Genomic DNA, 218,512 nt, shown 5'->3' on the forward strand with positions numbered 1-218,512 from the left:
CGCCATTTGCGTCCCTGCCAGGCCGTGATAGGCTACGTAAGTATCAAACCTCCTGTTAGTTATCTCAGAAGACCCTTGGGTGAATGGGGTTTTTTTTCCAGGGAAGAGCTGGATGGAGGGAGATTCCACACACACACACACACACGCGCACACACGCACACGAGAAGAATATAGTTCTTCATATTCCCTGGTATGTTTATTCCTCATTTTGTCCATTCCCTGAGTATGTGCAGAGTGTGCTTTTTATTCAAACGAAGAGAAGCTTGCTGATCTTTCCCTTCATGCTGCATGTGTACAAGTGAAGTGTGACTGCTTCAGAAAGAACTTTCCATTATACTGTCTCCTTTTCTTCATGAGTTTCATAACAGAAGTATGATCTAGTGGGTAGAGTCCAGCCCAAAGTCACCCAGTGAGAGAAATAACAGGAGGTTTGCTAATGTGCTGGATGTGGAAATACAAAGCTGAGCTAGGGGCAGGTGGAGTGCTGACATGTGTAGGAGTAAGTTGCATTGAACTCAGTAAGACTTACTTCTGAGTAGACATGCACAGAGTTGGTTCTCCTCTCTGCTCAGCTTTGTATTTCCACATCCACTTCATTATCAGACCTCCTGTTAGTTATCTCAGAAGACCCTTGGGTGAATGGGGGGGGGGAGTTCCCAAGGAACAGCTGGATTGAGGGAGAATCCAGTGGGAGAATCCCCCCCACACACACACACATAATGGAAGAATATAGTTCTTCATATTCTCTGGTATGTTTATTCCTCATTTTGTCCATTCCCTGAGCATGTGCAGAGTGTGCTTTTTATTCAAACAAAGAGAAGGTTGCTGATCTTTCCCTTCATGCTGCATTTGTACAAGTGTGACTGCTTCAGAAAGAACTTTCCATTATATTGTCTCTTTTTCTTCAAGAGTTTCATATAACAGAAGTATGATGTAGTGGTTAGAGTCCAGCCCAAAGTCACCCAGTGAGATAACTAACAGGAGGTTTGCTAATGAGCTGGATGTGTAAATACAAAGCTGAGCTGGGGGCAAGTGGGGTGCTGACATATGTAGGAGTAAGTTGCATTGAACTCAATAAGACTTACTTCCAAGTAGACATGCACAGAGTTGGTTCTCCTCTCCATTTTAGCCTCACAATGTCACCAACAAGGCTGGATGTGGAAATAGAAAGCCTAGCAGGGGGAATAATACTTGTGCAGGGCTCCAGACCGGCACAGTCATTTTAAAAGGTTCTTTCTTTCTTTCTTTCTTTCTTTCTTTCTTTAACAGCGTTGCTTTAAACAAAGAGTGCATTGCTCAGGGACACCTAGGGCAGCCTTGTTTTGGGAAGCCCCGAGGAGGAGGAAGTGTTTTGGCTGAAAGTAATTACTGCACGTTTCAGGAAAAAATACGTAAATATCTATGAAAAATAGCCTTTCTTATGGAAGTTAAGCAGAATTACGGCTGTCGGTACAGATTTATCTTCGTAATTTTCAGAGCAGAAAAAAAAAGAGGAGAATTCCGGGGGCTTGCGAATGACAGTACGGAGCACTGGCTGCAAACTGCGGAAGTCAAGCGGCACGGAAGGTACACAATTCGTCCATCTGGAAACCAGCCCAGACAAATGAGGCAGACTGTGGCTTCCGGCATGCGTCCTGCAACCAACCTCGACAGGTTTGATATTGGCAACTCTGTTAAGGTTTGTGAGCACTGCGACGCCTTGCTTTTCAAGGGTGAATCCTCAGCTCCCAGCTGCCATGGCAGAAAGTGTTCACTACCAGCACTCAGTTCCGGATGTCATCTGCACTGATCTCTCTTTTCTCGGCAAGAAATTCCTGAACGACGTTTGCAAGGACAGCAGTACTCTAGGCTTTGCTGCCTGGCACGCACCACTCAGAATTGCACAGCTGCCATCATTATCATTATTATATTTATATCCCACCTTTTCCCCAATACTGGGAGTCAAGGCAGCTTTACAACAGTAAAACTTTTACAGTTAGAATGTATAAATAGAAATAGAAATGCAAGTGCACAAAAGTTAGAAATATAATTAAATCATAAATATTAAAATAGTAAAAATATCAAAACATTAAAAGACAACCAGAAAAATAGTATCCATCCGTCATATTTTTACAGGTCCAGACTAGTTATCCCCAAAGGCCTGCCGGAACAAAAAAGTTTTTACATGCCTATGAAAGCCTATCAAGGAGGGTGCCACTCTCATCTCCCTGGAAAGGGAGTTCCTTGGGGTAACCACCGAGAAGGCCCTCTCCCATGGTGAATTGTGCCCAGAAACAGACTGGGAGCCAGTGAAGCTGTTTTAGCAGGGGAGTTGTATGCTCCCTGTAACCAGCCCCAGTCAGCAGTCTGGCAGCAGCTCTTTGAACCAGCTGAAATTTCCTAGCACTCTTCAAGGGCAGCCCCACGTAGAGTGCATTCCAGTAATCCAAACTGGATGTAACTGATGCATGTGTTATTGTGGCCAAGTCAGGCATCTCAAGGAACGGGCAAAGCTGGCGCATGAGCTTTAACTGTGCAAATTCACTCCTGGCCACCGCTGAAACCTGGGCATCCAGGCTCAGGGCTGAATCCAGAAGTACACCCAAGCTGCGAACCTGTGTCTTCAAGGGGAGCGTAACCCCATCCAGCACAAGCCATATCCCTGTTCCCTGATCTACAATTCGACTGACCAGGAGCACCTCTGTCTTGTCTGGATTAAGCTTCAATTTGTTTGCCCTCATCCAGTCCATTACTGCCGACAGACACCGGTTCAGCACCCCAAAAGCTTCCTTGGAATTAGATGGAAAGGAAAAGCAGAGTTGGGTGTCATCAGCATACTAGTGACACCGAACCCCCAAACTCCGGACAACCTCCCCCAGTTGTTTCGTGTATATGTTAAATTGCATGGGGGACAAAACAGAACCCTGAGGGACTCCACAAGCCCATGGCCTGGGAGTCGAACAGGAGTCCCCCAGCATCAGCTTCTGGGTCCGCCCCTCCAAGAAGGAATGGAGCCATGCAAAATAGTGCCTCCAAGTCCCATCCCAGCGGGGTGGCCCAGAAGGATACCATGGTCGATGCTATCGAAAGTTGCTGAGAGGTCTAGCAGAACCAACAGCGACACACTCCCTCTGTCTAGTTCCTGGCGTAGGTCATCCACCAAGGTGACAAAAGCAGTTTCTGTCCCATAACTGGGTCTGAAGCCAGACTGAAATAGACCTAGATAATCTGTCTCATCCAGGAATCCCTGGAGTTGGGAGGCCACCACACACTCCAATATCTAGCCCAGAAATGGAATATTGGAGACTGGCTGATAATTATCCAATATGGTGGGGTTCAGGGAGGGCTTTTTTTAACAAAGGTCTCACCACCACCTCCTTCAAGCAGGCTGGAACTCTGCTTTGCCTAAGGGAGGCATTAACCACTCCCCTTACCCACTCGGCCAGTCCACCTCTGGCTGCTTTTATGAGCCAGGAAGGGCAAGGATCTAGAACACACGTGGTGGCTCTCACCTCTCCCAGGATCCTGTCCATATCCTCAGGCTGTACAAATTGAAAAGTGTCCAACAACACTGGACAAGCAGGGGCCAAAATTACATCCACTGGGTCTGTATCAACTATAGCATCCAAGTCAGAGTGGATCCGAGCGATTTTGTCTGCAAAGTGCTGAGCAAATTGTTCACAGTGGGCTGTCGAGAGGTTTAAATTATCCTCTTGCAGGCTGGTGTGTAAAAGACACCTAACCACTCAAAACAGCTCCGCTGGAAGGCTCTTTGCAGACAAAATAGTGGCAGAAAATATATTTACTTTGCTGCCCACATTGCCACAGAGTAGGCCTTCAAATAGGCTCTAGCCCATGTTCGATCGGATTCACTCCGAGTTTTCTGCAAATTTCGCGCTAGTTGTCTTCTCACTCATTTCATCACTGCCAGCTCCCGGAAAACCAGGGTGCTGGTGCAGCTCCACTTCGTGAGAGAGGACACTCAGGAGCGATTGTGTCCACGACCCGGGTCATTTCTCCATTCCAGAGATCGGCCAGGGCTTTGACAGAATCACCTGCTGAGGAAAGAGGAAAATCCCCAAGAACTGTCAGGAAACCATTTGGTTTGGTCCATCAGACTCCTGTGGTGGACCATCTTAATCGCCCCCCCCCCCCGCAGAGGTTCCGAGTGCCAGCAAGTCTAAACCCCACCAGGTAGTGATCCGCCCATGACAACGGGACTATAGAGAGTTCCTCCACTCTCAGATCACTATCACCCCATCCGGCACAGATAATGAGGTTCAGAGTGTTCCCAGCAGCATGGGTGGGGCAGATACCTTCTGGACAGACCCATGGTTGTCATGGTGGACATGAAGTCCGGAGCCACTCCCAACAGGGCAGCCTCAGCATGGATGTTGAAATCCCTCAACACAACAAGCCGAGGGGTCTCCAACACCAACCCCGAGACTACACCAGCTAGCTCAGGGAGGGAGACTGTTGAGCAGCAGGGTGGACGGTACACCAACAGCATCCTTACTCTGTTCCTGGCATTCACCTTCACCTACAAACACTCAAGCCCAGCAGACTGCGGAATAGGGCACCTGGTGAGGGGGATCAAATCCTGATAGACCACTGCCACTCCACCTCCTCGTCCCCCAGGTCTTGCCTGCTGCTGGACAGAGAGCCCTGGGGGGCAGAGCTGAGAGAGATCCCCCACACACACCAGCTTCATCCAGCCAGGTCTGTGGAATACAGGCCAGGTCAATGTGCTTATCCAGGATCAGGTCCTGGACAGCAGTTGTTTTACCATTGACTGACCTGGCATTGAGCAGCAGCAGTTTCAACCCAGGGGGTCTGTTGCCAGGGCCATCCAGGTTATTTGAGTTGGGGGACAGTTGAGGGACAGTCAGCATCCTATTGTTACACACTCTGCCTTTAGAATGTGATTGTCCCCTCCTTCATATCTCCCTCTGCCCTGTAGAACTGTAATGGACGTTCCCTGGCTCCCAACACCTCCCTCCTTCTTTAAAAAACACATGTCTAGTGCAGGCAGTCTCCTTCTCTCCTTTCAAGCAGGGGGACAGGCCCTCTCAAGGCCCCAGTGCATTTGTGTTAAAGGTACAAGGCTCAGTTTACCATCTGAAGAGCACTTTCTGGTCAGCTGAGCCTCCAAGCTACGGCTAGGGATGCACAAAAGGCACTTACCTGGTCCCGCAGCTTGCTTCGCGGTGGGGGGGAGGCGCTTCGGTTCTCCCCCCAAAGTTCAGGCTGGGGAGGGAGGTGCCCCGCCTTGCTCAGCCGAAATTCAGGCCGGGGAGAAGCGCCCCGACTCCCTGGCTGCGAAATACAAAAGTGAAAAAAAAAAACCACCCTTGATAGGCTACGTAACGATTTACGTAGCCGATCACGGCTAGATTTCCAAAGTCAACTGTGATAGGCTACGTAAATCGTTACGTAGCCTATCACGGGTGACTTTGGAGGAAAAAAAAAAGTGCGTATGCAAATGGCGGCGCCCATGGGCGCCGCCATTTGCGTTCCTTATTTGGGCCTGGGTAGTCTACGTAAAGATTTATGTAGACTATGGCGAAAATAAAGGCAACACTATTTGGCCTCCCCGAGATTCAGCCTCCCCGAGATTCGTGGAGAAATTCTCCGCCATCCCTAGCTACGGCCAGCTGTACATCCTTGCCACCGATGAGGCCACTATGGCTCACCACGAGTGAGCAGAGGACAACACACTGGATGGCACCTTGCTGGACTCACTAACCTGCTACTCAATGTTTACCCATGCACTACTGAGTAGGGATGGTGGATAATTTCTCCACGAATCTCGGGGAGGCCGAATGCCAATGCATTCGGCCCCTCGAAATTGGCAGTGAAATTCTCCGCCCCCTCCTGCCCCCCCCCCGGGTTGGGACTTACCTCCTGCGAATGTCCCTCTCTGCGGCGGGTCCCGGCGGCGGTTTGGCAGCAGTTCGGCGGGGGCGGGGGTGGTGGCCGGTCTTCCGACCGGCTGCCGCCACCGCCATTACAAAATAAAGTAAAAAAAAAACAAAAAAAACCGTAAAGATTTACATAGACTATGGCAAAAATAACGGCAACGCTATTTGCGTTGCCCTTATTTTCGCCATAGTCTACGTAAATCTTTATGTAGACTACCCGGGCCCAAATAAGGAACACAAATGGCGGCGCCCATCCATTTGCATACGCGCTTTTTTTTTTTTCAAAGTCACCCATGATAGGCTACGTAACAATTTACGTAGCCTATCACGGCTGACTTTGGAAATCTAGACGTGATAGGCTACTTAAATCATTACATAGCCTATCACGGGGGTGTGTGTGTTTTTTTTCACTTTTGTATTTCGCGGCCGGGGAGACGGGACGCTTCTCCCTGGCCTGAATTTCGGCCAGGTGAGGCGGGGCACCTCCCCCCCGGCCTGAATTTTGGCCGGGCGAGGTGGGGCGGGGCGCTTTCCCCCCCGGCCTGAACTTCGGGTGGAGAACCGAAGCGCCTCCCCCCCCCACCGCGAAGCAAGCTGCGGGACCAGGTAAGTGCCTTTCGTACATCCCTACTACTGAGTACCGGTGTGTCAGTGAAGTCTGTGAGCATGAGAACACTGCTGCACTTGGTGCTGGCTGTGCACCTATGGACATATCGCTGTGCTTCCATCATAGAATGATGAACACTATGGCTCATTCTAGAGACACGACCATGTTCCCCATGTTTCTGAAATTGCTGCTGTGTGTGTTAGCTCGGATGGCTTTCCTCTGCATAATGGTTGTCTGCCTACATGTCTGCCGAGGAAGGCTTCCTGAAATATAAATGCTTTGGTACCTGCCTGACCTCCAGAGGCAGAAAGTTTCAGAGTAAGAGGGGCACCACACCAAAGGCTGTGCTCTGGGTGGACTCCAATTGGGCCATAAGTCCATGGGGAACCACCAAGGGCATTCCCCCTGATGAGCTCAGTGATCAGGCAGGTTGGTAAAGGAGAAGGCACTCTCTCAGGTATCCTGGACCGAAGATGTGTAGGTCTTTGTACACTAGTAACAAAACCTTAAATCTGGCCTGGTATCAAATAGGCAGGCAGAGCAGTTCCCTCAGCAAAGGAGTCACATGCTGAAGAGAGGCAGCTCCCGACAACAGCCAAGCTGCTGAATCCTGAATGATCTCCAGCTTTCGGAGCAGCCCCACATAGAGGGCATTGCAGCAATCCAGTCTTGAGTTTACTAGCACCTGTATCATGGTGAACAAGCTACTCCTACCAGGAGAGGCCATAAATGGCAAACCAGCCCAAGTTGGTAAAAGACACTCCAAGCAACAAGGGCAACTTGGGCCTCCAGGGACCATGATCGATCTAGGACTACCCCCAGATTACAAACCTGATCTTTCAAGGGGAGTGCAGCCCCATCCAGAGGAGGCAATGAGCCTATCTCCCAGACCTGGGAACCTCTCGCCCACAGGGCTCCCATCCTGCTCCAAGTCCCCTCATGATCACTCCCAGCAGTTACGTACAGATGTTGAACACTATTGGGGACGAGATGGTGCTCTGTAGAACCTTGTAGCTCAATTGCCAAGGGGTCAAGGAATGGACACCCAACGTCACTGTCTGATATCAGCCCCATAGGTAGGACTGGAATCACTGTAACACAGGGCCTCCGATGCCCATCCCACAGATTCAATCTAGCAGGATACCTTGGTCCATGGTATCCAAAGCCGATGAGAGATCGAGCAGAATTAGCAGGGTGGCATTCCCCCTGTCCCTCTCTTGATATCGGTCATCCACCAGGGCAACCAAGGCTGATTCAGTCCTGTAACCAGGTCCAAACCCAAAGTGGGGTGGCTTTGTACTCATGTTGCCCCTTCATGGCTGTATTTCTGGAATAAGGCTCCTGGCTAAATCAGATTAAGTCTCATCAATTGGTTCCTCTTTCACTCTGCAGTATCTTGGATGCATCAAAAGGACCCCAGTGTTCCTCTCTGGCTGTACTGTACCACAAATGACCTTGGAATATTTTTGCACTCTCCTTCCACATATATCCCACATCTTTCACAGTGACAGGCATTTTGTTAAATACTCATAATTTCAGGTTAATAAATATTTGACCTTCATCCAGAAAATAAAACAATACTAAATTACCATCTCTTACTTTACTTTGCTCACAAGATCAGTTATGGCATTGTCGCTCCTGTACTTAATGATAAAATTCAGTTCCCTTTTGTCTACTGGATGGCCCCAGAGGAAGAAACCCAGTACCTGGGGATCATCCAACTACTCCTGTTTTTCAGATGGACGTGGGTCTGTCTCTTTGCTCCAGACACTGAGAATGGAGAGAGGTTCATGGTGGCCTTGACACCCCTGATGATCAGCAGTGGGATTTGTGCGGCTTTCTCAAATAGACTACCACAAAATATCTTACGTCAAATCTTCCAGATTGACCTATCTGTCTTGGGGAAACAAGTGAATGTAATTGTTTACTATGCAGACTCCCACTATGGCCGTTTTCCATTTATGTTGATACAAAGAGCACTCGAAGAGAAACAAAGAGGGGGAAAAGTCTGGATCACACCAGCTTTTCAGGACATTGACTTCAACTTGTCTCAGAAACCTTCTTACTTCCATTTCCTTCATAGTTCTTTGTCCTTCATAATGAAGTCTAAAATAATGGCAAAATATGACTGCAATGAACTGGTCTCCTCTTCTCTGTAACTGTTTTGGGAAGAAACCTTTAACTGTTTCAGTTCAACACATGTTTTGTCCATGAAAATTTGGACAAGTTGCAGAGAGAAAGAGAAACGGGTGACGCTTCCCCAGGAGGAGATGGAGAGAGCCCTGTCTCAGGACAGCTACATTACAGAAAGCAGCATCCAAGCTGTGGCCCATGCCTTACAAGCTGCATATTCATCCCGACCCAAGCGGATGTTGATGGTGGGTGAAGGAGAAAGGTGGGAACGTCAAAGGCTGCAGCCCTGGGAGGTATTCCCTTTTCCTTTGGCAACACCTCCATAAAGATCCATGATGAAGATAGCCAAACATGGGTTAGAGCAGATAATTGTTCCCCCTGAATGGCAGTGCAGGCAGCCAATCGATGCTCTTTGTCTGCCACCATAACATCCCCAAATAGCTACCCTCCTCCGCAAATACCTTAGAAATGGAGCCCCAGACCCATCGAGAACCAGTTGTTGTTTTGTGAAGCACTGTAAGGATATAATTCCTTGCTGTTGTAGTGAACTTAATGCTTTTCTTGTAGACAATCCAGTGGGATCCAATACAGTTATCATGGTCTGATGAACTAGACAAGGTGTGTGCAGCAATACACCTGACTACATGTCCTCCTAAGAAAGGTAGCTGTGTGGAGGGGTATGACGAGGTTGGTGCAGCCTATGATAAATAGGGATGTCACGAGCACCCTCCTTCATCTGGGAGTCCAGCGGACTCCCCCCACCCAGCCCCCTTGACTCCAATCACCAACTCATGTGGCACTGACAGAGCAGCTGGAAACAGCCCCAAGTTCTCATCACATGCATGAAGAGAGACTGAAAGAACTGGGCACATTTAGCCTTCAGAAGGGAAGACTGAGGGGAAATATGATTGTGCTTTTCAAATACCTGAAAGGCTGTCACAGAGAGGAAGGACAGGATCTCTTCTCGATCATCCCAGAGTGCAGGACACAGAATCATGGGCTCAAGTGACAGGAAGCCAGATTCCGTCTGGACATCAGGAAAAACGTCCTGACTGTTAGAGCAATACGACAAAGGAACCAATTCCCTACGGAGGGGGTGGGCTCTCCCACACTGGAGGCATTCAAGACAAGGCTGGACAGCCATCTGTCAGGGATGCTCTTACTTGAATTCCTGCACCGAGCAGGGGTTTGGACTCGATGGTCTTGTAGCCGCCTTCCAACCATACTGTTCTATGATTCTATGATTATATAACATTTTGTGGCTTATTGCATCCCTGCCATGGAGATGTGTGACTGGTGCATTTGGTTGATTTGGCTCATTTGGAAGCGGCCGCTCAGGGCCATTTTCTTATGTTTCAGAACTGTTCTAGGCATTTAGGAGTTAATAATGATAATAGAATATTGCAAGGTTTTTGGTCTTAACATATTATTCTCAAGTGTTTCTATTCGGAGGGGGCTCAAGTGGTAGTGGGCTCTCGCACACTGGAGGCATTCAATATGAGGCTGGACAGCCACCTATCAGGGGTGCTCTGACTTGAATTCCTGCATTGAGCAGGGGGTTGGACTCCATGGCCTTGTAGGCCCCTTCCAACCCTACTATTCTATGACTCTATGAGTCAACCAATCTCACTATCTCCTCCTTGCAAGGAGGAGATGGCCAAGGTGGCTGGGGCATACACTATACTGAGGCCTCCTCTTGCCCTGTTGGCTGTCAAGCAACCCCCAACAGCTGCCAGGGCCAGGATGAGGCCCTGGAGCCCCAGCATCATGAGGAGTGGGCTAGAGCTCTTGTGGTGTGCATGACGAGGACTCCAGAAGTCCAGCCCTTATCACACAGAGGAGGGGCGGCTTGCTTGGATGTTGGGGTGAGGCAAGCTGGGCAGCTGGGGGGGGACGTGGAGCTCCCCCGTGCCTTGGAAAGAGGTGAGTCCATCCCTCCCTCCTGGTTAATGCATCCTTACGTGAGGGGGTAGCGCCTGCTGTGCATAAGGGAGTGGTAGTATGACCATTTCTCCTGAAACCTGCTCTCGACTCCATGGTTTAGATAGGGCTGTGCACCACTTTGGACCAAATCCTGAATAACAGAGGGAAGTGGGCTGCTTCAGGGGTGCCTTGGTGTGATCCGAAGAGGATCAGAACAGATCCAAGGTGCTCTGAAGTGATGCGGTTCGTCGCCGAGGTGCCTCGGTCCCACTTGGTGATTCAGAAGTATTCTGATGCCTTCAGAAGCCCAGACAGCCTGTCTCCAAAGCAAAGCAACTTGGAAAAGATAAGGGAGGGGCAGAGGAGGGGGAGGGCTGGGGCAAGGGGAGAGGAGGAGGAGATGGAGTAGGAGGGGAGGGCGGGAGGGAGCTTTGGTGAATGGCAGCTCTAGTTGCCAGATTAGGGCTGAACGTAACCAGCAGTCTCCAATCGGTGACAGTGGTGGAGGAGGGGGGGGGGCAAGACTGGAGTGGATACGTGGGAGAGATCAGCCTGATTTCATTTAACTGTGTGTGAGAGAGAGTGCTGATTGGTTTTGGTTTACGACGTCTTGTTAGAGTTGGGTAGAGAGTTGGTTCTTTGTCTCACCCTCCCTCCCCCCTTCTCCAATATGTTTTACACTTCATTCTTTTCATAGAATCTCAGAACCATAGAATAGCAGGGTTGGAAGGGGCCTACAAGTCCATCGAGTTCAACCCAATGCTCAACGCAGGAGTCCAAGTCAAAACATCCCTGACAAGTGGCTGTCCAGTCCCGTCTTGAATGCCTCAAGTATGGGAGAGCCCACCACCTCCCTAGGTAATTGGTTCCCACATCATATTGCTCTGTCAGGAAGGTTTTCCTGATGTTCAACCAGAATCTGACTTCCTGTAACTTGAGTCCATTATTCCATGTCCTGCATTCTGGCATGATCCAGAAGAGATCCTGGCCTTCCTCTCTATGACAACCTTTCAAGGACTTGAAAAGCATTATCCTATCTCCCTGACTCTTCTCTTCTCAAGGATAAGCATGCCCAACTCTTTCAGTCTCTCCTCATGTAGCTTTGTTTCCAGTCCCTTGATCATCTTTATTGCCCTCCTCTGAACACCCTCTAGTTGGTCTGCATCCTTCTTATCATGTGGTGTGGTGCCGAGAACTGGACACAGTACTCAAGTTGAGGCCTAACCAGTGCTGCGTTGAGGGAAACTAGTAGCTCATGTAATTTGGAAGCTAGACTTCTATTAATGCAGCCCCAAATAGCTTTTGGCTTTTTTGCACCCACATCACATTGTTGGCTCATATTCAGCTTGTGCTAGACAACAATTTCAAGGTCCTTCTCACTTTTATATTGTTGAGCCAAGTATTCCCCGTCTTCTAACTGTGCATTTGGTTTCTTTTTCCTAGGTGCAGAACTTGGCATTTCTCCCTATTAAATGTCATTCTGTTGTTTTCTGCCCAGCACTCCAGCCTATCAAGATCACTTTGAATTCTGTTTCTGTTTTCCGGGGAATTAGCTATCCCGCCCAATGTTGTGTCATCTGCAGATCTGATCAGCATTCCCTGCACCTCCTCATCCCAGGCATTAATAAAAATGTTGAGGAGCACTGGGCCCCGGACCGAGACCTGCGGTACCCCGCTCGTGACCTCTCCCATTGATAAGCACCCTTGGAGTACGATTGTGTAGCTAATCAGCTTTTCTTGACTGTTCCTTTTAAAAACAAAAAATTAAAGCCTTCTGTACTTTTCCTTCCCTTGCCTCTTTCTTTACCTTCCACCCCACCCTTCTCAATTGTCAACCATTCGTTTGCCCTTACTTTCATTCTGTCTTGATTTTTTTTACACACACACACACACACACACACACACCACTCTCCTGTCCTTGTTCCTGGCTCCATTCCACCCCCACCCTTCCAGTTCCTGTATTCCTTCCTTTCCTATTTTTGATCTCTTTTCCCTAAACAAATAAATAAAATAAAAATAAAAAGATCTATGAAAAACCCCTGTTCTCCCCTGGAGTCTTCCCCTGCTGGCTTGTAGGTAGTCCAGCATTTGCTTTTCTTATGCTCTTCTCTCTCTCTCTCTCTCTCTCTCTCTCTCTCTCTCTCTTTCTCTTTGTGTGTGTCTTTGCATGTGTTGTGCTCAAGTAAGCAGTGTGCTTCAAAGCACTACACAGTCCACAGATCAAAAAACAGTGGGGATATTTGGCTTCTTGTTGGAAGGGCAGAGGTGGATGATGTCCAATTTACCAGTGCCTAGCACAAGAACGTCTGGACCAAACTGTCTCAACTTTGTCACGTGGGATCCTCTCCAGGCTTGCTGACAGTTCCTCAAATTTCATGCACTGCTGTACAACAAGTGAAAAGTTATAGCTCTTTTTCTTGAGGTTTTTTGTTGGAAAAAAAAAGTTCACCTACACTCAGCACAAAAACTACTTGGCCACACTGTCTGACATTTGGCAGGTGGGATTCCCTCCATGGGGATGCCAGGTCCCCAAATTTCATGTGTTTGTCTTAAGAACGAATCATGATGGCCATTTATCTGTTCCGATGGAAGTCAGTGGGAAAACATCATAGAAGAATGATTTGGATATCTGACACTCGCAGTGGGTCTGTTCACAGCCCTAGATTTTGATAGCTACTTCCAGTCCTAATACCCCCTTTTTGGCTAATGGTCTCAAGAGGGTGGTGGCAGCCCAGTTGCAGGTACTGATGATCTAGACCCATTCCATTTGGGTTCCTCCTCTGGTTATGTGACTGAATCAGTCTTGGTCTCATGAACATTTTTCTTCATCAAAAGAAACAGGAGGAAAGCCATACTGTTGATTCTACTTGATCTCACATCCACTTTTCATACCATCAACCCTCATACCCTTCTGTAGAGATGTACGAAACTCACTTACCTTTTTGCAAATATGTTTAGTGGGGGGGCGCTCCATCCCTCCCCCCGGAACCCTTGACAGGGGGGAGGCGATCCAGTCCTCCCCCCGGGAATCCTGCCTGGCCGGCTCCGCTCCGCAGCGGCTCTGTGGAGCACCCAGCCAGCACCGTCCACATCTGGACTTCCGGCCACGGATGGGCTGCTGTGGATGCAAATGGCGGCTGCTGTTGTGGACGCCATTTGTGTCCAGCCAGGCTGCCATGATAGGCTACGTAAGTATTTATAGGCTAAGCAGGAAAAAAAAAATGCTGGCCGCCATTTGCGTTCCCTATTTTTCACTGTTTTATCCTACGTAAATATTTACATAGGCTATTATGGTGAAAAAAAGGGGAACGTAAATAGCATAGTGGGTGCCATTTGCATTCCTCCCCCCCCCATTTTATCCTACATAAATATTTACATATTTTGTGACCCCATGGACCATAGCACGCCAGGCCTTCCTGTCCTCCGCTCTATCCGTGCTCTATTGTGTCGTCTGCAAATCTGATCAGCATTCCCTGCACCTCCTCATCCCAGGCATTAATAAAAAAGTTGAAGAGCACTGGGCCCAGGACCGAGACCTGCGGTACCCCGCTTGTTACCTCTCCCATTGATAAGCACACTTTGAGTGCGATTGTGTAGCCAATCAGCTTTTCTTGACAGTTTCTTTTAAAAACCAAAAAAGTAAAGACTACTGTTCTTTTCATTCCCTCGGCTCTTTCTTTACCTTCCACTCCACCCTTCTTAATTCTCAGCCATTTGTTTGCCCTTTCTTTCATTCTGTCTAGATTTTATACACACACACACACACACACACAACTCTTTTGTCCTTGTTCTTGCCTCCCTTCCACCTTCCACCCCCACCCTTCCAATTCCTGTATTCCTTCCTTTCCTATTTTTTATCGCTTTCCCCTAAAATAAACAAACAAACAAATAAATAAATAAAACCCAGCCAGGCCCCCAAATTTCATGTGTTTTTTCTTAAAAATGAAACGTGATGGCCATTTCTATGTTCTGATGGAAGTCAATGGGAAAACATCATAGAAGAATGATTCGGATATCTGACTCTCGCTTCGGATTTGCATCTGAGGCAAAGTGGATGAGGTCTGAAGCAGTCTGAAGTGAAGCAGGGCTGCTTTGGAATGTCCAAAATGGCATCTGAAGTGAAGCGGTGGGTCTGTTCACAGCCCTAGATTTTGATAACTACTTCTGGTCCTAATACCCCCTTTTTGGCTAATGGTCTCAAGAGGGTGGTGTTGCAGCTACTGATGATCTAGACCCATTCCATTTGGATTTCTCCTCTCGTTATGTGACTTAATTAGTCTTGGTCTCATGAACGATGACCTTCATCAAAAGAAACAAGAGGGAAGCCACGCTGTTGATTCTACTTGATCTCACATCTGCTTTTCATACCATCAACCCTCATACCCTTCTGGGCCTTCCACACTGGTGTTGGAAGCACTGCACTTTAGTTCCCCTGCTACCCGCAAGGGTGGATTCAGAAATTAACATTTGGTGATCATTCTTTGGTGTCTTGAGCTGTGGCATCCCAGAGGGTATATGACCTTTTCCACCGGTTTACCTTTGGGTAAACATCCCCTCTCCATAGTTACCAGGCTGTCTTCCTGGTGTGTTTCCTGTGCATCCTGTTAATCTGGTACTGAAAAGGGTTAACAAAGAGTAAAGATGGCAGATTTAATCTGGGAGAGGCCTACAAGAAGAGCCCCTAGAAGACCCCAGACTCATAAGCAGCTTTATATTCCAGACTCTTGACCCCTGGATGAGAAGACCATGAAGTTTGATTCTATACTAAATGGTGTTATTTCACTAACTGAGACTCTAACTGAGATTTTTCAGGACTGTTTTTGAAGAAGAGGGAAAAAATGCAGCAGTCTTTAGAAGCAGCTTCACAGAGCTTGCTCAAGGCCACAGCATGCTGGCAGAGTGTCTAAATGAGATGAACAGCAGAACTGAGCATGCTCAGATGCCTACTCAGAAGAGGAAAAGTACTGTTTTGACTTCTCGTGGTGTACACCTGCTAATAAGAGAATGTCCCTACTCGATGCTAGTTGGGCGGGGAAGTATAGCCCTGAGCATGAGCAACAACTAGGAGGAGGCGTTTGGGTGGATATGACCAAAAATGGCCAAAGAGGACCGGGAGTTTATTTTATTTATTTATTTATTGCATTTATACCCCGCCTTTCTCCCTCTTGCAAGGAACTCAAGGCGGCTTACATTATCCTCCTCCTCACCATTGTATCCTCACAACAACAACCCTGTGAGGTAGGTTGGGCTGAGAGTCTGTGACTGGCCCAAAGTCACCCAGTAAGCTTCCATGGCCAAGTGGGGACTAGAACCCGGATCTCCCGGCTCCCAGTCCGTCACTCTCACCACTACACTACACTGGCTCCAAAGGGTTCAAAGAAGATATACCGAAGAGCAATGCGTCAATCAAGATAGCATGCCCAGATGGCAGATTTGGGTTATATGCTGGGACATTTCAAAGTAGCCCATTTGTAATAGTGCCAAACACGTTCCCCAGACACATGAAATTTGGGAGATAGGTGGGACACCTTGTTTCTGATCAGTGAGCAAATGCTCTAACCACGTGCACCCCATTTCCTATTGGAAGCTGATTGTCTCATTGCTCCTTGAGCCCCACCTTTGACCAGAGCAGGGGTATAAAAGCCCAGGGAATGGGAGCTCCGGGGTTGGTTGGTGTCTTTTGTTCCTGCTGCTGCTGCTGCTACTCCACTTCCCTCTTTCTGCCGTGCCACCAGACCCACAGATTTAAGTAACTATGGACCTTCTTAGACTCTTAGACTTTGGGACTTAGAATGATTTCTGAGTTTGGACTTAGAGTTATTTCTGAGGGTGGCACTTAGAGTGATTTCTGAGTTTGGGACTTGGAGTGTTTCCTAAGCTTGAGACTTGGAGGTTGTATCTAGGGAGGAGATGTGGAATCCCATCTTCAGAGGTTACAACTGGAATTATTCCCAAGTTTTAAGTTTTCTGTTCACTCCAACTCCTTCCTCTACCCTTCCTATGCCTAGAGGAACTTAGTAATGCTTCAGCATACATTTTGTATTCAAGTAAGAACAAGAGGAGGCCACGGGAAGGTTAACACAATGGTTGAATTATTTAGCTTTGAACTGCAAGTAGTAAACAGGAGTAAGTTGGAAAGAGGAGTCATACCAATGCTAGAAGCTCAAGCCGTTATCTTATTGGCCAAGTTCATCATGCCAGCTTTGGCAATTGCAATTCTTTTGATTTACCTTCTGTTTTTGTTGCATTCTCTTCCCCCGTAATTGGAGAAGAGAATTTCTAACGCTCATATAACCACCATGCTATTTCTTTTATTTTGTATTCCCCCTGAATTTTCAGCAATAAAGCCATAAATACAGTTTCAAGTTACAGTCTTGCCTGTAGTGGTGTTTTGGGTTGATGTTTAACTGTTGGGATTGCTTGGTTACCCACTGGGGTGCTTCGGACCCATTTGGTGCAGGTTCTGAGGTTAAACAGGACCGAATATACACATCCCATCCTCCATGGCACAAAAGGGGTCCTGGCGCTCACTCCTGGTGGCTGCTGAAATAGGCCCTCAGCCATAGAGAAAGTCCATGGTGGCTAGGGTGTTGCCCATAGGAGAAGACACTCCACCCAGCAGACGCTATGTTCATGGCCTGGAAGTCCTCTGGAGCACGTTGAAACCACTGGGGAGCCCGCCAGATGATATGGTAAACCGCATTGGGCCCCTTAACACTTTCGCAGAGCAGTGGTTAGTCAGGGTGGCTTGCTAACAATGGGGGATATGGTTTTCTCCCCCACATGACACATGAAGCCATCATGGTTAGCAGAGATGCCCTTACCATCATGGCTTAGCGTGACATTTAAACAGACCCAGGATCTTCATTATGAGTAAAAGGTATAGATTTTGTTTTAAAATCTCTGCAGATCATCAGGTGTCTCATATGAATCGACTGAGGATTATTCTGACATCCCTAATTGTGACTGTGAATACCCAAAGAATGGCATTCTGAGCCCAGATGGGATGTGCACTGACCATGGAAGATAAGAGCTCAATGTGATGAGGTGTAAGATATTGACTAAATTCTCATGATTTCCAAATCCAGGCTGTTTTCTCTGTCATTCTAGCTTCACACTTTCTTACAAGAAATCCAGTATTCTAATGCTTCCATGGGCAGCCTGTATCTGGATGAGACTGGGGAACTGGCAGCTGACTTTAATATCATTTACGGCTACATTTAGGTTAAACTAAGGGCTTTATGGCCACAAGTGGCATCCATTACTCCATGTGCGTCTGTATTCATTCCTCAGTGATACGGCAATGGGGGCCGCCATTGCTGTATCGCCAGTGATACAGAGGTGGTGTGCGGCTCCGCGGAATCGCTGCAGAAAGGAGCTGGCTCTGGAGGATTCTGGAGGGAGGTGGAGGTACATCATCCATTCTGCCATGGACTCCGGAGGCTGGATTCTTTTGAATCTGGCCTCATTTGGGTCCGCAGTGGAATTCTCCACCAACCCTACCTGCATACAAGCATAAACACATTGCTTCACTTGCCAGGCACAGCCTGATAAAGCCTACTAGCATTCATTCGCAGGGAATGCTCTGGGGCTGTTATCAGCCTTTTGACTCAACTGCACATGCTCAGAGGCTTACTAACAAGGGAATTGCACCAATAATTAATTTAAGCAAGCATTATGGATCTCTAGGCCCTTCTAACACTATAAATGACTTGGCTATGTTCCTGGGGCCAATACAAGAGGTCAGAAAGGAGGCTTGGAGGTGCCACGTGGGCCTTCCTTTGAAGACAGTTGAGAGAGTTTAGGTGGCCCCGTAGTTGATAACTGAGGCAGGCCAGAGAGACAACACCTCACCTGTTTTAAACGTGCTTCTTTGGCTCATCCTTAGCTTCAGGGTGCAGTTCAAAGTTCTGATACATTTGAAGCCCTTCACAGACTGGGCTCACGGTAGGAAAAAGTAGGGCTCTGTAGAGCCCATCCAACCCGCTTCGGAGGCTGATTCAGTGGTCCCGAATCGTCCCTGACCCGCCACCACCTGCTCCAAAGGCAGGTTGACCCACTTCCGGCTCAGGATCTGAAGCAACTTCTAGAGTCCTGAAGCAGGGAGGGGCACTGCCACTGAACTTTCTGTCTCCACAGGCAATTTTGGTACAAGGTGGCTTGACATAGTGATTCAGCAGAAGACAGTTTCATAATGTACAGTACTCAAACTGTCTGTGTTGTGTGGACATTCATCCTAAATGAGTACCTTGGCCTTGTCTCTTATGATATTGCTTCTATAGTAAAGGCCTGGCCAAGGTCAATTGTCCATTTGCCCTGCAGTGCACAGACCAATGTAAAAGCAGTCATACACAGTGTTTAGAGTGCTATAGGATGTCTCTGTTTCTGGGGATGGAGGTGAGACCAGGGCTCCGATACCACGCTCTTTGCCCTCTTTCTCACTCCCTCATAGCTGGTTTGGTTCTCTCTATGCCTTCTGCTTCTCTTTTTATTTTAATTGTGCATGTATATATGTATTATTCATTCATTTATTTATATATCCCAACTTTCAAAAATAAAGTCCGTGAGTCTGCTGAGGTACTAAGATCCCCCAGAGATCCATCCCTGCAAACCACCATCAAATCCTTCCCAGATCACACGGGACTCCATGGATTAAGCCCTAAATATCATGCATCCAGCACTTCCATCATTGTCATGGCAGAAAAACAGGGATCCGTGGGTTTTACAAGGGAAATCTCTCCAAATCCACCATGTCACCTCTCTGTGTTCCCAGTAGGGATGTCAGAGAATTCCACCACGGACTCCAGTGAGGCTGGATTCATTAGAATCCAGCCCTCTGGAATCCGTGGTGGAATGGCCTCCCCCCCCCGCCACCCCACAGAATCCCCCTGGGACAGAGCATACCTGGTGGCGGATGCAGTGGCAGTGGCGGCTCCGGCTGGTCTCCCAGCAACTGCCGGGCTGCTGCGGCCGCAGATGGCAGCCATCGTAGCGGCCGCCATTTGTGTGGCTGCCTTTCTTCATGATAGGCTACGTAAATACTTATCTAGCCTATCACGGACAAAGGCAGGGGTGCAAATGGCGGCCCTGCTCTTTGCTGTAATAGGCTATGTAAGTATTTACATAGCCTCTCATGGCATGGCAGCAACGCAAATGGCAGCCAGTGCAGCAGCCCAGCAGCGGCTGGAATTCCGGCTGTGGCCGGCCCTGGCCAATGGCTCTGCAGAGTCGGCGCAGAGCAGAGCCAGACAGGGAGGATTCCAGGGGAGGGATGAAGCACCCCCCCCCCCCATGGATGCCCTGGAACGGAGCAAGGTAAGGGTTTCGTACATCCCTACAACATTGACAGTTGACATTTGTGAGCACTGCGACACCTTGCTTTTCAATGCTGAATCATCAGCTCCTAGCTGCCATGGCAGAAAGTTATCGCTACCCCCACTCACAGTTCCAGTTTGCACCCACAACACTGACACTGATGGTTCCTTTCTGGGCAAGCAATTCCTGAAGGGCGTTCACAAGGACAACAGGACTCTAGGCTTGGCTTCAAGGATGCACAGCCGCAAGGTCCCAGTGCAATTGTGTTCAGGGTGTAAGGCTCAGTTTACCCTCTGATGAGCACTTCGTGGTCAGATGAGACTCCAAGCTGCGGGCATGCAGCTGTATATTCTTGATACCGGGGACACCACTATGGCTCGCCTGGAGCGAGCAGAGAACAGTACACTGGACTGAACTGCCCCTTGCTGGAGTCACTCACTAACCTACTACTCAATGTTTACCCATGCACTACTGAGTACTACCAGCATGTGAGTGAAATCCACGAGCACGAGAACACAGCTGCACTTGCTCCTGGGCATGCACCAATGGACGTATCTCTGTGCTTCCATCACGACCGCAGAATGATGAACACTATGGCTCACTCTAGATGCTATAATGTTCCCCATGTCTCTGAAATTGTGTCTGTGTTATCAGCTTGGATGATTTTCCTCTGGCTGATGGTTGTCTGCCTGCACCTCTCTTCTGCAATGGACAACTCCATGTTGCCATGAGTCGTGTGCGCTCATTGGTAAACCTTAAGAATCAAGTGATTCGTGATTTTCTGGATCTTGCCTCTTTTGTGTGAGTTTTTTGAATACGGGCCAGGCCAGGCTCACCTTCCCCCTTGCCAACCAGAAGACGGAGCCACCTGTGTGACTTCTCGCAAACATGTTGTTCTCCAGTTCTTCAGCTCGCCTCGAGGCACTCAGAGAATCCATGAAGTCGCAGATGTGAAGCTTCCCCTTATCATTATCAAAAACATAGTGGTCTGTTCTGATTCCTGCCAAAGCTCAAGAGATGTTTTGCTTTCTGTTTTCCTTGGAGACCAATCAGGTCAGCATCAGAGTGAAAGGCAGCTCCAGGAAACCTCTTGCACTGTGCCTGAAAAGCTGGGTGCATAAAATGGCTGCTGTGCTCCCAAGAGCTTGGGCTCAAATTTCGGACAAGCTGAGATGAACATGCCTGTGCCGTAGCATAGTACACCCCCCCCCCCGCCGCCTGCAGCTCAGAATCTGATGTCTTTGTAAAGAGACTGCAGCGTCGATCTTGCAAGACATTCTCTCGTCTTCTGATTAGCTGGCTATGGGGGTGAAAGGAACAGTCACAAAGGAGAAACCGCAACAGGCAGGCAGACCCAGAATGATGTCATTGCTGCTGCTGTTGCTCCTGCTTCCTTATGCAGCCTGTCAAGTGCAGAAGACAAAATGCCCGAGGAGTCTGAACAAAGAGCAAATGTTAGGATCCTATTATCACCGGCCAGGAGAGTACCTCATTAGTGGAGTCCTCTCTTCTCAGTATTTTAAGTGTCAAGAACCATACATTTTCTCAGAGTCCCCTTTAGCCCGGGTTGTCACGTAAGTAATGATGATTTAATGCTTGCAAGCCCGCACTGCAGTTGTCCCCATTGACTGGACACTCTCCATCTTTTCTGGTATCTCTGGTCTCCCTGGTAAGTCGCTCTCCTGACATTTGCCCCTTTGTTCTTTTTGAAGAAGAATTAGGAGCTCCACTACAGTAAAGGCACCATTTAGTCCAGTATGATCCCATATGACTGGGTTCCCTTGCATTGTTTCATCCAAAAGAACAAACACCCTCTTTGCTCTTCAACCCTGTGATGAGACAGGCTGGAGCTAGGGCGGTTCTTTCTTGGAGGTAGTCTAAACGCAAATGACCCTACACAGGGTCCCCCTCCAGTATGATTATAGTGCCATAGTTGTGGCCCTGTGGTAAGGGTGGGCACTTTTCTTCCTCATCCACTACAGTACTTGACAGTAAATCCTGCTGCACTCAGTGGGATTTACTTCTGAATAAGTGAGGTCCACCTCTCTCTCTCTCTCTCTCTCCATATATATATATATATATATATATATATATGTATGTGTGTGTGTGTGTCTGTAATAGGCATTAGACCCATTCAAGATAAAATACAAGACACCTCATCAGGACACAGGGATACAGTTTCTTCAGTTTAGCGAATACAGTCAATCAGCTGAGATACGCATGGTGATTATAAAATAATTAGCCACCTCTTTGGTAATACATGGGACCTTATCCCAAAGACAGAGAATGACCTATCTTTCATCAGAATGCCTTGGGAAGTTAGTCAGCAGAGGATACAGGATATGACCTCTCAAATCAGAATAAAAATTACAGTATAAGGATATGTGTGTCAGAGTTTCAGGGACTCCTGCCTTACACAGACATGACCTGCTTTGCTATGGAGTTTCCAAAGGAAAGGAAAGCTTCCTCCTGTGCAAGCACCGAGTCATTGCTGACTCTGAGAGGGACGCCGCTTTTGCTGGCATTTTCATGGCAGACTGTGTGCCTTCCCCAGTCGTGACTACCTTTCCCCCAGCAAGCTGGGTACTCATTTTACCGACCTCAGAAGGATGGAAGGCTGAGTCCACCTGAGCTGGCTACCCGAGACCCGGCTTCTGCTGGAATCGAACTCAGGTCGTCGGGAGAGTTTCAGTTGCAATACTGCCGCCTACCACTCTGCACCACATGAGGCTCTGGAGTTTCCAAAACCTGCCCCGAAATGCTACTGTTGGTAAAACGTAGTTGGTATACCAGCCGAAGCTGATAAAAAGTGCTCTGTGCCACTGAGTTCACCTGTGCCTCAAGTGACAGTTCTGGATCCAAGAGCACCCCCAAACTGGGAATGTGATTCTTTAGTGGGAGTGCAACCCCCTCCAGAACAGGTTGAATATCACCTAGCTGGGCAGACGAACCACCCACTAACAGTACCTCCGTCTTGTCTGGATTGAGTTTCAGTTTATTGGCCCTCATCCAGTCCATTGCCATGCCCAGGCCCTGATTCAGAACAGCCACTGCCTCACCTGGGTTTGATGAGAAAGAGAGGTAGAGCTGGGTGTCATCCGCATATTGATGGCACCTCAGCACACCCCTCTGGATAATCTCCCCCAGTGGTTTCATGTAGATGTTCAACAGCATGGGGGATAAAATAGAGCCCTGTGGAATCCCATGGCACAATTGCCATGGCAGTGATGGCACAGAGCAATAATCCCCCAGCACCACCTTCTGGAGTCAGCCATCCAAGCAGAACCACTGCAGTGCAGTGCCTCCAACTCCCAACCCAGACAACCTGTCCAGAAGGATACCATGGTCGATGGTATCAAAAGCCACTGAGAAGTCCAGGAGAATCAACAGAGTCACACTCCCCCTGTCCCTCTCAAAACAGAGGTCATTCCACAGGGTGACCAAGGCAGTTTCCATTCCAAAACCAGGCCTCAAGCCTGATTGAAATGGATCTAGATGATCTGTTTCATTCAAGAGTGCCTGGAGCTGTCCTACAACCACCCGCTCAAGCACCTTGCCCAGGAAGGGGATGTTGGCCATTGGCCTATAATTGTTAACATCCTCCGGGTCCAGGTTAGGCTTTTTCAGGAGTGGTCTGATTACTGCCTCTTTTAAAGAGGCCGGCCTCACTCCCTCTCTCAAGGAGGAATTTACACCCGCCTGGACCCAGCCGAACATCCCCTCCTTTTTTGATTTAATAAGCCATGAAGGGCAAACTTTTCTTTGAGGCAACCTTCCCTAGCACTTACAACTTCAAACACTGTAAACATTATTACTATGTAAGTAATAATAAAATAAGTGTTACTTTTATTTATACATTCTGAAAAAGCACGGATGTGAGGGCACTGTTCATCTATCACTTCCCCTCCCCATATCACTCACTTTTAAGTCTCTGTGGGTGATATTCAGTAACAAAACCTTGCAAAGCTAAAAGAGAATTGATTTAAAGATAATTTGGGGGAAAGGAGAGAGTGAAGCTAAACTCAAACCAGAAGGGAAATCCCTTGAAACACATAGACCTATAAAGGCAGGAAGAAGCAGACCTGCAGACCCGTGCATGAGCATGCCCACACAGACACACGCACGCACAGAGAAGATCTGAAATTAGCATTTCTTCAAAGCATTTACTTACTTTTAAATACCCCAGCTTACTTTACTATCATTTGATTGGTCGGTACATACCCACTAAATGTCTGTCAAGACGTTTTTTTTCCAGTAGATATCCCTGGCAAATTGGGGAACTTCTTTTTAAATGCCTGTGACCGTATTGATTTCCCTCTCAAACACCAGAAAATATGGCATGACGCAGAAAAGCAAATGAAAACAAGGCCTACAATGGCTGCAGGTTTTCTCCCCTTCCTCCTCAAAATCCAAAATCAAAAAGTGACAGGACATCCTATTGACTTGCATACAAATTAAAAGGATTATTTTTTAAATAATCCATTAAATAATCCACTACATGAGGAATAGGAAATCATCAATGTTTTATACTTAAAACAAACAAAAAAAAGTTTTTTTTTTCTCCACAAACTCAGATCCAAAAAAGGTTGTTGGTACAAACTCTCAAAGTCACTCTGGACAGAGAGAGGGTTTTGCTCGTTTCCTTGCTTGCTTTTTCTCTTTATACTGCTATTTCTCTCCCAATATTTCAACAGTAGTCCTGGAAATTTCCTGGCATGTAAGCCCAACACTTCTTCTGGAACCTGTAAATTTCAATAACATTGGTGAAACCATTCTGAATGATACCCCACCCCTATTACGATTTTACATGACGGAATGATTGTTTTTACTGATAAGCCTTAACAAATGACACACATGTGTGTGTGTGTGTGCGCGTGTGTCTCCCCATGCGCACGAGTGAGAGTGAGAGAGAGAGAGAGAGAGAGGAAATCTCAATCTAAATATAGATAGACAGACAGACAGCTGGATACTTGATGATCCTTGAAATCTGTCAACATCTCCTCTCAAGGAATGGGGTATAAATATCTTTCCTTCCATCAGGTAAATGGATACTCAATTCCTTGCAACATGGCTAAGTTTGCTGCCCCTACGAACTTCCAAACCATTATGTGATGATCGGCCCTTCTGAGATTTAAATTGCATGACAAAAGATTATAGGGGCACAACAGAAAGAAGCATATTTGTTTTCATTCAACAGAGAATGACAGTATGAGGCATTGAATTGTATTCTTATTTATTGTTTTGCAGTTTGCAACAATCAAGGTACTGGCATGTCCTGTCCTTCATGTTTGCCATTCAGGAGATCAACCAGAACCCCAGGCTCTTACCCAACATCACCCTGGGCTACAACATCTACAAGTCCTTCTTCGAAGGAAGAGCCACCTCCTATGCCATGCTGCAGCTCCTTGCTGGGGGCGAAAGCAACATGCCACATTACAGCTGCGGGAGGAAGAAACACCTGCTGGCTGTTCTTGAAGGGGCTGAATCTGACCTCTCCCTCCATATATCATCCATGTCGAGCATCTACAAAATCCCACAGGTGTGAAGTAGGATGGGACAAGAGGCCAGGTGCATAGAAAGGGGAGCTGAGCACTGGTTTGGTCAGCTCCCCTTGGTCAGCTCTCACTCTTCAGTCCCTGTGCCTCCTGGTCATAATGCTTCTCTGGAGTGTGTGTCGGAGGTGAGTCGTGGCAGTGGTGGAGCTCTGGGATGGGAGGCTGGGCATCCAAAAGTGAAGCTAGAAGAGGACCATAATCAGTTCTGGCTTCAGGTGTTGGAATGACAGCAATGGTCAGCTGCCTATCATTTTCAATGACACATTTAGCAATCATCTTAGAACCCAATCAAATGGCCCCTAGACATTTTCTAGATGGCCACCACAATTTCTGGTTTCTGGCAACCACACACCTCTGAGCTCGGTTGCCAGAAATCACACTCAAAGACACACACCCCGTCCCCTGTAGCTGGCACCAAAAGAACCCCTCTGCTCATAAGATGGAGCATGGAGGGACAAAAACAGGGCATTCCTGGGGGCAGGGATGGGAGGAGATGACGGAAGCTGTACTAGACAGCTTTCTATGTGACCCCCAGCCCTGTTCCTGCCCCTTCCCGATGCCTCACGTAGATGCATGAAAACATCCATCTACGGCAAAGTGCAGCACGGAGGGAATCCGCTTCTATGCACTGGTTCCGCCCTGCATTGGATAGGAGGTTGCCTCTGACTTCAGCGGAGGTCTGAGTGCCCGTCCGTCGCTACAGGATTGCACCTTGAATCATGTCTCGAAAGGCGTCTATGCAGATGTTACAGAAAACGGTAGTGGCTGACAGGAACGAGAACCCTCTCCAGCAGTTTTTGCAGCTCCCACATGATCACTGCCATGATTCTGCCCCAGAAGGTACGATGTCACCCTTCTCTCTGTTGAAGGCACAGCTCTGTAGGGCATTTATTTATTTCTGCATTTATTTATTTACATTTATATTTCGCTCCACATCTAGACAGATTCCAGAGTGGTGAACAATAAAATATACAAGATAAGATAAAAGAATAAAACTCCATGTTAAAAATTATGAGAGAGAGAGAGAGAGAGAGAGAGAGAGAGAGAGAGAATTACAATACAACTGTACCTGTTCAGCCAAGGATGGCATACTGAAATAAAGATGATTTCAGGGAACAGCACCGTGTTCTTGCCTGCCTGACCTCCAGAGGCAGGGAGTTCCAGAGAAAGGGGGCCACCACACAGGAGGCTCTTCTCTGGGTGAACTCCAATCGGCCATAAGTCCATGGGGAACCACCAGGAGCATTCCCCCTGATGAGCTCAGTAATCAGGCAGGTTGGAAAGGGAGAAGAAGATCTTGCAGGTATTCTGGTCCCACGTTGTTTAGCTCTTTGTACAGTAGAACCTTCCCCCCCCAAATCTGACCTGGTATCAAATAGGCAGGTAGCGCAGTTCCCTCAGCAAAGGTAGCATGCTGAAGAGGGTCAGCTCCCGACAACAGCTGAGCTCCAGAATTCTGAACGATCGCCAGCTTTTGGAGCAGCCATGAGGGCAGCCCCGCATAGAGTGCATGGCAGTAATCCAGTCTTCAGGTTATTAGCACCTGTACCATGGTGAACAAGCTACCCCACCCAGGAGAGGCCGTAGCTGGAAAACCAGCTGAAGTTGGCAAAAAGACACTCCTAGCTGCAAGGGCCACGTGGGCCTGCAGGGACGATGGATCTAAGACTCCCCCCTGATTAGAAACCTGATATTTCAAGGGCTGCCCAGCCCCACCCAGAAGAGCCAATGAGCCTATCTCCTGGCCTTGGGAACTACTCACCCACAGGGCTTCCATCCTGTTCCAAATCCCCTCATTACTGCTCCCACTGACTTCATACAGATGTTGAGCAATACTGGGGACAAGATGGTGCCCTGTGGAACCCTGTAGCTCAATTGCCAAGGAGTCAAGGAATGGACACCGAGCATTACTCCCTCAAATCAGCCCCATAGGTACGACTGAAACCGCTGTAACACACTTCTTCCAAATCCCTTCTTACAGAGTCGATCCAGCAGGAAACCATGGTCCAGGGCATCCAAAGCCGATGAGAGATGGAGCAGAATTAGCAGGGTGGCACTCCCCTGTCCCTCTCTTTGTTTAGATCATCCAGCAGGGCAACCAAGGCTGATTCGGTCCTGTAACCAAGTCAAAACCCCACGTGGGTTGCTTTTGTACTCACGTTGCCCCTTCATTGGTTTAATTCTTAAATAAGGCACTGGTGTGCTCCCCAAACAGAATCTAGAACATAGTTGGGGGGTCCTAACCTCCATTGATTTTTTCCTGTAGTGTATCACTCTACAGCATTTTGAATGTGTGAAAAGTCCGCAGTGTTCCTCTTGGGCTGCAAGCCTGCACCACAAATGAAGCTTGAGATATTTTTGCACTCTCCCTCCACATATAACACTTCATAGTGACAGGCATTGAGTTAGATTCTGTCTGTCTGTCTGTCTGTCTGTCTATCTATCTATCTATCTATCTATCTATCTATCTATCTATCTATCTTCTGCCTTTTTTCCTCTTTAAGGAACCCAATGAGGGGTACATAATCCTCCTTCCATTTTAGCAACAAAATATTTGACCTTCATCCAGAAAACAAACTGACACTAAACTACAGTCTCTTACTTCACTTTGCTCCCTAGATCAGTTATGGCATTGTTACTCCGGTTCTTAATGACAAAAGTTAGTTCCCTTTTGTCTACCGGATGGCCCCGAAGGAAGAAGCCCAGTACCCGGGGATCATCCAGTTGCTCCTGTTTTTCCGATGGACGTGGGTCGGTCTCTTTGCTCCAGACACTGAGAATGGGGAGAGGTTCCTGGGTACCTTCACACCCCTGATGATCAGCAGTGGGATTTGTGTCGCTTTCTCCAAAAGACTACCACGAAATATCTTACATCATATATCCCAGATCGACCTTTCTTTCTTGGGGAAAGAAGTGAAGGTCATTGTTTACTATGCGGACTCCCACTATGGGTGTTTTCCGTTTATGTTTATACAAAGCAGACTTGAAAAGAAACCAACTGGGGCAAAACTCTGGATCACACCAGCTTTTCAGGACATGGACTTCAGCTTGTCTCATAGACCTTCTGAATTCCCATTCCTCCACGGTTCTTTGTCCTTCAGAATGAAGACTAAAATAATGACAAAATATGACTACTATGAGCCAAACTCCTCTTCTCAGGTACTGTTTTGGGATGAAACCTTTAAGTGTTTCAGCTCAACGCATGTTTTGTCCATGAAAATTTGGACAAGTTGCAGAGAGAAAGAGAAACAGGCAACCCTGCCCCAGGAGGAGATTGAGAGAACCCTGTCTCAGGACAGCTACGTTACTTATAGCAGCATCCAAGCTGTGGCCCATGCCTTGCATGCTGCATATTCATCCCGACCCAAGCGGATGCTGATGGTGGGTGAAGGAGAAAGGCGGGAATGTCAACAAAGGCTGCAGCCCTGGCAGGTATTCCCTTTTCCTTTGGCAACACCTCCAGAAAGACTCGTGATGAAGATAACCAAACATGGGTTAGAGCACATAATTGTTCGTCCTGCATGGCAGTGCAGGCAGCCAGTAGACCCTGTTTTCTGCCACTTTTACATGCTCAGGTAGCTTCCATCCTCTAAAACTCCCTTACAAACAAAGCCCCAGACCCATCGAGAACCAGTTGTTGTTTTGTGAAGCTCCGTAATGATACAATCTCTTGACTTTGCAGTGAACTTCATGTTTTTGTTGTAGATGATCCAGTGGGATCCATTTCTGTTGTCGCAGTCTTGTGAAGTGCACAAAGAGTTTGCACCAATGTGCACAATTACATGTCCTCCTAATAAAAGCAAGATTTGGAGGATAGGGTATGACCAGGTGTGTGCAGCCTGTGGTAAATAGGGATGTCACAAGCACCCACCTTCATCCAGGAGGCCAGCAGACTCCCCCCACCCAGCCCGCTTGTCCCCGCTCACCGAGCCATGTGGCACTGACAGAGCTGGCCGCCCAGCAGCTGGGAACAGCCCTGAGTTGTCACCATGCACATCCTAACCACTGTCACTATCTCCTCCTTGCAAGGAGGAGATGGCAAGGGTGGCTGGGGCATATACAGCACTGAGGCCTCGTCTTGCCCTGTTGGCTGTCAAGTATGCCCTTACCAGCTGGCATGGTCTGGATGAAGCCTCAGCACCCCAGCCTCTCTAGCCATCTCCACTTTGTGAAGAGACGGTGGCTTGCATGCTGGTCCCACGTGTGCTGAGGACTCCAGCAGTTAACCCCTGTGGAGGCAGGGTTGGGGCAGCTTGCTTGGCTGACCTTGCAAGGCAAGCTGGGAGGCTGGGGGGGGGGCTCTTGGAGCTCCCCCATGCCTTGGACAGAGGTGAGTCCATCCATCCCTATTGGTTAATGCATCCTGATGTGAGGGGTAATGCCTGCTGCTCCTAAGGGAGCCGTAGCGTGACCATTTGTTTTCAAACATTGTGTGGTCTCTGTGGTTTTGGAGAAGGCTGTGCACATCTTCGGGCTGAATCCCAAATAATGAAGCAATGTGGGATGCTTTGGAGGTGCCTCGCTGTGATCTGAAGTGGATCCGAACAGCACTGAGGTGCCCCAAAGTGAAGCAGCTCGTCGCCAAGGCTCCTCTGTCCCACTTGGGTCTTTGGAGGCATCCTTATGCCTTCTGAAGTGCAGACAGCCTGTCTCCAAAACATAGCAACCTTCAAAAGATATGGGAGGGGGAAAGGAGGGGGAGGGGGGAAATGGTGAGCCTTGGCGAATGGCAGCTCTTGTCTCCAAATGAGGGCTGAATGTAACCCAGCAGCCTCCAATCAGTGACAGTGGGGGGGGGGCAATACTGGAGTGGGTGCATTGGGGAGATCAGTGAGCTTTAGTTTCTTTGTGAGGGAGACAGCGCCCTGAATAGGTGATGCTTTTGGTTTATGATGTGTTGTTAGGGACATTTGGCTAAATCCATATGGTGTGTATGTGCTTGTACTTTCTTCCTTTCCAGTCCAACTATTCTTTTCTTTTCTTTTCTTTTCTTTTTTCTTTCTTTCTTTCGTCTAGGTTTAAAAAAAGATGTGATAGGCTACGTAAATCTTTACGTAGCCTATCATGGTTGGGGGTGGGTTAAAAAAAAAAAACGCGTACACAAATGGCAGCAGCTATGGCCGCTGCCATTTGAGTTCCTTCTTTTTGGCCGTCTTAAACTACGTAAATATTTACATAGACTATGACGGCAAAAATCAAGGGGAAAGTAAATAGCGTAGTGGGCGCTATTTGCGTCCCTTTTTCTTTTACCGTTTTAGCCTACATAAATCTTTACGTAGGCTAAAATGAGGAATCAAAAGGGGCCGGAAATGGCACCTGCTACGCTATTTACATTCCCCTTGATTTTCACCATCATAGTCTATGGAAATATTTACGTAGATTAAGATGGTAAAAAGAAGGAACGCAAATGGCAGCAGCTGTAGCCGCCGCCATTTGCGTACGCGTTGTTTTTTTGTTTTTTTTTTTACCCAGAGCCCTCCGCAGCCGGAAATCTATGGGACTATGGAAGGAAAAGACACAAAGGCTTTCTTCAACTACGTACGTGCATAGTAAAGGATAGAGGAAAGAAATGGTGGTTCAGCTATTAAATAAGGATGGCAAAATTATAACAGATAACAAAGAAGATGCAGAAGTGCTCAATTTCTACTTTGGCTAAGTCTTCTCCCAAAAGAGGGTCTATGAGCCCCTGGAAAAAGCGAAGTATAGGCTGAAGGGGCAGGATTGCAGCTTGAGTTCGACAAGCATATGGTCAAGAAACACCTCATTACTTTGAATGAGTTCAGATCTCCAGGGCCAGATGAACTGCATCCTAGAGTAATAAAGAAACTGGCAGAAGAGCTCTCAGAACCACTGTCTATTCTCTCTGAGAAAACATGGAGGATGGATGAAGTGCCAGATGACTGGAGAAGGGCTAATTTTGTCCCTATCTTCGAAAAGGGTAAAAAGGAGGAACCTGGGAACTACAGACCAGTCAGTCTGACATCAAGCCCTGGGAAAATTCTGCAGCAGATGATAAAGCAATCTGTCTGTAAGCACTTTGAAAACAATGCCGTGACTATTCAAAGCCAACATGGATTTGTCAAGAACAAATCCTGCCAGACAAATCTGATCTCATTTTTTGGTCACATCACCTCTCTTATGGACAGTGGGAATGCTGTGGACATCATATACCTCGTCTTCAGCAAAGCCTTCGACAAGGTGCCCCATAATGTCCTGATAGGCAAACTAGCTCAAAGTGGGTAGATGAAACAACTCTTAGAGGGGATCCACAGTTGGCTACAGAATCAGACACAAGGAGTGCTTATCAATGGGATCTTCTCCAACTGGGGATCATTAATGAGTGGGGTACTACAGGGCTCAGTCCTGGGCCCAGTGCTCTTCAACATTGTTAAGAATGACTTGGAGGAGGAGGTGCAGGGAATGCTGATCAAAGTTGCAGATGACACAAAATTGGGCGGGATAGCTAATACCCTGGAAAACAGAAACATAACTCAAAGTGATCTTAATAGGCTGGAATGCTGGGCAGAAAACAACAGAATGAAATTTAGTAGGGATAAATGCGAAGTTCTGCACCTAGGAAAAACAAATCAAATGCACAGTTACAAGATGGGCGATACTTGGTTCAAAAGAACTGCAAGCGAGAGGGATCTTGGAAGTGTTGTAGATCACAAGTTGAATATGAGCCAACAGTGTGATGTGGCTGCAAAAAAGGCCAATGCTCTTTTGGGCTGCATTAATAGAATTGTAGCGGAGGACAGGAAGGCCTGGCGTGCTTTGGTCCATGGGGTCACGAAGAGTCGGACACGACTTAACGACTGAACAATAACAAGCTTCCAAATTACGTGAAGTACAAGTTCCCCTCTTCTCAGCACTGGTTAGGCCTCCTCTGGAGTCCTGTGTCCGGTTCTGGTCAAGTTCACTTGAAGAAGGATGCAGACAAACTGGAGAGGGTTCAGAGGAGGGCAACGAAGAGGATCAGGGGACTGGAAACAAAGCCCTATGAAGAGAGACTGAAAGAACTGGGCATATTTAGCCTTGAGAAGAGAAGACTGAGGGGAGATAGGATAGCGCTCCTCAGGTACATGAAAGGTTGTCACAGGGAGGAAGGCCAGGATCTCTTTTCAGTCATCCCAGAGTGCAGGACACAGAACAATGGGCTCAAGTTACAGGAAGCCAGATTCCAGCTGAACATCAGGAAGAACTTCCTGACGGTTAGAGCAATATGACAAAGAAGCCAATGACCTAGGGAGGTGGTGGGCTCTCCCACACTGGAGGCATTCAAGACGAGGCTGGACAGCCACCTGTCAGGGATTCTTTGACTTGGATTCCTGCATTGAGCAGGGGGTTGGACTCAACGGTCTTATAGGCCCCTTCTAACCCTACTATTCAATGATTCTACCATCAACCCCCCTATCCTTCTGGGCCTTCTACACTTCTGGGCCTTCTACAGTGCACTCTATTTCCTCTGCTACCTGCAAGGGTGGTTTCAGAAATTAAGATTTGCTAATCATTCTTTGACCTCTTGAGCTGTGGCATCCCAGAGGGTATGTGGGCATCTCTGCCAATTTTATTTATATTTTGGTAACCATCTCCTCTCCATTGTTATCTGGCTATCTTCTTGATGTGTTTTGCAAGCATGCCATCCTCTGTGGCACGAAAGGGCTCCTGGCAGTCACTCCTGGTGGCCACTCCAGGGTCCAAAATAAGCACTTGGCCAGGGAGAAAGCCCATTGCGGTTAGAGCATTGCCTACAGTGGAAGGCAATCTACCCAGTGGACCCTATGGTCACAGCCTGGAAGTCCTCTGAAGCTTGTTGAAACCACCGGGGAGCCCACCAGATGACACCGTAAGTCACCTCAGGCTCCTTAACACTTTTGCAGAAGGGTGGTTAGTCGGGGTGGCTTACTAACAATGGGGAATGTGGTTTTCTCCCCCACATGACATGCTAAACCACCATGGATAGCAGAAATTCCTTAATCATCATGGCTTAGCATGACATGTAAACAGACCTGGTATCTTTATTATGACTAGGAACGTGAGGGCTTTGTTTTAAAATCTCTGCAGGTTATCAGGCATCTTTAGGTTAGTTCACTGATGGAAAAAAAAAATAGTCTCCAAGTCTCCGGAATCTGTGCAACTTGAGAAAAGCCAAAGCACTGTTAAATCCCATCGCATTTGAATTGATTGAAGATCTTCCTCTCATCCCTAGTTGTGACTGTGAAACCCCAAGGGGTGTTACTCTGTGCCCAGATGGGATGTGCAGATGGGAAGATTAGAGCTCAGAGTGATGAGGCCTAAGATATGGTCTATATTTTCATGATTTCTACATCCAGACCATTTTCTGTGTCCTTCTAGCTTCACACTTTCTTAAGAGAAATCCAGTTTTTTTCTAACACTTCCATGGGCGGGCTGCATCTGGATGAGACTGGGGAGCTGGCAGCTGACTTTGACATCGTGAATTGGGTGCTGTTTCCCAATGCGTCACGTGCAAGAGTGAATATTGGGAGTGTGGAGAGACAGGCATCTCCAGACATGAAACTCACCATTAACCGGGAAGCCATTGTCTGGCCTGGGCATTTTAATGAGGTAGGGGAAAGGAATTGTGTCCTATTATTGGCATGTGACATCTCTTAATCTCTAAGAATATCTGCCCTGTTCTGTGATTTTTTTCCAGGCTTCTAAACATGTGTTAGGCTCCATGGCTATCCAGTCAGTTAAACACAACTCCCAATTCATACTGAATTCAAGTGTCAATGTACAAAGCTGCTTCCAAAAACATGGGCTCATCTAACCCAGTATTGTTGACACTGACTGTTAACGGTTGTCCGGGGCTTCAGGCAGGAGTTACTCGAGCCCTATTCATTCATGCATTCATTCATTCATTCATTCATTCATTCATTCATTAAATTTCTTAATCGCCCATCTGGCTGGTCACCCAGCCACTCTGGGCAATGTTCAATGGTACAATTTAAAACAGTACATTAAAACATTATTTAAAAATACCCTAACCCACCCCAAATGCCTGCCTGAATAACCAAGTTTTCAGTGCGTGGTAGAAGTAGGGGTGTATGGACCCCACCTACCTGGGTCCGCTGGGGGGTCCACGGGTGGGGGGGAGGCTATCTGATCCTCCCCCCCAGAATCCTCCCTGGCCGGCTGGTCTACGGACGCAAATGGCATCCAGCATGGTGGACACCATTTGCATGCCTCCCTTTGGCTGTGATAGGCTATGTAAAAATTTACGTGACCTATTACGGCAAAAAGGAAAGGACGCAAATGGCGTCCACCATGCCGGACACCATTTTGCATCCACATGGGGCTGCAGACGGACCCAGCCAGAGCCGGTTGTGCCAGCCTGCCAGGCAGGATCTGGCTGGGTCGGACTGCACGGGATGGTGGGGTGGGGTGGTCCATTCTGCCACAGACTCTGTGGGGGGGGGGATTCTAAGAATCCAGCCTCATTGGAGTCGGTGGCGGAATTCTCCGCCATCCCTAGGTGGAAGCTCATTAAAGAGGGGGCATGGGTGAGTTCCGTAGGGAGGGAGTTCCACAGAGTGGGGGCCACCACAGAGAAGGTCCTCTCCCTCATCCTCACCAGCCTAGCTGTCCTGGCTGATGGGACAGAGAGAAGGCCATCCGAGGCTCATCTTGTTAAGCGGCCTGTCTGGTGTGACTGGAGGCACTCCTTGAGAGCCTAGGGTTTTAAAGGTCAAAACCAACACCTTGAATCTGACCCGGAAAACAACTCCTTCAGCACTGGAGTGATGTGATCATGCTGGTGGCTGCCTTTAATCAGGCAAGCCGCCGCGTTCTGCACCAGCTGCAGCTTCCAAACCATCTTCAAGGGTAACCCCATGTAGTGCGCATTACAGTAGTCAAGACGAAGGGAGACCAGGCATGTACTATCAATGGGAGCTAATGGTCAGGAAGGTAGGAGCCCCATCAGGAGATGCCAGGGATTGAACCTGGGACCTTGTGCATGTAAATCAGATGCTCTACTGCTGAATTATGGCCCCAGTATGGGTAGAATCAGATTGAGTTAAAAGAGGTGGTATGGATTCTAAGTGCAGAGACAAGGGGGAGACCATAAGAAGTAACACAATGCCCAGTTGGGGCAGCACACTTTGGAGCCAGAGTCCAGGTGAGATTTTGTGAGGAGATGCCCATCTTCCCCATACGTTTTGGGGAGCTATACTAGGATATCAGGAAAGCATTCTGGTTCAGGGTTGGCCTCTGCAGTTTGCTACACTAACAGCCCTGAATCTTCCTAAAAAGCAAAGGGTTGGAGCACAATAATGCCCCTCCCTTTCACACGCATCTCAGGGTTGTAGGAAGGGTGTGCGAGAACCCCTCTTGCTGAGAAGACACACGCACACACACACACCCCATCCCCAGGCCAATTTAGCATCTCTGCAATCTGAAAGAGCAAAATATCTCCCAGATCTGAACTTGGCCAAAGAAGGGCGAATCCATCACAGAGGACAAAGCTTTTACTGCACTTCCATCCCAGCTCAATGCATTTATTTCCCAGCACTGCCACCTCCATCAATAGCCAGGAAACAGCTTGCCTTGGTCCGCATCTGTCTCTACCATTTGGATTTCTAGTTCTTGCTGTTCCGTTGCTCTCTCATGGCTATCTCTCCTATCCCATTTGGACAGCACATAATCTGTCTGGGCTTTATTGCTAAACCCTGGTCTCCCGCCCACACCCATTTCCAGAAGACCATCATTATATTCGGATGGAGCAAAATTGGGAGCAATAGCACAGGAAGACTGAAGTTCCTCTAAATATGAGTAGTACAGATGTCATAAAGGAGGCTTGGGGGTGCCGGGTGGGCCTTCCTCTGAAGGCAATGGAGAGAGTTCTGGTGACCCCACGGGTGATAACTGGGGCAGGGCAGAGAGACGGCACCACAGCTGTTTTAAAAGTGCTTCTTTGGCTCACAGTCAGCTTCAGGATGCAGATTAAGATGCTGATCCATTTGAGGTCCATTACAATCTAGGGTTAGGGGAGTAAAAATTAGGGCTGTGCACAGCCCACCAGAGGTTGATTTAGAGGAGTCGAATCGGCCCGAACTCGCCTCAACCTCCCCTGAAGCTGGGTTGAACCACTTTAGGCTCCAGATCTGAAACAACATCTAGAGACCCGAAGCAGAAGGGGGGAAACACCCACTGAGAGTGACCCCCCCAATGCTGTTGACACTCCACAGAACCCCCACTCCTTACCTGGATCTGTCGGGAATGCCCGTACCCAGTGGCCTCAACAAGGGAGTCACCTTTTTTTTTTTCATTTTTAATGGAATTTCCTCTTACTAGAATAAGAACAGTCACCATTTTGAAAAAAATGGCAACTCCCTCCAAGAGAGCGATGGCTGTAGGTGATCCTCTGGAGACCAGGTAAGGAGTGGGGGGCTCACACAGCTGGGAGGGGTTGCTGTCCACATAGGGCTGAAGCACCCCCAAAGCTCTTCAGTGTGATGCAACCGATATTGGAGTGCTTCGGCCCAATCCTGACCTGCTCCGGAACTGCACCGCTTTGGACCAACGCACCCAGACATGTTAGGGATTCAGGGTTCAGACTGAAGCGGTCAACAGCCCTAGTAAAAACGGCACCTTCCACATCACTCTTGCATATGTTGTCTTAGAGCATCTGATGAGGCCTCCTCCAAGTGGCACAGCCAGCTGTTATTTGGCTGGTGGCAATTGGCAGGAAGGCCTTTTGTGGTGTGGCAACATCCCTGGAGGTCGTGGTCTGCCATGAGTCTGAAGCAGGAAGTCCTTTCGGTTTGAAGAGGCCTTTTTATTATTTGAATGGGATTTTCAAATTGTGATACTTTAGCATTTACTTGTTTATTTTTACGTAGTGCTTTTATTCATTACATTTGATGTATTCTGAGGTTATGTACAGTGGAGGCTAGTGGCTAGGGGTGTACGAAACCCCACTTACCATGTTCCGTTGGGGTCCACAGGTGTGGGGGAGGCAATCCGGTCCTCCTTCAGGAATCCTCGAGGGGGGGAGGCGATCTGGTCCCCCCCCCCCCGGAATCCTCCCCGGCTGGCTCCGCTCTGCGGCAAGGACGCAGAGCTGCCGGCTGGGGCTTGCTGCAGCCAAACTTCCGGCCACTGCTGGGCCGCTGCGGCCGCAAATGGCAGCTGTCATAGCGACCGCCATTTTTTCCTTGCATTAGGCCGTGATAGGCTACGTAAGTATCTACGTAACCTATCACGGCAAAAGACAGGGGCGCAAATGTCGTAGCAGCTGCCATTTGCGTCCTGGCCTTTTGCCGAGATAGCCTATGTAGATCCTTACGTTGCCTATCACAGCTTGGCAGGGACGCAAATGGCAGCTGGCATAGCAGCTGCCATTTGCAGCCGCAGCCCAGCAGCGCCGGAAGATGACCAGGAGCCACCGCCCGAGCCGTTACTGCCGGGGCTAGGTAGGTCTGTTCTGGGGGGCATTACGGGGGGTGGCGGGGGGTAGTCCGTTCCACCACGGACTCCGGGCGGCTGGATTCATCCAGCCTCACTGGAGTCCGTGGTGGAATTCTCCAACACCCCTACTGGTGGATCTGATTTTGGCGGGTCTGTGGATCCATTCTGGGTTTTAGTCAGAACCATCCAGAACTATAAAAGAGTTATCATGGTGTTGAACATATTTGGGGGATATAAATCCATCATGTACCCCACTCACTGTCTCTAAATCCACCAGGTACCCCAACCTTCTTAACATGCCTTTCCGTCTCCAGCTGTGCCATGAGGCTTCCGATCTTCCTTTGCCTTCTGCCCTGCCACTGAAGATCAAAATGGGGAAGAGGAGGGAGTCTTTCCAATGGTGGTGCCCATCCTCCCGCAAAAAGCTCATCTCCCTCCCCTTATTGTTCACCGTTATTGCGTTCACATGTTTTGAAGCTTGTTCCTGTACTGCTGTTGCTTGTACTTTCTGTGATTCTAGGATTGTCTTTTAGTTTATTTCAGTGTCATACCTTTTCCCCTCCAGTATTTATATTGGCTTGAGTACATGTATAGTATAGGTGGTATATATGTACATTTTGAAACAAACAGACCAAAAACCACCATGCCATGTTGTGATGCATAAATAGTGCTTCTCTGAAACAAGGACCTGGGTTCACGTCTCTATTTCACTTAGGGTCACAAGTGAGAGAAACCCTGTTGGGTCCTGTCTAAATGGTAGGACTCATATCCATAGGCACAAATATTCATAACACTGTTTTCCTGGATACTCCTTATCTTTGTTGCTAGACCGTGCCTTGGTCCAGGTGCACTGAGAGTTGTTGCCCTGGATATGCAAAGGAGGTTCAGGAAGGAAAGCCACCATGCTGCTATACTTGCGCTCCATGTGCGGAAGGAACCATCTCCGTTCAGGATGGTAAGTGAGATCAGAAGAATGGTAGTTCCCTTGGGTAATAGGGCAACTCTTTGAATATGCCGAATAGTCTCCAGAGCCCAATTTTAATTCTCTCTTCTTTTCTTTTAAACCCCTTGAGTAAAACATTCCATGAGCAGGTAAGAGAAGAAGGCTTGATGAATGACTGTTGCTCCTAGTGTAAAACATCATGGGAATTCTTTATGGTCATGGGCCATTCACTACTGCTCAGCCTAAAATACCTCATGATGCCATTCTAGTACGTAGCCATAGCGTGATTTTAACTGTGATAATTGTTTGGATGTGCAGACTCAAATGCATTTCTATTAACACATTAAATATTCATACGTCTTTGAACAGATGCTAAAGACTTTTTTGAACTCGGATCCCTACTTGGCTTCAGTTTTTTTTTTAATTATTATTAATATCCAACATTAATCCCTAAAGTGAGTGGAAAGAAAAGACGATGGGAGTGAATCTCTGGGGTGCAAATCGGGGAGGGGTTAATACACACTGTTCCTGGTATAAATCATGCCCCCTCCCCCCAAAAATCACTCTGCTCTTTCCATGATTGGGACAGGGCAGTATGTACAGACAGGGTGGGCCTTTGCCCATTGTATGTAGAGAATTGTCTACACTGTGCTGCGATCCCATGGCAGGCAAGCAAGGGGTCCCTGGCAGAAAAGCAGATGTGAAAATGGTACAACCCCTACTTTCTGGTGATCACAGTACTCCCCTACCCAACGTTGATTCAGTCTTCCATTTTTTTAAACCTCTTTAGTAAATCTTGATTAAATAATAAGAAAGCTTCATGGACATTTCTTACTCCAGATATCAGACTTAACCAGGAGTCCCTGGAGCACCATTTTGTGGTAGAATGGTGGGACATAAGTTGAGTAAATGAGCAAATCACAAGCCACTCAGCTACCAGGCAACTTAACATGCCTTACAGGATGATTATGAAGATAAGAACAGGATAACCTCACAGACACTCCCTTTCCCTGAACACTGTTGGTATAAATACACTCACTTTTCCATATCTAAACCAGGCAGGAAGCTGTGTTTATTCCAAGTCAACCCATCAATCCATCTAGCCCACTCTTCTCTCTTCTTTAGGGGTGGACGAAACTCACTTACCCGTCCTTGAAGTTTTTCGCAGTGGGGGGGAGGCGCTTCACTGCTCCCCCCGTGAAGTTCAGGCCAGGGAGGGGAGGCTTCCCGCCTCGCCCAGCTGAAATTCAGGCCAGGGAGGAGGCGCCTCGCCTCGCCCAGACGCGAACTCAAAAGTTTTTTTTAAAAAAAAAATAAACGCCCCCGTGATAGGCTACGTGACGATTAACGTAGCCTATCACGGCTAGATCTGCAAAGTCAGCCATGATAGGCTATGTTAATCGTCACGTAGCCTATCACGGGTGACTTTAAAAAAAAAAAAGCGCGTACGCAAATGGCGGCCCCCATAGGGAGCCGCCATTCACGTTCCTTATTTGGTCACTGTAGTCTACGTAAAGATTTACGTAGACTACAGCGACCAAATAAGGAACGGGAATGGCGGCTCCCTATGGGGGCCGCCATTATCCGTACGCGCTTTTTTTTTTTTTTAAAGTCACCCGTGATAGGCTACGTGACGATTAACATAGCCTATCATGGCTGACTTTGCAGAGCTAGCCGTGATAGGCTACGTTAATTGTCACGTAGCCTATCATGGGGGCGTTTTTGTATTTTTTTCTTTGATTGGAATGGCGGCGGCGGCAGCCGGTCGAAAGACCGGCTGCCGCTCCCGCCCCGGACGAACACCCGCCGAACCGGCGGCCGGACCCGCCGCCAGGTGGGACATTTGGCAAAGGTAAGTCCTGTCCCAGGGGCGGTGCGGGGGGCAGGGGGGGTGCAGAGAATTTCTCCCCGAAACTTGTTCGGGGGGCCGAACACGTTGGCGCTCGGCCCCCCGAAGTTTCGGGGAGAAATTCTCCGACATCCCTACTCTTCTTCCTTGACTGACAACCACTCTGTAATGCCCCACAGAGACAGCTTTCCTGGCCCTGCTATACTAAGGTCCTTGTTTGGTGATGAGGCCATAGACTGAAACATCTGGTCACAAAACAGGTCCTCTGTGAGGGAATGTTTCTCTCTCTCCCTGCCCAACTGCACATTTTTTCTAGAGGTACCGTTGATGTGAATCCTGCTGAACTCACTCTCCGTCTTCTCAGATGCCGATCATTGCATCAAGTGTCCGGAAGATCAGCATCCAAACAAGGACCGAGATCAATGTGTCCCCAAGGAGATAACCTTCCTCACCTATGAAGAACCTTTGGGCATTGTCCTGATTTCCTTTGCTCTATTTTTGTCCTTATCCACGGGGTTTGTATTAGGAATCTTCATGAAATACCAAGAAACTCCAATAATCAAGGCCAACAACCGGGACCTCTCCTACATTCTCCTCATCTTCATCATGCTTTCCTTCTTGTCCTCCTTCCTGTTCATGGGGCGGCCCAGGAAAATGACTTGCCTTCTCCGACAAACGGCCTTCAGCATCATCTTCTCAGTTGCCGTTTCTTCGGTGTTGGCCAAAACTATCACTGTGGTGTTGGCTTTCCTGGCCACAAAACCAGGGAACAGGGTGAAGAGATGGCTGGGGAAGAGTCTGGCAACCTCCATTGTCAGTTCTTCTTCTAGTGTCCAAGTTGTCATCTGCACCATCTGGCTAGGGAGTTCTGCCCCATTCCCTGACTCTGACATGCACTCCCAGCCTGGACAGATCATCCTGCAATGCAACGAAGGGTGTGTTGTCTTCTTTTATTCTGCCCTTGGCTACATGGGCTTCCTGGCTGCCATTTGCTTCACTGTGGCTTTTCTGGCCAGGAAGCTGCCTGGGGCCTTCAATGAAGCCAAGCTGATCACCTTCAGCATACTGGTCTTCTGCAGTGTTTGGCTGTCCTTTGTGCCCTCCTACCTGAGCACCAAGGGGAAATACATGGTAGCTGTGCAGGTCTTCTCCATCTTGGCCTCCAGTGCTGGATTGTTGGGCTGTATCTTCATTCCCAAGTGCTACATTATTGTACTGAGGCCTGATCTGAATAGAAAGGAGCATATTGGGTTTAAAACAATCTAGCACATCTGATCCATAGAAGTAGAGTTGTGGAAGAACATTTGGTGTAAGTTTGGAGGAGATACTCGTTTGTTGAGATCATAGATAACAGAGCCTTTTGATGTGCTTACAGCTTCATTTCTACAGTTTCCATCTTGCTTTTACAGGAGACAGACAAATCTCAGCCTTGGGACAATACTCTGCCAGTGACTAGGGATGGCAGAGAATTTCTCCACGAATCTCGGGGAGGCCGAATGCCAATGGATTTGCCAATTGTTGGTGAAATTCTCCCCCCCGCCCCCCATCCGGGATGGGACTTACCTCCCTCGAATGTCCCTCTCGGCGGCAGCGGCATTTCGGCGGTGTTTCGGCGGGGGAGTGGGCGGCAGCTGGTCTTCCGACCGGCTGCCGCCGCTGCCATTACAAAGTGAATGTAAAAAACAAACTAACACACACACGTGATAGGCTATGTAACGATTAACGTAGCCTGTCATGGCTAGATTTCTAAAGTCAGCCGTGATAGGCTACGTAAATCATTACGTAGCCTATCACGGGTGACTTCAGGGAAAAAAAAGCGCGTACGCAAATGGCGGCGCCCATGTGCGCCGCCATTTGCGTTCCTTATTTGGGCCTGGGGTGTCTACGTAAAGATTTACGTAGACTACGGTGAAAATAGCGCTATTTGCGTTACCCTTATTTTCGGGGCATCCCACCGTGGATGCCCCGGAATGGAGCAAGGTAAGTGTTTCGTAACCCCACTCACAGTTCCAGATTGCACCCACAACACTGACACTGATGGCTCCTTTCTGGGCAAGCAATTCCTGAAGGGCGTTTGCAAGGACAACAGGACTCTAGGATGGGCTTCCTGGTCTGCACCACTCAAGACTGCACAGCCGCAAGGTCCCAGTGCAATTGTGTTCAGGGTGCAAGGCTCAGTTTACCCTCTGATGAGCACTTCATGGTCCAATGAGACTCCAAGCTGCGGGCAGGCAGCTGTATATTTTTGACACCGGGGACACCACTGTGGCTCGCCTGGAGCGACAGAGAACAGTACACTGGACTGAACTGCCCCTTGCTGGAGTCACTCACTAACCTACTACTCAATGTTTACCCATGCACTACTGAGTACTACCAGCATGTGAGTGAAATCCTCGAGCACGAGAACACAGCTGCACTTGCTCCTGGGCATGCACCAATGGACATATCTCTGTGCTTCCATCACGACTGCAGAATGGTGAACACTATGGCTCACTCTAGATGCTATAATGTTGCCCATGTCTCTGAAATTGCTTCTGTGTTGTCAGCTTGGATGGTTTTCCTCTGGCTGATGGTTGTCTGCCTGCACCTCTCTTCTGCAATGGATAACTCCATGTTGCCATGAGTCATGTGCGCTCATTGGTAAACCTTAAGAATCAAGTGATTCTTGATTTTCTGGATCTTGCCTCTTTTGTGTGAGTTTTTCGAATACAGGCCAGGCCAGGCTCACCTTCCCCCTTGCCAACCAGAAGACGGAGCCAGCTGTGTGACTTCTCGCAAACATGTTGTTCTCCAGTTCTTCAGCTCGCCTCGAGGCACTCAGAGAATACATGAAGTCGCAGATGTGAAGCTTCCCCTTATCATTATCAAAAACCTAGTGGTCTGTTCTGATTCCTGCCAAAGCTCAAGAGATGTTTTGCTTTCTGTTTTCCTTGGAGACCAATCAAGTCAGCATCAGAGTGAAAAGCAGCTGCAGGAAACCTCTTGCACTGTGCCTGAAAAGCTGGGTGCATAAAATGGCTGCTGTGCTCCCAAGAGCTCGGGCTCAGATTTCGGACAAGCTGAGATGAACATGCCTGTGCCGTAGCGTAGTACACCCCCCCCCCCGCCGCCTGCAGCTCAGAATTTGACGTCTTTGTAAAGAGACTGCAGCATCGATCTTGCAAGACATTCTCTCATCTTCTGATTAGCTGGCTATGGAGGTGAAAGGAACAGTCACAAAGGAGAAACCGCAACAGCCAGGTAGACCCAGAATGATATCATTGCTGCTGCTGTTGCTCCTGCTTCCTTATGCAGCCTGTCAAGTGCAGAAGACAAAATGCCCGAGGAGTCTGAACAAAGAGCAAATGTTAGGATCCTATTATCACCGGCCAGGAGAGTACCTCATTAGTGGAGTCCTCTCTTCTCAGTATTTTAGGTGTCAAGAACCATACATTTTCTCAGAGTCCCCTTTAGCCCGGGTTGTCACGTAAGTAATGATGATTTAATGCTTGCAAGCCCGCACTGCAGTTGTCCCCATTGACTGGACACTCTCCATCTTTTCTGGTATCTCTGGTCTCCCTGGTAAGTCGCTCTCCTGACATTTGCCCCTTTGTTCTTTTTGAAGAAGAATTAGGAGCTCCACTAAAGTAAAGGCACCATTTAGTCCAGTACGATCCCATATGACTGGGTTCCCTTGCATTGTTTCATCCAAAAGAACAAACACCCTCTTTGCTCTTCAACCCTGTGATGAGACAGGCTGGAGCTAGGGCGGTTCTTTCTTGGAGGTAGTCTAAATGCAAATGACCCTACACAGGGTCCCCCTCCAGTATGATTATGGTGCCATAGTTGTGGCCCTGTGGTAAGGGTGGGCACTTTTCTTCCTCATCCACTACAGTACTTGACAGTAAATCCTGCTGCACTCAGTGGGATTTACTTCTGAATAAGTGAGGTCCACCTCTCTCTCTCTCTCTCTCTCTCCATATATATATATATATATATATATATATAAATGTGTGTGTGTGTGTGTGTGTGTGTGTGTGTGTGTGTCTGTAATAGGCATTAGACCCATTCAAGATAAAATACAAGACACCACATCAGGACACAGGGATACAGTTTCTTCAGTTTAGCGAATACAGTCAATCAGCTGAGATACGCATGGTGATTATAAAATAATTAGCCACCTCTTTGGTAATACATGGGACCTTATCCCAAAGACAGAGAATGACCTATCTTTCATCAGAATGCCTTGGGAAGTTAGTCAGCAGAGGATACAGGATATGACCTCTCAAATCAGAATAAAAATTACAGTATAAGGATATGTGTGTCAGAGTTTCAGGGACTCCTGCCTTACACAGACATGACCTGCTTTGCTATGGAGTTTCCAAAGGAAAGGAAAGCTTCCTCCTGTGCAAGCACCGAGTCATTGCTGACTCTGAGAGGGACGCCGCTTTTGCTGGCATTTTCATGGCAGACTGTGTGCCTTCCCCAGTCGTGACTACCTTTCCCCCAGCAAGCTGGGTACTCATTTTACCGACCTCGGAAGGATGGAAGGCTGAGTCCACCTGAGCTGGCTACCCGAGACCCGGCTTCTGCTGGAATCGAACTCAGGTCGTCGGGAGAGTTTCAGTTGCAATACTGCCGCCTACCACTCTGCACCACATGAGGCTCTGGAGTTTCCAAAACCTGCCCCGAAATGCTACTGTTGGTAAAACATTGAGTCTTGCATTGCATGAGTGAATGCTGGATGGGCCTGTTTATTCTGAGGAGACATCAAAGAAGAGGGTGAAGTAACAGAACTAGGCAGCATCACATGGGGTCGCTGGGGGAACAGGTTCTGCTGGGCTGGACTGTAGTTCCTGTTATTCAGTATCATAAAATCTCTGAATCAAGACTTCGTAAGCCTGGGGTTGCTCAGGAATTAGAAGAGATTCAAGCGAAACACCAGTTGAGTTTGTTTTATGTTTTCTGCATAGATTCCTAGAGTGGACAAAAGGCTTATTGGATGGTAATTAACCAAAGCCCTTGGTCATCTTTTTTGGTGATCTGTTCATTTAGGTTATTAGAAATAGGAGAATAAGGAATCTTTATAATGTGTCTCCAAATTTTCTCCATCTATATCTGTGTATATCAAATATACAGTGGCAGATTATTGGCACCGAGCTAAGCCTCTTGCAGTACTAATAGGTACACCTATTTTTTTTTTCTTTTCTCCCATCCCCCTTAATAGAACAAGGCTCAAGACTATTAACATCCTTAGTGCTATTAAGACTGATTACTATTCCAGAATGGCTGAGTGGCTGGTGTGGAAATTCTTTTTTATTTGAGTGCCGGCTTAAAATGGGGTAAAAAATTAGAAATGCTTTATAGTTTTCTGAGGCATATTATATTCTACACCTTCTTCCTTCCTAAGAGGACAGACTGTTTTCCAAGAGACACTGTACAAAGAGGAGAAATGATCATCCAAAATAGCCCATGTAACTCAAGTGGGAAAGAAATCCAGACAAAATCTGTCAAACTGCTGGAGCTCACCTATCAATATTTAAACTGCTGGAAAAAAAGCAGTTTCTTACAAGTTCTACCGCAAAATTGCCATAGACCATCCTCAAATACACTTCTCCTCCACTATGAAGATTCAGACTGGTCTGCTGAGGCATTTCCTCAATATAAGAAATAGCATCTACTCCCCCCCCCCCACAGCCTCTGGTTATAAAAGAATACGATTCATCCAGTTTTCTCCTCCACAACTGGGATGCCACAGGAGAAAAGGCCCTTGTCTTAGTAGCCACCCACCTTGCTTCCTTTGGTGGGGGCGTCTGGAGTGAGACAGCTAAAGCTGATCTCAGGGTCTGGGCAAGTGTATATTGGAGGAGATGATCCTTCAAGTAGCAAGGAGAGGTGCTGAGTGGGGGCAGATTGAGCATTCGGGGACACCAAGCTGAGCCGAGGGGCTGTGTTTTTTGAATATACTGTCTGCAGTGAGCTAAGATGGCAAAAGCAAGTGTCTGAAACCCTCCTTTCAAGGCTCTACAGGTTGTGTGAGTACTGACTGGAAAAATGGTGTTCCTTCTAGAAGCGTTAAAGTGTGTTTTGTTTTCAGTTTCCACTTTGATGTTATTTCCAGTAGTTAAAAATGAATGGGACACAGCTATTTAGTCATTCATTCATTCATTCATTCATTTCATTTCATTTCATTTCATTTCATTTCTATACCGCCCAATAGCCGAAGCTGTCAGGGCGGTTCACAAACATTAAAACCAAAGAGCACACAATAAAACAATACAAAATATATAAAACATTAAAACCACAGTGAATAATACAACCAGAATAAAACCTAGCAGCAGAGCAGGGATTTAAAATACAGATTTAAAACAGCAAAGCTAAAAGTCTAAAGAGCTAACAGGTTAAAATGCCTGGGGAAATGAAAAGGTCTTCACCAGGCACTGGAAAGAATACAGTGTAGGTGCCAGGCAAACCTCACTAGGGAGCTCATTCCACAGCCAGAGTGCCACAGCCAGAAAAACCTTTCTCCTAGTAGCCACCCGCCTCACTTCCTTTGGCAGGGGCTCACGGAGAGGGGCCGCTGAGGATGATCTGAAGGTCCGGGCAGGCACATGTGGGAGGAGGCGATCCTTCAGATAGCCTGGCCCCAAGCCATTAAGGGCTTTGAATGTTAATACCAGCACTTTGAATCAGGCCTGGAAATGGACTGGCAGCCAGTGCAGCTGGAAAAGTCCTGGTGTAGTAGAGCTCATTGGCCAGTCCCAGTTAACAGTCTTGCTGCCCTATTTTGGACCAGCTGAAGTTTCCGGACCATTTTCAAAGGCAGCCCCATGTATAACGCATTGCAGTAATCCAGACAAGAGGTTATCAGAGCATGGATAACTGTAGCTAGGCTCTCTCTGTCCAGATAAGGGCGTAGTTGGTATACCAGCCGAAGCTGATAAAAAGTGCTCTGTGCCACTGAGTTTACCTGTGCCTCAAGTGACAGTTCTGGATCGAAGAGCACCCCCAAACTGGGAATGTGATTCTTTAGGGGGAGTGCAACCCCCTCCAGAACAGGTTGAATATCACCTAGCTGGGCAGACGAACCACCCACTAACAGTACCTCCGTCTTGTCTGGATTGAGTTTCAGTTTATTGGCCCTCATCCAGTCCATTGCCATGCCCAGGCCCTGATTCAGAACAGCCACTGCCTCACCTGGGTTTGATGAGAAAGAGAGGTAGAGCTGGGTGTCATCCGCATATTGATGGCACCTCAGCACACCCCTCTGGATAATCTCCCCCAGTGGTTTCATGTAGATGTTCAACAGCATGGGGAATAAAATAGAGCCCTGTGGAATCCCATGGCAAAATTGCCATGGCAGTGATGGCACAGAGCAATAATCCCCCAGCACCACCTTCTGGAGTCAGCCATCCAAGCAGAACCACTGCAGTGCAGTGCCTCCAACTCCCAACCCAGACAACCTGTCCAGAAGGATACCATGGTCGATGGTATCAAAAGCCACTGGGAAGTCCAGGAGAATCAACAGGGTCACACTGCCCCTGTCCCTCTCCCAGCAGAGGTCATCCCACATTGTGACCAAGGCAGTTTCCATTCCAAAACCAGGCCTGAAACCTGATTGAAATGGATCTAGATGATCTGTTTCATTCAAGAGTGCCTGGAGCTGTCCTACAACCACCAGCTCAAGCTAGGGGTGCACGAAAGTCACTTACCTGGTCTCGCAGCTTTTCGCGGTGGGGGGGCGCTTCGCGGCTCTCCCCCCAAAGCTCAGGCCGGGGTGGAGGCTTCCCGCCTCGCCCGGCCGAAATTCAGGCCGGGGAGGAGGCGCCTCGCCTCGCCCGGCCGCGAAATTAAAAGGTAAAAAAAAATAATAACCCCCCCGTGATAGGCTACATGACGATTAACGTAGCCTATCACGGCTAGATCTGCAAAGTCAGCCGTGATAGGCTACGTAAATCGTCACGTAGCCTATCACGGATGACTTAAAAAAAAAAAAAAAAGCACGTACGCAAATGGCGGCCCCCATAGGGAGCCGCCATTCCCGTCCCTTATTTGGTCGCTGTAGTCTACGTAAACATTTACGTAGACTACGGCGAAAATAAGGGCAACGCAAATAGCGTTGCCCTAATTTTCGCCGTAGTCTACGTAATCTTTACGTAGACTACAGCGAACAAATAAGGGACGGGAATGGCGGCTCCCTATGGGGGCCGCCATTTGCGTACGTGCTTTTTTTTTTTTTTAAGTCACCCGTGATAGGCTACGTGACGATTTACGTAGCCTATCACGACTGACTTTGCAAATCTAGCCATGATAGGCTACGTTAATCGTCACGTAGCCTATCACGGGGGCGTTTTTTTTTTTAATTTCCTTTTATTGGAATGGCGGCGGCGGCAGCGGGTCGAAAGATCGGCTGCCGCCCCCGCCCCTGACGGAGACCTGCCAAACCGCCGCCGCGACCCGCCGCCGGGAGGGACATTCGGAAAGGTAAGTCCAGTCCCAGGGGGGGTGAGGGGGTGGGGGGGTGGAGAATTTCTCCCCGAATCTTGTTCGGGGGGCCGAACACGTTGGCGCTCGCCCCCCCGAAGTTTCGGGGAGAAATTCTCCGCCAACCCTAGCTCAAGCACCTTGCCCAGGAAGGGGATGTTGGCCATTGGCCTATAATTGTTAACATCCTCCGGGTCCAGGTTAGGCTTTTTCAGGAGTGGTCTGATTACTGCCTCTTTTAAAGAGGCCAGCCTCACTCCCTCTCTCAAGGAGGAATTTACACCCGCCTGGACCCAGCCGAACATCCCCTCCTTTTTTGATTTAATAAGCCATGAAGGGCAAACTTTTCTTTGAGGCAACCTTCCCTAGCACTTACAACTTCAAACACTGTAAACATTATTACTATGTAAGTAATAATAAAATAAGTGTTACTTTTATTTATACATTCTGAAACAGCACGGATGTGAGGGCACTGTTCATCTATCACTTCCCCTCCCCATATCACTCACTTTTAAGTCTCTGTGGGTGATATTCAGTAACAAAACCTTGCAAAGCTAAAAGAGAATTGATTTAAAGATAATTTGGGGGAAAGGAGAGAGTGAAGCTAAACTCAAACCAGAAGGGAAATCCCTTGAAACACATAGACCTATAAAAGCAGGAAGAAGCAGACCTGCAGACCCGTGCATGAGCATGCCCACACAGACACACGCACGCACAGAGAAGATCTGAAATTAGCATTTCCTCAAAGCATTTACTTACTTTTAAATACCCCAGCTTACTTTACTATCATTTGATTGGTCGGTACATACCCACTAAATGTCTGTCAAGACATTTTTTTCCAGTAGATATCCCTGGCAAATTGGGGAACTTTTTTTTTAAATGGCTGTGACCATATTGATTTCCCTCTCAAACACCAGAAAATATGGCATGATGCAGAAAAGAAAATGAAAACAAGGCCTACAATGGCTGCAGGTTTTCTCCCCTTCCTCCTCAACATCCAAAATCAAAAAGTGACAGGAGATCCTATTGACTTGCATACAAATTAAAAGGATTATTTTTTAAATAATCCTTTAAATAATCCACTACATGAGGAATAGGAAATCATCAATGTTTTATACTTAAAACAAACCCCAAAAAAAGTTTTGTTTTTTCTCCACAAACTCAGATCCAAAAAAGGTTGCTGGTACAAACTCTCGAAGTCACTCTGGACAGAGAGAGGGGTTTGCATGTTTGCTTGCTTGCTTTTTCTCTTTATACTGCTGTTTCTCTCCCAATATTTCAACAGTAGTCCTGGAAATTTCCTGGCATGTAAGCCCAACACTTCTTCTGGCACCTATAAATTTCAATAACATTGGAGAAACCATTCTGAATGATACCCCACCCCTATTACGATTTTACATGATGGAATGATTGTTTTTACTGATAAGCCTTAACAAAAGACACACATGTGTGAGTGTGTGTGCGCGTGTGTCTGCCTGCGCGCGAGAGTGAGAGAGAGAGAGAGAAAGAGAGAGAGAGAGAGGAAATCTCAATCTAAATATAGATAGACAGGCAGACAGCTGGATACTTGATGATCCTTGAAATCTGTCAACATCTCCTCTCAAGGAATGGGGTATAAATATCTTTCCTTCCATCAGGTAAATGGATACTCAATTCCTTGCAACATGGCTAAGTTTGCTGCCCCTACGAACTTCCAAACCATTATGTGATGATCGGCCCTTCTGAGATTTAAATTGCATGACAAAAGATTATAGGGGCACAACAGAAAGAAGCATATTTGTTTTCATTCAACAGAGAATGACAGTATGAGGCATTGAATTGTATTCTTATTTATTGTTTTGCAGTTTGCAACAATCAAGGTACTGGCATGTCCTGTCCTTCATGTTTGCCATTCAGGAGATCAACCAGAACCCCAGGCTCTTACCCAACATCACCCTGGGCTACAACATCTACAAGTCCTTCTTCGAAGGAAGAGCCACCTCCTATGCCATGCTGCAGCTCCTTGCTGGGGGCGAAAGCAACATGCCACATTACAGCTGCGGGAGGAAGAAACACCTGCTGGCTGTTCTTGAAGGGGCTGAATCTGACCTCTCCCTCCATATATCATCCATGTCGAGCATCTACAAAATCCCACAGGTGTGAAGTAGGATGGGACAAGAGGCCAGGTGCATAGAAAGGGGAGCTGAGCACTGGTTTGGTCAGCTCCCCTTGGTCAGCTCTCACTCTTCAGTCCCTGTGCCTCCTGGTCATAATGCTTCTCTGGAGTGTGTGTCGGAGGTGAGTTGTGGCAGTGGTGGAGCTCTGGGATGGGAGGCTGGGCATCCAAAAATGAAGCTAGAAGAGGACCATAATCAGTTCTGGCTTCAGGTGTTGGAATGACAGCAATGGTCAGCTGCCTATCATTTTCAATGACACATTTAGCAATCATCTTAGAACCCAATCAAATGGCTCCTAGACATGTGCTAGATGGCCACAGCAATTTTTGGTTTCTGGCAACCACACCTCTGAGCTCGGTTGCCAGAAATCACACTCAAAGACACACACCCCGTCCCCTGTAGCTGGCACCAAAAGAACCCCTCTGCTCATAAGATGGAGCATGGAGGGACAAAAACAGGGCATTCCTGGGGGCAGAGATGGGAGGAGATGACGGAAGCTGTACTGGACAGCTTTCTATGTGACCCCCAGCCCTGTTCCTGCCCCTTCCCGATGCCTCACATAGATGCATGAAAATGTCCATCTAAGGCAAAGTTCAGCATGGAGGGAATCCCCTTCTATGCACTGGTTCTGCCCTGCATTGGATAGGAGGTTGCCTCTGACTTCAGCGGAGGTCTGAGTGCCCGTCCGTCGCTACAGGATTGCACCTTGAATCATGTCTCGAAAGGCATCTATGCAGACATTACAGAAAACGGTAGTGGCTGACAGGAACGAGAACCCTCTCCAGCAGTTTTTGCAGCTCCCACATGATCACTGCCATGATTCTGCCCCAGAAGGTACGATGTCACCCTTCTCTCTGTTGAAGGCACAGCTCTGTAGGGCATTTATTTATTTCTGCATTTATTTATTTACATTTATATTTCACTCCACATCTAGACAGATTCCAGAGTGGTGAACAATAAAATATACAAGATAAGATAAAAGAATAAAACTCCATGTTAAAAATTATGAGAGAGAGAGAGAGAGAGAGAGAGAGAGAGAGAGAATTACAATACAACTGTGCCTGTTCATCCAAGGATGGCATACTGAAATAAAGATGATTTCAAGGAACAGCACCGTGTTCTTGCCTGCCTGACCTCCAGAGGCAGGGAGTTCCAGAGAAAGGGGGCCACCACACAGGAGGCTCTTCTCTGGGTGAACTCCAATCAGCCATAAGTCCATGGGGAACCACCAGGAGCATTCCCCCTGATGAGCTCAGTAATCAGGCAGGTTGGAAAGGGAGAAGAAGATCTTGCAGGTATTCTGGTCCCAAGTTGTTTAGCTCTTTGTACAGTAGTACCCCCCCCCAAATCTGACCTGGTATCAAATAGGCAGGTAGCGCAGCTCCCTCAGCAAAGGTAGCATGCTGAAGAGGGTCAGCTCCCGACAACAGCTGAGCTCCAGAATTCTGAACGATCGCCAGCTTTCAGAGCAGCCATGAGGGCAGCCCCACATAGAGTGCATGGCAGTAATCCAGTCTTCAGGTTATTAGCACCTGTACCATGGTGAACAAGCTACCCCACCCAGGAGAGGCCGTAGCTGGCAAACCAGCTGAAGTTGGCAAAAGACACTCCTAGCTGCAAGGGCCACGTGGACCTGCAGGGATGATGGATCTAGGACTCCCCCCTGATTAGAAACCTGATCTTTCAAGGGCTGCCCAGCCCCACCCAGAAGAGCCAATGAGCCTATCTCCTGGACTTGGGAACTACTCACCCACAGGGCTTCCATCCTGTTCCAAATCCCCTCATTACTGCTCCTAGTGACCTCATACAGATGTTGAGCAATATTGGGGACAAGATGGTGCCCTGTGGAACCCTGTAGCTCAATTGCCAAGGAGTCAAGGAATGGACACCCAGCATTACTCCCTCAAATCAGTCCCATAGGTACGACTGAAACCGCTGTAACACACTTCTTCCGAAGCCCTTCTTACAGAGACGATCCAGCAGGAAACCATGGTCCAGGGCATCCAAAGACAATGAGAGATGGAGCAGAATTAGCAGGATGGCACTCCCCTGTCCCTCTCTTTGTTTAGATCATCCAGCAGGGCAACCAAGGCTGATTTGGTCCTGTAACCAAGTCAAAACCCCAAGTGGGTTGCTTTTGTACTCACGTTGCCCCTTCATTGGTTTAATTCTTAAATAAGGCACTGGTGTGCTCCCCAAACAGAACCTAGAACATAGTTGGGGGGTCCTAACCTCCATTGATTTTTTCCTGTAGTGTATCACATTCACTCTACAGCATTTTGAATGTGTGAAAAGTCCGCAGAGTTCCTCTTGGGCTGCAAGCCTGCACCACAAATGAAGCTTGAGATATTTTTGCACTCTCCCTCCACATATACCACTTCATAATGACAGGCATTGAGTTAGATTCTATCTATCTATCTATCTATCTATCTATCTATCTATCTATCTATCTATCTATCTATCTTCTGCCTTTTTTCCTCTTTAAGGAACCCAATGAGGGGTACATAATCCTCCTTCCATTTTAGCAACAAAATATTTGACCTTCATCCAGAAAACAAACTGACACTAAACTACAGTCTCTTACTTCACTTTGCTCCCTAGATCAGTTATGGCATTGTTACTCCGGTTCTTAATGACAAAAGTCAGTTCCCTTTTGTCTACCGGATGGCCCCGAAGGAAGAAGCCCAGTACCCAGGGATCATCCAGCTGCTCCTGTTTTTCCGATGGACGTGGGTCGGTCTCTTTGCTCCAGACACTGAGAATGGGGAGAGGTTCCTGGGTGCCTTCACACCCCTGATGATCAGCAGTGGGATTTGTGTCGCTTTCTCCAAAAGGCTACCACGAAATATCTTACATCAACTATCCCAGATCGACCTTTCTTTCTTGGGGAAAGAAGTGAAGGTCATTGTTTACTATGCGGACTCCCACTATGGGTGTTTTCCGTTTATGTTTATACAAAGCAGACTTGAAAAGAAACCAACTGGGGCAAAACTCTGGATCACACCAGCTTTTCAGGACATGGACTTCAGCTTGTCTCATAGACCTTCTGAATTCCCATTCCTCCACGGTTCTTTGTCCTTCAGAATGAAGACTAAAATAATGACAAAATATGACTACTATGAGCCAAACTCCTCTTCTCAGGTACTGTTTTGGGATGAAACCTTTAAGTGTTTCAGCTCAACGCATGTTTTGTCCATGAAAATTTGGACAGGTTGCAGAGAGAAAGAGAAACAGGCAACTCTGCCCCAGGAGGAGATTGAGAGAACCCTGTCTCAGGACAGCTACGTTACGTATAGCAGCATCCAAGCTGTGGCCCATGCCTTGCATGCTGCATATTCATCCCGACCCAAGCGGATGCTGATGGTGGGTGAAGGAGAAAGGCGGGAATGTCAACAAAGGCTGCAGCCCTGGCAGGTATTCCCTTTTCCTTTGGCAACACCTCCAGAAAGACTCATGATGAAGATAACCAAACATGGGTTAGAGCAGATAATTGTTCGTCCTGCATGGCAGTGCAGGCAGCCAGTAGACCCTGTTTTCTGCCACTTTTACATGCTCAAGTAGCTTCCCGCCTCTAAAACTCCCTTACAAATGAAGCCCCAGACCCATTGAGTACCAGTTGTTGTTTTGTGAAGCTCCATAACGATACAATCTCTTGACTTTGCAGTGAACTTCATGTTTTTGTTGTAGATGATCCAGTGGGATCCATTTCTGTTGTCGCAGTCTTGTGAAGTGCACAAAGAGTTTGCACCAATGTGCCCAATTACATGTCCTCCTAATAAAAGCTAGCTTTGGAGGATAGGGTATGACCAGGTGTGTGCAGCCTGTGGTAAATGGGGATGTCACAAGCACCCACCTTCATCCAGGAGGCCAGCAGACTCCCCCCACCCAGCCCGCTTGTCCCCACTCACCGAGCCATGTGGCACTGACAGAGCTGGCCGCCGAGCAGCTGGGAACAGCCCTGAGCTGTCACCATGCACATCCTAACCACTCTCACTATCTCCTCCTTGGAAGGAGGAGATGGCAAGTGTGGCTAGGGCATATACAGCACTGAGGCCTCGTCTTGCCCTGTTGGCTGTCAAGTATGCCCTTACCAGCTGGCATGTTCTGGATGAAGCCTCAGCACCCCAGCCTCTCTAGCCATCTCCTCTTTGTGAAGAGACAGTGGCTTGCATGCTGGTCCCACGTGTGCTGAGGACTCCAGCAGTTAACCCCTGTGGAGGCAGGGTTGGGGCAGCTTGCTTGGCTGACCTTGCAAGGCAGGCTGGGAGGCTGGGGGGGGGCTCTTGGAGCTCCCCCATGCCTTGGACAGAGGTGAGTCCATCCATCCCTATTGGTTAATGCATCCTGATGTGAGGGGTAATGCTTGCTGCTCCTAAGGGAGCTGTAGCGTGACCATTTGTTTTCAAACATTGTGTGGTCTCTATGGTTTTGGAGAAGGCTGTGCACATCTTCGGGCTGAATCCCAAATAATGAAGCAATGTGGGCCGCTTTGGAGGTTCCTCGCTGTGATCTGAAGTGGATCCGAACAGCACCGAGGCGCCCCAAAGTGAAGCAGCTCGTTGCCACGGCTCCTCTGTCCCACTTAGGTCTTTGGAGGCATCCTTATGCCTTCTGAAGTGCAGACAGCCTGTCTCCAAAACATAGCAACCTTCAAAAGATATGGGAGGGGGAAAGGAGGGGGAGGGGGGAAATGGTGAGCCTTGGCGAATGGCAGCTCTTGTCGCCAAATGAGGGCTGAATGTAACCCCGCAGACTCCAATCAGTGACAGTGGGGGGGGGCAATACTGGAGTGGGTGCATTGGGGAGATCAGTGAGCTTTAGTTTCTTTGTGAGGGAGACAGCGCCCTGAATAGGTGATGCTTTTGGTTTACGATGTGTTGTTAGGGACATTTGGCTAAATCCATTTGGTGTCTCTGTGCTTGTACTTTCTTCCTTTCCAGTCCAACTATTCTTTTCTTTTCTTTTCTTTTCCTTTCTTTTCTTTCTTTCTCTCTTTCTTTCTTTCTTTCTTTCATTTGTCTAGGTTTAAAAAAAAAGAAATAAAAGACGTGGTAGGCTACGTAAATCTTTACATAGCCTATCATGGTTGGGGGTGGGTTAAAAAAAACAAAACGCGTACGCAAATGGCGGCGGCTACGGCCGCCGCCATTTGAGTTCCTTCTTTTTGGCCATCTTAATCTACGTAAATATTTACGTAGACTATGATGGCAAAAATCAAGGGGAACGTAAATAGCGTAGAGGGCGCTATTTGCATCCCTTTTTCATTCACCGTTTTAGCTTACATAAATCTTTACGTAGGCTAAAATGAGGAATCAAAAGGGGCCGGAAATGGCACCCGCTACTCTATTTACGTTCCCCTTGATTTTCACCATCATAGTCTACATAAATATTTACATAGATTAAGATGGTAAAAAGAAGGAACGCAAATGGCAGCAGCCTTAGCTGCCGCCATTTGCGTACGCTTTGTTTTTTTTGTTTTTTTTACCCAGAGCCCCCCCCCCCACCATCAACATAATCCATGAAAGGTAAGTCACTTTCGTACATCCCTACTGTTGATACTACTTGATCTCACATCTGCTTTTGATTAGGGGTGTATGAAACCCCACTTACCTGGCTCCGCTGGGTTCCACGGGTGGGGAGAGGGGATCTGGTCCTCCCCCCAGAATCTTCGATGGGGGGGGAGGTGATCTGGTCCTCCCCTCTGGAATCCTGCCCGGCCGGCTCAGCTGCCAGGCTGCTGTGGACGCAAATGGTGTCCTGCACAGGGGATGCCATTTGCGTTCCTGCCTTAGCCGTGATAGGCTATGCAAATATTTACATAGCCTATCATGTTTAAAGCAGCAACGCAAATGGTGTCCTGCATAGGGGAGCAAACAGAAGTTGGCCAGGGGAGTTCATCCAGGGAGGTCAAAGGGGAGGCCCCTAATGGCTTTCCCCCCATTTTTTACTATTATTCTTTTTCTTGTAACACACACTTCCATACAAGTGGGACTGTGTTTTTAACCTCCAGTGAATAGAGGACAAAGCACAGGCTATTCCAATACAATCAGAAAGCTAGAAACATAAAGGGAATAGGGACTATGGAAGGAAAAGACTCTCCAGTGGTGATGACCTGCAAGGTCGGTGCCATGTTTGTTTTCTTGCCTGAGATCAACATGGCCTCCATGTGCAACAAGTGCAATTTGATCACGCTGCTGGAAGAAAAAGTAAGAGGACTGGAGCGGCGAGTGTTGACCCTCCAGGGAATAAGAGAACATGAAGAGCTCTTGGACAGAACGATGGAACTACAGCAACAAAGTGAAGAACAGAAGCTAGAAGAGCAAGAGCAAGCTGAAGCAGAAGCAGAAGAGGAAACTGCTAAGGTGAGGAAAAATGAAGGAGAGGATACTACATGGAAAAGGGTAACAGTCAGGAGTAGAACAACTAGAAGCCACTCTGCACCAGTGGAAGCAGCGGAACTATGGAACCGTTTCCAGATTCTTGAGGATGTATCTTTACATCTTGAGGATGTATACTTGAGGATGAGACTGGAGGACAGCCTGCAGAGGAAGAATTACATGGGAACCTGCATGAGAGCGAGCAAGACGCTGAAGGTCAGTCAAGCAGAGGCAATGAAACCAAGGCCTACAACAGCAAAAAGAGAAGAATAGTAGTAGTGGGAGATTCCTTATTTATTTATTTATTATTATTTATTTATTTCATTTCTATACCACCCAATAGCCGAAGCTCTCTGTGCTTCATTCACACAGCAACATTCCTTGCTGTGTGGGATCAAAACCCAAGTATGTCGTGGAGACCTGTGGACTCGCCAGGAGTGCTGTCTCCCAGGAGGATGGATTAGAGACATGACTGAAGGGTTGCCTGCACTCATAAAGCACACTGACAGGTACCCCTTTCTTCTCATCCATATGGGAACAAATGATACCGACAAGCAGAGCAACAAAGAAATCACGTCAGACTTTGAAGCTTTGGGAAGGAAACTCAAGAACTTTGGGGCCCCGATAGTTTTCTCATCCATCCTTCCAGTAGTTAGAAGAGGGATAGAAAGGGAAAGAAAAATACTCCAGGTCAATGAATGGCTACGAAGGTGGTGCCTGTGCAAGAGATTTGGATTCTGGGACCACGGGCTGTACTTCCTGGAAGATGGACTGCTGGCAATGGATGGGCTGCACCTCACAAGAGATGGGAAGAATGTGCCCAGGAAGAACTGGGCTAATTGTGTCCCTATCTTCAAAAATGGTAAAAAGGAGGAACCTGGGAACTACAGACCAGTCAGTCTGACATCAAGCCCTGGGAAAATTCTGCAGCAGATGATAAAGCAATCCATTTGGAAGCACCTTGAAAACAATGCCGTGATTATTCAAAGCCATACTTGGTTCAAAAGGACTGCAAGCGAGAGGGATCTTGGAAGTGTTGTAGATCACAAGTTGAATATGAGCCAACAGTGTGATGTGGCTGCAAAAAAGGCCAATGCTCTTTTGGGCTGCATTAATAGAATTGTAGCGGAGGATAGGAAGGCCTGGCGTGCTTTGGTCCATGGGGTCACAAAAAGTCGTACACGACTTAACGACTGAACAACAACAAGCTTCCAAATTACGTGAAGTACAAGTTCCCCTCTTCACAGCACTGGTTAGGTCTCCTCTGGAGTACTGTGTCCAGTTCTGGTCAAGTTCACTTGAAGAAGGATGCAGACAAACTGGAGAGCGTTCAGAGGAGGGCAACAAAGAGGATCAGGGGACTGGAAACAAAGCCCTATGAAGAGAGACTGAAAGAACTGGGCATATTTAGCCTTGAGAAGAGAAGACTGGGGGGAGATATGATAGCACTCTTCAAGTACTTGAAAGGTTGCCACAGTGAGGAAGGCCAGGACCTCTTTTCAATCATCCCAGAGTGCAGGACACAGAACAATGGGCTCAAGTTACAGGAAGCCAGATTCCAGCTGAACATCAGGAAGAACTTCCTGACGGTTAGAGCAATATGACAAAGAAGCCAATGACCTAGGGATGTGATGGGCTCTCCCACACTGGAGGCATTCAAGACGAGGCTGGACAGCCACCTGTCAGGGATTCTTTGACTTGGATTCCTGCATTGAGCAGGGGGTTGGACTCAACGGTCTTATAGGCCCCTTCTAACCCTACTATTCAATGATTCTACCATCAACCCCCCTATCCTTCTGGGCCTTCTACACTTCTGGGCCTTCTACAGTGCACTAGGGTTGGCGGAGAATTTCTCCCCGAAACTTCGGGGGGCCGAGCGCCAACGTGTTCGGCCCCCCGAACAAGTTTTGAGGAGAAATCCTCCGAACCCCCCCACCCCCCGCACCCCCCCGGGACGGGACTTACCTTCGCCGAATGTCCCTCCCGGCGGCAGGTCCGGCTGGCGGTTCGGCAGGTGTTCGAGCGGGGCGGGAGCCGCCGCCATTGCAATAAAAGAAAAAAAGAAAAAAACGCCCCCTGATAGGCTACGTGACGATTGACGTAGCCTATCACGGCTGACTTTGCAGATCTAGCTGTGGTAGGCTACGTGAATCGTCACGTAGCCTATCAGGGGGCGTTTTTTTTTTTTTTTTAACTTTCGCGTTCGCGGCCGGGCGAGGCGGGAAGCCTCCTCCCCGGCCTGAATTTCGGCCGGGCCAAGGCGGGAAGCCTCCCCCCCGGCCTGAATTTCGGCTGGGCCAAGGAGGGAAGCCTCCCCCCCCCAGCCTGAACTTCGCGGGGGGACCAGCAAAGCGCCTCCCCCCCACCGCGAACGTCCTTCGAGGACAGGTAAGGGACTTTCAACCACCCCTACAGTGCACTCTATTTCCTCATGCTTCCTGCAAGTGTGGTTTCAGAAATTAAGATTTGGTAATCATTCTTTGACCTCTTGAGCTGTGCCATCCCAGAGGGTATATGGGCTTCTCTGCCAATGTTATTTACATTTTGGTAACCATCCCCTCTCCATTGTTATCTGGCTATCTTCTCGATGTGTTTTGCAATTATGCCATCCTCTGTGGCACGAAAGGGCTCCTGGCAGTCACTCCTGGTGGCCACTCCAAGGTCCAAAATAAGCATTTGGCCAGGGAGAAAGCCCATTGCGGTTAGAGCATTGCCTACAGTGGAAGGCAATCTACCCAGTGGACCCTATGGTCACAGCCTGGAAGTCCTCTGAAGCTTGTTGAAACCACTGGGGATCCCACCAGATGACACCGTAAGTCACCTCAGGCTCCTTAACACTTTTGCAGAAGGGTGGTTAGTCAGGGTGGCTTACTAACAATGGGGAATGTAGTTTTCTCCCCCACATGACATGCTAAGCCACCATGGATAGCAGAAATTCCCGAACCATCATGGCTTAGCATGACGTGTAAACAGGCTTGGTATCTTTATTATGACTAGGAACGTAAGGGCTTTGTTTTAAAATCTCTGTAGATTGTCAGCAATCTTTAGTTTAGTTCATTGATGGAAAAAAAATGGTCTGCAAGTCTCCGGAATCTGTGCAACTTGAGAAAAGCCAAAGCACTGTTAAATCCCATCGCATTTGAATTGACTGAAGATCTTTCTCACATCCCTATTTGTGACTGTGAAAACCCAAAGGGTGTTACTCTGTTCCCAGATGGGATGTGCAGATGGGAAGATTAGAGCTCAGAGTGATGAGGCCTACGATATGGACTATATTTTCATGATTTCTACATCCAGGCCATTTTCTGTGTCCTTCTAGCTTCACACTTTCTTAAGAGAAATCCAGTTTTTTTCTAACACTTCCATGGGCGGGCTGCATCTGGATGAGACTGGGGAGCTGGCAGCTGACTTTGACATCGTGAATTGGGTGCTGTTTCCCAATGCGTCACGTGCAAGAGTGAATATTGGGAGTGTGGAGAGACAGGCATCTCCAGACATGAAACTCACCATTAACCGGGAAGCCATTGTCTGGCCTGGGCATTTTAATGAGGTAGGGGAAAGGAATTGTGTCCTATTATTGGCATGTGACATCTCTTAATCTCTAAGAATATCTGCCCTGTTCTGTGATTTTTTTCCAGGCTTCTAAACATGTGTTAGGCTCCATGGCTATCCAGTCAGTTAAACACAACTCCCAATTCATACTGAATTCAAGTGTCAATGTACAAAGCTGCTTCCAAAAACATGGGCTCATCTAACCCAGTATTGTTGACACTGACTGTTAACGGTTGTCCGGGGCTTCAGGCAGGAGTTACTCGAGCCCTATTCATTCATTCATTCATTCATTCATTCATTCATTCATTCATTCAGTTTCCTAATCGCCCATCTGGCTGGTCACCCAGCTACTCTGGGCAATGTTCAATGGTACAATTTAAAACAGTAAAAGTATACGTTAAAACATTATTTAAAAATACTCTAACCTACCCCAAATGCCTGCCTGAATAACCAAGTTTTCAGTGTGTGGTAGAAGTAGGGGTGTATGGACCCCACCTACCTGGGTCCTCTGGGGGGTCCACGGGTGGGGGGGAGGCTATCTGGTCCTCCCCCCCAGAATCCTCCCTGGCCAGCTGGTCTACGGAAGCAAATGGCATCCAGCATGGTGGACACCATTTGCATGCCTCCCTTTGGCTGTGATAGGCTACGTAAAAATTTACGTGGCCTATCACAGCAAAAAGGAAAGGATGCAAATGGCGTCCACCATGCCAGACACCATTTAGCATCCACACGGGGCTGCAGACGGACCCAGCCGGAGCCAGTGGTGCCAGCCTGCCAGGAAGGATCTGGCTGGGTCGGACTGCACGGGATGGTAGGGTGGGGTGGTCCATTCTGCCACAGACTCTGGGGGGGGATTCTAAGAATCCGTCCTCTTTGGAGTCTGTGACGGGATTCTCCGCCATCCCTAGGTGGAAGCTCATTAAAGAGGGAGCATGGCAGAGTTCCCTAGGGAGGGAGTTCCACAGAGTGGGGGCCACCCCAGAGAAGGCCCTTTCCCTCATCCTCACCAGCCTAGCTGTCCTGTCTGATGGGACAGAGAGAAGGCCATCCGAGGCTCATCTTGTTAAGCGGCCTGTCTGGTGTCGCTGGAGGCACTCCTTGAGAGCCTAGGGTTTTAAAGGTCAAAACCAACACCTTGAATTTGGCCCAGAAAACAACTCCTTCAGCACTGGAGTGATGTGATCATGCTGGTGGCTGCCTTTAATCAGGCAAGCCGCCGCGTTCTGCACCAGCTGCAGCTTCCAATCCATCTTCAAGGGTAACCCCATGTAGTGCGCATTACAGTAGTCAAGACGTAGGGAGACCAGGCATGTACTATCAATGGGAGCTAATGGTCGGGAAGGTGGGAGCCCCATCAGGAGATGCCAGGGATTGAACCTGGGACCTTGTGCATGTAAATCAGGTGCTCTACTGCTGAATTATGGCCCCACTATGGGAAGAAGAATTGGACTGAGTTAAAGATGTGGTGTGGATTCTAAGTGCAGAGACAAGAGGGACACTGTAAGAAGTAACACAATGCCTAGTTGGGGCAGCACACTTTGGAGCCAGAGTCTCTGCAATCTGAAAGAGCAAAATGTCTCCCAGATCTGAACTTGGCCAAAGAAGGGCGAATCCCTCACAGAGGACAAAGCTTTTCCTGCACTTCCATCCCAGCTCAATGCATCTATTTCCCAGCACCATCACCTCCATCAATAGCCAGGAAACAGCTTGCCTTGGTCCTCATCTGTCTCTACCATTTGGATTTCTAGTTCTTGCTGTTCCGTTGCTCTCTCATGGCTATCTCCCCTATCCCATTTGGACAGCACGTAATCTGTCCGGGCTTTATTGCTAAACCCCAGTCTCCCGCCCATACCCATTTCCAGACGACCATCATTATATTCAGACGGAGCAAAATTGGGAGCAATAGCACAGGAAGACAGAAGTTCCTTTAAACTTGAGTAGTACAGATGTCATAAAGGAGGCTTGGGGGTGTCGGGTGGGCCTTCCTCCTAAGGCAGTGGAGAGAGTTCTGGTGACCCCACGGTTGATAACTGGGGAAGGGCAGAGAGACGGCACCACAGCTGTTTTAAAAGTGCTTCTTTGGCTCACAGTCAGCCTCAGGGTGCAGATTAAGGTGCTGGTCCATTTGAGGTCCATTACAATCTAGGGTCAGTGGAGTAAAAATTAGGGCTGGGCGCAGCCCGCCAGAGGTCTATTTAGAGGACTCGAATCGGCCCGAACTCGCCTCAACCTCCCCTGAAGCTGGGTTGAACCACTTTAGGCTCCAGATCTGAAACAACATCTAGAGACCCGAAGCAGAAGGGGGGAAACACCCACTGAGATTGACCCCCCCATTGCCATTGACACTCCACAGAACCCCCACTCCTTACCTGGATCTGTCGGGAATGCCCGCACCCAGTGGCCTCCACAAGGGAGTCACCTTTTATTTTTCATTTTTTAATGGTATTTCCTCTTACTAGAATAAGAACAGTCACGATTTTGAAAGAAAATGGCATCTCCCTCCAAGAGAGTGATGGCTGTAGGTGATCCTCTGGAGACCAGGTAAGGAATGGGGGGCTCACACAGCTGGGAGGGGTTGCTGTCCACATAGGGCTGAAGCACCCCCAAAGCTCTTCAGCATGATGCAACCCATATTGGAGTGCTTCGGCCCGATCCTGACCTGCTCCGGAACTGCACCGCTTTGGACCAATGCACCCAGACATGTTAGGGATTCAGGGTTCAGACTGAAGCGGTCAACAGCCCTAGTAAAATGGCACCTTCTACATCACTCTTGCATATGTTGTCTTAGAGCATCTGATGAGGCCTCCTCCAAGTGGCACAGCCAGCTGTTATTTGGCTGGTGGCAATTGGCAGGAAGGCCTTTTGTGGTGTGGCAACATCCCTGGAGGTCGTGGTCTGCCATGAGTCTGAAGCAGGAAGTTCTTTCGGTTTGAAGAGGCCTTTTTATTATTTGAATGGGATTTTCAAATTGTGATACTTTAGCATTTACTTGTTTATTTTTACGTAGTGCTTTTATTCATTACATTTGATGTATTCTGAGGTTATGTACAGTGGAGGCTAGTGGCTAGGGGTGTATGAAACCCCACTTACCTTGTTCCGTTGGGGTCCACAGGGGCGGGGGAGGCAATCCGGTCCTCCTTCCGGAATCATTCAGGTGGGGAGGCGATCTGGTCCCCCCCCCCCCGGAATCCTCCCCGACTGGCTCCGCTCTGCGGCAAGGCCGCAGAGCCGCCGGCTGGGGCTGGCTGCAGCCAGACTTTCGGCCACTACTGGGCCGCTGCGGCCGCAAATGGCAGCTGTCATAGCGACCGCCATTTTGTCCTTGCATTAGGCCATGATAGGCTACGTAAGTATCTACGTAACCTATCACGGCAAAAGGCAGGGGCGCAAATGTCGTAGCGGCTGCCATTTGCATCCTGGCCTTTTGCCGTGATAGCCTACGTAGATACTTATGTTGCCTATCACAGCTTGGCAGGGACGCAAATGGCGGCTGGCATAGCAGCTGCCATTTGCAGCCGTAGCCCGGCAGCGCCGGAAGACGACCAGGAGCCACCGCCGGAGCCGCTGCTGCTGGGGCTAGGTAGGTCTGTTCTGGGGGGCATTCCGGGGGGTGGCAGGGGGTAGTCCGTTCCGCCACAGACTCCGGGTGGCCAGATTCATCCAGCCACACTGGAGTCCGTGGTGGAATTCTCCAACACCCCTACTGGTGGCTCTGATTTTGGCGGGTCTGTGGATCCATTCTGGGTTTTAGTCAGAACCATCCAGAACTATAAAAGAGTTATCATGGTGCTGAACATATTTGGGGGATATAAATCCATCATGTACCCCATTCACTGTCTCTAAATCCACCAGGTACCCCCACCTTCTTAAAATGCCTTTCCGTCTCCAGCTGTGCCATGAGGCTTCCGATCTTCCTTTGCCTTCTGCCCTGCTACTGAAGATCAAAATGGGGAAGAGGAGGGGGTCTTTCCAATGGTGGTGCCCATCCTCCCGCAAAAAGCTCATCTCCCTCCCCTTATTGTTCACTTTTATTGCGTGCACATGTTTTGAAGCTTGTTCTTGTACTGCTGTTGCTTGTACTTTCTGTGATTCTAGGATTGTCTTTTAGTTTATTTCAGTGTCATACCTTTTCCCCTCCAGTATTTAAATTGGCTTGAGTACATGTATAGTATAGGTGGTATGTACGTACATTTTGAAACAAACAGACCAAAAACCTCCGTACCATGTTGTGATGCATAAATAGTGCTTCTCTGAAACAAGGACCTGGGTTCACGTCTCTATTTCACTTAGGGTCACAAGTGAGAGAAACCCTGTTGGGTCCTGTCTAAATGGTAGGACTCATATCCATAGGCACAAATATTCATAACACTGTTTTCCTGGATGCTCCTTATTTTTGTTGCTAGACCGTGCCTTGGTCCAGGTGCACTGAGAGTTGTTGCCCTGGATATGCAAAGGAGGTTCAGGAAGGAAAGCCACCATGCTGCTATACTTGCACTCCATGTGCAGAAGGAACCATCTCCGTTCAGGAAGGTAGGTGAGATCAGAAGAATGGTAGTTCCCTTGGGTAATAGGGCAACTCTTTGAATATGCCGAATAGTCTCCAGAGCCCAATTTTAATTCTCTCTTCTTTTCTTTTAACCCCCTTGAGTAAAACATTCCATGAGTAGGTAAGAGAAGAAGGCTTGATGAACAACTGTTGCTCCTAGTGTAAAACATCATGGGAATTCCTTTTGGTCATGGGCCATTCACTACTGCTCAGCCCAAAATACCTCATGATGCCATTCTAGTACATAGCGGTAGCGTGATTTTAATTGTGATAATTGTTTGGATGTCTAGGCTCAAATGCATTTCAATTAACACATTAAATATTCATACATCTTTGAACAGATGCTAAAGACTTTTTTGAACTCGGATCCCTACTTGACTTCAATTTTTTTAAAAATTATTATTAATCTCCAACATTAATCCCTAAAGTGAGTGGAAAGAAAAGATGATGGGAGTGAATCTCTGGGGTGCAAATCAGGGGGAATGCTTAATACACACTGTTCCTGGAATAAATCATGCCCCCTCCCCCAAAAAATCACTCTGCTTTTTCCATGATTGGGACAGGGCAGTATGTACAGACAGGGTGGGCCTTTGCCCATTGTATGTAGAGAATCGTCTACACTGTGCTGCGATCCCATGGCAGGCAAGCAAGGGGTCCCTGGCAGAAAAGCAGATGTGAAAATGGTACAACCCCTACTTTCTGGTGATCACAGTACTCCCCTACCCAACGTTGATTCAGTCTTCCATTTTTTTAAACCTCTGTAGTAAATCTTGATTAAGTAATAAGAAAGCTTCGTGGACGTTTCTTACTCCAGATTTCAAACTTAACCAGGAGTCCGTTGAGCACCATTTTGTGGTAGAAAGTAGGGGTGGACGAAAGTCACTTACCTGTCCTCGAAGGACGTTTGCGGTGGGGGGGAGGCGCTTCGCTGGTCCCCCCGCGAAGTTCAGGCCGGGGGGGGGAGGCTTCCCGCCTCGGCCCAGCCGAAATTCAGGCCGGGGAGGAGGCTTCCCGCCTCGCCCAGCCGCGAACGCGAAAGTTTAAAAAAAAAACAAAAAACGCCCCCTGATAGGCTACGTGACAATTCACGGAGCCTATCATGGCTAGATTTGCAAAGTCAGCCATGATAGGCTATGTCAATCGTCATGTAGCCTATCACGGGTGACTTAAAAAAAAAAAAGCGCGTACGTGAATGGCAGCCCCCATAGGGAGCCGCCATTCGCATTCCTTATTTAGTCGCTGTAGGCTACGTAAATGTTTACGTCAACTACGGCGAAAATAAGGGCAACGCAAATAGCGTTGCCCTTATTTTCACCGTAGTCTACGTAAATCTTTACGTAGACTGCAGCGACCAAATGAGGAACGGGAATGGCAGCTCCCTATGGGGGCCGCCATTATCCGTACGCGCTTTTTTTTTTTTTAAAGTCACCCGTGATAGGCTACGTGACGATTGACGTAGCCTATCACGGCTGACTTTGCAAATCTAGCCGTGATAGGCTACGTGAATCATCACGTAGCCTATCAGGGGGTGTTGTTTTTTTTCCTTTCATTGCAATGGCGGCGGCGGCCTGACCCGCCGCCGGGAGGGATATTCAGTGAAGGTAAGTCCCGTCCCGGGGGGGGTGCGGGGGGTGGGGGGGGGTTTGGAGGATTTCTCCCCGAAACTTGTTCGGGGGGGCAAACACGTTGGCGCTCGGCCCCCCGAAGTTTCGGGTAGAAATTCTCCGCCAACCCTAGAAGTGGGACATAAGTTGAGTAAATGAGGAAATCACAAGCCACTCAGCTACCAGGTAGCTTAACATGCCTTACAGAATGATTATGAAGATAAGAACAGGATAACCTCACCAACACTCCCTTACCCTGAACAATGTTGGGATAAATACAATCACTGTTCCATATCTAAACCAGGTAGGAAGCTGTGTTTATTCCAAGTCAACCCATCAATCCATCTAGCCCACTCTTCTCTCTTCTTCCATGACTGACAACCACTCTGTAATGCTCCACAGAGACAGCTTTCCTGGCCCTGCTCTACTAAGGTCCTTGTTTGGTGATGAGGCCATAGACTGAAACGTCTGGTCACAAAACAGGTCCTCTGTGAGGGAATGTTTCTCTCTCTCCCTGCCCAACTACACATTTTTTCTGGAGGTACAGTTGATGTGAATTCTGCTGAACTCACTCTCCGTCTTCTCAGATGCCGACCATTGCATCAAGTGTCTGGAAGATCAGCATCCCAACAAGGACCGAGATCAATGTGTCCCCAAGGAGATAACCTTCCTCACCTATGAAGAACCTTTGGGCATTGTCCTGATTTCCTTTGCTCTATTTTTGTTCTTATCCACGGGCTTCATATTAGGAATCTTCTTTAAATACCAAGAAACTCCAATAATCAAGGCAAACAACCGGGACCTCTCCTACATTCTCCTCATCTTCATCATGCTTTCCTTCTTGTCCTCCTTCCTGTTCATGGGGCGGCCAAGGAAAGTGACTTGCCTTCTCCGACAAACGGCCTTCAGCATCATCTTCTCAGTTGCCATTTCTTCGGTGTTGGCCAAAACTATCACTGTGGTGTTGGCTTTCCTGGCCACAAAACCAGGGAACAGGGTGAAGAGATGGCTGGGGAAGAGTCTTGCAAACGTCATTGTCAGTTCTTCTTCTAGTGTCCAAGTTGTCATCTGCACCATCTGGCTAGGGAGTTCTGCCCCATTCCCTGACTCTGACATGCACTCCCAGCCTGGACAGATCATCTTGCAATGCAACGAAGGATCTGTTGTCTTCTTTTATACTGTCCTTGGCTACATGGGCTTCCTGGCTGCCATTTGCTTCACGGTGGCTTTCCTAGCCAGGAAGCTGCCTGGGGCCTTCAATGAAGCCAAGCTGATCACCTTCAGCATGCTGGTCTTCTGCAGTGTTTGGCTGTCCTTTGTGCCCTCCTACTTGAGCACAAAGGGGAAATACATGGTAGCTGTGCAGGTCTTCTCGATCTTGGCCTCCAGTGCTGGATTGTTGGGCTGTATCTTTATTCCCAAGTGCTACATTATTGTACTGAGGCCTGATCTGAATACGAAGGAGCATATCGAGTTTAAAACAATCTAGCACATCTGATCCATAGAAGTAGAGTTGTGGAAGAACATTTGGTGTAAGTTTGGAGGAGATACTAGTTTGTTGAGATCATAGTTAACAGAGCCTTTTGATGTGCTTATAGCTTCAGCTGTACAGTTTTGGTCTTGCTTTTACAGGAGATAGGCAAATCTCAGCCTTGGGACAATACTCTGCCAGTGATTAGGGATGTCAGAGAATTCCGCCACAGATCTTGGTAAGGCCAAATGCCAGTGCATTCGCTCCCCCCAAAAAATCCATGGTCGAACGAAGCCCCCCAACCCCACACCCCAGGAAAGGCGCGCAAAACGGGACACTTACCTGGTGCCATTTCCGCTGCTTAGCGAATGGCAGCCGTGTCTGCAGCTGCCATTCCCTTCTTCATTATGGCTGTGATAGGCTACATAAATACGTAGCCTATCACTGCTAACACAGGGATGCCATATGCGTCCCTGTGGAGGCCATGATAGGCTACGTAAATATTTATGTAGCCTATCACTGCAAAAAAAAAAAAGGCAACGCAAATGGCGGCCGCCATAGCCGCTGCCATTTGCGTTCCCTTTTTTTGCTGCGATAGGCTACGTAAATATTTACGTAGCCTATCACGGCAATAGACAGGGGTGCAAATGGCGGCCACTACACCATTTATGCCCCTGTCTTTTGCCATGATAGGCTACGTAAATATTTACGTAGCCTATCAAGCAAAAAGAGGGAATGCAAATGGCAGCCGCCGTAGCCGCCGCCATTTGCGTTCCTTTTTTTTTTTGCTGTGATAGGCTACATAAATATATACGTAGCCTATCACGGCAAAATACAGGGATGCAAATGGCAGTGGCTGCGGCCACTGCTATTTGCGTCCCTGTTCAGCCCAGTGGCCAGATGCCTGGCAGCAGGCGGCCCCGGCCGGCAGCTCCACCGAGTCGCTGCAGAGCAGAGCTGGCCTGTGAGAATTTCAGTGGAGGGAGGGAGCGCCTCCCCCCCACCATGAATGTCATCCTTTGAAAAGGTGACTTTCGTACATCCCTATCAGTGAGCTCCATCCACATCTGAGGTAGTGGTGATGCTGGAATGATACCATACCCATATTGTCTAAATAATGCACTGTTGAAGGTGTGGCCCTTAACAGCTGCAGTGTAACAGCATTTTGCAGCTTGAGTGCACATGGAAAGCCCTGAATGCAACACAGTCAATGGATTTTTGTTTGTTTGTTAATGGCATGAGTGTATTGTGTTTGCTTTGCTTGCTAGGGTGGTTTCATGCACTTTTTGTCAATAAGACTTATTCTAAGAGAATGCTGGATTTTAATTCGGTCATTCCATTTCCTTTCTTGACATTGTCCTCTATGGTCATCACACATTTACTGAACAAAAATGATGTTTTTGATTGGAGGTGATTGTTTTTCTCCAAGGAGACAGTCTCACAAACAGAGAGATATTTGATATGGGATAATCCTAAGCTGCATTTTTGGTACTGGGCCATTTAACGTTTAGATCTGGACGTTCTCAGCCTGAGATTTTGGGCAGCTGCCCTTGGAGCCTGCAGCTCTGATTTCAGTGGAGCTGTGAACCCATTCTGGGTTTCAGACAGAACCCGCCAGAAGTCAAAAGGAGGAATGCACTGTGCTGAACCAGCATGGATTCACAGCCCCACCAAAACTGGAGCCACCAGCCTTGACTGGGAGCTGTTGCCTGTCTCCACAGACAATTGTGGTACAAGTTGGCTCAACAGTGTGAATCAGTGGAAGAAAGTTTCATAATGTACAGCACTCAGCCAGTCTGTGTTGTGTGGACATTCATCCTAAAGGCGTATCTTGGCCATGCCTCCTATGATATTGATTCTATGATCAATCTCTGGCCAAGGTAAATTGTCCATTTGCTGAGTCCCAACCAGCAACTGGAGGGGCATCAGTGAGGTTGCACAAACATGCTTTCCTACATCCATGCAGCTGCACATGGAGCAACACAGTGTTTGGGATGTTGCAGTTGTGATGGTCACTATGATTGAAAACATTATGATTTATTCTTATTTTGCCAAAGCTCCGAGGGATTTCTGCAAAACTTTCCTTAGAGTCCAAAATCATAAACATCAGACTCAAGAGTAGAATGAGATACTTTTACCTTGAAGTGAGCCTGAAGAAGTTGGTGCAGGCTTGATGAACAACGGACACCTATTCCACTGAGACCCTGGGCTGAGTTTTAGGAAGGCTTGGTGGGAATGGGGGCATGGACATCACTCTGCCCAAGTGAGATTTTTTTGTATCATCTGCTTTGGATGTGAAGCCATGGCTGGCCTCCATCTGTATCAGCAAAGGCAATGCAGTGGAGGGCTGTGTCAAGGACAAGGCTGAAGGTGGGGACTAGCTTCCTGGTTCCTGATCCCCAGAAAAGTTTGGAATATAGCTGAATGCTCAGTCCCAAGAAGCCCCTGTGCCCCCAAATAAAGCTTAGGCTCTTCCATGTGATATGTCTTTATGACTAGGCAACTGCCCGCTTTGAGTTCCACAACAATTTTCGCCAGTCTAAGCCACTGGCTTTGTGTAGCACTCTGTGACAGATTAATTCTTCTAACCTCCCAACACACACTGAATGATCCAGAAATAGGACTATACCTGCCATCCTAAGGTTTGGGCCACATGAAATCAACCACATGTCATGCACTGATACAATCGGGACAGTGTCCTCAAAGAGACACCCAATCTTTGTGTCTGGACCAACATTTCTATTGGCCTCAAGACGCTGTCTTGGGACCAACTGCATTATTGCCAGGGAGTGTCTGTATCTTGTCCAACGCTTCCCTTTGGTGATGTTGTGAAGCATATGACCCCCCTGCCAATCATTGCTGACAGAGAGAGAGAAAGAGAGAGAGTGAGAAAGAGAAAGAGAGAGAAAGAGAGAGAGAGAGAGAGAGAGAGAGAGAGAGAGGAATAAGGAACTGTAGTGTGCAGCCCAAACTAAGTTTGGGGGACCTCAAATTACACACCACAGCTCTAGGAGTGTTTCATTCATGTGCCTCCTTGTCATCAGGAGGAAAGACGTCCGAATGCTTAAGAGTTGTTCGAAAGCAGAACAGATGGTCTTGAGATGTGGTGGGCTTTCATTTGCTTTAAGTGAATGTAAGCAAAGGCAACCCAAGGCTCTCCCCTCCCCTATTCAAGACCACACTTCCATACCACATGCTTTGTGTTGGATGGTAGGAACAACTTCACACACTTTCAGACACTAGGGGATGATGGAGCATGTGTTGCATCAACAGATGCTTGTCTTGTTCACCTCAGTTGTTGTCCTGCAACTTGAGCCATAACTTTTTCTTGCCCCTCCCCTTCCTCTTCCTCTGCAACAAGGAAGCAGGGAGCCATATCCAAGGCCTTCACTTCCTTTCACTCACACCCAGCTTTAGAGGGTGCTTGTAGGTAAACAGTGTGATATAGTCTTCTCTGATGATGTAAAAGTAGGGCTGTGCAGAGACACCCCCCCCCCCGGATCCTACTTGGAAGACTCTTAGTGGCCTTGGAGGTGGGCCTGATTAGGCATGGCCTGACTTGGGGGGGGGGGGGCTTGACCCGACCTGGTAGGGATCTCAGAGAATTCCGCCACGGATCTCGGTGAGGCCGAATGCCAGTGCATTCAGCCCCCCGAACTCCATGGCAGAATGGCCTGCCACCCCCCCGCCCCCCTGCGGATCCCCCCTGGGATGAGACTTACCTGGCGTGGATGTTCCAGACGGCGGCAGCTCCAGCGGCAGCTTTGACGGCAGCGGCAGTTGGTCTTCCGACCAGCTGCCGCCGCTGCCACCATTTGCAGTCTGTTTTTTTTTTCCCCATTCATGATAGGCTACATAAAGACTTATGTAGCCTATCACGTCTGGGTTAAAAAAAAAAAAAAAACGCATACTCAAATGGCGGCAGCTACGGCCACCGCCATTTGCGTTCCTTATTTTTGGCCATCTTAGTCTGCGTAAATATTTACGTAGACTAAGATGGCCAAAATAAGGGGGAACACAAATAGCGTAGCGGACGCTATTTGCGTTCCCCCGTATTTTCGCCGTCTTAGTCTACGTAAATATTTACGTAGAGTAAGACGGTGAAAATAAAGGGGAACGCAAATAGCATCCGCTACACTATTTGCGTTCCCCATTCTTGTCTTTGTCTTAGTCTATGTATATATTTATGTAGACTAGGACGGCCAAAAATAAGGAACGCAAATGGTGGTGGCTGTAGCCGCCGCCATTTGTGTACGCTTTTTTTTTTTTTAACCCAGATGTGATAGGCTATGTAAGACTTTACGCAGCCTATCACGGCTGAATTCAGGGACGCAAACGGCAGCGGCTACAGCTGCCACCATTTGCGTCCCTGCTAGCCAGCGGCCAGATGTCCAGCTGCTGGTGGAGCTGGCCAGTGGCTCTGCGGAATCCCCGCGGAGCGGAGCTGGCCAGCGAGGATTCCAGGGGGAGGGACAGAGTGCCTCCCCCCCCCCAGCGGAACCAGGTGGAGCCAGGTAAGCGGGGTTTCATACATCCCTACGACCTGGCCCTGAACTGAAGTGGGATTTAGATGGCCGAGTCCTGGTGTCCCCTCCCCGATTCCCCCACGCAATCCCCTAGCTCCTTACCTGGGTGACTCCCTCTCCCTCCTCCATCACTGCTGGCAGCTGCTGAGGCCTGGACACCAGCCGGCTCTCATTGCAGGGAGTCACCATTTTAAAAATGTTTGTAAGGCTTTCTATGGGCAGCACATCCTCCCCCCTCCTGCTCCAACATCCCTTGCTAGATACTTGAAATTGCATGTCTAGTGTAGCTGAGAATGCAGGGCAGCCCAGAGGAGATGATCTGCACAGCATCGTTGCCAGGCTCCAAGTTCAGAGGCTAGCCACTATCTTCATAGGATTGTGCTCTTATGTGAACACCATCTAAACTGGCTCTAGCCTGTCTTTATTGCCTCCAACAATGAAATGCTGTGCTACCATGTTTTGTCTATATAAGGCAATTCTGCTGTAAGTCATGCCAAACTTTCCAACACTTGGATCCAGAAGAGGCAAGGGGCATCAGGCTGAAGGCATTTTGTGGTGCCTGGGAAGTTAATTCATACTCCAGTGAAACTCTGGGATGCCCTCTTGTTCAGAGGCTAGAGTGAATGGTAAACGTGTATGAATTCCCTACCTGGATCCGTTTCGGGGCATCCACAGGGGGGGGGAGGCAATCTGTTCCACCCCCCAGAATCCTCTTTGGCTGGCTCCACTCCACCGTGATTCCCCAGAAGTGCCGGCAAGCTCTGAAGAGCCAGCGATACGGCTGCCATGCCATATCACTGGCTGAAGCGGACTTGGCTGTGCATGCAAGTTGCGTCCAGGATGCCATTTGCAGCCGAAAAGGCCTAGTTTTAGGTAAATGCAGCCTGTTTATAACTGGCTGCATTTAGCTTAAACTAAGACCTTTACAGCTGCAAATGGCATCCTCGATGCCATTTGCGTCCGTGCTTTTCATTCACGCGATAGGCTACACAAATATTTGCGTAGCCTATCGGATGAAAAAACAGGGCCTCAAATTTATTTTATTTCATTTATTTCATTTCATTTCTATACCACCCAATAGCCGAAGCTCTCTGGGCAGTTCACAAAAATTAAAACCAAACAACACACAATAAAACAATTTAAAATATATAGAACATTAAAACCACAATATAACAATACAACCACAATAAAACCTAGCAGCAGTGCAAGAGTTTAAAATACAGTTTTAAAACAGCAAAGATAAAAAGTTAGAAAGCTAAAATGCTAAAATGTCTGGGAAAATAAAAAGGTCTTCACCTGGCGCCGAAAGGAATACAATGTAGGCGCCAGGCAAACCTCACTAGGGAGCTCATTCCAGAGCCAGGGTGCCACAGCAGAAAAAGCCCTCCTCCTAGTAGCCACCCGCCTTACTTCCTTTGGCAGGGGCTCACAGAGAAGGGCCGCTGATGATGATCTTAAGGTCTGGGCAGGCACATATGGGAGGAGGCGATCCTTCAGTTAACCTGGCCCCAAGCTGTTAAGGGCTTTGAATGTTAACACCAGCACTTTGAATCTGGCCCGGAAATGGACTGGCAGCCAGTGCAGCTGGAAAAGTACTGGAGTAATATGAGCTCGCAGGCCAGTCCCTGTTAACAATCTTGCTGCCCTATTTTGGACCCGCTGAAGTTTCCGGACCGTTTTCAAAGGCAGCCCCACGTATAACGCATTGCAGGAATCCAGACGAGAAGTTATCAGAGCATGGATAACTGTAGCTAGGCTATCTCTGTCCAGATAAAGGCGTAGTTGGTATACCAGCCTAAGCTGATAAAAAGTGCTCTGTGCCACTGAGTTCACCTGTGCCTCAAGTGACAGTTCTGGATCCAAGAGCACCCCCAAACTAGGAACCTGATCCTTTAGGGGGAGTGCAACCCCTCCAGAACAGGTTGAATATCACCTAGCTGGGCAGACGAACCACCCACTAACAGTACCTCTGTCTTGTCTGGATTGAGTTTCAGTTTATTTGCCCTCATCCAGTCCATTGCCATGCCCAGGCCCTGATTCAGAACAGCCACTGCCTCACCTGGTTTTGATGAGAAAGAGAGGTAGAGCTGGGTGTCATCTGCATATTGATGGTGTAGCAGAAATCAGAGTCAGAGAGACCACGGAGTGAAGGAAAAAGAGATTCTTCTTTATTTAACCTGCGGGCTTGAGGCTGGAATCGTTTCCAAAGAGCCAGAAGCCCTGAATCACAGTAATACATGACTTTTATAGATATGACAGCAGGCAGTTTTCCCCTCCCCTTCTCTCAGTGTTTCTAACTGCGAGGTCTACGAAAATGGGTAATGGGGCATGATTAGCAAAGAACGAGACCTTGATATGTAGCCAAGCAATATGCAAGCCAAGCAGAGGACTGGAACATGATGTGCCAGTGTCAGAGAGACCTAGTCCTGCTAATAATTTGGGGAATTTCCACATTGCTGTTTTAGCTATCTCATGCCAGCTCAGCAAGAACATGAGTCCACTTAGTCTGATTTTTGACATGGCTGCTACAATGGCACCTCAGCCCACACCTCCGGATAACCTCCCCCAGCAGTTTCATGTAGATGTTAAACAGCATGGGGGAGAAAAGAGAGCCCTGTGGAACCCCATGGCACAATTGCCATGGCACAGAGCAATAATCCCCCAGCACCACCTTCTGGAATTGGCCATCCAAGTAGGAGCAGAACCACTGTAGTGCAGTGCCTCCAACTCCTAACCCAGACAACCTATCCAGAAGGATACCATGGTCGATGGTATCGAAAGCCACTGAGAGGTCCAGGAGAATCAACAGGGTTGCACTCCCCCTGTCCCTCTCCCGGCAGAGGTCATCCCACAGGGCGACCAAGGCAGTTTCCATTCCAAAACCAGGCCTGAAGCCCGATTGAAATGGATCTAGATAATCCGTTTCATTCAAGAGTGCCTGGAGCTGTCCTACAACCACCCGCTCAAGCACCTTGCCCAGGAAGGGGATGTTGGCCACTGGCCTATAATTGTTAACATCCTCTGGGTCCAGGTTAGGCTTTTTCAGGAGTGGTCTAATTACTGCCTCTTTTAAAGTGGCAGGCACCACTCCCTCTCTCAAGGAGGAATTTACAACCTCCTGGACCCAGGCGGACAACCCCTCCTTGTTTGATTTAATAAGCCATGAAGGGCAAGGGTCAATCACACAAGTGGTCGATCGGACTTGGTCAAGCACCTTGTCCGCATCCTCAGGCCTCAGTAACTGAAACTCATCCAATAAAACTGGACCAGATGGTGCTCTGAACACCTCTACCAATGGAACTGCATTAATGGTGGTGTCCAATTCATGATAAATCTGAGCGACTTTATCCTCAAAGTGCCATGCAAACTTGTCACAGCGTGCTACTGAGGGTTCCACCATCTCTAGCCCTGGCCCAGAATGTTACAGGCTGCAAACCACTCAGAAAAGCTCCGCTGGACGACACTGAGAAGATGCAATGCTGGTGGAAAAGAACTGTCTCGTGTCAACCGCCCGAGTCATCTCTGCATTCAACAAAGCGACCTGGGCTTCGACAGGAGCACCAGCCATACCAGCAGGAAAATCCCCCAGAGCCCTCTGGAATCCAGACAGCAGTCAGTCCCTTCAGTCAGCGATACAGCATGGCGGGTGTATAGATGGAAATCCGGATCCATGGAATCCGGCTGAAAAGGATTCTGTAGGGAGGCGGAAGTAAGTGTTCCGTTCTGCCATGGACTCTGGGGGGGGGGATTCTAAAGAATCTGGCCTCATTGGAGTCCGTGGCAGGATTCTCCGCCATCCCTAGTGAATGGAACTGAGAAGAAGTGGCAGCCATAACTGGGGAGAAGCACACTGTACCCTTCCAACACATTTAGAAATTTCCAACATACTAAGACATGAATGAGGAATGAGGGAGCTGCACCCTAAACTACCTTCTGTTCTGCATTCCTCCAGAGAAGCAGATGGGTAGGGGTGTTAGAGAATTCCACCACAGATCCCAGGGAGGCCAAATTCCAGTGAATTCAGCCCCCCAGTATCTGTGGAGGAACTAGGGATGGCAGAGAATTTCTCCACGAATTTCCAGGAGGCTGAATGCGAACGCATTCTTCCCCCCGAAATTGTTGGGGAAATTCTCCACCACCCCGCCCCACCCGGGATGGGACTTACCTCTGTTGAATGTCCCTCTCGGCAGCAGGTCCCGGGGGCAGTTCAGCGGCAGTTCGGTGGGGGCAGCGGTGGCGGCAGGTCTTCCAACCTGCTGCTGCCACCGCCATTTCCCCGTGAAGTAAAACAAAAACAAAAAAAAATGTGATAGGATACGTAACGATTTGCGTAGCCTATCATGGCTAGATTTTCAAAGTCAGCCGTGATAGGCTACGTAAATCTTTATGTAGCCTATCACGGATGACTTTGAAAAAAGAAAAAAAAAGTGCGTATGCAAATGGCGGCACCCACGGGCACCGCCATTTGCGTTCCTTATTTGGGCACGGGTAGTCTACGTAAAGATTTACATAGACTACCCGTGCCTAAATAAGGAACGCAAATGGCGGCACCCATGGGCGCCGCCATTTGCGTACGCGCTTTTTTATTTTTTTTCCCAAAGTCACCCGTGATAGGCTATGTAACGATTTACGTAGCCTATCATGTCTGACTTTGAAAACCTAGCCGTGATAGGCTACGTAAATCGTTACATAGCCTATCACGTTTTTTTTTTTCAAGTTACTTTTTTTATTTCGCGGCCGGGGAGATGGGGCGCTCCCCCCCGGCATGAATTTCAGTGGTGAGGGATGGGGCACCTCCCCCCAGGCATGAATTTCAGCCGGGAGGGGCTGGGCGCCTCCCCCCCTGCCAAGAACTTCGGGGGGAGAACCGAAGCACCTCCCCCCCACCACGAAGCAAGCTGCGGGACCAGGTAAGGGACTTTCATCCATCCTTAGGCAGAACGGATCAACCCGCCCCAACACCCCGCGAAAGCCCCGTGAAACGGAGCCTACCTGGCTGTAGCTCCAGCAGCAGCAGCGGTGGCACCTGCGGCGGAAGCCACTCCAGTGGCAGCGGCAGCTCCTGCATTAATGCTACTTACTATGTAAGTATTTAGTATCCTATAATGGCTTGAAGAGGAGGAAGCGAATGGCGGCAGCAGGACGGCCGCCATTCGCAAAGCAGCGCAGATGGGAGCACGTAAGTGCTCCATTAAGTGTGCCTTTCATGGGGTGGGGGCGGCAGGGACTTCATCCCGTGCACCTGTTGTGGGTTGGGGGTTGGGGCTTCGTTCCCTAATGGATTTCGGGGGGCTGAATGCACTGGCATTCGGCCTCACCAAGGTCCGTCACGGAATTCTCTGACATCCTTAGTTGGAGACAATTGCAGCAGAACCAAATGAGTTCAGGTTTTTATGAATCTGACCAGTGGATTGTCATTTCCATTGTTGGGTGGATTCCACACACTTCTAGAACTGTTTTTCTAACCTTCAACCATTTTGTGCACATTTTGTTGCAGAAAAATATGCTGCAATTAAAAAAAAACTGGCTGAAAATACACATTTACCACAAAGCCTAGGGCATTAAAACGTGCATTTGGGTGGAAGCATTTTGGGGGAATTTGCGCATTTGGCCCATGCAAATTTGCACAAATTTGGAAACTAAGAAAAAAATCAGACTCTGTCAAAGGGATGATGATGGAAGAAATGCTGCCTGACAAGCAGTGAAATGAACAGGTTTCTCTAGGGATGTACGAAAGGTACTTACCTTTCCGCGGATTATGCTGATGCTAGGGGGGGGGCGTTCCGTCACTCCCACCGGAATCCTGGCTGGCTGGCTGTGCTCCGCAGCGATTCTGCAGAGCTGCCGGCCGGCTCCGCCAGCAGTCGGCCATCCAGTTGCTGGGGACGCAAATGGCGGCGGCCGTAGCTGCCGCCGTTTGCGTCCCTGCAGTCAGCCATGATAGGCTACATAAATGTTTACGTAGCCTATCATGTCTGATTTAAAAAAAAAACGCGGGTACGCAAATGGCAGCGGCCATGGCACGTCTACGCTATTTGCGTTCCCCTTATTTTCACCATCTTAGTCTACGTAAATGTTTATGTAGACTAAGATGTGCCAAAATAAGGAAAGCAAATGGTGGCGCCCATGGGTGCCGCCATGTGCGTACGCGCGTTTTTGTGTTTTTTTTAGTCAGCCGTGATAGGCTACATAAACATTTACGTTTCCTAGTATGGTGTTTTTTTTAAAAATCTAGCCATGATAGGCTACGTAAATCTTTACGTAGCCTATCCCTTTTTTTTTTTTACTTGGAAATGGCGGCAGCGGCAGCCGGTCAGAAGACCGGCCGCCGCAGCTGCAGCCGCCGCCACCGAACTGCCGCCAGAGCTGCCGCCGCCGCTGGAGCTGCCTCCGCCGCCGGAGCTGTCGCCGCCGGAGCTGCCGCCGCCAGGAAGATCCACCCAAGGTAAGTCCCATCCCAGGGTGGTGGCGGAGGGGTAGCGCGCCGTTCCGCCACTGATTCAGGGGGGCCGAATGCGCTGGCATTCGGCCTCCCCGAGATCCGTGGCGGAACTTTCGTACATCCCTAGGTCAGAATCAGCCTGAAGCAAAGCTGGGCTGGGCTGCTTCAGAAGGTCCAAAGTTGCATCCAAACCGTAATGGGGACTCTGTTCACAGCCATGGTTTTGGAGGACTGCTGCCAGTTCTAATACCCCCCTTTGGCTCTTGGTCTCAAGAGGGTGGTGGCAGCTCAGCTGCAGCTCCTGATTGTCTGGACCCATTCCATTTGGATTTCCTCTCTGGTTATGTGTCTGAATCAGTCTTGGTCTCATGATGGATTACCTTTAAAAGAAACAACGGGAAATCCACGTTGTTGATTCTATTTGATCTCACATCTGCTTTTGATACATCTGTTTCCTGTTTCCTATCTGAGCAGGGCAGAGCAGAGGAAGGTGCTCCAGCTGGTCTAGGGACTATAGAAGCAAGCAATCTTCCAGAGAGCGAGCGATCAGAGCGAGCGAACAGGGAGAGCAAACAGGACTTGGCCAGGGGAGTTGCAGGGGATGAGGGGATGAAGGCAAAGCAGTGAGTGGGCTGGAGTAAGCCAAGGGGCTGTCTTTTCCCTTCTGAGTCTCCATGTGCTCACCATGTGATCCTGAGAGCTCCAATTGAATTGAGGGTGTGTGGCCTGAGTGATGCCAGCAGCTGTGTGGGCAGGAAGTTTTCATCTGTATCCCACCTCTCAGCTGAGCAGAGCAGAGGTAGCTGCTCCAGATGGTCTAGGGACTATAGAAGAAAGCAAGCTCCCAAAGAGCAAGCGATGAGACGGAGTGAACAGGGAGAGAAAACAGGACTTGGCCAGGGGAGTTTGGCAGGGGATGTCAAGGGGGAGGCTCCTAATGGTGGGTATTCTTTTGAGTTTTTTTTAAACTTTTTCTTGTAACACACACTTCCATACCAGTGCAGCTGTGTTTTTAACCTCCAGTGAACAGAGGACGAAGCACAGGCTATTTCAGTACTATCAGAAAGCAAGAAATGTAAAGGGAATAGAGACTATTGAAGGAAAAGACTCTCCAGTGGTGGTGACCTGCAAGGTCGGTGCCATGTTTGTTTTCTTGCCTGAGATTTACATGGCCTACATGTGCAACAAGTGCAAGTTGACCCCACTGTTAGCAGAACAAGCAAGAAGATTGGAACTATGAGTGTTGATCCTCCAGGGAAAAAGAGAACATGAAGAGTTCTTGGACAGAATGGTGGAACAACAGCAGCAAAGTGAAGAACAGAAGCTAGAAGAGCAACAACAAGCTGAGGCAGAAGAGGAAACTGCTGAGGTGAGGAACAATGAAGAAGAGGATACTCCTTGGAAAAGAGTGACTGTTATGAGTAGAACCACTAGAAGCCACTCTACACCAGTGGACTTATGGAATCGTTTCCAGGTACTTGAGGATGAGAGTGGAGGACACTGTGCGGAGGAAGAATTACAGGGCACCCCGCCTGAGAGCGAGCAAAAGGCTGAAGGTCAGTCAAGCAGAGGCAATGAAACCAAGGCCTACAAGAACAAGAAGAGATGAGTAGTAGTAGTGGGAGACTAATTGCTGCATGGGATTGAAACCTAAGTATGTTGTGAAGACCCACGGACTCGCCAGGTATGCTGTTTCCCAGGAGGATGGACTAGAGATGTGTCTGAGGGGTTCCCTATGCTCATAAAGCCCAATGACAGGTATCCCTTTCTTCTCATCTATGTGGGAACAAATGATACCAACAAGCAGATCTACAAAGAAATCATGTCAGACTTTGAAGCGCTGGGAAGGCAACTCAAGAACTTTGAGGCCCAGGTAGTTTTCTCATCCATCCTTCCAGTAGTTAGAAGAGGGACAGAACAGAAAGGGAAAGAAAAATACTCCAGGTGAATGACTGGCTATGAAGTTGGTGCTGGCATGAGAGATTTGGATTCTGGGACCAAGGGCTATACTTCCTGGGAGATGGACTGTTGGCAAGGGTCCATCAGGTGGTTCAGGTTGGCTACAGAATTGGATTCAAGGAGTGCTTATCAATGGGAGCTTCTCAACCTGGGGAGAGGTATCGAGAGAGGTACCACAGGGCTCAGTCCTGGGCCAAGTGCTCTTTCACATTCTTATTAATGAGTTGGATGAGGAGATGCAGGGAATGCTGATCAAATCTGCAGATGACACAAAATTGGGCAGGATAGCTAATAGCGTGGAAGATAGAAATAGAATTCAAAGTGATCTTGAGAGGCTGGAGCGCTGGGCAGAAAACAGAATGAAATTTAGTAGGGATAAATGCCAAGTCCTGCACCAAGGAAAAAGAACCCAAATGCACAGTTACAAGGTGGGGAATACTTGGCTCCAAAGTTCTTGAGTACAATTCTTGACTACAAGCGAGAAGGACCTTGGAATTGTTGTCGATCACAACCTGAATATGAGACTTCCAAATCACGTGAAGTAGAATTTCCCCTCTACACAGCACCGGTTACTCCTCAACTTGAGTACTCTGTATCCAATTCTGGGCACCACACTTTAAGAAGGATGCAAACAAACTGGAGAGGGTTCAGAGGAGGGCAACAAAGATCATCAGGGGACTGGAAACAAAGCGCTAATAGGAGAGACTGAAAGAACTGGGCATGTTTAGCCTTGAGAAGAGAGGACTGGGGGGAGATATGATAGTGCTCTTCAAGTACTTGAAAGGTTGTCACAGAACCAGGATCTCTTCTCGATCATCCCAGAATGCAGGACCCGGAATCATGGGCTCACGTTACAGGAGGGCAGATTCCAGCTGAACATCAGGAAAAACTTCCTGGCGGTTAGAGCAACAATGCAATGGAACCATTACCTAGGGAAGTGGTGGGCTCTCCCACACTGGAGGCATTCAAGATGAGGCTGGACAGCCACCTGTCATAGATTCTTTGACTTGGATTCCTGCACTGAGCAGGGGGTTGGATACAATGGTCTTTAGCTCCCTTGCAACCCCACTATTCGTTGATTCTATGATTCTACAATCAAACTTCATATCCTTCTGGGCCATCTACACTGGTCTTGGAGGCACTGAACTCTAGTTCAGTGATCATTCTTTGATCTCTTGAGCTGTGGCATCCCAGAGGGGATATGACCTTTTCCACCAAAGTTATTTACATTTTGGTAACCATGCCCTCTCCATTCTTATCTGGTTATCTTCTTGATGTGTTTTGTGAGCCTCCAATCTTCTGTGACACGAAAGGGCTCCTGGCCTTCACTCCTGGTGGCCTCTCCAGGGTCAAAAATAGCACTTGGTCATAGAGAAAGCCCATGGCGGTTAGAGCATTGCCCACAGTGGAAGACACTCTACTCAGCAGACTCTATGGTCATTGCCTGGAAGTCCTCTGGAGCCTGTTGAAACCCTGGGGAGCCCGCCAGATGACACAGTAAGTCACCTTGGGCCCCTTAACACTTTTGCAGAGGGGTGGTTAGTCGGGATGGCTTACCGAGAATGGGGAATGTGGTTTTCTACCCCACATGACATGAAAAGCCATGAAGGTTAGTGGAGATTTCTTAACCATTACGGCTTGGCATGATGTCTGAACATGCCTGGTATCTTCATTATGAGTAGGAATGTGCAGGTTTTGTTTTAAAATCTCTGCAGATGATCAGGCATCTTTCCTTCTGCCATCTGTTCATTGATGGGATGTACTTTTTGGTATGAGGATTTTGGTCATGTTCCAAGGCGCACTTTGTACTAATGTGCACTTGCACCCCCCCATGTAAAAAAAAAAAAAAGTCCTGCAAGTTTCCCTAATCTGTGCAACTTGGGAAAAGCCATGTCTTAAATATGATCACTTTTGAATTGATTGCGGATTTATTCTGACAACTCTGAACAGCCAAAGAATGGCATTGTGAGCCTGGATGGGATGTGCACTGAACATGGAAGATCACAGCTCAAAGTCATGAGGCCTAAGATATGGACTACATGATTTTCATGATTTTGAAATCCAGGCCGTTTTCTCTGTCATTCTAGCTTCACACTTCCTTACAAGACATCCAGTTTTCTAATGCTTCCATGGGTGGACTCTATCTGGATAAGACTGGAGAACTAGCAGCTGACTTTGATATCGTGAATTGGGTGATGTTTCCCAATGGGTCTCATGCTAGAGTGACTATTGGGAATGTAGAGAGACCTGTCTCTCCAGACATGAAACTCACCATTAAGCGGGAAGCCATTGCCTGGCCCCGCCATTTTAATGAGGTAGGGGAAAGGATTTGTGTCCTATTATTGGCTTGTGACATCTCTTAAGCTCTAAGAATATCCACCCTGTGTTGTGACTCCCACCCCCATCCCCATCTTCTAAACATGTATTTATTTATTTATTTCATTTTATTTCTGTACCGCCCAATAGCCAAAGCTCTTTGTGTGGTTCACAAAAATTAAAACTGAACGGCCTACAATAAAACAATTTTAAATATATAGAACATCCAATCCACAATATAACAATTAGGGATGCACGAAAGTCACTTACTTGGTCTCGCAGCTTGCTTCGCAGTGGGGGGGAGGCGCTTCACTGCTCCCCCTGAAGTTCAGGCTGGGGGGGCGAGGCTTCCCTCCTTGACCGGCTGAAATTCAGTCCGGGGAGAAGTGCCCCGTCTCCCCGGTTGCGAACTTCAAAAGAAAAAAAAAAAACGCCCCTGTGATAGGCTACGTAACGATTAACGTAGCCTATCATGGCTAGATCTGCAAAGTCAGCTGTGATAGGCTACGTTACTCATCACGTAGCCTATCACGGGTGACTTTGAAAAAAAAAAAAAAAGCACGTACGCAAATGTCGGCCCCCATAGGGAGCCGCCATTCGCGTTCCTTATTTGGTCCCTGTAGTCTTAAATAAGGCACTGGTGTGCTCCCCAAACAGAATCTAGAACATAGTTGGGGGGTCCTAACCTCCATTGATTTTTTCCTGTAGTGTATCACTCTACAGCATTTTGAATGTGTGAAACGTCCGCAGTGTTCCTCTTGGGCTGCAAGCCTGCACCACAAATGAAGCTTGAGATATTTTTGCACTCTCCCTCCACATATACCACTTCATAGTGACAGGCATTGAGTTAGATTCTATCTATCTATCTATCTATCTATCTATCTATCTATCTATCTATCTATCTATCTATCTATCTTCTGCCTTTTTTCCTCTTTAAGGAACCCAATGAGGGGTACATAATCCTCCTTCTATTTTAGCAACAAAAAATTTGACCTTCATCCAGAAAACAAACTGAGACTACAGTCTCTTACTTCACTTTGCTCCCTAGATCAGTTATGGCATTGTTACTCCGGTTCTTAATGACAAAAGTCAGTTCCCTTTTGTCTACCGCATGGCCCCGAAGGAAGAAGCCCAGTACCCAGGGATCGTCCAGCTGCTGCTGTTTTTCCGATGGACGTGGGTCGGTCTCTTTGCTCCAGACACTGAGAATGGGGAGAGGTTCCTGGGTGCCTTCACACCCCTGATGATCAGCAGTGGGATTTGTGTCGCTTTCTCCAAAAGACTACCACGAAATATCTTATATCAAATATCCCAGATTGACCTTTCTTTCTTGGGGAGAGAAGTGAAGGTAATTGTTTACTATGCGGACTCCCACTATGGGTGTTTTCCGTTTATGTTTATACAAAGAACACTCGAAAAGAAACCAACTGGGGCAAAACTCTGGATCACACCAGCTTTTCAGGACATGGATTTCAACTTGTCTCATAGACCTTCTGACTTCCCATTCCTCCATGGTTCTTTGTCCTTCAGAATGAAGACTAAAATAATGACAAAATATGACTACTATGTGCCATTCTCCTCTTCTCTGGAACTGTTTTGGGATGAAACCTTTCAGTGTTTCAGTTCAACGCATGCTTTGTCCATGAAAATTTGGACAGGTTGCAGAGAGAAAAAGAAACAGGCGACGCTTCCCCAGGAGGAGATTGAGAGAACCCTGTCTCAGGATAGCTACATTACATATAGCAGCATCCAAGCTGTGGCCCATGCCTTGCATGCTTTTTATTCATCCCGACCCAAGCGGATGTTGATGGTGGGTGAAGGAGAAAGGCGGGAACGTCAAAGGCTGCAGCCCTGGCAGGTATTCCCTTTTCCTTTGGCAACACCACCATAAAGACTCATGATGAAGATAACCAAACATGGGTTAGAGCAGACAATTGTTCATCCTGCATGGCAGTGCAGGCAGCCAGTAGACCCTGTTTTCTGCCACTTTTACATGCTCAAGTAGCTTCCCGCCTCTAAAACTCCCTTACAAATGAAGCCCCAGACCCATCGAGAACCAGTTGTTGTTTTGTGAAGCTCCATAATGATACAATCTCTTGACTTTGCAGTGAACTGAATTTTTTTTGTTGTAAATGACCCATGTGGGATCCATTTCTGTTGTCGCAGTCTTGTGAAGTGCACAAAGCGTTTGCAGCAATGTGCCCAATTACATGTCCTCCTAATAAAAGCTAGCTTTGGAGGATAGGGTATGACCAGGTGTGTGCAGCCTGTGGTAAATAGGGATGTCACAAGCACCCACCTTCATCCTGGAGGCCAGCAGACTCCCCCCACCCAGCCCGCTTGTCCCCGCTCACCGAGCCATGTGGCACTGACAGAGCTGGCCGCCCAGCAGCTGGGAACAGCCCTGAGTTGTCACCATGCACATCCTAACCACTGTCACTATCTCCTCCTTGCAAGGAGGAGATGGCAAGGGTGGCTGGGGCATATACAGCACTGAGGCCTCGTCTTGCCCTGTTGGCTGTCAAGTATGCCCTTACCAGCTGGCATGGTCTGGATGAAGCCTCAGTACCCCAGCCTCTCTAGCCATCTCCTCTTTGTGAAGAGACGATGGCTTGCATGCTGGTCCCACGTGTGCTGAGGACTCCAGCAGTTAACCCCTGTGGAGGCAGGGTTGGGGCAGCTTGCTTGGCTGACCTTGCAAGGCAAGCTGGGAGGCTGGGGGGGTGGCTCTTGGAGCTCCCCCATGCCTTGGACAGAGGTGAGTCCATCCATCCCTATTGGTTAATGCATCCTGATGTGAGGGGTAATGCCTGCTGCTCCTAAGGGAGCTGTAGCGTGACCATTTATTTTCAAACATTGTGTGTTGTCTATGGTTTTGGAGAAGGCTGTGCACATCTTCGGGCTGAATCCCAAATAATGAAGCAATGTGGGCTGCTTTGGAGGTGCCTTGCTGTGATCTGAACTGGATCCGAACAGCACCGAGGCGCCCCAAAGTGAAGCAGCTCGTTGCCACGGCTCCTCTGTCCCACTTGGGGCTTTGGAGGCATCCTTATGCCTTCTGAAGTGCAGACAGCTTGTCTCCAAAACATATCACCTTTCAAAAGGTATGAGAGGGGGAGAGGAGGGGGAGGGGGGGAAATGTTGAGCCTTGGCGAATGGCAGCTCTTGTCTCCAAATGAGGGCTGAATGTAACCCAGCAGCCTCCAATCAGTGACAGTGGTGGGGGGGCAATACTGGAGTGGGTGCATTGGGGAGATCAGTGAGCTTTTGTTTCTTTGTGAGGGAGACAGTGCCCTTAATAGGTGATGCTTTTGGTTTACGATGTGTTGTTAGGGACATTTGGCTAAATCCATATGGTGTGTATGTGCTTGTACTTTCTTCCTTTCCAGTCCAACTTTTCTTTTCTTTTCTTTTCTTTTCTTTTCTTTTCTTTTCTTTTCTTTTCTTTCTTTCTTTCTTTCTTTCTTTCTTTCTTTAATTTGTAGATCCTTTATTTAAAAAAAAAAAAAAACACTTGAAAAGTACGGAGTTTGAGTTTCCCTCTTTCTGTGCCTGGTTCTTTGTCTCTCCCCTCCCCCTTCTCTCATAGGCTTTATACTTATCTTTTCTTGATTGTTTATTTTAAACAGGAAAAATACAGTAAAAACTACTTTCCTTTTCCTTCCCTTGCCTCTTTCTTTTGCTTCCACCCCACCCTTCTCAATTCTCAACCATTGGTTTGCCCTTACTGTCGTTCTGTCTAGATTTTAAACACACACAGAGACACACATAAATATATATTAACATATATTATTTCAATAATTCAGTACTTCACTGTGTTGCAAAGCAAGCCAGCCCAATATGGGACATCTTCAGGGTGTTGTTGGCAGGGGCAGAGGTGGATGAGGTGTGGCTGGGATTACCAGCACTGGTAGGCAAGCTGGCTCTCCCCCAGTCCAGATGGTGCATCCTGGTGCAGTAGGGCTGCCGAGCACAGAGGAAAGTTTCAGTGCCCAGAGGTCACTGTCTGAGGAAGCACTTCAAAGAAGCCTACCACAGAGATTAGGGACAGTGACCTCCTCCACTTCAACAACTAACTTTTCGGATTATGATCCCTCCTGAGTTTGGCTTGTATTTCTGAGAAAAGCACATTTTAGTAGTGCCTAGTACAACAACTACTTTGCCAGACTGTCTGGAATTTGGCAGGTGGAATCCCCTTAATGGAGGTTGCCAGCTCCCCAAATTTCATGTGTTTATCATGAAACCTGAAACCCGACGGCCATTTATTTCTTCCAACGCCAGTCAATGAGAAAATGTCATATAAGAATGATACGGATATCCATTCGGATCCAAAGTGAAGTGGATGTGGTCAGAATCTGTCAGAAGCAAAGCACGGCTGCTTTGCAAGGTCCAGAGCAGCATCCAAAATGAAGTGGGGGGTCTGTTCACAACCCTGGTTTTGGATAACTACTGCCTGTCCTAATACCCCCATTTGGCTAGTGGTCTCAAGAGGGTGGTGGCAGCCCAGCTGCACCTCCTGATTGTCTGGACCCATTCCATTGGATTCCCTCTCTGGTTATGTGACTGAATCAGTCTTGGTCTCATGAAGGATGACAATTCAAAGACACAGGGGGAAATCCACGCTGTTGATTAGGGATGTCAGAGGATTCCTCCATGGATCTCGGTGAGACCAAATGCCAGTGCATTCGGCCCCCCCAAAATCTGTGGTGGAATGGACTGCCCCCCCACCCCCCCGAGGATCCCCCCCGGGACGAGACTTACCAGGGATGGATCTTCCAGGGGGCGGCGGCGGCTCCGGCGAAGGCAGCGGCAGTGGCCGGTCTTCCGACCGGCTGCCGCCGCCACCATTTCCAGGCTTGTGAAAAAAAAAAAAAAATACATGATAGGCTATGTAAAGGTTTACATAGCCTATCATGGCTAGGCTTAAAAAAAGAAAAGAAAAAAAAAGACGTGATAGGCTATGTAAATCTTTCCGTAGCCTATCATGGTTGGGGATGGGTTAAAAAAAACAAAACACGCATACGCAAATGGTGGTGGCTACAGCCGCCGCCATTTGAGTTCCTTCTTATTGGCTGTCTTAATCTACGTAAATATTTATGTAGACTATGATGGCAAAAATCAAGGGGAACGTAAATAGCATAGCGGGCTCTATTTGCGTCTCTTTTTCCTTCACCATTTTAGCCTACGTAAATCTTTACGTAGGCTAAAATGGGGAATCAAAAGGGGACGGAAGTGGAGCTGCAGGCAGCAGCGGCCAGATCCAGACTCCCCAGAGGCAGGTAGGATTCGGTCCGTGGTAGGGATGGCGGAGAATTTCTCCCCGAAACTTCGGGGGGCCGAGCGCAAACGTGTTCGGCCCCCCGAACAAGTTTCGGGGAGAAATCCTCCGCACCCCCCCCGCCCCCCGCACCCCCCAGGATGGGACTTACCTTCACCGAATGTCCCTCCCGGCAGCGGGTCCGGCCGGCGGTTCGGAGGCTGTTCGTGCGGGGCGGGAGCGGCAGCCGGTCTTTTGACCGGCTGCCGCCGCCACCACCATTCCAAGAAAAGAAAAAAAAAAAAAGATTAACGTAGCCTATCACGGGGGCGTTTTGTTTTTTTTTTAACTTTCGAGTTCGCGGCCGGGTGAGGCGGGAAGCCTCCTCCCCAGCCTGAATTTCAGCCGGGGTGAGGCAGGATGCCTCCCCCCCCGGCCTGAATTTCAGCCGGGGCGAGGCGGGAATCCTCCCCCCCCGGCCTGAACTTCGTGGGGGGGGCAGCGAAGCGCCTCCCCCCCACCGCAAACAAGCTTCGGTGAAAGGTAAGGGACTTTTGTCCACCCCTAGTCCGTGGGGACTTCGTCAGGTGTGGAGGGAGCAGTCCGTTCTGCCACAGACACTGGGGAGTCTGGAGGCCGTGGCGGAATTCTCCACCATCCCTATTTTTGATTAAGGATGTACGAACCCCTGCCTGGCTCTGTGCCGGGCAATCCACGGTGGGGGGGGGGAGGCACCCCATCCCCCCCCCAGAATCCTCCCCGGCTGGCTCCGCTCTGTGGCAGCTCCATGGAGCCACCATCCAGGGCCGTCCACAGCCGGAGTTCCGGCTGCAGCCAGGCTGCTGCGGCCATCGTAGCAGCCGCCATTTGTGTCCTTGCATTAAGCTGTGATAGGCTACATAAGAATTTACATAGCCTATCAAGGCAAAAGGCAGGGACACAAATGGTGGCCACTACGACAGCTGCCCTTTGCGGACACACAAGCCAGAGCTGCTGCCGCTGCCACATCTGCCGCATCCACTGCCAGGTATGCTCTGTCCTGGGGTGATTCTGCAGGGTGGCGGCGGGAGAGGCTGTACCGCCATGGATTCCAGGGGGCCGGATTCTTTAGAATCTGGCCTCACTGAAGTCTGTGGCAGAATTCTCTGACATCCCTACTTCTGAGATGTCTGTTTCCTGTCTCCTAGCTGAGCAGAGCAGAGGAAGCGGCTCCAACTGGTCTAGGGGATATAGAAGCATGCAAGCTCCCAGAGAGCGAGTGATCAGAGTGAGTGAAGAGGTAGAGCAAGCAAGAGTTGGCCAGGGGGGTTGCAGGAGAAGAGGAGACAAGGGCAAAGCAGTAAGTGGGCTGGACTAGGCCCAGGGCCTGTCCTTTCCCTTCTGAGTCTCTGTGTGCTCACCATGTCCTCCTGAAAGCTCCAATTGAATTGAGAGGGTGTGGCCTGAGTGATCCCAGCAGCTGTGTGGCAGGATGTTTCAGTCTATTTCCCAGCTGAGAAGAGCAGAGGAAGCTGCTCCAGCAGGTCTAGGGGCTATACAAGGCAGCAAGCTCCCAGAGAGCGAGCAATCAGAGTGAGTGAACAGGGAGAGGAAACAGAAGTTGGCCAGGGAGGTTCATCCAGGGAGGTCAAAGGGGAGGCCCCTAATGAGCATACCTGGCAGCCCCATATTTTAATTATTATTCTTTTTCTTGTAACACACACTTCCATACAAGTGGGACTGTGTTTTTAACCTCCAGTGAATAGAGGACAAAGCACAGGCTATTCCAATACAATCAGAAAGCTAGAAACATAAAGGGAATAGGAACTATGGAAGGAAAAGACTCCCCAGTGGTGGTGACCTGCAAGGTCGGTGCCATGTTTGTTTTCTTGCCTGAGATCAACATGGCCTCCATGTGCAACAAGTGCAATTTGATCACGCTGCTTGAAGAAAAAAGTAAGAGGACTGGAGCGGCGAGTGTTGACCCTCCAGGGAATAAGAGAACATGAAGAGCTCTTGGACAGAACGATGGAACTACAGCAACAAAGTGAAGAACAGAAGCTAGAAGAGCAAGAGCAAGCTAAAGCAGAAGCAGAAGAGGAAACTGCTAAGTTGAGGAAAAATGAAGGAGAGGATACTACATGGAAAAGGGTGACAGTCAGAAGTAGAACAACTAGAAGCCACTCTGCACCAGTGGAAGCAGCGGAACTATGGAACCGTTTCCAGATACTTGAGGATGTATCTTTACATCTTGAGGATGTATACTTGAGGATGAGACTGGAGGACAGCCTGCAGAGGAAGAATTACATGGGAACCTGCATGAGAGTGAGCAAGACGCTGAAGGTCAGTCAAGCAGAGGCAATGAAACCAAGGCCTACAACAGCAAAAAGAGAAGAATAGTAGTAGCGGGAGATTCCTTATTCATTTATTTATTTATTATTATTTATTTCATTTCTATACCACCCAATAGCCGAAGCTCTCTGTGCTTCATTCACACAGCAACATTCCTTGCTGCGTGGGATCAAAACCCAAGTATGTCGTGGAGACCTGTGGACTCGCCAGGAGTGCTGTCTCCCAGGAGGATGGATTAGAGACATGACTGAAGGGTTGCCTGCACTCATAAAGCACACTGACAGGTACCCCTTTCTTCTCATCCATATGGGAACAAATGATACCGACAAGCAGAGCTACAAAGAAATCACGTCAGACTTTGAAGCTTTGGGAAGGAAACTCAAGAACTTTGGGGCCCCGATAGTTTTCTCATCCATCCTTCCAGTAGTTAGAAGAGGGATAGAAAGGGAAAGAAAAATACTCCAGGTCAATGAATGGCTACCAAGGTGGTGCCTGTGCAAGAGATTTGGATTCTGGGACCACGGGCTGTACTTCCTGGAAGATGGACTGCTGGCAATGGATGGGCTGCACCTCACAAGAGATGGGAAGAATGTGTTTGGCCACAATATTAAGAACTTCATCAGGAGGGCTTTAAACTGAATCCTACAGGGGAGGGAGATGTAAAGATGGGGGTAACGATGGACGAGGGCTCATTCACTGCAATGGAGACAACAGCTCTAATAGCGCCCAAAAATAGTCTTCAGAAACTTGTAGGAAGGAAGCCAGACTATAAAGCACATCATCTTCGGTGTCTGTATACTAATGCCCATAGTTTGGGAAACAAACAGAACAAACGTGAACTCTTAATACAAGAGGGAAATTATGACTTGATAGGTATAACTGAGACTTGGTGGGATGATTCTCATGACTGGAATACAGCAACAACTCTGGGGGGAAAGTGACCATGTGATACTTGAGTTCTTGGTTCTAAGCAAAAGCCCAGTGTAGCCAAATTCATTCCCTGGATTTTAATATCCAGGGAATGCATTTGGCTACACTGAAAGCCAATTTTAATAACCTCAGAACAATGATACGTAAGGTCCCACGGCAAGCAACTCCGATGAGAAAAAGAGTCCAAGACGGGTGGGAGTTTTTTAAAAAAGGAAATTCTCAAGGCACAATTACAAACAATTCCAACAAGAAAAAAAGGTGGAAGACAACAGAAGAAGCCAAAGTGGCTTCACAAAAAGTTTAGAGATGACCTGAAAACAAACAAACAAAAAAGCACACATATAGGAAGTGGAAGGAAGGACAAGCTACAAAGGAAAAGTACAGGCAGGTAGCACAGAATTGCAGGGATGGCGTCAGGAATGCTAAAGGTAAGGTTAGTGGGGGATGCTAAAAGTAACACAAAGGCTTTCTTCAGCTATGTACGTGCATAGTAAAAGACAGAGGAAAGAAATGGTGGTACAGCTATTAAATAAGGATGGCAAAATTATAACAGATAACAAAGAAAATGCAGAAGTGCTCAGTTTCTACTTTGGCTCAGTCTTCTCCCAAAAGAGGGTCTATGAGCCCCCTGGAAAAAGCGAAGTATAGGCTGAAGGGGCAGGATTGCAGCTTGAGATCGACAAGCATATGGTCAAGGATCACCTCATTACTTGGAATGAGTTCAACTCTCCAGGGCCAGATGAACTGTATCCTAGAGTAATAAAGAAACTGGCAGAAGACCTCTCAGAACCACTGTCTATTCTCTCTGAGAAATCATGGAGGACGGGGGAAGTGCCAGATGACTGGAGGGCTAATTGTGTCCCTCTCTTCAAAAAGGGTAAAAAGGAGGAACCTGGGAACTACAGACCAGTCAGTCTGACATCAAGCCCTGGGAAAATTCTGGAGCAGATGATAAAGCAATCCATCTGTAGGCACCTTGAAAACAATGCCGTGACTATTCAAAGCCAACATGGATTTGTCAAGAACAAATCCTGCCAGACAAATCTGATCTCATTTTTTGGTCACGTCACCTCTCTTGTGGACTGTGGGAATGCTGTGGACATCATATACCTCGTCTTCAGCAAAGCCTTCGAGAAGGTGCCCCATGATGTCCTGATTGGCAAACTAGCTCAAAGTGGGTTAGATGAAACAACGATCCGGTGGATCCACAGTTGGCTACAGAATCAGACACAAGGAGTGCTTATCAATGGGATCTTCCCCAACTGGGGATCATTAACGAGTGGGGTACCACAGGGCTCAGTCCTGGGCCCAGTGCTCTTCAACACTGTTAAGAATGACTTGGAGGAGGAGGTGCAGGGAATGCTGATCAAAGCTGCAGATGACACAAAATTGGGCGGGATAGCTAATACCCTGGAAAACAGAAACATAACTCAAAGTGATCTTAATAGGCTGGAATGCTGGGCAGAAAACAACAAAATGAAATTTAGTAGGGATAATTGCGAAGTTCTGCACCTAGGAAAAACAAATCAAATGCACAGTTACAAGATGGGTGATACTTGGTTCAAAAGGACTGCAAGCGAGAGGGATGTGCAGATGGGAAGATGATGAGGCCTACGATATGGACTATATTTTCATGATTTCTACATCCAGGCCATTTTCTGTGTCCTTCTAGCTTCACACTTTCTTAAGAGAAATCCAGTTTTTTTCTAACACTTCCATGGGAGGGCTGCATCTAGATGAGACTGGGGAGCTGGCAGCTGACTTTGACATCGTGAATTGGGTGCTGTTTCCCAATGCGTCACGTGCAAGAGTGAATATTGGGAGTGTGGAGAGACAGGCATCTCCAGACATGAAACTCACCATTAACCGGGAAGCCATTGTCTGGCCTGGGCATTTTAATGAGGTAGGGGAAAGGATTTGTGTCCTATTATTGGCATGTGACATCTCTTAAACTCTAAGAATATCTGCCCTGTTCTGTGATTTTTTTCCAGGCTTCTAAACATGTGTTAGGCTCCATGGCTATCCAGTCAGTTAAACACAACTCCCAATTCATACTGAATTCAAGTGTCAATGTACAAAGCTGCTTCCAAAAACTTGGGCTCATCTAACCCTGTATTGTTGACACTGACTGTTAACGGTTGTCCGGGGCTTCAGGCAGGAGTTACTCGAGCCCTCTTCATTCATTCATTCATTCATTCATTAAATTTCTTAATCACCCGTCTGGCTGGTCACCCAGCCAGTTCAATGATACAATTTAAAACAGTACATTAAAACATTATTTAAAAATACCCTAACCCACCCCAAATGCCTGCCTGAATAACCAAGTTTTCAGTGCATGGTGGAAGTAGGGGTGTATGGACCCCACCTACCTGGGTATGCTGGGGGGTCCGTGGGTGGGGGGGAGGCCATCTGGTCCTCCCCCCCAGAATCCTCCCTGGCCAGCTGGTCTACGGACGCAAATGGCATCCAGCATGGTGGACACCATTTGCATGCCTCCCTTTGGCTGTGATAGGCTATGCAAAGATTTACGTGGCCTATCACGGCAAAAAGGAAAGGATGCAAATGGCGTCCACCATGCCAGACACCATTTTGCATCCACACGGGGCTGCAGACGGACCCAGCCTGAGCCAGTGGTGCCAGCCTGCCAGGCAGGATCCAGCTGGGTCAGACTGCATGGGATGGTGGGGTGGGGTGGTCCTTTCTGCCACAGACTCTGGGGGGGGGATTCTAAGAATACGGCCTCATTGGAGTCCGTGGTGGAATTCTCCGCCATCCCTAGGAAGAAGCTCAATAAAGAGGGGGCATGGTGGAGTTCCCTAGGGAGGGAGTTCCTCAGAGTGGGGGCCACCCCAGAGAAGGCCCTCTCCCTCGTCCTCACCAGCCTAGCTGTCCTGTCTGATGGGACAGAGAGAAGGCCATCTGAGGCTCATCTTGGTAAGCGGCCTGTCTGGCGTTGCTGGAGGCGCTCCTTGAGAGCCTAGGGTTATAAAGGTCAAAACCAACACCTTGAATTTGGCCCGGAAAACAACTGGTAACCAGTGCAACTCCTTCAGCACTGGAGTGATGTGATCATGTTGGTGGCTGCCTTTAATCAGGCAAGCTGCCGCGTTCTGCACCAGCTGCAGCTTCCAAACCATCTTCAAGGGTAACCCCACGTAGAGCGCATTACAGTAGTCAAGACGAAGGGAGACCAGGCATGTACTATCAATGGGAGCTAATGGTCGGGAAGGTGGGAGCCCCATCAGGAGATGCCAGGGATTGAAACTGGGACCTTGTGCATGTAAATCAGGTGCTCTACTGCTGAATTATGGCCCCACTATGGGAAGAAGAATTGGATTGAGTTAAAGATGTGGTGTAGATTCTAAGTGCAGAGACAAGAGGGACACTGTAAGAAGTAACACAATGCCCAGGTGGGGGCAGTATACTTTGGAGCCAGAGTCCAGGTGAGATTTTGTGAGGAGATGCCCATCTTCCCCATACGTTTTGGGGAGGAATACTAGGATATCAGGAAAGCATTCTGGTTCAGGGTTGGCCACTGCAGTTTGCTACATTAACAGCCCTGAATCTTCCTAAAAAGCAAAGGGTTGGAGCACAATAATGCCCCTCCCTTTCACACGCATCTCAGGGTTGTAGGAAGGGTGTGCGAGAACCCCTCTTGCTGAGAAGACACACACACACACACACACACACACACACCATCCCCAGGCCAATTTAGCATCTCTGCAATCTGAAAGAGCAAAATGTCTCCCAGATCTGAACTTGGCCAAAGAAGGGCGAATCCCTCACAGAGGACAAAGCTTTTCCTGCACTTCCATCCCAGCTCAATGCATTTATTTCCCAGCACCGTCACCTCCATCAATAGCCAGGAAACTGCTTGCCTTGGTCCTCATCTGTCTCTACCATTTGGATTTCTAGTTCTTGCTGTTCCGTTGCTCTCTCATGGCTATCTCCCCTATCCCATTTGTACAGCACATAATCTGTCCGGGCTTTATTGCTAAACCCTGGTCTCCCGCCCACACCCATTTCCAGAAGACCATCATTATATTCAGATGGAGCAAAATTGGGAGCAATAGCACAGGAAGACTGAAGTTTCTCTAAACCTGAGTAGTTCAGATGTCATAAAGGAGGCTTGGAGGTGCCGGGTGGGCCTTCCTCCTAAGGCAGTGGAGAGAGTTCTGGTGACCCCACGGGTGATAACTGGGGCAGGGCAGAGAGACGGCACCACAGCTGTTTTAAAAGTGCTTCTTTGGCTCACAGTCAGCTTCAGGATGCAGATTAAGGTGCTGATCCATTTGAGGTCCATTACAATCTAGGGTCAGGGTAGCAAAAATTAGGCCTGGGCGCAGCCCGCCAGAGGTCTATTTAGAGGACTCAAATCGGCCCAAACTCGCCTCAACCTCCCCTGAAGCTGGGTTGAACCACTTCAGGCTCCAGATCTGAAACAACATCTAGAGACCTGAAGCAGAAGGGGGGAAACATCCACTGAGAGTGACCCCCCCAATGCTGTTGACACTCCCACAGAACCCCCACTCCTTACCTGGATGTGTCGGGAATGCCCGCACCCAGTGTCCTCCACAAGGGAGTTACCTTTTATTTTTCATTTTTTAATGGTATTTCCTCTTACTAGAATAAGAATATCACCATTTTGAAAGAAAATGGCAACTCCCTCCAAGAGAGTGATGGCTGTAGGCGATCCTCTGGAGACCAGGTAAGGAGTGAAGGCTCACATACCTGGGTGGGGTTGCTGTCCACATAGGGCTGAAGCACCCCCAAAGCTCTTCAGAGTGATCCAACCCATATTGGAGTGCTTCGGCCCAATCCTGACCTGCTCCGGAACTGCACCGCTTTGGACCAACGCACCCAGACATGTTAGGGATTCAGGGTTCAGACTGAAGCGGTCAACAGCCCTAGTAAAAATGGCACCTTCCACATCACTCTTGCATATATTGTCTTAGAGCATCTGATGAGGCCTCCTCCAAGTGACACAGCCAGCTGTTATTTGGCTGGTGGCAATTGGCAGGAAGTCCTTTTGTGGTGTGGCAACATCCCTGGAGGTCGTGGTCTGCCATGAGTCTGAAGCAGGAAGTCCTTTGGGTTTCAAGAGGCCTTTTGATTATTTGAATGGGATTTTCAAATTGTGATACTTTCGCATTTACTTGTTTATTTTTACGTAGTGCTCTTATTCATTTAATTTGATGTATTCTGAGGTTATGTACAGTGGAGGCTGGTGGCTAGGGGTCTACGAAACCTCACTTACCTTGTTCCATTGGGATCCGCAGGGGTGGGGGAGGCAATCCGATCCTCCCTCCGGAATCCTCGAGGGGGGGGAGGCGATCTGGTCCCCCCCGGAATCCTCCCCGGCTGGCTCCACTCTGCGGCAAGGCAGCCGAGCCACTGGCTGGGGCTGGCTGCAGCCAGACTTCAGCCACTGCTGGGCTGCTGCGGCTGGAAATGGCAGCTGTCATCGCGGCCACCATTTTGTCCTTGCATTAGGCCATGATAGGCTACGTAAGTATCTACATAACCTATCATGGCAAAAGGCAGGGGCACAAATGGCGTAGTGGCTGAGATTTGCATCCAGGCCTTTTGCCATGATAGCCTACGTAGATACTTACGTAGCCTATCACGGCTTGGCAGGGACGCAAATGGCGGCTGGCATAACAGCTGCCATTTACGGTCGCAGCCCGGCAGCGCCGGAAGACGGCCAGGAGCCACCGCCGGAGCTGCCGCTGCTGGGGCTAAGTAGGTCTGTTCTGGGGGGCATTCTGGGAGTGGTGGTGGGGGGTAGTCCATTCCGACACGGACTCTGGGCAACCGGATTCATCCAGCCTCACCGGAGTCTGTGGCGGAATTCTTCAACATCCCTACTGGTGGCTCTGATTTTGGCGGCTCTGCGGATCCATTCTGGGTTTTAGTCAGAACCATCCAGAACTATACAAGAGTTATCGAAGGTGCTGAACTTGTTTAGGGGATACGAAACTATCATATACCCCGCTCACTGTCTCTAAATCCACTAGGTACCCCCACCTTCTTAAAATGCCTTTCCGTCTCCAGCTGCGCCATGAGGCCTCCGATCCTTCCTTTGCCTTCTGCCCTGCCAGCTGCCACTGAAGATCAAAACGGGGAAGAGGAGGGGGCCTTTTCAATGGTGGTGCCTATGCTAGCACAAAAAGTTCATCTCCCTCCCCTTATTGTTCACCCTTATTGCGTGCACATGTTTTGAAGCTTGTTCTTTTATTACTGTTGCTTGTACTTTCTGTGATTCTAGGATTGTCTTTTAGTTTATTTCAGTGTCATACCTTTTCCCCTCCAGTATTTATATTGGCTTGAGTATAGGTGGTATATATGTACATTTTGAAACAAACAGACCAAAAACCTCCGTGCCATGTTGTGATGCATAAATAGTGCTTCCCTGAAGCAAGGACCTGGGTTCACGTCTCTATTTCACTTAGGGTCACAAGTGAGAGAAACCCTGTTGGGTCCTGTCTAAATTGTAGGACACATATCCATAGACACAAATATTCATAACAATGTTTTCCTGGATGCTCCTTATCTTTGTTGCTAGACTGTGCCTTGGTCCAGGTGCACTGAGAGTTGCTACCCTGGATACGCAAAGGAGGTTCAGGAAGGAGAGCCACCATGCTGCTATACTTGCGCTCCATGTGCGGAAGGAACCATCTCCATTCAGGAAGGTAGGTGAGATCAGAAGAATGGTAGTTCCCTTGGGTAATAGGGCAACTCTTTGAATATGCCGAATAGTCTCCAGATTTTAATTCTCTCTTCTTTTCTTTTAAACCCCTTGAGTAAAACATCCCATGAGTAGGTAAGAGAAGAAGGCTTGATGAATGACTGTTGCTCCTAGTGTAAAACATCATGGGAATTCCTTTTGGTCATGGGCCATTCACTACTGCTCAGCCCAAAATACCTCATGATGCCATTCTAGTACATAGCCGTAGCGTGATTTTAATTGTGATAATTGTTCGGTTGTGCAGGCTCAAACGCATTTCAATTAACATATTAAATATTCATACATCTTTGAACAGATGCTAAAGACTTTTTTGAACTCGGATCCCTACTTGGCTTCAGGTTTTTTTTTTAAATTTTTATTAATCTCCAACATTAATCCCTAAAGTGAGTGGAAAGAAAAGACGATGGGAGTGAATCTCTGGGGTGCAAATCAGGGGGGATTCTTAATACACACTGTTCCTGGAATAAATCATGCCCCCTCCCCCAAAAAAATTACTCTGCTCTTTCCATGATTGGTAAAGGGCAGTATGTACAGACAGGGTGGACCTTTCTCCATTGTATGTAGAGAATCGTCTACACTGTGCTGTGATCCCATGGCAGGCAAGCAAGGGGTCCCTGGCAGAAAAGCAGATGTGAAAATGGTAGAAACCCATACTTTCTGGTGATCAGAGTACTCCTCTACCCAACGTTGATTCAGTCTTCCATTTTTTTAAACCTCTTTAGTAAATCTTGATTAAATAATAAGAAAGCTTCATGGAGGTTTCTTTAGGGATGGCGGAGAATTTCTCCCCGAAACTTCGGGGGGCCGAGCGCCAACGTGTTCGGCCCCCCGAACAAGTTTCAGGGAGAAATCCTTGCCCCCCCGCCCCCCGCTTCCTGGCTGCCATTTGCTTCACGGTGGCTTTCCTGGCCAGGAAGCTGCCTGGGGCCTTCAATGAAGCCAAGCTGATCACCTTCAGCATGCTGGTCTTCTGCAGTGTTTGGCTGTCCTTTGTGCCCTGCTATCTGAGCACCAAGGGGAAATATATGGTAGCTGTTCAGGTCTTCTCGATCTTGGCCTCCAGTGCTGGGTTGTTGGGCTGTATCTTTATTCCCAAGTGCTACATTATTCTACTGAGGCCTGATCTGAATACAAAGGAGCATATCGGGTTTAAAACAATCTAGCACATCTGATCCATAGAAGTAGAGTTGTGGAAGAACATTTGGTGTAAGTTTGGAGGAGACACTAGTTTGCTGAGATCATAGATAACAGAGCCTTTTGATGTGCTTATAGCTTCAGTTCTACAGATTCGGTCTTGCTTTTACAGGAGACAGGCAAATCTCAGCCTTGGAACGATACTCTGCCAGTGATTAGGGATGTCAGAGAATTCCGCCATGGATCTTGGTAAGGCCGAATGCCAGTGCATTTGCCCCCCCGAAATCCATGGCAGAATGAAGCTCCCTGCCCCACACCCCATGAAAGACGTGCAAAACGGGACACTTACCTGATGACATTTGCACTGCTTAGCGAATGGTGGCCGCATCTGCAGCTGCCATCTGCTTCTTCATTATGGCCGTGATAGGCTACGTAAATTAGGGATGTATGAAAATTCTGCCACGAATCTCGGGGAGGCCGAACGCTAGCACATTTGGCCCCCCGAAATCAGTGGCAGAACGGCCTGCCACCCCCGGGACGGGACTTACCTGGTGTGGATCTTCCTGGCGGCGGCGGCGGCTCCGGTGGCCATTCAGCAGCGGCGGCAGTGGCCGGTCTTCCAACCGGCTGCCGCCACCACCATTTCCAGTTAAAAAAAAAAAGAAGTGATAGGTTATGTAAATCTTTATGTAGCCTATCATGTCTGACTAGAAAACAAAACAAAACAAAACTGCGCGTACGCAAATGGCGGCAGCCACGGCCGCCGCCATTTGCATTCCTTATTTTGGCATGTCTTAGACTACGTAAGTATATGTAAGTCTTAGTCTACATCCGCTACGCTATTTGCGTTCCCCTTATTTTCGCCGTAGTCTACGAAAATGTTTATGTGGACTAAGATGTGCCAAAATAAGGAACGGAAATGGCGGCGGCCGTGGCTGCCACCATTTGCATACATGCAGTTTTTTTTTTTTAAGTCAGCCATGATAGGCTACGTAAACATTTACGTAGCCTATCACGGTTGACTGCAGGGACGCAAACGGTGGCGGCTACAGCCTCCGCCATTTTCATCCCTGCTAGCCAGCGGCCAGATGCTGGCAGAGCCAGCGGCGGCTCTGCAGAATACCTGCAGAGCACAGCCGGCTGGCCATGATTCTGGGAGGGGAGGAACGGAGCGCTTCCCCCCCCAGCGAGGATTCCGGGGGGAGGGACGGAACGCCTGCCCCCCAACCAAAAACATAATCCACGAAAGGTAAGTGCCTTTCGTACATCCCTAATGTAAATACTTACGTAGCCTATCACTGCTAACGCAGGCAGGCATTTGCATCCCTGTGAAGGCCATGATAGGCTCCGTAAATATTTACGTAGCCTATCGCAGCAAAAAAAATGGCAACACAAATGGCAGCCGCTGTAGCCGCTGCCATTTGCGTTCCCTTTTTTTGCTGTGATAGGCTACGTAAATATTTATGTAGCCTATCACGGCAATAGACAGGGGCGCAAATGGCAGCCACTACAACAACTTGGCAGCCACTACAACTGTCTTTTTCCATGATAGGCTACATAAATATTTAGGTAGCCTAACAAGCAAAAAAAGGGAATGCAAATGGCAGCCGCCATAGCCGCCGCCATTTGCATTCCTTCTTTTTTTTTTTTTTGCCGTGATAGGCTACATAAATATATACGTAGCCTATCACAGCAAAATACAGGGACACAAATGGCAGCAGCTGCGGCCACAACCATTTGCGTCCCTGTACAGCCCAGCGGCCAGATGCCCGGCTGCGGGCGGCCCCAGCTGGCGGCTCCGCCGAGTCGCTAGGGATGTGCGAAAGTCACCTTTCGCGGAGTATGTTGATGGTGGGGGGTTGAGGCGCTCCGTTCCTCCCCCCCCCCCGGAATCCTGGCCGGCCGCCTGTGCTCCGCAGGGATTCTGAGGAGCTGCCAGCTGGCTCCACGAGCAGCCGGACATCCGGCCACTGGCTAGCAGGGACACAAATGGCGGCGGCCGTAGCCACTGCTGTTTGCGTCCCTGCAGTCAGCCGTGATAGGCTACATAAATGTTTACGTAGCCTACCACGTCTGACTTAAAACCAACAACAACAACAACAGCGCTTGTACGCAAATGTCGGCGGCCATGGCCACTGCCATATGTGTTCCTTATTTTGGCACGTCTTAGTCTACGTCAAGATTTACGTAGACTAAGACGGCTAAAACGGCTAAGACTCTACGCTATTTGCATTCCCCTTATTTTCGCCGTAGTCTACGAAAATGTTTATGTGGACTAAGACGTGCCAAAATAAGGAACGGAAATGGCAGCGGCCGTGGCCGCCACCATTTACTTACACGCATTGTTGTTGTTTTTTTAAGTTTTAGGCAGGCTTGGTGGGAATGGGAGCATGGACATCACTCTGCCCAAGTGAGATTTTGTATCATCTGCTTCGGTTGTGAAGCCATGGCTGGCCTCCATCTGTATCAGCAAAGGCAATGCAGTGGAGGGCTGTGTCAAGGACAAGGCTGAAGGTGGGGACTAGCTTCCTGGTTCCTGATCCCCAGAAAAGTTTGGAATATAGTTGAATGCTCAGTCCCAAGAGGCCCCTGTGCCCCCAAATAAAGCTTAGGCTCTTCCATGTGATATGTCTTTATGACTGGGCAACTGCCCGCTTTGAGTTCCACAACAATTATCGCCAGTCTAAGCCACTGGCTTTGTGTAGCACTCTGTGACAGATTAATTCTTCTAACCTCCCAACACACACTGAACGATCCAGAAATAGGACTATACCTGCCATCCTAAGGTTTGGGCAACATGAAATCAACCACATGTCATGTACTTATACAACCAGGACAGTGTCCTCAAAGAGACACCCAATCTTTGTGTCTGGCCCAACATTTCTATTGGCCTCAAGACGCTGTCTTGGGCCCAACTGCATAATTGCCAGTGAGTGTCTGTATCTTGTCCAAAGCTTCCCTTTGGTGATGTTGTGAAGCATATGACCCCCCTGCCAATCATTGCCGAGAAAGAGGGAGAAAGAGAGAAAGAGAGAGAGAGAGGAATAAGGAACTTTAGTGTGCAGCCCAAACTAAGTTTGGGGGACCTCAAATTACACACCACAGCTCTAGGAGTGTTTCATTCATGTGCCTCCTTGTCATCAGAAGGAAAGACATCCGAATGCTTAAGAGTTGTTTGAAAGCAGAACAGATGGGTTTGAGATGTGGTGGGCTTTCATTTGCTTTAAGTGAATGTAAGCAAAGGCAACCCAAGGCTCTCCCCTCCCCCATACCACATGCTTTGTGTTGGATGGTAGGAACAACTCCACACACTTTCAGACACTAGGGGATGATAGAGCATGTGTCGCATCAACAGATGCTTGTCTTGTTCACCTCAGTTGTTGTCCTGCAACTTGAGCCATAACTTTTTCTTGCCCCTCCCCTTCCTCTTCCTTCTTACTCTGCAACAAGGAAGCAGGGAGCCATATCCAAGGCCTTCACTTCCTTTCACTCACACCCAGCTTTAGAGGGTGCTTGTAGGTAAACAGTGTGAGATAGCCTTCTCTGATGATGTGTATAAAAGTAGGGCTGTGCAGGGACATCCCCCCAGATCCTACTCAGAAGCCTCTTCGTGGCCTTGGAGGTGGGCCTGATTCTGCATGGCCTGACTGGGGGGGGGGGGGCCTTGACCCGACCTGGTAGGGATCTCAGAGAATTCCGCCACGGATCTCAGTGAAGCTGAATGCCAGTGTATTCAGCCCCCCGAACTCTGTGGCAGAACGGCCTGCCACCCCCCCCCGTCCCCCCGCAGATCCTCCCCAGGATGAGACTTACCCGGGGTGGATGTCCAGACAGCGGCGGCTCCAGCGGCGGCTTCGACGGCAGCGGTGGCGGCGGCTGGTCTTCCAACCAGCTGCCGCCATCACCACCATTTGCAGTCTGTTCCCCCCACACACATTCATGATAGGCTACGTAAAGACTTACGTAGTCTATCGCGTCTGGGTTTTTTAAAAAAACGCGTACACAAATGGCGGCGGCTACTGCCGCCGCCATTTGCGTTCCTTATTTTTGGCCATCTTAGTCTACGTAAATATTTACGTAGACTAAGATGGCCAAAATAAGGGGGAACGCAAATAGCGTAGCGGACGATATTTGCGTTGCCCCATATTTTCACCGTCTTAGTCTACGTAAATATTTACGTAGAGTAAGACGGTGAAAATAAAGGGGAACGCAAATAGCATCCGCTACACTATTTGCATTCCCCTAGGGGTGGACGAAAGTCACTTACCTGTCGTCAAAGCTTGTTCGCAGTGGGGGGGAGGCGCTTCGCTGCTCCCCCCGCGAACTTCAGGCTGGGGGGGGAGGCTTCCCGCCTCGCCCGGCCGAAATTCAGGCCGGGGAGGAGGCTTCCCGCCTCGCCCGGCTGAAATTCAGGCCGGGGAGGAGGCTTCCCGCCTTGCCCGGCCGCGAACGCCAAAGTTTTAAAAAAAAAAAATGCCCCCGTGATAGGCTACGTGACGATTAACGTAGCCTATCACGGCTATATCTGCAAAGTCAGCTGTGATAGGCTACGTTAATCATCACGTAGCCTATCACGGGTGACTTTAAAAAAAAAAAGCGCGTACGCTAATGGCGGCCCCCATAGGGAGCCGCCATTCGCGTTCCTTATTTGGTCGCTGTAGTCTACGTAAATCTTTACATAGACTACGGCGAAAATAAGGACAATGCAAATAACGTTGCCCTTATTTTCGCCGTAGTCTACGTAAATCTTTACGTAGACTACAGCGACCAAATAAGGAATGGGAATGGTGGCTCCCTATGGGGGCCGCCATTATCCGTACACACTTTTTTTTTTTTTAAGTCACCCGTGATAGGCTACGTGACGATTTACGTAGCCTATCACGGCTGACTTTGCAAATCTAGCCATGATAGGCTACGTTAATCGTCACATAGCCTATCACGGGGGCGTTTTTGTTTTTTTTTTCTTTGATTGGAATGGTGGCGGCGGCAGCCGGTCGAAAGACCGGCTGCCGCTCCCGCCCCACACGAACACCCGCCGAACCGCCGGCCGGACCCGCCGCTGGGAGGGACATTCGTCAAAGGTAAGTCCCGTCCCGGGGGGGGTGCGGGGGGCGGTGGGTGCGGAGAATTTCTCCCCGAAACTTGTTCGGGGGGCCGAACACGTTGGCGCTCGGCCCCCCGAAGTTTCGGGGAGAGATTCTCTGCCATCCCTACATTCCCCTTTCTTGTCTTCATCTTAGTCTACATAAATATTTACATAGACTAGGATGGCCAAAAATAAGGAACGCAAATGGCAGCGGCTGTAGCCACCGCCATTTGCATACGAGTTTTTTTTTTTTTTAAACCCAGACATGATAGGCTACATAAGTCTTTATGAAGCCTATCACGGCTGAATTCAGGGACGCAAATGGCAGCAGCTACGGCCGCCGCCATTTGCATTACTGCTAGCCAGCGGCCAGATGTCCGGCTGCTGGCGGAGCCAGCCAGTGTCTCCATAGAATCCCCGCGGAGCGGAGCCAGCCGGCGAGGATTCCAGGGGGAGGGATGGAGCGCCTCCCCCCCCAGCGGAACCCGGTGGAGCCAGGTAAGCGGGGTTTCGTACATCCCTACAACCTGGCCCTGAACTGAAGTCGGATTTGGATGGCCGAATCCTGGTGTCCCCTCCCCGCTTCCCCCACGCAATCCCCTAGCTCCTTACCTGGGCCACTCCCTCTCCCTCCTCCAACGCTGCTGGCAGCTCCTGAGGGCTGGACACCAGCCGGCTCTCATTGCAGGGAGTCACCAATTTAAAAATGTTTGCAAGGCTTTCTATGGGCAGCACATCCTCCCCCCTCCTGCTCCATCATCCCTTTCTAGATGCCTGAAATTGCCTGTCTAGTCTAGCTGAGAATGCAGGGCAGCTGGAGCACAGAGGAGATGATCTGCACAGCATAGTTGCCTGGCTCCAAGTTCAGAGGCTAGCAACTATCTTCACAGGATTGTGATCTTATGTGAACACCATCTAAACTGGCTCTAGCCTGTGTTTACTGCCTCTAACAATGAAATGCTGTGCTACCATGTTTTGTCTATATAAGGCAACTCTGCTGAAAGTCACGCCAAACTTTCCAACACTTGGATCCAGAAGAGGCAAGGGGCATCAGGCTGAAGGCATTTTGTGGTGCCTGGGAAGTTAGTTTATTCTCCAGTGAAACTCTGGGATGCCCTCTTGTTCAGAGGCTAGAGTGAATGGTAGAGGTGTATGAATTCCCTACCTGGATCCGTTTTGGGGCATTCCGGGGGGGGGGGTGTGATCTGTTCCACACCCCGGAATCCTCTTCAGCTGGCTCCACTCCACCGTGATTCCCCAGAAGTGCTGGCGAGCTCTGAAGAGCCAGCGATACGGCTGCCATGCCATATCACTGGCTGAAGGGGACTTGGCTGTGCACGCAAGTGGTGTCCAGGATGCCATTTGCGGCTGAAAAGGCCTAGTTTTAGGCAAATGCAGCCATAACTGGCTGCATTTAGCTTAAACTAAGACCTTTACAGCTGCAAATGGCATCCTCGATGCCATTTGCGTCCGTGCTTTTCATTCACGTGATAGGCTACACAAATATTTGCGTAGCCTATCACGTGAAAAAACAGGGCCTCAAATGGCATCCAGGACACAATTTCCAGCCATAAAGGTCTTAGTTTAAGCTAAATGCATCCATTTATGGCTGCATTTACCGTAAACTAAGGCCTTTACGCCCGCATATGACGTCCTGGATGCCACTTGCATCCGCAGTCAGTCCCTTCAGTCAGCGATACAGCATGGCGGGTGTATCGATGGAAATCCGGATCCGTGGGATCCGGCTGAAAAGGATTCTGTAGGGAGGTGGAGGTAAGTGTTCCGTTCTGCCATGGACTCGGGGGGGGGGTGGATTCTAAAGAATCTGGCCTCATTGGAGTCCGTGGCAGGATTCTCCGCCATCCCTAGTGAATGGAACTGAGAGGAAGTGGCAGCCATAACTGGGGAGAAGCACACTGTACCCTTCCAACACATTTAGAAATTTCCAACATACTAAGACATGAATGAGGAATGAGCGATCTGCACCCTAAACTACCTTCTGTTCTGCATTCCTCCAGAGAAGCAGATGGGTAAAGGTGTTAGAAAATTCCTCCACGGATCCCAGGGAGGCCAAATTCCAGTGAATTCAGCCCCCCGGTATCCATGGCGGAACGGATCAACCCGCCCCACCACCCCGCGAAAGACCCGTGAAACCACCCTTTGCGTCCCTGGCAAGCCATGATAGCCATGACCCACTACGCTGTTTGTGTTCCCCTTTTTTTCGCCATAATAGTCTACGTAAATATTTACGTAGACTAAAATGGTGAAAAATAAGGAATGCAAATGGCGGCCGCCATTTTGGCAGGAAGAGAAGGGTTTCTTAGGGGATGGTCCCAGCTCCAGGAACTCCTTACCATAGGTAAGTTACCAGGCAATCTGCAACTTTGTTGACCTCCTGGCAGCAGGAAAAGGGGTCTTCTTTCAGGCAGGCTTTGGGTTATTATGCTGTTTGCTGTGTGGGTTTGAAGTGAGGGATACTCTTTCTTTTTTAGTGATGCAGCTTCGATGTCTTGGCTTTTCTGTTTAAATCATACTTTTATATTTGACCGTGATAGGCTATGTAACGATTAACGTAGCCTATTACAGCTAGATTTCCAAAGTCAGCAGTGATAAGCTACGTAAATCATTACGTAGACTACGGCGAAAATAAGGGCAACGCTATTTTTTACAAGAGACTGCAAATGGCGGTGGCGGTGGCAGCCGGTCGGAAGACCAGCCGCCGCCGCTGCCAGAGCCACAGGAGCCACTGGAGCCGCCACCACCCACAAGATCCACCCCAGGTAAGTCTCTTCCCGGGGGGGATCCATGGGGGGGTGGGGGGGCAGGCCATTCCACCACAGACTTCGGGGGGGCAAATGCGCTGGCATTCGGCCTCACTGAGATCCGTGGCAGAATTCTCTGACATCCCTACTTTCAGCCATCAAAGTGGTATCATCTGCATGTCTGAGATTGTTAATGTTTCTTCCAGTGATTTTAAGTCCAGCCTTGGCTTCATCAAGTCCAGCACGTCGCATGATGTGTTCTGTGTACAGGTTGAATAGGTAGGGTGAGACTACAGCGACCAAATAAGGAACGGGAATGACGGCTCCCTATGGGGGCCGCCATTAGCCGTACGCCCTTTTTTTTTTTTTTAAGTCACCCATGATAGGCTACGTGACAATTTACGTAGCCTATCACGGCTGACTTTGCAAATCTAGCCGTGATAGGCTACGTTAATCGTCACGTAGCCTATCATGGGGGCGTTTTGTTTTTTTTTTACTTTTCTTGGAATGGCGGCGGCGGCAGCCGGTTGAAAGACCGGCTGCCACCCCCGCCCCTGTCGAAGCCCTGCCGAACCACCGCTGCGACCCGCCACCGGTAGCGACATTCGGGAAAGGTAAGTCCCATCCCGGGGGGGCAGGGGGGTGCAGAGAATTTCTCCCCGAAACTACTTCGGGGGGCTGAATACGTTGGCACTCGGTCCCCCGAAGTTTCGGTGAGAAATTCTCTGACACACCTAATAAAAATATCTCCCAGATCTGAACTTGGCCGAAGATTAAGACTTTGGCCAAGTTAATTCATCAAAGAGGACGAAGCTTTTACTGTACTTCCATCCTAGCTCAATGCATTTATAACCCAGGACTGTCACCTCCACCAGTCTTCAGGAAACAGCTTGCCTTGGTCCTCATCTGTCTCTACCCTTTGGACTTCCAGCTCTCGCTCTTCCCTGTCTCTCTCATGCTTAGCTCTCTTTTTCCATTTATATAGCAGATAATCCAGCTTGGATTTATTGCTCATCCCTGGCCTCCCACCCCAACTCATTTCCAGAATGCCACCATCGTATTTAGATGGAGCAACATTGGGAGCAATAGTGCAGGAAGCCTGAAGTTCCCCTAAACCTGAGTAGTACAGAAATCAGAAAGGAGGCTTGGAGGTGCCAGGTGGGCCTTCCTTTGAAGACAGCTGAGAGAGGTCTGGTGGCCCCATAGGTGATAATTGGGGCAGGCCAGAAAGACAACACCTCACCTGTTTTAAAAGTGGTTCTTTGGCTCACACTCAGCTTCAAGGTGTAAATTAAAGTGCTGATACCTTTGAAGCGCTTTAAAGTCTAAGCTCTGGGCAGCAAAAGTTAAGGCTGTGCACAGCCCACCCAACCTAATACTAGGGATGTCAGAGAATTCAGCCACGAATCTCAGGGAGGCCAAATGCCAGCGCATTCGGCCCCCCGAAATTGGTGGAGAAATGGTCTCCCCCCTGCCCCCGCGGGATGGGACTTACCTTGTGCAAATGTCCCTGGCGGTGGCGCCTGCGGTGGCAGTTCGGCGGCTGTTCGGCGCCATTTCCAGTAAGAAAAACAAACAAAAAATGTGATAGGTTACGTAAAGATTTACGTAGCCTATCACGGCTAGATTTTTAAAAAACACCGTGATAGTCTACATAAATGTTTATGTAGCCTATCGTGGCTGATTTAAAAAAAAAAAACCCGCGCGTACACAAATGGCGGCACCCATGGGCGCCGCCATTTGCGTTCCTTATTTTGGCACATCGTAATCTACATAAACATTTACGTAGACTAAGACGGCGAAAATAAGGGGAACGCAAATAGCGTAGCGTCCAAATAGCGTTCCCCTTATTTTCGCCGTCTTAGTCTACGTAAACATTTACACAAAATAAGTGCCAAAATAAGACGTGCCAAAATAAGGAATGCAAATGGCGGCGCCCATGGGCGCCGCCATTTCCATACACGCGTTTTTTTTTCTTTTAAATCAGCCATGATAGGCTACATAAACATTTACGTAGCCTATCATGGCTGACTGCAGGGACACAAACGGTGGCGGCTACGGCCGCCGCCATTTGCGGAGCTGGCCGGCCAGGATTCCAGGGGGGGGGGAGGGATGGAGCACCTCACTCCCCGGCCAGAATTTCAGTGGGAGGGACGGAGCGCCTCCCCCCCACCGTGAATGTCACCCTTCGAAAAGGTACATGACTTTCGTACATCCCTACCTAATACAGAGGTCACCTCAACCTGCCCTGAAGCCAGGTTGACCCACTTCAGGCTCCAGAGCTGACTCAACATCTAGAGATGGGAAGTGGGGGGTAACTGCCACTGAACATAACACCCCCACACATACTGTTTCGGCCACCAGCACAGACCCCCCACTCCTTAACTCAGTCTGTTGAGAGTGCCTACACATCTCAGCCTCTGCAATGGAGTTGCCTTGAAAAAACATAAAAATAAGAATGGTGACTCCTCTTACTGGAAGAAGAAGAGACACTATTTTGAAAGAAAATGGTGTCTTCCTCCAAGACAGCGATGGTTGCGGGCGATCCCCAGGAGACCACGTAAGAGCGGGGGCCTGTCCAGATAGGTGCAAAGCATCCCCCAAACACTTCAGAGTCATCTAACCCATATTGGAGTGTTTCAGATTGATCCTGACCCATTCCAGAAGTTCATCGCTTTGGTCCAAATCACCCCGATCCACTAGGGATTCAGGATTTGGACCAAAGTGGTGCACAGCCCTAGTAAAAATGATGTCTTCCACATGAGGCTTGGATATGCTCTCTTTCAGCATCTGATGAGGCCTCCTCCAATTGCCCAACTGTCTGAGATTCGGCTGGTGACAATTCCCAAAATTTCATGCACCTCTGTGCAACCAGTGAAAGCTATAGCTCTTTGCTTTGAGAGGTTTTTTGGAAAAAATCAAATTTCACTAGCTCTTCACACAGAAACTAATAGGCCAAACTGTCTGAAATTTGGCAGGTTGAATTCCCTCCATGGCAGATGCCAGTTCCCCAAATTTCATGCATTTCTCATGAAACCCGAAACCTGATGGCCATTTCTATTTTCCAATGCAAGTCAAAGAGAAAATGTCATATAAGAATGATTCGGATATCCGAATCTCACTTTGGATTTGGATTCGAAGTGAAGTGGATGGGGTCAGAATCTGTCCAAAGCAAAGCAGTGCTGCTTGAGAAGGTCCAAAGTGGCATCCAAGCCATAATGGGGGGTCAGGTCACAGTAGGGGTGTGCAGAATACTCACCTCATTCTGGTCTGGGAGTCCGTTGGGGGGGAGAGGCTATCCGTCCCTCCCCCCGGAATCCTCCCTGGCTGGGTCATGGCTGGCAGCAGCCGGACTTCCACCATTTGCATGCCTGCCAGGCTTTGATAGGCTACGTAAGTATTTACGTAGCTAGCCTATCACAGCAAAGAGAAGGGACTAGGGATGGCGGAGAATTTCTCCACAAATCTTTGGGAGGCCGAGCGCCAATGCATTCGGCCCCCCGAAAGTGTTGGGGAAATTCTCCGCCGGCCCCCCACTCCCCCTGGGATGGGACTTACCGTGGCCGAATGTCCCTCTCGGCGGCGGGTCCTGGCGGCGTTTCGGCGGCGTTTCATCAGGGGCAGCGGCTGGTCTCCCGACCGGCTGCTGCCGCTGCCATTACAAAATAAAAAACTAACACACACACACAACTGTGGTAGGCTACGTGACGATTTACCTAGCCTATCACGGCTAGATTTCCAAAGTCAGGCGTGATAGGCTACGTAAATCGTCACATAGCCTATCACGGGTGGATTTGAAAAAAAAAAAAAGCCCATACGCAAATGGCGGTGGCCCATGGGCGCCACCATTTGCGTTCCTTATTTTGGCACGTCTAGTCTACGTAAACATTTACGTAGACTACGGCGAAAATAAGGGCAACGCATATAGTATTCCTTTATTTTCGCCGTAGTCTACGTAAATCTTTATGTAGACTAGATGTGTCAAAATAAGGAACGCAAATGGTGGTCCCCATGGGAGCCGCCATTTGCGTACATGCTTTTTTTTTTTTCAAAGTCACCCGTGATAGGCTACATGACGATTTACATAGCCTATCACGGCTGACTTTAGAAATCTAGCCGTGAAAGGCTACGTAAATCGTTATGTAGCCTATCACGGGTGTGTGTGTGTGTGAGTTTTTTGTACTTTTTTTTTCATGGCCGGGTAGATGGGGCGCTCCTCCCCGGCCTGAATTTCACCGGTGAGGGATGGGGCGCCTCCCCCCCGGCCTGAAATTCAGCCGGGCGAGGCGGGGTGCCTCCCCCCCTCGCCTGAACTTCGGGGGGAGAACCAAAGCAACTCCCCCCCACTGCAAAGCAAGCTTCGAGAACAGGTAAGGGACTTTTGTCCATCCCTAGCAGGGATGCAAATGGCGTAACAGCCGCCATTTGTGCCCCTGCTCTTTGCCCTAATATTCTACATAAGTATTTATGTAGCCTATCACGGCAATGGCAGTGGAGACAATTGGCGTCCCCTAAGCCGGACGCCATTTATGTCCGAAGACTGTAGTGGCAGGAAGATGACCAGGTTCTGCCGCCGCCATCAGGTACGTCCGTTCTGTGGGGGATTTCGGCGGGTGGTGGTGGGGTAGTCCATTCTGCCATGGAGTCTGGGGATCCGGATTCTAAAGAATCTGGACCTACTGGCATCCGTGGCGGATTTCTCCAACATCCCTCATTCACAGCCCTAGTTTTGGATAATGACTGCTGGTCCTAACACCCCCTCTTTAGCTAATGGACTCAAGAGGGTGGTGGCAACCCAGTTGCAGCTACTGATGATCTAGACCCATTCCATTTGGATTCCTCCTCTGGTTGTGTGACTGAATCAGTCTTGGTCTCATGAAGGATTACCTTTAAAAGAAACAAGAGGAATCCATGCTGTTGATTCCACTTGAACGCAAATCTACTTTTCATACCATCAACCCTTGTATCCTTCTGGGCCTTCTTAACTGGTGTTGGAGGGACTGCACTCTCGTTCCTTTGCTACCCGCAAGGGTGAATTCAGAAGTTAATATTTGGTGATCATTCTTTGATCTCTTGAGCTGTGGCTTCCAAGAGGGTATATGATAATTTATCACCACTGCTATTTACATTTGAGTGACCAACCCTCTCTGTAGTTATGTGACTAACTTACCGGTGTGTTTCCTGAGTACCCCATCGTCTATCTTATGAAAACACTCCTGGCACTCAGTCCAGGCTTCTCCTAGATATGTACAAAAGTCACTTACCTTTTCGCAGCTTGGATTCGCGGTGGGGCGGATGCGCTCTGTCCCTCCCCCCGGAATCCTCCCTGGGCCAGCTCCACCCCGCGGCAGCTCTGTAGTAAAAATGTAACCTAAAAGCCATTGTATGTGCCTTAAGCAGCATGTAGCAGTGTAAGAGCTGTGCATGCCTAGAATGAGTGGACAGCAACCCTAAGATAAGGTTGCTAGGCAAACCGCTGGCAACCAAAAGCGACACGCTGGCTGAGGAATGCAAGCTGAGTGATAAAACTGTAGCGCCGGGGTTGCCGGGGGTCGACTGCTTTTGAGCGTGAGCTCCTTTGTTGAACTGTTTGCAAACAATAAAATTGAGTTGGACCCAGCCTGAAGTTGACTCTCCTCTTTGGGGCAAATTGGACAAGCCTCCAGGGGGCGAAACTAGCATTTTGTGCAACAATTTGGTGAGCAGTCAGGAGTCCCTTGGACCACCCTGGGGTCAAACAACAGAACCGGCGAAGGTGCCTGTGGGGCGCGCCGGACCGCCTTTGAGGTCTGCCACAGCACCAGAGAATGGCGGTCGTGACACCCAGGAGGTTAAAGGCGTGGCCTCCATTGATTGAGTCAACCAGGCTGAACGGGTCTGAAGAGGCGGCACTAGGGTGCTGGACAGAGTAAGTATTTGATTTCCCTTCTGTCTTTCTGTTTGAGTTGCCTTTGGAGCATCTGAGGTTTGTCAGACTCTGTGTAAGTGTCTGAGGTTTGTCAGACTCGGTGTAAGCATCGGTGGTTTGTCAGACTCCGTGTATGGTTTCAAATAGAGGTAGGCACAATGCGATCGGGTAGCTCCCATTTAAAAAGCTCTGCCACTCCCTTGGGATGCATGCTAAAGAACTTTAGTAAAGTCAAAGATAATTATGGTACTAAGATGTCGAAAGGCAAGCTGGTTACACTCTGTCAATTGGAATGGCCATCATTTGGAGTCAACTGGCCAGATATCAGCTCCTTTAATGAGGCCACAATTAGAAAAGTGCACATTATTGTTGTAAATGATGGGCACTGGGATCAGTATCCCTACATAGACTCATGGTTGAGTTGTGCTTTGAGCAACCCTTCCTGGGTGAAACAATGTAAAGGAGAGATGTGCAAACAAATGCTGGCTGCAGACCCTCGGAGAAAGAAGGGAGGGAAGGGAAAGCCAATCTTAGAGGGAGAAGATGAGATAGACTTGGCACAAGGTTTGAGGGGGCAGGATCGTGATCATGCAATCCTGCCTCAACCTCCAGTAGCAAGTACCCCAACGGTGGCCACAGCCTCTCAACCCCAGCCATCCAGGCCCACATCGCAAAGTGTCTCTCAACCGCCGCCCTATGATGGAGAATATAATGTGACTCCCTCGTGCCCTGCTGACTCCTCCTCTGACCAAGTCCCAAGACAAGTGGCCCAACCCGACTCACCAAGACCCCTGCGGGATCCATCCCAGTTAGCAATACATTTTTCTCCTCTGGCTGAGCCTAGGGCTACCCGAAACCCGCACCCTCAATACCAGTGCCCGATGCGAGAGGTAATGACAGGGCAAGGGCAGACTGCATTTGTATATGTACCCTTCAGCACCGCTGATCTGTTCAACTGGAAAAATCAGAACCCTTCCTTTAGAGAAGATCCTGATAAGATGCAAAATTTATTTCGATCTGTGGGGCAGACGCATTGTCCCACATGGGCAGATGTGCAGATGATGTTGCAAACCCTACTAACATCCGAGGAAACGCGTCTAGTGCAAGGCACCACAAATAGGATCGCCGAAGAGTGAGTAGCGGGAACTACTAGGGACCCCTGTGAATTATGCCCCCAAGTAGACCCTGAGTGGTGTCCCAATGACCCCAGGGACCGAGAGCAGAGTCAGGACTATTTGGGAATAATAGTGGAGGCATTGGGGAGGGCTGTGCCATGTGTGACTAACTTTTCCAAATTGTATGAAGTCCACCAAGAGAAGGATGAAAATCCCTCTGTGTTCCTAGGACGGTTGTTTGATGCATTTAGGAAGTTTAGTGACCTAGATCCTGAAGCCCCAGAAAACGAATGCATGGTAAATACAATGTTCATATGGCAAGCAGCACCAGATATAAGAAAGAAACTGCAGAAAGCTGAAGGAGCCTTGGGCAAACCACTCTCCGAGCTGGTAGAGATTGCATATAAAGTGTATGGCAACCGAGAGCAAGTAACAGAAAAAAAGGAGACAAAACATGGTGAAAAGCAGCTGGTGATGCTAGCAGCTGCCTTGAGTGGAAGTGCAGGATGCATAGGTCCTCAGCAGAGGCCAGAGGGGGGGCAGAAGAAGGGAAAGGGCCGCCCTAGGTTTGACGAATATGCATATTGCCGAGAGAGGGGACACTGGAAGAAGGATTGCCTGCTGAGAAGGCAGAGAGAGAAAAGTCAGGGGGAGGGATGCCAATTGAGAGCAGACTCCTCTGAGGAATGTAGCTGAAGGAGACCGGGATCTAAAGCCACCACCCTACGAGTAAGTACTCGGAAAGATCCCATGGTAAAGATAAGGGTCGGTGGCAGAGACTATGAGGTTCTGGTAGATACTGGAGCCACCTTTTCCATGATCCCTGCAAAAAAAAAACCCTTGCCAAAGAAAGCGGACGACACGTGACAATAGAAGGAATTGAAGGAAGAAAGGCTAGATTGCCTGTATGTGAGCCCCTCCTCACAAAGATTGGAGACAATAGACTAGAACATGCCTTTGTGGTCTCGCCCACATGTCCGGTTGCCCTTCTGGGGCAGGACTTCCTGACGAAGCTGCAAGATGAGATCTTCTTTCGTGGGGATCAGATTGTAGTACAGCTACCAGTGAAGCAGAGCTCAAATTACCAGATGGCCCTCCAGGCAACTGAAACTGTGTCAAAGGCCAAGGGGATTGAGCTCTTAGAGAATGTTGACCCATGTGTATGGGCAGATGGAACCCCAGCTCGGGCAAAGTATGTAACACCAATCAAAATTCCCCTAAAGGAGGGAGAGCTGCCTGTGTGCATGAAACAGTATCCTTTGAAGAGAGCTACTCGTGCAGGCTTAAAACCGCTTATTTTATTTATTTATTTTTATTTATTTATTTATTTCTATACCGCCCAATAGCCGAAGCTCTCTGAATTATTGAAAATTCAGCTCTCTCTTATTGAAAAGTTTGAGAAGTATGGCTGGCTAGTAGAGGGCTCATCCCCCTTTAACATCCCAATATTGGGGTTGCTCAAACCAAACAGCACCTCCTACAGGCTGGTGCAAGATCTGAGAGCCATAAACAAGAAAGTTTTAATGGATCATCCCCTGGTTCCGAACCCCCACACCATTTTGACCCAAGTCCCAGTGAATGCAAGGGTGTTTTCCATCCTAGATTTAAAAGATGCTTTCTTCTCTATCCCACTGCACAAAGATAGCCAGAAAATATTTGCATTTGTATGGGAAGACCCAGATACTTATCATAAAACTCAATTGTTATGGGCTGTGTTGCCCCAAGGGCTTGTTTCAGCCCCCCACATTTTTGGATTGGCATTGCAGAAGGATTTGGAGCAGTGGAGGGACAAGCACCAGGAGGTGGCGCTGTTGCAATATGTTGATGACCTGTTGATAGCGAGCCCTAGCATGCAAACGGGGAAGAGGGCAACAGAGTCCTTGCTGAACACCTTGGGAGAAAGGGGGCACAAAGTATCATGAGAGAAGGCTCAAATATGCCAACCAAAGGTCACTTTCTTAGGCTATGAGACTGAAATGGGAACAAGAGCCCTGAGCAAAGATTGAATTCAAGCTATACAAAATATGCCTGCTCCTAAAAGCCCAAAGGAGCTACGAGCCTTTCTGGGTCTGATGGGGTTTTGCAGAATGTGGATTCCTGATTATGGGGGAAAGGCTAAGCCCCTGTATGAGTCTCTTACCAAAGAGAGCCTCGCAAGTTGGAAATGGACCAAAGAAAATCAGCATGCATTTGAACTATTAAAGACTGCCCTCTCACAACCTCCAGCACTCATGATTCCAAATGGGCACAAGCCCTATAGACTGTACATGCATGAGAACAAGGGAGTTGCCTCGGGAGTCTTGACTTAACCAGTGGGCCCGAAATGGAGGCCTGTGGGCTACTACTCCAAGGTCCTGGACCCTGTAGCAAAAGGGTGGCCAGCATGTCTGAGAGCCATTGCGGCCACCGCCACCCTTGTAGAGGAGGCACAAAAGATTGTCATGGGAGCTAATATCGAGATACACACCCCACATGGAGTGCCCCGAATCCTCGGAGCAGAGGGAGGAAAATTTTAAATCCTTCCAGACAATCTAGATATGAGATCTTTTTGTTATCTAATCCAGGCCTCACCTATAACCACACCACTGCCCTGAATCCAGCCACCCTTCTGCCAGAACCAGGACCCCCATGTCATGATTGTTTAGAAGTGTTAACTCAAACAGTATTGATTCGACCCGACTTGACAGATGACCCACTTGAAAATCCAGAAGAAGAGTTCTTTGTAGATGGCTCAAGCAATGTAATCCATGGCACACGACATACAGGATGTGCCATGGTAACACTGACTGAAACTATGTGGAAAGAGAAACTCCCCGCAAGTTGGTCAGCACAAGCAGCAGAGCTCACTGCCTTGACACGTGCACTAGAATTGGGGAAGGATAAAAGAGTGAACATATTTACAGACTCACGCTATGCCTTTGCCACCGTACATGCCCATGGACTACTGTGGAAAGAACGTGGGTTCATCACAGCCTCTGGACAGAAGATTGCAAATGGACCGCAGATTGTGGCACTACTGGAAGCTTTCCAACTGCCAAAGGAGGTAGCCGTGGTGCACGTAAAAGTGCATAGCAGAGCCGCAGATGAGCACCAGAAATGGGGAAATGTGAAGGCCGACATGGCAGCCAAAGAAGCAGCGCGGATGGGAGGAGAAGCAGTGTTTGAAGGCTCAGCCCATGAGATACCCCTCCGCTGGGAAGACTACAAAGCAAAATACACCCAGGCTGATGACAAAGCTGCCGAGGAAAACAAGACCACAAAAAATCCCCAAGGGTGGTGGATAGTCCCAGGAGGAAAAGTCATGCTACCCCGATGGCTGGCAGAAGAGGTAGTAAAACAACTTCATGCGAAGACACACATGGGAGGCACCACAATGGGAGACTTACTAGTTCGACAGGTTGTGGCACCGGGACTGTATGTAGAAGCCCAACGAGTCGCAGCAAGATGCCCCACCTGCCAGAAGGTAAATCCAAAAGGGGCCTGAGCGCCACCGCCAATGGGAGGACGACAGTGGGCGCACTACCCTGGACAGGCCTGGCAGATTGACTTCACAGAGCTTCCAAGGTCAGGCCGACACCAATATTTATTGGTACTGGTGGACCAGCTAATGGGCTGGGTAGAGGCCTACCCTACAAGGACAGCTACAGCATTAACAGTAGCACGCTTCCTGCTCCAGGAACTGATACCCCGGTTCCTGTTGCCTGAGTCTATTGAGTGGGATCAGGGGAGCCACATTGTGGGAAAGATAGTGCAAGAAGTGTCTAAAGCTTTAGGCATTAAATGGAGACTCCATACCCCATGGAGGCCTCAGAGTTCAGGTCAGGTGGAGTGCATGAATAGGACATTAAAGACAATGATAACAAAAATTTGCATTGAGACCCACTTAAAATGGCCCCAGGCACTCCCACTGGCTTTAACTTGCATTCATAGCACTCCACGTAGAGGGATAAAATTGTCACCTTTTGAATTAATGTTTGGAATGCCTCCCAGGGTTCTGCCAGCGGGGTGGAGGGAACAAGTCACTGTCGATTTGGGAAAAACTGAAATTAGAGAATATGCTATTGCCTTGCAGTCTGTTTTGTCATCCCTTCACAGGTTTGCTGCACCATTCCAGAGCCAACCGCTGGATGCTCCGATCCATAACTTCCAGCCGGGGGACCAGGTGCTGCTCCAAAAGTGGAAAAAGGGCCCCCTAACTGAGAGGTGGGAAGGACCATACCAGGTGTTGTTGGTAACCCATACAGCTGTCAAGCTCAGTGGCAATGAAAGGTGGACTCATTGTTCCAGAATAAAAAGGTACAACCAAGGTGAGGACCCCAGCTCCCAGGGCGTGGTCACTCCGGAAGCTGACCTCCTCTTGGAAGAAGAAGCCTGCAAGCAGCGGGATAAAAACAACTGGCATAGTCATCCTATTTCAGAACTGAAATTAAGGCTATATATAACAAGGACCAAAGATTAAGTATGCAGCAGCTATGTCTGTTAGTAAAAATCCTAAGGCTAAATCTAGCTGTAGGAGAAAACAGCATGCTGTTTCTAGCCGAAGCTGTAGCCACATACTTGAACCTCTCGAACTGCTGGGTCTGCATACAGGCCAAGAATGAGGGAAAGGTAAGCACATGGATCCCTCATCCTCTGAACCTGACTGAATTAGTACACACTGATTATAGAATACATAAACAAACAAATGTTACTTGGGAAGACGATTTTATCTTAAGTCAAACTCCATCATGGGAAGTGTGGCCCCAATTAAGAGAATGGTGCTTCATGCAAAACAGGTCTGACACACATACACACTTTGTAGGAAATAGCAGCTGCAGGAATTATATAGTAAAGGGAGGTGCATGGCACAACAATCACACCTCGAAGAGAACTTTTTGTGCAGGATATGCAGATTACATCACCCTTCGGCCCGAGGTTTCAAGGGTGATAGGTGGCCACAAATGTGTGTTGTGGTCAATCCCTCATAGTAGCTCACAATCCTTGTTCTATTGCATTCGAAACCAGACGAAAGATCAAAATGCTAGAGCTTGCTATATGAATGGAACTCTCAGCCCGCGTGGAGATTCAACCCTATATTTGGGATATTATAATCAGTATTTGGATCCCCCAAAATATGGCCTAGCAGACAAGTCTTGGCCTGCTTTGACTGGCCATTATTGGATCTGTGGGACTCACACATACACCCAGTTGCCCGCCAACTGGACTGGCATGTGTTATCCTGGGATATTAAGGCCCCCATTCATGCTGTTTCCTCAAAGGGCCTCAGTACTGCACCGACTATACGGAATAGATAAAAGATCCCTGAGCATGAAAGACTTGTCTGCTACACAAAGATGGGGAAATGATGAGTGGCCGGCAGTAGGGTTGGCGGAGAATTTCTCCCCGAAACTTCGGGGGGCCAAGCGCCAACGTGTTCATCCCCCCGAAGAAGTTTCAGGGAGAAATTCTCCGCACCCCCCCGGGACAGGACTTACCTTTCCCGAATGTCCCTCCTGGCGCCGGGTCCCGGCGGCGGTTCGTCGGGTCTTCGTCAGGGGCGGGGGCGGCAGCCGATCTTTCGACTGGCTGCCGCCGCCGCCATTCCAATAAAACTAAAAAAAAAAAAATGCCCCCGTGATAGGCTACGTGACGATTAACGTAGCCTATCACGGCTAGATTTGCAAAGTCAGCCGTGATAGGCTACGTAAATCGTCACGTAGCCTATCACGGGTGACTTAAAAAAAAAAAAGCATGTATGGCTAATGGCGGCCCCCATAGGGAGCCGCCATTCACGTTCCTTATTTGGTCGCTGTAGTCTACGTAAAGATTACGTAGACTACGATGAAAATAAGGGTGATGCTATTTGCATTGCCCTTATTTTCTCCATAGTCTACGTAAAGATTTACATAGACTACAGCGACCAAATAAGGAACGCGAATGGCGGCTCCCTATGGGGGCCACCATTTGCGTACACGGTTTTTTTTTTCAAAGTCACCTGTGATAGGCTACGTGACGATTTACGTAGCCTATCATGGCTGACTTTGCAGATCTAGCCATGATAGGCTACGTTAATCGTCACGTAGCCTATCACGGGGGCGTTTTTTTTTTTACTTTTTATTTCGCGGCCGGGCAAGGTGAGGCGCCTCCTCCCCAGCCTGAATTTTGGCCGGGCGAGGCGGGAAGCCTCCCCCCCCAGCCTGAACTTTGGGGGGAGAGCAGCGAATCACCTCACCCCCACCGCAAAAAGCTGCGAGACCATGTAAATGACTTTCGTGCACCCCTAGCCGGCAGAAAGGATAATAAGGTATTATGGGCCTGCCACTTGGGAACCCAACGTGGTGGGGAGAGAACCCACATACCTCACTAACCGCATAATCGGGCTTCAGGCAATAGTGGAAATCTTTGCAAACGATACTGCAAGGGCCACAGATTTAGCAGCCACACAGCTAACCCAACTCCGCAATGCTGTCACCCAAAATCAGATGGGACTTGATTACGTGTTAGCAGCAGAGGGGGGCCTTTGTCAGAAGTTTAATTGGACAGACTGTTGCTTGCAGATTGATGACAATGGCGATATCCTTAGGGATATTGCAACCAAAATTAGAAAAGCAACTCACGTCCCAGTACAAACCTGGAACGGGTGGAGTACTGACTGGCTGACTTCGTGGTTGCCAGACTTTCGCTAGTTGAAGACTGGATTTATGATAGTCTGCTTAGTTATGCTAATTTTGTGTTTCTTACCCTGCATACTTCCCTGAATTATAGCCCTAGTTAAACGCACAGTAGAATCTGTAGTCAGCAGGGAAATGTTTGTACATTACCAGAGTTTAGCGATGGCTGAAATAGACTAAGTGTTATAAGAAGAAAGCATCTTGAGGGGGGAATTGTAGTAAAAATGTAACCTAAAAGCCATTGTATGTGCCTTAAGCGGCACATAGCATTGTAAGAGCTGCGCATGCCTGGAATGAGCGGACAGTAACCCCAAGATAAGGTTGCTAAGCAAACCTCTGGCAACCAACCAAAAGTGACACTCTGGCTGAAGAATGCAAGCTGAGTGATAAAACTGTAGCACGGGGGTTGCTAGGGGTCGACTCTGCTTTTGAGCGTGAGCTCCTTTGTCGAACTGTTTGCAAACAATAAAATCGAGTTGGACCCAGCCTGAAGTTGACTCTCCTCTTTGGAGCAAATTGGACTAGCCCCCAGGGGGCGAAACTAGCATTTTGTGCAACAGCTCCATGGAGGTGCCGGCCAGGGACGTCCGCGGCCGGAGTTCTGGCCGCAGATGGGCTGCTGCGGACCCAAATGGCGGCCACCGTAGTGGCCGCCATTTGCATCCTTCGAAGCTGCCGTAATAGGCTACATAAGTATTTACATAGCCTATCAAGGCAGCCCCCCCAAAAAAAACTGCGTACGCAAATGGTGGCGGCTACCGTGGCCGCCATTTGCATTCTCCATTTTTAGCCATTTTAGCCTATGTAAATATTTACCTATGCTATTACGGTGAAAAAAAGGGAACGCAAATAGCATAGTGGGTGCCATTTGCATTTCTCCCCCCCCCCCCGTTTTAGCCTACATAAATATTTACATAGGCTATTATGGCAAAAAAAAGGAACTCCAATAGCGCCCACTATGCTATTTGCATTACCCTTTTTTTCACCGTAATAGCCTACGTAAATATTTACGTAGGCTAAAGCGGCTAAAAATAGGGAACGCAAATGGCAGCCACCATAGCCGCTGTCATTTGCATATGCTGTTTTTTTGTTTGGGTGGGGCTGCTGTGATAGGCAACATAAATACTTATGTAGCCTATCACGGCCTCCACAGGGATGCAAAAGGCATTTAAGTATTTACGTAGCCTATCACGGCTATGATCAGGAAGCGAATGGCGGCTGCAGGGCGGCCGCCATTCGCAAGTCAGCGCAGATGGCAGCAGGTAAGTGCTCCATTTCGTGTGCCTTTCATGGGTTGCGGGGAGTGGGGGCTTCATTCCGCCATGGATTTCGGGGGGCCGAATTCACTGACATTCGGCCTCACCGAGATCCATCACGCAATACTCTGACATCCCTAGCTTCTAATCAAGCATCTGTATTAGGCCCTCAGCCATAGAGAAAGTCCGTGGCGGCTAGAGTGTTGCCCACAGTGGAGGACACTCTACCAAGCGGCTCTATGATCATGGCCTGGAAGTCTTCTGGAGCCTGTTTAAACCACTGGGGAGCCTCCAGATGACATGGTAAGCCACCGCTGGCCCCTAACACTTTTAAACAGGGGTGGTTCATCAGGTTGGCTTACTAACAATGGGGAATGTGGTTTTCTCCCCCACATGATACGCTAAGCCTCCATGGTTAGCAGAAATTCCCTAACCATCATAGCTTAGCATGATGTGTGAACAGGCATGGTATGTTTGTTATGAGTAGGAATGTCTGTATTTTGTTTAAAAGTCTCTGCAGATGATCAGGCCTCTTTAGTTCTGCCAACTTTTCATTGATGGAGTCCAAATTATGTACCAGAATTTTGGTGTGTCCCCCACCCCACAAGTAAAAAAAAAGAAAAGGTTTGGAAGTCTCCGCAATTTGTGCAACTTGGAAAAAGCAAATCCAATCAATCTGTCAAATTCAATCTCATCTGAATTGACCAAGAATTATTCTGACATCCCTAGTTGTGACTGTGAATACCCAAATAATGCAATTCTGAGACCAGTTTTCTAATGCTTCCATGGGTGGACTGTATCTGGATGAGACTGGGCAACTGGCAGCTGACTTGGATATCATGAATTGGGTGATGTTTGCCAATGAGTCACATGCTAGAGTGACTATTGGAGTGTGGAGAGAGTCTAGGGATGGCGGAGAGGTTCTCCACGAATCTCCGGAAGACCGAATGCCAACGCATTCAGCCCCCTGAAATTGGTGGGGAAATTCTCCGCCGGCCCCCCGACCCCCCGGGATGGGACTTACTGTAGCCGAATGTCCCTCTCGGCGGTGGGTCCTGGCGGCGGTTCGGCGGGGTCGGGGGTGGCGGCCGGTCTCTCGACCGGCTGCCGCCAGTGCCATTGCAAAAAAAAAAAAGTAAAGTAAAAAACAAACAAACACACACCCGTGATAGGCTATGTAAATAGTTACGTAGCCTATCACGGGTATGTGTTTTGTTATTTTTACTTTACTTTTTTTTTCGCGGCTGGGGAGACGGGGCTCTCCTCCCCGGCCTGAATTTCGGCGATGAGGGATGGGGCGCCTCCCGCCCAGCCTGAATTTTGGCTGGGCGAGACGGGGCGCCTCCCCCCCCTTGCCTGAACTTTGGGGGGAGAAGCGAAGCGCCTCCCCCCCACCACGAAGCAAGCTGCGGGACCAGGTAAGTCCCTTTCGTCCATCCCTAGGAGAGACAGGCATCTCCAGACATCAAACTCACCATTAAGTGGGCAGCCATTGTGTGGCCCAGCCATTTTAAAAAGGTAGGGGAAAGGATTTGTGTCCTATTATTGGTGTGTGACATCTCTTATGCTCTAAGAATATCAACCCTGTTCTGTGATTTTTTTCCAGGCTTTTTAACACATGTTAGGCTACATGGCTCTCCAGTAGGGGTGAACGAAAGTCACTTACCTTTTCTCGCAGCTTTTTCGCGGTGGGGGGGAGCGCTTCGCTGCTCCCCCCGCGAAGTTCAGGCCGGGGCGGGAGGCTTCCCGCCTCGCCCGGCCAAAATTCAGGCCGAAATTCAGGCCGGGGAGGAGGCTTCCCGCCTCGCCCGGCCGCGAACACGAAAGTAAAAAAAAAAAAAAAGAAGTCCCCTGATAGGCTACATGACGATTCACGTAGCCTATCACGGCTAGATCTGGAAAGTCAGCCGTGATAGGCTACGTGAATCGTCACGTAGCCTATCACGGGTGACTTTAAAAAAAAAAAAAAGCGCGTACGCGAATGGCGGCCCCCATAGGGAGCCGCCATTCGCGTTCCTTATTTAGTAGCTGTAGTCTACGTAAATGTTTATGTAGACTACGGCGAAAATAAGGGCAACGCAAATAGCGTTGCCCTTATTTTCGCCGTAGTCTACGTAAACATTTACATAGACTACAGTGACCAAATAAGGAAGGGGAATGGCGGCTCCCTATGGGGGCCGCCATTCGCGTACGCGCTTTTTTTTTTTTTTAAAGTCACCCGTGATAGGCTACGTGACGATTCACGTAGCCTATCACGGCTGACTTTGCAAATCTAGCCATGATAGGCTACGTGAATCGTCACGTAGCCTATCAGGGGACTTTTTTTTTTTTCTTTGATTGCAATGGCGGGGGCGGCAGCCGGTCGAAAGACCGGCTGCTGCTCCCGCCCCGCTCGAACACCGGACGAACCGCCAGCTGGACCTGCCGCCGGGAGGGACATTCAGGGAAGGTTATTCCCGTCCCGGGGGGTGCGGGGGGTGGTGCGGAGGATTTCTCCCCGAAACTTGTTTGGGGGGCCGAACACGTTGGCGCTAGGCCCCCTGAAGTTTCGGGGAGAAATTCTCCGCCATCCCTAAGATTCTAAGTGCAGAGACAAGGGGGAGACTATAAGTAGTAACACAATGCCCAGTTGGGGAAGTATACTTCGGAGTCAGGGCCAGAGTAAGAGTTTGTGAGGAGATGCCCCGATATGTTCTGTGGAGCAATACTGGCTCCCCATCCCCCAATGTCACATATCCGATGCAGCTGTAGAAAGGTTGGGTGGAAATCCCTCTTGCTGATAAGACCCCTCTGGGCCAATTTAGCCTCTCTGCAAACTGAAAGAACAAAAATATATCCCAGATCTGAACTTGGCCAAAAATGAGCTAACCCATCACAGAGGACTAGGCTTTTACTGTACTTCCATCCTAGCTCAATGCATTTATAACCAAGGACAGTCACCTCCACCAGTCATCAGGCAACAGCTTGCCTTGGTCCTCATCTGTCTCTATGGACTTCCAGCTCTTGCTCTTCCCTGCCTCTCTCATGCTTATTTCTCCTTTCCCATTTATATAGCAGATAATCTAGGTTGGATTTATTGCTCATCCCTGGCCTCCAACCCCCACTCATTTCCAGAATCCCACCATCATAGTTGGATGGATCAAAATTGGGAGCAATAGCACAGGAAGTCTCAAGTTCCTCTAAACCTGAGTAGTACAGAGGTCGGAAAGGAGGCTTGGAGGTGCCTGGTGGGCCTTCCTTTGAAGACAGCTGAGAGAGTTCTGGTGGACCCTCAGTTGATAACTGGGGCAGGGCAGAGTGACAGCACCTCGCCTGTTTTATAAGTGCTTCTTTGGCTCACAGTCAGCTTCAAGGTGTAGATAAAAGTGCTGATACCTTTGAAGCCCTTCACAATCTAGTGTCAGGGTAGCAAAAATTAAGGCTGTGCACAGCCCACCCACCCTAATAAAGAGGTCACATCAACCTCCCCTGAAACCAGGTTGACCCACTTCAGGCTCCCGAGATCTAGAGATTGGAAGGGGGGGGGGGTTACTGCCACTGAACATAACACATACACAATGCTGTTTCGGCCACCACCACAGACCGCCCACTCCTTACCTCGATGTGTTGGGAGTGTCTACACATCTTGGCCTCTGCAACGGAGTTGCCTTTAAACAAAAATAAAAATAAAAGTAAAAATGGTGACTCCTCTTACTGGAAGAAGAAGAGACACCATTTTGAAAGAAAATGGTGACTCTCTCCAAGGCAGCGATGGTTGCGTGTAATCCCAGGAGACCAGGTAAGAGCGGGGGCCTGTCCAGATAGGTGCAAAGCATCCCCCAAACACTTCAGAGTCATCTAACCCATACTGGAGTGTTTCAGATTGATCCTGACCCGATCCAGAACTTCATTGCTTCGGTCCAAACCACCCCGATCCAATAGGGATTCAGGATTTGGACCGAAGTGGTGCAGAGCCCTAGTAAAAATCATGTCATCCACAGGAGGCTTGGATAGGTTCTCTTTCAGCATCTGATGAGGCCTCCTCCAATGGCCCAGCCATTTTGTGATGTGGCATTGTCCCTGGAGATTTTAGTTTGCCATGAATCTCAAGCAGGAAGTCCTTTCTGTTTCAAGGGGCTTTTTTGTCATTGGAATGGGATTTTTAGTCAGAATCCACTGGAATTCTAAAGGAGTTATCCAAGGTGCTGAACATATTTGGGGGATATAAATTCACCATATATCCCTTCAGTGTCTCTAAATCCACCATTGACTCCCCTCCTTAAAAAGGCTTTCCTTTCCCTGGTGTGTCATAAGGCCTCCGATCCTTCCTTCTCCTCCTGCCCTGCCACTGAAGATCTTAAAGGGGAAGAGGAGAAGGCCTTTTCAGAGGTGGTGCTATAGAAAAGCTCATGTCCCTCCCCCTATTGTTCACTGTGATTGGCCTACACTGCCACCTGTCCTGTTGAAATTGTATGACTCTTTTCCATAGGCACAAATATCCGTAATACTGTTTCCTTGATGCTTCTTCTCTTTGCTGCTACACTGTGCCTCGTTCCAGGTGCAATGAGAGCTGTCTCCCTGGATACGCCAAGGAGGTCCAGGAAGGAGAACCGCCATGCTGCTATGCTTGCGTTCCATGCGCGGAAGGAACAATCTCCATTCAGGAAGGTAGGAGACATCAGAGGAATGGGAGTTCCCTTGGGAAACAGGGCAACCATTTGAATACACCCAATAGTCTCCACAACCCTATTTTGTTTCTCTCTTCTTTTCTTTTAAAACTCTTGAACAAAACTTTCCATGAGTAGGTAGGAGAAGAAGGCTTTATGAATGACTGTTGCTCCTAGTTGAAAATATAATGGGAATTCCTTGGAATTAGATAGCCTGATGAAGCAACGGGAGCATTGAACTTGGAGAGACCTGAGTTCAAATCCCTGCTAAGAAACAGGGCTTGTGGTCATGGGCCATTCACTACTGTTCAGGCTAAAATAGCTCACAGTGCTATGGTTTATTCACCCAGCCATTCCGGTACACAGCATGGTTTTAATGAGGTCTTGATAGAGTTCACAGAATGCTTATTTTATTTGTTATTAGTTGCTCTTCTTCTACAACCTTTTGTTATTCTGGTTCATATATCACTTTGATACTTGTTCTGATGTGCAGGGACAAAGGCATTTAATTTTAACATTAAATATTCATACATATTTGGAACAGATGGTAAAGACTTTTTTGAACTCTGCCGCTACTTGGCTTCAGATTCTTAATCTCCATCATTAATCCCATAAATTGAATGGAAAGAAATGACTGCAGGAGTCAATCTTTAGGGTGCAAGGCAGGGAGGATGCTTAGTGCACACTTTTCCTGGTATTAATGTGGGTTCCCCCCAGAAAGAACCATTCCACTTTATCCATGATTGGGACAGGGCCATATCTCCAGATATGGTGGGCCTTTCTCCACTTCACGCAGAGAATTGTCTGCACTGTGCTGGGATCCTGTGGAAGGCAAGCAGGGACTGCCTGGAAGAAAAGGGGATGTGGGAATGGTACCACCCCTACGTTTTGGTTATCAGAGCAGTAGAACCTTAGTAACAACATAGGAAGACTTTATGAAGTTTTCCTTCTCTGGATTTGAAACCTAATCAGGAGTCCTTGGAGGGCCATCTTGATTATTTATTTATTTATTTATTTATTATTTAATTAATTAATCGCCCATCTGGCCGGTCACCCAGCCACTCTGGGCAATGTACATCAATAAAAACAGTTTATACAATAAAATGCAACATTAAAAGCATCACATTTCTAAAATTACCCCAACCCATCCCAAATGTCTGCCCAAACAACCATGTTTTTAATGCGTGGTTGCATTAAAAGAGGGGGCATGGCAGAGTTCCGTAGGGAGGGAGTTCCACAGAGTGGGGGCCAACACAGAGAAGGCCCTATCCCTCATCCTCACCAGCCTAGCTGTCCCGGCTGATGGGACAGAGAGAAGGCCATCCGAGGCTGATCTTGTTGAGGGGCCTGTCTGGTGTTGCTGGAGGTGCTCCTTGAGATAGGCTGGGCTGGAGCCGTATAAGGTTTTAAAGGTCGAAACCAACACCTTGAATTTGGCCCAGAAAACAACTGGTAGCCAGTGCAGCTCCTTCAGCACAGCAGTGATGTGATCTCACCGGCGGCTACCTTTAATCAGGGGAGCCCCCACGTTCTGTACCAGCTGAAGCTTCCAAACCATCTTCAAGGGTAACCCCACATAGAGCACATTACAGTAGTCTAAACGAGAGGAGACCAGGGCATGTACTACCAATGGGAGGAGATGGTCAGGAAGGAAGGGGCGCAACTGCTGTATCAGATGGAGTTGGTACAGTGCTGTCTGGCTCACAGCTGACACCTGAGTCTCCATGGACAGCTGGGTGTCTAAGATGACCCCAAAGCTGTGGACCTGGTCATTCAAGGGTAACCGTAGCCCATTCAACATATCTTGATGTGGAAAGATGGTGCATAATTTGAGCAAAGAATAACATTGGGATAAACATAGTCGCTTCTCCATATTTAAATGAGGTAGGAACGTGTCTGTATTCCATATAAACACATCAGTCTATCTAGTCCACTCTTCTCTATTCTTCTCTGATTGACAAAGGGTCTGTAATGTCCCAGCTTTTCTGGCCCTGCTACTAAGGTCCTCCTTTGGTGATGAGGCCACAGATTGCAACTTCAACAAACTTGAGTTGATGTGAATCCTGCTGAAGTCACTTTCCTCCTTCTCAGATGCTGACCGTTGCATCACGTGTTCGGAAGGTCAGCATCCAAACAATCACCGAAATCGATGTGTCCCCAAGGAGATAGCCTTCCTCAACTATAGATAACCTTTGGGGATTGTCCTGACTTCCTTTGCTCTATTCTTGTCCTTTTCCATGGGCTTTGTATTAGGATTCTTCATTAAATACCAAGAAACTCCAATAATCAAGGCAAACAACCGAGACCTCTCCTACGTTCTTCTCATCTTCATCATGCTCTCCTTCTTGTCCTCTTTCCTGTTCATTGGCCGGCCAAGGAAAGTGACTTGCCTTCTCCGACAAACAGTCTTCAGCATCATCTTCTCACTAGCCATTTCTTCGATGTTGGCCAAAACCATCACCGTGGTCTTGGCTTTCCTGGCCACAAAACCAGGGAACCAAGTGAAGAGATGGCTGCAGAAGAGTCTCGCAAACTCCACTGTAATGTCTTCTTCTAGTGTCCAAGTTGTCATCTGCACCATCTGGCTGGGGACATCTGCCTCATTCCGTAACTGTGACATGCACTCCCAGCCTGGATGGATCATCCTGCAATGCAACGAAGGATGTTTTGTCTTCTTATATTCTGCCCTTGGCTACATGGGCTTCCTGGCTGCCACCTGCTTCACGGTGGCTTTCCTAGCCAGGAAGCTGCCTGCGGCTAGGGATGGCGGAGAATTTCTCCCCGAATCTTCGGGGGACTGAGCTCCAACGCATTCGGCCCCCCGAAATTGGCAGTGAAATTCTCCGCCCCCCGCCCCCCCCCGGGATGGGACTTACCTTTGGCGAATGTCCCTCCCAGCGGCGGGTCCCGGCAGTGGTTCGTCGGCCATTTGTCGGGGGAGGGGGCAGCAGCCGGTCTTCCGACCGGCTGCCGCCGCCGCCGCCATGACAAAGTGTAAAAAACCCCCCAACAACCCCGTGATAGGCTACGTAATGATTAACATAGCCTATCACAGCTAGATTTCCAAAGTCAGCCGTGATAGGCTATGTAAATCGTTACGTAGCCTATCACGGGTGACTTTGAAGAAAAAAAAAAAGTGCGTACAGAAAGGGCGGCGCCCTATGGGTGCCGCCATTTGCGTTCCTTATTTGGTCCCGGTAGTCTACGTAAAGATTTATGTAGACTACGGCGTGGTGGGGGGCACTTCTCCCCGGCCTGAATTTTGGCCAGGCGAGGCGGGACGCCCTCCCCCGCTTGCCTGAACTTCGGGGGGAGAAGCGAAGCACCTCCCCCCACCATGAAGCACCCCTGCGAAAAGGTAAGTGACTTTCGTACATCCCTACCTGCGGCCTTCCATGAAGCCAAGCTGATCACCTTCAGCATGCTGGTCTTCTGCAGTGTTTGGCTGTCCTTTGTACCCTCCTACCTGAGCACAAAGGGGAAATACATGGTGGCCGTGCAAGTCTTCTCAATCTTGGCCTCCAGTGCTGGGTTGTTGGGCTGCATCTTTATTCCCAAGTGCTACATTACTGTACTGAGGCCTGATCTTAATACAAAGGAGCATATCATGTTCAAAACAAACTAGGGTATCTGATGCACACAAGTAGAGTTGTGGAAGAATAATTGGCATAGGTTTGGAGGAGATACTATTTTGGTGAGATCATAATTAACAGAACCTTTTCATGTGCTCACAGCTCCTGTTGCAATGGGCCTGTCACTCTGTCATTGACCCACATCCATATCTAAGGTAGTGGTGAGGCTGGAACTATAGCATACCTATATTGTCTAATTAATGCATCTGTTCAAGATGAGGCCCTTAACAGCTGCAGTGTACCAGCATATTCCAGCTTGAGTGCACATGGAACCCCTGAATGCAACACATTAAATGGATTTTTGTTTGTGGGTATATGGGATTAGTTTATTGGATTTGCTCAGCTTGCTACGAAGTTGTCATTCATCTTTTGTCATTAAGACGTATTCTAAGATAGTGCCGGATTTTAATTTGGTTCTTCCATTTCCTTTCTTGTCATTGTCATCTATGGTTTTCACACATTTTCACACAATTACTGCACAGAAATTTTGTTTTTGTTCAAATGGAATTATTTATCTCGAAGTGGACAGTCAGCCGAACAGAGAGATATTTGGTAGAGAATAATCCTGTACTCCCCCTTCATGGGTCACTGCCTTGTTGTGGCGAAGGGGCTTGCGTAACTCAGTGAAACCATAAGCTATGCCGTGCAGAGCCAGCCAAGATGGACAGGTCATGGTGGAGAGTTCTGACAAAATGTGGTCCACTGGAAAAGGAAATGGGAATCCACTCCAGTATTCTTTCCAAGAAAACGCCCCATGGAACGTATCACAAGGCCAAAAGAGATGACGCGGGAAGATGAGACCCTCAGGTCGGAAGGTGTCCAATATACTACTGGGGAAGATCAGAGGGTATTTCCAAGTAGCGCCAGAAAGAGTGAAGCGGCAGGGACAAAGCCGAAAGGACACTCAGCTGTGGATGTGTCTGGTGGTGAAAAAAAAGTCCGATGCTGTAATGAACAATATTGTTTAGGAACCTGGAATGTCAGATCAATGAATCAAGATAAGCTGGAGGTGGTCAAACATGAGATGGCAAGATTGAACATCAACATCTTGGGAATCAGCGAACTTAAATGGACAAGCATGGGCGAATTTAATTCAGGTGAACATTATATCTCCTACTGTGGGCAAGAATACCTTAGAAGAAATGGAGTGGCACTCCTAGTCAACAAAAGGGTGGGAAAAGCAGTACTGGGGTACAGTCTCAAAAATGAAGACCTATGAAGACCTACAACACCTTCTAGAACTAACATCAAAAAAAAAAAGATGTCCTCTTCATCATAGGGGATTGGAATGCCAAAGTAGGAAGTCTAGAAATCACATAACAGGCAAACAGGATAACAGGCAAGCATGGCCTTGGTGTACAAAATGAAGCAGGACAAAGGCTAATAGAGTTTTGCCAAGAGAACATGATGATCATAGCAAACACTTTTTTCCAACAGCACAAGAGGCGACTCTACACATGGACATCACCAGATGGTCAATATTGAAATCATATTGATTATGTCCTTTGAGCTGCTTCTTGCAAAATTTCGGGTTAAATTAAAGAACCTAGATTAAACCACTAAACCATTCAGGTATGACCTAAATCATATCCCTGATGAATACACAGTGGAGGTGAGGAATAGATTTCAGGGATTAGACCTGATAGACAGAGTGCCTGAGGAACTATGGACGGAGGTCTGTAACATTGTTCAGGAGGCAGCAACTCAATCCATCCCAAAGAAAAAGAAATGCAAGAAAGCCAAGTGGCTGTCCGATGAGGCTTTACAAGTAGCTGAGGAAAGAAGGGAAGCGAAAAGCAAGGGAGAAAGGGGATGATATATCCAACTGAATGCAGAGTTCCGGAGGACAGCAAGGAGAGAAAAGAAGGCCTTCTGAAATGAACAATGCAAAGAAATCGAAGAAAACAATAGAATGGGAAAGACTAGAGATCTCTTCAAGAAAATCGGAGCTCTCAAGGGAATGTTTTGTGCAAAGACAGGCATGGGACAAAGAAGGTAGGGACCTAACAGAAGCAGACGAGATTAAGAAGAGGTGGCAAGAATACACAGAAGAACTATACAGGAAAGATCTTAATGTCCCTGATAGCCATGATACTGTGGTCACTGAACTTGAGCTGGACATCCTAGAGTAGGAATGTGTGAAAATTCCACCACGGATCTCAGGGAGGCTGAATGCAGAATGCCACGCCCCCCCCCCCCCCCGGGATGAGACTTACCTTGGGTGGAACTTCTTGGCGGCGGTGGCAGACGGACTTCCTTCCGGCTGCCACCGCTGCCATTTCCAATTTAAAAAAACAAACAAACAACGTGATACGCTACGTAAAGATGTACGTAGCCTATCATGGCTAGGTTTTAAAAGAAAACCATGATAGGCTACGTAAATGTTTAGGTAGACTAAGATGTGCCAAAATAAGGAACGCAAATGCCGGTGGCCGTGGCCGTCGCCATTTGCATAGGCGCGTTGTTGTTTTTTTTAGTCAGCCATGATAGGCTACATAAACATTTACATAACCTATCATGGCTGACTGCAGAGAAGCAAACGGCGGTGGCTTCGGCCGCCGCTACTTGCATCCCTGCTAGCCAGCGGACGGATGTCTGGCTGCTGGCGGAGACGGCCGGTGGCTCCGCAGAATCCCTGCAGAGCACAGCCTGCCAGCCAGGATTCCGGGGGGAGGGACGGAACGCCTCCACCCCAACCATAAACATAATCCGCAAAAGGTAAGTGCCTTTTGTACATCCCTATCCTAGAGAGTGAAGTCAAGTGGGCCTTAGGAAGCATTATTAACAACAAAGCTAGCGGAGATGACAGTATTCCAGCTGAGCTATTTAAGATCCTAAAGGATGATGCTGTTAAAGTGCTGCACTCAATATGCCAACAAATTTGGAACACTCAACTGTGGCCACAAGACTGGAAAAGGTCAGTTTACATTCCAGTTCCAAAGAAGGGCAATGCCAAAGAGTGTTCAAACTACCGTACAATTGTGCTCATTTCACATGCCAGCAAGGTGATGCTCAAAACCCTACAAGCTAGGCTTCAGCAGTATGTGAATCGAGAACTACCGGAAGTACAAGCTGGGTTCTGAAGAGGCAGTGGAACTGGACAACAAATCGCCAACATCCACTGGATCATGGAGAAAGCAAGAGAATTCCAGAAAAAACCTCTATTTCTGCTTCATTGACAACACTAAAGCCTTTGATTGTGTGGATCACAACAAACTATGGCAAATTCTGAAAGTGATGGGAGTACCAGACCACCTTACCTGTCTCCTGAGAAACCTGTATGAGGGTCAAGAAGCGACAGTAAGAACTGGACATGGAAATACCGACTGGTTCAAAATTGGGAAAGGAGTACAACAAGGCTGCATATTGTCGCCCTGCTTATATAATTTATATGTAGAGTACATCATGAGAAACGCCGGGTTGGATGAATCACAGGTCGGAATTAAGATTGCCGGGAGAATTATCAACAACCTCCGATATGCAGATGATACCACCCTAATGGCAGGAAGCGAAGAGGATCTCAAGAGCCTCTTGTTGAGGGTGAAAGAGGAGAATGCAAAAGCTGGTTTGAAACTCAACAGTAAAAAAACTCAGATCATGGCATCTGGGCCCATCACTTCCTGGCATATAGAAGGGGAAGAAATGGAAGCAGTGACAGATTTTATTTTCTTGGGCTCCATGATCACTGCAGACGGTGACTGTAGCCATGAAATTAAAAGACGCTTGCTCCTTGGGAGGAAAGCTATGGCAAACCTAGACAGCATAGTAAGAAGCAGAGACATCACCTTGCCAACAAAGGTCCGTCTAATCAAAGCTATGGTTTTCCCAGTAGTAATGTATGGCTGTGAGAGCTGAACTATAAGGAAGGCTGAGCGCCGAAGAATTGATGCTTTCGAACTGTGGTGCTGGAGAAGACTCTTACGAGTCCCCTGGACTGCAAGGAGGTCAAATCAGTCCATCCTAGAGGAAATCAACCCTGAGTGCTCATTGGAAGGACAGATACTGAAGCTGAAGCTCCAATATTTTGTCCACCTAATGCGAAGAGAAAACTCTTTGGAAAAGACCCTGATGCTGGGAAAGACTGAAGGCAAAAGGAGAAGGGAACGACAGAGGATGAGATGGCTAGATAGCATCACCGATGCAATGAATATGAACTTGAGCACACTCCGGGAGAGAGCAGAGGACAGGAAGGCCTGGCGTGCTATGGTCCATGGGGTCATGAAGAGTCGGAAACGACTGAACGACTGAACAATAACAACGGCAAAAATAATTATTTTCACCGTAGTCTACGTAAATCTTTATGTAGACTACCTGGGACCAAATAAAGAACGCAAATTTGCATACGCGCTTTTTTTTTTTTTTTTCAAAGTCACCCGTGATAGGCTACGTAACGATTAATGTAGCCTATCACAGCTGACCTTGGAAATCTAGCCATGATAGGCTACGTTAATCATTACGTAGCCTATCACGGGTGTTTGTTTGTTTTTCCCCATTCATTTTTTCTTTCGTGGCCAGGGAGACGGGGCGATTCTCCCCGGCCTGAATTTCGGCCGGGCGAGGAGGGGCGTCTCCCCCCCCCCCATGAAGCAAGCTGCGGGACCAGGTAAGGGACTATCGTACATCACTAGATTTTCCCAGTAGCAACCTATGGCTGTTAGAGCTGGACTATAAGGAAGGCTGAGCGCCAAAGAATCGATACTTTCAAACTGTGGTGCTGGAGAAGACTCTTATGAGTCCCCTGGACTGCAAGGAGGTCAAATCAGTCCATCCTAAAGGAAATCAACCCTGAGTGCTCATTGGAAGGACAGATACAGAAGCTGAAGCTCAAATATTTTGGCCACCTAATGCGAAGAGAAAACTCTCTGGAAAAGACCCTGATGCTGGGAAAAACTGAAGGCAAAAGGAGAAGGGGACGGCAGAGGATGAGATGGCTAGATAGCATCACCGATGCAATGAATATGGATTGGAGCACACTTCAGGAGAGAGCGCAGGACAGGAAGTCCTGGCATGCTATGGTTCATGGGGTCATGAAGAGTCAGACACGACTGAACGATTGAACAACAACAAAACAACAATCCTATACTCAGTTTTTCATCCCGGGCCATTTAAACTTTAGATTCTGAGATTCTCAGCCTGATATTTGGGTAGCTGCCACTGGAGGCTGGCAGCACTGATTTCCCTTGAAATCCATGGTGGGACGAAGCCCCCACCCCCCCTACCCATGAAAGGCACATGGGACGGAGCCCCCAACCCACAAAAGGTGCACGAAATGGAGCACTTACCTGTTGCCGTCCGCCCTTATTTGCAAATGGTGGCCGCCCTGCAGCCACCATTCGCTTCTTCATCATAGCTGTGATAGGCTACGTAAATACTTAGGTAGTCTATCATGGCTAACGCAGGGATGCCTTTTGCATCCCTGCAGAGGCCATGATAGGCTACGTAAGTATTTACTTAGCCTATCCCGGCAAGAAAAAACAAACAAACAAACAAAAACCTCATACGCAAATGGCGGCGGCTACGGCGGCCTCCATTTGCATTCCCTTTTCCCCCCGCTGTTTTAGCCTACGTAAATATTTACATAAGCTATTATGGCCAAAAAAAGAAAAAGGAAAGGGGAACGCAAATAGCATAGTGGGCGCTATTTGTGTTCCTTTTTTTTTGCCGTAATAGCCTACATAAATATTTACAGAGGCTAAAACGGCGGGGAAAAAAGGAACACAAATAGCGCCCACTACTCTATTTGCGGTCCCCTTTTTTTTCGCCATAATAGCTTACGTAAATATTTATGTAAGCTAAAACAGCGAAAAAAATGCAACGCAAATGGCGGCAGCCATAGCCGCTGCCATTTGCGTAAGTTGGTTTTTTGTTTTCCTTGCAGTGATACGCTACATAAATTCTTACATAGCCTATCAGGGCAGCCAGTCCACAGCTGGAACTCTGGCTGCGGACGGCCCTGGCCAGCTGCTCGGAGGAGCTGCCGTGGAACGGAGCTGGCCAGGCAGGATTCTGGGGGGAGGTATGAAGCGCCTCCCCCCCATCGAGGATTCCGGGGGGAGGGATGGAGCACCTCCTCCCCCACCATGAAGCAAATCCGCGAAACGGTAAGTGACTTTCATACATCCCTATAAAACATCACGCATCCAGCAGAGGGATGTACAAAAGTGACTTACCGTTTCGCAGTTCTGCTTTGCCGTGGGGGAGGAGGTGCTCCGTCCCTCCCCCCGGAGTCCTGCCCAGCCAGCTTCGATCTGCGGGGATTCCGCGGAGCCGCCGGCCGGCTCCGCCCGCAGCCGGACATCCGACTTCTGGGCAGCAGGGACACAATGGCTGCGGCCATAGCCACCGCCGTTTGCATCCCTGTACTTAACCGTGATAGGCGTACACAAATGTCATAAACATTTACGTAGGCTAGAAGAGCTAAAAATAGCGAACGCAAATGGCGGCCGCCGTAGCTGCCATTTGCGTACGCCGCACCCAGCCGCGGTCAGCCAGGAAACCAGCCGCCGCATCCGCCACCACACCTGCCACACCTGCCCCGGCCCCTGCCGCCGCCTTCACACCACCACCACCTCTGCGACGCTGCTGCCTCCATGACGCCCCCGCCCCCGCCTCCGCCCCGCTGCCGCACCGCTGCACCTGCCCCCGCCGCTGCCTCCGTGCTGCCGCCACCCCTGCCTCCACTGCACCCGCTGCCGCCACTGCACCCGCTGCCTCCACGCCGCCCCTGCCGCCTCCGCGCCGCTGCTGCACCTTCTGCCTTATCCACACAAGGTAAGTGCCATCCCGGGGGATTCCACAGGGTCGGTGGGGGGGCAGGAGCAATGGGTCTAATCCATCCCTAATCCAGCATTTCCAGCACTGCCATGGCAGAAAAACATGGCTGTTACAGGGGAACCCCTTCCAAAACCACATGTCACCTCTCTGTGATTTAGTGGTGGTTGTGTTGGCATCCCAAGAAGATCCATGAGGACAGGCCGTGGCTTGCTTCATGTTTGAGGGGGCCGAGTGTCCTCCAGAGGGCCCCTGCTCTGTCAGGGCCCCTGGGGCCATACCTGGCTGTGGTGGCAGCACTCCAAGCACTGCTACCTGGCTGGGTCTAGACACCCTTTTAATCTCCCCCCAATGCCCCAGAGAAATGGTCCCCAACTTCAAGGAAAGCCTCCTCAGGAGAAAGTGACTCCTCATCAGTAGGGCTCTCACCAGGCCTCTAATGTACCACAGCTGAAACAATCCTGTTCTTTCAGGCTCTGTTTTCTCTGTTGTCTCCTGGACCTTGTTGTGTGATTGATGCTCAGCCTTACTGAACCTTTGCTTTTTTCTTGGCTCTGCTCATGGACTGTGTATGGTATCTGACTGCCCAACTGTGTTTAACCTCTGTCTGCTTATCTGTGCTTTTACCTTTGCCTGTTTCATTACCTTTCTTCATGGTTACTCCCTCCACTCAGAGACTGTGGAGGCCACCACAGGATGGGGGGAAATTGAGGGGGGATCAGGCTGGGCATCAGCAGTGGACCATGACAGGGCACAGGGACTAGGCAACTGCACGTGGACACCATGTACTGACACCAGCTCAGAATAGGGCTGCTCTGATAACTTACCTGTTCGCGGATTATGTTGATGGTGGGGGGGAGGCGTTCCATCCCTACCCCTGGAATCCTCGACGGGGGCGGGGAGGCGTGCCTTTCCTCGCCCCCGGAATCCTCGAACAGCTGGCTGTGCTCCGTGGCAGCTCTGCAGAGCAGCTGGCCAGGCCCAGGCCAGAGCCGTCCGCAGCTGGATTTCCAGCCGCAGAGGGCTCTGGGTAAAAAACAAAACAAAAAACCCATGTATGCAAATGATGGCGGCTACAGCTGCCGCCATTTGTGTTCCTTCTTTTTGGCCATCTTAATATACGTCAATATTTACGTAGACTATGACGGCGAAAATAAAGGGGAACGCAAATAGCATAGTGGGCGCTACTTGCGTCCCTTTTTGATTCACCATTTTAGCCTACGTAAATCTTTATGTAGGCTAAAACAGCGAATCAAAAGGGGACACAAATAGCGCCCGCTACGCTATTTGCTTTCCCTTGTTTTCGCCATCATCGTCTATGTAAACATTTACGTAGACTAAGATGGGCAAAAATAAGGAACGCAAATGGTGGTGGCCGTAGCCACTGCCATTTGGGTGTGTGGGTTGTTGTTGTTTTTAAAACCCACCCAGCCATGATAGGCTACGTAAAGATTTACGTAGCCTATCATGTCTTTTTTTTTTAAACCCACCCAGCCATGATAGGCTACGTAAATCTTTACGTAGCCTATCACGTCTTTTTTTTTTTTTTTTTTACCAAGACTGCAAATGGCGGCAGCAGCTGGTCGGAAGACCAGCCATCGCAGCCGCCGCCTCCACAGCCGCCACTGGATCCGCCGCCGCCCGGAAGATCCACCCCAGGTAAGTCTCATCCCGGGGGGGATCCGCGGGGGGGGGCGGGGGTAGCAGGCCACCCTGACACAGATTTCGGGGGGGGCAAATGCACTGGCATTCGGCCTCACCGAGATCCATGGCAGAATTCTCTGCCATCTCTATGTGTATCTATCTATTTCTAAGCTGGGAGTAAATTGGTTATCCCTTTTTGACTCCCTTCCTGATGATTGATTCTCTTGAAACGCACTTCATTGGAAAGGTCTTGACATGCAGATTCCATGGATGACCACAGCTTTCACTATAATTCAAAGTTGGCAGTTTATGTATAAAGCTTCCTTAAAAAATAATAATAATTAGGCTACTTTCTATAACAATATACTATAAAGGTTTATGTTTAATATTTAAAAAGTCAAGCTCAATTAAATAAACAATCCATTGAAAGTTGGAGTGAAATGAAATATGAACACAAAAAAGTCTCTGTACACCTCAATAAACAGAGCTGCAGGCGAACGTAGAATGATATCCCAGTAACATACGGTTGGCAAACAAATCATGAAGGGAAGAAGAGACACCAGTTACAGTTAAAAGTAACCCAGGCAAAGTTTATTAATTGCTCAGAAAGGAAGTCTCAAGCTGTTACATTTAACAAAATGACCTTTATATATTCCCCTCCCGCCCCTAGAGAAGAAGCTTTGTGCCCCAGGCTGGATGCTTCCACTCCTGCCTCAGGAAGCTTGCATATGCAGGCAAGCCCTCGGCTTTTGGAGCCATCAAAGCTCTGGCCAGCCTTGCATCCATCAACATCTGAAACGACCAGCCCAGGCAAAGGAGGCAGGCTCTGCCTTTCGTCCTGCGTCCTACAACCAACCTCGACAGGTTTGATATTGGCAAGTCTGTTAAGGTTTGTGAGCACTGCGATGCCTTGCTTTTCGAGGGTGAATCCTCAACTCCCAGCTGCCATGGCAGAAAGTGTTCATTGCCACCACTCAGTTCCGGATGTCATCTGCACTTAGGGATGTATGAAAGTCACTTACCTTTTAACGAAATGTGATTTGGGGGGAGGAGGTGCTCCATCCGTCCCCCGAAATTCTGGCCGGGGGGGGAGGTGCTCCGTCCCTCCCCCCCCAAATTCTGGCTGGGGGGGAGGCGCTCCATCCCTCCCCCCCGAATCTTGGCCAGCTGGGTCTGCAAATGCCGTTTGCGTCCCTGCAGTCAGCCGTGATAGGCTACGTAAATGTTCACGTAGCCTATCACGGCTGAGTAAAACAAACAAACAAACAAACTGCATACGCAAATGGTGGTGCCCATGGGCGCCGCCATTTGCGTTCCTTATTTTGGCACATCTACTCTACGTAAACATTTATGTAGTCTTAATCTACATAAATGTTTACGTAGACTAAGACATGCCAAAATAAGGAATGCAAATGACGGTGCCCATGGGCGCCACCATATGCATACACGCTTTTTTTTTCTTTTAAATCAGCCGTGATAGGTTACGTAAACATTTATGTAGCCTATCACCTTGTTTTTTAAAAATCTAGCCCTGATAGGCTACATAAATCTTTATGTAGCCTATCATTTTTTTTTGTTTTTGTTTTTTATTTACTGGAAATGGCGGCGGCGGCAGCCAGTCGGAAGACCGGCCGCCGCAGCTGCCGCCGCCAAACCACCGCTGAACCGTCACTGGAGCCGCCGCCACCAGGAAGATTCGCCCAAGGTAAGTCCCATCCCGGGGGGGGGTGGGGGGCAGACTGTTTCACCACCGATTTTGGGGGGCCAAATGTGCTGGCATTCGGCCTCCCTGAGATTCGTGGTGAAATTCTCTGCCATCCCTATGACTGCACTGATCTCTCTTTTCCTGAAATTCCTGAACGACATTTGCAAGCACAGCAGTACTCTAGGATTTGCTGCCTGGCCAGCACCACTCAGAATTGCACAGCTGCAATCATGATCATCATTATATTTATATCCCGCCTTTTTCCCAATACTGGGACTCAAGGCGGCTTTCCAACAGTAAAACCTATACAATTAGAACCTATAAATAGAACTATAAATACAAGTGTACAAAAGTTAGAAATATAACTAAGTCCTAAATATTAAAATTGTAAAAATATCAAAACATTAAAAGACAACAAGAAAAATGGTATCCATCTGTCATATTTTTACAGGTCCAGACTAGTTATCCCCTAAGGCCTGCTGGAACAAAAAAGTTTTTACATACCTATGAAAGCCTATCAAGGATGGTGCCACTCTTGTCTCCCTTGGAAGGGAGTTCCAGAGCCTTAGGGTAGCCACCGAGAAGGCCCTCTCCCACGTTGAATTATGCCCAGAAACAGACTGGGAGCCAATGAAGCTGTTTTAGCAGGGGAGTTGTATGCTCCCTGTAACCTGCCCCAGTCAGCAGTCTAGCAGCAGCTCTCTAAACCAGCTGAAGTTTCCTAGCACTCTTCAAGGGCAGCCCCACGTAGAGTGTGTTACAGTAATCCAAACTGGATGTAACTAAGGCATGTGTTATTGTGGCCAAGTCAGGCATCTCAAGGAATGGGCACAGCTGGCGCATGAGCTTTAACTGTGCAAATGCACTCCTGGCCACCGCTGAAACCTGGGCATCCAGGCTCAGGGCTGAATCCAGAAGTATGCACAAGCTGTATCCCTATTCCCTGATCTAGCTTTTGACTGACCAGGAGCACCTCTGTCTTGTCTGGATTAAGCTTCAATTTGTTTGCCCTCATCCAGTCCATTACTGCCGACAGACACTGGTTCAGCACCGCAACAGGTTCCTTGGAATTAGATGGAAAGGAAAAATGGAGTTGAGTGTCATCAGCATACTGGTGACACCGAAGCCCCAAACTCTGGACAACTTCTCCCAGTGGTTTCATTGCTATGTTAAATAGCATGTGGGACAAATAGAACCCTGAGGGACTCCACAAGCCCATGGCCAGGGAGTTGAACAGAAGTCCCCCAGCATCACATTCTGGGTCTGCCCTTCAAAGAAAGAATGGAGCCACTATAAAACAGTGCCTCCAAGTCCCATCCCAGTGAGGCGGCCCAGAAGGATAACATAGTTGATGCTATCAAAAGCCGCTGAGAGTTCCAGAAGAACCAACAGAGACACACTCCCCCTGTCTAGTTCCCGGCATAGGTCATCCACCAAGGCGACCTAAGCTGTTTCTGTCCCATAACTGGGTCTCAAGTCAGATTGAAATGGATCAAGATAATCTATCTCATCCAGGTCTCACTACCACCTCCTTCAGGCAGGCTAGAACTCTGCCTTGCCTAAAGGAGGCATTAACCACTCCCATTACCCACTCGGCCAGTCCACCTCTGGCTGCTTTTATGAGCCAGGAAGGGCAGGATCTAGAACACACGTGGTGGCTCTCACCTCTCCCAGGATCCTGTCCACATCCTCAGGCTGTACAAATTAGGGATGGACGAAAGTCACTTACCTGTCCTCGAAGCTTTTCGTGGTGGGGGGGAGGCGCTTCGCTGCTCCCCCCGCGAAGTTCAGGCAGGGGGGGAGGCTTCCCGCCTTGCCTGGCCAAAATTCAGGCTGGGGGGGAGGCGCCTCACCTCGCCCGGCCGCGAACTAAAAAGTTAAAAAAAAAATAAGGAACGGGAATGGCGGCTCCCTATGGGGGCCACCATTATCCGTACGCGCTTTTTTTTTTTTTTAAAGTCTCCCGTGATAGGCTACGTGACGATTTACGTAGCCTATCACGGCTGACTTTGCAAATCTAGCCGTGATAGGCTACGTTAATCGTCACGTAGCCTATCACGAGGGGCGCTTTTTTTTTTCTTTTCTTGGAATGGCGGCGGCGGCAGCCAGTCGAAAGACCGGCTGCCGCTCCTGCCCTGGACGAAGACCCGCCGAACCGCCAGCCGGACCCACCACCGGGAGGGACATTCACCAAAGGTAAGTCCCGTCCCGGGGGGGGGCGGGGGGGGGTGCAGAGAATTTCTCCCCGAAACTTGTTTGGGGGGCCGAACACGTTGGTGCTCGGCCCCCCGAAGTTTTGGGGAGAAATTCTCCGCCAACCCTAGTACAAATTGAAAGTATCCAACAACACTGGACAAGCAGGAGCCAAAGTTACATCCACTGGGTCTGTATCAGCTATAGCATCCAAGTCAGAGTGGATCCAAGCGATTTTGTAGGGATGTATGAAAGGCACTTACCTTCCACGGATTATGTTGATGGAGGGGAGGCGCTCTGTCCCTCCCCCCGGAATCCTGGATGGGGGGGAGGCGCTCCGTTCCTCCCCCCCTGGAATCCTGGCCGGCCAGCTGTGCTTCGCAGGGATTCTGCGGAGCTGCCGGCCGGCTCCGCCAGCAGCCGGACATCCTGCCGCTGGCTAGCAGGGACGCAAATGGCGGCGGCCGTAACTGCTGCCGTTTCCGTCCCAGCAGGCAGCCGTGATAGGCTACGTAAATGTTTACATAGCCTATCATGGCTGACTTAAAACAACAACAACGCGCGCACGCAAATGGCAGCGGCCATGGCCGCCGCCATTTGCGTTCCTTATTTTGGCACGTCTTAGTCTACGTCAAGATTTACGTAGACTAAGACGGCGAAAATAAGGGGAACGCAAATAGCGTAACGGATGCTACACTATTTGCGTTCCCCTTATTTTCGCCGTCTTAGTCTACATAAATCTTGATGTAGACTAAGACGTGCCAAAATAAGGAACGCAAATGGCAGCGGCCATGGCCGCCGCCATTTGCATACGCATGTTGTTGTTGTTGTTTAAGTCAGCCATGATAGGCTACATAAACATTTACGTAGACTATCACAGGTATTTTTTTAAACTTAGCCGTGATAGGCTACATAAATCTTTACGTAGCCTATCACTTTTTTTTTTTAACTGGAAATGGCGGTGGCGGCAGCCGGTCGGAAGACCGGCCGCTGCCGCCGAACCACCGCAGCTGCTGCCGGAGCAGCCGCCGCCAGGAAGATCCGCCCCAGGTAAGTCTTGTCCTGGGGAGGTCGGGGGGGTGGCAGACCATTCTGCCACCGATTTCGGGTGGCCAAATGCACTGGCATTCGGCCTCCCCGAGATCCGTGGCAGAATTCTCTGACATCCTTACGATTTTGTCTGCAAAGTGCTGAGCAAATTGTTCACAGTGGGCTGTCGAGAGGTTTAAATTATCCTCTTGTGGGCTGGTGCGTAAAAGACACCTAACTACTTGAAACAGCTCTGCTGGATTGCTCTTTGCAAAAATATTTTCTTTGCTGCCTGCATTGCCACAGAGTAGGCCTTCAAATAGGGTCTAACCCATGTTCGAACGGATTCACTCCGAGCTTTCTGCCAATGTCACTCCAGTCATCTTCTCTCTCGTTTCATCACCGCCAGCTCCCTAGAAAACCAGGGTGCTGGTGTGGCTCCACTTCCTGAGAGAGGACACTCAGGAGCGATTGTGTCTATGGCCCGGGTCATTTCTCCATTCCAGAAATTGGCCAGGGCTTCGACGGAATCACCTGCCGAGGAAAGAGGAAAATCCCCAAGAGTTGTCAGGAAACCATTCGGATCCATCAGCCTCCTGGGGCAGACCATCTTAATCGGCCCTCCACTCCTGCATAGGTTCTGAGTGCCAGCAAGCCTAAACCCCACCAGGTAGTGATCTGTCCATGACAATGGAACTCAGTTTACCAATTGATGAGCACTTTCTGGTCAGCTGAGATGCCAAGCTATGGCCAGCTGTACATCCTTGCCACCAATGAGGCCACTATTGCTCACCTCAAGCCAGTAGAGGGCAGCACACCACTGGCTGTGCACCTATGGGCATATCGCTGTGCTTCCATTGTAGAATGAGGAACACCATGGCTCACTCTGGAGGCATGACAACATTCCCCATGTTTCTAAAAATTCACTCGGATGGCTTTCCTCTGGGTAATGGTTGTCTGCTGACACTTCTTTTCTGCCATGGACAAAGTAAAAAAAAAACATGTACGCAAATGGCGGTGGCTACAGCGGCCGCCATTTGCGTTCGCTATTTTTCGCCATTCTAGCCTACGTAAATATTTACGTAGGGTACATTGATCCAGTCATATCTGATAGTGCTGAACTAAATGCTGCCTTCATTTTAACGGAGCTCCTAATTCTACGTAAATATTTACGTAGGCTAGAACGGCAAAAAATAGCAAACGCAAATGGCGGCTGCTGTAGCCGCCGCCATTTGCATACGCTGCGCCCAGCTGCGGCCGGCGAGGAGACCAGCCACCGCCCCACCCCCGCCACCACCCCCACCGCCGCTGCACCTGCCCCCACCACCCCCGCTGTTGCCCCCGCCCCCACTGCCATCGCACCTGCCTTCCCTGCTGCACATGCCGCCCCCACCGCCGCCGCACCTTCCGCCGCATCCGCTCCAGGTAAGTGCCATCCCGTGGGATTCCACAGGGTGGGCAGGGGACAGAAGGTCGTTCCACCACGGATTCCGGGGGGCTGAATGCCAGTGCATTCAGCCTCACTGGAATCCGTGGCAGAATTCTCCACCACCCCTAGTCTAAATGCAAGTGCCCCTGCACAGGTTTGCTGTCTAGGATTTTATAGCACCATAGTTGTGGCTCTGTGTTAAGGGTGAGCACCTTTTTTCCACATCCACTACAGTACTTGATAGGAAATCCTGCTGTACTCAATGGGATTTAGTTGTGAATAAGCAAGGTCTCTCTCTCTCTCTGTCTGTCTCTCTCTGTACGTGTGTGTGTGTGTGTGTGTGTGTAAATATATATATATATATATATATATATATATATATATATATAGAGAGAGAGAGAGAGAGAGAACTGGTATTAGACCCATTCAAGATAACATTCAAGACACAAAATTCAAGACACAGGGATATAGTTGCTTCAGTTTAGCTAATACGATCATACAGCTGAGCGCTTATACACATGGCCATTAGAAAATAATCAGCTATCTGTTTGGTGATACATGGGACCTTATCCCATAGACAGTGAATGACCAATCTTTCCTCAGAATGCCCTGGGAAATTAGTCAGCAGAGGATACAGCATATGCCATCTTAAATCAGAATAAAAATAACAGTGTAAGAGTACGTGTGTCAGGGTTTCAGGGACTTCTGCCTTACACAGACAGTATCTGCTTTGGAATGGAAGTTCCCAAATCCTGAAATACTGCTGTTGGTAAAATGTCAAGTCTTGCCTGAATGAATGCTCCATGGGCCTCTTTATTCTGAAGAGACATCAAACTAGAGAGTGAAGTACCAGAACTGGGCAGAATCCAATAGGGTCACAGGGGGAACACGTTCTGCTAGGCAGGGGTACGGTTCCTGTCATTCAATATCATAAAATCTCTGAGTCAAGACTTTAGAAACTTGTTGTCGCTCGAGCAGTAGAAGAGATTCAAGTGAAACTCCAGCTGAGTTCATTTTATGTTTCGTGCATAGTTCCCCTAAAATGGACAAGAGACTTATTGGATAATAATTAACAAATGCCCTTTATTATCTTGTTTGGTTATCTGGTCATTTAGGGTATTAGGTAGAATCTGTATAATGTGACTCCAAATTTTGCCCATGTATAGTCATGTATATCATATATATATATATATATATATATATATATATATATATATATGGTGGCAGATCAGTGCCACCTACTTTCACCACCTACTTTCACCACTTTGTTCCTATTGACTTGCATATATGTTAAAAAGAGTTGTTGTTTTTTAAGCATTCCATCATCCCCAATATATGAGGACTAGGAAATCATCAATGTTTAGACCTTTTTCTCTTTATACTGCTCTTTGTCTCCCAATATTTCACAATTAGACCTGGACATTTCATGGTATGTAAACTAGGAGTGTGCAGGGACCCCCTCATCCATCTCAGAACCTGCCTTCTGGCTTCGGAGGTGGGCCTGATTTAGCTCGGGCTGATTCAGGGGTTGGGGATGACCCGACTCGGCCCCAAACCTGAAGCGGGATTCGGATGCATAGTCCTGATGTAAACCCAACACCTCTTCCTGGCACCTGAATTTTTTTTAAAAAAATGGTGAAACCATCCTGAATGATACCCCACCCTAGTTATGATTATACATGATGGAATGATTGTTTTTACGGATAAGCCTTAACAAAAGGCACACATCTCTCTCTGTGTGTGTGTGTGTGTGAGAGAGAGAGAGAGAGAGAGAGAGAGAATGAGAATGAATATCTATCTAAAGACAGACAGACAGACACTTGTTCTTTGAAATCTGTCAAAATCTGACATCCCCTCTCAAGGAATGGGGTACAAATATTTCCATGTTTTGTTTTGTTTTATCAGGCTTTGTTTGCTGCCCCCTATGAACTTCCAAAGCATTATGGGATGATCAGCTTTTCTGAGGTTTAAATTGCATGCAAAAGAATATAGGGGTATAAAAAAAAGAAACTGAGATTTGTTTTCATTCAATGGAGAACGGCAACATGAGGCAGTGAATTTTATTCTTATTTATTGTTTTGCAGGTTGCAAGATACAAGGCACTGGCACATCCTGTCCTTCATTTGCCATTCAGGAGGTCACCCGGAACCCCAGGCTCTTACCCAACGTCACCCTGGGCTACAACGTCTACAAGTCCTTCTTCGAAGGCAGAGCCACCTCCTACGCCATGCTGCAGCTCCTTGCTGGGGGCGAAAGCAACATTCCACGTTACAGCTGCGGGAGGAAGAATCACCTGCTGGCCGTTCTTAAAGGGGCTGAATCAGACCTCTCCCTCCACATTTCCTCCATGTCGAGCATCTACACAATCCCACAGGTGTGCATTGAGAGGGGACAGGAAGCCAGGGGAACAGAATTGGGAGCTGAGCCCTGGTTGGGCTCAGCTCTCGCTCTACAGTCCCTGGGCCTCCTGGGCATAATGGCTCTCTGGAGTGTGCGTTGGGGATGAGTCGTGGCAGTGTTCCTTCACTCCCTGTTCCTACTGGGCACACTTGTCCCCCCTCCCCTGCTGCCTGTCACTTGAATAGAGAGAATTGCTCTGCTCATAAGATGGAGCATGGAGGGGCAAAAATAGGGCATTCCTGGGGGCAGGGTTGACCATGAGACCACAGAAGCTGTTTTACACAGCTCCCAATGTGGTCTCCAGCCCTGTTCTGCCTGCTTCCTGAAGCCGCATGTAGACATGTGAAAACGTCCATCTAAGGCAAAGTGAAGAACAGCTGCAGCACAGAGGGAATCCTCTCCTCTGTGCTGCTTCTGCCCTGCGTTGGATCGGAGGTCGCCTCTGGCTTCAGGGGAGGTCTGAAGCACCCATCTATCTCTGTAGGATTGCGCCCTTAATGATGTGGCAAAAGGCTCTCCTATGGAGACATTGCAGAAAACAGTAGTGGCTGAGAGGAACGAGAACCCTCCCCAGCAGTTTTTGCAGTCCCCACATGACCACTGCCATGATTCTGCCCCAGAAGGTATGATGTCCCCCAGCTCTCTGCTAAAGGCACAGCCCTGAAGGACATTTATTTATTTCTGTATTAACTAATTTATTTATATTATATTCCACTCCACATCTAGACAGATTCTGGAATGGTGAACTATCAGAGATTCAAGATAAGATAAAATAATAAAACTTCATGTTCTTCAGTGTGTGTGTTTTTAAAGAGAAAGGAATAGAATTCAGATACAACTGTGGCTCATCCGCTGAGGAAGGCTTCCTGAAATATAGATGCTTTGGTACCTGCCTGATCTCCAGAGGCAGAAAGTTTCAGAGTAAAGGGGCCACCACACTGAAAGCTCTGCTCTGGGTAGACTCCAATCGGGCCATCAGTCCATGGGGAACCATCAGGAGCATGCCCCCAATGAGCTCAGTGGTCAGGCAGGTTGGTAAGGGAGAAGACAATCTCTCAGGTATCCTGGACCGAAGATGTGTAGGTCTTTGTACACTAGTAACAAAACCTTAAATCTGGCCTGGTATCAAATAGGCAAGCAGAGCAGTTCTCTCAGCAAAGGAGTCGCATGCTGAAGAGGGGCAGCTCCTGACAACAGCCGAGCTGCTGAATCCTTAATGATCTCCAGCTTTCAATAGGGATGTACGAAAGTCACTCACCATTTCGCGGATCTCCTTCGTGGTGGTGGGGGAGGCGCTCCATCCCTCCCCCTGGAATCCTCGATGTGAGGGGAGGCGCTCCGTTCCTCCCCCCCCCCCGGAATCCTGGCCGGCCGGCTGTGCTCCGCAGGGATGATCAGCAGTGGAATTTGTGTCACTTTCTCCAAAGGGCTACCACGAAATATCTTACATCAAATCTCCCAGATGGACCTTTCTTTCTTGGGGAAAGAAGTGAAGGTAATTGTTTACTATGCGGACTCCCACTATGGGTGTATTCCGTTGATGTTGAAACAAAGCAGACTTGAAAAGAAACCAACTGGGGCAAAACTCTGGATCACACCAGCTTTTCAGGACATGGACTTCAACTTGTCTCATAGACCTTCTGACTTCCCATTCCTCCACGGATCTTTGTCCTTCAGAATAAAGACTAAAATAATGACAAAATATGACTACTATGAGCCACTGTCTCCTCTTCTCTGGAACGGTTTTGGGATGAAACCTTTAACTGTTTCAGTTCAATGCATGTTTTGTCCATGAAAATTTGGACAGGTTGCAGAGAGAAAGACAAACGGGTGACGCTGCCCCAGGAGGAGATTAATGCATCCTTACATGAGGGGGTAGAGCCTGCTGTGCATAAGGGAGTGGTAGTATGACCATTTCTCCTGAAACCTGCTCTCGACTCTATGGTTTTGAATAGGGCTGTGCACCACTTTGGACCAAATCCTGAATAACAAAGGGAAGCAGGCTGCTTTGGAGGTGCCTTGGTGTGATCTGAAGAGGATCAGAACAGATCCAAGGTGCTCCGAAGTGAAACGGTTCATCGCCGAGGTGCCTCGGTCCCACTTGAAGATTCAGAAGTATTCTGATGCCTTCGGAAGCCCAGACAGCCTGTCTCCAAAACAAAGAAACTTGGAAAAGATAAGGGAGCGGGAGGGGAGGGGGAGGGCTGGGGCAAGGGGAGAGGAGGAGGAGGAGGAGGGGAAGGAGGGAGGGAGGGAGGGAGGGAGCTTTGGCAAATGGCAACTGTAGTTGCCAGATTAGGACTAGGGATGGATGAAAGTCACTTACCTGATCCCGAAGCTTGCTTTGCGGTGGGGGGGAGGCGCTCCGTTCCTCCCCCCAAAATTCTGGGTGGGGGGAGGCACCCCGTCCATCCCCGCCGAAATTCTGGCCGGGGGGGAGCGCCCCATCTCTCCGGCCACGAAACCCCTTCTCCTGCCGAGATGCAAATGGCGGCGGCCATAGCTGCCGCCGTTCGCATCCCTGGCCTGCAGTCAGCCATGATCAGCTATGGAAATGTTTACGTAGCCTATCACGGCTGACTTTGAAAAAAAAACAAAATGGGTACGCAAATGGCGGCGCCCATGGGTGCCGCCATTTGTGTTCCTTATTTTGGTACAGATAGTCTACGTAAATATTTACATAGACTACGGCGAAAATAAGGGCAACGCAAATAGCGTTGCCCTTATTTTCACCGTGGTCTACGTAAAGATTTAAGTAGACTACCCATGCCAAAATAAGGAACGCAAATGGCAGCACCCATGGGTGCCACCATTTGCGTACGTGATTTTTTTTTCCAAAGTCAGCCGTGATAAGCTACATAAACATTTACGTAGCTTATCACAGTGTTTTTTGAAAATCTAGCCATGATAGGCTACGTAAATCTTTACGTAGCCTATCACATTTGTTGTTGTTGTTTTTTACTTGGAAATGGCCGCGGTGGCAGCCGGTCGGAAGACCAGCCGCCACCACTGCCGCCGAACCGCCGCCAAACCGCCGGGAGCCGGCGCTGCCAGGGACATTTGCTCAAGGTAAGTCCCATCCCAGAGGGGGTGGGGGGGCGGACTGTTTCTCCACCAATTTCGGGGGGCTGAATGCATTGGCATTTGGCCTCCCGGAGATTTGTGGAGAAATTCTCTGACATCCCTAATTAGGACTGAATGTAACCAGCAGTCTCCAATCGGTGACAGTGGTGGAGGAGTGGGGGCAAAACTGGAATGGATACATTGGAGAGATCAGCCTGCTTTCATTTATTTGTGTGTGTAAAAGAGTTCTGATTAGGTGGTGATTTTGGTTTACGATGTGCTGTTAGAGTTGGGTCGAGAGTTGGTTCTTTGACTTGCCCTCCCTCTCCCCACCTTCTCTAACATGTTTTACACTTCATTGTTTTCATAGAATCTCAGAACCATAGAACAGTAGGGTTGGAAGGGGCATATAAGACCATAGAGTCCAACCCCCTGCTCAGTGGCTGTCCAGCCTCATCTTGAATGCCTCCAGTATGGGAGAGCTACTTCCAGTCCTAATACCCCCTTTTTGGCTAATGGTCTCAAGAGGTTGGTGGCAGCCCAGTTGCAGGTACTGATGATCTAGACACATTCCAATTGGATTCCTCCTCTGGTTATGTGACTGAATCAGTCTTGGTCTCATGAACAATGATCTTCATCAAAAGAAACAAGAGGGAAGCCACGCTGTTGATTCTACTTGATCTCACATCCACTTTTCATACCATCAACCCTCATACCCTTCTGGGCTGGGCCTTCCACACTGATGTTGGAGGCACTGCACTTTAGTTCCCCTGCTACCAGCAAGGGTGGATTCAGAAATTAACATTTGGTGATTATTTTTTGATGTCTTGAGCTGTGGCATCCCAGAGGGTATATGACCTTTTCCACCCATGTTATTTACTTTGGGTAAACATCCCCTCTCAATAGTTACTTGGCTGTCTTCCTGGTGTGTTTCCTGAGCATCCCATCCACCATGGCATGAAAGGAGTCTTGGAGCTCACTCCTGGTGGCTGCTCCAGCATCTGAAATAGGCCCTCAGACATAGAGAAAGTCCATGGCAGCTAGGGTGTTGCCCATAGTGGAAGACACTCCACCTAGTGGACTCTATGGTCATGGCTTGGAAGTCCTCTGGAGCTAATTGAAACCACTGAGGAGCCCTCCAGATAACACAGTCAGCTGCATCAGGCCCCTTAACACTTTTGCAGAGGGGTGGTTAGTCGGGGTGGCTTACTAACAATGGGGAGTGTGGTTTTCTCCCTACATGACATGTGAAGCCACCATGGTTAGCAGAGATTCCCTAACTATCATGGCTTAGCATGATATCTGAGCAGGCCTCGTATCTTCATTATGAGTAAAAGGTATAGATTTTGTTTTAAAATCTCTGCAGATCATCAGGCATCTCAACTGAATTGATTGAGGATTGTTCTGACATCCCTACCTGTGATGGTGAATACCCAAAGAATGGCATTCTGAGCCCAAATGGGATGTGTGCACTGACCATGGAAGATTACAGCTCAAACTGATGAGGCCTAAGATATTGACTATATTCTCATGATTTCTATATCTGGACTGTTTTCTCTGTCATTCTAGCAGACTTTGATATCATGAATTGGGTGATGTTTCCCAATAAGTCTCGTGCTAGAGGGAATGTTGGGAGTGTGAAGAGACAGGCATCTCCAGACATGAAACTCACCATTAACCAGGAAGCCATTGTATGGCCAGGGCATTTTAATGAGGTAGAGGAAAAGATCTGTGTCCTATTATTGGCTTGTGACATCTCTCTTAAGCTCTAGTAATATCCACCCTGTTCTGTGATTTTTTTCCAGACATCTTTCTCAACACATGTTAGGCTACATGGCTATCCAGTCAAACACAATTCCTGATTCATACTGAATTCAAGTATCAATGTACAAAGCTACCTCCAAAAATATAGGTTCATCTAACCTAGTATCATTGGCACTGACTGGTAGCAGCTCTCCAGGTTTCAGGCAGGAGTTATTCCAGCCCTACCTGGAGATGCCAGGGAGTCAACCTGGAATGTTCTGCATGTAAAGCAAGTACTGTACTGCTGAATCATGGCCCCAGTATGGGGAGAATCAGACTGAGTTAGAAGAGATGGCATGGATTCTAAGTGCAGACACAAGGGGGAGACCAAAAGAAGTAACACGATGCTCAGTTGGGGCAGTACACTTTGGAGCCAGAGTCAAGGTGAGATTTGGGAGGAGATGCCCATCCTCCCCATAAGTTCTGTGGACCAATACTAGCATAGCATGAAAGCATTCTGGTTCAGGGTTCTCCTCTGCAGGTCGCCACATTGACAACCCTGAATTTTCCAGGAAAAACAAAGGGTCGGAGCTCAATAATGCCCACCCCCTTCACACACCCCATGCAGTTGTAGGAAGGGTGGGTGCTAACCCGTCTTGCTCAGAAGAGCCCCCCCCCCGACCAAATGAGCATCTCTGTCACCTGAAAGAGCAAAATACCTCCCAGATCTGAAGTTGGCCAAAGAAGGGTGAATCCATCACAGAAGACGAAGCTTTTACTGTACGTCCATCCTAGCTCAATGCATTTATGACCCAGGACTGTCACCACCAATCATCAGGAAGCATATTGCCTTGGTCCTCGTCTGTCTCTCCTCTTTGGACTTCCTTCTCTTGCTCTTCCCTGCCTCTCATGTCTGTCTCCCGTATCCCATGTATATAGCAGGTAATCTGGCATGGATTTATTGCCCATTGCCCCACCCATTTCCAGAATGCCATCATCCTTTTTGGATGGAGAAAAATTGGGAGCAAAGCAGAGGAAGTCAGAAGGTCCTCTAAACTTGAGTACTACAGAGGCGTGTTGCCCCTGCTGTGGGTGTTGAACTCTTAGGTTAGAGGTGCCAATAGTGATAAATCAGATGAAGGTTTGCTTCCAAGGAGACTTTATTGAGTACTTACAGCGCACAGGTGTACCCAACGGTTGGATCAGACAGCTTCTCTGAACCCAGAACCATCGGGTACAATGGGTTTTATATATAAGGCAGCTAATAGCAGCCAGCACCCCTAGCACTCATTCCCAGCATAGACTAACAGCATTAGGATCTCAGCACAGCCACCTGTATCTAGGGATGGGTGGATTCCCTTCCTTCCGGTCTGTGGGGAATCCACCAGGGAGGGGGAGAGGCAATCCATTCCTTCCCCCAGCATCCTCCGGAGCTGGATCCTCTCCGCAGTGATTCCAAGGAGCCGCACGCCAGCACCGTATCGCTGAGGAATGAATAAAGACACAAATGGCGTAGTGGACCCCACTTGTAGCCATAAAGCCCTTGTTGTTGTTCAGTCGTTAAGTTGTGTCTGACTCTTCATGACCCCATGGACCATAGCACGCCAGGCCTTCCTGTCCTCTGCTGTCTCCCGGAGTGTGCTCAAGTTCACTGCAGACATTTATGGCTGCATTTAGGTTAAACTAAGGGCTTTATGGCCGCAAGTGGCGTCCACTACGTCATTTGCATCTGTACTCATTCCTTAGCCATACGGCAATGAGGGCCACCATTGCTGTATCGCCAGTGATACAGAGCTCCGCCTGTATCACTGTATCCAGAGGGAGGCGGAGGTAAGTCATCCATTCTGCCGTGGACACCGGAGGCTGGATTCTTTTGAATCTGGCCTCATTTGGGTCCGCAGCAGAATTCTCCACCAACCTTACCTGCATCTCAGCATAAACACATAGCTTCACTTCTCAGGCACAGCCTGATAAGGCCCTCAAGTATTAATTCACAGGGAATGCTCTGGGGCTGCTATCGGCCTTTTGACTCATCTGCACATGCTCAGAGGCTTGCTAACAAGGGAATTGCACCAATAATGAATTTAACCAAGCATTATGGATCTCTAGGCCCCTCTGACACTATAAATGACTTGGCTATGCTCCTGGGGCCAATACAAGAGGGCAGAAAGGAGGCTTGGAGGTGCCACGTGGACCTTCCTTTGAAGTCAGTTGAGAGAGAGCTGGTGGCCCTACAGCTGATAAGTGGGGCAGGGCAGAGAGACAGCACCGCACCTGTTTTAAAAGTGTTTCTTTGGCTCACAGTCAGCTCCAGGGTGCAGATTAAAGTGCTGATACGTTTGAAGCCTTTCACAGTCCAGGCTCATGATAGGAGAAAGTAGGGCTCTGCAGAGCCCATCCAACCTGCTTCAGAGGCTGACTCAGTGGTCCCAAATTGGCCCTGACCCACCTTCACCTTCTCCAAAGGCAGGTTGACCCACTTCTGGCTCCAGATCTGAAGCAACTTCTAGAGACCTGAAGTGGGGGGGGGATCCCCAGGAGACCAGGAAAGAGTGGGGGCCTGTCCAGACAGGTGCAAAACATCCCCCAAACACTTCAGAGTCCTCTAACCCATACTGGAGTGCTTCAGAGAGATCCTGACGTGTTCCAGAACTTCATTGCTTCCGTCCGAATCACCCCGATCCACAAGGGTTCAGGATTTGGACCGAAGTGGTGCAAAGACCTTGTAAAAATGATGTGTTCCACAGGAGGCTTGGACATGCTCTCTTTCAGCATCTGATGAGGCCTCCTCCAATGGCCCAACCATCTGAGATATGGCTGGTGACAATCGGCAGGAAGGTGTTTTGTGTTGTGGCATCATCCCTGGAGACTTTGGTTTGCCATGAGTCTCAAGCAGGAAGTCCTTTATGTTTCAAGGGGCTTTTTTGTCATTGGAATGGGATTTTTATGATGTTATGCTTTGGTGTTTAATCATTTGTTTTTTCTTCGTGCCTCTATTCATTTAGTGAGGTTCTACTCTGTGGTTTGGCACAGTGGAGGCTGGTGGCTCTGATTTGGGTGAGGCTGTGGTTCCATTCTGGGTTTTAGTCAGAACCACCTGGAACTCTGAAAGAGTCATCCGAGATGCTGAACCTAATTGGGGGATATAAATCCTTCCTGTACCCCCCTTAGTGTCTCCAAATCCACCATATACCCCATCTCCTTAAAAAGCCTTTCCTTTCCCAGCTGTGCGATGAGGCCTCCAATCCTTCCTTTTCCTTCTGCCCTGTCACTGAAGATCAAAACAGGGAAGAGGAGAGGGCCTTTTCAGAGGTGGTGCTATCCTCCCTCGAAAAGCTCATCTCCCTCCCCCTACAGTTCTCCAGGATTGCATGCATAAGTTTTGAAGCTTGTTTTTTTAATTCCTGTTGCTTGTAATTTCTGTTATTTTATGGTTGTCTTTTAGTTTATTTCATTGTTGTACCTTTTCCCCTTCAGTTCTTACATTGCCTTGAGTACATGTATAGTAAACATGGTATATACATTTTGAAACAAACAAACAGACCAAATACCTCTGTGCCATGTTGTGATGCATGAATAGTGCTTCCCTGAAAGAAGGACCAGAGTTCACTTCTCTATTTCACTTAAGATCACTATCTTGAGAGCCTGTTGGGTCCTCCCCAAACTGTATGACTCATTTCCATAGACACAAATATTCTTATCACTGTTTCCTTGATGCTCCTTCTCTTTGCTGCTAGACCGTGCCTCGTTCCAGGTGCACTGAGAGCTGTCGCCCCGGATACGCCAAGGAGGTCCAGGAAGGAGAGCCACCTTGCTGCTATGCTTGCGCTCCATGCGCGGATGGAACAATCTCCATTCGGGAAGGTGGGTGACATCAGAGGAATGGGAGTTCCCTTTGGAAATAGGGCAACCATTTGAATCCACCCAATTGTCTCCACATCCCTATTTTAATTCTCTCTTCTTTTCTTTTAAACCCCTTGAGCAAAACATTCTATGAGTAGGTAAGAGAAGAAGGCTTCATGGATTACTGTTGCTTGCTCCTAGTTGAAAATATCATGGCAATTCCTTGGAGATAGAAGCAACGGGAGGGTTGGACTTGGACAGGAGAGACCTGAGTTCAAATCCCTCCTCAGAGATGGGGCTTGTGGTCATGGGCCATTCACTACTGCTCAGGCTAAAATACCTCACAGTGCTATGGTGTATTCACCCAGCCATTCCAGTACACAGCATGATTTTAATGATGGCTTGATGCTTTCCACTGAATGTTTATTTTATTTGTCATTAGTGGCTCTTCTTCTACAACGTTTTGTTATTCTGATTCATATATCACTGTGATCATTGTTCTCATGTGCAGGCTCAAAAGCATTTAAATTAAGACATTAAATATTCATACATCTTTGGAACAGATGGTATAGGCTTTTTCGAACTCTTTCCCCTTCTTGGCTTCAGTATTTTTAATCTCCACCATTAATCCCATTAAGTGAGTTGAAAGAAATGACCATGGGAGTCAATCTCTGGGGTGCAAGGCAGGGGGGTTGCTTACTGCACACTGTTCCTGGTATAAATTGTGCCCCCCACAAAGAACTACTCTGCTTTTTCCTTGATTGGGACAGGGCCATATGTAAAGACATGGTGGGCCTTTCTCCATCACTTGCAGAGAATCCCCTGCACTGTGCTGCGATTCTGTGGCAGACAAGCAGGGGGTGCCTGGAAGAAAAAGGAGATCTGAAAATGGTACATCCCCTGAAGTCTGGTGATCAGAGCATTCCCCTGACCAACACTGATTCACTCTTCTGTTTCTCGAAACCCCTTTAGAAAAACTTCAATAAAAAGAATAGGACAGCTTTAGGACAATTGCCCACTCTGGATTTGACACTTAACTAGAAGTCCCATGAGCACCATCTTCTGGGGGAAAGGTGGCGCAATATTTGTATAAATACATAAATAACAAGCCACTCCACTACCACATAGCTTAATGTGCCTTACAGGATTATTATGGAGATACAAAACAGGATAACCTCACAGATACTCCCTGACCCTGAACAATGTTGGGATAAACACAGTGGCTTCTCCATATGTCAACACGGTAGGAAGCTGTGTTTATTCCAAGTCAACCCATCCATCCATCTAGCCCACTCTTCTCTGCTCTACTCCAACTGGAAAGCACTCCATAATGTCCCAGAGAGACAGCTTTCCTGGCCCTACAACTAAGGTCCTCCTTTGGTGATGAGGCCATAGATTGAAACTTCTGGTGACAAAGCAGGTCCTCTGCAAGGCAATGTTTGTTTCTTTCTCTGCCCAACTGCACATTGTTCTGGAAGTACAGTTGATGTGAATGCTACTGAAGTCACTCTCCTTCTTCTTAGATGCAGACCATTGCACCAAGTGTCCGGAAGATCAGCGTCCAAAGAAGGATCGAGATCAATGTGTCCCCAAGGAGATAACCTTGCTCTCCTATGGAGAACCTTTGGGGATTGTTCTGACTTCCTTTGCTCTATTCTTGTCCTTATCCACAGGCTTCATATTAGGAATTTTCATGAAATACCAAGAAATGCCAATAATCAAGGCCAACAACTGAAACCTCTCCTACATTCTCCTCATCTTCAGCATGCTTTCCTTCTTGTCCTCCTTCATGTTCATGGGGCAGCCAAGGAAAGTGACTTGCCTTCTCTCACAAATGGCCTTCAGCACCATCTTCTTACTTGCCGTTTCTTTGGTGTTGGCCAAAACCATCAATGTGGTCTTGGCTTTCCTGGCCACAAAGCCAGGGAACAGAGAAAAGAGATTGGTGGGAAAGGGTCTTGCAAACTCCACTGTAAGTTCTTGTTCTTGTGTCCAAGCTGTCATCTGCACCATTTGGCTGGGGACCTCTGCCCCATTCCCTGACTCTGACATGCACTCCCAGCCTGGACGGATCATCCTGCAATGCAACGAAGGATCTGTCGTCTTCTTGTATTCTGCCTATGGCTTCATGGGCGTCCTGGCTGCCATCTGCTTCACAATGGCTTTCCTACTTTCAGCATGCTGATCTTCTGCAGTGTTTGGCTGTCCTTTGTGCTCTCCTACCTGAGCACAAAGGGGAAATACATGGTAGCTGTGCAGGTCTTCTCGATCTTGGCCTCCAGTGCTGGGCTGTTGGGCTGCATCTTTATTCCCAAGTGATACATGGTTGTACTGAGGCCTGATCTGAATACAAAGGAGCATAATATGTTCACAACAAACTAGAGCATCTCATCCATAGAAGTAAAGCTGTGGAAGAATATTTGGTATAGGTTTGGAGGAGATACTAGTATAGTTGAGATCATAGATAACAGAGCCGTTTGATGCTGAGGTTTTTCCTCTCGGAATGTGTTTGCAAGTAACTATGTTGTGGAATGTGTTACTGTGTCCCAAACAAGATTCTGCACAGTTCTGTTGAGCTCACTCAAAGTACTAATAGGGGGAGATCGCTGAGTTGTATGGAGACCACCACTCGTTCTTTGATAACTGGTCATCCTGGCCTATCCAGCACACTAAGTGCAGTTGGGAGGGCTAGCAAAGGGAGCAGGGCTGGGAAACTCCCCAAGTGGTGGGCACATTCATGTGCATAAGGAATGGGGAAGAGGTGGCCCTCCTGATGTTCTCGGACTGCAACTCCCATCATTTCTCCCCATCAGCTAGGTCGGTTAGGGCTGCTGATTGCGCAGTCCAGTTCTATCTGGAGGGCCACAGGTTCCCAACCACTGGTTTGTGTCTTAAGAGATTTTCTTGATCTTGGCTCTTTTGTGTGAGTTTTTTGAATACAGGCCAGGCCAGGATCACCTTTCCCCCTTGCCAACCAGGAGATGGAGCTGCCTGTGTGACTTCTCACAAACATGTTTTTCTCCAGTTCTGCACCTCGCCTCAAGGCACTCAGAGAATCCATGAAGTTGCACCTGTGCAGCTTCCCCTGATCATTATCAAAAACATAGTGATCTATTCTGAGCCTTGCCAAAGCTCAAGTAATGTTTTGCTTTCTGTTTTCCTTGGAGACCAATGATGTAAGCATCAGAATGAAAGGTAGTGCCAGGAAACCTCTTGCCCTGTGTCTGAAAAGCTTGGTGCATAAAATATCTCCTGTGCTCCCTAGACCCTGGGCTCAGTTTTAGGACAGGATGAGATGACCAGTCCTATGGTATAATTCAGTACACTGCCTCCCACCACTGCCTTTGGCTGAGAATTGTATGTCATTGTAAAGACACTGCAGCCTCAATCTTTTCTCACATCTTCTGATTAGCTGGCTGTGGAGGTGAAAGGAACAGTCACAAAGGAGGAGCAGCAGGAGGGAGGGAGATCCAGAATGATGTCGTTGCTGCTGCTGTTGTTGCTCCTGCTTCCTTATGCAGCCAGTCAACTACAGAAGACAGACTGCCTGATGACTCAGAAGAAAAAGCAAGACTTAGGATCATATTATTACCGGCCAGGAGACTACCTCATCAGCGGAGTCCTCTCTTCACAGTATTTTAGGTGTGATGAACCCTATGTTTTCTCTGAGCCCCCTTTAACCAGGGTTGTCATGTAAGTGATGATGAAGATGTTATGCTTCCAAACCCGCACTCCGGTTGTCCCCATTTACGGGTGACTGTCCATCTGTTCTGGTATCTCTGGTCATCCCTGATGAATTGCTCTCCCAACTTTTGCCACTCTGTCCTTTTTGAAGAAGAATTCGGAGCTTCATTGAAGTGAAGGCACCATTTAGTTCAGTATGCTACATATGACTGGATCCATGGGGTTCCCTTGCATTGTTTCAGCCAAAAGAACCAGCAGCCTCTTTGCTTTTAAATATTGTGCTAAGACACAGGCTGGAGCTGGGGAGGTTCTTTCCTGGGAGTGGTTTGCAAATGTCCGTATAGAGGTTCCCTCTCCAGAATAATTACAAGGGCCATAGTTCTTAAGGCTGAGCACCATTCTTCCACATCCACCACAGTACATGACTGTAAATCGTACTGCACTGTACTTCTGAAGAAACCACGTGTGTGTGTGTGTGTGTGTGTGTGTGTGTGTAATGGGCGTTAGACCCATTCAAGATAAAACACAAGACATAATTTCAGGACACAGGGATACAGCTTCTTCAGTTTAGCTCATACAATTAGCTGAGTGCTTATATGCATGATGATTAGAAAATAATTAGCCACCTCTTTGTTGAGATATCTGACTTCTCCCAAGACAGGGAATGACCAAACTTTCCTCAGAATGCCCTGGGAAGTTAGTCAGCAGAGGATACAGCATATGGCCTCTCAAATCAGAATAGAAATTACAATGAAAGAGTCCTTGGGTCAGAGTTGCAGGGACTCCTGCCTTACACAGACAATTTGCTTTGGAATGAAAGTTCCCAAAACCTCCCCAGAAATACTACCGCTGGTCAAAGATTAAGTCTTGCATGAATGAATGCTTGATGGCCCTGTTTATTCTGAAGAGACATCAAGGAAGTGGGTGAAATGCCAGAACTAGGCAACATCACATAGGGTCACCAGGGAAACAGGTTCTGCTGGGCAGGAGTGTAGTTCCTGTCATTCAGTATCATCAGGTCTCTGAATCAAGACTTCAGAAGCCTGTGGTTGCTCCTGCGTTAGAAGTGATTCAAGCCAAACCCCAGTTGAGTTCGTTTTGTGTTTTGTTCATAGATTCCCTATAATGGAGAAAATGCTTCTGGGATAGTAATGAACGAAAGCCCTTGGTTACCTTTTTGGTGATCTGTTCATTTAGGTTTTTATAAATAGGAGAATTAAGAATCTGTATAATGTGTCTCCAAATTTTGTCCATCCAGATCCGTGTATATCAAATTTACGGTGGCAGATCATCGGCACTGAGCTACGCCTCTTGTGTTATTAATAGGGAGATCTCTTTTTCTTCCCCCACTCCTCCCCCCTGAATATAACATGCCTTAAGACGATTAACATCCTTTTTGCTATTAAGGACTGGTTCATATTCCACAATGGCTAGAGGCTGGTGTGGAAATGCTTTTTTATTTGAATGCTGGCTTAAAATGGGGTAGAAACCTAGAAATGCCTTGGTGTTTTCTGAGGCATAGTGTATTCTACACCTTCTTCCTTACCAGACATGACAGACTGTTTTCCAAGAGTCACTGTACAAACAGAAGAAATGATCCTCCAAAGTAGCCCATGTAATTCAAGTGGGAAAGAAATCCAGACAAAATCTATCAAACTGCAGGAGCTCACCTATCAAAACTTAACCTCCTAGAAAAAAGCAATTTCTGACCAGTTCTACTTCAAAATGGCAACAGGCCATACTCAAATACACATCTCCTACACTACAAAGATTCAGACTTGACCGCTGGCATTTTCTCAAAGAAGAAATAGAATCTACTCCCCCAGCCCCACTCTTAAACCTCTGGTTAAGAGAATTAAGAGAATACGATTCACCCAATTTTCTCCTCCACAACTGGAGTGGCATAGGAGAAAAGGCCCTTGTCTTAGTAGCCACCAACCTTGCTTCCTTTGGTGGGGGCTTCTGGAGTCAGACTGCTAAAGCTGACCTCAGGGTCTGGGCAAATGTATATGGCAGGAGATGATCCTTCAGGTAGCAAGGGGGGTGCTGGGGGCGGAGATTGAGCATTTGGGAACACCAAGCTGAGCTGAGGGGCTGTTTTTTGAATATACTGTCTGCAGTGAGCTAAGATAGCAAAAGCAAGTGTCGGTAACCCTCCTTTCAAGGTTCTGCAGGTTGTGTGAGTAGTACTAACTGGAAAAATGGTGTTCCTTCTAGAAGCGGTAAAGCGTGCTTCATTTTCAGTTTCCACTTTGATGTGATTTCCAGTGAGTAAAAATGAGTGGGACACAGCTTTTCTTTGAGGCAACGTTCCCGAGCACTTAACACATATACTGTAAACATTATAAGCACTATGTAGGTAATGATAAAATAATTGTTATTTTTATTTATGCATACTGAAACAGCATGGATAAGAGGGCGCTGTTAATCTATGACACCCCCTCCCCCTATTACTCACTTTTAAGCCTCTGTGGGTGATATGCAGTAACAAAAGCTTGTAAAGCTAAAAGAGAATTGATTTCAAGATAATTTGGGGGAATGGAGAGAGTGAAGCTGAACTCAAACCAGAAGTGAAATCCCTTCAAACACATAGAACTATAAAGTCAGGAAGAAGCAGACATGCAAACCCATGCAAGCGCATGCCCACACACATGGGCACACAAATTTCTTCAAAGCATACTTACTTTTAAATACCTCAGCCTACTTTACTCTCATTTGATTGGTCAGTACATACCCACTAAATGTCTCTCCAGACATTTTTTCCCATTTTTTTCTATTTTTTTTTTTCTGAATGGCTGTGGCCGTTTTCCTCAGGCACTCTGTCTGAGGAACTATGGATGGAGGTCCGTAACATTGTTCAGGAGGCAGCAACAAAATCCGTCCCAAAGAAAAAGAAATGCAAGAAAGCCAAGTGGCTGTCTGAGGAGGCTTTACAAGTAGCTCACGAAAGAAGGGAAGCGAAAAGCAAGGCAGAAAGGGGAAGATATACCCAACTGAATGCAGAGTTCCAGAGAATAGCAAGGAGAGACAAGAAGGCCTTCTTAAATGAACAATGCAAAGAAATCGAGGAAAACAACAGAATGGGAAAGACTAGAGATCTCTTCAAGAAAATTGGAGATCTCAAGGGAACGTTTTGTGCAAAGACGGGCATGATAAAGGACAAAGAAGGCAGGGACCTAACAGAAGCAGATGAGATTAAGAAGAGGTGGCAAGAATACACAGAAGAACTATACAGGAAAGATTTGAATGTCCCTGATAGCCATGATAGTGCGGTCACTGAACTTGAGCCGGACAACCTAGAGAGTGAAGTCAAGTGGGCCTTAGGAAGCATTAGTAACAACAAAGCTAGCAGAGATGACAGTATTCCAGCCGAGCTATTTAAAATCCTAAAAGATGATGCTGTTAAAGTGCTGCATTCAATATGCCAACAAATCTGGAACACTCAACAGTGGCCACAAGACTGGAAAAGGTCAGTTTACATTCCAATTCCAAAGAAGGGCAACGCCAAAGAGTGTTCAAACGACTGTACAATTGCGCTCATTTCACATGCCAGCAAGGTGATGCTCAAAATCCTACAAGCTAGGCTTCAGCAGTATGCGAACCGAGAACTACCGGAAGTACAAGCTGGGTTTCGAAGAGGCAGAGGAACTAGAGATCAAATCGCCAACATTCGCTGCATCATGGAGAAAGCAAGAGAATTCCAGAAAAACGTCTATTTCTGCTTCATTGACTACGCTAAAGCCTTTGATTGTGTGGATCACAACAAACTGTGGCAAATTCTTAAAGTGATGGGAGTACCAGACCACCTTACCTGTCTATTGCGAAATCTGTATGAGGGTCAAGAAGCAACAGTAAGAACCAGACATGGAACAACCAATTGGTTCAAAATTGGGAAAGGAGTACGACAAGGCTGCATATTGTCACCCTGCTTATTTAATTTATATGCAGAGTACATCATGAGAAATGCCGGGTTGGATGAATCAGAGATCGGAATTAAGATTGCCGGGAGAATTATCAACATCCTCCGATATGCAGACGATACCACCCTAATGGCAGAAAGCGAAGAGGATCTCAAGAGCCTCTTGTTGAGGGTGAAAGAGGAGAGTGCAAAAGCTGGTTTGAAACTCAACATTAAAAAAACTAAGATCATGGCATCTGGCCCTATCACTTCCTGGCATAAAGAAGGGGAAGAAATGGAAGCAGTGACAGATTTTACTTTCTTGGGCTCCAAGATCACCGCAGACGGTGACTGTAGCCATGAAATTAAAAGACGCTTGCTCCTTGGGAGGAAAGCTATGGCAAACCTAGACAGCATAGTAAGAAGCAGAGACATCACCTTGCCGACCAAGGTCCGTCTAATCAAAGCTATGGTTTTCCCAGTAGTAATGTATGGCTGTGAGAGCTGGACTATAAGGAAGGCTGAGCGCCGAAGAATTGATGCTTTCGAACTGTGGTGCTGGAGAAGACTCTTACGAGTCCCCTGGACTGCAAGGAGGTCAAATCAGTCCATCCTAAAGGAAATCAACCCTGACTGCTCTTTGGAAGGACAGATAATGAAGCTGAAGCTCCAATATTTTGGCCACCCAATGCGAAGAGAAAACTCCCTGGAAAAGACCCTGATGCTGGGAAAGACTGAAGGCAAAAGGAGAAGGGGACGGCAGAGGATGAGATGGCTAGATAGCATCACGGATGCAATGAATATGAACTTGAACACGCTCCGGGAGAGAGCGCAGGACAGGAAGGCCTGGCGTGCTATGGTCCATGGGGTCACGAAGAGTCGGACACGACTGAACGACTGAACAACAAGTGGCCGTTTTGATTTCCCTCTCAAACACCAGAAAACATAGCATGATGCAGAAAACAAAATGAAAACAAGGCCTACAATGGAGGCAGAATACTTGCATACAAGTTTTAAAAGGTTATTTAAAAATAAATAAATATTCCACCATCCCCAACACAGGAGGAATAGGAAATAATCAATGTTTTAGACATAAAAAAATTTTTTTTTCCCACACAAACTCTGCTTTGAACAAGGTCACTGATACATACTCTCAGAGTTTCTTTGGACAGAGAGAGGGGTTTGTTTGTTTGTTTGTTTGTTTCTCTCCCAACAGTTCACCAACAGACCTGGAAATTCCATGGTATGTGAACGCAGCACTTCTTCTGGCACCTATAAATTTCAATAACATCGGTGAAACCATTCTGAATGATACTCCACCCCTATTACTATTTTACATGACGGAATGATTGTTTTTACTGATAAGCCTTAACACAAGACAAGTGTGTGTGTGTGTGTGAGAGAGAGAGAGAGAGAGAGACAGAGACAGAGACAGAGAGATTATCTATCTAGATATAGATAGACAGACAGACAGACAGACAGACAGACAGACAGACAGATACTTGATCCTTGCAATCTGCCAACATACTCTTTCAAGGAATGTGGTACAAATATCTCCATCTTTCCTTTCATCAGGTAAATGGATACTCAATTACCTTGCAACACAGGTATGTTTGCTAAGCCCTATGAACATCCAAAGCATTATGTGATGATTGGCTCTTCTGGGATTCAAAATGCATGCAAAAGAATATTTGGTATAAAAGAAAGAAACTGAGATTTGTTTTCATTCAGTGGAGAACGACAGCATGAGGCACTGAATTTTATTCTTATTTATTGTTTTGCAGTTTGCAAGGTACAAGGTACTGGCACATCCTGTCCTTCATGTTTGCCATTCAGGAGATCAACCAGAACCCCAGGCTCTTACCCAATATCACCCTGGGCTACAATATCTACAAGTCCTACTTTGAAGGCAGAGCCACCTCCTACGCCATGCTGCAACTCCTTGCTGGGGGCGAAAGCAACATTCCACATTACAGCTGTGGGAGAAAGAATCACCCGCTGGCCGTCCTTGAAGGGGCTGAATCGGACCTCTCCCTCCACATTTCCTCCATGTCAAGCATCTACAAAATCCCACAGGTGTGAATGGGGAGTGGACAGGAGACCAGGTGCATAGACAGGGGAGATGAGCATTGCTTGTGCTCAGCGCTCGCTCTTCAGTCCCTGTGCCTCCTGGGCATAATGGCTCTCTGGAGTGTGTGTTGGAGGTGAGTCGTGGCAGTGGTGGAGCTCTGGGATGGGAGACCGGGCATCCCTGGGGGCAGGGATGGCAGGAGACCATGGAAGCTGTACTGGACAGCTTTCTATGTGATCCCCCGCCCGGTTCCTGACCCTTCCCGATGCCTCACATAGACACGTGAAAAGGTCCATCTACGGCAAAGTGCAGCACGGAGGGAATCCCCTTCTTTGCACTGGTTCTGCCCTGCATTAGGTAGGAGGTTGCCTCTGACTTCAGCAGAGGTCTGACTGCCCATCTACCTCTGTAGGATTGCAACTTTAATCATGTCTCGAAAGGCTCTCCTATGCAGACATTAGAGAAGACATTAGCGGCTGAAAGGAACGAGAACCCTCCCCAGCAGTTTCTGCAGCCCCCACATGATGACCACTGCCATGATTCTGCCCCAGAAGGTATACTGTCCCCCATCTCTCTGTTGAAGGCACAGCCCTGTAGGGCATTTATTTATTTCTGTATTTATTTCTGTATTTATTTATTTACATTTATATTTCACTCTACATCTAGACAGATTCCGGAGTGGTGAACAATAAAATATACAAGATAAGATAAAAGAATAAAAATCCATGTTAAAAAATATTTTTAAAAGACAGAGAGAGAGAGAGAGAGAGAGAGAGAGAGAGAATTCTAATACAACTGTGGCTCGTCAGCCAAGGATGGCATCCTGAAATAAAGAAGATTTCAGGGTACCGCACAATGTTCATGCCTGCCTGACCTCCAGAGGCAGGGAGTTCCACAGAAAGGGGGCCACTACAATGAAGGCTCTTCTCTGGGTGGACTCCAGTCAGGCCATAAGTCCATGGGGAACCACCAGGAGCATGCCCCTCGATGAGCTTAGTCATCAGGCAGGTTGGAAAGGGAGATGGCATGGCGCTCTTTCAGGTATTCTGGTCCCAAGTTGTTTAGCTCTTTGTACACTGATTAAAAAAAACCCTTCAATCTGACCTGGTTTCAAATAGGCAGGTAGCGCGGTTCCCTCAGCAAAGTGGAAGTATGCTGAAGAGGGTCAGCTTCTGACAACAGCAGAGCTCCTGAATTCTGAACTATTGCCAGCTTTCAGAGCAGCCTTGAGGGCAGCCACACATAGAGTGCACGGCAGTAATCCAGTCTTCAGGTTATTAGCACCTGTACTATGGTGAACAAGCTACCCCACCCAGGAGAGGCCGTAGCTGGTGAACCAGCTGAAGTTGGCAAAAGACACTCCAAGCTGCAAGGGCCAAGTGGGCCTGCAGGAACCATGGATCTAGGACTCCCCCCAGATTACAAACCTGATCTTTCAAGGGCTGCGCAGCCCCACCCAGAAGAGGCAATAAGCCTATCTCCTGGACTTGGGAACCACTCATCCCCGGGGTCCCATCCTGTTCCAAATACCCTCATTACTGCTCCCAGTGACTACATGAAGATGTTGACAAATATTGGGGACAAGATGGTGCTCTGTGGAACCCTGTAGCTCAATTGCCAAGGGGTCAAGGAGTGGACATCCAACGTTACTACCTCAAATCAACCCTGTAGGTAGGACTGAAACTGTTGTTACACACTTCTTCTGATGCCCTTCCCACAGAGTTGATCCAGCAGGAAACCATGGTCCAGGGTATCCAAAGCTGGTAAGAGATGGAGCAGAATTAGCAGGGTGGCGCTCCCCCTGTCCCTCTCATGATATAGATCATCCAGCAGGGCAACCAAGGCTGATTCGGTCCTATAACCAGGTCAAAAACCAAAGTGGGTTGCTTTTGTCCTCATGTGGCCCCTTCATGGCTTTAATTCCTGAAGAAGGCTCCTGTGTGCTCCCCAAACAGAGTCTAGAACATAGTTGGGGGCGGGGCTAAATCTACCCTTTTCAGTTGTCTCACATGAGGCAGCGAGCAGGTCCAACCTCCATCGATTGGTTCCTGAAGTGTATCACTCTACAGTATTTTGAATGCGTGAAAAAGACCCCAATGTTCCTCCTGGGCTGCACCACAAAAGAAGCTTGAGATATTTTTGCACTCCCTGTCCACATATACCACTTCATAGTGACAGGCATTGAGTTAGATACTATTAATTATTTATTTATTGCATTTACTGTGTTTATATCCTGCCTTTTTTTCTCTTAAGGAACCCAATGAGGGGTACATAATCATCCGTCCATTTTAGCCAAAAATATTTGACCTACATCCAGAAAACAAACTGATACTAAACTGCAGTCTCTTACTTTACTTTGCTCCCTAGATCAGTTATGGTATTGCTACTCCTGTTTCTAATGACAAAAGTCACTTCCCTTTTGTCTACCGGACGGCCCCAAAGGAAGAAACCCAGTACCCGGGGATCGTCCAACTGCTCCTGTTTTTCCGATGGACGTGGGTAGGTCTCTTTGCTCCAGACACTGAGAATGGGGAGAGGTTCCTGGGTGCCTTCACACCCCTGATGATCAGCAGTGGGATTTGTGTCGCTTTCTCCAAAAGGCTACCACGAAATTTCTTAACTCAAATATTCCAGATCGACCTTTCTTTCTTGGGGAAAGAAGTGAAGGTAATTGTTTACTATGCGGATTCCCACTATGGGTGTTTTCCATTTATGTGGATACAAGGAACACTCGAAAAGAAGCCAACTGGAGCAAAAGTCTGGATCACACCAGCTTTTCAGGACATTGACATGAACTTGTCTCTTGCACCTTCTTTCTTCCGTTTCCTCCATGGTTCTTTGTCCTTCAGAATGAAGACTAAAATAATGACAAAATATGACTACTATGAGCCAGTCTCCTCTCCTCTGGAACGGTTTTGGGATGAAATCTTTCAGTGTTTCAATTCAACGCATGTTTTGTCCATGAAAATTTGGACAGGTTGCAGAGAGAAAGAGAAACAGGCGACGCTGCCCCAGGAGGAGATTGAGAGAGCCCTGTCTCAGGACAGCTACGTTGCTTATAGCAGCATCCATGCTGTTGCCCATGCCTTCCATGCTGCATATCCATCCCGACCCAAGCAGATGTTGATGGTGGGTGAAGGAGAAAGGCGGGAACATCAAAGGCTGCAGCCCTGGCAGGTATTCCCTTTTCCTTTGGCAACACCTCCATAAAGACTCATGATGAAGATAACCAAACATGGGTTAGAGCAGATAATTGTCCCTCCTGTGTGGCAGCGCAGGCAGCCAGTAGACACTGTTTTCTGCACCATGACATGTTCAAGTAGCTTCCCTCCTACAAAAACCCCTTACAAATGAAGCCCCAGACCCATCGAGAACCAGTTGTCGTTTTGTGAAGCACCGTCAGGATACCATCCCTTGACTTTGCAGTGAACTGAATGTTTTTTGTTGTAGAACACACATTAGGATCCATTTCTGTTATTGAGGTCTTATGAAGTGCACAGGGAATTTGCAGCAATGTGCCTGATTACATGTCCTCCTAATAAAAGCTAGCTGTGGAGGATGGGGTATGACCAGGTGGGTGCAGCCTGTGATAAATAGGGATGTCACAAGCACCCACCTTCATCTGGGAGGCCAGCAGACCCTCCCACCCAGCCCCCTTGTCCCTCCCCCCGAGCCATGTGGTGCTGACAGAGCTGGTCGCTGAGCAGCTAGGAACAGTACCACGTTCTCACCACATGCACCCTAACCACTCTCACTGACTCCTCCTTGAAAGGAGGAGATGGCAAGTGTGGCTGGAGCATATACAGCACTGAGGCTTCGTCTTACCCTGCTGGCTGTCAAGGAAGCCCTTAAAAGCTGGCATGGTCTGGAAGAGGCCTCAGCGCCCCAGCCTCTCTAGCCATCTCCTCCTTGTGAAGAGATTATGGCTTCTGTGCTGGCCCATGTGTGCTGAGGACTCCAGCAGTCAACCTCTGTAGGGGCAGGTCTGGGGCAGCTTGCTTGGCTGACTTCACGAGGCAAGCTGGGAGGCTTGGGGGGGGGGCTCTTGGAGCTCCCTCATGCCTTGGACAGAGGTGAGTCCATCCATCCCTATTGGTTAATGCATCCTGATGTGAGGGGTAATGACCATTTGTAGCCATAGTGTGACCATTTTTTTGAAACATTGTCTCGACTCTATAGTTTTGGATAAGGCTGTGCACATCTTCAGACTGAATCCCAAATAACGAAGCAAAGTGGCCTGCTTTGGAGGTGCCTCACCATGATCTGAAGTGGATTGGAACAGCACTGAGGCACCCCGAAGTGAAGCAGCTCGTCGCCAAGGCTCCTCGGTCCCACTTGGATCTTCAGAGGCATTCTGATGCCTTCTGAAGTGCAGACAGCCCGTCTCCAAAACGTAGCAACTTGCAAAAGAGATGGGAGGGAGAGAGGAGGGGGAGGGGAAAATGGTGAGCCTAGGCGAATGGCAACTCTAGTTGCCAAATGAGGGCTGAATTTACCCCAGCAGTCTCCAATGAGTGACTGTGGGGAGGGCAGTATTGGAGTGGATACATTGGAAAGATCAGCCTGCTTTCGTTTCAGTGTGTGTGTGTGTGTGTGTGTATTTGTGCATGAGAAAGAGAGAGAGAGAGGGAGAGGGAGAGGGAGAGGGAGGGAGAGAGAGAGATAGCACTGATTAGGTGGTGGTTTGGGTTTATGACGTGTTGTTAGGGAGATTTGGCTCAATCCATATGGTGTGTGTGTGGCTGTACTTTCTTCTTCCATCCCAGTTCAACTATTCTTTTTTGTTTTTTCTTTCTTTCTTTCAATTGTAGATCCTTGATTTAAAAAACAAAGCACTTCAAAAGTAAGGGGTTTGAGTTTCCCTCTTTCTGTGCCTGGTTCTTAGTCTCTGCCCTCCCCCTTCTATAATAGGTTTTACACTTCATTCTTTTCTTGGTTGTTTATTTTAAAAAGGAAAAAAAAATCTATAAAAACAACTTTCCTTTTCCTTCCCTTGCCTCTTTCATTCGTTTCCACCACCCTTCTCAATTCTCAGCCATTTGTTTGCTCTTACTTAGATTCTGTCTAGATTTTACTTACACACACACACACACACACACACACAACTCTTCTGTCCATTTTCTTGGTTCTCCTCCACCTGCCCCCACCATCCTCCATTCCTTCCTTTCCCATTTTTGATCACGTTTCCCTTAAACAACAGCAAGAACAACAATTAAAATCCCCTTTGTCTTCTGCTGTCCTCCCACCTTGCTTTTCGGTAGTCCAGCATTTGCTTTTCTTTTGATCCTCTCTTTCTTTCTCTCTCTCTCTCTCTCTCTCTCTCTCTCTTCATGTCTTCGTTTTTGTGTTTGCGTTTTTGTTGTTGACCAGCAAACAGTGTGTGTCAAAGCACTATACAATCCATATTTCCAAAAAAAAGAAGTGTAAAGCACTACAAACATTAACATCTATTACTTGAATAATTCAAAACTGCACTGTGTTGCAAAGCAAGCAAGCCCAATAAGAGGCATCTTCAGGGTCTTGTCGGCAGGGGAAGAGGTGGACGAGGTGTGGCTGGGATTAGCAGCACTGGTAGGCTGTCACTTCACATCTGCTTTTGATACGTCTGTTTCCTGTTTCCTATTTGAGCAGGGCAGAGCAGAGGAAGGTGCTCCAGCTGGTCTAGGGACTATAGAAACAAGCAAGTTCCAAAACAGCGAGCCATCAGAGGCAGTGAACAAGGAGAGAAAACAGGAGTTGGCCAGGGGAGATCAGCAGGGGAGGTCAAGGGGGAGGCTCCTAATGGTGGGTATTCTTTTGAGATTTTTTAATCTTTTTCTTGTAACACACACTTCCATACCAGTGCAGCTGTGTTTTTAACCTCCAGTGAACAGAGGACGAAGCACAGGCTATTTCAGTACTATCAGAAAAAAGAAATGTAAAGGGAATAGAGACTATTGAAGGAAAAGACTCTCCAGTTGCAGTGACCTGCAAGGTTGGTGCCATGTTTGTTTTCTTGCCTGAGATTTACATGGCCTACATGTGCAACAAGTGCAAGTTGACCCCAGTGTTAGCAGAACGAGTAAGAGGACTGGAACTAGGGATGGGGGAGAATTTCTCCCCGAAACTTCGGGGGGCCGAGTACCAACGCATTCGGCCCCCCGAAATCGGCGGTGAAATTCTCCGCCACCCCCCGCCACCCCCCGCCACCCCCCGCCACCCCCCTGGGATGGGATTTACCTTTCACAAATGTCCCTCCCGGCGGTGGGTCCCGGCGGCAGTTCGTCGGGTCTTCGTCAGGAGCGGGGGCAGCAGCCTGTCTTTCGACCAGCTGCCGCTGCCGCCATTACAAGTGCAGTAAAAAAAAAAAAAAAAACTGTGATAGGCTACATCACGATTCACGTAGCCTATCACGGCTAGATCTGCAAAGTCAGCCGTGATAGGCTACATCAATCGTCACGTAGCCTATCACGGGTGACTTTGAAAGAAAAAAAAAAAGAAAAAAGCGCGAACGGAAATGGCAGCCCCCTTATTTTCAAATAGCGTTGCCCTTATTTTTGCCGTAGTCTACGTAAATCTTTATGTAGACTACAGGGACCAAATAAGGAACGCAAATGGTGGCTCCCTATGGGGGCTGCCATTTGCGTACGTACTTTTTTTTTTTTTTCCAAAGTCACCCGTGATAGGCTACGTGATGATTTATTTTCATTGTTTTTGTTTTTGTTTTTTCGCGGCCGGGTAGACGGGGCGCTTCTACCTGGCCTGAATTTTGCTGGTGAGGGATGGGGTGCCTCCCGCCCGGCCTGAATTTCAGCCAGGCAAGGCGGGGCACCTCCCCCCCTCTCATGAACTTTGGGGGGAGAAGCTCAGCGCCTCCCCCCCACCGCGAAGCAAGCTTCGAGGACAGGTAAGGGACTTTCGTCCATCCCTAACTGGAACTATGAGTGTTGATCCTCCAGGGAATAAGAGAACATGAAGAGTTCTTGGACAAAACAGTGGAACGACAGCAGAAAAGTGAAGAACAGAAGCTAGAAGAGCAACAACAAGCTGAGGCAGAAGAGGAAACTGCTGAGGTGAGGAACAATGAAGTAGAGGATACTCCTTGGAAAAGGGTGAGAGTTAGGAGTAGAACCACTAGAAGCCACTCTACACCAGTGGACTTATGGAATCATTTCCAGCTACTTGAGGATGAGACTGGAGGACACCATGCAGAGGAAGAATTACAGGGGAACTTGCATGAGAGCAAGCAAGAGGCTGAAGGTCAGTCAAGCGGAGGCGATGAAACCAGGGCTTACAACAACAAGAAGAGAAGAGTAGTAGTAGTGGGAGACTACTTGCTGCATGGGATTGAAACCTAAGTATGTTGTGAAGACCCATGGACTCGCCAGGTATGCTGTCTCCCAGGAGGATGGACTAGAGATGTGTCTGAGGGGTTCCCTATGCTCATAAAGCCCAATGACAGGTATCCCTTTCTTCTCATCTATGTGAACAAATGATACCAACAAGCAGAGCTACAAAGAAATCATGTCAGACTTTGAAGCATTGGGAAGGCAACTCAAGAACTTTGGGGCCCAGATAGTTTTCTCATCCATCCTTCCAGTAGTTAGAAGAGGGACAGAACAGAAAGGGAAAGAAAAATAGTCCAGGTGAATGACTGGCTATGAAGTTGGTGCCGGCATGAGAGATTTGGATTCTGGGACCGCGGGCTATACTTCCTGGGAGATGGACTGTTGGCAAGGGTCCATCAGGTGGTTCCACAGTTGGCTACAGAATCGGATTCAAGGAGTGCTTATCAATGGGAGCTTCTCAATCTGGGGAGAGGTATCGAGAGAGGTACCACAGGGCTCAGTCCTGGGCCAAGTGCTCTTTCACATTGTTATTAATGAGTTGGATGAGGAGATGCAGGGAATGCTGATCAAATCTGCAGATGACACAAAATTGGGCAGGATAGCTAATAGCGTGGAAGACAGAAATAGAATTCAAAGTGATCTTGAGAGGCTGGAGAGCTGGGCAGAAAACAGAATGAAATTTAGTAGGGATAAATACCAAGTTCTGCACCAAGGAAAAAGAACTCAAATGCACAGTTACAAGGTGGGGAATACTTGGCTCCAAAGTTCTTGAGTACAATTCGTGACTACAAGCGAGAAGGACCTTGGAATTGTTGTTGATCGCAACCTGAATATGAGACTTTCAAATCACGTGAAGTACAATTTCCCGTCTACTCAGCACTGTTTAGTCCTCATCTTGAGTACTCTGACTGTATCCAGTTCTGGGCACCATACTTTAAGAAGGATGCAAACTGGAGAGGGTTCAGAGGAGGGCAACAAGGATGATCAGGGGACTGGAAACAAAGCGCTAATAGGAGAGACTGAAAGAACTGGGCATCTTTAGACTTGAGAAGAGAAGACTGAGGGGAGATATGATAGCACTCTTCAAGTACGTGAAAGGTTGTCACAGAGCCAGGATCTCTTCTTGATCATCCCAGAATGCAGCACACGGAATCATGGGCTCACGTTACAGGAAGCCAGATTCCAGCTGAACATCAGGAAAAACTTCCTGGTGGTTAGAGCAACAATGCAATGGAACCATTACCTAGGGAAGTGGTGGGCTCTCCCACACTGGAGGCATTCAAGACGAGGCTGGACAGCCACCTGTCATGGATTATTTGAATTGGATTCCTGCACTGAGCAGGGGGTTGGATGCAATGGTCTTATAGCTCCCTTGCAACCCCACTATTCTTTGATTCTATGATTCCACAATCAAACCTCATATCCTTCTGGGCCATCTACACTGGTGTTGGAGGCACTGAACTCCAGTTCCCCTGCTACCTGCAAGGGTCATTTCAGAAATTAATATTCAGTGATCATTCTTTGATCTCTTGAGCTTTGGCATCCCAGAGGGTATATGACCTTTTCCATCAAAGTTATTTTCATTTTAGTAACCATCCTCTCCCTACTGTTATCTGGCTATCTTCTTGAAGTGTTTTGTGAGCCTCCAATCTTCTGTGACATGAAAGGGCTCCTGGCATTCACTCCTGACAGCCTCTCCAGGGTCGAATATAGCACTTGGCCATAGAGAAAGCCCATGGCGGTTAGAGCATTGCCCACAGTGGAAGCAGACCCTATGGTCATGGCCTGGAAGTCCTCTGGAGCCTGTTGAAACCCTGGGGAGCCCGCCAGATGACACGATAAGTCAACTCGGGCCCCTTAACACTTTTGCAGAGGGGTGGTTAGTCGGGATGGCTTACCAAGAATGAGGAATGTGGTTTTCTCCCCCACATGACACGATAAGCCATGAAGGTTAGCGGAGATTCCTTAACCATTACGGCTTGGCATGATGTCTGAAAATGCGTGGTATCTTCATTATGAGTAGGAATGTGCAGGTTTTGTTTTAAAATCTCTGCAGATGATCAGGCATCATTCCTTCTGTCATCTGTTCATTGATGGGATGCACGTTTTTGTATGAGGATTTTGGTCATGTTCCAAGGTGCACTTTTTACTAATGTGCACTTGCACCCCCCCATGTAAAAAAAAAAAAAAAGTCCTGCAAGTTTCCCTTATCTGTGCAACTTGGGAAAAGCCATCTCTTAAATATGATCACTTTTGAATTGATTGCGGATTATTCTGACAACTCTGAACAGCCAAAGAACGGCATTGTGAGCCCGGATGGGATGTGCACTGAACATGGAAGATCACAGCTCAAAGTGATGAGGCCTAAGATATGGACTACATGATTTTCATGATTTCTAAATCCAGGCCGTTTTCTCTGTCATTCTAGCTTCACACTTCCTTACGAGACATCCAGTTTTCTAATGCTTCCATGGGCGGACTCTATCTGGATAAGACTGGGGAACTGGCAGCTGACTTTGATATCATGAACTGGGTGATGTTTCCCAATGGGTCTCATGCTAGAGTGACTATTGGGAGTGTGGAGAGACCTGCCTCTCCAGACATGAAACTCACCATTAAGCGGGAAGCCATTGCATGGCCTGGCCATTTTAATGAGGTAGGGGAAAGGATTTGTGTCCTATTATTGGCTTGTGACATCTCTTAAGCTCTAAGAATATCCACCCTGTGTTGTGTGTCCCACCCCCATCCTCATCTTCTAAACATGTATGTATGTATGTATGTATTTATTTATTTCATTTTATTTCTGTACCACCCAATAGCCAAAGCTCTTTGGGTGGTTCACAAAAATTAAAACCGAACGTCCTACAATAAAACAATTTTAAATATATAGAACATCCAAACCACAATATAACAATACAACCACAATAATACCTAGCAGCAGTGCAGGAATTTAAAATACAGGTTTTAAACAGCAATGCAAAACGTCTAAAAAGCTAAAATGCTAAAATGCCTGGGAAAATAAAAAAAGATCTTCACCTGGCGCCGGTAGGAATACAGTGTAGGTGCCAGGTGAACCTCACTAGGGAGCTCATTCCACAGTCGGGTTGCCACAGCAGAAAAAGCCCTCGTCCTAGTAGCCACCCGCCTCACTTCCTTTGGGAAGGGGCTCACAGAGAGGGGCCACTGAGGATGATCTTAAGGTCCAGGCAGACACATAGGGGAGGAGGTGATCCTTCACATAACCTGTCCCCAAGTCATTAAGGGCTTTAAATGTTAATACCAGCACTTTGAATCGGGCGCGGAAATGTGCCTCAAGTGACAGTTCTGGATCCAAGAGCACCCCAAACTATGAACGTGATCATTTAGGGGGAGAGGAACCACCTCCAGAACAGGTTGAATATCATCTAGCTGGGCAGACGAACCACCCACTAACAGTACCTCCATCTTGTCTGCATTGAGTTTCAGTTTATTGGCCCTCATCCAGTCCATTCCCGTGCCCAGGCCCTGATTCAGAAGAGCCACTGGGTTTGATGAGAAAGAGTGGTAGACCTGGGTGTCATCCACATATTGATGGCACCTCAGCCCACACGGATAACCTCCCCCAGCGGTTTCATGCAGATGTTAAACAGCATGGGGGATAAAACAGAGCCCTGTGGAACCCCATTGCACAATTGCCATAGCACAGAGCAGTAATCCCTCTGCCTCCAACTCCCAACCCAGACAACCTACCCAGAAGGATACCATGGTCGATGGTATCGAAAGCTGCTGAGATGGTATCATACTCCCCCTGTCCCTCTCCCAGCAGAGGTCATCCCACATTGTGACAAAGGCAGTTTCCATTCCAAAACCAGGCCTGAAGCCTGATTGAAATGGATCTCGATAATCCATTTCATTCAACAGTGCCTGGAGCTGCCCTGCAATCACCCGCTCAAGCACTTTGCCCAGGAAGGGGATGTTGGCCACTGGCCTATGACTGTTAACATCCTCCAGGTCCAGGGTAGGCTTTTTTAGGAGTGGTCTGATTACCGCCTCTTTTAAAGAGGCCAGCACCACTCCCTCTCTCATGGAGGAATTTACAACCTCCTGGACCCAGCCAGACATCCCCTCCTTGTTTGATTTAATAAGCCATGAAGGGCAAGGGTCAAGCACACAAGTGGTCGATCGGACTTGGCCAAGCACCTTGTCCGCATCCTCAGGCCTCAGTAACTGAAACTCATCCAATAAAACTGGACCAGACGGTGCTCTGAACGCCTCTTCCAATGGAACTGCATTAATCCTGGTGTCCAATTCATGACAAATCTGAGCAATTTTTATTTTCGAAGTGCCTTGCAAACTAGTCACAGCATGCAACCAAGAGTTCCACAGTTGTCTCTCCCTGGCCAAGAATGTAATAGGCCGTGAACCACTCAGAAAAGCTCCACTGAATGACACTGAGAAGATGCAATACTGGTGGAAAAGCACTGTCTCTTTGCCACCCTCACCGCCACAGAGTAGGCTCGATAGTGAACTCTTACCTGTGTTCGGTCAGACTCAGCACGGGTTTTCCTCCACCTGCATTCTAGCCTCTCCCTGCTTGCTTCATTGCCCTCAGCTCAGGTGTATACCAAGGAGCTGGCTGGGCTCTGCTCAGAAGGAGAGGGCGCTTGGGCACGATTGTGTCAACCGCCCGAGTCATCTCTGCATTCCAGAGTGACCTGGGCTTTGACAGGAGCACCAGCCATACCAGCAGGAAACCCTCCCCAGAGCCCTCTGGAATCCAATGCAATCCATTCGCCTCTGAGGGCAGACCATTTTAATAGGTCCCCCACCTTTGCAGAGGGGGAAGGCTGCCAGGAGTCTAAACCTCAACAGGAAGTGATATGACCATGACAAATGGACAGATGTTAATTCCTCCACTGTTGGATCACCATCCTCCTGCCCAGTCAAGACAAACAGATCAAGCGTGTGTCCCTTTATATGCATTGAGCTGATGACATATTGGGACAGCCCCATGGTTGTCATGGCAGCCATGAAGTCCGGAGCCGCCACAGATACAGCGGCCTCAAAGTGGAAGTTGAGATCCCCCATGACCATCATCCAAGGGGTCCTCAACAGCAAGTCCGAGACCACCTCTGTCAGCTCAGGCAGGGAGTCTGAGGGGCAGCGGGGTGGGCGATACACCACCAACAGAAACCCTAATCTGTCCCGCATACCCAACACAATGTACAAACACCCAAGATCTGCACTCGAATGAGCAGGAAGCCTAGAGAGGGAGATTTAATTCCTATGGACCATGGCAACCCCCCCTCCCCAACCCTCGAGCCAGTTTTGGTGCTGCTTTGAGTACCCAGGAGGGCACAGCTGGGAAAGAGTGACTCCTCCCAGTTCCCCCACCCCAGTCTCAGTAATACATACCAGGTCAGCCCCGTTATCCACAATCAAATCATGGATGAGGGAGATTTTATTTGGGGCCCACCAGGCATTTAGCATCAGCACCACCAGACCCGAGGGCAGACTGGTAAGGCCGTCAGGAACCATCAGGTTGGGGGAAGAACCAGAAGAGGGGACAGCTGTAAGGTTTCTAGCCCCTCTTCTCCTCAGCTGGCCTGTTAATCCTCCAATGTCAGACCTTCCCCTGCCCGTGACCACAGTTATGGTGGCACTTCCCCAACTCCCTAGACAGACATGTGTTAGGCTACATGTCTATCCAGTCAGTTATTCATTACTCCCAATTCATACTGAATTCAAGGGTCAACATAGGTCTCTGCCTCCAAAAATAAGGGCTCATCTAACCTACTATTGTTGACACTGACCGGTAATGGCTCTTCATGTTTTCAGGCAGGAGTTATTGCAGCCCTACCAGGAGATCCCAGGGATTGAACCTGGGACCTTGTGCATGTAAATCAGGTGCTCTACCATGGAATTATGGTCCCACTATGGGTAGAATTGGATTGAGTTAAAAGAGGTGGTATGGATAAGTGCAGAGAAAAGGGGCAGACTATAAAAACTAACACAATGCGCAGTTGGGGCAATATAATATGTGGCAGAGTCAAGGTGAGATTTTGTGAGGAGATGCCCATCCTCCCCATATGTTCTGGGGAGCAATAGAGGGATATGATGAAAACATTCTGGTTCAGGGTTGATCTCTGCAGTTTTCTACATTAACAGAACTGAATCTTCCTAAAAAGCCAAGGGTTGGAGTAAAATAATGCCCCCCCCCTTTCACATACATCTCATGCAGTTGTAGGAATGGTGGGCGATAACCCCACTTGCTGATAAGACCCCTCCAGGACAATTTAGCATCCCTGCAATCTGAAAGAGCAAAATATCTCCCACATCTGAAGTTGGCCAAAGAAGGACTAATCCATCACAGAGGACAAAGCTTTTCCTGTACTTCCATCCCAGCTCAATGCATCGATGTCCCAGGACTCTCACCGCCACCAGTCATCAGGAAACAGCTTGCCTTTCTCCTCATCTGTCTCTACCCTTTGGACTTCCAGCTCTTGTTCTTCCCTGCCTCTCTCATGCCTATCTCCCCTATCCCATTTATATAGCAGATAATCTGGCTTGGATTTATTGCTTGTCCCTGGCCTCCTGCCCCTACCCATTTGCAAAACGCCATCATCCTATTTGGATGGAGCAAATTGGGAGTAATAGCACAGGAAGACGGAAGTTCCTCTAAACTTGAGTAGTGCAGAGGTCCGAAAGGAGGCTTGGAGGTGCCAGGTGGGCCTTCTTCTGAACACAGTGGAGAGAGTTCTGGTGACCCCACAGTTGATAACTGGGGCAGGGCGGAGAGACAGCACCGTACCTGTTTTAAAATTCCTTCTTTGGCTCACACTCCGCTTCAGGGTGCAGATGAAAGTGCTGATACATTTTATGCCCTCCGGGGTCAGGCTGTCAAGGGCTCCTTGGAGGCCTCTCTCAGTCTAATCCAGTAGCCAAGTCCAGACACAGACAAAGGGATTCTTTTCAAAGCTTTATTCCTCTTTTACAACTTAACAACTCTACTGTTAGCAAGTAGATCTGAGCAGCAGAGTACCTATGCCCTACGTTGGAACAGTTGGTCCCCGTTTGAAAGGGAATTACTGGCAGACCCCTGAACTTAAGGACTAGGGAGAGTCCCTCCCCTTTTCCCTTGGATCCTCTGGGCACAGCCATTGTTTGCACGCCAAACGGGCACTACGCCTCTTTTCTGCACCGTCCATTTGGCACTGCTCTCTGCGTCAGCGTCATGCGTCCATCAAGTCTGCTTCCCACGCTCTGTCACTCCCAGGACTGCTATCTAACCTAGGAATGCTGGTGGGAGGAATCTCTGTCAGCTGTTGGCCCTGGGAAAGAGGAGTGCGCTCCTCTCCCAGGAGCAACTGCTCTTCCTCAGAATCAGAACTACTCTGGGATTCTATGGGCTCAGTGTCCACCCTGACACAGGCTAGCAAAAATTAGGGCTGTGCACAGCCCACACAACCTAATTCAGAGCTCAGTTTAGAGGACTCTAATCGGCCTGAACTCACCTCAACCGCCCCTGAAGCTGGGTTGACCCACTTCTCCAGTTCTGAAGCAAGATCTAGAGACCCGAAGCACAAGGGGGGAAACGCCCACTGAGAGTGACCCCCCACTGTCATTGCCACCCCCAAAGAACCCCCATTCCTTACCAGGATCTGTCGGGAGTGCCCACACCCATTGGCCTCTGCAAGGGAGTCACCTTTTATTTATTTTTTAAAATGGTATTTCCTCTTCCTGGAAGAAGAAGAGTCACCATTTTGAAAGGAAATGGCAACTCCCTCTAAGAGAGTGATAGCTGCAGGTGATCCCCTGGAGACCAGGTAAAGAGTGAGGGGCTCACACAGCGGGGTGGGGTTGCTGTCTGCATAGGGCTGAAGCACCCCCAAAGCTCTTCAGACTAATCCATCCCATATCAGAATGCTTCGGCCTGATCCTGACCTGTTCTGGAATTGCACCGCTTTGCACCGCAGCACCCAGACACACTAGGGATTCAGGCTTCAGACTGAAGTGGTTAACAGTCCTAGTAAAAATGGCATCTTCCACATGACTCTTGTCTTAGAGCACCTGATGAGGCCTCCTCCAAGTGGCACGGCCAGCTGAGATTTGGCTGGTGACAATTGGCAGGAAGGCCTTTTGTGGTGTGGCAACGACCCTGTAGATCTTGGTCTGCCATGAGTCTCAAGCAGGAAATCCTTTCTGTTTCAAGAGGCCTTTCTATTATTTGAATGGGATTTTCAGGTTGTGATCCCTTTGTGTTTAACTGTGGGTTTTTATGTAGTGCTTTGTGATACGTTCCATGGGGTTTCTTGGTAAGAATACTGGAGTGGGTTGCCATTTCCTTCTTCAGTGGACCGTAAATTGTCAGCACTCTCTGCCATGACCTGTCCATCACGGGTGGCCCTGCATGGCATAGCTTAAAGATATGACGCCGGAAGATGAGCCCCTCAGGTCAGAAGGTGTCCAATATACTAATGGGGAAGAGCAGAGGGAATTTCCAAGTAGTGCCAGAAAGAGTGAAGTGGCTGAGGCAAAGCCGAAGGGACACTCACTCAGCTGTGGATGTGTCTGGTGGTGAAAAGAAAATCCGATGCTGTAAAGAACAATATTGTTTATAAACCTGGAATGTAAGGTCAATGAATCAAGGTAAGCTGGAGGTGGTCAAACATGAGATGGCAAGATTGAACATCGACATCTTGGGAATCAGCAAACTAAAATGGACAAGCATGGCCGAATTCAATTCAGGTGACCATTATATCTCCTACTGTGGGCAAGAATCCCTTAGAAGAAATGGAGTAGCACTCCTAGTCAATAAAAGGGTGGGAAAAGCAGTACTGGGGTACAATCTCAAAAATGATAGAATGATCTCAGTACGAATCTAAGGCAAACCATTCAACATCACAGTAATTCAAGTCTATGCCCCAAGCACTGAGGCCAAAGAAGCTGAGGTTGATCGGTTCTATGAAGACCTACAACACCTTCTAAAACTAACACCAAAAAAAGATGTCCACTTCATCATAGGGGACTGGAATGCCAAAGTAGGAAGTTAAGAAATGACCGGCATAACAGGCAAGCATGGCCTTGGTGTACAAAATGAAGCAGGACAAAGGCTAATAGAGTTTTGCCAAGAGAGCAGGCTGATCATAGCAAACACTCTTTCCCAACAGCACAAGAGGCGACTCTACACATGGACATCACCAGAAGGTCAATATCAAAATCAGATTGATTATGTCCTTTGCAGCCAAAGATGGAGAAGCTCTATACGGTCAGTAAAAACAAGACCTGGAGCTGACTGTGGCTCAGATCATGAGCCTCTTGTTGCAAAATTTTGGCTGAAATTGAAGAACGTAGGGAAAACCACTAAACCATTCAGGTCTGCCCTAAATCATATCCCTTATGAATATACAGTGGAGGTGAGGAATAGATTTCAGGGATTAGACCTGATAGACAGAGTGCCTGAGGAACTATGGATGGAGGTCCGTTTTGTTCAGGAGGAAGCAACACAATCCATCCCAAAGAAAAAGAAATACAAGAAAGAAAAGTGGTTGTCTGATGAAGCTTTACAAGTAGCTGAGGAAAGAAGGGAAGCAAAAAGCATAGGAGAAAGGGGAAGATATATCCAACTGAATGCAGAGTTCCAGAGAATAGCAAGGAGAGACAAGAAGGCCTTCTTAAATGAACAATGCAAAGAAATCGAAGAAAACAACAGAATGGGAAAGACGAGAGATCTTTTCCAGAAAATTGGAGATCTCAAGAGAACGTTTTGTGCAAAGACGGTCATGATAAAGGACAAAGAAGGCAGGGACATATAGGGATGGCAGAGAATTCTGCCACGGATCTCGGTGAGGCCAAATGCAGTGCATTCGGCCCCCGAACTCCATGACAGAACAGCCTGCCCCCCCGCCCCCCCACGGTTCCCCCCTGGGACGAGACTTACCTGGGGTGGATCTTCCGGGCGGCAGCGGCTCCAGCGGCAGTTGCGGCGGCGGCTGGTCTTCCGACCGGCTGCCGCCGCCGCCATTTCCAGTCTTGTTTAAAAAAAAAATAGTGATAGGCTATGGAAAGATTTACGTAGCCTAACATGGCTGGGTTTAAAGAAAAAAAAACATGACGTGATAGGCTACGTAAATCTTCACGTAGCCTATCATGGCTGGGTGGGTTTAAAAAAAAACCCAAAACCCGCGTACGCAAATGGCGGTGGCTACGGCCGCCACCATTGGTGTTCCGTATTTTTGGCCATCTGAATCTACGTAAATATTTACGTGGACTATGACAGCAAAAATAAAGGGGAACGCAAATAGCGTAGCGGGCGAAAATATTTTCGTAGGCTAAAATGGTGAATCAAAAAGGGATGCAAATAGTGCCCGCTACGGTAGTTGCGTTCCCCTTTAGTTTCAGTGTCATAGTCTACATAAATATTTATGTAGATTAAGACAGCCAAAAATAAGGAATGCAAATGGCGGCGACCGTAGCCACCGCCATTTGCGTACGTGGTTCCCCCCCCCCGAGCCCTCCGCGGCCGGAAACCTGGCTGCGGACGGCTCTGGCCTGGCTGGGCCTGACCGGCTGCTCCACGGAGCTTCCGCGAAGCATAGCTGGCCATGGAGGATTCCAGGGGGGAGGAACGGAATGCCTCCCCCCCCTCAAGGATTCTGGAGGGAGGGACAGAATGCTTCACCCCCAACCATAAACATAATCCACGGAAAGGTAAGTGACTTTCGTACATCCTTACTAGAGAGTGAAGTCAAGTGGGCCTTAGGACAACAAAGCTAGCGGAGATGACAGTATTCCAGCTGAGCTATTTAAAATCCTAAAAGGTGATGCTGTTAAAGTGCTGCACTCAATATGCCAACACATTTGGAACACTCAACAGTGGCCACAAGACTGGAAAAGTTCAGTTTACATTCCAATTCCAAAGAAGGGCAATTCCAAAGACTGTTCAAAGTACCATACAATTGCGCCCATTTCACATGCCAGCAAGGTGATGCTCAAAATACTACAAGCTAGGATTCAGCAGTATGTGAACCGAGAACTACTGGAAGTACAATCAAGGTTTTGAAGAGGCAGAGGAACTAGAGTTCAAATCGCCAACATTTGCTGGATCATGGAGAAAGCAAAAGAATTCCAGAAAAACGTCTATTTCTGCTTCATTGACTACACTAAAGCCTTTGATTGTGTGGATCACAACAAACTGTGGCAAATTCTTAAAGAGATGGGAGTACCAGACCACCTGTCTCCTGTCTCCTGTACCTGTCTCCTGAGAAACCTGTACGAGGGTCAAGAAGCAACAGTATGATCCAGACATGGAACAACCGCTTGGTTCAAAATTGGGAAAGGAGTATGACAAGGCTGTATATTGTCACCCTGCTTATTTAACGTATATGCGGAGTACATCAAGAGAAACGCCGGGATGGATGAATCACAGGTTTGAACTAAGATTGCCGGGAGAATTATCAACAATCTCAGATACGCAGATGATACCACCCTAATGGGAAAAAGTGAAGAGGATCTAAAGATCCTCTTGTTGAAGGTGAAAGAGGAGAGTGTAAAAGCTGATTTGAAACTCAACATTAAAAAAATGAAGATCATGGCATCTGGCCCCATCACTTCCTGGCATATAGAAGAGGAAGAAATGACAGCTGTGACAGATTTGATTTTCTGGGGGTGCAAGATCAAGGCAGACAGTGACTGTAGACATGAAATTAAAAGACGCTTGCTCCTAGGGAGGAAAACTATGGCAAACCTAGACAGCATAGAAAGAAGCAGACACATCACCTTGCTGACAAAGGTCCGTCTAATCAAAGCTATGGTTTTCCCAGTACCAGTAGTAATGTATGGCTGTGAGAGCTGGACTGTAAGGAAGGCTGAGCGCCAAAGAATTGATGCTTTCGAAGTGTGGTGCTGGAGAAGACTCTTCCGAGTCTCCTGGACTGCAGGGAGTTCAAATCAGTCCATCCTAAACAAAATCAACCCTGAGTGCTCATTGGAAGGACAGATACTGAAACTGAAGTTCAAATATTTTGTCCACCTAATGCGAAGAGAAGCGTCACTGGAAAAGTCCCTGATGCTGGGAAAAGATTGAAGGCAAAAGGAGAAGGGGATGGCAGAGGATGAGATGGCTATATAGCATCACCAATGCAATGAATATGAACTTGAGAACACTCCGGGAGAGAGTGGAGGACAAGAAGGCCTGGTGTGCTATGGTCCATGGGGTCACGAAGAGTCGGACACGACTTAACGACTGAACAACAACAACAGCAACAACAACAATAGTGGAGACTGTTGGTACAGTGGAGACTGGTGGCTCTGATTTTGGCAGGGCTGTGGATCCATTCTGGGTTTTAGTCATAACCACCCAGAAGTATAAAAGAGTTATCATGGTGCTGAACTTATTGGGGGGATATAAATCCATCATGTACCCCACTCACTCTCTCAAAATCCCCCAGTTACCCCCCCTTCTTAACATGCCTTTCCGTCTCCAGCTGTGCCATGAGGCTTCCGATCTTCCTTTGCCTTCTGTCCTGCCTTCTGTCCTGCCACTGAAGATCAAAATGAGGAGGGGGTCTTTCCAATGGTGGTGCCTATCTTCCCGCAAAAAGCTCATCTCCCTCCCCCATAGTTCACTGTCATTGCATGCACATGTTTTGAAGCTTGTCCTTTTATTGCTGCTGCTTATAATTTCTGTTATTCTGGGATTGTGTTTTAGTTTATTTCATTGTCGTACCTTTCCCCTCCAGTTTTTATATTGGCTTCAGTACATGTATAGTATAGGTGGTATATACATTTTGAAACAAAATGACCCAAAACTTCTGTGCCATTGTGATGCATAAATAGTGCTTCCCTGAAACAAGGACCTGGGATCACTTCTCTACCTCACTTAGGGTCACAAGCGCTAGAAACCCTGTTGGGTCCTGTCTAAATTGGAGGATTCATTTCCATAGGCACAAATATTCATAACACTGTTTTCTTGGATGCTCCTTCTCTTTGTTGCTAGACCATGCCTCATTCTAGATGCACTGAGAGCTGTCGCCGTGGTTACTACAAGGAGGTCCAAGAAGGAAAGCCACCATGCTGCTATGCTTGCGCTCCATGTGCAGAAGGAACCATCTCCATTCAGGAAGGTAGGCAAGATCAGAAGAATGGGAGTTCCCTAGGGCAACTCTTTGAATTTGCACAATAGTCTCCAGAGCCCTATTTTACTTCTCTCTTCTTTTCTCTTAAACACCTTTACCAAAACTTTCCATGAGTAGGTAAGAGAAGAAGGCTACATGAATGAAGTGTAAAACATCATGGGAATTCTTTATGGTCATGTGCCATTCACTACTGCTCAGCCTGAAATACCTCATGATGTCCTTCTAGTACATAGTGTAATTTTAATGAAGACTTTTTTCATTCGACTGAATGCTAATTTTATTTATTAGTTACTCTTCTTCTACAAGGTTTTATTCTTCTGGCCTGTACGTCATTGTGATCATTGTTCTGATGTGCAGGCTCAAAAGCATTTTAATTAACACATTAAATATTCATACATCTTTGGAACAGATGCTAAAGACTTTTTGAACTCTGACCCCTACTTGACTTCAGTTTATTTTTAATCTCCAACAATTAATCCCATGAAGTGAGTGGAAAGAAAAGACGATGGGAGTGAATCTCTGCTGTGCAAAGCAGGGGGGATGCTGAGTGCACACTGTTCCTGGTATAAAGCATGCCCCCCCAAAGAAAACCACCCTGCTTTTTCCATGATTATGACAGGGCAGCATGTACAGACACGGTGGGCCTTTCTCCATTATACGCAGATAATTGTCTGCACTGTGCTGAGATCCTGTGGCAGGAAAGCAGGGGGTCCCTGGCAGAAAAGGGGATGTGAAAATGTTTCAATCCCCACTTTCTGGTGATCAGAGTACCCCTCTCCCCAATGCTGATTCAGTCTTCTTCTTTTTTAAACCTCTTTAGTAAAACATGATTAAAAAATAAGAAAGCTTTATGGAAGTTTCCTACTCTGTATTTCATATGTAACCAGGAGTACCTTGAGCACCATCTTGTGGTAGAAAGCTGGGTCATAAGTTGAGTAAATAAATAATTCACAAGCCACTCAGCTACCAGGTAGCTTAACATGCTTTACAGGATTATTATGAAAATAAGAACAGGATAACCTCACTAGGGATGTACGAATTGTGTACCTTCTGTGCCGCTTGACTTCCGCAGTTTGCGGCCAGTGCTCCATACCGTCGGTTGCAAGCCCCCGGAATTCCCCTCTTTTTTTTATGCTCCAAGAATTACCAAGATAAATCCGTACCGACAGCTGTAATTCCAGTGCCCAGCCATCTCCGTGATTCTGCATAACTTCCATAAGAAAGGCTATTTTTCATAGATATTTACGTATTTTTCATTTGGTCGCTCTACTCTACATAAATCTTTACGTAGATTATGGCGAAAATAAGGGCAACGCAAATAGCCTATCACGTAGCCTATCGCGTAGCCTTAAAGTAGCCTATCACGGCTGACTTTGCAGATCTAGCCATGATAGGCTATGTTAATCGTCACGTAGCCTATCACGGGGGCGTTATTTTTTTTACTTTTATTGGAATGGCGGCGGCGGCAGCCGGTCGAAAGACCGGCTGCCGCCTCTGCCCCTGTCGAAGACCTGACGAACCACCGCCGGGACCCGCCAACGGGAGGGACATTCGGGAAAGGTAAGTCCTGTCCCGGGGGGGTGCGGGGGTGGGTGTGTGTGTGGAGAATTTCTCCCCAAAACTACTTCGGGGGGCCGAACATGTTGGCACTCGGCCCCCCGAAGTTTCGGGGAGAAATTCTCCCCCATCCCTAATATTTGCGTATTTTTTCCCCTGCTCTGAGATGTGCAGTAATTACTTTCAGCCAAAACACTTCCTCCTCCTCGGGGCTTCCCAAAAAAAGGCTGCCCTAGGTGTGCCTGAACAATGCACTCTTTGTTTAAAGCAATGCTGTTTGAAAGAAAGAAAAAACCTTTTAAAGTTACCATGCCGGTCTGGAGCCCTGCACGAGGTATTATTCCCCCTGCTAGGCTTTCTATTTCCACATCCAGCCTTGTTGGTGACGTTGTGAGGCTAAAATGGAGAGCAGAACCAACTCTGTGCATGTCTACTCAGAAGTAAGTCTTATTGAGTTCAATGCAACTTACTCCTACACATGTCAGCACCCCACTTGACCCCAGCTGAGCTTTGCATTTCCACATCCAGCTCATTAGCAAAACTGTTAGTTCTCTCACTGCGTGACTTTGGGCTGGACTCTAACCACTACATCATACTTCTGTTATGAAACTCATGAAGAAAAAGAGACAGCATAATGGAAAGTTCTTTCTGAAGCAGTCACATTTGTACAAATGCAGCATGAAGGGAAAGATCAGCAACCTTCTCTTTGTTTTAATAAAAAGCACACCCTTGTCTATTCTTTTCTGACTGACCAAGAGTCTGTAATGTCCCAAAGAGACAGCTTTTTTGGCCCTACTACTAAGGTCCTCTTTTGGTGATGAGGCTGCAGATGGCAACTTCATCAAAGCTGAGTTGATGTGAATCCTGCTGAACTCATTCTCCATCTTCTCAGATGCCGACCATTGCATCAAGTGTCCGGAAGATCGGCATCCAAACAAGGACCGAGATCAATGTGTCCCCAAGGATGTAACCTTCCTCTCCTATGAAGAACCTTTGGGAATTATCCTGATTTCCTTTGCTCTGTTCTTGTCATTATCCACGGGCTTCATATTAGGAATCTTCATTAAATACCAAGAAACTCCAATAATCAAGGCCAACAACCGAGACCTCTCCTACATTCTCCTCATCTTCATCATGCTTTCCTTCTTGTCCGCTTTCCTGTTCATTGGCCGGCCAAGGAAAGTGACTTGCCTTCTCCGACAAACGGCCTTCAGCATCATCTTCTCAGTTGCCGTTTCTTCGGTGTTGGCCAAAACGATCACCGTAGTCTTGGCTTTCCTGGCCACAACACCAGGGAACCAAATGAAGAGATGGCTGGGGAAGAGTCTCGCAAACTCCATTGTAAGTTCTTGTTCTGGTGTCCAAGTTGTCATCTGCACCTTCTGGCTTGGAATCTCTGCCCCATTCCCTGACTCTGACATGCACTCCCAGCCTGGACAGAACATCCTGCAATGCAACGAAGGATCTGTTGTCTTCTTTTATACTGCCCTTGGCTACATGGGCTTCTTGGCTGCCACCTGGCTTGGAATCTCTGCCCCATTCCCTGACTCTGACATGCACTCCCAGCCTGGACAGAACATCCTGCAATGCAACGAAGGATCTGTTGTCTTCTTTTATACTGCCCTTGGCTACATGGGCTTCTTGGCTGCCACCTGTTTGACGGTGGCTTTCCTAGCCAGGAAGCTGCCTGGGGCCTTCAATGAAACCAAACTGATCACCTTCAGCATGCTGGTCTTCTGCAGTGTTTGGCTGTGCTTTGTGCCCTCCTACCTGAGCACCAAGGGGAAATACATGGTGGCCGTGCAGGTCTTCTCGATTTTGGCCTCCAGTGCTGGGCTGTTGGGCTGCATCTGTATTCCTAAGTGCTACATTATTGTACTGAGACCTGATCTGAATACGAAGGAGCATATCATGTTCAAAACAAACTAAGGTATCTGATCCAGAGAAGTAGAGTTGTGGGAGAATATTTGGTGTATGTTTGTAGACTAAGACGTGGCAAAATAAGGAACACAAATGGCGGCACCCATGGGCACCGCCATTTGCGTATGCGCGTTTTTTGTTTTTTTTTAATCAGCCATGATAGGCTATGTAAACATTTACGTTGCCTATCACGGCTGACTGCAGGGATGCAAACGGTGGCGGCTATGGTCGCCGCCATTTGCGTCCCTGCTGGCCAGCGTTCGGATGTCCAGCTGCTGGCGGAGCCGGCCGGCAGCTCCGCAGAATCCCTGCGGAGCAGAGCCGGCTGGCCAGGATTCAGGGGAGGAGGGATGGAGAGCCTCCCCCCCCCAGCCAGAATTTCATTGGGAGGGACGGAGCACCTCCCGCCCAGCATCAGCAGAATTTGCGAACAGGTAAGTGACTTTCATACATCCCTAGCGGCTACTGCGGGCACCATTTGCGTTCCCTTTTTTTTGCTTTTTTAGCCTACGTAAATATTTACATAGGCTATTACGGCAAAAAAACACAAGGAACGCAAATGGTGGCCACTACGACATTTGCGTTCTTTTCTCTTTTTTTGCCGTAATAGCCTATGTAAATATTTATGTAGACTGAAATGCAAATTTCATGACTATCATGACTAGGTTTAAAAAAACACACACGACGTGATAGGCCACATAAATCTTTACGTAGCCTATCATGGCTGGGTGGGCTAAAAAACAAAACCATGTACGCAAATGGCGGCGGCTACAGCCGCCGCCATTTGCGTTCCTTATTTTTTCCCTCTTAATCTACGTAAATATTTTTGTAGACTATGACAGCGAAAATCAAGGGGTTTTAGCCTACGTAAATATTTATGTAGGCTAAAACGGGAATCAAAAAGGGATGCAAATAGCGCCCGCTACGCTATTTGCGTTCCCCTTGATTTTTGCTGTCATAGTCTACATAAATATTTACGTAGATTAAGAGGGCAAGAATAAGGAACGCAAATGGTGGCGCCTGTAGTCGCTGCCATTTGCGTACGCAGTTTTTGTTTTTTATCTAGAGCCCTCCGCGGCCGGAAATCCGTCTGCAGATGGTTCTGGCTTGGCTGGGCCTGGCCAGCCGCTCCATGGAGCTGCCACGGAGCACAGCCGGCCACAGAGGATTCCGGGGGGGAGGAACGGAGCGCCTCCCCCCCAGTGAGGATTCAGGGGGAAGGGATGGAATGCCTCCCCCCCATGATCAACATAATCCGCGAACAGGTAAGTGACTTTCATACATCCCTAGTGTTTTTAACCCTCAACTGTTTTGCACAAAGTTTGTTGTAAAAAAGTCACAATAAAAAAAAAAAAAACCTGGCTGAAAATGCACATTTTCCCCATAGGCTAGGGAGTTAAAATGCATATTTGGGGGGAATTTGTGCTTTTGGGGGGAATTTTGCCCATGTAAATTTGCAGCAGTTTGGAACCTAAGAAAAATCAGACTCTGTCGAAGGGAGGACGATGGAATAGAAGGTGCCTGACAATCTGCAAAATGAACAGGCTTTTCACAATCCTTAATTCCCTATCTGGGAACAGGATGGGAGTTGTGGTGGTCAGGCAGCAGCAGGTGGAAGAATTCAGAATGCAGAACAACCAGCGACAGAGGCTGATGGGAGAGAGAGAAGGGTGATGCAGGGGTCAAGAGAGAGAAAGGCCACAATAGGAGAGAAAGGGCCACAAAGATAGAGACTGGAATTTCGGAGGGTGGGAGAGCGAAAGGGCAACCAGAGAGGCAAGGAGGGGGCACAATACAGAAAAATGCTCTTGAGAGAGCACAGGGTGCCCAAGAGAAAATGTGTTTGTCAGGAGTGGGGGAGAACATGACACACACAGACACAAATGTGGAGGCCACCGCTGGACAGGGGAGAATTTAAGGGAGTTCAGGGTGAGCATCAGTAACATACAGCTGGCAAACAAATCCTGAAGGGATTAAGAGATACCTGCAGTTAAAAGTTAGCTAGTTGAAGTTTATTCATTGCTCAGAAAGGAAGTCTTGAGCTGTTGCATTTAACAAAACAACATTTATATATTCAACGCATTACTACCATGCCTAGACATGAAATGCTTACAGGTAACAGCAACCAGTAGGTGAACCACGAGTCCTGGCAAACCTCATGCCGCTGCACCAATTCTACCCCTCCAGCCCCTAGAGAAGGAGTTTTGTGGCCTGCCCTGCACGCTTCCACCCCCACCTCAATCAGCCTGCATATGCAGGCAACCCCTCGGCATTTTGAGAACAGCCATGCTCTGTCCCACCTTGCATCCATCAATATCTGAAACCAGCCCAGGCATAGGAGGCAGCAGACTGTGCCTTTCAGCCTGCATCCTGCAACCAACATGCAGTTTTCATATTGGCACGGTGTTAAGGTTTGTGAGTAGCATGGCGGAACAAAGCCCCCCCACCCCCCCATGAAATGGGCCCAGAACGGAGCCCCCAACACACTACAGGCGTGAGAAACCGAGCACTTACCTGCTTCCATCTGCGTCGACTTGCGAATGGCATCTGCGGCTGCGGCTGCCATTTGCTTCTTCTTCATAAATGTGATAGGCTACGTAAATACTTAGGTAGCTTATCACAGCTAACGCAGGGGCACTTTTTGCGTCCCTGTGGAGGCCATGATAGTTACGTAAATACTTACGTAGCCTATCACAGCAAGGTAAAAAAAAAAAACCGCGTACGCAAATGGCAGCTGTTACGGCAGCCGCCATTTGCTTTCCCTATTTTTCACTGTTTTATCCTACGTAAATATTTACATAAGCTATTATGGTGGAAAAAAGGGGAATGCAAATAACGTAATGGGCGCTATTTGTGTCCCTTTTGTTTCGCCGTAATAGCCTACGTAAATATTTACATAGGATAAAATGGCAAAAAATAGGGAACGCAAATGGCGGCCGCCGTAGCCGCCGCCATTTGCGTATGCATTTTTCTTTTTTTACTTTGCTGTGATAGGCTACGTAAATACTTACGTAGCCTATCATGGCAGCCTGGCTGGAAGAAAATGGCGGCCGCTACAGCGGCCGCCATTTGCGTCCACAGCAGCCCATCCGCGGCCGGAAATCCGGCTGCGGATGGCCCTGGCTGGCAGCTCCACGGAGCCGCCGTGGAGTGGAGTTGGCCGGGCAGGATTCTGGGGGGATGGATGGAGCGCATCCCCCCCCGCAGCGAAGCAGATCCGCAAAATGGTAAGTGAATTTTGTAAATCCCTATTTGTGAGCACTGTGACGCCTTGCTTTTCAATGCTTAATTGTCAACTCGTAGCTGCCATGTCAGAAAGTTTTCACTGCCCCCACTCGCAGTTCCGGATTTCGTAGTTCTAGGCTTTGCTTCCTGGTATGCACCACTCAAGACTGGACAGGCTCTGATGAGCACTTTGCAGTGAGATGAGCCTCCAAGCTACGGCCAGCTGTACATCCTTGACACCGAGGAGGCCACTATGGCTCTCCTGGATTGAGCAGAGAACAGAACACTGGGCTGCACCTTGCTGGAGTCACTCACTAACTGATACTCAGTGCTTACCCATGCACTCCTGAGTACCGGCAGGTGGGTGAAATTCTCGAGCACGAGAACACTTCTACACTGGATGCTGGGCATGTGCCAATGGACATATCTCTGTGCTTCCATCACAACCGCAGGATGATGAGAACTATGGCTCATTCTAGATTAGGGATGTCAGAGAATTCTGCCACGGACTCAAGAGCAGCCTCCCACCCCTCTCCACCACGCGGAATCCCACTGGGACGGAGCTTACCTGAGGCAGATGCGGTGGCAGAGGCTCCGGCTGGTCTACCAGCCAGCCGCTGCCATGCTGCTGCTGCCCCAAATGGCGTAGTGGACACCATTTGCGTAGCTGCCTTTACCATGAGAGGTTACGTAAATACTTACGTAGCCTTTCACGACAAAGAGCATGGGTGCAACTGCCATAGCGGCTGCCATTTACGTCCCTGCTTTAGCCATGATAGGCTACGTAAATATTTATGTAGCCTATCACGGGCTACTGTAGGGACACAAATGGTGTCCCCTATGCAAGACACCAGTTGTGTCCGCATCAAGCTTCCCCTGATCATTATCAAAAACATAGTGATCTATTCTGAGCCTTGCCAAAGCTCAAGAGATGTTTTGCTTTCTGTTTTCCTTGGAGAGCAATGATGTAAACATCAGAATGAAAGGCAGCTCCAGGAACCCTCCTGCACCGTGCCTGTAAAGCTTGGTGCATAAAATCTCTCCTGTGCTCCCGAGAGCCTGGGCTCAGATTTAGACAGGCTGAGATGGCCATGCCTGAGGTGTACTTTAGTACTTTAGTACAGCACCTCCCACCGCTGCCTTTAGCTCAGACTGGAATGTCGTTGTAAAGACCCTGCAGCCTCGATCTTGCAAGACTTTTCTCATGTCTTCTGATTAGCTGGGTGTGGAGGTGAAAGGAACAGTCACAAAGGAGGAGCAGCAGGAGGGAGGCAGAGCCAGGATGACACCGTTGCTGCTGCTGTTGCTGCTCCTGCTTCCTTATGCGGCTGGTCTACTGCAGAAGACAGACTGCCTGACGAATCTCAACAAAGAGCAAGAGTTAGGATCATATTACTACAGGCCAGGAGACTACCTCATCAGTGGAGTCCTGTCTTCACAGTATTTTATGTGCAACGAACCATACGTTTTCTCTGAGTCCCCTTTAACCAGGGTTGTCACGTAAGTGATGCGGATGATGTAATGCTTCCAAACCCGCACTCCGGTTGTCCCCATTTACGGGAGACTGTCCATCTTTTCTGGTATCTCTGGTGATCCCAGATAAATCGCTCTCCTGACTTTTGCCATTCTGCATTTTGAAGAAGAATCCGGAGCTTCATTGAAGTAAAGGCACCATTTAGTTCAGTATGCTCACATATGACTGGATCCATGGGGTTCCCCTGCATTGTTTCAGACAAAAGAACCAGCAGCCTCTTTGCTTTTAAATGTTGTGATAAGACAAAGGCTGGAGCTGGGGAGGTTCTTTCTTAGGAGTGGTCCAAATGCAAATGTCCGCACAGAGGTTCCCTCTCCAGAATAATTACACAGCCATAGTTCTAAGGCTGAGCACCTTTCTTCCTCATCCACTGCAGTCCTTGACTGTAAATCCTACTGCATTCTGTGGGATTTACATCTGAAGAAACCGTGTGTGTGTGTGTGTATAATGGGTGTTAGACCCATTCAAGATAAAATACAAGACAATTTCAGGACACAGGGATACAGTTTCTTCAGTTTAGCAAATACAATCAGCTGAGTGTGCATACACATGATGATTAGGAAATAATTAGCCACCTCTTTGTTGAGATATCTGACTTTTTCCAGGGCAGTGAATGATCAATCTTTCCTCAGAATGCCCTGGGAAGTTAGTCAGCAGAGGATACAGACTATGACCTCTCAAATCAGAACAAAAATTAAAATAAAAGAGTCCTTGGGTCAGAATTTCAGGGACTCCTACCTTACACAGACAGGATCTGCTTTGGAATGGAGTTTCCCAAACCTCCCCTGAAATGCTGCTGCTGGTCAAAGATTGAGTCTTGCATGAAAGAATGCTTGATGGCTCTGTTTATTCTGGAGAGACATCAAAGAAGAGGGTGAAGTGCCAGAACTAGGCAACATCACATAGGGTCACCAGGGAAACAGGTTCTGCTGGGCAGGAGTGTAGTTCCTGTCACTCAGTATCATCAAGTCTCTGAATCAAGACTGCAGAAGCCTGTGGTTGCTCCTGCATTAGAAGAGATTCAAGCCAAAGACCAGTTGAGTTCATTTTGTGTTTTGTGCATAGATTCCCTATAATGGAGAAAAGGCTTCTGGGATGGTAATGAACCAAAGCCCTTGGTTATCTTTTTGGTGATCTGTTCTTTTAGGTTATTAGAAATAGGAGAATTAAGAATCTGTATAATGTGTCTCCAAATTCTGTCCATCTATATCCGTGTATATCAAATATACGGCGGCAGATCATCGGCACCAAGCTACATCTCTTGTATTATTAATAGGTAGATCTCTTTTTCTCCCCCCCCCCCCCGAATATAACATGACTTAAGACTATTAACATCCTTCATGCTATTAAGGACTGGTTAGTATTCCAGAATGGCTGAGTGGCTGGTGTGGAAATGCTTTTTTAATTGAATGCCAGCTTAAAATGGGGTAAAAACCTAGACATGCCTTATAGTTTTCTGAGGCATAGTATATTCTACACTTTCTTACTTACCAAAGATGACAGACTGTTTTGCAGACTGTTTTCACTGTACAGACAGGAGAAACGATCCTCCAAAGTCCCCATGTAACTGAAGTGGGAAAAAACAACAGACAAAATCTGTCATTCTGCTGGAGCTCTCCTATCAAAATTTAACATCCTAGAAAAAAGCAATTTCTGACCAGTTCTACTTCAAAATTGCCACAGGCCATCATCAAATACACTTCTCCTACACTATGAAGATTCAGACTGGTCAGTTGAGGCATTTTCTCCATATAAGTAATAGAATCTACTAACCGCCCAACCTCTGGGTATAAGAGAATACGATACCCCAATTTTCTCCTCCACAACTGGAATGCCACAGGAGAAAAGGCCCTGGTCTTTCGAGCCACCCACTTTGATTCCTTTGGTGGGGGCTTCTGCAGTCAGATGGCTAAAGCTGATCTCAGGGTCTGGGCAAGTGTATATGGGAGGAGATGATCCTTCAAGTAGCAGGGGGGGGGGTGCTGGGGGGGCAGGTTGAGCATTCGGGGGCACCAGGCTGAGCTGAAGGTCTGTGCTTTTTGAATATACTCTCTGCAGTGAGCTAAGATGGCAAAAGCAAGTGTCTGTAACCCTCCTTTCAAGGTTCTACAGGTTGTGTGAGTACTAACTGGAAAAATGGCATTCCTTCTAGAAGCGTTGAAGAGTGCTCCATTTTCACTTTCCACTTTGGTGTTATTTCCAGTGAGTAAAATGAGTGGAACACAGGTTTTCTTTGAGGCAACGTTACCGAGCACTTAACGCAAATACTGTAAACATAAGCACTATGTAGCTATATTTCTATTTATACCCACTGAAACAGCAAGGATAAGAGGGTACAGTTAATCTATGACTCCCCCTCCCCATATTATTCACTTTTAAGTCTCTGTGGTTGATATTCAATAACAAAAGCTTGCAAAGCTAAAAGATAATTGATTTAAAGATAATTTGGGGGAAAGGAGAGAGTGAAGCTGAACTCAAACCAGAAGTAAAATCCCTTGAAACATTTAGAACTATAAAGGCAGGAAGAAGCAGACCTGCAGACCCATGCATGCGCATGCCCCCCCCCCACACGCACACAGAAGATCTGAAATTAGCATTTCTTCAAACCATTTGTTGTTGTTCAGTTGTTAAATCATGTCTGGCTCTTCGTGGCCCCATGGACCATAGCACGCCAGGCCTTCCTAACCTCCGCTCTCTCCCGGAGTGTGCTCAAGTCCATATTCATTGCATCGGTGATGCTATCTAGCCATCTCATCCTCTGCCATCCCCTTCTCCTTTTGCCTTTAGTCTTTCCCAGCATCAGGGTCTTTTCCAGAGAGTTTTCTCTTTGCATTAGGTGGCCAAAATATTTGATTTTCAATCAATATCTGTCCTTCTAATGAGCAGCCAGGGTTGATTTCCTTTAGGATGGACTGATTTGACCTCCTTGCAGTCCAGGGGACTTGTAGGAGTCTTCTCCAGCACCACAGTTCAAAAGCATCAATTCTTCGGCGCTCAGCCTTCCTTATAGTCCAGCTCTCACAGCCATACATTACTACTGGGAAAACCATAGCTTTGATTATACGAACCTTTGTCGGCAAGGTGATGTCTTTGCTTCTTACTATGGTGTCTAGTTTTGCCATAGCTTTCCTCCCAAGGAGCAAGCGTCTTTTAATTTCATGGCTACAGTCACAGCCTGCAGTGATCTTGGAGCCCAAGAAAATAAAATCTGTCACTCCTTCCATTTCTTCCCCTTCTATATGCCAGGAAGTGATGTGGCCAGATGCCATGACCTACGTTTTTTTTATGTTGAGTTTCAAACCAGCTTTTGTATTCTCCTCTTTCACCCTCAACAAGAGGATTTTTAGTTCCTCTTCGCTTTCTGCCATTAGGGTGGTATCCTCTGCATATCTGAGGTTGTTTATAATTCTCCCGGCAATCTTAATTCCAAGCTGTGATTCATCCAAGGTGGTCTGGTACTCCCATCACTTTAAGAATTTGCCACAGTTTGTTGTGATCCACACAATCAAAGGCTTTAGCATAGTAAATGAAGCAGAAATAGATGTTTTTTTCTGGAATTCTCTTGCTTTCTCCATGATCCAGCGAATGTTGGCGATTTGATCTCTAGTTCCTCTGCCTCTTTGAAACCCAGCTTGTATTTCCAGTAGTTCTCAGTTCACATAGCGCTGAAGCCTAGCTTGTAGGATTTTGAGCATAACCTTGCTGGCATGTGAATGAGCGCAATTGTATGGTAGTTTGAACAGTCTTTGGTGTTGCCCTTCTTTGGAATTGGAATGTAAACTGACCTTTTCCAGTCTTGTGGCCACTGTTGAGTGTTCCAAATGTGTTAGTATATTGAGTGCAGCACTTTAACAGCATCATGTTTTAGGATTTTAAATAGCTCAGCTGGAATACTGTCATCTCTGCTAGCTTTCTTGTTAGTAATGCTTCCAAAGGCCCTCTTGACTTCACTCTCGAGGATGTCCAGCTCAAGTTCAGTGACCGCACTAGCATGGCTATCAGGGACAATCAGATCTTTCCTGTATAGTTCTTCTGTGTATTCTTGCCACCTCTTCTTAATCTCATCTGCTTCTGTTAGGTCCCTGCCTTCTTTGTCCTTTATCATGCCCGTCTTTCCACAAAACGTTCCTTTGAGATCTCCGATGTTCTTGAAAGGATCTCTAGTCTTTTCCATTCTATTGGTGTCCTTGATGTCTTTGCATTGTCCATTTCAGAAGGCCTTCTTGTCTCTACTTGCTATTCTCTGGAACTCTGCATTCAGTTGCATATATCTTCCCCTTTCTTCCTTGCTTTTTGCTTCCCTTCTTTCCTCAGCTACTTGTAAAGCCTCATCAGACAGCCACTTGGCTTTCTTGCATTGCTTTTTCTTTGGGATGGATTGAGTTGCTGCCTACTGAACAATGTTACGAACCTCCGTCCATAGTTGCTGCCCCCTATGAACATCCAAAGCGTTATGTTATGATTGGCTCTTCTGAGATTGAAATTGCAAGAAAAAGAATAGAGGGATATGAAGGAAGGAAAGGTTTGTTTACATTCAGTGGAGAACGACAGCACAAGGTATTGCATTTAATTTTTGTTCGTTTGTTTGTTTTGCAGTTTGCAAACTACAAGGCACTGGCACATCCTGTCTTTCATGTTTGCCATTCAGGAGATCAACCAGAACCCCAGGCTCTTACCCAACATCACACTGGGCTACAACATCTACAAGTCCTTCTTCGATGGAAGAGCCACCTCCTACGCCATGCTGCAACTCCTTGCTGGGGGAGAAAGCATTATTCCACATTACAGCTGCGGGAGGAAGAATCACCTGCTGGCCATCCTTGAAGGGGGTGAATCGGACCTCTCCCTCCACATTTCCTCCATGTCAAGCATCTACAAAATCCCACAGGTGTGAATGGGGAGTGGACAGGAGGCCAGGTGCATAGATAGAGGAGCTGAGCACTGCTTGGGCTCAGCTCTCGCTCTTCAGTCCCTGTGCCTCCTGGGCATAATGATTCTCTCGAGTGTGTGTTGGTGGTGAGTCGTGGCAGTGGTGGAGCTCTGGGATGGGAGGCCAGGCATCCCTGGGAGCAGGGATGGCAGGAGAGCACGGAACCTGTACTGGACAGCTTTCTATGTGATCCCCAGCCCAGTTCCTGCCCCTTCCCGATGTGTCACATAGACACATGAAAAGGTCCATCTACAGCAAAGTGCACCACAGAGGGAATCCCCTACTATGTGCTAGTTCTGCCCTGCATTCTATAGGAGGTTGCCTCTGACTTCAGTGGAGGTCTGAGTGCCCATCTACCTCTGCAGGATTGCACCTTGAATCATGTCTTAAAAGGCTCTCCTATGCAGATGTTTCAGGAAACAGTAGTGGCTGACCGGAACGAGAACACTCCCACCCCGGCAGTTTTTGCAGCCCCCACATGACTACTGCCATGATTCTGCCCCAGAATGTATGCTGTCCCCCATCTCTCTGTTGAAGGCACAGCCCTGGAGGGCATTTATTTATTTCTGTATTTATTTCTGTATTTATATATTTACATTTATATTTCACTCCACATCTAGACAGATTCCGGTGTGGTGAACACTAAAAGATGCAAGATAAGATAAAAGCATAAAACTCCATGTTAAAAAGTTCATGCCTGCCTGACCTGCAGAGGCAGGGAGTTCCAGACAAAGGGGGCCACCACACTGAAGGCTCTTCTTTGGGTGGACTCCAATTGGGCCATTAGTCCCTGAGTAACCATCAGGACAATGCCTCCCAAGGAGCTCAGTCATCAGGCAGGTTGGAAAGGGAGACAGGACTGTTTCAGTTATCCTGGTCCCAAGTTTTTTAGCTCTTTGTACACTAGTAAAAAAAACCCCTTAAATCTGACCTGGTTTCAAATAGGCAACTTGTGCAGTTCCCTCAGCAAAGGGGTAGCATGCTGAAGAGGGTCAACTTCCGACAACTGCCGAGCTCCTGAATTCTGAACTATTGCCAGCTTTCGGAGCAGCCTTGAGGGCAGCCCCGCATAGAGTGCATGGCAGTAATCCAGTCTTCAGGTTATTAGCACCTGTACCATGGTGAACAAGCTACCCCATCCAGGAGAGACAGTAGCTGGCGAACCAGCTGAAGTTGGCAAAAGACACTCCAAGCTGCAAAGGCCACATGGGCCTGCAGGGACGATGGATGTAGGACTCCCCCCAGATTACAAACCTGATCTTTCAAGGGCAGTGCAGCCCCACCCAGAAGCGGCAATGAGCCTATTTCCTGGACTGGGGAACCACTCACCCACAGGGCTTCCATCCTGTTCCAAATCCCCTCATTACTGCTCCCAGACTTCATACAGATGTTGAGCAATATTGGGGACAAGATGGTGCCCTGTGGAAGACTGTAGCTCAATTGCCGAGGGGTCAAGGAATGGACACCCAGCATTACTCCCTCAAATCAGCCCCAAAGGTAGGACTGAAACCACTGTAACACACTCCTTCCGATGCCCTTCCCACAGAGTCGATCCAGCAGGAAACCATGGTCCATGGTATCCCAAGCTGATGGGAGATGGGGCAGAATTAGCAGGGTGGCACTCCCCCTGTCCCTCTCTTGATATAGACCATCCAGGCTGATTCAGTCCTGTAACCAGGTCAACACCCAAAGTGGGTTGCTTTTGTCCTCATGTGGCCCCTTCATGGCTTTAATTCTTGAAGAAGGCTCCTGTGTGCTCCCCAAACAGAGTCTAGAACATAGTTGGGGGTGGGGCTAAATCTATCCTCTTCTGTTCCCTTATGCAAGGCAGTGAGCAGGTCTAACCTCCTTTGACTGGTTCCTGAAGTGGATCATTCTACAACATTTTGAATGTGTGAAAAGGACCACAGTGTTCCTCTTGGGCTGCACCACAAATGAAGCTTGAGATATTTTTGCACTTCCCCTCCACATATACCACTTCATAGTGACAGGCATTGATTTAGATACTACACATTCATTCATTCATTCATTCATTCATTCATTCATTCATTCACTCTTTAAGGAACCCAGTGCAGGGTAGGGATGTAGCCTATCATGGCAAAAGGGAGGGACGCAAATGGTGGCCGCTACACCATTTGTGTCTCTGCCTTTTGCCGTGATAGTCACAGTGGAGACATTGCATAGCATAGCTGTCCAGGGACGATTCCAGGGGGAGGGACGGAGTGCCTCCCCCCCACTGTGGACGCACTGGATTGGAAAGGTAAGTACTTTTTGTACATACTTAGTATATAATCCTCCTTCCATGTTAGCCAAAAATATTTGACCTTCATCCAGAAAACAAACTGATACTAAACTACCATCGCTTACTTTACTTTGCTCCCTAGATCAGTTACGGCATTGCTACTCCTGTTTCTAACGACAAAAGTCAGTTCTCTTTTGTCTACCGCATGGCCCCGAAGGAAGAAACCCAGTACCCAGGGATCGTCCAGCTGCTTCTGTTTTTCCGATGGACGTGGGTTGGTCTCTTTGCTCCAGACACTGAGAATGGGGAGCGGTTCCTGAGTGCCTTCACACCCCTGATGATCAGCAGTGGGATTTGTGTCGCTTTCTCCAAAAGGCTACCACGAAATATCATGCATCAAATATTCCAGATCGACCTTTCTTTCTTGGGGAAAGAAGTGAAGGTAATTGTTTACTATGCCGACTCCCACTATGGGTGTTCTGCGTTCATGTTTATGCAAAGAACACTCGAAAACAAACCAACTGGGGCAAAACTCTGGATCACACCAGCTTTTCAGGACATGGACTTCAACTTGCATCTTGCACCTTCTTACTTCCATTTCCTCCATGGTTCTTTGTCCTTCAGAATGAAGACTAAAATAATGACAAAATATGACTACTATGACCCAGTCTCATCTTCTCTGGAACGGTTTTGGGATGAGACCTTTCAGTGTTTCAGTTCAATGCATGTTTTGTCCATGAAAATTTGGACAGGTTGCAGAGAGAAAAAGAAACAGGTGACGCTGCCCCAGGAGGAGATTGAGAGAGCCCTGTCTCAGGACAGCTACGTTACTTATAGCAGCATCCATGCTGTGGCCCATGCCTTGCATGCTGCATATTCATCCCGACCCAAGCGGATGTTGATGGTGGGTGAAGGAGAAAGGCAGGAACGTCAAGGGCTACAGCCCTGGGAGGTATTCCCTTTTCCTTTGACAACACCTCCATTAAGACTCATGATGAAAATAACCAAACATGGGTTAGAGCACATAAATGTTCCTCCCGTGTGGCAGTGCAGGCACCCACTAGACCCTGTTTTCTGCCACTGTTACATCCTCAAGTAGCTTCCCTCCTCCAAAAAACCCTTACAAATGAAGCCCAGACCCATCGAGAACCAGTTGTTGTTTTGTGAAGCACCTTAAGGATACAATCTCTTGACTTTGCAGTGAACGTGATGCTTTTGCTGTAGAAGATCCAGTGGGATCCATTTGCGTTATTCCACTCATTGATGCAAATACAAGGAGTTTGCAGCAATGTGACTGATTACATGTCCTCTTAAGAAAAGCAACCTGTGGAGGATGGGTGCAGCCTGTGGTAAATAGGGATGTCACAAGCACCCACCTTCATCTGGGAGGCCAGCAGACCCTCCCACCCAGCCCCATTGACCCCACTTGCCAAGCCATGTGGCGGTGACAGAGCTGGCCGCTGAGCAGCAGGGAACAGCCCCGAGTTCTCACCACACGCACCCCATCTACTCTCACTAATCCTCATTGCAAGGAGGAGATGGCAAGTGTGGCTGGGGCATATACAAGAGTGAGTCTTCGTCTTGCCCTGTTGGCTGTCAAGGAACCCCTTAAAAGCTGGCATGGTCTGGACTGGATGAGTCCTCAGCACCGCAACCTCTCTAGCCATCTCCTCCTTGCGAAGAGACGATGGCTTGCGTGCTGGGCCCATGTGTGCTGAGGACTCCAGCAGTTAACCCCTGTGGAGGAGGGAGTGGGGCAGCTCGCTTGGCTGACCTTGCAAGGCAAGCTGAGAGGCTGGGGGGGGGCTCTTGAAGCTCTCCCGTGCCTTGAACAGAGGGGAGTCCATCCATCCCTAGTGGTTAATGCATCCTGATGTGAGGGGTAATGCCTGCTGCTCCTAATGGAGCAGTAGTGTGACCATTTGTTTTGAAACACTGTCTGGACTCGGTGGTTTTGGTTAAGTCTGTGCACATCTTTGGACTGAATCCCTAATAACGAAGCAAAGTGGGCTGCTTTGGAAGTGCCTCGCTGTGATCCGAAGTGGATCGGAACAGCACTGAGGGAAGTACAAATTCCCCTCTGCTCAGCACTGGTTAGGCCTCATCTGGAGTACTGCATCCAGTTCTGGGCATCACACTTTAAGAAGGATGCAGACAAACTGGAGAGGGTTCAGGGGAGTGCAACAAAGATCATCAGGGGACTGGAAACAAAGCCCTACGAGGAGAGACTGAAAGAACTGGGCATGTTTAGCCTTGAGAAGAGAAGACTGAGGGGAGATATGATAGCACTCTTCAAGTACTTGAAAGGTTGTCACAGAGAAGAAGGCCAGGATCTCTTCTCGATCATCCCAGAATGCAGGACACGGAAGCATGGGCTCAAGTTACAGGAAGCCAGATTCCGGCTGAACATCAGGAAAACGTCCTCACACTTAGAGCAATACGACAATGGAGCCAATGACCTAGGGACGTGGTAGGCTCTCCCACACTGGAGGCATTTAAGACGAGGCTGGACTAGGGAAGTAAGAACGGTATTTACCTTTCGCGAATTATGTTTATGGTTTGGGGGGAGGCGTTCCGTCCCTCCCCCTGGAATCCTTGCCGGGGGGGAGGCGCGCCGTTCCTCCCCACCCGGAATCCTGGCTGGCCAGCTGTGCTCCACAGCGATTCTGCAGAGCTGCCGGCCAGCTCTGCCAGCAGCCGGACATCCGGCCGCTGGCTACAAATGGCGGCGGCCATAGCTGCCGCCGTTTGCGTCCCTGCAGTCAGCTGTGATAGGCTATGTAAATGTTTACGTAGCCTATCACTGGTTTTTTTTAAAACCTAGCCGTGATAGGCTACGTAAATCTTACGTAGTCTATCACTTTTTTTTTTACTGGAAATGGCGGCAGCGGCAGCCGGTCGGAAAACCGACTGCCGCCACCGCCTCGCCGCTGCCGCCGGAGCCACTGCCGCCAGGAACATCCACCCAAGGTAAGTCTCGTCCTGGGGGGGCGGGGGGGCAGGCTGTTCCACCACTGATTTCGTGGGGCCGAATGCGCTGGCATTCAGCCTCCACGAGATCCGTGGCGGAACTTTCGTACATCCCTAGACTGGACAGCCACCTGTCAGGGATTCTTTGAATTGGATTCTTGCATTGAGCAGGGGGTTGGACTCAATGGTCTTAGTGGCCCCTTCCAACGCTATTATTCTATGATTCCACCATCAACCCTTGTATCCTTCTGGGCCTTCTACACTGGTGTTGGAGGCTCGGAACTCCAGTTCCTCTGATACCTGCAAGAGTGCTTTCAGAAATTAAGATTTGGTGATCATTCTTTGATCTCTTGAGCTGTGGCATGCCATGGGGGAATAGGACCTTTCCCCCAAGGTTATTTTCATTTTGGTAACCATCCTCTCTCCATTGTTATCTGGCTATCTTCTTGATGTGTTTCGTGAGCATCCCATCTTCTGTGGCATGAAAGGGTTCCTGGCAGTCACTCCTGGTGGCCTCTCCAGGGTCCAAAATAGGCTCTTGGTCATAGAGAAAGCCTATGGCAGTTAGAGCAATGCCCACAGTGGATGCACCCCACCCAACAGACTCTATGGTCATGGCCTGGAAGCCCTCTGGAGCCTGTTGAATCCCTGGGGAGCCCACGAGATGACTCGGTTAGTCATCTCGGGCCCCTTAACACTTCTGAAGAGGGGAGGTTAGTTGGGGTGGCTTACTAACAATGGAGAATGTGGTTTCTCCCCCACATGACACACTAAGCCACCAAGTGTGTCATGTGGGGTCATGTCATGCTAACCAAGGTTAGCAGAGATTCCTTAACCATTATGGCTTATCATCATGCCTGAACATGCTTTTTATCTTCATTATGAACAGGAATGTGCAGGTTTTGTTTCAAAATCCCTGGAGATGATCGGGCATCTTTAATTCTGCCATCTGTTCATTGATGGGATGCACTTTGTATGAGAATTTTGGTCATGTGCAAAGGCACACTTTGTACTAATGTGTGTTTGCACCTCCCTCCCCTCATGTAAAAAAAAAATGTTCTGCAACTTTTCTTCTGTGGCCAAATTACAGCTCAAACTGATGAGGCCTAAGATATTGACTACATTTTCATGATTTCTAAATACAGGGCGTTTTCTCTGTCATTCTAGCTTCACACTTCCTTACGAGAAATCCAGTTTTCGAATGCTTCCATGGGTGGACTCCATCTGGATAAGACTGGGGAACTGGCAGCTGACTTTGATATCGTGAACTGGGTGATGTTTCCCAATGAGTCTCGCGCTAGAGTGACTATTGGGAGTGTGGAGAGACAGGCATCTGCAGACATGAAACTCACCATTAAGCGGGAAGCCATTGCATGGCCCGGCCATTTTAATGAGGTAGGGGAAAGGATTTTTGTCCTATGATTGGCTTGTGACATCTCTTAAGCTCTAATAATATCCACCCTGTGTTGTCTGCCCCGCCCCCCAGGATTTTAAGATGTGTTAGGCCACATGTCTATCCCATCAGTTATTAATTACTCCCAATTCATACTGAATTCTAGGGTCAACGTAGGTAGCTGCCTCCAAAAATATGGGCTCATCTAACCCAGTATTGTTGACACTGACTGGTAATGGCTCTCCAGGGTTTCAGGCAGGAGTTCTTCCAGCCCTACCAGGAGATGCCAGGGATTGAACCTGGGACCTTGTGCATGTAACTCAGGCGATCTACTGCTGAATTACAGCCCCAGTATGGGTAGAATTGGATTGAGTTAAAAGAGGTGATATGGATTCTAAGTGCAGAGACAAGGGGCAGACTATAAGAAGTAACACAATGCCCAGTTGGGGCAGTAAGCTTTGGACACAGAGTCAAGGCGAGATTTGAAATGGCAACTCCCTCCAAGAGAGTGATGGCTGCAGGTAATCCCCTGGAGACAAGGTAACGAGTGAGGGGCTCACACAGCGGGGTGGGGTTGTTGTCTGCATCGGGCTGAAGCACCCCCAAAGCTCTTCAGAGTGATCCAACCCATATTGGTGTGCTTCAGCCTGATCCTGACCTGCTCCGGAACTGCACCACTTTGGACCGGAGCACCCAGGCACGCTTGGGATTCAGAGTTCAGACTGAAGTGGTTAACAGCCATAGTAAAAAATGGCATCTTCCACATGACTCTTGGATATCTTGTATTACAGCATCTGATGAAGCCTCCTCTGACTAGCACAGCCAGCTGTGATTTGGCTGGTGACAATTGGCAGGAAGGCATTTTGTGGTGTGGCAACATCCCTGGAGATCTTGGTCTGCCATGACTCTCAAGCAGGAAGTCCTTTCTGTTTCAAGAGGCCTTTTTATTATTTGAATGGATTTTCATATTATGAACCTTTTGTGTTTAATTGTTGGATTTTATCTAGTGCTTTTATTAATTTAATTCGATGTATTCTGTGGTTTGGTACAGTGGAGGCTGGTGGCTCTGATTTCGGCAGGGCTGTGGATCCAATCTGGGTTTTAGTCAGAACCATCCAGAACTATACAAGAGTTATCCAATGGTGCTGAACTTAATTTGGGGATATAAATTCATCATGTACCCTGCTCACTGTCTCTAAATCCACCAGGTACCCCTCCCTTCTTAAAATGCCTGTCCATCTCCAGCTGTGCCATGAGGCCTCCGATCCTCCCCTTGCCTTCTGCCCTGCCACTGAACATCAAAACAGGGAAGAGGAGAGGGACACTTCAGGGGTGGTGCCTATCCTCCCACGCAAAGCTCGTCTCCCTCCCGCATCGTTCACCCTTACTGCATGCACATGTTTTGAAGCTTGTTCTTTTATTGCTGTCGCTTGTGATTTCTGATATTCTGGAATTGCCTTTTAGTTCATTTCATTGCCTTACCTTTCCCCTCCAGTTTTTATATTTGCTTGCGTACATGTATAGTATAGGTGGCATATACATTTTGAAACAAACAGACCAAATCTTCCATGCCATGTTGTGATGCATAAATAGTGCTTCCCTGAAACAAGGACCTGGGATCACTTCTAAATCACTTAGGGTCACAAGCGCTAGAAACCCTGTTGGGTCCTGTCTAAATTTTGGACTCATTTCCATAGGCACAAATCTTCATAACACTCTTTTCCTTGATGCTCCTTCTCTTTGTTGCTAGACAGTGCCTCGGTCCAGATGCACTGAGAGCTGTCGCCCTGGATATGCCAAGGAGGTCCAGGAAGGAGAGCCACCATGCTGCTATGCTTGCACTCCATGCGCGGAAGGAACCATCTCCATTCGGGAAGGTAGGCAAGATCAGAAGAATGGGAGTTCCCTTGCATACTATTTGAATGTCCCGAATAGTCTCCACAGCCCTTTTTTAAATCTCTCTTCTTTTCTTTTAAACCCCTTGAGCAAAACATCCCATGAATAGGTAAGAGAAGAAGGCTTCATGAACGACTGTTGCTCCGAGTGTAAAGCATCATGGGAATTCGTTGTGGTCAAGGGCCATTCACTACTGCTCAGCCTAAAAGACCTCATGATGCCGTTCTAGTACATAGCGTGATTTTAATTAAGGCTTGTTCCATTTGACTGAATGCTATTTGTGGTGGTGGTTGTTGTTGTTGTTGTTATTAGTTGCTCTTCTTCTACAAAGTTTTATTCCTCTGGTCCGTACATCATCGTGATCATTGTTCTGATTTGCGGCTCAAAAGCATTTTAATTAATACATTAAATATTCATACATCTTAGGAACAGATGCTAAAGATTTTTTGAACTCTGACCCCTACTTGGCTTCAATTTATTTTTAATCTCCACCATTAATCCCATGAAGTGAGTGGATAGAAAAGACCATGGGAGTGAATCTCTGGGGTGCAAAGCAGGGGGGATGCTTAGTGCACACTGTTCCTGGTATAAACCATGCCCCCCCAAAAAAAACACCACTCTGATTTTTCCATGATTGGGCAGGGCAGCATGTACAGACATGGTGGGCCTTTCTCCATTGTATGCAGAGAATTGTCTGCACCGTGCTGCGATCCTGTGGCACGCAAGCAGGGGGTCCCTGGCAGAAAAGGGGATTTGAATATGGTGCAACCCCCACTTTCTGCTGATCAGAGAACTCCCCTGCCTAACGTTGATTCTGTCTTCTGTTTTTTTTTAAACCTAGTTAGTAAAACATGATTGAAAAATAAGAAAGCTTTATGGAAGTTTCCTACTCCAGATTTCAACCTTAACCAGGAGTCCCTTGAGCACCACCCTATGGTAGAAAGGTGGGTCATAAGTTGAGTAAATAAATAAATCACAAGCCACTCAGCTACCAGGTAGCTTAACATGCCTTACAGGATTATTATAAAGATAAAAACAGGATAACCTCACACACACTCCTTTCCATATTTAAAACATGTAGGAAGCTTTGTGTATTCCAAGTCAGCCCATGAATACATCTAGCCCACTCTTTTCTGTTCTTCTGTGACTGACAACCACTCTCTAATGCCCGGAAGAGACAGCTTTCCTAACCCTGCTACTACTAAGATCCTTGCTTGGTGATGAAGCCATAGAATGGTCTGGTCACAAAACAGGTCCTCTATGAGGGAATGTTTCTCTCTCCCCCTGGCCAACTGCACATATTTTTCTGGAGGTACAGTGGATGTGAATCCTGCTGAATTCACTCTCCGTCTTCTCAGATGCAGACCATTGCACCAAATGTCCGGAAGATCAGCATCCAAACAAAGACCGAGATCAATGTGTCCCCAAGGAGATAACCTTCCTCACCTATGAAGAACCTTTGGGCATTGTCCTGACTTCCTTTGCTCTATTCTTGTCCTTATCCACAGGCTTCATATTAGGAATCTTCATGAAATACCAAGAAACTCCAATAATCAAGGCCAACAACCGAGAGCTCTCCTACATTCTCCTCATCTTCATCATGCTTTCCTTCTTGTCCTCCTTCCTGTTCATGGGGAGGCCAAGGAAAGTGACTTGCCTTCTCCGACAAACGGCCTTCAGCATCATCTTCTCAGTTGCTGTTTCTTCGGTGTTGGCCAAAACCATCACAGTGGTCTTGGCTTTCCTGGCCACAAAGCCAGGGAACAGAGTGAAGAGATGGCTGGGGAAGAGTCTTGCAAACTCCATTGTCAGTTCTTGTTCTTGTGTCCAAGTTGTCATCTGCGCCATCTGGCTGGGGAGCTCTGCCCCATTCCCTGACTCTGACATGCACTCCCAGCCTGGACAGATCATCTTGCAATGCAACGAAGGATCTGTTGTCTTCTTTTATTCTGCCCTTGGCTATATGGGCTTCTTGGCTGCCATCTGCTTCACAGTGGCTTTCCTGGCCAGGAAGCTGCCTGGGGCCTTCAATGAAGCCAAACTGATCACCTTCAGCATGCTGGTCTTCTGCAGTGTTTGGCTGTCCTTTGTGCCCTCCTACCTGAGCACCAAGGGGAAATACATGGTGGCCGTGCAGGTCTTCTCCATCTTGGCCTCCAGTGCTGGGTTGTTGGGCTGCATCTTTCTTCCCAAGTGCTACATTATTGTACTGAGGCCTGATCTGAATACAAAGGAGCATATCATGTTCAAAACAAACTAGGGCATCTGATCCATAGACGCAGAGTTGTGGAAGAATATTTGACATAAATTTGGAGGAGATACTATTATTGGTGAGATCATAGTTAACAGAGCCTTTTGATGTGCTTATAGCTTCAGTTGAACATTTCCTGTGTTTTTGTTACAGGAGACAGGCAAAGCTGAGCCTTGGGGCTCTCACTCTGCCAGTGACCGCCATCTGCATCTGAGGTAGTGGTGAGACTGGAACTATACCAGACCCATACTGTCTAACTAATACATCTGTTCAAGGCATGGCCCTTAACAGCTGCAGTGTACCAGCATATTCCAGCTTGAGTGCACATGGATAGCCCTGAACGCAACACATTAAATGGATTTTTGGTTGTCCATTAACGGGATTAGTGTATTGCATTTGATTTGCTTCCTTCAAAGTTTTCACACACTTTTTGTCATTAAGACTTACTCCAAGAGAATGCAGGATTTTTATTTGGTTCTTCCATTTCCTTTCTTGTCATTGTCATCTATGGTCATCACACATTTACTGCACAGAAATGATGTTTGTGATTGGAGGGAATTGTTTATCTCGAAGAAGATATGGGATAATCTATGTCTCCCAAACATAGAGATATTTGATGCGGGATAATCCTATGCTCAGCTTTTGGTACTGGGCCATTTAAACTTTAGATCCTGAAATTCTCAGCCTGAGATTTTGGGCAGCTGCCAGTGGAGGCTGGCAGCTGTGATTTCAGTGGAGCTGTGCACCCGTTTTTGGTTTCAGACAGAATCAGCCAGAACTCTAAAGGAGGAACCAATGTGTTGAACCAGCATGCATTCATTGCCCCACCAGAACTGGAGCCACCAGCCTCCCCTGGGAGCTGTTGCCTGTCTCCACAGACAATTTTGGTACAAGTTAGCTCAACAATGTGATCCAGTGGAAGAAAGTTTCATAATGTACAGTACTCAACCAGTCTGTGTTGCGTGGACAGTCATCCTAAAGGCGTATCTTGGCCATGTCTTGTATGAGATTACTTCTATGATAAATGTCTGGCCAAGGTCAATTGTCTGTTTGCTGAGTCCCAACCAGCATCTGGAGAGGCATCAGTGAGTTTTCACAAATGTGCTTTCCTCCATCCATGCAGCCGCACTTGGAGCAACATGGGGTTTAGGATGTTGCGGTTGTGATGGGCACTATGATTGTAATCATTATGATTTATTCTTATTTTTGCCAAAGCTCGAAGGGATTTCTGCAAAGCTTTCCTTAGAGTCCAAAATCATAAAGATCTGACTCAAGAGCAGAGTCTCGAAGGGTTTCTTCGGGGATGGTCCCAGCTCCGGGAACTTCAGGTCAGCTACCAGGCTAGCTGCAACTTTGTTAACCTCCCGGCAGCAGGCAAAGGGGTCTTCTTTCAGGCAGGCTTCGGGTTATTCTGCTGTTTGCTGTGTGGGTTTGAATAGGGATGTCAGAGAATTTCACCACGAATCTCGGGAAGGCCGAATGCCAGCTCATTCGGCCCCCTGAAATAGGTGGCAGAATGGTCTGCCCCCCTGCCCCCCCGGGACGGGACTTATCTTGGGCGGATCATCCTGGCGACGGTGGCTCCGGTGGCCGTTGCGCGGCGGTTTGGTGGCGGCGGTTTGGCGGCGGCGGCTGCGGCAGCTGGTCTTCCAATCGGCTGCCGCCACCGACGTTTCCAGTAAAAAAAAAAAAAAGTGATAGGCTATGTTAAGATTTACGTAGCCTATTACGGCTAAATTTTTAAAAAACACCGTGATAGGCTAAGTAAATGTTTACGTAGCCTATCACGGCTGATTTTTTTTAAAAAATGCACGTACGCAAATGGCGGCACCCATGGACGCCGCCATTTGCATTCCTTATTTTCGCCGTCTTAGTCTACGTAAACATTTACGTAGACTAAGAAGGTGAAAAGAAGGGGAACACAAATAGAGTCTATATAAATGTTTACGTAGACTAAGACGGGGAAAATAAGGAATGAAAATGGTGGCGCCATGGGCGCCGCCATTTGCATACGCATGTTTTTTTTTCTTTTAAATCAGCCGTGATTGGCTACATAAACATTTACATAGCCTATCATGGCTGACTGCAGGGACGCAAACGGCGGCGGCTACAGCCGCCACGATTTGCGTCCCTGCTAGCCAGTGGCTGGATGTCCAGCCGCTGGCGGAGCCGGCCTACGGCTCTGCAGAATCCCTGCGGAGCAGAGCCGGCTGGCCAGAATTTCGGGGGGGAAGGATGGAGCGCCTTCCCCCCACCACGAATCAATTTCGCTAAAAGGTAAGTGACATCCGTACATCCCTAGGTTTGAAGTGGGGGGTACCCTTTCTTTTTTACTGATGCGGCTTCGACGTCTTGGCTTTTCTGTTTAAATTATACTTTTATATTTGATCTTATACTTTAGTGTTGTTCATCACCTGGTGTGCTATTCCAAATAGCTTTGGAGCAGCGAGGTGCTTGGCAGGGACAAAAGAACAGCACCAATCTAAAGAGTACCTTCTATTCCCCATGACACTAACATGTCGAAGGGTTTCATTCAGTCATGCTTCAAACACATGGATTCCATGACGAAAGTGGGTAGATTTTGTGGTATGCCCTTCTAGGAGAGATTGTGTGTTCCTGGGAATCCATTTTGGGAGGATTTGGCACCTTATATCCTCAAATGTCATCTCTCTACTGATATTAGAGATTGTGATTTAGGTCCCTTTTTAAGGAAAATGCACTTTGGGGATGTAAAAAGGAAACTGGGTTTACTGCTACAAGGAACTCACCAGTGCGTGGACTGGAAGGTTGCTTTTATTTTTACAGTCAAGGCTGTGAAATGTAGGGAAAAGTATATAGATCCCATGATTTGTAGTGCATTGCCTGAGAGATTGGAAACTATGAGAAATGTATTCTTATCTAAGTCTATAATGTCAGGTATTGTATATGTAAAGCTTGTTATTGTAAGAATACATTTCAGTTTTGACCATTTCAACTAATACTTTCAATTAGTGATTCCTGTGTTCTTATGTCACTTTTAGTAAGTTCTGTGACTTGGTTTTGTGCTGTTATGGTCTAAGGATTAATGCAGTAGATGCTATGCATTCATATTTCAAGTAGCCTGATTCCAAGTCATGCATGCCATTCTAAGGAATAATCAGCACCATAATTTTTGTCTGGAAATAAACCGGTAGCCCACAGTGAAGCTGCTGTAATTTGGGATTCTGTTTTACATCTAAATGGCCCGGTCAATAGTCCAGATGCAGCATTCTGGACCATCTGTATTTTTAAAAACACTTTTGGAAGACTGGAGATATATGGGAATATTGTTTTTGCTCGCAAACCACACAAGCACGCCCAGCATAAAGTTCCGAACAAGATCACAAGCATGTGTCTGCCAAAAATGTTTGCAAATGGCCAGATGTGTGCTCGTGTTCGATTCACGCAACTTTCCCATTTTGATTTGTGCGGGTGTCCCTGGAGACTGAATCAGCCATGCTTTAGTCTATGGAGCAAAGTTGCACAAATCAGGAAAAGGGTGCAAATTTGAGGGGATTTGCATACATTTCCCATTCGAGTACTGCTCGAACAGCTGGATTGGCTTGATTTTCCCATTCACGCAGAGCGATCAGGAATCGTGAGCAGGAAATTGGACGTGTGCTGATACAACATTTGGAGAATCCTAGCACTCTCGAATATTGCTGATTCACCCATTCCTACCAAAGACAGACCCACATGGAGGATGTTTCCGTGGCCCGAACGGGGTGTAACTTAGGCATGTGTCACCATGGTCAGATCTGACCTCTCTGGAATGGGTGCAGTTGGTGCTCTAGCCTCACCCCCAGCCACTGCCCAAACCAGGACACTTTTGTGATCAAGTTCTCCCATCCCTGCCCTTTCCCAGCGGTTCTTTTTAAAACTTTTTTTATAGTCCGCCAGAGAGATCTGGGATTAGGGATGTTGGAGAAATCTGCAACAGAACCAAATGAGTTCAGGTTTTTAGGAATCTAACCAGTGGACTGTCTTTTCCCTTCATGGGTGGATTCCACAGACTTCTAGAACCATTTTTCTAACCTTCAACCATTTTGTACACATTTTGTTGTGCACAAATATGCTGCAATTAAAGTAAGAACTGGCTGAAAATGCACATTTCCCACAAAGCCTAGGGTGTTAAAATGTGCATTTGGGTGGAAGCATTTTGGGGGAATTTGCACATTTGGCCCATGCAAATTTGCACAAATTCAGAAACTAAGGAAAAAAAACAGACTCTGTCAAAGGGAGGACAATGGAAGAAAAGGTGCCTGACAACCAGCAAAATGAACAGGTTTCTCACAATCCCTACTTCCCTACCTGGGAGTTGTATTGCCTCTGCAGTAGGCCTCCTAATTTAGAGGTTCCAAGATAGCGATAAGCCAGATCCACATTTGCTTAGAAGAAGATTTCACTGATGTCACTGTCATAGGCATACCCAGTGGTTGGATCAGACAGCTTCTCTGAACCCAGAGCCAAGGGGTAAAATGGATCTTATACCATACATGTTAGCAGTGAGGCAGCATGACAGGAGAAAGAGTTAATTAGCGTTCATTGGCAACTTTCCCAGCATAGACTAACAGTGCTTGGTCAGAAGAAAACCAATGAGAACTTTCCCAGCACAGACACCTGTAGCTTTCAGACAAACAGAGTTTCACTTCCCAGGCACATCAGAGACCCTGATAAGATACCAGCGCTCGTTAGCATGGAATGTGCTGAGGCGGCGATATCAACCTTTGACTAGTCTCACAAATCAAGAGGCCCATTATCAGGAAACTGCAGCCAATGGAACAAAGTCAGAGAGCATGATGGATCTCTAGGCCTTTCTAAAGCTGCTGGTAATGTGGGCTTACAGTCCAATGGGCCAATGCAGGAGTGAGAGTTGTGGTGGCCAGGCAGCAACTGGGGGAAGTGTTTTGAATGCAGAACAACCAGTGACACAACTGAGGGTGGTGCAGGGGTCAAGAGAGAGGAAGGGCACAACATGAGAGTAAGGGGCCACAAAGGCAGAGAATGGAACAACAGTGGAGGGAGAGAGAAAGGGAAACTGGAGAGGCAAGTGGGGCGGGGGGGGAGAGGCACACATACAGAAAAAATGCTCTTGAGAGAGGAAATGTGTGTCGGGAGTGTGGGAGAACATGACACAGAGACACACACCAACAGTAGGCCAAATGCACACAGAGGGGGGAGAGCATGACACAGAGACACACACCAACAGTAGGCCAAATGCACACAGAGGGGGGAGAGCATGACACAGAGACACACACCAACTGTAGGCCAAATGCACGCAGAGGTGATAAATGGATTGAGTAGAAAAGATCTAGATTCTGCAGGATTGTGACATGGGATCCCTTCCCTGTAAACCACCATCAGCTCCTTCACAGATCAGACATGACTCCATGGACCGAGCCTAAACATCATGCATCCAGCATTCCCAGAACTGACATGGCACAAAACCATGGATCCATGGCGTTTACACAGGAACTCCCTCCAAAACCACCATGTCACATCTCTGTGTCCACAGATGCGTTCTCTGATTTACTGGAAATTCAAAGGTCGCTAGTTCAGTGGTGGCCAAGTCAGGGGATGTCTTGCCCCTGCTGGACTCCTCCTCCTTCTTCTCCAAGACCCTAGAACTCCCAGAGATGGAGTGATACTTTTGAACCATCAGCACCAGTTGACTTGGAGGAGCCAAGGCCTTCAGGAGAGAGGACCATGGTTCCATCTCCACAGTTTTGTGTCCTCTATCTTGCCTCCTGGACCTTGCCCTGGGATTGAGGTTTTGTGTTATTGACCCTTGGCTTTCTTCTTGACTTTTATTCTGGACTATGTAAGGTATCTGACTGCACAACTGTGCTTTGACCTCTGTCTGCTATCTCAACCAATCCTGCATTAGCCTGGCACCATGTTTCTCATTGCTTATCTGTGGTTTCATCTTTGCCAGTTTTGTTACCTATGTTCTTGGTTATTCCCTTCATTCAGAGGCTGTTGGGGCCAACGCAAGGTGGGGGGAATGAGGAGGAGTCAGGGCAGGCATCAGCAATGGACCATGACTGGACACAGTGGGCCTGGCAACTGCCCATGGATGCCACATACTCACACCAGCTGCGAGGAGGGCTGCTCTGATGACTAGAAAAGTGTGTGTGTGTGTGTGTGTGTGTGTAATTGAAAGGTGGAGTAAGATGGTCATCCCTTTTTGACTGCCTTCCTGTTGTTTGGTTCTGATGAAACACATTTCTTTGGAAGGCTCATGACATGCAGATTCCACAAATAACAGTGGTTTTCACTGCAATTCAAAGTCAGAAGATTATGTATGTCCATAAAGCTTTTTTATTCAATGAATTAGGCTATTTTCTTCATCAATAGACTATAAAGGTTTATGTTTAATATAAAATGTCAAGTCTAATGAAACAAAAATGATCTATTGCATGTCGAAGTGAAATGAAAGATGAACACACACACAAAGATGTCTGTACACCTTTAGAAACAGGTGCAGGCCAAAGTACAACACATGCCAATAACATACAGCTGGCAAACAAATCATAAAGGGAATAAGAGACAGCTACCGTTAAAAGTAACCCAGTCAAAGTTTATTCATTGCTCAGAAAGGAAGTCTCATGCTGTTACATTTAACAAAACTACCTTTATATATTCTATGCAATCCTAGCATGCCTAGACAACAAACGCTTACTGGTAACAGTACCCGGCAGGCAAACCATGAGTCTCAGCATGACTCACACCTCCGCACTACTTCTACCCCTCCAGCCCCTAGATAAGAAGCTTCATGCCCCCTCCTGGAACACTGCCATGCCCACCTCGCCAAGCATGCATATGCAGGCTCCCCATCAGGCTTTTGATGACAGCAAAGCTCTGTCCAGCCTCGCATCTGTCAATATCTGAAACCAGCCCAGGCACAGGAGGCAGACTGTGCCTTTTGCCATCTGACCTGCAACTGCTATCGACAGGTTTGATATTGGCAAGTCTATTAAGGTTTGTGAGCACTGCAAGGCCTTGCTTTTCAGTGGTGAATCATTAGCCCTTTGCTGCCATGGCGGAAAGGTTTCACTACCCCCACTCACGGTTCCAGATTTCATCCACAATATTGTCACTGATGGCTCCATTCTGGGCAAGCAATTCCTGAAGGG

At 48.1% G+C, this 218,512-nt stretch overlaps 1 protein-coding gene across 1 annotated transcript; it reads left to right on the top strand.

The window, feature by feature from the left end:
- The first annotated feature begins 31,571 nt into the window (after window positions 1–31,571).
- On the top strand, window positions 31,572–211,367 carry LOC146356396 (vomeronasal type-2 receptor 26-like). Its single transcript, XM_084830085.1, has 4 exons — window positions 31,572–31,631; window positions 33,789–33,896; window positions 208,962–209,088; window positions 210,466–211,367. Exons 1-4 carry the CDS (start codon window positions 31,572–31,574, stop codon window positions 211,365–211,367), a joined length of 1,197 nt encoding a protein of 398 aa, XP_084686211.1.
- The last annotated feature ends 7,145 nt before the right edge of the window (window positions 211,368–218,512 follow it).

Source organism: Heloderma suspectum, chromosome 2 (genome assembly GCF_057233095.1).
Source record: "Heloderma suspectum isolate Gila_16-S chromosome 2, 16-S_ref, whole genome shotgun sequence".
NCBI classification, from domain to species: Eukaryota; Metazoa; Chordata; class Lepidosauria; order Squamata; family Helodermatidae; genus Heloderma; species Heloderma suspectum.

Excerpts from the sequence above, each read along its gene's own strand:
- LOC146356396 (XM_084830085.1), top strand. The coding sequence starts at position 31,572 with ATGGACAGTGGGAATGCTGTGGACATCATATACCTCGTCTTCAGCAAA. Across the intron at positions 31,632-33,788 it reads TCAGCAAAGCCTTCGACAAG|CTTCACACTTTCTTAAGAGA; the intron begins GTGCCCCATAAT and ends GTGTCCTTCTAG. Across the intron at positions 209,089-210,465 it reads AACCATCTCCATTCGGGAAG|ATGCAGACCATTGCACCAAA; the intron begins GTAGGCAAGATC and ends CCGTCTTCTCAG.